General features: G+C 41.7%; 2 protein-coding genes across 23 annotated transcripts; one reads left to right on the forward strand and one right to left on the reverse strand.

Moving 5' to 3' along the window:
- The first annotated feature begins 13,137 nt into the window (after nt 1-13,137).
- Nucleotides 13,138-232,112, forward strand: LRCH1 (leucine rich repeats and calponin homology domain containing 1). 5 transcript variants are annotated; one of them, XM_055542076.1, is made up of 19 exons: nt 13,138-14,087; nt 121,181-121,325; nt 146,021-146,147; nt 157,787-157,892; nt 163,355-163,491; nt 164,292-164,419; nt 165,915-165,978; nt 169,148-169,250; nt 171,763-171,890; nt 175,904-175,971; nt 177,555-177,641; nt 185,265-185,354; nt 185,454-185,490; nt 189,926-189,979; nt 190,736-190,808; nt 202,748-202,857; nt 207,074-207,211; nt 210,423-210,500; nt 221,044-222,955. In XM_055542076.1, exons 1-19 carry the CDS (start codon nt 13,796-13,798, stop codon nt 221,248-221,250), a joined length of 2,172 nt encoding a protein of 723 aa, XP_055398051.1. In that variant the 5' UTR covers nt 13,138-13,795; the 3' UTR covers nt 221,251-222,955. The 5 variants fall into 5 exon arrangements, with proteins under 5 accessions (XP_055398051.1, XP_055398047.1, XP_055398048.1 ...); XM_055542072.1 differs by lacking the exon at nt 221,044-222,955 and adding an exon at nt 229,814-232,112 and having other exon boundaries at nt 13,150-14,087; XM_055542073.1 differs by lacking the exons at nt 13,138-14,087; nt 221,044-222,955 and adding exons at nt 66,637-68,035; nt 229,814-232,112.
- Nucleotides 232,113-249,069: 16,957 nt separating this feature from the next.
- ESD (esterase D) lies at nt 249,070-268,391 on the reverse strand. Of its 18 annotated transcripts, none has more exons than XM_055542088.1 (12): nt 268,232-268,391; nt 267,164-267,256; nt 265,813-265,884; nt 264,964-265,012; nt 262,696-262,773; nt 262,035-262,123; nt 259,998-260,096; nt 257,789-257,913; nt 256,412-256,531; nt 255,609-255,707; nt 253,489-253,656; nt 249,070-249,299 (listed from the first exon to the last, which is right to left on the reverse strand). In XM_055542088.1, exons 5-12 carry the CDS (start codon nt 262,761-262,763, stop codon nt 249,219-249,221), a joined length of 849 nt encoding a protein of 282 aa, XP_055398063.1. In that variant the 5' UTR covers nt 262,764-262,773; nt 264,964-265,012; nt 265,813-265,884; nt 267,164-267,256; nt 268,232-268,391; the 3' UTR covers nt 249,070-249,218. The 18 variants fall into 18 exon arrangements, with proteins under 18 accessions (XP_055398063.1, XP_055398062.1, XP_055398053.1 ...); XM_055542087.1 differs by having other exon boundaries at nt 262,696-262,770; nt 268,232-268,390; XM_055542078.1 differs by having other exon boundaries at nt 262,696-262,823; nt 268,232-268,390.
- Nucleotides 268,392-287,997: the final 19,606 nt, after the last annotated feature.

The following is a 287,997-nucleotide window of genomic DNA, read 5'->3' on the forward strand; positions in this document are numbered from 1 at the left end:
ACTGCATGACCTGAGTAATCTGGAACCCCTTGGGGAGGGTGTTGGATGTTTACCATAGCATCTACTGAGCTCAATAATAAAGTGTTTGCCTCTTGATTTTTTGGGGGGTGGAGGGGATGCTTTCTAGGTGGTGGAGAAGGCAATGGCACCCCACTCCAGTATTCTTGCCTGGAAAATCCCATGGACGGAGGAGCCTGGTAGGCTGCAGTCCATGGGGTCGCGAAGAGTCGGACATGACTGAGCGACTTCCCTTTCACTTTTCACTTTCATGCATTAGAGAAGGAAATGGCAACCCACTCCTGTTCTTGCCTGGAGAATCCCGGGGACGGCGGAGCCTGGTGGGCTGCCATCTATGGGGTCGCACAGAGTTGGACACGACTGAAGCGACTTAGCAGCAGCAGCAGCAGTGGTAAAGAACGCGATCTCCAATGCAGGAGACTCAAGAGACAGGTTTGAATCCTGGGTCGGGAAGATTCCCTGGAGGAGGGCATGGCAACCCACTCCAGTATTCTCGCCTGGAGAATCCCCATGGACAGAGGAGACTCGTGGGCTACGGCTCATGGGGTCGTAAAGAGTCAGGCACGACTGAAATGACTTTAGCATGCACCCACTTCTGATTTTTAACCTTGCAGGGGTAATGGGTTGCTTAGTTAGATAATCTCTGGGCCTATATGGGAAGCAGCTCCAGGTAAATGGAAGGTGATGGATGACTTGAAGGGAACGCAAACACATCTATGCCATCTACCACCACCTCAGTTCAGTGTGGGAGGAAGCTCCGTCATCTGTGTCCTAGGTGCAGACTCACATAACAGAAATGCCTTGTACCAGTGGGGAGTGAGCCACACACTGGGAAGCCATGCTGTTCACAAGGGCAGGTCTGTGCCCCAACCCACAGGCGGGGACCCATATCCTGCTGCTGACATATGGCGCCCCGTCATTAGCCAGATGGCAGCAATGCTGGGAAAGGCCTGAGCACACATGAATAATCTAATCTGGGCTGTGGGAGGCAATTAGGACCGGCTGGGTGGGGATCAAAGCCGGTGCGGGGCTGGAGAAGCTTGAGCAGGTGTTGAAGGTGTTAAAAATGGGGGCGCTGGGGGAGTCTTCAGCATCAGCCTTACCTCAGCTATCCCCTCTTCTACTTCTGAGTGGGAAGACAATTCCAACGTCACCCAGTCCCCCTGTGCCCAAAAGAAAGGTCAGGGGTTCGGGACAAGAAAAACTTGTTGCACATAAAAAGTAGAATCTTCTTTGAGATTGCATAATGGAACAGACTGCTTGAGAATTTTTTTTTCAATGAAGGCTTGGTCAGAGTTGAATAGTGATGCTTGATCTGCCCTAGATGATTCAGAAAGCCTCAAATACCTTTGAAATTGTGTCCAAAGAACCTCGAAAGATCCATGACTCCAAAATATTTTGTAGCCACGGGAATAAAGGTCAGAAGAGCTCAACTTTTCTTTAATTTTTTGAACTCAGCCTTTCTGATCATAACAGAAAGAATCCTGGAGGGTCACTGCACACGAAGTGGATGTGGGATGATTCATGGTCTTGTATTTCGCCTGGTCCCTGAGTACCTCCATCTTCATCACCCTTCAGCTGGCCCAGGGTGACCTGCCTGTGCCAGAGTCAAGTAGCTAGACCATCTCAGGCCCCTCCAACCAGATCCCAACACAGCCCTTGTCCAGCATCACCCCTGTGAGCTAGTGCCCTAGATGACACCCCTATAATAAGGTTGCACTCAGGCAGAAAGCAAATGATCCATCATGATGGGAGGACAAGAGCAGACCTTCCAGCAGGGTAGATCATGGCAGGCAGTTAACTTCCAGTCTCACGAGGGACAAGGAGAACACAGCGGACAGGAAATGGATGCCCGAGTCCTGGTCCACATGTCTGCACCGGCCAGCACGCAGCACTGGGCAAGTCACCCTCACGTGTCTATTTCAGTTTCCTAGTCTGTAGAATGGGGAAGTTGGACTGGATTCCTGAGGCCTCCATGGCTGAGGACGTGACAGGCTGTGGACAAGTTTTGTGGTGTGGCCCTGCCTGTGGGAGGCATTCAGAAAGGAATGGGTCTTTTATTAGGAGCCCGTTTATTCTTCCATCTTAAACACCAAGCTACGTGTTTTAAGTCATGTTGGATTTTGTGATTAGGGAAGGATTATAAGAAAATATATGAGTCCAGGAGGAAATACATCACTTGAGCACACCACCAAGGTTTCAGTGATGGGTCAATGTGCTCGTTAGATCCGAGAGTCACAGATCAAATATTTCTGATTATACTGTGTGCTTTCTGATTTGGAAATATTGTTCACACATCTCCCTTCCCGCCTCCAACCTCCAGTTCTGTTCTTAGCAGATCATATACATTTAGATTCTAAATGGTTCATCGTATAAGCCCTAAGTGCTCTGAACCAATACTTTGGCATATCAGGTGTACTCAGGTCTCTTGACTTTTTCACTCCAGGCTCAAGGGGGGGCTCTGCGTCCTCTATTCTTTCCTGGACTCCATCCTTCTCATCTCCACCCCCTTTATGGATGTCCCACTTCTAACCCTCCGCTCCACACTCATGCTGCTTTCTCCTATGGGGGCGCCAATCTTGCCTTCCCCACCGGCTTTCCATTCTCTTCCCAGGTCTTCTCAGATCTTCCTTATCTTAAACATTAAACCAGTTTCTCTGTTCTGTTTGCCTTTTTGTACATGCACGCATACTTGGTGCACCTCAGTCGTGTCTGACTGTGACCCCATGGACCGAAGCCCGCCAGGCTCCTCAGTCCGTGGGATTCTCCAGGCAAGAAAACTGGAGTGGATTGCCATGCCCTCCCCTAACGGATCTTCCTGACCCAGGGATTGAACCTGCATCTCATGCATTATAGGCAGATTCTTTTCCACTGGGGAAGCCTACTTGTCTTTTTAGCCACTTTTCAAACTTTTTCCTTCTCCCAACCCCCTAATCCTTCGAGTTAATAGCTGTGTGCTTGAGTGCTCAGTTGCTTCAGTCGCGTCCAACTCTTTGCAACTCCATGGACCCGCCAGGCTCCTCTGTCCATGGGCTTCTCCAGACAAGAATGCTGGAATGAGCTGCCATATCCTCCTCCAGGGAACCTTCCTGACCCAGGAATCGAACCTGTTTCTCTTATGTCTTGTCTTCTGCATTGGCAGATGGGTTCTTTACCATTATCACCACTTGGGAAGCCCAGTAAATAGTTTATACCTCCTGTTTCTGCTTCCCTTGTCTTCTTTCAGTGTCTGCAGTCTGGATGTTCATAAGCTGCTCTGTATTTGCTCTCTCCAAGCAGAGCTTTCTACATCTCCTCTTTGCCTCTGGCATCTGATATAAATGCAGGGTATAGATAGGATGTCCCTCCATTCACGTCCAGTGCCTAGCATTGACCTGACTTAGCAGAGGCTCACGGAGAAGGCAATGGCACCCCACTCCAGTACTCTTGCCTGGGAAATCCCATGGACGGAGAAGCCTGGAAGGCTGCAGTCCATGGGGTCGCTGAGGGTCGGACATGACTGAGCGGCTTCACTTTCACTTTTCACTTTTCAGCATTGGAGAAGGAAATGGCACCCCACTCCAGTGTTCTTGCCTGGAGAATCCCAGGGATGGCAGAGCCTGGTGGGCTGCCTTCTATGGGGTCGCACAGAGTCGGACACGACTGAAGCAACTTAGCAGTAGCAGCAGCAGCTGTGACTCAGCAAACCTTGGCTGAAAACTGAGGCTCTGTCGCCTCTTCCAGGTATTTCCCATCCTGTGTCTCCTTGCAATCCAAGCCCTTCTCTTCTCACCCCCCTTTCACTGCAGCAATATTCTGGCTCACTTCTTCACTTCTGATTTATTCCATAGAGCACTGTTCCTCAGGACTCACCAACAGTTCCCCAGGGACTATTGACCCAAGCTCCATCTTCTCAGTGGGTATTTTAAAAAATGTAATTAATTGCTTGAAAAAAAGAGTTCTGGAGTGGGTTGCCATGTCCAAGGGATCTTCCCGACCCAGGAATCAAACCCGAGTCTCCTGTGGCTCCTGTAACAGCAGGCACCTTCTTTACTGTCTGAGCCACCAGGGAAGCCCATGGATGCACAAATGAAACATTTAAACTGAACAAAAGGTACCAGAGAAAGATAAAATCTCTCTTTTCTACCCTTCTCTGAGTTTTCCTTCCAGGAGCAATCACTGTTAGCAGTTTCTTATACATCCTTGCCCATCTTTGCAGAGATAGTTCGTGGATGCAGTGCTTCCTGATTGGCCTGCAGCTCACCATCGGGCCTGGGGCTCCATCTTCCAACCACTGGGTTGGGGAGCCCGTTTGCCTCCTGGACACTTCTCCCAGAGCTGGGCTCTAAGGACACACTCCTTGCAGCTTGCTTCAAGCTGCAGACCTGAAACTATCCTTGTTCTCTCTTGATTGTCTGGGGCTGCCGGTGTCTGGGAGGGACCTTCAGACCACATGCCCCCTGTGGCTCCTGTGAGGGATTCTAGCACTGCTCACCCTCCCTGGAGTGAAGCTCCTTTCTGGTCAGGGGTCCAGTCTGAATCCCACTAATCCTGACTTGGCTCTTTTTGCACGAGAAACTGCCGGAAGTTCTAACTGGTTTTGCTTCTAAACCCACTGTAGGTTGCGCTCCCCATTGATATGGTTGCCAGGAGATAAGCCTGGGATGATACTGTTCTGTTTTTGCAATGTCACTTCATCAGGAGGCCTTATTCCTGGGTCCAGGTCTGACCCCTCTTCAAATGATGCATTGGAATGATCTGAGATACAGCTCGGAATGTCCTCAGAGCCAGAGTGCATTTCCTACTAAATTGGGGAAGAGCAGCCACTCTGGGACGCCACCCCCCAACCCAGTTCTGCATCTGACAAGGCAGTAATGATAGCCTTGGCTTTGGAAAATAGCCCTGTAATGACATCAAGAGTCTTAAAGCTGTCTCGAGGGAACATATTAATTACTGTTTTAGTTAGATGCAAAGTACCTTAAGTATAAATAGGAAGACTTTTTAGTTCCTTTAAAATCCACCTAATGAACAATAGGCCTGGAACGGTATTTACTGGAGGTGTTGCGTTAGTGACACTTGGCCTATTTAAAATATTGATTTGGTGGTAAATTCTTATTTATTATATACATAGTTATGCTATATACATGTGTTATTTATTAGGTATGTTGCTGCTGCTGTGTGTGTGTTGTAGTCGTGTCTGATTCTTTGTGACCCCATGGACTGTAGCCACCCAGGCTCCTCTGTCCATGGAATTTTCCAGGCAAGAATACTGGAGTGGGTTGCCATTTCCTAATCCAGGAGATCTTCCCAACCCAGGGATCAAACTCGCATCTCTTGCATCTCCTGCATTGGCAGACGGATTCTTTACCACTAGCGCCACCTTGGAAGCCTCATTATGATTGTTACACATATGCTAACATATATAACTAAGCACATGTTAGATATGTTAATGTTATATATATTGAGTCAGCCAAAAGTTCGTTCGGGTTTTTTGTTTACAGCTCACTAGAAAAACCCAAATGAACTCTTTGGCCAATCCTATTATGTATTTATACATGTAAGTCATGTCCGACTCTTTTGAGACCCATGGACTGTAGCCTGCCAGGCTCTTCTGTCCATGTGATTTCCCAGGCAAGAATACTGGAGTGGGTTGCCATTTCCTTCTCCAGGGGATCTTCTTGACCCAGGGATTAAACTGCTGCATAGCTGGCACCCCAGAGATGTACACCCTCTCTCCCTCTTGCATAGTCACAATGCATGTTAGCATATCAAAGGCTCTGAGAGGTCCTAGAGTAAAATAACTTCTAAACCTTTTGAATTCAAACTTATTTGGCAATTAAGCCCTTTATGCACAATTCCTGAGTGTTAGTTTCTCAGTTGTGTCCGACTCTTTGCAACCCCATGGACTGTAACCCGCCAGGCTCCTCTGTCCATGGGATTCTCCAGGCAAGAATACTGGAGTGGGTTGCCATCCTCCTCCAGGGGATCTTCAGAGGTACATATAAAGGATAGTGCTGCTTCAGTTTCTGCATGCAATTTAAGCAGTTTATTTGTAAACGAACAGCTGGTTCCCTTAAATATTTCATACATACATTACACTACAAACCAATAACATAATATGCATTATGTATACACCAACAAGCTAATATAAAGAATAGGTGAATTTTTGGAAAAATAAATCACAGTAAAGCTATTATCTATTCCTACATATGACCTAACATTTATACAGTCACATCTTTAAAAAGTCAGTACGTAAAATACATTTCTTTATAAATCAAAGTCCAGTTAGCTGGGCCCCTTCTGTCCTTACTGTCCCGTGATTTTTTCCCTAGTAGCCACTTAACAAACTTCCAGCAGGAACCAGAGGGTCCGCTGTTGGTCACTGACATTTTTTTCCTTAAGGAGATATCAACCTCATTAAGCCAAAGAAAGTCTTCTTATTACATTTTCTCACCTGAGTGATCCAAACTATATTTTCCTCATAGTTTCTTTCCAAATGCTATATGTCTCATAAGTACTAGGTCAGAATGCTATCTTTCTGCTACACAATTGGCTATATCATATATACATGTACTTTTAAAAATATTATTTAAAAATAATAAAAGTCATGCAAAATTGGCATTCTATCCTAAGCCCAAGTATGTTTATGAACTAGCACACAGATTAAAGCCCATAAAACCACTCATTCACAGATGGCTCCTCTCTGGTCATTCAGAGAGCCTCTTAGAGACTGCTATCTCGATGGCCCGGATTTTGTGGTTTTTCCATTTAATAGAAGTTGCCGTGGAAAGGAAGCCGTAACTAAAGATTCCCTGGTCAAGGAGCTAGAGCTCTGCTTTATCTTGGAGAGAACCGGAAGAAACAGCTGAGCGGGGCCTGGCCACTGGAGTCACTTCTAAGGCTTTCTCGTTGAGAAGTGAAAATAAGCCCCTGTGAGGGGACTGAGGATTTTTATTGGGAGGTTGGAGTAGAAAGAAAGTTTTGATCTGAACAATAGTCATCTGTGAAATATTTTTAAAATCCAATGGCAGACAATATTTTCTTTTGAGACTTAATGATAAACCCTGGAACGAGAATGCCTAGAAAATACATTAGATTACAGTTGGTGTGAGCAAAGCTTGAGAAAAAGCTTGAAAGCAGGTAGCTGGAGTGCAGTATGACTAACTCTCTTTTAAGAAAACCAAGAATCTATTAAAATGGAATACCAGCAAGGTCCTGCTGTATAGCATAAGGAACTCTGCTCAAAGTTATGTGGCAGTCTGGGTGGGAGGGGAGTTTGGGGAGAATGGGCACATGTATATGTATGGCTGAGTCCTTTGACTGTTTACCTGAAACTATCACAATGCTGTTAACTGGCTATACTCCAATACAAAATAAAAAGTTTATTAAAAAAAAAAAAAAGAAAACCAAGAATCTAAGCAAGTGGTTTATAGACTTTTTGATTTCAAGGATAAAGAAAAAAATTCAATTAAAAATATTGATTTTGAAAGCCAACTCTAGTAGCCCATTTTTATTTTTTTCCCGAATAAGGATAGACTAATTTGGCAAGAATTTATTATTACCATTGTTTTATTTTTTCCACTAGGAAAAAAAATAGGAAACCATGATGTCATATTTACATACACAGTTGAACATTTATTTATATACAATTCTTAAAACTGAATGCATTTGGCTTTAATGAAAAACTCTGGACATTGTTCTAATTTTTCTCACGTAAGTTCGCTTTGTTAGATTAGTGTTTTGGAATGCAAAATAGAATAAAATAAAATCTCCTAAACATGCCAAGGAAGTATTGATTATCTTCAGAGAAATTCACATTGGTATTATTAGTTGCCTTATAATATAAAAATATCTCAAACATTATTTATTGAATTTCTTAGGGAAAAAAAGAACTGAGCTCTGCATTTGATGTACTTAAAAGTTAATGAATGTACTTGAAAGTTAATGATGTACTTGAAAGTTAATGAATATAACCTACATACCCTGATCATTTACAGATAAATATTTACTGATAAATATTTACAGATACAGTACAAAGAGAAAACTTTAGTACTGAAAGCCTGTGGAGGGAGTAAAAAAGGTGGTATTAATCAGGAAATATTCTTGGTTCTTTTTTAGGAAGGAGGGAGAAAACTGAAGCTGAGAGACTAAAGAATAATATGAAGCAGGATAAAAGAGCTTCCCTGGTGGCTCAGACGGTAAAGAATCTGCCTGCAGTGCGGGAGACCTGGGTTTGCTACATGGGTTGGGAAGATCCCCTGAGGAGGGCATGGCAATCCACTAGAATATTCTTGCCTGGAGAATCCCCATGGACAGAGCAGCTTGGCAGGCTGCAGTCCATGGGGTCACAAAGAGTGGGACATGACTGAAGCAACTTAGCACACACAGCACAGCCCTGATGTGCTGCCTTTGGAGTCAAAAGCTTTTTGTTATTTGCCTATAGTTTTGGAGTGCTTTTCCTTCACTTTTCAGGAGAGTTTGATGGATGCACTTATCTACCTGTGGTTGCAGGGGACAGTCGGGACTATGACAGACACAACTGTCTTGGCATATATCCAGAGAAAATTCCAATTTGAAAAGACACCCACACCTCAAAGTTCATAGAAGAATTATTTATTAACACAATAGCCAAGACATGGTAGCAACCTAACTATTCCTTGACAAATGAATGGATGAAGATGATGTACACATATATATATAATGTGTACATCACATTATATATTATATTATATAATATATAATATATTATTATATATTATATATATTATGACTGAATATTAGTCATAAAAAAGAATGAAATAAGGCCATTTGCAGCAACATGGATGGACCTAGAGATTATCATACTAAGTGAAGTAAGTCAGACAGAAAGACAAATATCATATGACATCACTTATATGTGGAATCTAAAACAGAAGGATATAAATGAACTTATTTACAAAATCAGATCACCTTACCTGCCTCCTGAGAAATCTGTATGCAGGTCAAGAAGCAACAGTTAGAACTGGACATGGAACAACAGACTGGTTCCAAAACGCCAAAAGAGTACGTCAAAGCTGTATATTGTCACCATCCTTATTTAATTTATGTGCAGAGTACATCACACGAAATGCTGGGCTGGATGAAGTACAAGCTGGAATCAAGATTGCCGGGAGAAATATCAGTAACCTCAGATGAAGCCACCCTCATGGCAGAAATCGAAGAACTAAAGAGCCTCTTGATGAAAGTGAAAGAAGAGAGTGAAAAAGTTGGCTTAAAACTCAACATTAAGAAAATTAAGATCATGGCATCTGGTCCCATCACTTCATGGCAAATAGATGGGCAAACAAGGGAAACAGTGGCAGACTTTATTTTGGGGGGCTCCAAAATCACTGCAGATGGTGACTGCAGCCATGAAATTAAAAGACGCTTGCTTCTTGGAAGAAAAGCTATGACCTACCTAAACAGCATATTAAAAAGCATAGACACTACTTTGCTCACCACGGTCTGTCTAGTCAAAGCTATGGTTTTTCCAGCAGTCATGTACGTATGTGAGAGTTGGACTATAAAGAAAGCTGAACGCCGAAGAATTGATGCTTTTAAACTGTGGTGTTGGAGAACTCTTGAGAGTCCCTTGGACTGCAAGGAGATCAAGCCACTCAATCCTAAAGGAAATCAGTCCTGAATATTCATTGGAAAGACTGGTGCTGAAGCTGAAACTCCAATACTTTGGCCATGTGATGCAAAGAACCAACTCATTGGAAAAGACCCTGCTGCTGGGAAAGATTGAAGGCAGGAGGAGAAGGGGACGACAGAGGATGAGATGGTTGGATGGCATCACTGACTCAATAGACATGAGTTTGAGCAAGCTCTGGGAGCTGGCGATGGACAGGGAGGCCTGGCGTGCTGCAATCCATGGGGTGGCAAAGAGTCAGATACAACTGAGCAACTGAACTGAACTGAACTGATTTACAAAACAGAAATAGATTCACAGACATAAAAAACAAATTTATGGTTACCAGTGGGGAAAGATGGGGGGTGGGGAGGTAAATTAGAAGTTTGGGATTAATATATACACACTACTATATATAAAACAGATAAACTACAAAGACCTACTGTATAGCAGAGGAAACTATATTCAGTATCTTGTAATAACCTATAATGGAAAGGAATCTGAAAAAGAATATATAAATCTCTCTGTATATCTATATAGCTGAATCATTTTGCTGTACATCTGAAACACAATATTGTACATCAACTATAATTTAATTAAATAAATAAAAATAAAATTTAAAAATCTAGAATACTACACTTTCAAAAAAAGAGATACCCCTAGATGGCCATGCTATCGGCCATTCTTAATAAGCTAGATTTTTACAACTTGCCCGCAACTCCATTTTCAGGTGAGAGTAAAAGAGCTGGGTCTTACACATGGAAGACTCTGTATGATCTGGTATGTTCACTGAGGACAAAAATTAAAAAAATAGGTTCTAAATTTTTTTTGATTTGTTGATGAAACTGATCGATTTCCTTCTAATGGTCATATTATTTTAGCAGGGGGCATTTCTATTTCCCCAGTTTTCTTAAGCATTTGAATTCTATTAACTTTGTGAAATGATTGGAAAGTACTAAAGACCAAGCCTGGTAAAAGGTTAGCTGCCATCATCCAAATAGTTGGTACAAGATTATTTGTGGACCATCCCCAAATGAGGCTATATTAGAAAACAAGGGGGAATAAAGACTAAGATAAAAGACTAAATATTTAGAACCTTTGGTTGCACTGACAGAAAAACCAAATGAAACTGACATACATAAACAGCACAATGTATTATCAACACACCACTGGCTATCTCATAGAAACTAAAGATGTGACTTAGGAACAGGCAGAATCTAGGGTTTGAACAGTCAGCATCCTCTGATTCTCTGGATGTTCCGGCATTTGGTCAGAAGTCCCCTTCCAAAATAACCAAGATGGTTAACTGGGTTGATGTGATAACACAGCAGTTATCAGAAGACTATGTGCATGGATGGTGTGGAGAGAGTAGAACAGGAAGAAGATTCTGTTTTCAGAAGAGATTTGTATCAAATAAATCAGAGATGTCCACCTGATTGAAAAAATAGTGAAGAAGCTAGACAGCAAGAAAAAATGGCTTGTCAAGTTTCTTGACTCTTTATAAATAACCAAGATTAGTTTCAAGGGTAAAGTAACACCCCCTCTCCGCCCATTTAAAGAAAAATTTTCTTCATTTAAGGACATCCTTTGAAAGATGTACCAACAAATAGCAACCTGTAAGGCACTTGGCCTATTGTGCAATGCTTAATTACCAATCTTCATTGCGCACTCATCATATGCAAAGAACTTTTCTGGATTTTGAGCTATGGGAAAGAAGTTGCAAACATGACTAGGTCCCTCCTTCAAGGAGTTTACACTTTAGAAATCTGGAGAAGGAAAAGTTTAAAGCAAGCTATCATAATTAAGTCAACCTAACATAAGGACAGATTGCTATATCCCATATTTTCCTCTAAAAAAAAAAAAGAATTTGTGGTCTTAAAATATTAGATGATGCACCACGATTCACAGCCTGAACTACATTTGAAGTCAGTCAGAAGGTGTCCTCAACCATACCCTGCAGACTGATCACACACATTACTAAGTCGCTTCAGTCGTGTCTGACTCTGTGTGACCCCATAGACGGCAGCCCAACAGGCTCCTCCGTCCCTGGGATTTTCCAGGCAAGAACACTGGAGTGGGTTGCTATTTCCTTCTCCAATGCATGAAAGTGAAAAGTGAAAGTGAAGTCGCTCAGTCGTGTCCGACTCCCAGCAACCCCATGGACTGCAGCCCACCAGGCTCCTCTGCCCATGAGATTTTCCAGGCAAGAGTACTGGAGTGGGTTGCCATTGCCTTCTCCATCACACACACTATCACCTGGATTTAGCTGAAGATTTTCAAATGCATCTTTTTCTGTGTCTCTGTTTCTCACTGGCTTTTTGGAAAAATACCAGAGAGGAAAGGAAACCGTAGGTTATTTTTATAAGTGTGCTTGCACATTTACCATCATCATTATCATCCACAAGCCTGGCTTTTAAAAGCCTGGGACTTCCCTGCAGGTCCAATGGCTAAAACTCCAAGTTCCCAATACAGGGGTCCCAGGTTCAATCCCTGGTTAGGGAACTAGATCCCACATGCCCTCAACTAAGACCTGGCACAACCAAATACATAAATATTAAAAAAAAAAAAAAGTCTGAGGGGCAGAGGGGCGAAAAAGGAGCCGGTGAGAGGAGGTTTTGGCGGAGGATACCAGCAGGTGGCGCTTGTCTCGTCCTCCGAGGTTAGAACTTTGAACTCACCCTAGAATCCCGTAGGAATCAAGGGCTACTTACTCAGCGCCCAATCAGTGCAAATGACATCGATCATGCGGTACTTTAGATCCATCACCTTTCCGCATCACCACTTAAAACACCATCTCCCCCTCTACCAAGGGTTGAATTATTTTCTTATTTGACCTGCATCCTCTTCCCCTAGCTAAGTCCCTCACAAGGTCGCTGCTCAAGATTGGGTATAGAGCCTTAGAGAGTTGGAACCGAAACTTCAGAAAGGAGGGGGACTTTATTAACCTTCCAACTGTTCTACTCTTATGCTGTCAGAAGTTCTGATGCCCCTGTTGTTGGTCTGGGCAGAAGGTGATTTCAACTGCAGACGGGGACGTCAGCTCCCATGCCCCACAGGGGCTATTAGAAGCTCACAAGGTCACCTTGACGAACACCTGTGCGCAGGCTCCAACCGGGACCGAGTTATTTTATAGTTGGGGTCACTGCCTTTCTGATCCATCCAACTCCACCCAATTCCGGGCTCAGCCAGCCACAGCCAGCCCCTCTTCCTCACACGACAATGGGTTCTGTCCACCATAGAAACGACCTGCATCTTGAAAACTCCTTCCTTTCTGTGCCTGTAGTTTTCTGCCATCGCTCAGAAAACGCTCTGCTCCACTCCTAAGCTGTTCGCAGCGGCGTCCAGCCCCGGCGTTTACAGAAGGAGCGCAACCCTCGAGTCCGAAGGCTCTCCTTTCAAACCCAGCTCCGCCTCTGACTGCCTGGGTGACCTCAGACGGGTTTCTTCACTTCCTCTGTGGGCTCAGGGAAACAATTTTTCCGCTCACGGGGTCCCCTAGATTCCTGAGATCAAGAACGCCAACAACGGAGACCAGCGTCTGGCCCACTGGAGGTGCCCAAATGCTAGGGGCGGGGGTCGTCTGTTAGCCTGATCCTACCGTGAAACACTGCCTCTGGGGGTTGGGAAGGGACTCGAGGTCAAAGAATCCGAATAATTCGCAGAATTGAGATAGCCTCTCGCCTACCCCGTGATCTCCCCGCGTCCAGCCCCAAGCGAGTACCGGGGCAGCCCGGCGCCGGCGCGCGGCAGCAGCCGGGGCCCGCGCCCGAGGCGGCGGAGGCAGGCTCGGGGCTGGCCTGACGGCTCCGCGGGAAGGCGGAGCAGAGAGCGGGCGGCGGAGGAGGGGAGAGCCGCCGGGAGGAGGGCGCAGGGGCGGGAGGAGACACATGCGCGCTGCCCGCCGCCGCCGCCGCCGCAGTCCTTAGCTTCCCGGGGACAGGAAACCTTCGAGACCGCGCTGCCACGGCCGCCTCCGCCTCTCGGCTCCCGGTTCCGCGCGCCTGCCACACCCTCCGCCCCTCCTCCGGCATCTCTCGGCGGAGCGCCGCGAGGACTCGGCCCCGGGCTGTCGTCTCCCGTTCCGGGGGAGGAAAGGTGTGACCTCCCCCCGCAGGAGCGGCGCGGCGGGGCGGGGGGGCCCGGGAGAAGATGGCGACGCCGGGAAGCGAACCCCAACCTTTCGTGCCTGCCCTGTCGGTGGCTACGCTGCACCCCCATCATCATCCCCACCACCACCACGGCGGAACCGGAGCCAGCGGCGGGGCCGCGGGAGGCGGCGGCGGCGGCGGCGGGGGCTTCAACCTGCCCTTGAACCGGGGGCTAGAGCGCGCGCTGGAGGAAGCGGCCAACTCCGGGGGCTTGAACCTCAGTGCCAGGAAACTGAAGGAATTTCCCAGGACCGCGGCCCCCGCTCATGACCTCTCGGACACGGTGCAGGCAGGTGAGAGAGGGCCGAGGGCGGGCGGTGGGTGTGGGTGTTTGGCGGGCTGTCGTGCCTTCCCCGACGCGGTGGCCAGTCTGAGATCTGGCCTGACCTGGGGGTCCAGCGGCCCGTGCTGTTCCGAGGCAGGGACCCGCGTGGGCGGTCCGGCCCGAGGAGAGGGGGGCTGCTCCGGGCCGCCGAGCCCGCGGGCGCGTGGGTCCCCCCCGCCGCTGCTGCGCCGGGGAAGTGGCCGCTGGACTGGGACTTGCGGGCGCGCCGCGTGCGCGCAGTGGAAGTGGGAGGTTTCGGGCGGCTGCGGCCGCTTCCTGGGCCCGGCGCAGGGGCTGGGGACCCGGGCGCCGCGTCTGCGCCTCCAACCCGGGCAAAGCCCTCTTTGCGCCGAGGCGCCGCCCGTCCGGGTTGGGAAGCCTCTAGACAAAGGTGGCGCGCCCTCCGCCGACCCGAGGGCACCGGCGCGGTTCCGCCGGGCCCCCCTCGGCGACACCACCGAGCGATCAGGCAACTTGTGCCCGCGGCTTCCTCTTCCTGCGTCTGTGTGAGGGAGCGGCGGCTCTGGTCGCGAAACCAAATCGCAGCCGCTTCGCCGGGCTGTCCGCTCGCTGGTTCTTTGCCTCTAGCTCACCGCCCACGCGGTTTGGTCCTGCCACCGAAGCTACCGCGTACTCAGTAATCCGATCTTTGCAGGGGCCCTGGAAGAGACGGCAGGGTATATTTAAAAAAAAAAAAAGTAATTAAAGTGCGCCGGTTTCCACCCGTGAGCCCGACAAGTTGTAACTCGCGCCAATGAGCATACAGCGTTTTCAAGTTATGTCGTGTGTTGACATATTTCTGAGAGGTCGGCTTTCCCTTTGGTAGTTGGAGTTACTGGAGCAGGATCTATAAACAGGAAGGAGGCTGGTGGAATGTGATTCGGGCCTTGGGATCCAGGTAGAACTGCCTGGGTTCCCCACCGTCTGGTTTCAGTTCTCTGGAGGAGGGTTTGTATCTTGCCTCCCAGCATTTTCCAGAGCAGTGGGTACCCCATTTGGGAACCACCGACCAGACCTCCTGGCTGTCATTGCGTCACAGGCCGAGTGTCAGACCCCTGGGATCCTGGATGGCTTGATGTCAGCTCCAGATCCGTTTCCTCCGCTGCGGGAGGGTGGGAGTGGGGAGAGGGGACAGACAGTGGCCTTTTGGAGCTAGATTCCAGCGCTCCCCTCTTTAATTCAATGCACGTTTATTAAGAGTCCTAATGAATATTCAGACAAGACTTCTGAGTTCACTAGAGGCAGAAAGCACTCTTTGGGGTCATTAAACTTTGCAATTTGGATCTAGGGATAGTCAGGAATGGGCAAAAAGGAGGGAATTTCCAGAGTTGAGTTGTCAACAGCTGGGGAGGTTCTTGATTGGACCACTTAGATGCAGTTTCTCAAGTGGAAGTTATTCCAAGAATTGCCTGAATCATTAACTTAGAAAAAAAGTCCGTTGTTAAGTTGGACTTCCCTTTTGTGGCAGATTGTAAGGTGAGCTATGGCAGGATTGGATATGACTGCTGAAAATGTAGCTGGCAGGATATTCATTTCATTGGATATGAACATGGAGCTTGCAGGACCAATAATAATCTGTGTCTGTAAGTTCAGAAGGAGGCACTGAATAGTGTTCCTCTACTTCTGAGGTTTATTTCACAGTTGGGTGAACTTGATGTGTTTGCCCAACTGGTGTTTCTTGGAGAAGACCGGTGCTTTTAAAAGCAGAGACCACCTCTTTCAGTTCAGACCTAACCGTGTGAAGCATGGTGGTGTTTAAAACACGGTTTCCGTTGTCCTTTCTTTGCTTGTTTGTGGTGAGCTTTGGTTGTGAGTTCTGCAAGATTTTAATTCGAAACCTCACTTGCACATGTTCTATGTGCAGAAAATTCTAACTAGTTAAATCTTGGAGGCTTAACCTTAGTCACAGTGAACTGAAAATGTTAGTTCCTCAGTCGTGTGTGACTCTTTGAGACCCCATGGACTGGGCCCACCAGGCTCCTCTGTCCATGGAGCTCTCCAGGCAAGAATACTGGAGTGGATAGCCATTCCCTTTCCCAGGGAGGGATCGAACCTGGGTCTCCTGCATTGCAGACAGTCTTTACCATCTGAACCATCAGGGTTAACTCCCTACGGACAAAGGCAGTGTTAATTATGGGAAGAGGAATGTCACTGGAGTTTGTAGGAAGTTAGGAAAACTCATGAAGTAAAGAGTATTCAATGTAGACAGCTCGTTTACATGAAATTTCATTACCCAAATGTGTTAAAGAGTTGCTTTTGCAAAAACATTTTTGCCTCAGGTCAAAGCTGGGTGTAAACCAATTGTGTTCTGCCCTTTGCTCTGTTTACCCAGAGCACTGTTCCTTATTTGGAAGAGCAAAACTCGAAATAAAGCAAGAGTTAAAATTACCTCCAGTGCGCACAGTGCTGACATTTCCTGCATATAAAGAGTTTTAGAAGAGTGGAGTGTCTGAGGAGTAACATATACAATAAAGACAGTGGATTCTCTGGGGTTCATATTTAGTTTACAGAACATCTCTTAAATTCAGAAGGACACACAAAGATCCTTGAAGACCTGAGATGTAAAGTGGACTTTTTCATAAATTTTGTAAGACAGGGAGTGACAGAGAAAGCTTTATCTCCCCATTCAGTTGTATAATTCAGGCCATTTGGTTTATGCCTTGTAAAAGTAACTCTTCTGGCAGCCACCCTAAGCAGAACTGCCCTCTTGGGTAATGTAGCTTATCTGGCCAGGAGTTGAAAACCCAGATGTAAACATAGAAATATAGAAGCCCAGGGCTGCTCAATAGATGTTTAAGCTCTGTTAATCAAATGCATACATCCCTTTCATAGGAAAAAAACCCAATACTCTTAGGCCTTCCCCCTTTCTTTGAGCCAATCAATTTACTCATATTTGAGTGCAAATAGTTTGGTCGTCAGGATCTAGACTTCTGGCTGGTGAGCTGGGGAAAGAAGGGCTGTGTGTTGGCACAGGTGACCCTGGCTGAATGGAAGAAGAGCCACTATGAGCTCTCGGACTGGGCTCTGCATCTCCCTGCTGGGTCCTTGTGAAAAGCACGTTCAGATCCTCCTGTACAGCTGGGGAGAGTTGAGTAATACATGCTCAAGGTCATCGCTCTACTTAGATGCTAAACCAGGGATGGAACCCTGATGAGTTCACTCTAGTGTGTGTGTTCTTGACCATGGTGCTAGCGGTAAAGAATCTGCCTGCCAGTTTAGGAGACATAAGAGATGTGAGTTCGATCTCTGGAGGAGGAAACAGCAACCCACTCTAGTGTTCTTGACTGGGAAATCCCATGGACAGAGGAGCCTGGGAAGGCCTACAGTCCATAGGGTTGCAAAGAGTTGCACACGACTGAAGCGACTTGGCACATATGAACACAGGGAAGGGGCGGAGAGGAGTAAAATCCAGGAGGGTACCTGGAGACTCATTCAACCAACATTTGTTCTGCAAGTACCCACCAAGCACTGCTCAGTGCCAGGCACTGTTCTAGGTACCAAGGATACAGCAGAGTCCAACAGAGACTCCCTTGACCCCTTCTGATGGAGTTTTCATTCTCCTTGTCGGTGAGGGTGGAGATAATTTAAGAAATAGATTTTGAAGGATGAACTGGGAAGACTAATAGGAGATGTACGCTATCTTGGTTTAGAAATATACACTCTGCCTTGTATTAAAGGTGACTTGCAGTAGCTTGTAAAATAGCACAAACGGTAGTAATAAATATGAACTGAAGCAGAAAGTCAGGTCTGAGAAAAAAGTACACAAATACGTTCATTGGGAAAGCAAACTTGTTGTTGTTGTTGTTCTAGTGCTGATTTATTCAATAGTGTCATTTGGGGATAAGGAAGTTCCAAAGGGTGTTTGTATGACTGAAATGAAGTGACTTGAAAAGAGGAGTAAGAAAAGAGTCTGTCTCAGGCTGATTGCTGGAGGTCCTGGAAAATGAAAAGGAAAATCTTGGATCCGATGTACAGAGCACTTGTTGAAAGTTGGTCACATTAAGGAGAGAGTTGGGTGTGTTATTGCTGATATCTCTTTTGGGGGTGGCTGGAAGCAGGAAAGGCAATATGGGAAATGCAGGGCTCGCCCAGGCAGGAATACAGATGAGAAAAGTACTCAGTGAGGTCCTGTAAGTGCCAGTGCTGGTCCTGGAGGAAGTGCGGAGAGTAAGGCACAACAGGAGCACCCGTGAGATGCCAAGTGACCTTTTTTTAAAATAAAACCCCTGCATCTTCTTTAAATATATATGTGTATATATATATATATAATTTTTTATTTATATGTTTATTTACTTTTGCCTGTGCTGGGTCTTGGCTGCTGCACGGGCTCTTCTCTAGTTGCAGCAAGTGGGGGCTCCTCTCCAGTTGCTGTGCGGGGGCTTCTCGTTGGCGGTGGCCTCTCTCGTGGCAGAGCACAGGCTTGAGATCATGCGGGCTCCATTGTTTCGGCTCCCGGGCTCTAGAGCGCAGGCTCAACAGTTGTGACCCACCGGCTTAGTTGTTCCAAGGCCTGTGGGATCGTCCCAGATCAGGGATCGAACCTGTGTCTCCGTCATTGGCAGGTGGATTTTTTTTTTTTTTTTTTAACCACTGAGCCACCAGGGATGCCCCCTTTATTTTGCATCCTTTAATTTCAAAACAAAACACGAAAAACACCATACACAGCCTTCAACTCCCCCTGTCAAATGTGGGAAGTAACAGGGTTTGAGGCCCTGGTATCCTGCCTTAGACAGAAGGATGGAAATAAAACCACTGGACATCAGCAGAGGGGAGCAGGTGGGCCAGGCCGCTGGGGCTGCTGCTGCTGGGGCGGCCACGGGAACCGGGAAGCCGTGGGGACCTCAAGGTGCGACGCCGGTGGCACAGATAGACATTGTCTGCAAAATTCAGAAAAAAAGGTCATTTTAGTTAAACTGGCTTGGAAAGACTCTGCTAACCTGAGGTTTGGGTCAGGTTTTGTAGGCTGGCTCGGTTTTGGATGGAAGTCCGCATGCACATTCTGTGGTTGGAAAGATGGTGTGAACGTGGGGTGTGCCTGACAGTCTGAGATCTGCTGTGCGTACAAGTGAGACGGGTGTTCAGGCCGGGAACGTTCAGGCCGTCACCGTGCAATGGGGTGACGCGGCACAGGGCTCTTAGGACCCTGTAGGGCACTGCAGATTACTGGGGCCTGGGATATGTCAGCCTGTGGGACTAAGGCCCTGGTCTGTCTGCGATACCTCTCTCAAATATCTACAGAGGCAAAGACTCTTGTCTGAGATTTGTGGCTTCTCTGTTGAAGCCTGAGTCCCCCTGCCCCACTCCCATTCTGTCTCAACTGAAGCCTTGGGATATTAGCTTCCTTTAGTCACTGGGATGCACCCAAGACTTGATGAAATCTATCTGGTCTCAAAAACTATTCCATAATTTTGGCCGTAAAGATTTTTCATTATGAATGTAATGAAACTTGAAATCACACGTGTTTTTGTAGAACATGATGTTCTTTGTAGTTATGCTTTGTTTCAAATTATGTTTCTGCTATTGAATTGATTAGTCACTGTGCTATAACGATCATTTATAGTGATAGTCACTCTCATTTAAATGGCTATATTCATCACATATATTCTGACTATTAATACTTCAAAAACAAGGAGTCACAGCTTTTCCTCCCTTTTATTATTGTTGTTGATCAGTTTCACTGTTGTTGTTTAATCACTAAGTTGTATCTGACTCTTTGCAACCCCATGGACTGTAGCCTGCCAGGCTCCTCTGTCCGTGGGATTCTCCAGGCAAGAATACTGGAGTGGGTTGCCATTTCCTTCTCTAGGGGATCTTCCAGGACCAGGGACTGACCCCATGTCTCCTGCATTGACAGGCGGATTCTTTACCGCTGAGCCACCGGGGAAGACCAGGTTTCACTGTGGTTTAGTCGCTCAATCATGTCCAATTCTTTGTGACCTAATGGACTGTAGCTGCCCGGCTCCTCTGTCCGTGGGATTTCCCAGGCCAGAACACTGGAGTGGGTTGCCATTTAGAGGACTGAGCGCTGCCAGGCTTCCGTGTGCGCAGTGGCTCTGCACCACAGCCACGCGTGCTGTCCCACGTTTCTGTGTGTGGCAGAAACAGTCTCCACAAACACACCTGCATTCTCGTTGCTTGCATCATGGGCCGCTCCTTATTGAAAAGGCAAGAACACGATAATCATGTTTCCAGAATAACAGCATGCAACCATAGGCCACAAAACCTCTGGGAATTTCTGAGCTGTGCCAGTTTATAAAGGTCAGCCCAGGGTTTGACCATCATTGAAAGTATTCCACTGGCTAATTTGTTAGTCACTGCGACATCTTATTTGTTTTTTTGGTGAGTGTCAGTTATTAGGCAAAATTTTGGCATAACCCCACTATTTAAAGATTTTAACTTCAATTGTTGACTAAGAATTTTTTTTTTTGAGTTCTGTTGCAACTTAAAATTTTCATGTTGTGGTTTAGCGGTTCTTTGGTTTTAGCATAAAGGGTAGGTAAGCATTTAAAATGTAAACACTAACATTTGAAATCCATGTTAGTGTTGATTGGTGCAGAGGTTAATTACCTTTGCTCTTGCTGTCCTGCTGGTGTGAACAAAGGCTTAGAAGTTGTTAGTCAACTTCGTCATTACTTATCAGTATTTAAACACAAGTTGCTTCCTTCTTTTGCATGCACTTTTCTGTTATTCCCCTTTTTCATATGTACCTATCTATATCTATTGACCTATATCCATAGATATAACTATTTACTTATACCTATAGGTGTATTTATATACCTGTATTAATTGGTATATATCGATATACTTGGATGTACTGGTGCTCAGATGGTAAAGAATCTCTCTGCAGTGTGGGAGACTTGGGTTCGATCCCTGGGTTGAGAAGATCCCCTGGAGAAAGGAATGGCAACCCACTCCAGTATTCTTGACTGGAGAATCCCATGGACAGAGGAGCCTAGTGGGCTACAGTCCATGGGGTTGCAAACAGTCAGACATGGCTGAGCAACTAACACACACACACACACACACACAGAGATCTATATATTAATATCTATATACATTTATATGTGTGTGACTTGCTTAGCCAAAAAAGAAAGCCCAACTATATTTACATATCCGATGCCTTTATTTATGTACATTTTATAAGTTGTGTGGAGGCATTTACTATTGCTACAAACTTCTTGTTGTATGAAAGTTCTGTGGCACCCAATTTTTCATTTGCTATATAAAGTTCTTTGGCTAGAGATAATAGGTATAAAGACTTTATATTTATGCTGGGCAGCATTTACTTTCTCTTAATATCTTCCCAAAGTCATCTCCTCCCGGCGCTGTGTTGAGTCTGCTTTTCCAGAGACTTGGCGATTTAAATGGCAGAAATGCTATGAACTCTGCTTAAGGTGCTTATGGGGTCGTTGGTTGGGTCACATGACTTGAACTTTTGTCTGTGCCTCATAGAATTCTGTTTGTGATGCTACTTGCCAGATCTGGCTTAGCTTTTTGGAAAATTAGACTTCTGCCTTTGAAAGGCATTGGGGAAAACTGGCCTGGGCTTAGGTCTGGTACTGCCACCACGATTACCATTTGTGAGCTCTTTCAGTGATGGTGTCACTTGTTGGAATTCAGGTGATTTGGAGTTAACTGTGATGTTTATTTCAAATATAAAATTATGTGTGTGCTCAGTTGTGTCTGACTCTTTGTGGCCCCATGACTGTAGCCCGCCAGGCTCCTCTGTCCATGGGAGGATTTTCCAGGCAGGAATACTGGAGTGAGTTGCCATGTCCTTCTCCAGGGGATCTTCCCGACCTAGGGATTGAACCCTTGTCTCTTGTACCCTGGCAGATTCTTTACCAATAGCACCCCCTAGGAAGTCCCTATCGTAAAAGGCTTAAGGATGTAAGACCCAAAACCCAACTATATTTACATAGCTGATGTATAATTTATAGAAAGTCAAGAGGCTTCTGTTTTATTGCTACTATTTTTCGTGAGTGGCGTGGAAGGGTTTTTGCAGCAGAATTTTCAGTTGCTATGATATTTCAGAGAAGTTTTTGTGTGTATGTGGTGTGAATTGTTTAACCAAAAAAAGAAAAAAGGCAAGAGAGAAAAGAAAGAAAAAAAAATAAGAATGGTGAGGATTCCATGTAAGCCTTAGGCCTGCCAATAGAGACGCAGGCCTGAAGCGTGTCTGTGTTCTCTTCATCTTAATTTCAGAGTTCAGTAGTATTGCTTCCATATACTGTAGTAAGAAGTCGTACATTTGGAAACCATCTGTTCCCACAAAGTAATTCAAAAATCGAGTGAGATTGTTTACATGGATAGAAAGTCGAAGAACTGTGAGAATTTGGCTTCTCTTGCTTTTACTGCAAGCAAGTAGAAGTGAGATGCCTTTCTCAAAGTCAGATTCCTGGGTGTGCTCCTACTTTTTCCTATCTGGGTCCTCCACTGGTCATAAAGGAGGGATACTGGGACCAAAAAAAAAAAAAAAAAATTGGAGACAAGCAGTGTTTGGTTTGCATCATAGAAACGTTTTAATTTGGGGTTGCTGAGAAATTATTGCTCCTATGTTCATAGGAGATTGATACTGAGCCAGGCTAATTTATGGTACCTGGAACCCTTCCAGGATGTTCCGGGGTCAGGCTTTATAACTTTGGAAATCTTCTTTGATATTTGCTTTCTTCCTTCTGCTGTGCTTCCTCAGTCTCTTTGCTGGAGGGGCCCTAAGACCTTGTGACTCGAAACACAGTCTGTATCTCTCTGGCCCAGTGAGCCTTGAGGTTCCCCTTGACTGTTCTCCCCAGAGGGGCAGAGGGAAGCCCTATCTTGGTTTTCTTAATCCTCTGGCTTCTCATGTGGTCTTGCTTTTGACAGCTGACCTCTGCAGCTCTGGCCATGGAGTTTTGCCACCCAAGGTATTCCTCCGATGTTCCTTTTTTTAAAAAAATTTTCTATGTATTTATTTTATTGGAGTGTAACTGCTTTACAGTGTTGTGCTGGTTACTGCTGTACCACAGTGTGAGTCAGGTCTGTGGGTGCATGTGTCCCCTCCCCCTTGAGCCTCCCTCCCACCCCCATCCCAGCCCTCTAGGTCCTCAGGGAGCACTGAGCTGAGCCCCCGTGCGATACAGCAGCTTCCCACTCGCTGTCTGGTGTATATGCCAGTGCTGCTCTCCCAGTGCATCCCCACGCCCTTTGCCTCCTGTGCCCACATGTCCATTCTCTACACCCTCCAATGTTCTTCCCTATTTTTTGATGTTGATGCTGCACAGCCTTATAAGTAGCGTCAGTACATCTGACCTGGTTCCATCAGCCTGGCTCTGATTTACTGCATTTTCTCTCTGCAGGCAACTGCGATGAGTTCAAAGATAGCATCTCCCCTTGCAGACTGCCTGACTTGGCCTTCTTCCCATTGCCCGCATTTCCCTTTTCCAGGTTATTTCCCTTGCTTCACCCCTTCACCTCCCCACCTTCTGCCCTGGAAAAGCATGAAAGTGAAGTTGCTCAGTTGTGTCTGACTCTTTGTGACCCCACGAACTGTAGTCTACCAGGCTTCTCCATCCATGGGATTTTCCAGGCAAGAGTACTGGAGTGGGTTGCCATTTCCTTCTCCAGGGGATCTTCCTAACGTAGGGATCGAACCCAGGTCTGCTGCACTGGAGGCAGACACTTTACTGCCTGAGCCATCAGGGAAGCCCTTCTGCCTTGGACGAGTCTACTTAACCTCGCTCCCATTTGGCCAGTCCCCAGCCTCCTCAAGACAGGGGGCTCCCTGGCAGCCCTTCCATGTAGATCTGAGCACAGAATCAGGCGCAGCTTTAAGACACTTTGGCATTATTTCCTTATGGTGCTTTTTTGTGAATTATTGCCTTCCTCTCTGGTATTTTCCCCATGCTTAAACTCTTTCCTCCTTTGCTGGCCCGTGAGGTCTGGCTCGGCAGGGATTTTCCCTTAGTTTCGTGTGTGCCCTCCATACAAGGGACAGAAAGTGCTAGATTAATATCAATGCGCTGCTCCTCTCCTCTTTCCTACTCGCAGCCGTCTCTTAGTCCCTGCACTTTCAGTCCGTCATCTTGGATCTGCCACGCCGCACGGTTTGCTGATCTGATGCCGTTTTTTTTGGTCCTCACCTTTTTTTTTTTTCCCCACACTGCATCTTTTTGCTTCTCAGCCATCACCCCACTCTACTAGTTGGCTCAGGCTGCCGTAACAAAATACCACCGACTGGGTGTCTTAACAGAAATTTATTTTCTCACTGTTCTAGAGGCTTAGAGTCCAAAGTCAAGGTGTCAGTGGGGCTGGTTTCTCCCGAGGCATCTCTCCTTGGCTTGTTGGTGGCCAGCCTGCCCCTGTGCTCCTGTGGCCTTTCCTCTGTCCTTGAGCGTCCCTGCTGTGTCCTTGTGGGTCCGTGTTTCCTCTTCTTATGAAGACACCGGTCACACTGAATTAGTGCCTGCCCATAACCCACTCGTATAACCTTATGAGCGGTTATACAACTTGAGAGGCCTGATCTCCAAATAGATCGTGTTCTGAGGAACTGGGGCTTCGATGCACGAATCTAGGGGAACTCGATTCAGCCCAGCACACACTCCTCCTGGCCTGGATAAAGTGACTGTGCTGTGTAAGCCTGCCCTCCCAGGAGGCCTGGGTCAGGCCTGTCTTATTCCCCACAGTAAATGTTTCTGAGTACCTGATGTCCTGTAAAAGGAAGGGGCCACATACACACTTAAAAATGGGTGACTCTGACTAAAGTCTGGGTCCCCCTTCTCCCCACCACCTCGCTCAAATTTAGAATCTTGTTTTTGGTGGTTGGTGGGTCCCTAGAGTTATTCTTTCTCAACAGGTAAGATTACTTTCTTCGACGTTTGCCAAGTGTTTGATAAGCCAGATTACATCCAGAGGTCGAGTTGTCATGACTTCTGAGAGGGACAGGTGGGAGTTTTATTGTATCAAATGTCGCTTGAAGTTAACAGTTGAAGTGAGTAAACAGGTTTTGAGCACTTAGCAAGGGTAGCAGCTGTGGACGAGGAAAAAAAATAGAGATATAGTTGTCCCTGTATTTTTTGCAGAATTGGGTAAGGACTCAAGTGACGTATTTGGAAGCACTGTTGTTCTGTTGCTGATGTGTCTGCTTCTTTTGCGACCCAGTGGACTGCAGCCCACCAGGCTCCTCTGTCCATGGGACTTTCCAGGCAAGAATATTGGAGTGGCTTGGCATTTCTTTCTCCAGGGGATCTTCCTGGCTCCTGAATTGCAGGTGGATTCTTTACCACTGAGCCATCTGGGAAGCCCCGAAAGTACTGTATTCTCAGTAACTTAAGTGTCATTTTCAGAAAAAGCCTTTTAGTCCTTAGCCTAAGGGACTGTCTTCCCCGTTGTGTAGCTTAGAGGTTAAAAATCAGCTCTCTTGAGCCTCAAAGACCAGGGTCCAAATCTTGGTGTTGTCGATTATTAACTGTGTCACTCTGACCAGATAACTTAAACTCGGAGTATCAGTTTCCTGTGACCTGATGTCTTACCTGTAAAATGGGAACAATGGATACTGAGTCGTGTTGTGAGGACAATGCTTATAACAATGATAACAACACTATCAAGTTCTTTCCTGTGTCAGGCATTGTTCCATGTCCTTTATATGTAAACAGATATATTAAATCTATGTAATATATACATTTCCTCATTTAATTCTTGCTGAGTGTTCTGTTTTAACTGTAGTAGGAGCTCAGTATCTCCTTACCTTCCCAACTGCCAGCTGGGTTCCACCCAACTTCCGATATCCAGTTGAAATCCACCTGCCTCTGAAATGCCTTTCTTGACCACTGTAGCCTGAAGAGGGAGTTTCTCCATAACTAGAAATCACCCCTTCACATCTCTCCCTCGTTTAATGGCTGAGGACACTGAGGCTCAGAGAGCTTAAGCCACTTGCCCAAGGTCACACAGCAGAGTGGTGGACACCTCCCAGCCAGGAAGCTCCCTCCCTCCTTAGACTTCTCAGGTCAGCCCCACCCAGACCATCCAGGAGGAGCCCCACCCAGACCATCCAGAGGAAGGACTCTAAAAGAAAAAAAAAAATACCTTGAAACCTTTAATAACATGTGGTCCAAAGCTGGGGAGAAAAAGATAGGAAACGAAGCGCGGTTACAGATTAAACGTGTTAGTTCAGGATTTTACAGCATGTGGTTTGGAGGACATGCTTGGGCTCCATGTAAATTGGATCCCAAAGTACTGACAGACGCGTGGGGCAGTCCCACCCAGACTCAGGCCTGGAGGTCCACCGCCGCCTGTCAGAGCAAGACTTTTCTCAGCACTTGGAATCCATTTTCCTGTGGAAATAAAGTAGTAAGTGGTGGTTTGGTTCCCCCGCCAACCCTCCCTTTAACCCTGGCAGAGCTGGGCCTTTGTGTTGACAGCGTTTCTTTGGAAAAATGCAGACTCCCTTCTGACATGGAATTCTGCACCAGGATGTGAAACTCTTGCCTCTTGGCGATTGCTCTCTTCCCTGAGGCCGTTCTGACCCAATGTCAGAAAGCCCACCTCCCTCCCAGGCCCCTTGGTCAGGGGGCCCAGCAGACTGGGTGTCCCTTCCACTCGGTTGCGGGGAGCCAGCTGTTGTGCTGTGCGTGTGTACTCAGTCATGTCCCACTCTTTGCGACCCCGTGAATCATAGCCCCCTAGGCTCCTCTGTCCATGGAATTTCCCAGGCAAGAATACTAGAGCGGGTTGTCATTTCCTTCTCCAGGATATCTTCCTGACTCAGGGATTGAACCCGCATCTCATGTGTCTCCTGCACTGGTAGATGGATTCTTTACTCCTGAGCAACCGAGGAACCTCAGGTGGGCATAAGTCAGGGGTCAGCTCTGGGGCTCAGTGAGGCATCCAGACCTGAGACGAGTTGGTCTGGGAAATGCCCCATGCTGGAGATGGGCAGGGATGGAAACGCTTCTCTGCCTAGTTGGTGTATTTTTTACATATTATTCCCCCAGATTATTAATTTTAGAATTTGAAGCAAATTACTGAGTCTGGCTGAACTTCAGGTGGGTAATTTGTTTTGTTTTAATATTTATTTATTCAGGTGTGTAGGGTCTTAGTTGTGCCACGCAGGATCTTTAGTTTTGACGTGTGGGATCTAGTTCCCCGACTAGGAATCGAACCCAGGCCCCTGGCACTGGGAGTGTGGAGTCTTAGCCACTGGACCACCAGGCAAGTCCCCAGGTTTGTAATTTGTTGATGGTGAAAATACTCTTTTCCAGATGCTCAACATCACTCATTATCAGAGAAATGCAAATCAAAACCACAATGAGGTACCATCTCACTCCGGTTAGAATGGCTGCTATCAAAAAGTCTACAAGCAATAAATGCTGGAGAGGGTGTGGAGAAAAGGGAACCGTCTTACACTGTTGGTAGGAATGCAAACTAGTACAGCCACTATGGAGAACAGCGTGAAGATTCCTTAAAAAACTGGAAATAGAGCTGCCATATGACCCAGCAGTCCCACTGCTGGGCATACACACCGAGGAAACCAGAATTGAAAGAGACACATGTACCCCAATGTTCATTGCAGCACTGTTTACAATAGGACATGGAAGCAACCTAGATGTCCATCTGCAGGTGAATGGATGAGAAAGCTGTGGTACATATACACAGTGGAATATTACTCAGCTATTAAAGAGAATGCATTTGAATCAGTTTTAATGAGGTGGATGAAACTGGAGTCTATTATGCAGAGTGAAGTAAGTCAGAAAGAAAGACACCAATACAGTATATTAATACATATATATGGAATTTAGAAAGATGGCAACGATGACCTTACATGCGAGGCAGCAAAAGAGACACAGATGTAAAGAACAGGCTTTTGGACTCTGTGGGAGAAGGTGAGGGTGGGATGATTTGAGAGAACAGCATTGAAGCATGTATATTACCATATGTGAAACAGATCCCCAGTCCAAGTTCAATGCATGGAACAGGGCACTCAAAGCCGGTGCACTGGGCCAACCCAGGGGGATGGGATGGGGAGGGGGATGAGAGGCGGGGTTCAGGATGGGGGACACATGTACACCCATGGCTGATTCATGTCAATGTACGGCAGAAACCACCACAATATTGCAAAGTAATTAGCCTCCAATTAAATAAATTAATTAAAAAAAAATACTCTTTTACCTTCAGGGCTGTTGCGAGGAGGTGAGATACAGTCCCCAGAGCAGAATTTGGGTTTGGCTTAAGTGAGTGATCAGTAGATGTCACTTGCTTTTCTAGATTCCCAAGGGTTGACGTGTCATAGTTTGTCTTCAGTAAGATAAATAACTGGGTGTCATCAGCCTGTCATTGGCATAGTGGCTAAGGGCACACATGGCTGGCTCTCAGTCCTGGTTTCACAAGAACACGGCTAGTGCTTAATTTCCCTGAGCCTCAGTTTCCTTGTCTTGCAATGAGGGATCATAATCCTAGGATTATTGTGCAGAGGCAATGAATGAATATATGTGTAAAGTGCTCAGATCAATGCTTGGCGCTGACATTTGCCATTATTATTATCACAGTCCGTTATTTTTAGAAAAGAGATTCAGTCTTCTAAGGCACAGAAAGACTAAATTCCTAGAAATATTGTGACATTAATAAAATGACTGTGATATCCAGAAAGCTTCAGTATACCTGGTGGCACTGTGTGTAAGCATTATTTATATTCTTTTGACAGTCTTTGGAAGTTGGTAGAGTAGGTACTGGCTCAGACAGAGAAGAATCTGCCTGCAGTGCAGGAAACCTGGGTTCAATTCTTGGGTTGGGAAGATCCCCTGGGGAAGGGAATGGCTGCTCACTCCAGCATTCCTGCCTGGGAAATCCCCTGGACAGAGGAGCCTGGCGGGCTATGGTCCATGGGGAGGCAAAGAGTCGGACATGACTGAGCAACTTAGCACACAGAGAGTAGGTATTATTTATTCTTCCAGAGCTAAATATTCAGATCTTAGGTGTAAGGAAACCCGGATTAGATGGTGAAATGGTTTTCCTTGGGTTGTGTTACCAAGTGGTTGAGCCAAGACTATATCTTCTGAGTTTTTATGTGTTTTCCATTCATTCCGCAAATACTTCTCCAAGGAGTGAGAACATGTCTGTGAGGATGCAGAGATTAAAGAATAAATATGTAGATTTCAACATGTGATTGCTTTTCTTACTTTCCTGGTGTCCAGCATTTGGTTTGAACTTTAATCAGAAGGCGTTACATCCAAGGCCTGCTGAGAGGTTCAGTATCACCCCAAAGTTACTGATAAGGGAACCAAAAGGGGAGATGGTCGGGGTCCAGGGTCCTTCAGGCTATTTCCTCTTTCAGTCCCCCCAACGGCCTTGCAAGGCAGGTAGTCTCCTTGCAGCCCAGAAGGAAACATCAGTTATGCAAATCTGAGTACGTTTGCAGAGCAGTAGAGCCAGAGCTGAAGCTGGAATCAGAACTCGGGTTGAAGAAGTGCTGGAGTCTCTTGCCATTAGTAGGAGCAGAATCTGCCACCCCCAGAATAGGCCACTTTGGGATATTGATTATTTTGAACTTTGCTGTTGTTGTTCGGTTGCTAAGTCATGCCTGACTCTTTGTGATCCCCATGGACTGGTAGCCCACCAGGCTCCTAGGTCCATGGGATTCTCCAGGCTAGAATACTGGAGTGGGTTGCCATTCCTTTCTCCAAGGGATCTTCCTGATTCAGAGCTTGAACCCAGGTCTCCTACATTGCAGCCAGATTCTTTACTTTCTGAGCCACTGTTTGCTCAAATTCATGTGCATGGAGTCCGTGACACTATCTAACCATCTCATCCTCTGCCGCCCACTTATCCTTTTGCCTTCTGTCTTTCCCAGCATCAGGATCTTTCCAGTGAAGTGGCTCTTCGCATCAGGTGGTCAAAGTATTAGAGCCTCAGCTTCAGCATCAGTTCTTCCCATGAATATTCAGAGTTGATTTCCTTTAGGATTGACTGGTTTGATCTCCTTACAGTCCAAGGAACTCTCAAGAGTCTTCTCCAGCACCACAGTTTTTAACTAAAGTTACTTTAAAAACATCCTGGCCTCCTTAGTCTCCCTGAAAACTGGAACTAAATACCTCGTGTGGAAGAGAGACCAAAAGAGACACAGGGATACCCTCCATACCAAAGAGGGAGGGTGGAGATGGCTGTGTAAATAAACTTTACTTCTTCACTCATTTCCTACCCCAAGTCCATACTCATTTGTCTTGTCAATTTTTAGGAGGTTTACTGGTTTTTTTTTTTTTTTGGTCTAAAATATATATAAAAGCTGTCTGTTTTAGTTACTTCTTTCAATATCTTATATTTATGAGCTCCTATATGTATGAAATTAGTTTTTTCCCCATTGTTGGATAGCAATTTAGTTACTAGGCCAACCAAGAACCTCGAAGGGAAGAAGGAATTAAGTTTTCGTATCCTATACTGTGCTCTCTTGTAGTGTCACTACATATTTAGAGCTGGAGCTATGGATCCATAGACGAGAGTTTGTGATGAGAATCAAGCCCACAGCATTTTGATAGGTAGTCCCTGGGGTGACTCAGAGACTGATGAGTTAGATTCAACTCCAGACTCATGTCTCCCATTAAAACGAGTGGATACAGAGGATCCAGATGGATGCCTGGGGAGTTCTAGTCCTGATATTCACGAGTTTCCAGTGGCTAATTACCAGCTCCATTTCTAAGAGCTGTGCTTTCCAGCAAGCACCAATACTCAAAAAAAATCCTCCAACATTTCTGTTATTTAAAAATTTAAGTACACCTTCAGATTTTTGGTTTTGTTATGAAATTTTGTTAGACTTTGTAGTCCGTAACTTAATCGAACAGCCTATTTAAAATTTACTTGATTTTATTCCCTCCAGTGAGAAATGAATGAATAGTCATTGAGTGAGTCATCAAGTAATATACTTTCTAGAGCGTTCCCTCTACAGTAAGAGTACGTACATTCTCAATGTTGTTGTTGTTTTTTTTTTTTATAACAATCGTTGAGTTGATTTCTAAACATGCATTTTATTTTGTAATGAACATCCTTCAATGCATTAATTAGTTGCTTTTATAATCTTATAAATGAAATAACACAGCAGCCCATTTTGACTAAAATGGCAGCACAATGTATGGCTAAATAACCAAAATTTTTTGTTAATGCAAATCGATCTAATTCAAAGGAATCTGATTGTGCAATTGAAGGCAAACAGATCTTTTCTTTGTTCAGTTCCCTTAGAGGTGAGGATGATAATCTCTGCATGCAATTTAAGGCAGTTATGTGTAGTTTTCAGTCTTTAGAAAGCCTGGATAAATCAAAGTTAATTTTAGTTGTACCAGTCCTTCCAGTGGCTATCGTCTTGTAATAAACTTTCCGCCGTGGTTTGTTCAGATATTTGCAATGAATGCTTTCTTGCATCCATGCCGTACTTTGAAGGGCACCATGCCGTAACTTTATGAGTGCTAATGTGCCAAAGTCCGATCTATTTTATGAAATTCACTTGGCAGCTGTGAAGACTTGCTGTTGCTCCCCCTCGCCCCCCTAACCCCTAAAGTCCTTGGAATCAGTATGTTAATGAAGACTTGATTTCTCAATATGAAATTTACACAGTGGGAGTTCCAAGGTAATGTGCCTCGGCAGTGCCCTTAATGTCTGCGTTTTTAGAGAGTGAATGACAAAGACAGGCTAGCCCAGCTCAGTTTTCACCATTAGGCTGCCAGGGTCTTTCTAAGGTTGGTTCATATTTTCAGTGTGCACACCCTCTGGTCTCAGTGGCCTCAGAGGTTCTCTTAGAACCCTCCTCTTCTCTATCAGCCAGGTCTCCTTGTTTGTGATCTCTTAACACAATTGGGTTGGATAAGCCCCATCACCTTTTTTTTTTTTTTTAATTGAATGAAAGATGCTTTAAATTCTGTAGTGCTTTACACTTTTCAAAAGTTTCATACCCTTGACTTCGTATAATTCCATAATAACCCTTTTCTTCCCTACCCCTATATTCCCTCTCCCCAATGGGACTCTGCTTCTTTTTTGTTTTATTCACTAGTTGGTTGTATTTTTTAGATTCTCCATGTGATATCATATAATGTTTGTCTTTCTCTGACTTATTTCACTTAGCATAATGCTCTTCAAGTCCATCTGTGTTGCTGCAAATGGCAAAATTCCATTCTTTTTTATGGCTGAGTAGTCTGTTGGTGACTTCCCTGGTGACTCAGTGGTAAAGAATCCTCCTGCCAATGCAGGAGCCTCTAATTTGATTCCTGGCTTGGGAAGATCCCCCGGGGAACTAAATGGCAACCCACTCCAGTACTCTTGCCTGGGAAATCCCATGGACAGAGGAGCCTGGTGGGCTATAGTCCGTGGGATCACAGAGTCAGACATGACTTAGCCACTAAACAACAACAGTATTCTATTGTATATATATACACCACATCTTCTTTATCCTTTCATCTATTGATGGACACTTAGGTTGCTTCCATACTTGGGCAGTTGTAAATAATGCCACTGTAAACATTGGGAACCCCATCACCTTAGGACAAAAGACTTCAGCTTTCAAACATATCACTTTGTATAGTTCTGTGCAGCACTCGTTTCTCAAGAGAGCCTTAGGTCACTGTGCACATCACAAGAGGTGCTCTTATGGAACGCTCCTAAGTATCCTATAGACCAGGTTTTCTGGGGTCAGTCTGGTTGATACCATTTGCCCTGGCTTAATGTATAAAGACTGCTGAGTTGCTTCACTCGTGTCAGAGTCTGCGACCCTATGGACTGTAGCCTGCCAGGCTCCTCTGTCCATGGGATTCTCCAGGCATGAATACTGGAGTGGGTTGCCATGCCCTTCTCCAGGGGATCTTCCCAACCCAGGGATTACATCTCCTTCATTGGCAGGTGGGCTCTTCCCTACTAGCGACACCTGGGAAGCCCCTTAATGTATAATAGCACCTCCTTATAATGCATCCTGATTTGGATGATAAATTATGTGATCTCATTACTCATGGAACCATAGGCACCGTGTATTAAGATAAACTGAAAATGGAGATGAGGTAAGTGACTTTCTCAGGCCCTCTGGTCACTGAGTTCAGATCAGGTTTAGGATCTGAGCGATTTATTCTGGTCATCTCCATCACCTGCCCAGACTGCTGCCCTTTGATGGGGAATGACAATGCTTGGCTGGTTTCTCTTTTTTTTTTTTAAGATTTTTTTTTTTAATGTGGGCCATTAAAAAAAAGTCTTTATGGAATTTGTTACCTAATTGCCTTCTCTGTTTATGTTTTTTTTGGTTTTTTGACCACGAGGCACGAGAGATCCCAGCTCCCTGAACAGGGATCAAACCCTCACCGTCGAATTGCAACGCCAAGTCCCAACCACTGGACTGCCAGGGAAGTCCCTGGTTTCTCTTTTTAACTTTCACACCAAGGAACCCTCACAGGACGGTCTTTGGCATTTGTCATTAATTTTAGTGGGCAAATACACCACTCATTTTAAAATCATGAAATATAGCATACATAGAAGAGTCTATACAAAATGTAAGCATGGCTTCAATGATGATAGTGAAATTGTCTTAGGGACAGACAGCAGGTAGGACGCTGGGCTGGGGTGGGGACGTGATGACCTGGGGAGGTACAAGGGCTGATGCAAACAGTTTCTGTCTTGGGTTAGTGGTGAATGCACAGGTAAGTATGCATTTGTCAGAACTCATCACACTCTACACGTAAAAAGGTTGCGTTTTGTTATATACTAATTGTACCTCAATAAGGTAGACTAAAAATGCTTCTGTGTGCTCTTATCCAACTTGAGAAGTAGAACAACCACTTCCTCTTTAGCTCTCTGCTTGCTGCACTATCCCTGAATAACAAGCTGTTTCATTATTATTATTTTTTTAACTTTTCAACATTTTTACTTCTTTTTTTTTTTTTTAATGTGGAACATTTTAAGTCTTTAATGGGCTTCCCTTGGGGCTCAGCTGGTAAAAAATCTGCCTGCAGTGTGGAGACCTGTGTTTGATCCCTGGTTTGGGAAGATCCCCTGGAGAAGAGAAAGGCTACCCACTCCAGTATTCATGCCTGGAGAATTCCATAAGCTGTATAGTCCATGGGGTTGCAAAGAGTCCGACACGACTGGTCAACTTTCACTTTCACTTTGATTAAATTTGTTACAACGCTGTTTCTGTTTTATGTTTTGGTTTTTTGGCCAAGAGGTGCCTGGGATCTTAGCTAACCTACCAGGGATCGATCTTGCACCCCCTGCGCTGGAAGGCAAAGCCTTAACCACTGGGCCACCAGGGCAGTCCAAACAAGCCGTTTTAAACACAGAATAACTGGAGCTTTATGGCTGAATTCTTGCCTACTATTTGAAGACTGACGTTTCTCTGTTCTTTGACCTTGATTTTCTTTATTTTGAAACAGCTTATTAACTGTCTATGTGCTGTGCTGTGCTTAGTCGCTCAGTTGTGTCTGACTCTTTGCGACCCCATGGACTGTAGCCTGCCAGGCTCCTCTGTCCATGGAATTTTCCAGGCAAGAATACTGGACTGGGTAGCCTATCCCTTTTCCAGGGAATCTTCTTGACTCAGGAATAGAACCGGGGTCTCTTGCATTGCAGGCAGACTCTTTACCGTCTGAGCCACCAGGGAAGCCTGAGAATACTGGAGTGGGTAGCCTATCCCTTCTCCAGGGATATCTTCTCCACTCTCCTGCATTGCAGGTGGATTCTTTACCAGCTGAGCTATCAGGGAAGCGCAACTGTCCACGTAGTCACACTAAATAAAATATTCTAATTCTCTTTATGAGTGGCATTTTAGTTTATTGATAGAAAAACTGAAACTGAGCCAACTTTCCGGGCGTCCTCAGGATCGTGCTGTTTAACGAACTCCAGGATCTGAGAGCACTGCTGTGTACCTGTTGGGTGCCAGACACCCTGCAGACCTGATCTCATTCTTCCCCTTGACCTGGGAAAGGTGTTTACCTTGCATTTTGTGGAGCGCAGATACCAAGACCCAGAGATGCTCAGCAGCTTGCCCAGGATTCTAGAAGCCAGGGTGTAACCCATCCACCAGACTCTAAAAGTGTTTGCCATTCCCACCAAGCACACTATCATTAGAAAGAACTGCCTTTTGCTGGGGAAAGCGGGGCCTTTTGGCGGGCTCCCTGCTTGTACCCTGGAGCCTAGGACCCTGTGATGACGTATCACCTGCAGCCTTCCCTTGTGACAGCCCTGAGCAGGCTTGCTCCCCACCCCGCCTCCTTTGAGGCTCTCTCCCTGCAGAGCTCCCATGTCATCTGCCTCTGGGATCCAGCGTGCCCCTCCTTACCCACTGGGTTTCCCCTCACCCTCCTCACCAGTCTTTGTGGCTTCAGCTGCCTCTGTCTCAGTCCCCATATGTTCCAGGTTTAGCACCTCTATTTTGCCTTTGATCTTTTCTTCCCTTTACTCCTGGAGAAGGAAATGGCAGCCCAGTCCAGTATTCTTGCCCGGAGAAACCCATGGACAGAGGAGCCTGGCAGGCTACAGTCCATGGGGTTGCAGAGTCAGACATAATTGATCGACTGTCACTCCCTCCCTCCCTTTCCTCTCTGTATGTGCCAAACAAAACACAACAGAAAACAGAACAATCAAAAAATCAGATTCCGGATTTCCAGTCCCTGTCAGTCACCCCACGATCTTAACACCTGCCTCTTCTGTGATGTCCCCAACCACGGCTTCCCTCTCCCCACTCACCCCTGGCTTTTCTGCACTTTAGGATTTTGGTACAAGTGATTGAATTGATCCTTAATTGTTCTTTAACTTCATGTCCTTTCTCTCCAGTTATTGATAACAACAAGAATGATAATAGCTTTTTTATTTTTGAGTCAGATATTGTATTAAGTATTTCTCTCATTTAATCCCCCAAGTAATCTTAGGATGTAAGTACATGCATTCTCCCTGTTTCACAGATTAGAAAATGGAGGCCCAGAAAAAATAGCCGCCCATAGCTACTTAAGTGGAGAAAAGCGAAAAAAAGGGTTAGTTGCTCAGCTGTGTCTGACTCCTTGTGACCCCATGGACTGTAGTCCACCAGGCTCCTCTGTCCATGGAATTTCCCAGTATACTGGTGTGGGTGGCCTTTCCCTTCTCCAAGGGATCTGCCAGACCCGGGGATCGAACCCGAGTCGCCTGCATTACAGGCTGATTCTTTACCATCTGAGCCACTAGGGAAGCCCAGAAACTGGGATTCAAATCCAGTTTGACTTGTGTGGTCCCATCTCACCCTTTAGTGACCCCTCGAAAATTCCTTGACGAGCATAGAAAAGAGAAAAAATGGAGGACTCTTATTGTGCCTCTAATATGGCATGTCCTAGAGGTGGCTTACTGTATTATTCTCATGCTAAAAATGAGATATTGTGGTCTCCAAAAACTAAGGCTCAGTTTAAATAATTTCCTCAAGGTCAAGGAGCTAATAAATGAGACATCAAAATTAAAGCAGGTCTTTGGTCCCCTAGAAATACCACCTCTGTGCATGATGAACTCCTACTGGATGTCCCATTTTTTATTCTCTGCAGGATGTTAGTGAAATTTTTTGATTAGATTGATTGACCGAAAGCAGCATTTCCTTTTATTCTGTTAGGAGGGAGCATGTGAGAAATAGCCCACTGGGGAAGAGTAGAACCTGCAAGGAATGTTAGTTTTAGAGAAGGGACAGTGTAATAACAAAGGTGAGGTGGAATAGCTTCTCAGATGGCATGGTGCAACTGTAGAATTTTGTTTATCTCGAGAGACTGATTTTAGACCTTCCTGAATTTTACCCTAGTGGAGCAGGGTTGTCTGAAATTAAAGGACGGGAGAGAATGATTTCGTATTTCTGTTCTGATTTTTTTTTTCTTTTTTAAAAACAGGTTTATTTGAAATATAACTCACATTCCATACAATTCCGCTCATTTAAAGAGCGTAATCAGTGGTATTTGGCATATTGAGAGTTGTGAAGCCATGAGCACAATGTTCGAATATCTTGATCACCCCCGAAGAAACCCTGTCTCTACTAGCAGTCACTCCCTGTTCCTCCCAAGTCCGTCCCCACCAGCCCGAGGCAACCCACCACTAGTCTGTGATAGTGAATTTTGCCTCTTCTGGACATTTCAGAAAATGGAATCACATGGTACGTGTTGTTTTGTGACTGACTTCTTGCACTGAGCATCACGTTTTCAAGGTCATCCATGCTGTCGCACATAATCAGCGCATCATTCCTTTTTATTGTGGAATAATATTCTATTATGTGCATACCCCACACGGATAACATTCTTCAACTGATGGATACTCCACTTGTCTCCCACCCCTTGCTATTGTGAGTAACACTGCTGTGAACAGTTGTGCACAAGGTTTTGTTCGGAAGATCCTGTGTTGTTAGCTTTCTCTAATCAGCTGACTTCCTGCCCTTCTCAAGTACAGAATTAAACGCTAGTGGCCAGTTACCCTGGTTTCTTTCACCGGTAGATTCGGAGACTATTGAAATTCTCCCTAGAGCTCACCTTTCAAATTAATTAACAATTAAAAAACTAAACAAGAAAGGATCCATTTATGTTCTAAAAATATGTTACGATATGTTAGAATTTTGTTGATCAAAACAGGCATCCTCTGACGACCCAGTACATCTTGTGGTTAGTTCTTGTTTTTTTGGGGGCTTCCCTGGTGGCTCAGATGGCAAAGAATCTGCCTGCAATGTGGGAGACCTGGGTTCGATCCCTGGGTTGGGAAGATCCCCTGCAGAGGGGAATGGCTAAAGCGCTTTGGTTCTTGGTGTTAATATAAGTAAGCCAGCGTGCAGAGGACGGGTCTGCAGCAGACGCAGCTCCTGGGTCTTGGAGTTTGTTTTTGTCAGCAGTGTTTCTGCTTTCTGCGGACTGTGCTGCATGCCAGGGCGCAGTTGGGGGTGGTATTCGCAGAGATGTGTGCTAGCCTGAGGGACAGAGGACACTCAAGTGTGGACTCTTGAGCGATGGGCACCCGATCTGCCCTCCACACATGGCCCTTTGTACTCTCAGTAACTGGAGAAATGCTGGCCATGTCGCTGGGTTTTCTCCAAGCCTGCTAGGGGTGGCATCTCCCAGGGCTGGATGTGAGCTTCTTAGCTTTGTATGTGGTGGGCGAGCTCTTCCGTAATGAACTGCCAAGGGCTCACATCACCATGTCTTTGTCACTGGCTTCCATCTCTTGCTTGCTGTGACCATGCATGAGGATTAAAACGATTATGGCTGTTGAGGCAAAGATCAAGGTCAAATCTCTGCTCTGTCAGTTACTAGTTGGGTGACTTGGGGCCAGTTCTGAGTTCTGACTTTTTATCTATCAAGGGAAAATACTAAAACTTATCTCCTGGGGTTGCTGTGATGATTCAAAGAACAAATTCTCAACATGTGGTACTTGGCGTGTGTGTGTGTGTGTGTGTGTGTGTGTGTGGCATTAGTAGTAGCCGTGTTTTGAACTGTGGTGGCCCCACTAGAGGAGCTATTTTTAGAGAAGAGTGATCTGCTCACTGCCTCCAGCCCACATCTGAGCTGGGGACCTGCATCTGTCTCTGTCACTAGTCTGGGAACATACCTCGTGGCCGATACAGCCTCCCTTCTGCCAGTCCTCCGAGTCATCTTTGCACCCGCAACCCAGGCAGTGCCTGGGGACTCCCTGCTGTACACAGGGTGTCAGTGGTCCTGCCCAGCCTGGTGCTGGCTGCCTATTGATGGAAGGTCTTGGACTGTCTTGCACTTGGCTGCCTGGGTAGCTGCAGCTCCTCTGAGGCTGTGGTTCCCTAACCACATACGTTTATCATCTTATACGAGCCATCTGGGGACTCCTGTAAGCTCTGTGACTTTAATTTGAGAACCAGCGTGTGATGTGGTGTGGTGTCTTAGCTCTTGGTAAAGGTAAAATGGGAGGGAAAGAGAAAGGGAAAGAGTGAGTGAGAGAGAGAGAGAGGGTGACGTAAAGGCCAATTCTGCTTAGAAATATGAACATCTTAGGGTGAAGATGCTTGATCTGCAGGGATATAGTTTGGAAAATATATTTATGACCATTATTTTCATTACATCAACTAAAGGAAAAGAGTAAAATCTTTCCAACCTTTGGGGGAGTACAGGAGGCCGAGTGAGAAAAATATATTTATGACCATTATTTTCATTATATTGACTAAAGGAAAAGAGTAAAATCTTTCCAGCCTTAGGGGTAGTACAAGAGGCCGAATGAGAAGGCGGTGTACTGGGATGCTGAGTGTCTCAGTGATCTGAGGGTGAACTGAGGCAGTAAAACTTCGCAAGGACTTTAAAAGGCTTTTTAAGTTTTTTTGTTTATTTTGCTGGGCCAAACAGCATTATGAGATCTTAGTTCTGGGACCAGGGAACGAGCCTGTATCCCCTGCACTGAATGCATGGAGTCTTAACCTTTATAAAGTAAGAAATGCTGTGCTATTTTCTTCATTCATTCATCCAGCAAGTGTTTATTATCCAGCACATGTGGGCTGCAGAGGACACGTGGGCTGTGGAGGGGCTGGTCCCTTCCTTCTGCTCACGTCCCTGTGTGATGAGAACCGTGACCCACACCATGACTTGAACCTCACGGCCACGTTGAGGTTCCTGCTCTTCCACTTCTTGGTCTGGTGACCTCGGGCAAATTTTATAATCCCTCTCTGCCCCGGTTTCCTCATCTGTAACTAGAAATGATAATAGCACCTATTTCCGAGGGAGTGGAACATGTAAGTACCTAGAGCAGTGCCTGGCATGAGCAACAATCACTTTTAGCTATTATTTGATTCTTCTTTATTTATTCCCTTCTTTCTTATCATTCCCTCACTCTGTCATCAGATGCAGGGAGAGACTTCGTTTTTCTTTTCCTGTTGTAACTAGTGTCCCTAGTTCCCAGGATCCCTGAAGTGAAGTGAAAGTGTTTGCGACCCCATGGACTGTTGCCCGCCAGCCTCCTCTGTCCATGGAATTCTCCAGGCAAGAATACTGTAGTGCATTGCCATTTCCTTCTCTAGGGGATCTTCCGGACCCAGGGATCAAACCCTGGGTCTCCTGCATTGTGGGCAGATTCTTTTCCAACTGAGGCACAAGGGAAGCCCCATATAACTATATATTGCAAGCAGTTGGAATTTATTGTGGCTACAGGTCCATGGGATTCCCCAGGCAAAAACACTGGAGTGGGTTGCCCATGGTAGGAGCTTAGTAAATATTCGAGCTCAAGCAATGAGTGAATGGATGAATGAATGAACACTGGGCTGGGCTGGATGTTCCGTCTACACTGGTGACCCACATGTGGTGCTGGCCTTTATGGAGCTGGGGTTAGTATAGTGAAAGGGAAATTGGAGTGTATAATAACAGATGGTGACAGGGGGCATGCAGGCTGAGGCCCAGGTGGACTATTTTGGATTATGTGGTCAGGGAGGAAGTAGCATCTTCAGACTGTGTTGTGTGTGGCTCAGTGGTAAAGAATACACCTGTGATGCAGGAGACCCGGGTTCGATCTCTGGGTCCGGAAGATCCCCTGGAGGAGGGCATGGCAACCCGCTCCAGTATTCTTGCCTAGGAAATCCCATGGACAGAGGAGTCTGGCGGGCTTCGGACACGACTTAGGGACTGAGCACGCACGCACGCACGCACGCACGCACGCATGGTTGATTAATAAACGGGACCTCTTTTTCCCTTTCTCCATTTGGAAACCTAAAATGATCATTTGTGGCTTCCTTTCTTGACTTTTAAAGCATTTCTACTCAATTATTCCCTCTCTTCAAACAGATAAACTATTATCTGCATGTTCTAAAGTTTTTAAAAGGACGACAAACAAGCTTTTATGATTTAAGAGATTTTAAAAGTCAACCCACGTAACTGAAAACTGATTATGAAACACTCACTCACTTGTTTACTTTTGGTTGCTTGGAATTAGTTTTTTTTTCTTTTTTTTTTCTATTTTGGTATACGGGATATGTGTTGGTTTTCCTTCATCTTTCTCTTGTCTGTTTGGATAAATTCAGCTAGCAAAATTCTTTCTGGGTGCAGTAATAATAAAGATTTTGCTTAGTCTTAGGGTGAAGTTTACATTAGATATTTACAAGTACATTCTTTTTTTTTTTTTTAGAATTTAAAAATTTTTATTTATTTTTGGCTGCATTGGGTCTTCGTCGGTGTTCTACCTTTTTCTCTAGTTGTGGTGTGTGGGGGCTACTCTCTAGTTGCGGTGAGTGGGCTTCTCATTGCGGTGGCTTCTCTTGTCGCGGAGCACCAGCTTTAGGCTTGCCGGCTTTGGTAGTTGTGGTGCCTGGATTTACTTGCCCCGCAGCATGTGGAATCTTCCCAGACCAGGGATCAAACCCATGTCCTCTGCCCTGGCAGGTGGATTCTTGGCCACTGGACCACTAGGAAAGCCCACAAGTACCTTCTTGAATGTTAGCATTAAAGGTTCTTTTGGCCAGTGGATAGTGAGACAATTGAAAGACATTAAACCAAAATATGCCTGATGGGCAGGAACCATCTTCTTTTATTAGATGGGGGTCCTCATTAGGGTGGACTCTTCCATTCCTGTCCTACCTTGGGAATGACTGACGGTGGGCAGCAGAGAGTCGGTAGAAGCACAGACTCCGCGCTGCGTCTCCATCACCGCCAGCGAGAAGGACAGAATTCTCTGCTGCAGCCAGTACTCTTGTAGGTATGGAGGCTAGCTTCAGCTCTGCACCCCAAACTTTGGTGAAGACTGACCATTGTATGGCTTAGCTTCTCGCAAGCAGGAGACGTGTGTGCGGTTAGCTAAAGAAAGAACCATGCTGGGCAGGGCTTTTCATTCATCTGCTCTGCACACAGAAGGTTCTCTCTCTAAGCTGGAGGAGACATTGCTCTGTAGCACAGACCTGCAGAACAGAAAGCTGTGCGTGTGTATGTTTGGCAGACGGGTACAGAGCCGTCTCAGTCCTGTGTGTAAAAATCATCAGGCAGGGATTTTCAAAGTTTTGCCCAGGGCTGGTGATTTTCAGCTTCTAGTGTTGACTATCAGCACAGTTTCTTGAACCCTGCCCTCTGCCTTGGGACAGTTGCAGATCTCTTTGTGCTCAGGGAGTCCATTTAAATTGAATTCAAAGATTGAATCCATTTAAATGGAAAGATACAGAAACCATTGCCCGGTATATATTTAGGTAAATTTATATTTAGGTATTTATATTTTCTTTCTCTCTCTATTTACATTTTTCTTGAAATGCCTGCAGGAACCCCTTCTGGCTGAAATTAGAGAATGAAGCTGACTACTAAGCCCTTGAGCTCATGCCTCTGGTGAGATAGCAGGAAATCTGCAGGGGAGTTCAGAGGGCGCGAGGATAATTAGCAGAAGTTGAAGGAGGAAAACCCCTGTGATACAGAACAGTAAGACATCGAAAGTAACGAATATTTGACTTGGGAATGCGTTTTTATTTTTGGCAGTGGATTTACCTCCCATGTTCAGCCTGGACAAAGATTGGAATTAGTCCGCATTCCTGAAGCACATGCTGATTGCGTGCTCAGTCGCTCAGTTGTGTCTGACTTTTTGCAACCCTATGGACTATAGGCTGCCAGACCCCTCTGTCCATGGGATTCTCCAGGCAAGAATACTGGAGTGGGTTGTCACACGTTCCTCCAGGGGGTCTTCCTGACTCAGGGATCGAACCCCCCGTCTCCTGTGTCGCAGGCAGATTCTTTACCACTGCCCGCATGCTGATTTTGGCTGAAGTCTGAGGCATGCCAGTGACCAGGGGAAGGCCATCTGGGTTTTAGACATTTACCATGGACTTTGTGTTCATGTCTTTGCGTTAGGGCTTCCCTGGTAGCTCAGATGGTAAAGCGTCTGCCTGTAATACGGAAGACCTGGGTTCAATTCCTGGGTCAGGAAGATCCCCTGGAGAAGGAAATGGCAATCCACTCCAGCAGTATTGCCTAGAAAATCCCATGGACGGAGGAGCCTGATAGGCTACAGTCCATGGGGTCGCAAAGAGTCGGACACAACTGAGTGACTTCACTTTCACTTTCACTTTGTGTTCATGTAACTTCTCCTTAAGCTGGAGAAATGAGAACTGAAAGGCATTTTCAGCGAGGTTCTCATGCACAACAGCCTGTTTTAATAATAGTGCTTCCTTAGTGTCAGCTTTAAATGAGAACATTGTTTTTCTTCTTCTGTAGGATTCAGGTTGTCAGTGTAAAACTTGTTAGAATTCCCCAGTGATCAGTCAGTTCAGTCGCTCAGTCGTGTTTGACTTTGCAACCCCATGAACTGTAGCACGCCAGGCCTCCGTGTCCATCACCAACTCCCAGAGTCCACCCAAACCCATGTCCATTGAGTCGGTGATGCCATCCAACCATCTCATCCTCTGTCATCCCCTTCTCCTGTCCTCAATCTTTCCCAGCATCAGGGTCTTTTCAAATGAGTCAGCTCTTTGTATCAGGTGGCCAAAGTATTGGATTTTCAGCTTCAACATCAGTCCTTCCAATGAACACCCAGGACTGATCTCCTTTAGGATGGACTGGTTGGATCTCCTTGCAGTCCAAGGGACTCTCAAGAGTCTTCTCCAACACCACAGTTCAAAAGCATCAATTCTTCGGCGTTCAGCCTTCTTTATAGTCCAACTCTCATATCCATACATGACCACTGGAAAAACCATAGCCTTGACTAGATGGACCTTTGTTGGCCAAGTAATGTCTCTGCTTTTTAATATGCTGTCTAGGTTGGTCATAACTTTCCTTCCAAGGAATAGGCGTCTTTTAATTTCATGGCTGCAATCACCATTTGCAGTGATTTTGGAGCCCAGAAAAATAAAATCAGCCACTGTTTTCCCATCTGTTTGCCATGAATTGATGAGACCGGATGCCATGATCTTAGTTTTCTGAATGTTGAGCTCCCCAGTGATAGGTTACTTTAAATGCCCTTCTGATAACCTGGAAGTTGTAGTGGGTGTTGAACTCGACAGGAATCATTGTATTCTTTTATGCATATTCTATATATTTTGAGACCCAAGAGGGTTTTTGCTACATGGTCACAAGGCTGCTGTTGGTTAGAGCTCTGAGTTTTAAAAGATTGTCAAGCTTCCCAGGTCACTCAGATGGTAAAGAATCTGCCTGTAATGTAGGAGACCTGGGTTTGATCCCTGGGTCAGGAAGATCCCCTGGAGGAGGGCATGGCAACCCACTACAGTATTCTTGCCTGGAGAATCCCATGACAGAGAAACCTGGTTGACCACAGCCCATGGGGTCGCAAAGAGTCAAACACGACTGAGTAACTAACACTTTTACTTTAAAGTTTGGAAAAGTTGGGAGCAGCCTGCTTGTTCTCTACTTTCCCAAACCAGAATGATAGGCTCCTTCACTGGTCCCATTGAGTTCTGTGCTTACCCTTTATCATATATATAAATATACATGCCTCTCTTTGTTCCCCTTCTCTGTTTCTTTGTCCCAACACCCCAGCCGAGGGCCAGGCCCACATGGGCATTTGTGTCGGTTTTCTATTGCTTCATAAGAATTTGTCACAAAAGCGTAGTGGCTGAAAACAGCATGGATTTATTATCTCACAGCCTCCCTGAGTCAGGAGTAAGGGCATGTTTTGCAAGGTCCTCTGCTCAGGGTCCAGTAAGACTGTAATCAAGGTATCGGCTGAGGCTGCTCTCATCTGAGTCTCCAACTCGTCTTCCAGGTTTGTGAGATTATTGGCAGAATTCAGTTCCTTGAGGTTGCAGAACTATAGAACTCATGGTGGCTTTTTTTTTTTTTTTTTTTTTTTAAAAGAGAGGCACTTCTCTGGTGGTCCAGTGAGTAATATTCCATGCTCCCAATATGAGGGTCCTGGTTTGTTCCCTAGTTGCGGAACTAGATTACACATGCCACAACTAAGAATTTGCATGCCACAATTAAAAAAGACCCCATGTGCAGCAATGAAGATTGAAGACCCCACATGCTGCAGCTAAGACCCGGCCCAGATGAAGAAATAAATACAGATAAATAAATAAGTAAATATTAGGGGAAAAAAGGGTCCAAGTCTCTGTTTTAAAGGCATCACCTGATTAGGGCTAAATAAAAATAAATAAATAAATATTAGGGGGAAAAAAAGGGTCCAAGTCCCTGTTTTAAAGGTGTCACCTGTTTAGGACAGGCCACTCCAGATTACCTTCCAGTCGATGAATTCAAAAGAACCCACCTGCCACAGTGCAGGAGACAGAAGAGACATGAGTTTGATCCCTGGGTCGGGAAGATCTCCTGGAGGAGGGCATGGCAACCCATTCTAGTATTCTTGCCTAGAGAATCTCAGACATGACTCAAGCGACTTCACGCACGCATGTGAATCTTTCTCTGATCCCCTCTAACCACGTGCACATGCTCTTCTTGTTGTTTAGTCGCTAAGTTGTGTCCAACTCTTTTGCGACCCATGGATTGTAGCCTGCCAGATTCCTCCACCCATGGAATTTTCTAGACAAGAATACTGGAGTGGGTTGCCATTTCCTCCTCCAGGAAATCTTCCCGAGCCAGGGATCGAACCTGCATCTCCTGCATTGACAGGCAGATACTTTATCATCTGAGCAACGGGGGAAGGCCATGCACATGCTGTATCCCCTTGGAATCCCTGGGCTGTGAGATGCATTAGGTGTGGAAAGAAAGCCTTCCCTTCAGATCTCCTGGCTTCATTTCAGATCAGTTGGCTGTAAGAAATCACACTGAACTGTGGTCGTCTGTGTTTAATTTGGAGGAGCACGGATTTGTGCTGTGTGGTGCCCACATGGTATAAGAGTCTCCATGATCTAATACTGCTCTGCCCAGCCTTAGAAGCTTCCTCTGCAGACAATGGCCCTGCTTCCCTGACAGTTCCCAGGCGTGGGTGCCACCTTGTGTAAACATGGCTGCTTTTAGTGCCTGCAGAAGCTAAAGGATGACACATTAGTAACAGCTGGAGGATCTCATTCAAATTCGGAGGAAAATATATGAAGGCTAGAGTCTGGTAACGTCCAAACATAAGAGAGTCTTTGTCTCATCTGATTAACAATCGGATACATTCTGAGTGCTTTTCTGGATGGTAAGAACCAGCGTTTCTGCTGGAAGGACCACATCATTCTTCTTCATGATAACCTACCCCTGTTTCTCAACTCTCCTTTCGCTTCCAGCATTAATATGTCGGTCCTTTGGACTCCCTTGAGAACTGAAGTAGCTTGGTGGCTGGTCCCCACGAGCTGGTGCAGAATTAGCAGTCACTCGGTTGGCTTTGGGAACGTCTGAAGTGTGCAGTCAGATGCTCACATCCTGGGAGCTGGAAGCATAGGGCTTGGCCCTCCTGCCAGAAGGGAAGCACACTCCGGGGGAGCTCCCCAGGGAGAAGGGGTTGGCACTTACACTTTATTAGTGATTTTAATTGAGGGAGCCACACCGCACCCTCCCAACTCTGCAGGCACAAAACCCTAATGCCGGTTAAAATGCCGTTGTTCATGAGTATGCTGAGACATTTTCCCTAGGGTGAAGGTGGGGGACTTGCCCTGTGCAGAAGGACTACATTTTCAACAATTGGTATGTAGAACTTAGAATAAAAAACAAAATACACCAAAGGACTGTTCTTTTGAAACCCTGGTCCAGTTGACTCAGATGAACAGGAATGTTGTTGTATGCTTGCCTGCAGCATCTGATTATGGGCTGCGTTTGCAGCCCGAATGGCCACCTAATGTGAACCTGCAGAGCATAACTTAACTGCCAGCTCTCATCAGTGTTCATTTCTTTAGCTCATCAGAGAAGTGTTTATCACTATGGAAAGTGACTATACATGTAGCCTTCTAGAATTCCATGGAACAAGATGTCAATCTCAGATGGATTGATATGCCCTATGTCTTTTTGCCTATCGTTATTTTTTTCTTTCTTGGTAACAGTTTCTTCACATATGCCAACTTTTAGCTAGTGGGAAAGAAAATGATTTTCCCTTTCTGGCCAACTTGAGTAGAGGGTAGGGTTGGCTCCTTTTCTGGGGTTTATCATTATGGATCTGATGATGTGATCAATAAGAAGGTAATAACACCTCCATAGGCTAACAAAGTAGATAATTTGTACTTTCTTCCCTAAATTATCTTTTCACCACCACCATATATTTCACAGTTAATTTTTCTGTAGGTTCATCCAAAGGCAGTTGCCTGCTGGTTTGTCCCTTTCGTACCGAAGCAATGTGAATATTGAAATAATTGTCAGTTAAAGAAGATCCGGTTTCAGAAATAGCTGTCCAGTTGTTCATCATCTGACAACTTAAAATGCAAAAGTATGAGGTGCTTGATCTTAAGATGCTCAGCATTGAGGAGAGAATGTGGAGAAAAGGGGACCCTTTTGTACTATTGGTGGGAATGTAAATTGATGTATTCACTGTGGAGAACGGAATGGAGGCTCCTTAGAAAACTAAGCATAGTGCTACCATATGACCCAGCAAACCCAGAGAGAAAGCCGTCATTCCAAAGACACATGCGATGCATTGTTCATTGCAGCACTGTTTACAATAGCCAGGTTCTGCATCAACCTAAATGCCTATCAGTAGAGGATTGGATAAAGAAGATGTGGTACATTACACAATGGAGCATTACTGAGCCATAAAACGGCGTGAAATTGAGTTATTTGTAGAGGTGTGGATGGATCTAGAGACCGTCATACAGAGTGAAGTAAGTCAGAAAGAGGAAAACAAGTATTGTATGTTAAGGCATACATGTGGAATCTGGAAAAGTGGTATAGATGATCTTATTTGCAAAGCAGAAATAGAGACACAGACATAGAGCACAAACAAACATGGATGCCACGTGGGAAGAAGGAGGGCAGAGGGCTGAATTGGGATAGTGGGACTGACATATATACATACATGTATACACTACTGATACTATGTATAAAACAGATAACTAATGTGACCCCAGTGTCTAGCACAGGGAACTCTACTCAGTGCTCTGTGGTGACCTCAATGGGAAGGAAATCCAAAAAAAGAGGGGATATATGTGTACATGTAGCCGATTCACTTTGCTGTACAGCAGAAACTGACATAACATTGCAAAACAACTGTATGCCAATAAAAATTAATAATAAAGAGTGTGGTAACATTGTTAATCTTGTGGGGCTTCAGGGTAATTTGAGAAGACTCGCAGTCTGTACCTGGGCGAGGCAGGTCTAGAAGGAGGCTTCACCAAGGAGTGAAACCTCTCAGACGAGCGGGGTGGGCCAGCGAAGCTCCCGGAGCATTTTGGCATGGACATCTGTTTGCGTTTCTAACTCAAGGCCTTTTTATAGCATTTGTTCCTCTTCCAGGCCCTCCTCCAACTGCCTCCAATTTAAAAAAAAAAAAAAAAAAATCAAGTCCCATCTAACTGCCATTCTTGTTTGATTGTGAGTTAGCGCTGGAAAAGCTTTATATGACTATTTTCAACAAAGAAGGAGTTTTAAAACTCATTCTATCACTTGTCATCAAATTATAAGCTGACTCTAGACAGTATCTCAAGTTCTTAAATCATTGAAAGGGTTTCATTTATTTCACTCTTTCTTATAGGGCTTTTCTCTTCTTACTTCTTTCCCAGAATTGTGTTTTTTAGAGTGAAGAGGTGAAATTATCCTAAGTGTAATTTGCAATTTGCATCCTACGCGACAGTTCAGACAACACTAGCTAAACGGCTAAGAAAAAAGCAAGCCGTGTCTTGTAACGCCAGTGGTTACTGTTAGCATACCCTGCTTTCTGTTTCAGGGGGTACTAACATTGAAACTGGGGACTTTTTGGCCCGGCGCAAATCTGTAAAATTAGTAAATCACCTGTTACTTCACATTTTGAAGTGGGGCTTGTCAGAAGAACTTGTTTGTGAGACCAGAAAAAGCGTCCCTTCGCGTTTTGCTATTTTTGATTCTATAATGTGAGTTAATCAGTGCTGACACGGTGATAAAAGCTACCGTCGCCTGTCTAACCTTCCTGATGTGCAGGGCGGATTAGGATGGAAAAGCTTAAATATATGGGAATGAGAGCAGAAGTGACAGAGCTCTGGGGACAAAGTTCTTTTTACCAAAAAAGAGCAGAGAGCAAAGAGAATTGGTTAAGAATTTTGTAGTTTTTAGCACTGGGTCAGTTCTGATGAAGCTCTAGGAAAGGGAATTTATGTACAAAGTCTGACTCTAGGCCTCTTTATTATTATTATTATTAATAGCAGCAGTAATATTTTCATGACACTTGGGATACTGAGGTATGTAGCTGGAATCCATCCTCGTGTTAATAGGTGCATCACTGGTAAGCATCTAATAAGCATGCGCTTTGCTTAATGAAGTAAAGGAAAACACAGCCCCCGTGGCACTTTTGTACCAGAAAGTGGGTTCATGTGTCAGCTCCTTGCTGACGTTTGGAATCTTGCTGGTGGGGCTGTGTTAGCTTCTTTGTCTGCTGATTCTCTCATTGTCTCAGTCAACCCCACTGCAGCTAGATACCTTTTACTTCCTTCCCCTAATCCCCATCCAAGCCTCCCAATCTTCTGGGGGCTGAATGGAATATAGTGTTTTTGTTTTTGTTTTTTTGGTGTGTGTGTGTGTGTATGTGTGTGTGTGTGTGTGTGTGTGTGTGTGTGTGTGTGTTTTAGCTGTGCCATGCGGCGTGCATGATCTTAGTTCCCCGACCAGGGATTGAACCTGTGCTCCCTGTGGTGGAAGCATGGAGTCTTCACCACTGGACCACCAGGGAAGTCCTTGGAATACAGTGTTAACTGTGCCTCTGAAGCATCTGCAATTCAGGAGAGGCAGGTTCAATCCCTGGGTCGGGAAGATCCCCTGGAGGAGGAAATGGCAACCCACGCTAGTATTCTTGCTTGGAAAATCCCATGGATGGAGGAGCCTGGCAGGCTACAGTCCATGGGGTCGAAAAGAGTCGGACACGACTGAGCAACTAACACTTCACTTCACTGAACCATCTGAGGGCAAGTGTGGGAAGGCTGGGGACAGAACGGAAGGCAAGGCAACAATAACAACAGCAGCAAAAGGGCCGTGGGAGCTGGGGTAAAGGAAATGGAGCACGGAGGACCTGGAGGGGGAGATTAACAGAGTGGTGACCAGTGAAGTTGCTCAGTCGTGTCCGACTCTTTGCAACCCCATGGACTGTAGCCTACCAGGCTCCTCCATCCATGAAATTTTCCAGGCAAGAGTACTGGAGTGGGTTGCCATTTCTTTCTCCAGGGCATCTTCCCGACCCAGGGACTGAACCCAGGTCTCCTGAATTACAGACAATTGCTTTACCATCTGAGCCACCAGGGAAGCCCAAGAGAATGGTCGGGGTAGGTAAGACTCCCCAGCATCGTCTGAACAGGTACCACGTGCCAGGTGTGGTCATCTCTGTCTCACTAGTGTCCTAAACAGTTATCATTATCATCCTTGTTTTATTATTATTATTATTATTTTGATAGTGCCTTGTAGCTTGTGGGGGGATCTTAGTTCCCTGACCAGGGATTGAACCCCCAGCTTTGGGCAGTGTGAGCCCAGAGTCCCAACCACTGCACTGTGAGGGAATCCCTCATCCTTGTATTAGATAGGAGGCATCTGCAGCATGAAAGGAAGTCATTTTTCAGTTTCGCAGCAGCCCTTTCTGGGATCAAAGCACAGCAGTCTTGGCTCCTGTTCATACCCTTCACCATTACACTGGAGTCAACAAAGGCTGGGATGAAAATCACAACTAAAGGTGGGGATTTTTCAGATTATTTCGCCTCTCCCAGCCTCCACTCTTCCATTAGTTTTCCGTCTTCTCAAACCCAAGTACTCCTGTCCTTCTTTTTGTTTTCCCATTCTCTCCATAATAGGTTGCCTTCCCTTTCAGTTCAGTTCAGTTGCTCAGTCATGTCTGACTCTTTGCACCCCCATGAACCACAGCACGCCAGGCCTCCCTGTCCATCACCAACTCCCGGAGTCCACCCAAACTCATGTCCATTGAGTCGGTGATGCCATCCAACCATCTCATCCTCTGTTGTCCCCTTCTCCTCCTGCCCCCAATCTTTCCCAGCATCAGGGTCTTTTGCAGTGAGTCAGCTCTTCTCATCAGGTGGCCAAAGTATTGGAGTTTCAGCTTCAACATCAGTCCTTCCAGTGAACACCCAGGACCTATCTCTTTTAGGATGGACTGGTTGGATCTCCTTGCAGTCCAAGGGACTCTCAAGAGTCTTCTCCAACACCACAGTTCAAAAGCATCAATTCTTCAGCACTCAGCTTTCTTTATAGTCCAACTCTCACATCCATACATGACCACTGGAAAAACCATAGCCTTGACTAGACGGACCTTTCTGGACAAAGTAATGTCTCTGCTTTTTAATATGCTGTCTAGGCTGGTCATAACTTTCCTTCCAAGGAGTAAGCGTCTTTTAATTTCATGGCTGCAATCACCATCTGCAGTGATTTTGGAGCCCAGAAGACTAAAGTCAGCCACTGTTTCCACTATTATCCCCATCTATCTGCCATGAAGTGATGGGACCGGATGCCATGATCTTAGAAGACCGGATGCCTTCCCTTTATATAATCCAAAAGAATTTTAAAAATTATTTGAAGAAAGTATAGTAGACACCTAGAAACTGCTCGTTCCATGGGACACTGGCAGTTTTAAAAATTGGAGTGTGCTTAAGATACAAAGGACCCTTGCTGTGTGCTTACTCAGTCGTGCCCTACTCTGTGATCCCATGGCAAGCCAGGCTCCTGTGTCCATGGCATTCTCCAGGCAACAATACTGGAGTGGGTACCCATTCCCTTCTCCAGATCTTCCCGACCCAGGGAGCAAACCTGGTCTCCTGCATTGCAGGCAGATTCTTTACCATCTGAGCCACCAGGGAAGCCCACAAAGGACCCTTATTGCCAAGTTTTTCCACCAATGGGAAAACAACTGTTGCCATCTTCTTTTGTGCCATTTCATCCTCCCAGTGGCTGTGACCAATACAAGACTCTCCGTGGTTGCATTGAGTTCTTTTGGATGTCTTCCTGAGGGGTGAGCCTGTTGCCTTTTGATGGAATTAAGCCATAATTGCTCCCAAACACTTCCAGAGATTTTCAGGCTCAGAATCCAGTAATGGCTCCTACCCAAGCTCTCATACCACCGTACATCACAAAGCCTTGTGCTCTCGGAAGGATAAATAGTGGCAGTTGTATTCAGTCAAAGGTGGAACCAGGAGCATAATACATTTTTCTGAAAAAGGTGTTACCCAAAACTCCACTTTGATCCAGGCCAGAGACCATCCAGTGACTTTGTCCCACCGTCTCAAGGACTGTTCTGCCACAGATTCTCCAAGGATGGATCTTTTTTTTTAATTAATTAACTTTTCCACCCAAACGTTAAACTTTTTGTTTGGTATAGGGGTATAGCTGGTTAACAATGTTGTGGTAGTTTCAGATGAACAGCGAAGGGACACAGCTGTACATAAACATCCACGGACGGATCTTAATGTCAAAAAAATACATGAAAAACCTTTTTATTTATTTATTTTTTGCCAAACCACATGGCATACAAAATCTTAGTTCCCTGACCAGGGATTTGGAGATCGAACCTTCATCCCTTGCAATGGAAATTTGGAGTCTTATCCACTGGACCGCCAGAGAAGTCCCCCCTCTTATCTTATAAAAGCTACCAGTTCCTACATTATGCATTTCATTTGATCACTGCAAAGACAAATCAGTTCTAGCTTCCCTTAAAGATCTTGGTGGACTTTGCTGCAGCCACATGCCCATGTTGAAAAGCATGACTACTCTGTCCTTTTCTGGGTGCTATAGAATATAGCCAATGAGAATACTGGCCAAATTAAAAAGAATGAGGTTCACTGGATCAAGGCATTTTCCTTGCTGGATAAGTCCATGACCTCTCGCATGCACTGGAGGTCTTGGTTGGAAGTATGGCGGGGTAGTTTTTTCTTTGTTGGAGTCTTCTGCCCCTGAACTCAGAGGCTATGGCATGAACTTTTGACTCCAAAAGACGCCTTCAGATTTCTGCCTGTGTTCGCAAACATCAGTATTGATTCTAACTTTGGGGTATTTCTAGTCTTTGGGGTAATTGAGAATAACTACATTCCCTAGATTTCTTTTCTATTTAATAGAATAAATGTTAGTGATGTGATTTGATCCAACCAGATTACTACAGACTTTTGACCTTGTCTTCCTTGGTAGCCCAGTTGGTAAAGAGTCTGCCTGCAAGGCAGGAGACCAGGGTTCAATACCTGGGTCGGGAAGATCCCCTGGAGAAGGAAATGGCAACCCAGTCCAGGATTCTTGCCTGGAGAATCCCATGGACAGAGGAGCCTGGTGGGCTACAGTCCATGGGCTCACAAAGAGTCAGACATGACTGAGTGATTAACACTTTTGCCCTTAATTATTGGCTTGTATTTTTGTTCATGTTTCAACTAAGGTTTCTTGTTGTTTTGGTCACCTAGATTTTAAATTCCATGAAGTTAGGAAACTTACTTTTCACATGTTTTCTCTTTGTGGAAAGGGAAGACTAATTTCTAGGTATTCTGTAGGTAGTGGCTGAGGATATGACCTGTGAAATTTCCTTATTTTATGCAGATCTTGGCCTGACTACTTGCTAGCTGTGTGGCCTTGGGCAAATTCCTTAATATCTCTGGGCCCTATTTTTCTGTTCTGTAAAATGAGGATAACAAAGGGATGCTGAGAGACTTAAGTGAGATAATCCAGCCAAAGTACCTGACAGTCAACATTCAACATATTGGAACTCAAATTACTGTTTCTATTCATTTTTTTTTTTTTTTAGCTTTTTAATTGTGAACTGACACATGTAGAACAACACAACGATTTTCTGGATAGAGCAACTAAAATAGTGAAATAAATCAAAACCTTATTATTCAAAGAGTAGTTGAAGAAAACAGATGTTAAGCCCAGAAAAGAGAAATATAGAAACTGTGATAACTCTTTTCCAGTATCTCGGGGGAACACCCTCCTTCCATTATAAATTTATTTTAACTATCAGACCACATAAGGTTGGAAACACATTACATTTGTTAGTTAAACTTAATCGATTCCTTTATCTGAAGTATGTATGATTCCGAAATTTTAGGCAATGGAACTTGTATTCAAAGACATGAGAATAATTAAGACACTTAAATTGTCATCTGTTCATCACTGGTGGAGTTCACATTCTAGTTATAGAGTGCCTTTCTTCCAGGGAACCTAAATTTATTTGCCCTCATAGCCTCATCTCTTTCCATAGTGTCCTGCTGTGTTAATCCTGGTTTGTTTTTTTTTTTTACATTTAAGATCTTACTCCCCAGTGTATGTTCCCTGGACCAGCCTCATTGGCATCACCTGGGAGCTCCCAGAGAAATGCAGACTCAGGCCCCACCCCAGACCTCCGGACTCAGAGTCTGTTTTTTGTTTTGTTTTGTTTTGGCCATGTGGCACGTGGAATCTTAGTTCCCCCACTGGGGATTGAACTTGTGCTCCCTGCAGTGGAAGCCTGGAGTCCTAACCAGTGGACCACTGGGGGAATTCCCAGAGTCTGTGTGTTTCACAAGATCCCCTTTTGATTCAAGTGCATGTTAAAATCTGAAAAGCATCTCTCAAGACACCAAAGTTAACTGTGTTTGGAATCACATGGCAAGCAGATTTCCTGCCTAGTCAGGGTTTTGTAGCTTCTGCTATTGAGAGAGCTGAGATGCCCAGTCTTTCTTTCTCACAATGCCCTCTGCCACCCTGGGGCTTCTGAGGGTTCCTGTAGCTCATGTTTCTCTTGTTAGGCTTTGTAGCTATGCCCCTGTGAGTTTTTGCCCCTTAATATTTTGTCCCTTTGATTTCTTCATGTGCTCTTGAACTTTTAAGCTTTTTATTTCTTACTTTTAATACGGTATTTCAGTCGGGTGACAATTTTATAGTCAGAGCCCACATGATACGTATTTAATAATGTCTTATAAAGCACCACTTGTTACGAAAAGAAGTGGATGTTCTTGAGATGAGGCTATAGGTAAAATATGGATGGAATTTGTGCCTCATTTGGGAACTGATGGAGAAGTATATTTTGGTCTGCTATAAAAGTTCCTTCCTCGAACTTCCTCCGTGCAACGAAGCCATGAAAAGCACAGGGAATTCGCAATTTGCTTCACTACTGAAAAGTAACAGGAAATTTATGGGGTAATAGTGACATTGAGAAGAAGTAGTTCTCTAAGAGAACTGCATTTTTCATAGGTAACTGGAAACATGTCCAGCTTTTAAAATGAACAGATGTCTTTTTCTCTCATGATTAGTAAGGTTTTGGAAATGAGCGGGAACAACTTGGTAGCGTTCCTGACATATATTTCAAAACATTTTGGATCTACTTGTTAAGTACGATGTTTTAAAGGGCGCTGGCACTTGTATTTCTGCTACTCATAAGCATACATTCAGCATTTCTTTTTTTTTTTTCTTCAGCATTTCTGTAATTTGCAACAGTTTTGTAGAAATGAGTGTGATCTGAAATGAGTGTTCTCGAACATGCTTTACCCACATAAGTCATTTTCGTTCTTTAGATTACATCTCTCTCTTTCTGGTTGTAACTGGATTTACTGGGGATAAGAATGAACATTGTCATTTTTCCCCCTAGGAATGATAAATGTAATTACAGTACTAAAAAAATCCTTACCAGCTGAAGGAACAAACCATGAAGACTGTGGTTTAAGTCTTTGTAAATGTATTTTTCCCCCTGTTAAATCTAAACCATACAGTTAGACTTGGTTGTGCTGTGCAGGTGTCCGATTTTAGAGTTTCCTTGACTTTGTGATCTCCCAGTTCTCAGGCATGAGCAGTCCAGTCCTGGGTGGAAAACTGCACTTTCAAATTTATTTTGACTTTTCAGTTTGAGTTTTTAAACCTTAAAAGCATTGTGCATTCTTCTTACCAGGATGACATGTTTATCGCCGGTCTAGCATCTAGAAATAGCTTGACTTAGAGGAGATAAAAGTCAGTGGTCGCAAAAACAGAGATGGGAGGACAGAATGACAGACAGAGGGAAAGATCAGTGGGTATGACCACAGAGATGACACATTTTGCTAGACTCAACCTTGTAATTGTTGCCCAGGAAGGTCTGAGGAAGGGCCACACACAGGGCCCAAGGTCACCGGTCGCATGTGGTCAGCAGCCAAGGACAGCTCCAGCAAAGGCCGGGGAGAACTCTGTTCATCTGTTTCTTCATTTGGCCAGCTTTGATTGAGTCCCTCCCTGGGGACTCGGGAATTATATTACAGCTGTAGGAGTTGTAGGAGTAAGTGCTGGCGGTCAGGATAGTTCTTTCCATATTGTGTTGTCTTGAGCAGGTTTTCCTAACTTTGAATCTTCCCAAGAAGAAACCTTGGGTCTCTCTTGGATGTTGTGTATAACGTGGTTTGTCTCAGCTTCAGCAGAGGGACTCTGGCTCTCACTGGATCTGTTTCTTTATCAGGAAGATGAGGAGTTGGCCATTAAATGACGTCAGTAGTGGCTTCCAGCTGAGATCCTTGGGATGTCATGTGGCTTACTGAGAATTAAACAGCTCATGACGGATCCTGGAAGAGGCTTGCAAATGCAGGCCTTCCTTTACCCATCCGAATTTCTTAAGTCGTAAATGTTCGAACCACAGCACCCTGAGGAAGCTGCCTGCTGAAGGTGAAGCTTCGGATCTCCAGTTGGCCTGATTGTCGGGAGGAGTGACAGACCAGTGTATTGAAAAGCAGAGGCATCACTTTGCCTCATGCTGGGAGGGGTTGGAGGCAGGAGGAGCAGTGGGGACAGAGGATGAGATGGTACGATGGCATCACCGACTCAGTGGACATGCGTTTGAACAAACTCCAGGAGATAGTGAAGGACAGGGAAGCCTGGCGTGCTGCAGTCCATGAGATTGCAAAGAGCTGGACATAACTTATCGACTGAACAGCAAGAGAGAAGTGGAAGTTTGGTCTTCAGCAACAACTCAGTCCTTGGCTCTGTGTACCCCACTTCCTTTAGTCAGTGGAATGGTAATTCCTTGAAATGAAACCCCATCCTCAAGTTTGCCCTGTGCCTTCACAAGAGCCAGATAAGTTGCACTGCTCATAGAATGTGCAGGTTGTAATGCTGATTAAGTGAAAAACGTGTTGAGGCTGGCAAGGGATTTCTGGCATTGATGGATTAAAGCAGATTAGACAGCCTTTCAGGACACTTTTAATAAACTTACAGTATGTTAAAGACATTTAAGAAGAAGGATCGGAAGAAAATAAGGGAGTGGGAGCACATTATGGGTGCCCGAGAGAAAGTATTTCACTGAAGCTCAATTTTAGGTTGTCCTCAGCTTGTGAATGGACCTCTTAGTATGTGTTTTCTTTGGTAGTTTTGATTAGTTGGGAATTAGAGACAAATTTTGGGCTTCCCTGGTGGCTCAGATGGTAAAGAGTCTGCTTGCAATACGGGAGTTCGTTCGATTCCTGGGTCGGAAAGATCCCCTGGAGGAGGGCATGGCTACCCACTCCAGTATTCTGGCCTGGAGAATCCTCATGGACAGAGGAGCCTGGTGGGCTGCAGTCCGTGGGATTGCAAAGAGTCAGACACGGCTGAGCGACTACGCGCAGCACGGCACAGAGACACATTTTAGAGGAGTGCATCGTTATTGTCATTGTTTTATAGCAGTCTTTTGTGGTGAGTTTCAATAAATGACACTGGTTTTGTCGGTTAAAAGTTGAAACAAATCTGCCTTATTTTTAATGTCTGTGATAATAAAGACTCAAAACTATATAACCTTAGCACAGATCAGAGAGCTGTGAGAAACAGTAAAAAATATATATATCACTTTCATTATTAGGCATTGTGTATGAAATTAATAATCGCTCTCCTTCCCTATACGGGCTTCCCTGATTGCTCAGTTGATAAACAATCTGCCTGCAATGCAGGAGTCCCCAGTTCGATTCCTGGATTGGGAAGATCCTCTGGAGAAGGGATAGGCTACCCACTCCAGTATTCTTGGGCTTCCTTGGTACCTCAGCTGGTAAAGAATCTGCCTGCAGTGTGGGAGACCTGGGTTTGATCCCTGAGTTGGGAAAATCCCCTGAAGAAGGGAAAGGTTACCCATCTCTAGTATTCTGGCCTGGAGAATTCCATGGATGGTATATAGTCCATGGGGTCGCAAAGAGTCAGATGTGACTGAATGACTTTCACTTCACTTCACTCACTTCCTTCCCTATGTCAATTGCTGAAATTAATCTTAGCATTTCTGTTTCAATTTTAGTACCACTGAGTAGTTAAGAATTGGTGGGGCTGTAATTATTAGTGCTATGTGGATATTTAAGTATAATTTGATATGAGGAAATTAAAGGAATGTGCAAACTTGAGGCTGTGTTTTTCTCTTTCGGGTAAATCTAGTCATATATCTCTGTTAGAATTGTAAATGCCGAATTATTTGATCTTTCCTGGCTGAGTTGTCTTGAAGTAATTCACATTTACAACATGCTGTGTATGAAAGCGTGAAAACCAGAACCATACAGTTTCACTACCATCTGCAGTCATGAAATGTTTTTTATGTACATAGTAAATCTGGGATTGCTTATAGTAGATGAAAGTGGTAGATACTGAAAGTGGTAGCAACTTTCAGAGATAAATAAGTTACCTATTAGCCTGATTAAATGTTTTTGGTAGTTACATGGTAAGTAATACATGTTTCCTTGTTATTTCTTCTGAGTTTCCTCAGAGATAGATTAACTTTCTTTTCACATATTTAAGGTCTTAGCAGCATTTTCCCTACTCCTGGCCCCCCTAGATTTTTATTACAAAATATGTCAAACATAGAGAAATAGAAAAAATAGTACATTGAACATACATTGAACATGCCTAGGTTTCTTAATTGTTAACCATTATGCTGTATTTGCTTTATCTCTGTGTGTATGTGTGTGTGTTTGTGTGTGTGTGAATGTATACATATATGCATATTTTTTGCTTAACAATTTGAGGCAAACGGGTAGGTGAACATTATGATACTCACCCCCTACGTTCTTAAGTATCTATCTTCTAAAAATAAGGACATTCTCCTACATAACCACGGTAATATTTCAAAATCTGAAAATTAACCATAATTGTCTCATGATTCTCGATAGCCAATCCATATTCACACCCCTCTCCCCCAATTGTTTCCGGAATGTCTTTTATGATTGTTTATTTTTTCTGTGAACTAAGATCCAGTCAGTGTTCTTGCATTGCAGTGGTATGGCTCTAAGGCCTTATTTTTTCTAGTCTAGAAAAGCTCATATTTTTTTTCTATGACACTGCCTTTTTTAAAAGAGACCAGGCCACTTGCTGTGGAGAACGTTCCACCCTGAGTATGCGTCTGATGGATTGTTTCCCTGAGGCCCATTCAGTTTTCCCTCGCCCCCATATTTCGTGCAAACTGGGAAAAGGTTGAAGGTTATTATTTCTTTTACTCTTTTTTGGGGGTAGGGAAGTGATTAGGGGCTTCCCAGGGGGCACTAGTGGTAAAGAACCCTCCCGCCAATGCAGGAGATGTAAGAGACTTGGGTTCAGTCCCTGGGTTGGGAAGATCCCCTGGAGGAGAGCATGACAACCCACTCCAGCTTTCTTGCCTGAAGAATCCATGGACAGAGGAGCCTGGCAGGATATAGTCCATGGGGTCGCACAGAGTCGGAAATGACTGAAGCGACTTAGCAGGCTGGCATGCATGGAGGAGATTAAGAAAACGCTAAGGTTGTCTGTTCAGAGTAAGTTTCCCTCATATACCCAGTCCCCTGTGCTGTTGAGTAGGATGGAGAATAATGGCTTCATTGAGAGGTAATATATATGTTTCTAGTCTCCGGTTGCTCCCACGTGAAGTGATAAGTAGATGTGTTTATCAGTGGATGTGCTAGCTTTCAGGAGTTGATGTGTGTCTTCTCAGAACAGAGTTTTCTGTTGCCTGTGGCCTTTTATTTTCTGTCAATGCTCTGCCAGCTGTAGCTGTGAAAACATGTGGACTTAACTTTCACTTGCCCTGTTTGGACAAAGCTCCTTCCTGCATGGACAGTCCGATTGGCTCTATGGCCTTAAAATGTCAAGTAAGTGCCCTTTTCTGTGTGCCCTGAAACTCAGCCTAAGCTTTGCTATAAATGGCAAAGCTACTGAGTTGCTGTGGCTACAGGCCAAAGGCTGGAAATAATTTTAGGATCTAAAAACACAGTTTTCATATGAAAATGTTTATTTTATGGGCCGCTGATAAGCATGCATGTGTGCTATTCATTTTCATAATGAATTGGTTCCTTTTTTTTTTCAGTTGTAAGAATAAACCTTCATTAATATCTAATTTGTTGGGATGGAAATGATTCCAGTAGGGTTATGATGATTTCATCGTGACCTCCCTTCTGGAGAGGCATAATGAAATGGATACTTTAATCAAATTCGAAGGAAGACTTATCTGAATGTGCACTTGATCAATAGGAAAGGTGGCTTTCGGCTTTCACTTTGAAATATTGTTTTCTCAGCGAGGGCTCCAGGCTAGGCCCCAGGTTCTAGAAGGCAGTTAAGAAGGGAGTCAGGATATTACAGAGTTCTTAGTCTCCCAAACCTAATTAAATTTGAGTCCTTAGAAGCATGCTCTTTGGATTCATTTGGATGCGTGGTTCTAAGAGGGAATGTACAGGAAATTTAGCATATATTTATCATAAGTGAAATTCAGAATTAAGATTAGTAGTTTCATTCTTTATGCTGATGTGTGTTAATCAGTGGACAACTAAGCAAAGCTCATTTTACAAGTTTTCATTTGGAATTTTTGCTTCAATGTCTGTTTCTTAAGTATGAAGTCACAAAGCCATTTCATTTCCTTCTTATAAATTAGCAAGTGTATAATATATGTATATAAAAAATTGAGTTCTTAGAGCTGAACGGGGCCAGAGAAAACCAGCAGGGCAAGACCTTTCCCTTTAGGCAAGAAATATATTAATTCCTGTTCTCAGGTAAGAATTTGAAAGCAAATGTTCTTTGAAAAAAATGAAGGCGCACAGGGGACTGCAGCCTGGGTTGTCTTCTTTTATTGCACTTTTTCTTCTCTAAGAATACTTGTATTTTCCATTCAATCATTAGGCTAACGTCAAGGAAAATAATATTGATAATTTGAGAGATTAGAGGAGTTCAGTCATCTGTTGGTAGCATAAGTCTTCTCCGTGGAGTCCTTCTTGAACTTTGGATAGAATTGGGGGGAAAATGTCCCTGATTTTCAAGGCTTCCCCAGCATCTTGTGGTATTTGAATCAAAAATAGACTCTTGTTTTAAAAACTGTCAGAATAGGCACAGTTCCCACCCAGCCGGGCTGTTCGTGGCTCAGTCCTTGTTTTGAACGCAGCGGCGCAATGATGAGGCCGCTCAAAACTTTCAACCGGTGTGCACCCATTGGATGGACGTTTTCTTTTTGGTATCTAAAATTTTTTTTTTTAATTTTTTGTTGGATAAATTTTTAAAGAGTATCATCGATTTCGTCAAAGCCTCACATAAATGGAGAATGAAGGTCTCCTGATTTGGGGTTGCTAATTTATATTATAAACAGGAGTGTTTCTGTTTCAGAGTGAGCCACAGCTCAGAGGCAGCAGTTTTAGGGAGATTGTGTCCTCAGTTAATCACTTGGCGATGGTGGTTTAGTCACTAAGTCACGTCTGACTCTTTGCGACTGCATGGACTGTAGCCTGCCAGGTTCCTCTGTCCATGGGATTTTCCAGGCAAGAATATTTTCCTCTGAGGGATCTTCCTGACCCCGGGATTGAACCTGGGTCTCCTGCATTGCAGGCGGATTCTTTAGAGACTCAGCCACCAGTTAATCACGTAGGGAGTTGAAAATGTGATGCCTGCGATGTGTCCCGGTGGTCCATGGCACTTTGTCGTTCTATCTCTTTCATTCCTGGATTTACCCTTCCAGTTCAGAATAGGCAGGACACGGGAGGGAAGAGCTCTGTTACTTGCTCTGTACCTTGAGGGATACTGTGCCCTCCACAGGGACATGAGGGTTCCCTGTGACAGTCAGTGCAGGACTCTGAAGTCACTATGATCTGGATATTTTAATCCTCAAAGTCTCATTTTCTTATCTATAAAATGAGATTAAATTGTTAGAGTACATCAAGCATTGAGCAAGTATGCTACAACGGTACTTAACATTACTCTCTATTGACATTTGTCAGTTTTATTATTTAAAACCACTCATTCGATTGCATCCTTCCTCTTCCCAATCCCTGGTCTTAGAGCTGGAGAACCTTTGGTGACTCCCTCCTGCATGTGGGCTAAAGTTCAAACTCCTTGGTGGGTCCTCTGAGGCTCCCTGTGATCTGGCCCTATTCAGCTTTTCGAAACTCAGACTCCCCTTCCTGCTTGCATTGGACCAGTTGTGCTGAACACGATGCTGGAGTTCTGGCTTCCATAAGTCTGTGTCTTTTCTCCACCTGAAGTTCCCTCATCACTTGAGTTCTTGTGCCCTCAGCCCCCTGCCCCACCATCCTAAGGCTAACTCTAACTTCTGATCCCTAACCCCTAACCTGCCTCCAGTTGCCATCTCCTCAGAGTCCCTAGTCCTTTTTGAGACTTGTGCCCCCAAATAGCCTTTCTTGTTTCCTTCCAAATTGGAAATACTGTCATCCTTCTCTGAATTGCTAACTCTATATTTATAGCTCTCTTAAAAGCCTCAGAAAGTTTATTTAGAATTCAAGTCATTAGAAAAATTAAACAATGTTCTGGACTTCCATTTATGTAATATGAAAGTTTATCAATGTATTTTCAAACACTTTTTCAATGAGAATTGAAACAGCAATGTTTGTTTTTCCTTTAGGGGTTTACTTTACTTTAGGGGTTTGCTTTATTTACTTATTTTTTCATTCTCCTAAGACCTGAATTTGATGAGACAGATGCAGTTAAGTGGAAGATGCCATTCTTCAAACATTTCTGGGAATCTCAGTACTTGGTAGCTGACTAGGTCATGCTCAAAATAGAAAGGCAGAAATGAAAAGTCTGCCCAGAGAGTTGCTGGATCTTAGAGCCAGGAGAAACCAACGTGACTTTGGTGAATCATTATTGTGGTCTGAATTAAGCATAACCTCAGATAAGTGAGGCCGTGTTCTGAAGAAGTTGGTTCTGCCGGTTGATCCAGATGGCTAGTTTTTCTGGTGCTGCCTTGTCAACCAGTGGGCACACCTGTGCTTTTGCAGGGGGCCCCTGAGGCCTGCTGCCCTGCCAGGAACATGACCCTGGTGGGGACCATTCTGTAGCTGGTGAGGCCCTGAGGTCAGGCCGGTGCTGCCACCGAATCAAGTCTAGGGAGCATGGGATTTCCTTGTTGTGCTTAGTGGCTCAGTCATGTCCGACTCTTTGCGACCCTATGGACTGTAGCCCGCCAGGCTCCTCTGTCCATGGGGATTCTCCAGGCAAGAATACTGGAGTGGGTCGTCATGCCCTCCTCCAGGGGATCTTCCCAACCCAGGGATCGAACCGAGGTCTCCTGAGTTGCAGGCGGATTCTTTACCATCTGAACCACCAGGGAAGCATGGGATTTCCTTGGGAAACCATATATCACTCCTAACCCCTATCAGCTTCTACTCCTGCCTTTTTGAAATGTAAACTCACCTTGCTCTGATTTTGTACTTGTTTATTGTCGTAGTTTTGGTTCAGTTGGCTCACCATAATGATTAGGTATTTTTATCATCTATTATTGCACATACCTCATGTTATTGCTTTTGATTTATTTACAGATTGAAGGTTTGTGGCAACCCTGCTTCGAGAAAAGTCTATGAGCACATTTTTAGCATTTGTTCCTTTGTGTTTTTGTGTCACATTTTGGTAATTCTCACTGTATTTAAAACTTTCGTTATTATTATGTTTGTTATGGTGATCAGTGATCTTTGATGTTACTATTGCAAAAAGGTTCTTACTCACTGAAGTCTCAGATAATGGTTATCATTTTTTAGCAATAAATTATTTTTAATTAAGTTATGCACATTTTTAAGACAATGCTATTTCACACTTAATAGACTACAGGATAGAATAAACATAATTTTTGTGTGCACTGGGAAGACAAAAAACTCGTGACTTTTGTGGTATATGCTTTATTGTACTGGTCTGGAATTGAACCCCACATGTCTCCTAGAGATATGCCTGCATAAAGCTAATTTTAATTTGACATGGTAAAATATAAAGATATTATGAATTAAGTAGTATAACTTCAAATGATATAGAATTTGGAATGCCAAGATCATCATCATTATCTAACCCGCTTCTAGTATTTACCATATGACAGGAACAGTTGTAAATGTTTTACATATTTAGTTTACCCATTTAATTCTCACAGGAGTCCTGTGAGGTCGTGGCTATTAGTATCTTCACGGAAGCACAGAGAGTTAATTAACCTGACCAAGATCACACAGCCAGCAAGTGGCGGCGTTGTCATTTAAACCTAGGCAGTCTGACTCCAGGAAGCAAGTCAAGACATTCACCATCTTTCCTTTCTTGCCTGTATAGTCTTACTGTTTGGCACTGGACCCCTCCTTCATTTCAGGGAAAAAAGTGGAAAGTCTGCATTTAGCAGTTAAGCAAAATAAGCACAGGATGTCGTAAATTTCCAAGCTAATAGGGAATTGTTCAAGAAGTATATTTACGGATGAGGCTTTTAAGAAAATCATAGGATGAGTATGGGACTCTTGTTATCTGACGCGTGCTGCTTACCCAGAGAAAAATTTAGTGAAGGGATCCTAATGGAATAGCAAGTGATTTTTAAAAAATCTCCCCAGAGAAGTAAAGACCCTTTGGTTTAAAGCCACTATCGTGCTCTCTCCTTGAGGCTGAGAATGCTTAGGGCCATGGGCCAGGTAGAGGGAGAGCTGACTTCCAGCAGAGATTACAGGAGAATTTAATATTTCACGTTTCTCAAGTTGACTGAATTAGTCCATAGGACTTCATAAGTGACTGCTTCCCTTAGCTTTGATGAATAATAAAGTCACCAAATCATGCGGCTGCACATTCTAAAAAAGACAGCCCTACTTTCAAGTTGGCATCTTTTAGAAATAAAACATATCTTGTCTGAAACGTGAAGACTGTAATGAGATCAAATAACAAGAGTGTCATTTCGGAAAACCTGTTTGCCTCCAGGTTCTGTGGCCACCCAGTCCACAGTGGGCAAGAAAGTCTCATGAACAGATTTTATCTGAGTCCCATTCATACTGTTCTCAGTACTGCTGCATTAACTTCTCCAGCTGTGCAGTTTCTGAGTTTTCTCCCAACCTTATTCTAAACTTGTAGTCTTCATTTAATTACAGTCTTCATGATGATTATTTTTGGGTTTGCCGCCCCCCACCCCCCCAACCCAGTTCACTGTAGGTTTAATATACCTTCTCTGATCTTTTCTAGTTGTGTTCTCTCAACTCCCCCAGCCTCCATAAGAACCATATAACCATATTCCCTTATGGCAGATGGGAGTGAACGGAACACGTTTTCTCTGGGGAGCGAAGAGGATGACTGGGCCTGGTACCAGCTGTGAGGAGGAGCCGTAGCTTTCCGCATGATTGTGCTGCCTGCAAGGCTGCCCCCAGTTGTGTAACACGCTCACTCCCTCTCGAAAGACCCGCTTTGTGTCTCCATCCCATTTGGACTCTGGTCCAGGTTGTGTCTGTCTCCACATTGCACACGCGGATTAGGTAGGAAGCAACTGGGATCCGCTTTTCGATTCGAGTCAGCATTTTCACCTAGGACACGGGATGGCTACAAACCAGCCCTTGTTGTTCTCTGAGGTTTATTACTGACATCCGTTCTGCCTGAACATCCCCAGCTGGTGCCGAAGCCACGTGTGCGCTTGAAACTTCCACCTACCTTTTTGCTTGAGATGTAATTTCAGATTTCGTTTGTTTTTATTGGTGAACTCAGGAGAGAAAGCGGGGTTCCTGCTATGACTCAAGGTGAATTCCTATGTCCACATTCTCTATTTCTGGAGTGTTTGGACCTGACAGGAATTGACTCAAGGAAACAAAAAGAACAGGAAAAGCCCTAGGCACATACTGGTTGATCCAGACGCAGAATTTTGCTGGTGATGGGCAAAATCGTGAAAGCTAAACTATGGCTCAGCATTTTTTCTTTGAATATTTTATGTAGGAAAGGGGATGTTAAAGGTGGGAAAGTAAGAATAAGCATGTCTTTAAAATAGTAAGTCATCATTTTAATGCTCAAAAGCTTTTTTATTTTTATTATTATTATTATTTTTTTTTTTTCCCAAATATTTGCTTGCAGTTTATTTTGGTTTTTCCAAATAACATTCACATCTGTAAACAACAGGATGTTGGTTTCAGCCCCAACCCCCAATTCCTTACAAGTGTTTGTTCTCACACATTGGCTAGAACTGCCATTTGTTTTTTAGTCGCTAAGCCGTGTCCAGCCCTGTTGTACTCCATGGACGGTTGCACACTAGACTCCCCATGGGATTTCCCAAGCAAGGGTACTGGAGTGGGTTGCCATTTCCTTCTCCATATTTTTATTATTTTTTTAATTTAATTTAATAATTTAATTTTTTATTTATATATTTTTTTACTTTACAATATTGTATTGGTTTTGCCATACATCAACATGAATCCGTCACAGGTGTACACGTCAAAAGCTTTTTTAAAGTGGATAATCAACAGGGACCTACTGTGCAGCACAGGGAGCTCTGCGCAGTGGCAGCCTGGATGGGAGGTTTGGGGGAGAATGGAAACGTGTCTGTGTATGGCTGAGTCCCTTCCTGTCCACCTGAAACTGGCACAACGTTGTCTGCTTTACTGCTTTACTCCAGTATAAAATAAAAAGTTTAAAAAAGATTTTCTAGTTGTGATGTGAAAAAGTCTTTAAACAACTTTAGAAAAGACTGTAAAAACCAGCATAACTTCTCCCGTGAGGTGTGTCAAATTGTTGACTATTGGAAACAGGATGTCATTTTCTCCTTCTAGGCTTTTTGAGAGACTTCATCTTCTCCTGACCAATGATTTATTAGATTCCACAGGAATAGAATGAAGGTGAATTTTGTTTGAAGAAAAGACTTTAAAGAAGTAACGGGTTTTGAGATTTTTTAAAAAGCGGAAGTTTTGGAGACCCGGGCTTCCTTTTTTAGTGTGACTGGAAGGGGGCGGAGCTGAGAACTGAATGGTGGTGATGGGGGCGGGGGTATTGAAGTGAAAGTGAAAGTTGCTCAGTTGTCTCGGTGACCCATTCTCCAGGCCAGAATACTGGAGTGGGTAGCCTTTCCCTTCTCCAGGGGATCTTCCCAACCTAGGGATCGAACCAGGTCTCCCACATTGCAGGCAGATTCTTTACCAGCTGAGCCACAAGGGAAGCCCAGGGGTTGAGACAGAAGCATGGGTTTCTTTTCTGAAGAAAGTCTTGAGTTCTTAGATTTATTGGGCTGGTGAATTTTATACTTTACCTGCAGCTCTGAAGAAATACCGTGACCCTGTCTTATGCCCCCTGAAAATTTTCAACCTCAGAGGCAGCACAGTTTGGTGCAGTCTGGTACGACGATGCTCAGTTTAGAGTCATTACTTTGGAGAGATAAAAAATCGCGTGTTATTTCGCAAGGAGCCTGAATTAGTTCTGTCTGTTGTAGATTTCCATTTTTTTTTAATGGAAGACACGTGGTGTGGCTGTGAAGAGTAAATAGGAAAAAACTGGGCATCTTTTAATCTTGAGTTTTATCTTAAGCATATGTATGGAAATGAAATATCCCAAACAACAGAGATATCTTTGTTGGAGTGTGAAAGAACGCCAGCGAATTCTAACTGGGAGTTATTTTCAGAGGAAACTTTGAAGCATGAATAGACAAAGGGAGTGATTTTGAGGGTGTGCCTGCTGGAGACGGTGGGAAATCCCGTTGTGGGCAGACGGGCGGCTGGTGATTGGATCAGAGTCCCTCAGACGTGGTGGCGGTAGATGCTGGTGGGCAGACTGTTAAAGTCCAGTGCTCGGTGCTTTGCTTGGCCTGCTGAACTTGAGGGAGCCAGGGGAGCATTGTCACTGCCTCTGGCAGGCAGTCACGTGTGTGACGTATATGCAGGTCAGAACACCTGAATTTTCAGGTGACTTTCAAATATATTTATTTATCTGTTTGGCTGTGCCGGGTCTTAGTTGCAGCATGTGGGGTCTCTAGTTTCTGCATGCCAACTTAGTCGCGGCATGTGGGACCTGGTTCCCAGACCAGGGATTGAATCCCAGGCCCTCTCCACTGGGAGTCCAGAGTCTTAGCCACTGAACTACAAGGGAAGTCGTTCAAATGACTTTTTTTTTTTCAAATGACTTTTAAAAGGGCCACCATTAATATGTTGAAAGACTTTGTATTTATCACCAGAAGTCTAGGAACGTTCCTAAGTTGGCTGATACAGTTGTTATTGTTGTTCAGTTGCTCAGCTGTGTCCGGCTCTTCTTGCGACCCCATGGACTGTAGCCAGCCAGGCTTCTCTGTCCATGGGGATTCTCCAGGCAGGAACACTGAAGTGGGTTGCCATTTTCTGCTCCAGGGGATCTTCCCGACCTAGGGGAGATCAAATCCTCATCTACACTGGCAGGTGGATTCTTTGCCAGTGAGCCACCAGGAAGCCTGGCTAAATAGTGGATGCTCCTTATTCAAGGATTCTCTTTGTGATTTCTCCTGCTTGCTGAGATTTATTTATGGTCCCCAAATCTGTACTCCAAAATAGTGCTGTTGGCTGTGAGTTCAGTGGTAAGGAATCAGCATCATATATCAGATAAGATGTTTTTAAACCAAATCACATATAAAACAAGATCAGTTGACTAAAATGTGATGCCCAGAGATGTGGTATTCAAGGAGCCTAGTCCTTCTGAGTCCTCCGGTAATAATAGTTCGGTGTTTGGTAATTCAGTGTTCAAGGTGATTTTTCTAGAACAGAACTACCACGCATACGGAGGATTAGGTATATGTAGGAGCTCCTCTCCTTCCCCTGCTGCCATGTTAATTCTAAAATTTATATGAATGTAGTCCGATCATAAACCATGTGACCTCATCAACAGCACCCAAAGTTCTGGGAACCTCGAGGAGTTTCTTCTTTTTTTTTTTTGATGTGGACCATTTAGAAAAGCTTATTTATTTGTTTGGCTTTGTCAGATATCAGTTGCATCATGCGGGATCTTCGTTGCATCATGCGGGAGCTTTCATTGGCACACACAGACTCTCTAGTTGAGGTTCTTGGGTTCAGTAGTTGGGGCACTCGGACTTAGTTGCTCCGAGGCATGTAGGATTTTAGTTCCCCAACCAGAGATCTAAGCCGTGTCCCCTGCATTGCAAGGTGATTCTTAACCACTGGACCACCAGGGAAGTCCCTCTGCAAGGTTCTTGATACCATTTTATAGTTGGTCTATCACTGTAAGTGTGGATAGTTGTTGGTGTGCTGGTTCAGACCACAGGTATGGTAAAATCACAACAGAATTCCAACTTCACAGTTTTTGAGGCAGTTTCAAAGTCAGTATCTAGTGCCTTCTTTCCTCCCCAGTTTCCAGAAACACCACTATATATTTATGTGTAAAATGGCCTCTTTTGAGCATCTCTGGGGTGGTTTCCTCTGGTCGTCTTGTAGCCATGGTTCCCCAGTTCAGTGTACAATCAGAGTGAAAATAGGCAAAACAGAAACTTGTCTGTCTAGGGGAGGGAGATGGTTGCATATTTTTGGAAGCTTTTGCATCTGAATGGACGATATACTACCAGCTCTTAAAAGAAATCAATTTCAGAAAATTCAAGGGAAAAAGCTGTCTGCCTTTTTAGCCTCCCTAGGACTTTTTCTTTCATAGTCTCACACCCCATTCCCACCCCCGAAATAAAAAAAAAAGAAAAGACACAAAACGGCTCTTTTCTGTGTTTTGAGGAAATGGTTTTGTGAGGCTGTTTGGTTAGACAATGAATTAAAGACTCAGAACTTCCTGGATGGGCTTTTGGGAAAGGAAGTGTGTGCAGCTGTGAAGCCTGAGGTTCGGCCTGCCTCAGGATGCTTGAAAAGTTATTCTCTGCATCCAGAATTATGGGTAACATTGTGGTGCACAAAGCCCCCAGAGATTATATATATATATTTATTTATTTAAACTTGGTAAAATACATTAAAAAATTGCCATCTTAACTATTCTAAGTGTACAGCTCAGCAGTGCTGGGTATATTCATGTTGTCATGCCACCAGTCTCCAAAATTATTTTCATCTTGCAAAATTGAACCTCTGTAGCCATTAAATACTAATGCTCCATTCTCCTCGGCTTCCCAGGTAGCTCAGTGGTAAAGAATCCACCTGCCAATGCAGGAGACATAAGAGACATGGGTTCCATCCCTGGGTCAGGAAGATCCCCTGGAGAAGGAAGTGGCAACCCACTCTAGTATTCTTGACTGGAAAATTCCACGGACAGAGGAGCCTATAATCCATGGGGTCGGAAAGAGTCAGACATGACTGAGCAACTAAGCTCGTACACGCGCTCCAGTCTCCCCGCCTCTCCAACCTAAGAAATCACCATCTACTTTCTGTTTGTGTAAATCTGACTTCTCTATAAATACCTCATGGAAGTGAAATCATATAGTATTTTCTTGTGACTGGCTTATTTCACGTAGCACAGCGTCTTCAAGATTCATCCAAGTTGGAGCATGTGTCAGAATCTCCTTCCTTTTTAAGACTGGGTAATATTCCCTCAGCTAGGTACACTACATTTTGTCTTTCACCTGTTCCTGGATGCTTGAGTTGCTGCCACCTTTTGGGTCTTGTGAGTAATGCTGCTATGAATACAAGTGTACAAATATCTGTGTGAATCTCTGCTTTCACTTCTTTGGATATATCCAGAAATAGAATTGCTGGGTCATATGATGATTCTTTTTTTGTCTTTCTGTGGAACTGGCGTGCTGTTTTCCATTGTGGCTGCTCCCACCAGGGGTGCTCAATTGTTCCAGTTTCTCAACATCTTTGCCAACGTGCGTTACTTTCTGGTTTTGATTTGCATTTCCCTAATAATTAGTGTCATAGCATCTGGTCCCATCACTTCATGGGAAATAGATGGGGAAACAGTAGAAACAGTGTCAGACTTTATTTTTGTGGGCTCCAAAATCACTGCAGATGGTGACTGCAGCCATGAAATGAAAAGACGCTTACTCCTTGGAAGGAAAGTTATGACCAACCTAGATAGCATATTGAAAATCAGAGACATTACTTTGCCAACAAAGGTCCGTCTAGTCAAGGCCATGGTTTTTCCAGTGGTCATATATGGATGTGAGAGTTGGACTGTGGAGAAAGCTGAGCGCTGAAGAAGTGATGCTTTTGAACTGTGGTGTTGAAGAAGACTCTTGAGAGTCCCTTGGACTGCAAGGAGATCCAACCAGTCCATTCTGAAGGAGATCAGCCCTGGGATTTCTTTGGAAGGAATGATGCTAAAGCTGAAACTCCAGTACTTTGGCCACCTCATGAGAAGAGTTGACTCACTGGAAAAGATTCTGATGCTGGGAGGGATTGGGGGCAGGAGGAGAAGGGGACGACAGAGGATAAGGTGGCTGGATGGCATCACTGAGTCGATGGACGTGAGTCTGAGTGAACTCCGGGAGTTGGTGATGGACAGGGAGGCCTGGCGTGCTGCAGTTCATGGGGTCGCAAAGAGTCAGACACGACTGAGCGACTGAACCGACTGAACCGAACTGACTGAATAATTAGGGATGTTGAGCATATTTTCATGTGTTTGTTTGGCCACTTGTGTATCTTCTTTGGAGAAATGTCCGTTTGCCCATTTCTTAATCTGTTTGTTGTGTTTGTTGTTGAGTTGTAGTTTTCTTTTTTTAATGTACTCTGAATATTAACCCTTTGCACATAAATGAATATGACATGTCTTCTCTCATCTCCTGGGTTGCCTTTTCATTCTGCTCATAGTATACTTTGAGGTAAGAAAGTTTTTGATTTTGATGAAGTACAGTTTACCTATTTTTTTCTTTGGTTTCCAGTGATTTTGGTGTCAATATTGAAGAAATTATTGCCAGATCCAATGTCATGAGGATTTTCTCCTATATAGGGTGAAAATGAGCCTGATAGAACCAGGTTACCTTGTATTACTGTGGAACTGTGACTGATGCCTAATAGATGTTCAGTGAACTTCCATAAAAGGAATGCCAGTGACCATGAAGTCCATTGAGCTGTGTTGTCATGGAGATACATATTGAAGTTGGAAAAGATTTATGATACTTTTTTTTTAACTCCTTGGCTATCTCAAAAACATAAAAATGTTCACTTTAACTATTGAAAGGCACACATTTAATAGATTTAAAAGAGAATTTTAGTAAACGGATTCCAGCATTTCCCAAGGCTTCCCTGTGGCTCAGATGGTAAAGAATCTTCCTGCAATGCAGGAGACCCGGGTTGGATCCCTTGGACATGAAGATCCCCTGGAGAAGGGAATGGCTACTCACTCCAGTATTCTTGCCTAGAGAATCCCATGCACAGAGGAGCCTGGTGGGCCACATTGCATGAGGTCACACAGAGTCAGACATAACTGAGCGAATGACACACACACAGTTATAAGTGTAACCCAACGTTAAATGTGTTAATTATGTTAAATGTGTTAGTTATATTAAATATAAAATACGCTGGTGCTTTAAAAAATTATTCCATTCTGCTTACCCACACTAGGACATTGCCCATGTGATGTTTATCTCTGTGGCATTCCCAGGGGGCCATCTGCATGCTTTTCTTCAGCATGCATTGTCTGCACCACCAGGGTCTTAAACGTAGAAGCATAAACATTTGTTTTCTAGTAGTATCTTTATGGTTTGGGCATGTGGCTTCCTGTCTTTTAATACTTGATGGGATCCTTTGTGTGTTCTTTCTAAACACCTGCATTTTAAATCTTTCAGGTGTTTTCCAGTAGTTTTCTCAGATAGTTGGATTCCATCGGGCCAAGAATAAGAGAGTCCAGACTGTGAACTGTATGGTCAGCCCTTCTAAGGAAGTATTTAATTCATTTTTGTTTGCCATTTCTTGGGTCTCGTTTGCTGCTCTTACCCCAAGTTGAGTTTTCCAAGCTGTCATTGTATGTCCTGACCAGTTTCACACACAAGTGAACCTGAAGTATTTGTTGTAGTACGTACAGGTCTTCCTAAGGATATACGTTTTCATTTTCTTTATATAACATGCCAGTCACTGAATTGATTTATCTTGTCGTACAATTTGACAGACACTGAGCGCTGGCGCCGTAGACCTGTGCTATTCCTATTCTACAGCAGTAGCCAGTCTTTCTGCAGGTGACTGACAGCCTGTTGCTGTGGGATGCTGTCAGCCCCTTAAAGCACTTTGATTGCTGACATCATGCTGGCTCTGGCTGTACATTCGGTATTACCTGTGCAGGCACTGCTCCACAGGAGGTGGGACTCTCAGAGCAGATCGGACTTTCCATAGAAACAGCTTTATACCTGGGGGCAAGGGCAGTGTCCCCAGAGGAAGACTCAGCAGGAAGGAGATCACGTGTCAGCCCACTCTAGCCCTCCAAAGCGTAGTTCCTGGCCACTAGGAATTGCATGCATCACCTGCAATCATCTGTAATCACCTATTATCATTTACTTTGTGGATGCTCTGAGCAGAGGTTCTGTGTCTGGTTTCTCTGTTATCAACAGTCCTTAGCATAGTGACTTGGGTGGAGAAAATGCATCAGCCTCACATGTGGTAGAGTCTCTTCATTCTCTGTCTTCTTTTTTTCTCCAGTGCTTTTTCTTCCTGCAGAAAACAGAATTATGTACAATAAGAAATAATGTGGAATGACCTGGGGGGCAACTTGTTTTGAGATGGAGACTGCCTGTATGTGAATGCTTATGTTTGAGGCATACTGGGGCAAAAGACCCTTATAAATTAAGAAAAAGTAAGATTAGAAACATTTTAAAATGCGGTAGTGAATACAGGAGAATGGTTAATAGTTATCTCATTGATCGTAGGTAAATAGAGGCTTTTAAAAAGTTAAATGACTTGTCCCTTAAGGTTGATTCAGTGTCCTCTTGCAATCTGAATTTTCTTATCCAATCCTTTTAAATCTAGGTGGGGCTTGGCTCCATATGAAGTACCACAAAACCTTAAGGCTAATTGGATTTCCGTGGCAGTGTTCAGGTGGCCCACCCTCCAGTACCTGTCAAGCCCAGCCCTGTTAAGTTTGTTTTCCTCCTGTGAAGGTCCGGTAGGACTGTCACGCTGTTTGGGGCTAGGGCATGGAGTGGCAGGTTCCTGGCAAGGTCACCAGGGCCTAGGACATTAGGGCCATAAGCTAGGCTTGCATCATGGCATCAGCACTGCTCCAACTCTTGAAATCCAGCTATGAGTCAGAGTTTTCATGTACTTTCTTTTTTCCTGGGAGGAAAGAGTCTGTTAGATAAACCTGGGAATTGATAGCTGGTGTGTTGTATTTGGATTTGTAGGTTGGATGTTTTATGTTGACCAATTTGCACCATTGTCGTGTAAATTAGAGATGATGGATCCAGCTGTGGTTTAATGGTGACTGCTCCTGAATGTGGAGTCAAAAGATCGGAATTTGTGTCTCATTTCTTTCTGTTCTAGCTGTGTAGCCTCGAGGAAGGGTTAACCTCTTCACTCCTTAAAGGTGTCAGGAAGATGAAATGTGACTAGCACTGCTGAACCTATACGCGTTAATTTGAATCAAATGAATTTGGGGATCAAATTGAGTAGAGGCTGGATTCTGGATGTGGAAGTCTTTGAAGATGATCTAGTCTCATTGTGTAACTGAGAGTCTGAGAAATTTAAGTGTGTTTCCTCCGTTTCCTCTGTCAGTGGTCGTGTCATGATTACCACCCAGAACACATTTACTCTGGGACGGGGTGTCTGCTCAGGGTTAAGAGTTTGGGCCTTGGATTGGTCCACCAAGGATCTGAATTATCCCCTCAGTTTACTGTGTCTGGAACCTTAGACAAGCTACTTACTTCTTGCACTTAGTCTTCCTATGAGATTAAATAGAGGAATACTTTTTTTTTTAAAAGAAAATTCATATGCATGTGATGAAGATTGAATGAGGTAAATTTATGCAAAGCTCTCAGCACTATGATGGCACCCAGAAAGCATTCAGTATCATTACTGTTTCTTAATCAAAGGACATTACTGTTCATCCCTCAGTGTGCTTCTCTGGATATTAGGCTGAAATTCTGCATTATCAGAAGGTTGGTTATTGATAGGCATTGCTCAGTACTTTAATAATAAGTAAGTAAATTTAAATAAATTTAAATATTCTTATCTTGATGAATAAATGGCTTTTTTGTTGTTGTTGTTGTTGTTGTTGTTTGACCATCCTGGGTCTTCACTGGGGTGCACAGGCTTTTCTCAAGTTGTGGCACATAGGCTTAGTTGCCCTGAGGAATATGGGACCTTATTAATAGTTTCCCAACCGGGGATTGAACCCATGTCCTCTGCATTGCAAGGTTGATTCTTAACCAGTGGACCACCGGGAAGTCCCTAAATGACTGTATTTTTATAACAGAATGTCTGCATTCTGCATCTCCATCTTTTAAATGATTTGTACCTCTTGCACTTCCCATGGTCTAGGAGGCAGGAGGCTCCTTCTTTTTCATTACTGGCATCAAACAGAGATGCGGACAATCTCCTGACTCCTCCTCTTTTGGCGTGGCTTTGTGTTTTGGGCTTGGGTATGTGATCACTCAAGGAGGAACAAAGCCGCACTGCGGAGATCTGAGGTGTTGGGAACCCATCCAGTTTCCTCCTCTGACCCTGACTCAGGTCTTCCCTGAAATCTTCTGTCAATCCCATTCTCCAGCCACCCTCCTTACATAACCCACATGGGTTTCTAAGGCCCAGGTCTGCAGAGGTGTTCTGTGTCTAGCAAAAGAATTTGGGGTGGAGGTGGGGGTCCATATGTGTCACCAAAGTGAGTAATTGAAGTGGAAAGTTCTGGATGCGAACACTGAATGAAAGTGTGAAAGTGTTAGTTGCTCAGTTGTGTCCAGCGCTTTGCGACCCCGTGGACCATAGCCCACCAGGCTCCTCTATCCTTGGAATTCTCCAGGCAGGAATACTGGAGCGAGCAGCCATCCCCTTCTCCAGGTTATCTTCCCGACCCAGGGATTGAACCTGGGTCTTCCTCACTGCAGGTAGATTCTTCATCATCCGAGACACCAGGGAAGCCCAACACTGAGTGCCATCAACAAATCTGAAAATTCGATCTGCCATAGACAACCTAGTTAATTGCCTTAGAAAACTTTTTAAGTACTGGTGAATTTTAAGCATTTGAAAACACTTTCTAATCTATTTTCAGCTTTTTAATCAGATGATTTGATATTCAAAGAGGTTATGTTCTGCAGACCCTAGGGCCTTGTTTGTTTTAAATGGTTATAGGAAGCCCTTTAATTTCCATGAGATTGAGATTTTGGAGGCCAGGAGGGTACAGTGATTATGTCTAAAATCGTTTGACCTTGCTACTGTTGAAATTTTATTTATTTATTTATTTTTCTAACCAGCTCATTGATCCTCCCTCCCCGTTTGTTTCACTGGCAGTAACTACTTTTTATTCTTGTATTGCAGACTACATGGAGGAGTAGTGAAAGGATTGGGGAAGGGGTTGCCAAATTTGGCCAAAAAAAAAAAAAATTTCAGGATACCTCATCCCATTTGAATCTCATACAATGAATTTTTCTGTATAACTATGTCCCATGCCAGAGTTAAATTTGAATTTTAGTGAAACAAGGAAACATGTGTTTAGTTTAAGTATGTCCCATGCAATATTTGGGATATACTTAAATACGGAAAAATTTATTGCTTCTAAACAAGAAATCGACCCATTTGTTTCTGAGATAAGAAAGGCTTACTCTGCTTTCTTAGCACAGAGTAGCACCCAGAAATGTGTGGAAGTCGTAATTCCAACCTACCTTTTTCAATCTTAACTCTTCTGAGTTTAAAGAACTTTTTTTTTTTTGCTCAGGAAAGTTGGATTGACATAAAAAACACACGTGTCTGGAATTATCTCTGAGTCCTTTATAAACAAATGGCCAAGACTTGGAAGGGCACACCTTAGGTTACAGAATGTTTTCCTGGGCTGGGCTCCAAAGCTTCCTGACTCTGGAACAATACTGGGTTCTTTCCATGCTACTTTATGTATTTATTTTACGGCATTCTTGTGCCTTTTATCCCTTCATAGCCACTTGGAAAACATATTTGGATCCTGCAGGAGCATACGTACAGAAATTGTGGAGTGTTTTATGTTCAGAGGCTCCATGTGCTGAGGATGAGGGACCCCCTCCCCCTTCTCCCCCTTCTCCCTTCTCCTCCTCCTCCCTTCTCCTCCTCCTCCCTTCTCCCCCTCCTCCCTTCTCCCCCTCCTCCCTTCCCCCCTCTTTCCCCCTGTCCTCCTTCCTCTCCCGTCTCCCCTTCCTCCCTCCCTTCAGCCTTCTTTCTTTTTCTTTTTTTAAATAATCATAAGAGAAAAAAATCATAAGGATATTATTCCTCATTATGTGCTTGTAAGTATTTTTATTGGAAATTTTTGACTGATTTCTAAACATCCTGATGGGGAAGTAGGGTATTTCTTCATGTGATAAATTCCTTAAGGAGAGATTTGAAGAGTTTTGACCTTTGAATTTTCTTTTTTCTTTCAGTTTCCTTGCTGTCTAAAAATCTTACATTTCTCATTAGGAGGCAAAAAAAAGCTATCACTGATAATAATAATGACTAAAACATTCGATTGGAATTCACATTTTAAGTTTAGTGAAATGAAAGTCATTCAGTCATGTCTGACTCTTTGTGACCCCATGGACTATACAGTTCATGGAATTCTCCAGGTCAGAATACTGGAGTGGGTAGCCTCTCCCTTCTCCAGGGGATCTTCCCAACCCAGGGATCGAACCCAGGGCTCCTGCATTAAAAGTGGATTCTTTACCAGCTAAGCCACAAGGGAAGCCCAAGAATACTGAAGTGGGTAGCCTGTCCCTTCTCCAGCAGATCTTCCCAACCCGGGAATCAAATTGGGATCTTCTCCATTGCAAATAGTCAAAGCTATGGCTTTTCCAGTAGTCATGTATGGATGTGAGTTGGACTCTAAAGAAAGCTGAGCACTGAAGAATTGATGCTTTTGAACTATGGTGTTGGAGAAGTCTCTTGAGAGTCCCTTGGACTTCAAGGTGATCCAACCAGTCCATCCTAAGGGAATCAGTCCTAAATATTAATTGGAAGGACTGATGCTGAAGCTGAAACTTTGGCCACCTGATGCAAAGAACTGACTCATTGCAAAAGACCCTGCTGCTGGGAAAGATTGAAGGCAGGAGGAGAAGGGGACAACAGAGGATGAGCTGGTTGGATGGCATCACCGACTCGATGGACATGAGTTTGAGCAAGCTCTGGGAGTTGGTGACGGACAGGGAAGCCTGGCGTGCTGCAGTCCATGGGGTTGCAAAGAGTCGGATACTACTGAGTGCCTGAACTGAACTCCTGCATTGCAGGTGGATTCTTTACCAACTGAGCTATCAGGGAAGCCCCATTTTAAGTTTAATAGTGACAATTCATTCATAAAATATAACATGTCAGAACTAGGAGGAATCTTACATTTGATCTAGTCTTAACACTTTCCTCATTAGAGGAAATAGAGACTCAGAGATGTGAAGTGAGTTCCCGAAAGTCACACAGCAAAGTTAGTGGCAAAGTTTGAGAGCAGGTACCTGGGTTGCCTAACACGGCAGAGCTTTCTCCCAGCTGTTGAAGAAAAAGTTCAGTATTAAAATGAAAACACTCAAATGCCCAAACTCTGATTTTAACAGTTTTTGGTAGAAGTCTTTCTGAAATACTTGATCTTCTGAAGTTGAAATGGATGGTGTAGCATGCACTTTAATCTTTTCTCAGTCTCACTGTTACCAACATTGTCTTTTGAACGTCAGTTATTGTTTGTGTTTAACACCTAGATGCCCTTTGTGTCTGTGAATAAAGTCATCTCCCATAGCTGAGGTTTTGTTTTCATTAGTTTTCAGTTACATGCAGTCAGCTGGGATCCAAAAATATTAAATGGAGAACTCCAGAACTTAATACTTCTATTGTTATTTTATTATCATCATTATTATTTTATTGTTAGTTATTGTCCCTGCATTGCAAGGTGGATTCTTAACCTCTGGACCACCGGGGAAGCCTTTGTACTTCTCATATGGTATTTGCTGCTTTGGTTTTTTTCCGTGTGCATTTTCTTTTGTCTCTGAGGCATGGTCCTCTGTTGCCTTACGTCTTCCCCTTAGTGTCTGGTGCTGAGCTGGGGTGCTCAGTCTGTGGCCGGAAGTAAGTGTTTGTTGAGTGACATCTATAGTGGCTTGTCATTGGCCATGATTACTTACCTGCTGGATGTCAGAGTTGTCTTGATAGTTGACGTTGTCTTCTGAGTGACTCCTGGAATGTAAGAAGCTATGTAATACCCGTTAATTGGTCTGAATGTATAAAATGTTATAAGGTATCAGACGGGCCGTGCTCACCATTTCTGGGTCTAATGGGGGTGCTTCTGCATTTTAGAGGTAGAGTAACTGAGGCAAAGAAAGGGAGTTTGAAGTGACCAAGGACATATAATGAAAAACATTGAATCAAAAAGATGTCAGCTTAATCTTATCCACGAGTAGGCAGAAATGATATTTTTCTTTGAATGAAAACCCCCAGTGCCAAAGCCTTCATGAATAACACTGAGATGTAACTCGTTCGTGTGGTGGGTCAGATAATAACATTCTTCTGCCCCCTGCTATCAACCCCCCATAGATGTGCAGGTCCTGATTCCAAAACTTGTGAATATATTACCTTACGTGGCGAAAAGGACTTTGCAGATGTGATTGAGTTAAGGATATTGAGTTCTAGAGATTATGTTGGATTTTCCCAGAGAGCCCAGCATAATTACAAAGGTCTTTATAAAGGGAGGTGTTGGTCGTGGGGGGTCAGTCAGAGGAGATGAGATGGCAGGACAGAGGCAGAGGTTCGGGTAATGCAGGGCCGTGAGCAGCTTCTAGAAGCTGGAAAAGACAAGGAATGAGCCAGGAATCCAGCTCTGCCAGTTCCTTCATTTGCGGGCCAGTAAAACCCATTTCAGATTTCTGACCTCCAGAACCGGGAGCGGATACATGTATGTTGTTTTAAGCTGCTGAGTTTGTGGTAGTTTGTTATAGCAGCAGCTAGAAACCAATACAGTCAGCTTCGGAAGAACTTTATAATTTCCCAATTCCTGTTGGGCTATGAGTGCCCCCACATGCTTGGACTGAATGAAAAGAAGAGAATCTCACATGGTCCCAAGCTTGAAAACTTTGATTTCTACATATTCTCAAAAGATCAAAGGAAGAGCTCTCACACAAACTCCCCCACATGCTCTGCAGCAACACACACACTCTTTCTCCCTCTCTCTCACACATACACAAACACACACACGCACGCCCGCACTTTAGAGGAAATGACTGAGAGAAAGGACGTATGTTTCAGTTGACTTTAATGGCTGAATGCCTCCATTGTGCAGATGCTGCCCAGATTCTGAAAGATGCTGTGGTAAGGAAAGACCCAAACCCCAAACCTTTCATGTACACTGTCCGCATTAGATATTTTCTGTCAGAAGTAACCCAACCCTTCTCTTTTAAAATGTCTGCTCTCCACGCAAACATTTAAATGATGTTTGGCATGTTAAACACTTTTATCAGTATCATTCAAAGTATGTTATGAAATGTACTCAGATGCCTTAGGAAAATGATTGTCATTTCTTGTCTGCTAATCAGGTGAGCAATTTCTGTGCAAGTGAGGGGTGGGGTTTGAAAGGGCTCAAAGGCCTGGGGTTCTCAGAGAGCTGGGGTTCCCTTTTGTAATGAAGACCTTTGGCTGTGGGAGAAGGCTACTGATTATTTTTTTTTTAATATGCTTATTTATTTTTCAGCTTGTGTGGTCTAGTTCCCTGACCGGGGATTGAACACGGGTCCCCTGGACCACCAGGGAAGTCCAGCTGCTAGTTAGTTTTGAAGCAGAGCTGAAGGCAGGGCCTCTTCTGTGCTTCTGGAGCAGTCAAGAGATGAGGTGCTAGTTTTATCGTCAGAGTGGAAGGTGATGAGTTACTTTCTGGGAGTTGCTGGTGGATAGGCTTTGACCATGTGGGGTCTTAGCTCTCCAGATTGAACCCAGGGCTGAACCTGCACTTCCTGCATTGGTGGGGGGAGTCTTAACCACTGGACCTCCAGGGAATTCCCCATATGCAGTGGATTTTTAAGGGCAGATTAGTTTTCCCCGTAATTTGTCACAATTGGTAATTCCTGAAGTTATGGTCTAGTGATTTAAGTTCTTCGAGAAGTTACTACACGTTGTATGTCGTTGTTGTTCAGTTGCTAAGTCCTGGCCGACTCTGCGACCCCATGGACTGCAGCACGTGAGGCTTCTCTGTCCTTCACTCTCTCCCTCAGTTTGCTCAAATTCATGTCCATTGAGTCGGTGATGCCATCCAACCATCTCATCCTCTGTCGTCCCCTTCTCCTCCTGCCCTCAACCTTTCCCAGAATCAGGGTCTTTTCAAATGAGTCGGCTCTTTGCATCAGGTGGCCAAAGTATTGGAGCTTCAGCTTCAGCATCAGTCCTTCCAATGAATATTCTGGGTTGATTTCCTTTAGGATTGACTGATTTGATCTCCTTGTTGTCTAAGGGACTCTCAAGAGTCTTCTCCAGTACCACAGTTTGAATACATATATCTTTTGAGCAAGATGGAGAGAACGCAGTCACCTTCTCTCTTTTGAACTTGGTGTCCCCCTCACTCACTCATCCCACGAAAAGGAAAGGTGTAGCATGTAATTGTGTGATCCCAGCCACGTAACCCTCTTGAATGAACCAGGGAGAAGCAGCCTCTTCCCTATGGTTTCTTAGTGTCCACCGAGCTGCATTGGCTTCAGGTTAGTTGTTTATGACCTTTGCCTTGTCACCATAATTTAAAACAGGTTGATGATTTCTGCATAGAGAAGGCACTGAGCCCTGCCTTGTCTGCCGAGGTTGGCCATTTGGTTACGTGGCCCACACTTGGGCATGAGCATAAGGCATGAAGTCTGTGCCTTTCCTCATTTCTTTCTTTTTTAAAAAAGATTTATTTATTTTTTAAGATTTCTGGCTGTGCTGGGTCTCTGTTGATTCATGCAGGCTTTCTCTGTTGCAGTGAGCGGGGGCGATTCTCTAGTTGCGGTGTGAGGGCTTCTCACTGTGGTGGTGTCTCTTGTTGTGGGTCCCAGGCTCTAGAGCACAGGCTCAATAGTTGTGGGGCACCGGCTTAGTTGCTCTGTGGCATATGCAAACTTCCTGGGCTAGGGATCGAACCCGTGTCCTCTGCATTGGCAAGTGGATTCTTAACCACTGAGCCACCAAGGAAGCCCTCCCCATATCTTGATGTTGTTCTGGACTGGAGGTCTAGGTCTGTCGCCTTAAACAAGACAACCATGCTCTTCATCCTTAGAGAGGGACGGTTTTCCCAGCAAGACCTGGATGTCACTTTTCCCCGAGTTTTCATACCATCCCCTTGCTATTCATAAGTAATCTTTAAGATTAAAAACTGCATCTTGAGAAAGCTGCAACAAGAGTAACAAGGGGAAAAAGTCATGTATTTTTATAAACACTCAGCTGCTGATCTTTTCTCTTTTATTCAAAGGTGAAAGCGTTATATAAGGAAGGTCTCACAGAGAGTTTTAGAATTTCGGAATGAAAAGAGGTCTTAGATGAACGCACCAAATAGCCAATTAATTCATTCAGCCAGAAAGACTTAGTGAACACCCACTGGGTGGAGGATTCTGTGCTGGGAACTATGCTTATTACATGTTGAACACCACAGCGGTGGTCCCTGTCTCACGGAGCTCATACTTTAGGGGGTGATGGACAATATTCAAGTAATTGGGGAAGAAAAATCTCTAATCAGAAGCTTAAGCAAACTATGGCAAGTCCACTGTAGGAGAGGTTAAGGAGCTCTAAGAACATATGAGGGGAAGGGACTAGATCTAGTCTGGGGGAAGGGGGCAGTGGATGTTTGAACAGATTAAGAGGATAATCGGGGATTAATTGGAAGAAGGAGGAGGGAAGTGGGGTCTACCCAAGGTTTGGCAGCCTGGAAGAGGGATCCTCTTGAAGTCTTAAGCCAGCGTCCTTATAGAAGGAAGTTGAGTGAAAAAAGGAGAAAAGGTGATACTTTGTGAGCTGTGGTTGTCAGAATGTCCAGGAGTCAATTTGACAAGATGCCCATTTCTTTTGCCCTCTTTTTTACGGCTGCCAGTTAGACCTTTGTACTGTTCACTGGCTCTACAGGCACATCAAACAAAATCAGAAAGAAGAGGAAGTGACATGCTCACTTCTTAGGCTTTACTTTAAATCCTGGTATGGATTTATTTGGGAGGGAGTTTGAAATGGCAATCCAAAATGATCCCCTCCTTGGGACATCCGATTATTTAAACGTTGTTTTTAACACTTTGCTGTATTCACTTTTTTCCCCCTATTGTTTTATGTTCAAAGGCATGCTTCCTAGGGTAGTAATTGATTTATCCTGCCTCTTTCAGACTGTATCATTGTGTTGTTATTTTTTAATTTGTGAAAAGATATAGTCACCATATTTGTATTTTTCTGTAAAATCTTTGACATTTTATTAATCTGCCAAATCTGCATCCTGAGAAATAACACAATACCTTTTCTGATATGGGTTTATCTGACATGCTCTACGCCAGTCATCACAGGCATTTAGGTATGCAGTGTTCACAGAATTGACTGGAAATGGCTTAGGAAAACGACATGGAATATAATTTACCTCGTAAATCACTGATCCTATTAACATACATATTCAAGATGTGACTCTAAAACGTTATTTGGGAGGCAGTTTTTAAACAAATTTTTATTTTGTATGGGCGTATAGCTGGTTAGCAACGCTGTGATAGTTTCCAGTGACCAACGAAGGGACTCAGCCATAGACACACTATAGACACCCACTTCCCCCCAGCCTCTCCTCCCATCCGGGCTGCCATGCAACACTGAGCAGAGTTCCCTGTGGTATACACTAGGTCCTCGTTGGTTACCCGTTCTGAACAGAGCAGTGTGTTGGTTACCCGTTTTAAACAGAGCAGTGTGTACCTGACCATCCCAAACTCCCTAACTATCCCTTCCCTCATCCTTCCCCCCGGGAGGCAGTTTTACAGCCAAAGATAGAACCTGCTCTGGAGATGCTGGGTCCAGGAGCCTCACAGTTTTGGTCTCAGTTAACCACCTCATGCTTTAGGAAGCTTTAGGGTCAGATTCTGGACCCACTGTCCCCTGCTGGCTGTGCCTCTCAGAGCCCGCTTTACAGCTGTCGCCTGATGAGGTAGACCTCCAGTCCGAACGCCATGTGGGTCCTCCACGGGCCTCACTGTAGAGCACCCATTTACACTAATGTGCTCAGTTGCTCAGTCGCCGGCAACTCTTTGCGACCCCATGGACTGTAGCCTGCCAGGCTCCTCTGTCCATGGAATTTTCCAGGGAAGAATACTGGAGTGGGTTGCCATTTCCGCCTTTCGCAGCCTGCCCACATTGGTTTATCCTATTTGATTTATCAAGCTCCCGTAGCTCCCTTCTTCAGCCTCCTTTGGCTGTTAGAGAATGAAATAATAAGTCTTTTAAGAAACAGCTTTTATGTTCCCTGCTTTTTAAAGTGAATACCTTCATTAAAAATGTGTATTTTTCTAGAGCCTATTATACAGAGTGTAGTAAGTCAGAAAGAGAAAGGTAAATATGGGGTCGCACAGAGTCGGACACGACTGAAGCGACTTAGCAGCAGCAGCAGCAGCAATGCATATATATGGAATCTAGAAAGATGGTACCGAAGAACTTATTTGCAGGGTAGCAGTGGAGAAACGGACATAGAGAACATACTTATGGACATGGAGAGAGGGGAGAAGACGGTGAGATGTTTGGAGAGAGTAACGTGGAAACGTACATTACCATATGTAAAATAGATAGCCAATGGAATTTGCTGTATGGCTCAGAAAACTCAAACAGGGGCTCTGTATCAATCTAGAGGGGTGGGATAGGGCGGAAGATGGGAGGGAGGTTCAAGAGGGAGGGACTATACGTATACCTATAGTTGATTCATGTTGAGGTTTGACAGAAAGCAACAACATTCTGTAAAGCAATTATCCTTCAATTAAAAAATAAATTAAAAAAATGTGTGTGTTTTATATACATGTTTATAAAGGTGTCAGCAGGGCTTCCCTGGTAGTTCAGCTGGTAAAGAATCTGCCTGCTGCGTTGGGAAGATCACCTGGAGAAGGAATAGGTTACCCTCTCCAGCATTCTTGGGCTTCCCTGGTGGCTCAGACTGTAAAGAATCTGCCTGCAATGTGGGAGACTTGGGTTCAATCCCTGGGTGGGGAAGATCCCCTGGAGGAGGGCCTGGCAACCCATGCCAGTATTCTTGCCTGGAGAATCCCCATGGACAGAGGAACGTGGTGGGCTACAGTCCGTGAGGTTGCAAAGAGTCGGATACGACTGAGCGACTAAGCATAGCATAAAGGTATGAACACATTAATGAGTTGAATAATTATGAACAGTTGTTTCTATCTTGTAGGGTTTTATTTTTACTTCATAAAATATTTGATTTTTTAATTAAAAATTTCAAGAGAGGAGAGCCTTTTATTTAATAAAGCACAGCTTCATCAGTTTATGATTTGCTCTTCTTTTTAAAAACATTTTAATTTATTTCTATTAAGGTATAATTGACATACAACAACATTATATTTCTATTCTGTAGCTTTAAGTTGTATAAGAAAGAAGTCACTTGACACACCGTGATGCTTTGGAATTGGATCTGTTACAAAATTGGGCTGTATGTGTAAGTTCATAAAAAGAGCCCACAGTTTTGTTGAAACTCTCACCACATAAGAGAGAGATGGGTCTGTATGTGTTGATTTTGAAGCACCAACTCTGTCAGAGACCAGGCAGATCACTCCAAGAGCCACTCTGTTTTTAACCTTTGAGTTTTTTTGGAGAAAATGAATAGGCTAGCATGTTGGAACTGTTTAAGTAGGTTTAGTTTTGTGTTTTCAAAGCAAGATCAGAGAAAAAGGAAAATTCTATACTACTTATGCATGGCTTCCTAGATAAGCAGATGATTTCTAAGAAACACTACAATACTGTTTTGAAGAATAAAGCTATTTCCTTATTCATCTTTAAGGCTGTGTATTTTTTGTTTGTTTATTTGGTCAATTAAGAACAGCAATTTAAGGAAGAAAAAAGTTCAGTTTACCTATCATAGATTGCAATGGCTAAGTAATTTGAAGGTGCCTGGTTATGAGTACATATACGTTGGTGGATCACACAAGTTGGTGAAAACCAGTATTTCCTACTCATTTCCAAGGCAATATAATTTGCTATTTATGCACTTATTCAATTATGAAGAATCATAGTATAAGGAAGCCACTTTCATTTTGACCTATTGAAATTATAAAGTATCATGCTTAAGTAATCTTCAGTTTTTCTGGTTAAGTGCATATATACATGTATGTACATTGATGGATCAGGTAATTATTAAAAGCCATTGAAAAGCTGCAGAAACCTGTTGTTTGTGCATTAGTATTTCAGATCGGCATAATACATGTCGTCAGGTTTTCTGTATCCTTGGGGGGAAAGAAACACACATGAGCCTCTACATTTTTTAATTTTTTATTTAGTTTCTCTAGTTGCGGCAAGGGGGGCTACTCTTTAGTTGTGTGGCGTGTGGGCTTCTCGTGGCGGTGGCTTCTTTTATTGGGGAGCACAGGCTCTAGGGTGTGTAGCCTTCGGTATTTTTGGCACATGGGCTTACCAGCTGTGGCTCCCGGGCTCTAGGGCACAGGCTCAGTAGTTGTGGCACACGGGCTTAGTTGCTCCGCGGCATATGGGATCTTCTCGGATCAGGGATCGAACCCATGTCTCCTTCATTAGCAGGTGGATTCTTTACCACTGAACCACCAGGGAAGCCCCCTAAATTTTTACTTACCACTCTCTGCTCCTTCCCTATCAGTCGTTTCTTCCCCCACCCCCATCATTTCTTCCTTGATAATAAAATGCCAACTTTGTTCAGACCTCTCCATCTATGCTCTTTAGGTAGGTGGTGTGAGGCCTGAGGGCTGAAACATGATGGGCCAGAGCTTTCATTGCTCAACTCTGTTCATTAGAATCACTCTGGGAGCTTTAAATACAGATGCTTGGGCTCTGCCCAATGGGATTCTGATTTACTGGCCTGGGGTAGGACATGGCTTAAGCCCTTGAAATGGGTTCTTTGTAACTTGTAGCTAAAAGCATTTGAATTGACACAGCATAAGTAAGGTGACCACAGAATCATCATTCAACTCTGAAATGTTCCTCAATGTCCTCTGAATTCCTACCTCCCACTCTTAGGCTTTTGAAGTGGTTTGGGCCAAGCACACTTTTATTCCAGCGTTAAAACATTAGTGGGTTGTTTTGCTTCATCAACACTTTCTTAGGTAAACCAGGTTGTATGTGTTTTAAGCTCTTGACACTGACTTCATTAATGACACCTTTGAGGTAACATAGTGTGATGGTTGTTGGTCCCTGAATTCTGGGAAGCTGTTTCTGGTTCCAGAGAGATGAAATTGATAAAGACTAGAGGGCAGAATATGAAAAGAGCTTAAAGATGATCTGTGAACAAATCATAAAACTAAAAGTCATAAACATCTGCCAAACAAATCCACATAAGGGAAATATGTTTAAAAAAAAGCAATGCTGAATTCGTAAAAGGTTAAATAACCAAAATGTTCTTAGAGGGAAAAACATGTACGATGAAGAAAACATTTAAAAAAGAGAATCTTGATAAAATCTGATCTCTGGTGGTAAATGCTATTTCTCAATCACATCTAAAATTTTACCCTGAATTATGTGTTCTGGTTGACAGCTTTGTTCATTTTTTCTCTTGAAAATGAATAGTCAGTGCATGCTAAGTTGCTTCAGTCGTGTCTGCCTCTTTGCAACCCTGTGGACTGCAGCCTGCCAGGCTTCTCTGTCCATGGGATTCTCCAGGCAAGAGTGCTGGAGTGGGTTGCCATGCCCTCCTCCAGGGGATCTTGTGGATTCTCCTTATTTCAACTCCCTTATGTATTATTGTGTTAACTTTCCCTGCCACACTCAGATGAAAGGTATTATGATAGTCAAGATGAGTAATGATGTAAGGAGAACTTCCTCTATTGTTTATCAGTGCAATATCAAAACATTCTGTCCCAGGAAGAGACGACAGTGACTCAGAAAATCCTGTTGGAGTTGAATGACATTGTAAGAGACCATTTGGAAATCACCGTCTGGCATTTGGGCACCTGGGACTCTGACCTCATTCCATTGCCCCACCTCCTTATACATTTAATTTTGAGGGTGCCATTCTTTTTAGGGCTACCACTGGTTTCTTGTCCACACTGATGAATTCATTGCATAGCAATGAACCTGAGTTATCACTACTGATGATTTGGTTCTTGCTCTTAGAAATGTTTCTTCCTTGGCTAAGTGGCCTCAAATGCACCTCTAGCAATTTTTGCTTTTTTAAAATCCTGCTTTCAACTTCCGTGTATTCCTTCATCCAGACGTTCCTTGTGGGTATGTATGGAGACTGGCTTTTGTCTTACTGTTATCCAAGAACAAAAGGGGCTTTAGGCCCAAGAGTTTCAGGAACGTTTTGGTCCCCAAGATTGAATATTTTTCAGTTGTATTTTCTACAAGTATTTCTGATGTGTACAGACATGCCCAACTATGGTAGTCTGTGTGGACTGTCTTAAAAAGGAATTATTATTATTAAGGGTTTGATGGAAAAACTTCCCAGGAAGCCTCCTGCTTTGAATGCCGGTGAGAAGAACCCATTAGATGAAGCACACCAAATATTGGTCTCTTTCCTGCCTTGCCTCTCTGTTGCACCTCCTGTGAGGCAACCCCGGTCCTAACGGTTTGTGAACAATTTGAGTAGCTCCCTCATATTTCTCTCCTGGAGTAATTAAACATCGTTTCTTGGAAATGTAAACAAGAGACTTAGAATTCAGTTGCGGTAATGCATTTGGCAGAGGAATTAATTGTGTGTTGGGAAAAGAAAAATATCCTGGAGTGAGTTTCAGTTTTGCAGATAAGGAAACTGGCTTTATTTAGCCAATTGGAACAATACTGGACCTTGTACCCTGATGACAGTACTTTCTCTTCCCAGAGTCTACCTGGGCTTAGGACCAACTTCCAAATAAAACTTGAAAGTAAATGGCACCAGACAGAAACCAAGCCCTATAAACTAAGTTTTTATGTTACGGTTCCATAAAAATAATTTATTTGCCTTCAAAATGAGCTTAGAACAGAACCATGATCTGAGAGACAGCTTTGCCTCTGCCCTTAAGATGACAGCATCCTTCCACCCCCTGGTTCTAAGCCTGGCCTGTAAAAAAATTACAGGGAGAAGGTGGTGCAAGTGCATGTTGGGAGGGGGCTGATGTTTATCTATTATTTAGTGAGCTTCTAAAAATGAAAGTAAGTGTAACTTCTTAAGTCACTTCCAGGTTCCTCCCAGAGAACTTTAAGTGGTACTGTATTGAAAAACAGAAGTGAACTATCGTTTTTTAATTTATTTTTTAACTGGAGGAAAATCGCTTTACAATGTTTGTATTGGTTTCTGCTGAAGAACAAGGTGAAACAGCCATAATTATACATATATCTCCTCCCTCTTTAGCCTGCCCCCCTTCCCTCCCCCATCCCGTCCTTCTAGGTCATCACAGAGCTGGAGCTGAGCTCGCTGTGCTATGGAGCAGCTTCCCACCAGCCATCTGTTTTATACACGATAATGTATATATGTCAATGCTACTTTCTCCATTTGTCTCAGCCATAAAAAGGAACAAATTTGAGTCAGTGGTAGTGAGGTAGATGAACCTGAAGCCTATCATACAGGATGAAATAAGTCAGGAAGAGAAAAACAAATATCATATATTAAAGCTTATATGGAATCTGGAAAAATGGTACTGATACACCTACTCACAGGGAAGGAATGGAGTGCAGATGTGGAGAACAGACTTGGGGCCATTTGTTTTTTTTTAATACCCCAGAATAAATCTCCTTTTCTGTTGTGAGAGAGTAAGTGATCTGAAATTTCTTTCTTATGCACGTTTTTCAGAGGTGGTATCACGGAATGGTCAGACGATCTGTCAGGCGAACAGCTTTCCAGGCGGGCTTCTGGGTGAGGGCAGATGTCTTTGGGTTTGTTTGTATTAATACTTGAATGCTTTGGATGGGAAGTCAAGGGGTCATCCTCTCAGGCAGAGGATTGTGGTGAATTTAGACACAACTTTGGACCCAGGGCCAGGAGAACTTGGTTCTCATCCCAGGACCAGTGACCTACTAGCTGCGTGGGCAAGTCAGTTCGTTTGCCGGAGCCTTCCTGCTTCCTTCTGTGAAGTCAGGTTGTCGGCTCCTCTGTGTGGTCGCCTCCAACACTGTGTTTTTGTGAGCTAGAGCTCACACATTTGAAGCAGGAAGTCACAAATGGTCATCTGAGCTGCATTCCTGTGTGGCTGGGGAGGCTGAGACAGGCCTCGGTGTGACAGGGGTAACCTGTCTGGACTTCAGGTTCCCCACAGGCTCCATAGTCTTAGATGTGCCCTAACCCTTCTCTTTAAAAGGCAGACTTCAAGCCTGCTCTCTGTTGCAGTTAGGTGGTCTTACTGTCTTAGACTTATTTACTCAGATCTCCTTAGAAATTGATCATTTTAAGACAGTTCCCTAAAGAAGATAAAAGCTCTCCTCCGAGATGGGCCCCAGAGATTTTTTTTTCCAACTTGATGAATTGCCATTTTCTTCAGGGCAGCAATGGAGAAACAGACATAGAGAACAGACTTATGGACATGGGGAGAGGGGAGACGGTGAGATGTATGGAGAGAGTAACATGGAAATTTACAATGCCATATGTAAAACAGATAGCCAATGGGAATTTGCCGTATGACTCAGGGAACTCAAACAGGGGCTCTGTGATGATCTAGAAGGGTGGGATGGGGCGGGAGATGGGAGGGAGGTTCAGGACGGAGGGGACATGGGTGTACCTGTGGCTGATTCTTGTTGATGTGTGACAGAAAACCACAAAATCCTGTAAAGCAATTATCCTTCAACTAAAAAAATGAAAAAAGTGGCAAAAGATGTCATTTCCTCACATCATATTCATCTATTCACTTATTCTTTCATTTTTTAGATGAAAAAAAATTTATTGAAGTAGCATCAATTTACAATGTTATGTTAGCTTCAAATACACAGCAAAGTGATTCAATTTTGTACACACACCCACCCACACACACATTTTTTAATATTCTTTTCCATTATACAAGATATTGAATGTAGTTACCTGTGCCATACAGTAGCATCTTGTTGTTTATCTGTTTTATATATAGTAGTGTATGTTAATCTCAGGGCTTCACAGGTGGTGCTAGTGGTAAAGAACACGCCTGCCAGTAAAGAAGACATAAGAGATGTGGGTTCAATCCCTGAGTTGGGAAGATCCCCTGGAGGAAGGCATGGCAACCCACTCCAGTATTCTTGCCTGGAGAATCCCATGGACAGAGGGGCCTGGTGAGCTACAGTCCATGGGGTCGCAAAGAGTCAGAAAGGACTGAAATGACTTAGCACACGAGAATGTTAATCTCAAACTCCTAATTTACCTCTTCCCTCCTTTTCCTTTTGATTACCATAATCTTGTTTTCTGTGTCCTTGCGTCTGTTTCTGTTTTGTAAATAAGTTCATTTGTATCTTATTTTTTAGATTCCACATAGAAGTGATATCATATGATATTTTAAAAATGCTTATTTATTTAATAATAACTAATTATTATTTAGTAATAAATATTTGGCTGCGGTGGGTCTTAGTTGCAGCATGTGGGATCTAGTTCCCTGGCCAGGGATCTAACCTGGGCTCCCTGCATTGGGAGCATGGAGTCTTAGCTACTGGACCCACAGGGAAATCCCCCTCGTTTGATATTCATTAAGTAGTTTTCAGAGTCTACGGAGCTAGTTGGACACAAAGATAAATCAGACATAGCCCCTGTCTTCTGGAAGCTTAACACCCTGCTAGTGACACCCTCAGAGTATCCTATGGGCCATGTATATGAGTGTTCCTCTACTAAAATTATATGTGTGCCAAGTCACTTCAGTCGTGTCCTACTCTTTGTGACCCCGTGGACTGTAGCCCACCAGACTCCTCTGTCATGGGATTCTCCAGGCAAGAATACTGGAGTGGGTTTCCATGTCCTCCTCCAGGGGATCTTCCCAACACAGGGATCAAACCTGCGTCTCCTGCAGCTCCTGCATTGCAGGTGGATTATTTGCCACTGAGCTATGAGGAAGCCCAAATTATAGCTACTTCGAATTTTAGCAGAGCCTGGTGTGTAGGAAAATTATTCTCTTGTGTTGGCTGCACTGAATTTTGCTTTGATATTTTTCCCTACACTTACAAGAATAAAGACAAATTGCTGCCCCGAATATTAAGTATAGAGGTGTCTTCTGCATTTGTGGTGGAGATGATGTTGAGGACATGGGGCATGAGACGACAGCAGCCTTTCAGGAATGTCTCACTGGGCATTTCTTCAAAGCCTATGTTTAATAAAGAACAAAACAGCAACAACAAAACTTAGTGCACCCTGAATCCTTTATAGGTTTTTCCCGCTTGTAATTGCTCATTTCCTACTTCATCTCATGCTTGTTTTTGTTTTTTTAATTTTAGTTTTGGCCATGAGGAGGTGCAGAGTTGAATTCTCCTAGGATCCATGTAGAAACTCACTGCCTCCATGGATCTTCCTCAGTCATGTTATCCCTGTGTGGGTTTTATTAACTTTAGTGCATGTTATTAGGTGAAATAATAACTGTTATATGGATGGTGTTTCACAGTTTACAAAGATGTTTAGGAAAATCTTACCGGATTCTTGGGATTTTTAGCTACTCAGTCCTAGTATTACTACTGGTAACACATTTTCCAGAATTCTAGAATTGCATTTTATTTCTCTTAATATTAAATGAAATATATTTTTAAGAGAAAGAGTACATTTAATTTCCTTTCGGTTCAATTACAATTTAAATTATGAATGGACATCATGTAATTTTGGTGTCTGTATTGGGCTGGTAAACTGTTTGGTCTCAGGGATTCATCTCCACAGTTTCAGATTTGACAGATGCAAAGAGGTACGGAGTGCAAACTCCTCACCAGATCTGTCTCCAGCCACCCAGTTCACCTCCTTCCAGGCAACCAGGTTACCACATTCTCGTATATCCTTACTTAGGTACCAACAAATAGGAAAGGTTATTAGTATTTTTTCCTGTTTTTACACTAATGATGACATGCTGTCTTCCCTCTTTTATGGTGTATGCATTTATGTTCAGTAAACTCCTAAGGGGAAAAAGGACAAGTGTAGAGTAAATCGCGAGTCTGTCGTATTCTCCAGTAGAAACAGGTGTGGGACCCCAAGGACAGGGTTGTAATCATTATAGGAACCTTGCTCAGCTAACTCATCAGGTGTGGAGCTGTGTAGCAGGGAAGTGATCTGTGAATAATCTGCCATATTTTTCTAGAACAATGATGAGTTGTGTTGCTGAAGTCTACAGGGACTTGTTGCTGTTGTTCAGTCGCTCAGTCGTGTCCAGCTCTCTTCGACTGCATGGACTGCAGCACACCTGGCCTCCCTGTCCTTCACCAGCTCCCGGAGCTTGCTCAAGCTCACGTCCATCGAGTCGGTGATGCCATCCAACCATCTCATCCTCTGTCGCCGCCTTCTCCTCCTGCCCTCAGTCTTTCCCAGCATCAGGGTCTTTTCCAGTGAGTTAGCTCTTCCCATCAGGTGGCCCCAGGTTTCCTGCATGGCAGGTAGATTCTTTACTGTGTGAGCCACCAAGGGAAGGCCAGGGAAACTTAACTTTTTGCCTAATTTTGCCTTTGGAATTGAACATTTCTTTTCTCTCTCAGACTTTAAACTTTTTATTTTGTGTTGGCATATGGCCAGTTAACAATGTTGTGATAGTTTCAGGTGAACGGGGAAGGGACTCAGTCATACGTATACATGAATTCATTCTGTCCCAAACCCCGCTCCCATCCAGGCTGACACACAACCCCGAGTAGAGTTCCATGTGCTATACGACAGGTCCTTGTTGGTTCTCCATTTTGAATATAGCAGTGTTGGACATTTCTGTGCGTGACTATACTCAGTTTGCACTCCCCCCCACCCCCATTTTGCAGGGATATTGAGTAAATCATTAGCTGATGATAATTTTTGTTTCTTTTTGACCATGCTGGGTCTTCATTGCTGTGCGGGCTTTTCTGTAGTCGTGGTGAGCAGGGGCTACTCTCTAGTTGGCTGTGCAGGCTTCTCATTGTGGTGGCTTCTCCTGTTGCAAAGCACCGTCTCTAGGGTGCTTGGGCTCAGGAGTTGTGGTTTCTGGGCTCTTGAGCACAGGCTCAGTAGTTGTGCTGCACCGGCTTAGTTGCTCCCTAGCACGTGGGATCTTTCTGGATCAGGGATTGGACTTGTGTCTCCTGCATCGGCAGGCAGATTCCTTACCACAGAGCCATCAGAGAAGCCCCTTACTTTATATTGCATGCTGAAATGTTATGGGGAAACTTGCTGTCTTTCCTGGTTTTTGTAAGAAATGTATGATTCATTGGGTTCTGACAGCATTTAAGGGGAACTGGTTCTGGCATCCTGGGCTCTGAGAAGAGCTTCTGTGTCCTGGTCAGCCATGCCCACACACGCTCCTTCTCCCCTAGACCTTCCTCTTCATGCTCTGCACCTCAGAACCCAAGAGATTTGGGGGGTCATTAGAGTAGAACTACTTGTGAGCATGTTTTCTTGGACCTAGCAGCCTTTTCACCCCACTTCCTCAGCCCAGACAGAAGGTCTTCCAGGGTAAGTGCAGTCAGTCAGATATTTCTCCACCTGCAAAATGGCATTTGCCAGACTGTGGGGGGTGCACTGCAGGTTCGGTGTGGCCTCTGCATCTGTCCTTTTCCCACTCAGCCCCGAGTGGCTTCAGGGCCAGGGCTATGCTCCAGTTTCCAGCCGTGCACGTTGAGTGGATGGCGGCCAAGCCGACTCTCCAGAGGTCAGCTCTGAGCGTAGGCGGGTGAATGCCATACACACAAGTTCAGACAGCAAATTCTGACTTCGGTTTGGAAGCCAAAGTAGGAAACCATAAAAGGTTATTGAGCAGGAGAGTGACAGGCTTCCATGTGCGACCTCTTAAGTTAATTCTCATGGCATCAGATGAGGGGAGAGGTTGGGGTAAGACTTTTGACAGTCTGGATGAGCAGTGATGGAGTTCTGCAGTACTTACTTCCCATTGCTCTAACTAAATTTCTCAGGAAGAGATAAACCTTATGTTAGATGTATACAATACGTTTGATATTATAATACCCTTCATAATATAAGGTTATAGACAGCCTAGTATAGTAAGAGAATATAGGGAGTTAGTCACCACTTTATACTCAAAAAGGATAATATTTTTTAAAATTAATTTATTTATTTTAATTGGAGGCTAGTTACTTTACAATATTGTAGTGGTTTTTGCCATACATTGACATGAATCAGCCACAGGTGTACATGTGTTCCCCATCCTGAAGCCCCCTCCCACCTCCCTCCCCACCCCATCCCTCAGGGTCGCAAAAAGGATATTATATTTTAAACAATTGATATTTTTTACAGTGTCTTCTGATGGTAAAATAGGAAAACTCATCAAATGGATGGGAGTGTTGCTTTGAAAAGTTCGCATTCATGAATCCCGCAGAACTTCATCTAATCCCTTCCATATACCTGGAGAAGGAAATGGCAACCCACTGCAGGATTCTTGCCAGGAAAATCCCATGGACAGAGGAGCCTGGCGGACTTTAGCCCATGGGGTCACCAAAAAGTCGGACACGACCGAGCAACTTTCATTTCACTTCACTTCTTTATGCTCTTAGAAGCTGGAAAGGTTTAGAAGGTGGATAAGATGCAGGCTTATTTTACTTGTGTTCCAGACATTGGACTTGAAACGTAAAGCAAATGTTGCATTTTTCTTCCTTAGGTAATAGAAATTTCCATGCAATGTTGTGTATTGATCATTCCTGAGTAAATTGAATTAAATGGAATGTGCTAACAGAAGTTGCTGCTTAAAGAAGCCCTAGGATGGGAACTTCCCTGACGATACAGTGGTTAGGACTCCGTGTTCCCGATGCAAGGCCATGGGTTTGATCCCTGGTCACGGAACTAAGATCCCGCATGGTGTGCAGCCAAAATAAAAATAAACACTCTACCAAAAAACTAAGTAAAACAAAGAGGTGACACTTTTGTGAAATAAAGAACTTTAAAACACTGAAATCTAAATAAGCATACTTTCATTTCTATGGTTCTTCCCAAGGCAGGGTATCCTGTATCTTCAGTGTTGACTGAATTCTAGTCGGCCAACCATTTGCTTGGTTAAGAGAGTGTGTGTGTATTGGTCGCTCAGTTGTGTCTGACTCTTTGCGACCCCATGGACTGTAGCCCACCAGGCTCCTCTGGCCATGGGACTCTCCAGGCAAGAATACTGGAGTGAGTTGCCATTGCCTTCTCCATAGTATCATTAACCAACTCAGTGACACTGGAGCCCTCCAAAGGACGTAAACCATCCAACGCTGTACAGTCTCAACCATTAAATAGATTTACATTCTCTTCAGCTTGGGTGGGTGTGATTTGCATCTTTCTTAACAGACAAGCATCTGCAAGTGTTTTGCCTGCAGAAGCTCATTAAAAATCAGTGCAAGTCCTGCCAGTGTCTCTAGCAGCAGGCACCAACTTGCAGAACCCTTGTAAGTGGATCGTGTTCCCAGGATCAGTGAAGATTCCACGCTTGTTTCATGCTGCCATGAAAGTTTCGTCCTGGAAGGCATCCTGTGAGTACACCGCTCAAGCAGTGCTGATTTTTCATAAACCCCAGGGGAACTGTCAAAGAACCAGACAACCTGTCACGTGAAAGGGAAATAAAAATTCTCAGGTTGTTAATTTGTTGAAATTAATTTATGCTATGAATCAAGCTAAGAAAATGTACTTCCGAATTTGAACAACCAGATAGCCTGCAGAAATTTCCAGCCTTGTTCAAGAGTGCCATGGTAAAGCTGGCATTTCTGTCAAGATCCTTTACCACTCCATTTTTGTTAAAAAAAAAAAAAAAAAAAGTTTGCAATTAGTAATTTCAGTGAAGCAGCTTTCTTGTGTCATTCTGCTCATTGAGCTGAAGCCTTTTGGGAAAACAGAATTTGGAGAGAGACCCAGGGTGTCATAGCTGATCCCCCTGGCACGTGTCCCAGAGAAAGTGGGGCTGGAAGCTCTCAGTGTAGTTAAAAGATGCCGGTCTGTCATTTGCATCCATTGAAACTGAGCATGAGATTTTAGAGTGGGCTTTATATTCTGCTTTCGCTGAGAGCAGCTGGTGAAGGGCTGCAGATTCTGTGTGAGCTGGGGACCTGTCATCTGGTGTGTTTCGCGCAATCCTGCCTCATCTTGGGAGCAATTTCTGGGCCCTAATAATGATAATAACGCATACTCTTGGGGAAGGGTAATGCTTGCGGTTATTTAGAATGACCAGACTAAGTAGGGGCTTTGGCATAAAGATGGTTAATGGTGGGAGAAAGACGATATTTAATAAAAGGATAGTGATGAGGAGAAGGCAAATCTTCTGGATAAGGAAAGCCACAAATACATGATTAGCAGCCTTTCAAAATGTTTATAAAGTGATAGCTTTTCAGTACCAGAAAGGCAAAGTGTCCAATCTCTAACTTCCTTTATAAAAATCTACTTCATCCTTGGGGGTGACTCCTTTTGTTGTTCAAAGTCAGCCTTTTTCTCCAGGGATATGTTTAATTAATCTCATCATCTTCCATTAGTGATTGTGCCAATTTGATCATTCTTTTCCCTTCTGCTGCCCCACCCCCTTTCCTTGACTCCCAAGAATAATTAATGCAACCATGACTTTATTTTTAACTTGCAAAACATTTTCTGCAGGCTGAGTTTATGTAAGATTATAAGATAATCTGTGTGGGCAAAATAGAGTACACCATTGTAAGAGCTCCTTTCGTTCGTTTTCGTTCTCTGGTGTTGGGTTTGACTGCTGTGGAGTTTGAGGATGGATGTGTTCTACATCTTATTAAGGAAAGCACTTTGAGAAGCCGCCAGGATCCACCAAAGTGAGTTTCAGAACGACCTCCCCTTGGCAGTCCCTCAGTTTCTCCCCATTCCTAGCCCATCCCTGCTCGCTGATACATTTCCATTTTCAATGGGATTTTTCATTTTTTCCTTGGTAAGAGGACACAACTGCCTCTTAAAATGGTTTGGATATCAGGAGATCCACCGAGTTGGAAAGTCTTGCAGGGAAATCAGTGGAGCCTGAAGGGATTCTGCTGTAAGTAGTCCCAGAACAGGTGCAGGACGGGGAGGGTGGTTGGGGGGGAATTCCTTGCAAAGTTAGAATTCTGCTGCTTATCTTGGGGGCACAATCTGTTTTAGCCAGCATGAAGGAAAAAAGAATGGAAAACACTACTAACACCTTTGGAGTGACCTGGGGATATTATTGATGGGAAAAAATCTCAATGTTGTGAGCTTAATACAGCCACTCCAAATCTGTGAAGTACTTTTTCAAGGAACAGTGCAACCTTTGTTGCAACAGCATTTACTTGTAGAGGCGAATGTTACACTAGGAAGATTTATTACAATCAGTAGTCTTCCTCCCGCTGAAACTCTTCCTGTTACTTTCTTTTTAGATTTATTTTTTTCATTTTGGCTGCTGTGGGTCTTTGTTGTGGCACACGGGCTTAGTTGCCCCTTGGTATGTGGAATCTTAGTTCACCGACCAGGGATTCAACCCATGTCGTCTGCATTGGAAAGTGGATTTTAAACCACTGGACCACTATGGAAGTCCTCGTATTCCTTCCTTACTTAACAGCCTTCAGTAGTGGACTTCCCTGGCAGTGTAGTGGTTAAGACTCCACGCTTCCTATGCAGGGGTCATGGGTTCAGTCCCTGGTTGGGGAACTAAGATCCTGCATGCCTTGTAGCCAGAAAAACAAAAACCAAGAAACCTTCAGTATCTTCAGCAGCCTCTGGGTCATGTGCATAGAGAGCCTTGACAATCACCCTCATGTTTGCCATTACCCCTCTTCTAACCGGGTTCTGGTCATACCTGCCGGCTTTGCCTATCTGGATGCACAGCCTTCTCCCTGCCCACATACTCAGTGGTGCCTTGTGTGCATGAGGGGCTTAAGCTTAAGTGTCTGCTCATCCCCGTCTCCCTCAGTCCCTGTTAGGACCGCCTGCTTTCAAATGCCTCTCACGTCCTCTGCTACCTCTGTGCTCCAGCTCTCCAGCGCTGTGAACAGGTCACCCTAAAACAGCAGCTTAGATCAACAGCCATCATTTATTTTGCCCATCAACCTAGAGTGTTGACTGGGCACACCTGGGGGTTAGTGGCTGGAGTCTCACGTGGTCACAGTCAGAGAGTGCTGGCTGCTCACCAAAGAGGCTCTTTTGCTTGCAGGGATGGTAGGGGGCGGGGAAGTTCCCACCCATGGGGGCGGGAACTTCTGGGGATTCTGGGACCTCTCTTTCTCAGTGTCATTTCTCCACATGGCCGCCTCGGACAGCTAGATTTCTGTGGTGCATGAAGTCTCCTGGAGTCAGTGTCCCAAGAGAGCCTGGCAGAACCTGGCTGGCTTGAAAGTCACGCAGAGTGACATCTGCCACACTGAATTCATCAAGGGGGTCACAAAGTGGGTGGGGGTACATAGACCCCATGTCTGAATGGGAGGAGTATCTTAGAATGAGGGAACATGTCTTTATTTTTAATTGTGAGAAAATATACATAAAATTTACCACCTCAACCATTTTTAAACACACACAGTTCAGTGATACTAGGCATATTCACGTTGTTGAGCAGCCACATCCACCCACAGGGCTCCTATCTCACAAATCTGGAACTCCGTACCCATTAAACTACCCAGCTACCCACTTTCCTGTCCCCCAGACCCTGCAAGCCACCATTCTGCTTTATGTTTCTATGAACTTGAGTACTCTGAGTACGTCTCTTGAGTGGAATCACATAGTAGTTGCCTTTCTGAGTCAGGCTCTTTTTACTCAGCACAAGGTCCTTAAGGTGCATTCAAGTTGCAACATGTGTTGGAATTTCCTTTCTAAGGCTGAATGGTATCCATTGTATGCATATATGGTGTTGCGTGTATTCTCTGCTCATGGACACTTGGGCTGCTTCCACCTGTTGGCTCTTGTGAACAGTGCTGTTATGAACATGGTTGAGCAGCACAAGACGTGTTTTAAACTCACCAAGCTGTTACGGTTCATTCTGTCTTTTGAGGTCATTTTCTTTAGACTGGAAATACCTGAGAGCAGGAACAGTGAGCTTCCTTCTTTAAATCCCTAGGGCACAGCATAGGCAACAGAAGTATTTGTCGGATGAGTAATGTATGGGTGGATAGATGGATAGAAGGATTGGTGATAGCTACTCTAAGTGGAAGGTGGGAGGTTTTAATTTCCAAAGCCTGACAAGGGCCATATTGGGTCATACTGAAGATGGGGCCATCCCATAATGTGTCAAGTCCTGTGCTGTTGTTTTGATAGACCTACTGGCTAGGGTCTGGCACAGAGTCAGCTTTTATTAAATACAGATTGAGTTGAGTTAAATTGCAATTGGGAAATGGGCGATGAACTCAAAAGGCTACATTTTAATACTTTTTCATCATTATAGTCTTCCACTGTGCTTAATACACAGTCTTGTATTGAGAAATTTTCTGGGTAATTCAAGGAGTTGTAAAGTAGTCGTTTCCTTTGTTGGTTAGTTTTTACTTAATTTCGTTTTAAGCCTGGCAACCTTGAAAATGACTGCCAAATCATGTGATGTTAGACTCAATTTTTATTAGATAAGTTTTAGCTCTTTTTGTGTGCTGACATGGATGGAAAAGAGCACATGTGTTAAATACAAAATTAATCGCGACTCTTGCTTTTCGTTGTTTTCTTTCATTATTCGAATGCCCCTGTAAGTGGGTTTATGCAAAAAAAAAAAAAAATCCCCCCAAAACAAAAACAAAAGTGAACGTGATTGTAATATCCTGACTTTTCTGTTTTATAGTAAATTAGATAACACAAGTTTTATCGTAATAGAGCGGGGCAGGCGCAGCCCTTGGCATGCAGCCGTTGCTGTGCATCGTTGTTGTTCAGCCGCTCAGTCGTGTCTGACTCCTTGTGACCCCATGGACTGCGTTACGCCAGGCTTCCCTGTCTTTCACCACCTCCTGGAGTTTTTTTCAGATCACCATCAGACATGTCCGCAGCCGAGTGTCGCTTCCGCTTTGGTTCAGCCGCTTCATTCTTTCTGGAGCTGTTAGCAGTTGCCTTCTGCTCTTCCCAAGCAGCATATTGGACACCTTCCGACCTGGAGGGCTCATCTTCCGGTGTCTAGTACTGTTCGTGCGTTCTCACAGCCAGAATACCGGGGAGGTTCGCGTTCCCTCCTCCAGTGGACATCATTACCCTGCACCATCACTAGGTACTGGGTCCACCCAGGACCCACTGGTGGTCCCCGCCCACTGGCAACCAGCCATCAAAGATCCACCGTTAGTGGTCCTGTGCCGGAGTGGGTCCCTACCACTAACAAGCCCAGTTAGCGGGGGGGATTCAGACTACGGCGGAGTGGTGGTCCTGAGCTGGAGAGGGGTGAGGGCAGGCCCTGCCTTCTCCCTGAGGCCCCCCAGCTCACCCGACTGCTGCTGTTGTCGTGTTATTGGGCCCCACCGTGTTTGGGGTGCAGGGACTTACGTTTTCGGTAGCAGTATTTCCTTTAACTTCTTCATATGTGTTCTTCAGATTAATGTTTGAGGAATTGGTTGGGAGTTTTCATGTACCTCACACATCTTTGCCTGGAAAATCCCATAGATGGAGGAGACTGGTAGGCTGCAGTCCATGGGGTTGCTAAGAGTCGGACACGACTGAACGACTTCACTTTCATTTTTCACTTTCATGCCTAGGAGAAGGAAATGGCAACCCTCTCCAGTGTTCTTGCCTGGAGACTCTCAGGGACGGCAGAGCCTGGTGGGCTGCCATCTTTGGGGTCGCACAGAGTCGGACACGACTTAAGCGACTTAGCAGCAGCAGCAGCAGCACACATCTTTTATATGGACATGTGGTAAAATGGGATAAGCCTTGGATTTGGAGTCAGATGGGCTTAGGTCTGCATTTTGGTTCTGTCATTTACTTGTAAATATACCATTTGGAGTGCTTCCCAGGTAGGGTAGTGGTAAAGAACATGCCTGCCAATGCAGAAGTCATAAGAGATGCGGGTTCCATCCCTGGGTCAGGAAGATCCTCTGGAGGAGGAGATGGCAGCCCACTCCAGTATTCTTGCCTGGATAATCCCACGGACAGAGCAGCCTGGGACGGGGGGTGTGGGGTTTCGATCTGTAAGATTACAAAGAATTGGTTTGTACACATACTATTTAGAAGAAGGGGGAAAGTAGAAATAATAATAATCTCTCTTGGCCAGCTGGAAAGATTCAGTTCATCTCAACCAGCCCATGTCTGAAAGTACATGTGTGTATATGAAATTTGAAAGTCACATTTTGGATTTCAGCGTGCTTCCGCCTATACTGGTACCTGTAAATGTAAATGTAATGACAGGTCCATCTTCCTGGAAAGTAAGGTAGTGAGAAGGGATGGTTCTATTTCTGACTCTTTGCTTTTACCATGGAGCTTTAGATAAGGCTGGATTTTTATTTGACAGATGGGGAAATTGAGGCCCAAAGGATTGAGTGAACCATGCAAGTCCTCGTAACGTGTGAGAGGCAGAGCTGGGGAGCAGGGTGGAGTGAGAGGCAGTCTGTCCAGTGCTCCATTGTATAGCAGGGCTGCTGCCTGTCATACTGTTTTCCAAGACTTCCCCTCTCCTCCTTCCTCCTTCTCAACCTGGTCCACCTTCCATTAGTGTAGGCACATGTGGGTGTACACACACACACACACACACACACACACACACAGAGCAAAGGTCTAGAAGGATGCAGCGTCCAGTCTCCTTTCCAACGGAAACTGCTAGTACCATTCCTGGCTACCCATGGCCCATGGTTGTTGGTCACTTACTACGATAGCTTATATTAAAGGGCTAATTCTATTAATACTTTTTTTTCTGGGTTTCCTTTTCATTTGTAGTTTTGAGACCCATGTGAGATCTTTGAAGTACCCACATTATTTTCTCTTTCTGTCCATGTCCATGGACCTAATTACCATGCCAGGCATCTCAGTAAAAGCTTGATACACACACACCTGAAAACCTCCCATCCCACAAAATCACACATTGAAAAGAATATGGTTTATAGGAAATAGAGGGTCAGGGCACATCTGAGACATGGGTCTCCACAGGCTCAGACCACGGGGGCATCCGGCAGTGAGCCGTGTGCTGCATGGAGCATCAGCTTCATGATACACCGTGTCCAGCTCCTGTCACTTCCAGGTACAGTGCCGTGATGGGGGCAACGTGCAAGAGCAGTGTGGCTCTTGTTTTATGCTGCAGCCAGTCCCCTGTTGCCTGTCTGACCCATGTGACAGAAAATGTCAGGTAGTGACGGACAATACCTAGTGTTACTGATGCCGCTAAACAACACTGAAGATACCCGTTGGATTTCTCTTAGAGTAATGAAGACTCTTGAGAGTCCCTTGCATTGCAAGATCAAACCAGTTAATCCTGAAGGAAATCAAGGCTGAATATTCATTGGAAGGAATAATGCTGAAGTTGAGCTCCAATACTTTGGCCGTCTGATTTCGAAGAGCCAACTCATTGGAAAAGACCCTGATGTTGGAAAGATTAAAGGCAAAAGGAGAAGTGGGTGGCAGAGAAAGAGATGGTTAGATAGCATCACTGACTCAATGGACATGAATTTGAGCAACCTGCGCGAGATCGTGGAGGACAGAGGAGCCTGGCGTGCTACAGTCCATGGGGTCACAAAGAGTCGGACATGACTTAGCAGATGAACAACAATGTTTACAAAACATTTTGAATGTTTATTCATTCTGAACATGACAGTGGCCTGCATTAAATATCCCCCAACACCAGAAAGTAAACATATCTCATTGGGTTTTCTCAAGAAATGTAATGCAATGTTCCTGGTAAACTATGGAAACAAAAAAAGGCCAAAGGCTGTAGTGCAGAGCTTCTTGGGGGTTTTGAACCTGTGGTAAAATCAATGAGCTGAACTGCAAACTGGGAGACCAGGATAGGATCCTTCATAGGGACAGAAAGACATCTTTCCCCATTTAATAAAACAGTAGTGATGACAACTGTCTTCTCAGGATCTGTAGTCCATGTCTGTCTTTTACTTTTCAGAGCTCACTTGTTATTTTTTATTAATCCTGTGGAAATGTATTTTGTATTATCTTGCATGCCAGTCATCATAAGATGACCCGTTGGTCTAATACTGCCTTTCAGGAGTCCCACAATCTGACGAGCGCTCCACCCAGAAGCCTGTTCTGTTTTCTCATTCATTTCTTCTCTGCTTGGCTTCTGTGTACATTAAGAAGTTCGGAGAGGGAAAGGACCACATTGTTTGTCAAATGGAAAGTATACTCAGCACTGAGGCTTTGAGTGCTTGGGGAGAGGAGCGTTTTGACTTTCCTTCCTTCGTCAAGTGCAGTTAGACTGATACTCAGAACGATGAGAAAGTTCTAATTAACTCAATATTTGAAACATGGTAAAATAAATGAGATGGGCAGTTCTTTACAGAAGACTTTTATGAACTTCACTCTGAAACTGCAAGCTTTGGGGAGTTCTGGTTTTCTCCGGTTTTCTGTGGCTGCCTTCCAGTTCTGCTCCCTAGGTTTGGGACTCTTTCTGTCCAAAGGCCACTGGGAGACCTCAGCACCAGGATCTGTTCCCTCCTTTCTCTCTCTGAACTCTATTTTAGATCTGCAGTCAAGTTTTGAGGCTTTTTGCAAGCTTTCAACTCTGAGGTATTTTGGAAAACTGTAATTGTGTTTGTTCTCCGCTGTATGTGTGTGGTTTCTTAAAACACGAGTGTGATTATTTTCTGCATCCTTTCCATAGCAAACACTTCCCCCTAAACTACAGGTTTCCAAAGTGGGTTCTCTAGTGCACTTGGCAGTCTCCCTTGAAGTGCTCTCACTGAGAAACTGTCTCCACGACCAACAACTTGATGCAATTTTGAGGCTTTATAAAAGGTGGCTTCCAACCTTGTGTTGGGGTTTGCTCCTCAACGGGAGATAGACCTGCCCAAAGCATTGTATTTTCCAGCAAGCCATGCAGTACTATTGAGTGATTATGAAACTTAATTTGATGATGATCAGGGTGGTCTTTAAAATTGCACTTTGGGTAGTTTTTATCCATAAAATAGCAATTTGTGGAACACCATTAGCATGGAGCCTGGACTCTGAATCCCAGCTTTGCAACTTTTTTTTTCTAGTACTTTTATTGTTTCTTTTTCTTGTTAAAATTTCAGTCTACCTGAAATTTACTTTAGTATGAGGAATCAAGTTTGGCTATTTATTCTTTTTTAAGTAATATTTGATGTTGGGGGTAAAATATTACATAATACAGAGTTTACCATTTTAACCACTGTTGGATATACCATTCAGTGGCATGAAGTACATTCACAACTTTTTTAGCCGTATGTTATAGATCAAGTTATTTTTACTTCTTTCTGTCTCAATTTCTTTATCTGCTAGTAGGTATCCCTGTCTCTATCCCTATGTACTCTCCCTACATCTCCATTAAATTTTTTCCTTAAATTATATTTTTTTGGAGTATAGTTGTGTTACAGCGTTATGTTAGTTTCTACTACACAGCAAAACGAATCAGCCGTTCATATGCATGTACCCCCTCCCTGTGGGTTCCATTCTCATCAGGTCACCACTGTGCAGTAAGTACCGTACCCTGTGCTATACAGAATGTTCTCGTTAGTTATCTATTTTATACATGCGTCATTCTCAATCTCATAATTCCTCCCATCCATCCTCTCCCCCGTGGTATCCATATTTTTGTTTTCTATGTCTGTGTCTCTGCTTCTGCTTTGCAATTAAGATCATCTACACCATTTTTATAGATTCTACATATTTGTGTTGTTTTTTCTCTTTCTGACTTACTTCACTCTGTACGACAGTCTCTAGATCCATCCACATCTCTACAAATTACCCAGTTTTGTCTTTTTTGTGGCTGAGTAATGTTCTACTATATATGTATACCACATCTTCTTTATCCATTCCTCTGTTGATGGACATTTAGGTTGCTTCCATGTTGTGGTTACTGTAAATAGTTCTGGTATGAACACTGAGGTGCATGTATCTTTTTGAATGATGTTTTTTTTCTGTGAGGTTTTTACGAGATGATGAGTATTTGGAAAACACTTGGTGTGCCTGGGAGACAGTAAGTGCTGAGTAATGATTTGTGGTCATGGTGACTTGTAGTCCTGGCAGGCTCTGAGTTTGCTGGTCAGAACTAGTGCCATATGTGTGGTGCACCTATATAAATGTTTAGATGGGGCAGTTTTTGCTCACTGACTCAGTGTGAAGACTAGAGAATTCTCATTGCAAACCCTGGGTCATTTTACATCATTTTTGTGTCCACTTTAGCATGGGTCTAACATGCAGTTTGAACTTCAGGAGGACAAAAAGATTTTCTCAGATCGGGATTTCAAATAGTTTGCAAAGCCATTAATAGTGAAAAGATAAAATCTATTTTGTCTTCAAGTTTAAGGCATAATTCAAGAGACCTAGAGAGGGTAGACTTCTGAATCTATTCCATGCACACTAGCTCTTTTCAGAGCCTTTGATAAGAGCTCTTGCTTTAAAAATTAGATGTGAGCAACAGTTGTTTGTTATGCCTGAACTCTAGATGAAGTAAATCATGTGACCAAGAGGAGAAAGAGAAGTCACACGAAAATAAGCGTGTTGTTTACATGCTTTCAGAAGCATTTTTAAGTCTTTCAGAAACCATATTTTGGAAAATAATATACCAGTTTAACATGCTTTCTTAAATAATATAAACTGTATTTCTATTGTAGTTGCTAGTAAGTGATAATGTGAAACAGTTTCTATCAACAATCTTAGTACAAAGGATACAGAAACCATCTGAAATAAACTATTTCTAGACTTAAAAACTGCATGTTCTTACAATGGAATATACTATATTCAGACACTGTCACAAAAATGCCATTCTTATCAGTGCTGCCCTAGCTAAATGTGAACTTTAAAAATTGGAAATCAGGCACTTTGTAGACAGTTCGTGCTTTGTTTCATATTTTAGCATTAAGAAAAAGAAAAATTGCCCAAGGAAGTGTTTCTGGAAGGAGTCAAACTTCTCAATTCCCTTGGTGTGTAGCCTACAGTATTTTTGTTGTTTTAGGAATTGATTGTGACTCTAAAGTATAACTGAAAGGATATTCATTTCTAAAGCATGGATCCTGATTACTTCCTAAAAAGTGAGCGATAATACAGCAATTAGATGCTGTCATCGTATTACACACACTTGGTCCAGGTGCCAGGACAAAACCGTCATTATCACTGAACTGTGTAATAACATGTAGGGCAGAGTGCAGGAGTGGAAATAACATTGGATTTTGGTTCGCTAAGTCTGGGTTCCAGAATTCATCATGGCCCTTGGGCCATGGGACCAAGCCTTTAGGTTTCAAGAAACCGTGATGGGAAAGAGCATTGGCTTTATGGAGGCAGCTGCTAGAAAGTCCTTTGCTAGCTCATTTTCTTTCGTCAGTTTTCATGTTTTTCCTAGGACAATGTCATATATGAACACCCCTTATTTACATGCTGATGTCTTCCAATCTACATTTTAACCAAGACCTTTATCATGGGCTCCAGACCCCAAATCTCATGGCCAACAGACCACTCTACTTGGTTGCCCCCTAGATAATATTAAATCAGTGTATTGAAAACTAAACTCATCATGGCTCTCCTCTCCCACCATTGCCCACAAATCTGGTTTTTCCTCCCTGCATTCCTTTTCAAGTAGCATGCTTCTGGGCATTTACCCAAGCCAGAGACCTCAAGATGCCCTCAGCTTTTCTTTCTCTCTACTTTCTATATTTAACAGATCACTAATTGGCAGATCACTCTGCCAATTCTACCTCTTAAATATCTCCCTGATCCATTCCCTCGTATGATGATGTTCATTCTTCCATTGCAGATGACTTCACCTTACTCCTGGCCCTTCTCATTTCTCACCTGGATTTTTGTGTCCAGTCTCTCTAACTACTGTTTCCATGCATGCTTGCTGAGCATCAACCCCATGTACCAAAACCATAATGCCAGTGACAGTTCCTCAGCGAGCTACCCCCTCCTCCATTCTTCACCTGGGCAGCACCTGTTGGTCTGGAGTGAATTATCTGTTCTGCCCCTGGTGCTCTCCCAGACACCGTCCAGAGACTCAGCTTACAGGTCAATGCCTCTCTGAAGTCTTTCTCAGCCTGTCAGACAAGTTGGTATTTAACCATACTGATAAATATAGATCTTGTGTATGTGTTGTACATTTTCATTGTATGTTTTTCTTTGATTTCTCTTCTTCCTCTTTTGGACTCTACTTGAGGTTATGAACCGAGTCCTAAATTCATGTCGCTCTATACACTCGCTGCATAATGTGCCCAGCTTATAGAGACCTCCTATAAAACAGACTGAGTGTGGATGGTCTTCCTTGCGGCGGGAAGGGTTAGGGAAGATGCCGTTTAACCTTGAGACTGCCCCTACCTCCTCGCTCACCCCTGCCAGCATCTGGGACTTACTGCTGAGTAGGCTCACCCGTGGGGACTTTGCTTGGCTCTCCTCACTTAGATACGTTGTATTATGGGATCCGAGCTACACGTGATAAGTCAATACTTTTTTTTTTTTTTTCATTTCTAGATGAGTTTTTTTGATGGGCAAAGGCACTAAGGTTGGACATGACCAGAGGGACACAGGCAGTGTGCGCCTTCTCTCAGGCATCTGTATGCACCCTGGCCATCCCGGCCATCCCGCTCTCAGCTCACAGCCAGTCTTCAAATCTGGTTTGGCCACTTTCCTTCTGTCCTATTGACTGCTTCACATTTCATCTCTCCTAAGACCTTGACCATCTCCTGCTCCTTCCCTCCCAGCTGGGCTTGGCGGCAATCGTTAGGGGAACTTCAATGGCTGCCCACCACCGCATCCACTCAGATATCTGCATCTGTGCCTCAGTCGGCTGCCTTCCCTCCTTTCCTGGAGGGGAACCATCCGTGGCCCCACGGAAGGCTGCTTTCTGAAGACTGTCACCCTCGTGAGCCCCGCTGGATCCCCTGCTGTCCGTGCCGTAGGCCCCCCTCCCCCTACTTCAGCACTCTCCTGTTCGCTGTTCATCCTGGAAAAGGTGCCTCCCCCAGATGTTCCCATGACTTCCTGTCTTCCTTCCTTCAGCTGTTCGCTCAGTCACTTTATTTGTGAATTCTTCCTGATCATCCTGTTCAAATTTGCGGTCCCCTGCCTCACACTTCCTATTTTCTTATTCTACTTTATTGTTCTTGTTAGTGCGGACCACCATCTAACATGCTATATATTATCCCTGTTGGTTTTGCGTAGATCACCCCACTAGAATGTAAGCTCTGGAGGGCAGGAATTTTGCCAGGGGTCACTGCTGTTTGCCCACCATGCAGAACTATTCCTGGCACGGGTGCTCAAAAGTATTTTTCGAGTGGTTCTGTCAAGAAGGAGCTTTCTCAAACAGAAAAGCACAATAAATTGTCTGTTTCCCTCTCTTAAAACTATAGGCTTCATTGGAAACTTCAAGTTTTTATTTTGTCCAAAAGATAACAAAGCTGAATTTAAAATTCCCCCAAACACTATTTCAAAGAAAGACATGAAAATGAAATAATAATTTAAGGCTTCTCTGAACATTTTTGTACATAAAATATCACTAGTGATTAAAAAAAAAACAGTATTTCTATTATGTATAAGGAGGTTAGTATGGATTTTCAAATGGACTGGTACATAAGATTGGCTTTCTTATAGAATATTACATTTAAATATTATGCTAACTCTTTAGATTTTCTGAATCATATCTACTTAAAAATATCACTGGTGATATCTTTAAGGTTTTTTCTGTCCAAAATAAAGTTTGTGGTGATGATTCCTTTGACCTTATAAGCAATATGGTAAAACTGGCTCACGACTTGTGGATAGGTTTTAAAATTTGGCCGCACTTGAGATTAATTACCATCGATATAATTGACACCATATGATATACACTTTGAATTCTGTGTGATTTCTGTTTCAAAGTGATGGCTATTACCCACACTCTGCTTCATGTTTAACACAAGTATTGGGGGAACTTGAATAATGGATTATCTGGCTAGTGGACCTGTACTTTAGAATTGATAAAAGGAAAAATTCATTTCTTTATCTCAGAACTCTCTAAAAATGTACTAATTTTTTTTTTTTTTTTTTGCTATTTAGAAAGTCTCTTGGAAGGTCAATAATTTTATCTTTGATAAAGATCTTACATGGTCTCATGCCTGAGATTATTTATAGGACTGTAAAAAATGATACTTGATTTGCCTCTAAAAGGGTTCCTTTTAATGAGAGACCAAATCAATAATATATGTGAAAGGGTTGTTTAACTATAAAAACATTCCATCCTCTCTACTTTTGGTGGGGGTAATGTTAACTTTCTTAATGTTTTTATTTGCTATTTAAAAAATTTATATGTATAAATTGTATAAAATGTATAAAATTGTATAAAATGTATAAAAAATTTATTTATATATCATAAATAAAAAATTTATGATGAGGTCATTTTTATTATAAAGGGCTTTCTTTCCACCAAATAACATTTCTTTTATGGTTGAGAATTTTCATATTTATGTACTCAAGTCACAACAGTGCATTGTTTCATTCTTGGTAGTAAACCTGGAATGACTGTAAGCTCCAGCCAGGCTGAGGCCATGGAGCTCCCGGGTAGCTGCTCTGTGTTCCTCCCTGTTCCTGGCTCTGTTTACAGCAAGTCCACTCCTTTCCTTTAACTCCAGTATAATCATGTGAGTTTGATCCATTGGGGCCCTTGGGACTCACCTTCCTTGCCTTCCCCATATTACTCATCTTGCAGCACTTGTCAGATCCCTTAATCACTAATAACTAGTTTTCCTGCAATTACCGTGTAACAGAGACTGTCCATGAACTGGCTGGTGAGTAATTGTCATCAGCTGCTCAGCTTTAGTCCAGCAGCAATCATGTGCTTTACTGAAGGGCCCCTTGAGCTCTAGAACCTCCCAGGGAAAGCTCCGGAGATCCTGTTCTCCCTCTTGCCATTCCAGAGAACCCAAGGTCTGCTCACAGCACCTGAGCAACTGCCCTGGGTCTGACCTGCCAGAGGACTGGCCCACACTATCTCCTGTTCCTCAGAGCCCCTTGCTATGTCTCCCCTGGGCTTCCCTGCACTCTGGGGGACCCCATTCCTGGGAAAGTCTTTGACTGTGTCTCTTCTCATGTCTGCCTAGAATTTAACCATCAGGCTCTGTGTCTGTTCCTTTCTGCTCTGCGAGATTGTTAAAGCCGAAGCCATGCCCTAATTTATTTCTTTTCTCAGTTGTCATCTGTTGAGTTCCAGGCACTGCTATTCACTCTTCTTTCCAACATTTATGAGGTCCAAGTGTATCCAGCATGTACAGTCGTTGGCATTGTGATGAGTGAGGGTATCTGTCTATGTAGATCAACGGATGGAGCTAGAGAACACTGTTGGGTAAGGTGACTGCTGAGTTAGTGGTACTTGGTCATCAGTCCCTGGGTTGGGAAGTTCCCCTGGAGGAGGACTTGGCAACCCACTCCAGTATTCTTGTCTGGAGTCCCATGGCCAGAGAAGCCTGGCGGACTGTAGTCCCTGGGGTCCCAGAGTCGGACACGACTGAGCACCCACGCACGCCCAGTCGTAGAGCTGCCTAATAGCATTTATAGTGTAGATGTGCTGTCTGTCCTTGTGAGATTTCCCAGACCTGTCCCTTTTACTTATGCCTCCCACCTGATAGGGTTAGTAATTTCTGTTACTCTGGGAAATTTCAGGTTCCAGGATAATGTTTGTATTTTATAATCATTTTTAAAAGCATTCATTTTTTAAAATTGTAATAAAATAATATGTCACATGAAATTTACCCTGTTAACCATGTTTAACTGTCCAGTTCAGTGGCACTAAGTACATCCACGTTGGTGTGTACCGTCACCAACATCCATCCACAGAGCTCTTTTCACCTTGCGAAGCTGAAACTCTCTCCCTCTACACAATTCTGCCTTTCCCCAGCTTTTGGCAACCATTGTTCTACTTTCTGTCTCTATGAGTTTGACTCCTTTAGGAACCTTGTGTAGATGGAGGCATACAGTATTTGTCTTCTGGTGACTGGCTTATTTCACTTAGCATAATCTCAGTGATTATCCATGTGGTAGCACGTGGCAAACTTTCCTCCCTTTTTAAAGTCGAACGCTGTTCCATTGTGTGTGTAGACTGCGTTTTGCTTTTCCATTCATCCCTTGGTGAAGATTTGAATTAATTCTACCTTTTGACTTTTGCAATAATGCTACTTAAAGCATTCATGTTTCATAAGACAATTAGTGTTTTCCCTTTAAATTGGTATTTCTCATTTTAAAGATGAGCTGTTTTTATTATGTCTCAGAGCCAAAATTCTCTTAAAGGAAGTGGGAAATGATTCATTAGCTAAACAGAATCACTAGGGAATGGGTCATTTCACAGAAGCTGTAACCATTTAAGATGTTTTGTTTTGAGTAATTTTACATGAAAACATTAAAAAAAATAGATACTGCTCTGCTCTCTTGAACATTTTTAAGTTAGTTTAATTTTCGAATGTGTTAACTAGTCCTAGATTATTCAACATTGAGAGTATTATTTTGGTGCTAAAACTACATTGTGCTATAATATTTAGAAGGGTTTTGACCATTACATTTAGAATTTTTAAATTTAAAATACTGAAATTTTAAAATGTGTATGTATATTTTACTTTGTTATTTTTTTTCTTGTTGTTGTTAGAAGCACACTTTCTTATGACTGCTTTTCTTTGTAGAATCTATTTGTTGCTTCTAAAACACAGAGGTGCTAAACAGGCAATAATATCATTTGTTAGAATTATGTTGAAGAGTAAACAGCCTCTGAGTGAGCCTTTTAGAGATTAAGTAAAATGATTATACTTTGGGACAGGAACCCCTTCGCCCACCAATTCTATCTATGGTGGTCTTTTACAATTTTATTTCCTTATTTTTTTGGCAATACTTTGGACAGGAGAGGTACCATAAAGAAATCAATTTTTGCTATCAACATTTCAACAATGCATTTGTTCTATAAAAGACTGTGCATGTGTGCTAAGTCACTTCAGTTGTATCTGACTCTTTGCGGCCCCGTGGACTATAGCCCACCAGGCTCCTCTGTCCATGGGGATTCTCCAGGCAAAAACACTGGAGTGGGTTGCCATGGCCTCCTCCAGGTGATCTTCCCCACCCAGGGATCAAACCTGCATCTCTTAGGTCTTCCGCATTGGCAGGTGGGTTCTTTACCACTAGCACCATTTGGGAAACCCTCATATGTAATTACCTCTTCAGTATTTTGTGGGCTTAAATAGGTATCTACTGTTAATAAATTCACCAGACCAAGAGTCTGGATCTGTCATATTTTTTTCGGCATTTACCAAAACTAGCTTCTATTTCTTATTTCCTTCTTCTGCTTGGGAAGGGTAATGTTCAAACTAACTTACAGATTTTTCGCTCATAATGCACCATTGTTTTTGTCTATTGTTTCATCTCTGATTTATTGTTGTGAAGCCTTTGTACATATGGTGTACTTCTTGTGCTTGTTGCCTAGATTTTAAACTCCTTCCCAGCCCAGGCCTTTTTTTCTTGCTAGAAATACTGTATTCGGAACCCAGCATTAGCTAACATAATGACAGAGACGATTCTTCGAGTCCCTCCTCTGTGTGGATGCTGCCGTAAGGATTTGTGTGTGGCATCCCATGTAGTCCTTCCAGTGACTCAGCGAAGCCAGCGCCAGTACTATGCTCATTTACAAGTGAAGAAGCTGAGGCATAGAGAAATTAAGTAATCATTTCCAAGTGCACACCCTAAGTAGTGGAATCAGGGTTTGAGCTCAAGCTGTCTGACTGAAGAATCTCCTTTGCTACTACCTTCATTCAATGAATATTTACTAAACTCTTACTGTATACCAGTGAACAATGCAAAGATCCCAGCCTTCACAGAACTTACATTGTGGTTGAGGAAGAGAGAAAATGAACAACCAAAATACATGAATAAATGGTATGCTATATTAGAAGGCTATCCAAGCACTAAGACAGAAAAGAAAACGTAGAACAGAGGAAAGGGCGGTAAGACAGGTTGACATTTTAAGTAGATAATCAGGGAAAACTTCATGGTTCATACAGAGGAACTGTTTAACAAGTCTCTAGTGTTTGACAAGATGATTTTTTTTTTATTGATCTCTTAGAGATGTAGCCTGAGATCTTGACTGACTCACTCAAAACTTTCATGAATCTGTTTATTAGTTCTGCCTGTTTAACCCTGGAAGTGACATGTGGTTTTGTCTCCAGAGTCAAGGATGAGGCAGCCCATGGGCTCGCTTCACTGCCTGGAGCCAGTCTCTTACTCCGGAGCACTCCCAAGTGTTCAGGTGTCTGGGGAGCTGGCTGTGGGTGCTGAATCGTGGGGCCGGGTGGGGTGTCTGTCCTGGAGTAGGGAGGGAGGGGTCATTAGACCCCTGGGACATTGTGCAGTGGTTCTTTAGAGAAGGATATCGCTGAGATTCTTCTAGAGAGACCCCTGCCTGCCTAGGGGAGAATGGATACGGATTGTCCAGACAGGGCAAGTGGCCCCAGACCATCCTTCCATCCAAGGATTGTCTCTGAACTGTGGACCCAGCAAGGGACTGAGCAAGAGGGCGAAGGTGGCCTGGCCCAGAGGGTCCCGTCAGTATTAGGAAGACAGTGGGGCCTGTATGCTTGTCTGTGGGTCAGGGGGTTAGATTTATGTGTGAAGGACACACACTTCACCCAGTTACTAAGGCATCATGGAAGGTGCTAATACGCTAAAATTAAACTTCCATTCCCTGTTCCTTGTGCTCCAGTTTGTCAGTCGTGCCCAACTCTCTGTGACCCCCATGGACTGTAACCCGCCAGGCTCCTCTGCCCATGGAATTTTCCAGGCAAGAATTCTGGAGTGGGTTGCCCATTCCCTTCTCCAGGGGATCTTCTCAACCCAGGGATCAAACTCGTGTCTCTTGTGTCTCCTGCATTGGCAAGGCAGGTTCTTTACCACTAGCGCCACCTGGGAAGCCGTGATCACATATTTACTCTCAGCTTAAAAGATGGATCATTCAGTTTTTCTGGAACTGGGCATTATTGGACTCCAACAGGCCTTTCCTTCAGACCAGAAAGCACGGACGTTGCAAATGAGGTTCCCAGCTGTCCTGGTCTGTCAGCCTTCTGCTCGTGGCTGTGGTGGCTGATAACTCAGGATGTTGTTGGAGGGGTGCGACTGGTGGGGGGTGGTCATCCAGCCCCTCCCAAGGCACCACTTTCCTTTTTTATACAAAAACAACACTGTGCCTCCGAGGGTGCTGGCTGCACACCAGATTCCATTGACTGTTTTCCTATGCTCCTCTGCTTATTTTTATTCATTTGGCTACTTTATTTTAGGGCTTCGCAGAGCTTGTTTTGGCCCGAGCGAAACGTATTGTTTTATTTCTGGCTGCCCTGCTCTCATGTGAACGCTTCAATTAAGAAGCGGACGCGGGGAGGACGTGGTTCTGGGGTTCCGGTTTGCTGCCCGGCCGTTTGCCCAGAGCTGCAGTCGACCCCGCTCCCCAGGGCAGGCTGAGGCCCCTGGGCAGGTTTCCAGCAAGGACGGACTGAATCCGGCTCGGGATGGGCAACCCGAGCCCATGACACAGGCTCATCTCAGTGGAGAAGATATTAGGACCTGGTCAAAGATCACTTACTTCTAGTCCAGAGCTTTGACATCATTTCATGCCTCCTCACCAGGTATCAGAAATGGATTTTTTTTTTTAAAGAAAAAAAAAAAAAAAGGATCTGTTTTTATTATTTTTTAAATTAGAGGTACCCCACAAGAACAACTGACCTTCCCTAGCTGCAGTCCTACAAGGCTGAATCAACGATGTTTGAAAACAGGGCTTTGGTGTCCTGCCTGCTGGTTTAGTTCTTGCCTCTGCCACTTACTAGCTCTGTGTCCTGAGGCAAATTGCATAACCTCTCTGGGCCTCAGTATCCACACATACTGGGAGTGATCATTGTACCTGTTTTCCTAGGTTATGGTGAAGATTCAACAAGGAAAAAAAACCTAATTTTCTATGATCATAGCCAACTGATAATGATATGTAAAACTCCATTGCAGATCGGATTTTTGTCGCTCCAATCGTATCTGGAACTAGTTGAGCTGGAATTTAGACTAAGAATCTAATCAAACTTGGTGCGGTTTTCTTTCCCAAGACTGTTGTCTAAATCAGACTCTTCCCAGACCCAACCACTTGCCTCTAGGAGAGCGCCACCTGTTGGTGGGTCTTGGTTTAGATAGGAAGCTGAGAGGGTGGATCACCTGCGTTTCCCTTGGGATTATTGTTGTTCAATCGCTCAGTTGTGTCCGACTCTTTGTGACCCCATGGATTGCAGCATGCCCAGCTTCCCTGTCCTTCACCATCTCCTGGAGCTTGCTCAAACTCGTGTCCATCAAGTCAGTGATGCCATCCAACCATCTCTTCCTCTGTCGTCCCCTTCTGCCTTCAATCTTTCCCAGAGTCAGGGTCTTTTCTAATGAGTTGGCTCTTTGCATCAGGTCGCCAAAGTATTGGAGCTTCAGCTTCAGCATCAGTCCTTCCAGTGAATATTCAGGATTGATTTCCTTTAGGATTGACTGTTTGATCTCCTTGCAGTCCAAGGGACTCTCAAGAGTCTTCTCCCACTCCACAGTTCAAAAGCATTAGTTCTTCGGTGCTCAGCTTTCTTTATGGTCCAGCTCTCACATCCATACGTGACTACTGGAAAAACTATAGCTTTGACTAGACGGACTTTTGTTGGCAAAGTAATGTCTCTGCTTTTTATTATGCTGTCTAGGTTTTTCATAGCTTTTCTTCCAAGGAGCAAGCGTCTTTTAATTTAATGGCTGCAGTCACCATCTGCAGTGATTTTGGAGCCCAAGAAAATAAAGTCTGAAAATAAAGGGATAGTGGGGATCAACTAGCCATCCAGGGATGCCCAAATCACACCCTGATACTTCTGGCCATGGACCCCAGGCTTCAGGATTTTTAAAAGCCTTCTTTCTAAGTGATCCCAGTATACTAACGCGGTTGAGATATACTAGAAAGATATTTTATTTAGGAAAAGATTTCTTACATGGAGCTATGAATGAAGCCACTTAAGAAATCTTTTCCTAAATAAAATATCTTTCTAGTATAGAGCAGCACACAAGAAAAATAAACACAAATTCTTCATCCCTGTTTATTTCGAGTTTAAGAACTGACATATTTCTATCATTCAGAACTTACTGGACTTTTCACAGCTCCTGATTCATTTGCCCAAGCTGGTTTGGGTTGTATTTCAAAATAAAGATACAAATTGCATTCTTAACACTTGCCTGTTATCTGTGAACTCTTATTCTTCCCGTCTGTCTGTAATTATTACTACAACTGCCTGGCTCCTGCTTCGTTTCTCTCTGCCTCCGGCAAGGATCTGCCCTCTAAGAGTCCCAGTTAGAGACACTCACGTCTGTGTGGGCACCCTGAACTGTCTGCTCATGACTTTAATTACAGCTAAATCCAGGATTTCTTTCTCTTCTTCCTACTTGTGTGTTTTGTTTTTGTTTGTTTTTGGTTCTTTTGTTTTTAAAGAGGGTTCAGACCATATTTTATTTCTTTGTTTTCAGCTGACAGGAAAATTTTTGAACCAATTTGTATGACATTTTTCCCCATTGTTTATAATCGGGTTATCCACTCTGGATTATCAAAGTCAAAATGTCTTAATCCAGACTGACTTTCCCAGCCTTTCTGGGCATCTTTCCCATGGTGAGTTAGTGGATGCCCAAGGGTACAAAATAATGTCTGCAGGAACCTCAGTAAATCATAGGAAAGCAAACCTGTTCCTTTTTTTTTTGTACCCTCTTTCTTCCAATAAGAAAGCTAGTTGAGACTCATTGGAAAAGACTGTGATGCTGGGAGGGATTGGGGGCAGGAGGAGAAGGGGACGACAGAGGATGAGATGGCTGATGGCATCACTGACTCGATGGTTGTGAGTCTGAGTGAACTCCGGGAGTTGGTGATGGACAGGGAGGCCTGGCGTGCTGCGATTCATGGCGTCGCAAAGAGTTGGACACGACTGAGCGACTGAACTGAACTGAACTGAGATGATATTCAGACCCAAGTAGGAAAAAATAAGTGACATATTTGAAAACTCATTCTAAACCCTTCAGTGAAACAGAGTGCTTATGTAAGATTAGGATAATTGGCAGTTTAAACCAGTTTCTGCTCACCAAGTTTCCTGTAACCACTTCCAGAATTTAGTCCGTCAGGTGCCATTGTTTTCAGTACTTTCTTTTTTGAACGTAATGTTTCTAACTTTCTTGTCCTCAGGGTTTTTACACAGAACATGTCGTTCACTTGATTTTTATTGTATTTTGGACAAATGAAAATGCAGTGAAGATTTAATCGCCATATCTTCCTAATCATCTAGCTGTGGGATACATGATCTGGCCATTGCTCCAAGGAGAAAGGGTGGGGAACTTGGTCAACCTTGGAGTTAGACATACTTAGCTGTGAATATGGTTACTGATTTCTGTGGCTTTGGGCAAGTCACAGAAGCTTTCTGAGCCTAGTTTACTCATCTGTAGGTTGGTGGTGCTCCTTGCCGTTGGTTTAAATGAGTTACTAGATGCAAAGCTCCAGATACGGTGTCTGGCTCAGTGGGAGTGCTCAAGGGGTGATAACAAATACCCATCTGGATTTTACCTCTTTATTTCTATCTTTTTTTTTTTTTTTTAAGCCCAATTGGAACCTTTTATCTCTGTGGTTGAGGGTTTGCCTCCTTGTATCTATCAAATTATAAACTTAAAAAAAAAGTAGTCCTCTGTGTTTTTCTTTTCTGCAGAAACCATGTACTTAGTAAATGTTGATGAATCTGTCAGTAATTTATCATCTGGATAGTGAATCTAAACAAATAGGAAAGGAAAACTTGTGATTTTTCTGTATTTCAGTTTTGTTTTAACTTAACCTAGCCAACTGTTTCTCTATAGGGATTGAAAGAGTCTAAGCTCCCTGTAGGTTTTGTTATTTCTTCCCTTTTAACGCAGAAACTGGAACCCAAACCCAGGATGATAAGGGCGTGTTACATAGGTAAATTCTCTCTAACTCAGTGGACACGGAGGTCTGTTCATTGTAGTCTGGGCATTCATGTGCCCACTGTTAACACCTTATACCTTTATTTATAATCAATAATACTCTCAAAAGAAAGAACTGGAAAAATCCAAAATAGCTCAGTTAAAGGATTAGGGTGCTCCTGTAGGCCAGATCCTGGACAGCTAATAGTTTTGCATGTGACTTTCCTATTGAAACTCTCAGAGACTTTAAAAGATGTTTATTGTAATGTGACTCATAGGAGAAGGGAAAGAAAGAACTTAAGAGGAGAGATGATCATAAACTATTTCATGTGTCACTCTTTATTTGATGACGTTTAGATAATTTAGAAAATACTTATGTTTCTAGAATGAATCCTACTTGAGCCTAGTATGTTAATCTTTCTAGGTAAGTGTTTAATTCTGTTGACTCATTTTAAATTTAGATTCACACATGTATTTAGAAAGGAGATTCATAGGTAGTTTTCCTGTTGTGTACTTTTTTGTTAGATGATGGTATCAGTATCATGTTACTATTTAAAGAAGAATTTGAAAACTTTCCTTCCTATCACATGGTTTGAAATGGTTTAAATATGATCAGAGTTGTCCCTTAAAATTTTCCCAGAATTCTTCCTCTGAAGACATCTAACCTGCTTTTGTTTATTTGTGTGTTTATCTATTGGAAGGTCAGTTGGGGAGGTAGGTTTTTGATTTGTGTTTCATCAGTACACACAACATGTAGTGTGATTCCTTAAGTAAATCTGAAATATTGTTTACTGAACATCTTCAGTTCATACTGATTAAGTCCTGCCTAACTAAGGGCGAGGTGATTTGTTACTGTTGAGTTACTGTTTCAAGAGTGGCAGCTCTTGTTTGTATTCAGTGTTTTATGGCATTTTACAGTCGTGTATACCATTCCTAGATTTGGACATTAAGGACTATTCCACATTTTTATTGTTGAGATGGTGATGCTGTCAATTGTATGTTTATATTACTGTGTAGACTGTTATTACTCTTTATTTTAAATTTTCTTTATTTATTCATTTGTTTATTTGGCTCCATGGAGTTTTAGTTCAGCATGTGAACTCTCAGTTGTGGCATGTGGGATCTCGTTCCCTGACCAGGGATGGAACCCGGGCCCCCTGCATGGGGAGCGCAGAGCCTTAGCTAGTGGGCCACCAGAGAAGTCCCCACTGGTACTGTCTTTGGTACACTTGGCCAAGGGAGCCAGTTTTACCCCAGATCATGCAGCAGATATGGTATCCATCCTTAACAGACAACAGAGTTGTCTAGTACATTGTAGGTACTTAGTAATTCTGGTGAATGAAATACTTGTTTAGTATCTACTATGTGTTTGGAAAAGGTATAAAAGACATGTTCAGAGACAATATGTTATGAATGCAAAATTGAATTAAATAGTTTAAATATTAAGGCAAACGTGTATTCGGATACATTAAAGGATTCGATTTACATACTCATCTGGGGGAGAAACCATTTTCAGATGGAGAAAAAAGTAAATATTGATTCAGTTACCCTGTACCTGGCCTGAATTTACAAACTGATACAGAGAGCTAAAACTGTTTCAGTAGTATTTTTGTTTTTCTATATGAATTGGGCTATAATGCTAGGAAATGGGAATCACAGCTCTGTAGTAAGAGTGGTACAAAAAATAATGTTGATCTAAATTTAGATTATAATATTTATTTTAAAATGTGTTAAAGAAAAGGTATTGATAGTTGATAAGATTGTATTGGATTATGTTGAAGATATATTGACAAAATATTCTTTCCTTTTCTCTTAGATTTATCTAAAAACAGACTGGTTGAAGTTCCAATGGAGTTGTGCCATTTTGTATCACTGGAAATTCTTAATCTGTATCATAATTGTATCAGAGTCATTCCGGAGGCCATCATTAATCTACAGATGCTGACTTACTTAAATTTAAGGTAGGTTTAAAAAAGAAAAAAGATCACTTGCATTGCTGTCAGTTTTTTTCTCTCTAATCTTTTCTGATCACCCTTTGAAATAAATCACATGAAGATTATTGAAGAAATATCTTTTATAATACGTTTGTAGTGCCGTTAATATTGTTTTTGGTGCTCGACTTCTCAATGTCAATAGGGCAAGATGTTTTGGCTTCTTAAGATGATTGATACAGCATCATTTATACTTTTTTTCTAATACTTGGAAGGTTGTTGGTCTGTTTTCTTCGGATATTGATGTAGATTTTGGAGGAGGAAGGCTGAAGGAAGTGAGAAAGGATTGATGGTTGAGGCAGATTAGGGCCTTCCTGGTTTTGAAAGTTTTTGGAACCATTGGATTTGCTACCCAGGGTTGATTGAACCTGTTCACCTTGGGTCACTAGAGAAAGCTGAGGAGAGGAACACTGAGCCACTCTAGCAAGATATGACTTTGCTGTCTTTAGCCCATTAAATTAGGTCAGTGTTTGCTGAGTTTGGGTCAGTGGTCTGTACTGACTCTCTGATTAAGCGCAACACAGTGTAACCTATTAATGTACTGAGTAGCCCTGAAGTTAAGAAAACTAAGAGTTTTAAGGCCTAGCTTTTAGCTGGGTTTAGCAGCTTTAGCAGCTTTTCGCTGCTGTGACTATCAGCTTTTCTGGCCTGATTTTGACTCCTTGATACTTAAATCCTGGCTCACATCTGGGATATCAGGCCAGAGGGGGAGCTGTTCTATCAAGTCTGTCTCTACTATTAAAACAAAGTTGCAGAGTTCAAGCCCGAGCAGCCATCACGCTCGTCAGTTGCATTATCTTACTCTGCAAAGGATAGCGCCTGACTAGCAGGGTTTGTGCTGTGAAACAAATATGCCAACCTTCAAAGTGCAAGATTCCCAGTAAACCAGGTATAGTATTAATTTATGATAGAGAATAATGTCGTTTATATTTTAGGGTTTTTATTTGTTTGTTTGGTTTGGTTTACCACTGATAGTTAGAAGTCTTCTGTAGCTTTCTTTGTTGTCAAAAATGGGTTTCCTTTGCATTTCATTAGGACTGTATATCTTTTCCCTTGGGAGTGAAAAATAAATCCTAGCCATGTTTTTAAGTGGCCTTTATTTCATTTTTGGTAAATAAGATGTAAACTATTATTATTATTACTACTAGAAGCTCAACAGAGCCAACTTTCATTTTTTCCAGGTTTCTAGTTCATTTGAGTTTTCTTGTGTAAGAACCATTCATACCATTTCTGTTGCAGCCGAGTATTAATTACCTGGAATTGCCTGATGGAGCCAGCATAGTGATGTCTATAGACATGGCTTATTATCTCCCTAAAACATCTGTCTTCTAGTCCCAGCCCACATAGGGGAAATAACCCAAGAGCATATGTAGTTGGTCTGTTTATTTTACTTACCTACTCCTGATACTTTCACCTCTAGCAGCCTGCTTTCAACAATTAAATAGATTTAACTTTGCATTATTGTACAGTATTAAATATATATATATATATATACACACACTGAGAAACCTTGGGGTAACAGATGATGTATTTCTTCTGGCATGATATAAACTATAAAATCTATAAATACTAGGGAATCTAATCTCAGCATTTATATTTTGCTTTAAAAGCAGTAATAAAATTGTTTTTGATAGGATGATTTTTATGTTGAGGCTAGTTGAAGGTAGAATAATGTTACTGTTCTCAGATGGTAGAAAGACTATATTGGAATATGAATCTCAGGAGTCTTTCAATTAAGAACAGAGAGAATTTATTGGAACTATTAATGGTTGAAGTTGTGTTTGGCATATTGTAAACAGAGTTTTGTGATGTATTTCTAGGTAAAAGAAAGGAAAGAAGTAAAGGGGTCATTAAGCACCCAACTTTTTAAACTTTGTTTTCTTCTTATAATGGTTTCATTTCTCATTTGATTTAATTTCTCTATTTTTGGTCCCATTTACATGGTGGTGGTTTAGTCACTAAGTCGTGTCCGACTCTTACAACCCTATAGACTGTAGCCCACCAGACTCCTCTGTCCTTGGGATTCTCCAGGCAAGAATACTGGAGTGGGTTACCATTTCCTTCTCCAGGGTATCTTTCCAACCCAGAAATCATTTGTATAGGTCATTTTTATTTTGTTTTGTTTTGTTTTGCTCACATTTCCTACTTTAATATTACCATCTTTTAAGACATATTCTCTAGTGTTGAATCATAACTCTTCAAAGGAATTGGTAAATAAATGGAGGAAATTAAGAAAAATATATCTCTTTTCAGAGATACTCTTAATATGTCAAGGTATATGAAAAATGTATGTGTTTCCTCTAAAATCTTTGAAACTCTGGTGCTATATGTACATATGTGATTATCTTTGGTGACTTCTATCACATTTACTTTAAGAATGTCACCTAAAATAGCAACACAGGGCAATTTTTAAAGTGAGCAGGAGATGGTCATCTTTTCTATTCATTTATGAGGCCTTTAACTCCTGTTTGATTATTAGGTTTTTGAAATGAAAATTCTGGGAATAAGACCTTTGGAACTGAGTTTTTTCTTTGTGGGAGAGATTTGAGGTAGAATGTTAAATTTGCCTAAATGGTTTATTTGTAGCTTCTGAAATGGTGGGTGACTGTCACATCTGTTTATCTATAAATGTGTAATACAATAATATCTAGAAAATGCCAGTGGCATCTAGTTAAATGGTAAGTCTTCTAAGAGATGTTGAGTAATGACATCCCATGATAGTAGTGTTGTCTGTGTGAGTTCTTCCTGTCTTCAGGCTACCATCTCCACTCCCAGCCACCACCACCCCGACTCTGAAGGCAGCTGGTAACCAGAAGGAATGTAGAATGTTGTGTTTGTCTGTGATCATGACAGATATCCTCTTCACAACAACCAGGGTTGGGCACTGCGGCCTTTTCGTGTCTTTCTCATGAAAACTTAAGTCAACAAAATAAAATGAATGGGTGTGGTGAAGAGGCATGGTAGAATTCTCTTGACTCCTGGCCTTCAGAGAGAAGCTGCCAATCCACTTACTAGGAAAAGAGGCAAGATGCTCAGGATGCTGCAAAAAGTGCTGCTTTGTAGGAGAGCTGCTGATCCCCTTTCAATCCAGGCTTTGTGTGTGTGTGTGTGATAATTACAAATTGAATATTATGCCAATGCAGAAAGCTCTTTTTTAATAGTCCATCTAATCGAGTGATTATTTTTTAGTTGAAGTATAGTTGATGTACAGTGTTAGATGTTAAAAGTGTACAACACGGTGAGTCACAATCTTTAAAGGTTATGTTCCATTTATAGTTATTATAAAATATTGGCTATATTCCCTGTGTGATACAGTATATCCTCATAGCTTTTTTATTTTATTTTCTACACCTTGTTTATTTGGCTGTGCTGGGTCTTGGTTGCAGCATATGGGATCTTTGTTGCCATGTGTGGGTTCTTAGGCATGTGAGGTATAGTTCCCTGACTAGGGATTGAACCCAGGCCCCCTGCATTGGGAGCTTGGAGTCTCAACCACTGGACCACTGAGAAAGTCATGCTTATTTATTTTATACATAATATTGGGTTGGCCAAGAAGTTTGTTTGGGTTTTCCTGCAAGATGGTACAGAAGAACCTGAATGAACGTTTTGGCCAACCCAATAGTTGGTAGCTTTTAATATCCTAGCCCCGTATTGCCCCTCCCCATGCCCTCTTCCACTGGTAACCACTAGTTTGTTTTCCATATCTGTGAATCTGTTTCTTTTTCATTATGTTATGTTCACTAGTTTTAGATTGCACATATAAGTGGTATCATACAGCATCTGAAAAGATATATTCTAGATAGAAGCATTTAATCAAATTAAGCATTTAATCTAAACTGTAACTAATTTAGATGTGTTGGGGAAGTCAGTATACATTTCAGAAAATTAATAAAATCCTGTAAATTACTTTTGAGTGCACAGTGTAGACTGGGTCAGATATAGCACGGTCTGAAATAGCTTTAACGGATAGGCAAGTTCAGCAGACTATATCAATAAATACCCCAAACACTTTCTTTTCCATAGTACACTTAGGATTTTACTCTTATTTTTATTAACTAGAAAGAAAGTGCTGCTCAAGAAAATAGCACAGAGAAGCTGCTTTTCAGATTCCACAGATTTCATGTTTCTGTGCATAACATTACACATGGTCTCACTGTATTTTTAATTGTTTTCTCTTTTAAAATAAATCACATGGAGAAATTGCTGATTTTTGTGTGTTCCAAAACAAGAGACGTGTCCTGTGAAGCCACTTTGAATGTATGGGAACCATTCAAAATTGATGACGCCCTCTGGGATGCATTGCATATTCCAGCCTAGTGAACGGTCATAAATATTTGATGGCGCTGGTGATGAGGACAATAGAGGTGATGGTGGTGTGTGTCACTGCGTCTGCAGCTTCTGGTAGGATCTCTCAGCGACATTGTCTTTAAATGTCAAATGGCTGTTTGGTGCCAGCAACCCAATTCCCATCTTAGACTAGAGATGGGTTTAATTAGTACATGGAAAGAAAACCTTTACTGTAAAACACAGTTAAAAACACTTCAGTGTTTCCTATTTTTGCTCTTGCCGTAGAAATGTCCTGTTTGTGGAAAACATTACTTTATTGCTGTTTATGTAGTGTGCCTTTGAAGAAACTGGACTTGTAATCTTTTCTTCTTGGTGTTTACAACAAAAGGTTATGTTGATTTAATATACGTGCCACTGTGTCTTTTCCTGTTAGAAAGTGTCTTAATCCAAGAAATGTGGCCAAGAACAATATAAGTGATTAAACAAGACTTGTTCCTATATCGGAACAAACACTTTGAACCTGGTACACGGGAAGACCTCACAAAGTGTAAAACTTATTTTAAGCAGTTGGAGAGGTTGTTGTTGATGAGACTCTTGAAGAAAATGTACCTTAGAAAGTTTTTAGAAGAACACAGAGCAGAAAAGCTTTTGGCAAGTGTCTGGGTGTTGTGAATGAAACTAAGAATAGGGAGCTTAGCTTCAACGTTTCATCTCAGAGATTTGGGGGATCAGAAGCTGCCCCCAAAAGGCACATTCTTCACAGCATTTGATCATAGCATTTCCAGAACTCTTGGTTAGTGGTTTTACTGTTCTGGGGTGAAACGCGCAGAGCCAGGAGCTGGTTTATTCATTAGAAGCCCCTTTCTCTGCCAGCATCTTAGGTATTGCCTGTAAAGAAGGGGGGCTGTCTCTTGAGCAGAATGTTATCACACCATACAAGGAATCTTTATTGGCTGCTTTTTCTGAAGCCTGGCATCCTTTTTGGCTGCTTAACAATGTGCAGAAAGAGCCAACTTCCTGATGGCCATATATAACTTGTATCCCCACATTCCTTTGGGGGCTCATTTGGAGAATAATCTTTAATCCTCAGACTGTAGCTCTCTATTTGAAGGACTTGGGGGAAGCATCCTGCATGCTAGGTTTGCCTTAGAAAGCATAGATTTTATAGTTTTTGTTATGAACAAAAACTAATTTCATTGTTTCTCAGAATCTTAATTTTATCCCTGAGAAACACAGCTTCTCCTTGCATTGACCTTCCTGAAGAAACTCTCAATTATAGGATAGTATTTTTGTCTTTCTAGAAACAGAGAAAATGGGTGATGTCTTTCTTAAACTGGAAAAAGGAGAGGAGTTTTGCTCATTCAAGCTTGTATCACTCTTTCTTTTATGAAGATCATAGGAGTTTTTCCTCATTCAGACTTGTATTGCTCTTTTACGAAAATCATATCTGGTTCAAAGGGGAAAGGAGAATATTTAGGTATGTGTGTATATATATAAATACACACATATACACACACACACATATATATGTGTATATATATACATATATACACACACACACACACACACACATATATATGTGTGTGTATACATATATATTTCGGAGAAGGCAATGGCACCCCACTCCAGTACTCTTGTTTGGAAAATCCCATGGACGGAGGAGCCTGTTAGGCTGCAATCCATGGGGTCGCTAAGAGTTGGACACGACTGAGCGACTTTACTTTTACTTTTCACTTTCATGCATTGGAGAAGGAAATGGCAGCCTACTCCTGTGTTCTTGCCTGGAGAATCCCAGGGACGGGGGAGCCTGGTGGGCTGCCATCTGTGGGGTCGCACAGAGTCGGAAATGACTGAAGTGACTTAGCATAGCATATATATATTTGGAACTTGCCTTTGGTAACTAGGTTGTGCTTTGTGAAATGACTGATCAGCAGGAAGACACCAAAATACAATAAACCGTGTTGGAATTTTGAAGTATCATCTTAAAATTTGAAAATATTTTCCATAGACTGCTGGAGTAGAAAGTGGTCATCAGAGTCACCCATCGCAGAAGCAGCAACTTGGGGTTTAAGCCTTGCCTTTTCTAATGCACTTACTGGGCATTTGTTTTTAAGGTGGAACCTTTAAGCAACAGCCCTTAAAAATTTTAGTTCATATTTATAAATTATTGTGCCGGGAAAGTTATTAGCATTGGTAGTTGAAGGGCTTTATTAAATGTGAATATGTTCATAATAGGTATTTCTTATCAGACTCCATTCCTGTTGGTATAGCCTAAGCTTGGCAAGACTTCCATAAGGGATTTTTCCATTCTACATATCACCTGATCACAGACGTGGTTTTAGATCAGTGTTTGTATGAAAAAAAAAAACCAGAAGAACACAAAAGGGGCATTATGGCTTATGACAGCTAGACTGCTGTCAGAATTTGTTGGGTTTGTTTTCAGTTCTGTTTCTGATCTTAATAAAATCTCTAAGATCTTTGTGCTGCAGATTTGCTTTCTGAAAATAAGATGAACACTCTCTCCCAATGCACTGTATAAATTTTCCTGTATATGTTCATTCTCAGCGTTTTTTCTGCAAGCCCCAAATGAACATGCTGCAAATTACATTTCTATTTCTCATCGGATGGACCAAAGCTCTTTGAAACATTGCCATTTCATCAACAACAAGCTTATAGTTCCTCCAAGAACGTTACAGTTTACCGAGTCTTAAAACAAGTGTCGTAGATGGAGAGAGGAAAAGGAAGAAAAGCAGAACGTAAACACGTGAAAGGAGGTGTGGAAGTCTGGAAGAACTTTCACCATTGTCATGATCATCACCTCCACCTCATCACTTCTTAACAGCTAAATATGAGCTGTTACACTGTCATGTTTGAGCCCTTCAACAACTCTTTACTTGAGATGGGAGAGGAAAGTGATGCATCCCTAAAACACATTATTTCGTAAATAAGAATCACGGGAATTAGGGAAGCTTATTTCTGTGGCCTTTACTATTTGCTCAGCATTTTCCCTGTTGTCATCTTGTTTAGCACTGTGCTCTGCTGCAGTCCATGCCCTTTGGACCATTTCAGAATTGTAAACATAGTTTATGAATTAAAACATAGAGAATTTTCCAGTAGGCCAACCTAAATATTTAAATAAGGGAATTAAAAATATTCATGCTACTATATCCATGCTTTAAAGTTTTTTAATGCCTATAAATTTGTGCCTTTCTTTTTCCCTTTATTTATTATTTTCAGAAGTTTGTTTTTTGTGTATGTTTTAAAATTTCAATGACCAACTCTATTGATATTTTCTTTTTCATGAATTTCTGATACTGTCATATTTCCCTTGGTCTACTTTCTAATAGCTTTAGTCTTTTAATTTATGGAGTTTCCAGTTATTGTTCTTTTCTTATAGGAGCATTTAAGGCCATGGGTTTCTCTGTTTTTAATGTTTTAGCACTAAAGTTTTGGTGATTCTCAGAAGTTTTGATATATAGTATTTAAAAAAATCACTCCTAAATCATTTCTGATTTCCCGTGTTTCATTTTTGACCCATGAGTTTTCTATAGAACAGATTTTAATAGTTGTCTTTTAAAACTGATTTTTAATTGCATTGCATTTGGAGGATGTTTTGTTTGACATTGTTTCTTTAGGTTGGTTGATATTTGCTCTATAGCCCACGCATAGTTAATTTTATAAATATTCCACATGAACTTGGAAGGAATGTATGCTAAGTGTTGTGGACTGGATTCTAGTAAACCCACTAAGTGTAACTTCCTGTTGCTTTTGCATCTCACTTATTTAGGGGTTTCCTCTTTTATAACATGCATTCTTCAGTATTGCATTCACTGAGAGTACGTAAGTGCAGTCTTCTTCTGAAATGACTTTCTTTACTCATTTTTAAGATTCAACTATTTGTACAAAATTTTCATTTGTACTAATATAAAGTTTTAAGTTGACAGCTGTTTTCTATTGTGTTTCAAAGATATTAGATTTTCTGGCCTCTGTTTTACTATGTTTTAAGTTTGTAGAAAATCTTCTATATTTTTTCCTTTGGTTTCTTCTCATATCTTTATCTTTGGTGTTTCTGCACTTTATGCTATGATATGCACAGAGATATATTATTTTGATTTATCTGACTGTACACTTAATTTTGCTTCCTAAGTCTAAAGATTCATGTCTTTCATCAATTCTAAAAACAAAAAATAGTTATTACCTTTTTAAATACTGCAGCTTCCTCTGTTTCTCTATTACTTCTATTTTTTTAGTGTACTCCCTGTTGGTTATATGTTAGACCTCTCATTCTCTCTTTCACATTTTTAGTCTCTTTGTTAGTTCTCATTTGTTTATATTTGGGTAATATTTTTTTAAGCATGAATATGCCTTTTACATATCAAGAGTGAAAGTGCAGTAATACTGTGAAAGCAGGAAAAATGATAGTACCATGAGATTCCGAACTGGAAAAGAGTCTTAGTGATTGAGATGCATGGCATAAGAACTGTGCATTTTGACTCATTAGTGAAACCTGATGCACTCTCTTCTGCTTCCAGTGGTATACTTTGTTGGTTGCCTAAAAACAAATCAATACAGTAAGCTCCCTAAGTGCAAAACTTCAAGTTACAAACTTTCAAGTATGCGAACTTGTGTTCGCATGTTCAATCACGTAAATGGGTTGTGTGTCTGGTGTACATTGTCATGTGCGTGCATCCTCTACAGATGGTTGTAATTTTGTGTACTGTTCAGTATTGTATAGAGTACGGTAGTAGCATCTCCCGCCTCCTCCCCTCCTCTAGTCTGTAGCTCTTCCTTCCTGCTTACTTGATGCCAGCCCCCGTATGCCAGCTGTTGTACTGTCCTCCTTTACTTTTCAAGGTACTGTACTATAAGATTAAAAATGTTTTCTTTTTTGTGTTTGTTTTTTATGTATTATTTATGTGAAAGGTACTGCAAGCCTATTACAATGCAGTACCATATAGCCAATTGTGTTAGCTGGGTACCCAGGCTAACTTTATTGGTCTTATGAACAAATTAGACTCAGGAATGCACTTTTGGAACGCAACTCATTCATTTGTGGAGGACTCTATGGTACTGAATTTCTTTGAGTTTTTTTTTTTTAAATTAAAAAACTTGATGAGAACTAGTCTTGTTCCTTTTGGCTTTATATTGAAGTTTGTGACAATTTGACTTCCTAATCTCCAATCTTGTCTTTGTTGAACTCTGTCCTCCCCACCCCCCCCTTTTTTTAATCTTTTTGGCATCCTCCATACTTTCTTTCCTGAAATTAGGGCTCTAAGGAAGTAGGTTTTGACTGCACTTTGGAGGTCTAGTGGCCAACCCAGGGTTTCACTTTGGTTCTCTTTGCGTTCTTACTTGCTTGCAGTAACAATTACAGTAACTGGACAAATAAAATTTTTGTTAAGAGTTGTTTTTGAGAAAAAGAGACACAGTATTGGTTTCCTTGGCTTCCCGATCCAGATCTAAATGCATCACTTTGTGTTCAAAAGTAATAAAATGTATGCTATAGTGGCTAGAACATTGCAGAATATGGTGTTAAAAATATTATCCTATTTCTGAGCAGAATGCTTGTGCTATGAGAACTTAGGAAGGAGAAATGTTGATAAAATAATGTAGCCAAGAGTTTCAGCATATGTAATAGTCTCAAATGACATTTTTTTCAGGGATGAGAAATAAAGTCAAGAATAAATATGTATTCTGTAGTTCTTTATCTACAAAGAGTTGAGGGATTGGGTGCTTAGGGTTCAGGAGGACTCATTATGAAGAGGGCAGTTTATTCTGTAAGGCTTTGTATTTCATCCTCTGTCATTTCTTGGAATACCTTTATACTCTCTGGAGCAGATGGACTGTCAGAACAGATGCCATGAGATGATCCCTCTGAATTCAGTTCAGTTGCTGAGTCGTGTCCGACTCTTTGCTAGCCCATGAATCGTAGCATGCCAGGCCTCCCTGTCCATCACCAACTCCTGGAGTTCACCCAAACTCTTGTGCATCGAGTCAGTGATGCCATCCAGTCATCTCATCCTCTGTCATCCCCTTCTTCTGCCCCCAATCCCTCCCAGCATAAGGGTCTTTTCCAATGAGTCAACTCTTCGCATGAGGTTGCCAAAGTATTGGAGTTTCAGCCTCAGCATCAGTCCTTCCAATGAGCACCCAGTACTGGTCTGCTTTAGGATGGACTGGTTGGATCTCCTTGCAGTCCAAGGGACTCTCAAGAGTCTTCTCCAACACCACAGTTCAAAAGTATCACTTCTTCGGCGCTCAGCCTTCTTCACAGTCCAACTCTCACATCCATACGTGACCACAGGAAAAACCATAGCCTTGACTAGATGAACCTTTGTTGGCAAAGTAATGTCTCTGCTTTTGAATATGCTATCTAGGTTGGTCATAACTTTCCTTCCAAGGAGTAAGCGTCTTTTCATTTCATGGCTGCAGTCACCATCTGCAGTGATTTTGGAGCCCAAAAAATAAAGTCTGACACTGTTTCCACTGTTTCCCCATCTATTTCCCATGAAGTGATGGGACCAGATGCCATGATCTTCGTTTTCTGAATGTTAAGCCTTAAGCCAACTTTTTCACTCTCCTCTTTCACTTTCAAGAGGCTTTTTAGTTCCTCTTCACTTTCTGCCATAAGGGTGGTGTCATCTGCATATCTGAGGTTATTGATATTTCTCTCAGCAATCTTGATTCCAGCTTGTGCTTCTTCCAGTCCAGCGTGTCTCATGATGTACTCTGCATATAAGTTAAATAAGCAGGGTGACAATATACAGCCTTGACGTACTCCTTTTCCTATTTGGAACCAGTCTGTTGTTCTATGTCCAGTTCTAACTGTTGCTTCCTGACATGCATTTAGGTTTCTCAAGAGGCAGGTCAGGTGGTCTGGTATTCCCATCTCTTTCAGAATTTTCCACGGTTTATTGTGATCCACACAGTCAAAGGCTTTGGCCTAGTCAATAAAGCAGAAATAAATGTTTTTCTGGAACTCCCTTGCTTTTTTTCTTATGCTTATTCTCTGAATGGTGAGATCCAAATAGCTAGAAGCTTTGGGTCATTTTGAGAGTTGGATTGTGTGGAACTGTGTTATCTTTTAATCTCAGCTTATCTACCTTATCCTCCTGGAATCAGGCAGTGTTTTTCTGAAACTCCATTTGGCAACTGGCAAACCTTCGCAGAAAGGGATGGGAAAATGATACAAGAAAATCGATCCATTCTACTGAGTGAGTAGTCCTTCTGTTCATAAAAAGAGAATAAGAGAACCAGAGAAAATCTGCTTGCCAAATTCCCTAGGAGAAAAGAAGCTACTTATTTCCAACCACAGTGAATGCCATTAGCTCCATTAGGGTGTAAGTAGAAGATTGTTGTTTAGTCACTGAGTTGTGTCAGACTCATTGCAACCCCATGGACTGTAGTTGGCCACTCTTCTGTCCTTGGGAGTTTCTAGGCAAGAAAACTGGAATGGGCTGCAACTTCCTACTCCAGGAGATCTTTCAGACCCAGGGATCGAATACATGTCTCTTGCATTGGCAGGTGGATTCTTTACCACTCAGCCACCAGCATTTCCTAAAAATACATTCTATGGAAAAGCTTCTGTTGGATGGTAATAGGTATGCCTACTTAAGAATAGTCCATGTATCGTGCTATCAGAACTCTTCTCCTTTCTCTGGTGAAAATGAAAGTGTTAGTCACTCAGTTGTGCCCGATTCTTTGCAACCCCATGGACTGCAGCCCACCAGGCTCCTCTGTCCATGGGATTTCCCAGGCAAGAAGACTGGAGTAGTTTGCCATTTCCTTCTTCAAGGGATCTTCCCTACAGGGATCGAACCCAGGTCTCCTGCACTGAGCTATAGGGAAGCCCCCTTCTTTGGTGAGGTCTGTGCATGAGCATCTCCTAGAAAGTGCTTTTCAGAACATCTGTTTCTAAACACTGATTTAGCAGAATGCTGTATCACCTAGAGAACCCTTTAGGAACTGACCTCATGCCTGAAAGAGAATGAGGTTAAAAAGCATATGCCTTAATGATGTCTTGTTCAGAGGCCAAAGAATCTGTATGGACTGGATATGTTGAAAGATAAGATGAAATGTGAGTGGAGAAGAGAAAGGCCCTGGGAAACACTATAGCATACAGTGTGTTCACAGAGCTGCCACCCAGGCTGATTTAGTCTTTATTTAGCACATTTTAAATATGTATTTATTTATTATTAATGATTAATTAAAATAGGCAATTCATTTTGAGAAACAAGTACTGAAAAGTGCAAAGAGTGAAAAGTGCATCACTCGCTAGTAGACAGGTTTAAGATTGTTTCTTTCTCCCGACCTCCTTAGTAAGACTGAACTTTCTCTGGAGTGGGGTGGGGGATATTTTCAGTTTCTGAGAGCTCTGTATTACATAATGAGGAAAAGAATCACCTCGACCAAAAGTCTGTAGCAGCTGTGTCTTGAAATTGAATTGTCTGTACTGAGATTTTATTGGTGAAACACCACCAGACTTCTTCTTGTTAAAACTAATCACCTGCTAAAGATAATTCTTTAAAAAAAAGATAAAATCATAACTCTCATACAAATGTAAAATGTACATCTGTGAAAGATTCTGTTTAACCCAGTAATTGATGGAGAACTGATTGAACGTTTTATTTTGTTTAAAGGAAAATTCACTGTGCGCGCGCGCACACACACACACACACACACACACACACACACAAACTCTAGCAGACTTGCTGAAATGAATTGACAAATAGTTCCAAAGCTGGTCAGTATCCAGAGGGCAGAAGTCAGTTGCAGCTCCTCTGCACTCATCATGATTCATCTATATTTCTATGAACAGAAATGATTTGCACTATGATCATTTCTGCAAACACAGAGTTCTAAAATAACTTGAAGTCAGTGAAAGACAGAGGTCATCTGGAAGGATGTGCTAGACAAGACCCCAAGACCCCCCACGTAGTTTATGTCTGTATCAAAATTACTTACAATTTTTTCTGATATGCCAAGTAATTTATATTACCATGTGCAAGAACTGTGTCACTCTGTGAACTATTTGAACAGGACTGTAGGTAGAAGAGGGGCTTTCCTGGTGGCTCTGCAGTAAAGAATCTGCCTGCCATGCAGGAGACACAGGAGATGCGGGTTCAATCCCTGGATCGGGAAGATCACCTGGAGGAGGAAATAACAACTCACTCCAGTATTCTTTTTTATTATTATTAATTTATTTATTTTAATTGGAGGCTAATTACCTTGCAGTCTTGTGGTGGTTTTTGAAAGATGGTCAGAGACATTACTTTGCCAACAAAGGTCCATCTAGTCAAGGCTGTGGTTTTTCCAGTGGTCATGTATGGATGTGAGAGTTGGACTCTGAAGAAGGCTGAGCGCCAAAGAATTGATGCTTTTGAACTGTGGTGTTGGAGAAGACTCTTGAGAGTCCCTTGGACTGCAAGGAGATCCAACCAGTCCATCCTAAAGGAGATGAGCCCTGGGTGTTCATTGGAAGGACTGATGCTAAAGCTGAAACTCCAATACTTTGGCCACCTCATGGGAAGAGTTGACTCATTAGAAAAGACTCTGATGCTGGGAGGGATTGGGGGCAGGAGGAGAAGGAGATGACAGAGGATGAGATGGCTGGATGGCATCACTGACTTGATGGACATGAATTTGAGTAAATTTCGGGAGTTGGTGATGGACAGGGAGGCCTGGCGTGCTGCATTCATGGGGTCACAAAGAGTCAGACACAACTGAGTGACTGAACTGAACTGAACTGAATGACGACCCTATATGCAAGACAGCAGAAGAGACACAGATGTAAAGAACAGACTTTTAGACTCTGTAGGAAAAGGTGAGGGTAGGATGATTTGAGAGAGTAACACTGAAGCATTTATATTACCACTCTAGTTTTCTTGCCTGGAGAATCTCATGGACAAAGGAGCCTGGCAGTCCAGAAGGTTGCAAAGAGTAGGCCACAACTGAAGTGACTGAGCACGCATGCACTCATAGGTAGAAGAAAAAAAATAAAGAGATGTTCAGTAGGGATTGGGAAACTTCTTCTTTCACATCCTGTATTCTAGACTGTGAGAGGCCATTTGCATGTAGTAGGTGAGGAAGACCAAAGAGATAGTGGGAGTGTTTTAAAGGCAGCACATTGCTTTCACTTTTGTGTGGCCAGTCATGTAAATGGGTGATCTTCAGGGAGTTTGAGAAAACTGATACCTCTGGTGCGTTAGTCCCAGTAAGAGACCCTGTGACCTCAGGATCAGGAGAGAACAGCCTAGGGCCTTGGCAGAGGCAGCCTTTGAGCATCTGACAGTGGTGCCCAAATCTGCAGACACTTGTTTCAAGAGTTATCACCACCAGTCTGGAATCCTTCATTTCCCCTTACAGGATAAGACCTATACAGGATGTCTCGCTTTCTTTATTCCTTGTGCTCATGCTCAGTTGCTTCAGTCGCGTCTGACTCTTTGCAACCCCATGACTGCAGCCTGCCAGGCTCCTCTGTCCATGGGGATTCTCCAGGCAAGAACACTGGAGTGGATTGCCATGCCCTCCTCCAGGGGGCCTTCCTGACCCAGGGATTGAACCCACGTCTCCTGTACTGCGGGCGGATTCTTTACCCACTGAGCCACCTGGGAAGCCTGAATATATGTGTACATAGAGCTGACTGACTTTGCTGTACAGCAGAAACTAACACAACACTGTAAAGCCACTATAGTCCAGTAAAATTTTTGTGAAGAGTCACTGAATTTTTAAACGCAGTAAGAAATATTGGTTGCTCCAACACTTAAAATCCCTGATCCACGTTCAAGTCGGAGGTAGGGGATCACAGCTCAGGGGGATGTGGCCTGTCTTGGTAGGAGTTACGCTTTAAGATTCCTGTGCATTTCACATTTTATCAGTGCACTCAGGCAGCACAGCACTCAGTAGGTGTAAAAACTAACTGGATTCCTTTCAACATTTGACGCCATAGCATCTTCTTTCCTTGGTTTGGTCACATGCTTTCCTGCCCACTCTTCTCCTCCTTTCTATCTCTTCTCTATTCCTGTGTCTGGATGTTCTTTCTCTTCCTGCACCTAAATGCTAGTGTTCCCCAAAACTCCATATTTGGTCCCTAAATCTTGTCTCTCAGACCTCATGCCTTATGTGTGTGTGTCCAGTACATTCTCTGTCACTTTGACTTATTTTAATGCTAGTCCTCATTTTCCCAGTTGACTAAAATCCAATTTTTCTTAGATGTCTTTTGACGTCTCAGAATTCAACATGTGTTAAACTGAGCCTTTTCTTTTTTTTTCCCAAATCAGTGTATTTGGAACCTGGTTCCTGGCCATGCTCCTACGGCTTTTCTCCAGTCCCTCACCCACCAGCTTGGAATCTCAGAGACAATCTTTGACCCTTTCCTCTATTGCTTTTTATATAAAACCAGTTATTGAATCGCCAGCCTAGCACCTCACTCCATCTTGCTTAAAATTCAGAGGCCTTTTCCTACTGCTTTCTTGGTTTGCCTTTATTATTTTTTAATTAATTTATTTTAACTGGAGGCTAATTACTTTACAGTATTGTAGTGGTTTTTGCCATACATTGACATGAATCAGCCATGGGTGTACATGTGTCCCCCATCCTGAACCCCCCTTCCACCTCCCTCCCCATCCCATCCCTCTGGGTCATCCCAGTGCACCAGCCCTGAGTGCCCTGTCCCATGCATCGAACCTGGACTGGTGATCTGTTTCACATATGATAATATACATGTTTCAATGCTATTCTCTCAAATCATCCCACCCTCACCTTCTCCCACAGAGTCCAAAAGTCTGTTCTTTACATCTGTGCCTCTTTTGCTGTGGTTTTTCCTTTATTTTTTATTCCAAAGTAAAATGAGCAGAGGCTATATTGTGTTGAGGGAAAACCACAGACTTTGACCTGAAGCCCAGCCCGCCTGATTTCATATCTTAGCACAGAGTGACTCGTTAGTTAGACAACTTGAAGCAAGTGATTTAAATTCTCTGAATAACCTAGTTTTGTATCTGAAAAGTGTGTGCCCATGTGCTCAGTTGCTCCGTTGTGTGTAACTCTTTGCAACCCCATACACTGTAGTCTGCCAGGCTCCATCCTTGGGATTCTCCAGGGAAGAATACCCCACTCCAGTACTCTTGCCTGGAAAATCCCATGGATGGAGGAGCCTGGTAGGCTGCAGTCCATGGGGTCACTAAGAGTCGGACATGACTGAGCGACTTCACTTTCACTTTTCACTTTCCTGCATTGGAGAAGGAAATGGCAACCCACTCCAGTGTTCTTGCCTGGAGAATCCCAGGGACGGCGGAGCCTGGTGGGCTGCTGTCTATGGGGTTGCACAGAGTCAGACATGTCTGAAGCGACTTAGCAGTGCAGCAGTAGGGAAGAATACTGGAGTGGGTTGCTATTTTCTCTTTCAGGGGATTTTCCTGCCACAGGGATCAGACCCGTGTCTCCTGTGTCTCCTGCGTTGGCAGGCGAATTCTTTACCACTGAGCCACAGGGGAAGCCCCCCGTCTGAAAAGTAAGGGGATTTGATACTTTTATTATAGGATTATTGTGAATATAGATAAGATGATAGTTGTCCTGCCTAGCACAATGCCTTATCCGTAAGAACCATGTAAGAAAAGTCCATTGAATTGTTGAATTAAGTTTGTAGCATGCTTTGTCTAATGAGTTCCAATGTGGGTTAAGAAAAATAGTAGTAAAGGTCTAGTATTTGAATAAAGTAAGTGGATTCTATAGTATTTTTAGTAATGAGGCTATGTTACTGATTTGTTGAGTAGTAGTGGAGAAGGAAATGGCAACCCACTCCAGTGTTCTTGCCTGGAGAATCCAAGGGAAGGGGGAGCCTGGTGGGCTGCTGTCTATGGGGTCGCACAGAGTTGGACACGACTGAAGTGACTTAGCAGTAGCAGCAGAACAGTTAAGTGGAACTGTATTATTATTGGCTGTCATGAGGGAAGCTTTCTGAAGGCTCACTTCCTTGGAAGGACACATGGGAAGAAAAGGGTGTACAGAGACTTATATTCCTACATGTCTACCTGTATCAAACATTCAAAAATTCCTGGAAATAGAGAGGCACACATCTTCAAATGATAAAGCTGTTCAAGCACTTTAAATTTCATTATGAATATGTTTTGTTCACTCGGTGTCCCTGGGTAGAAGTTGATCTGAGCAGCCAGTTCTCATTTAAATCAGTGTCAATAGCCTTTTCTTTTTTAATAGGGAAAAATGCTAAAGTAAAAAAAAAATATGTATTTCCTTGGTTTTGGTGTGGAGTGGCAGAGAGGAGAAGGCAGGTAAATGAGGCGCACCTTCTTGGGAGCAGAAAGGTGGTGTCCATTCTGCATGGAAGATGGTTCTCGAAAGTGGGAGAATTTTCTTCAGTGCTGATACATCTTTCCCAGCCACTTAGGGATCATTTTCCTGTTTGCCAGCGACAGTGTTTTACAGGAGGCTGTGGCCTCTATAGTCTTAATACTTAAAACCTCAAATCCACATTGTTGCCCCTGGTGGTGTTCGGCCAATTAATATTCTTGCTAGTGTCAGGTTGTACAGTTCTCGTTGAAATTCAAAGCTTCCTTGGTTTTGAACATTTAGCTCCATTTTAGAATGAAGGAAGGACATGATCAATATTATAGAGGAAACTTTAAGGAATAGTTTTTAGAGCCTTGTCGTTTCAGAATTGAACTCTTAGAAAAAAGGAGAGAAAATATAACTGAGAAAGGGACAAGTTATCAATAACTGTACTCTGAAATCTAAGTACAGACATCGGTAGTGGCTGCTAACCGTTAGGGGTGTCAGAAACCAGAATATTTTAAGCAAGGGTTTATTTATACTCAAGAGGATACTGGTGGCTGTTATTGTGGGAAACCAGTTCAGTTGCAGAAACCAAATATGGTGCAGGTATGCACAGCAAAAATGCACAGCAAAATGGCTGGTGCAGCAATTTGCCTGAATTTTGAACTGCGTTAGTTGCTCGTTTTTTGTTTCTTCCTTTTCTTTTAGTTTTCTAAAGTTCACTTTTACCTTCTCAAAGCATGGCCCTTATGTGGAGGGTGTGAAATGGATTGGTGTAGTGTTCAAGAACTGGTTTAAGATTCACTTGAAACCATGACTCTGTGTTTCTAGTTTTACAGCATTTTAAGTTTTCAAATGATTGTCATCCTCAAGTGGTAGGTAGCAGAACTCCTTTCAAAGTTAGATGTAAATATAGACTCCCAGATTTTATGCACATACAAAGTTTCAAATTTCTATCTAAAAATACCATATAAAATATTTGTAAAATTAAATTATATTTGTAGAATTTATATTTTTAAAATTAAAGTTGACCAAGATATCTCCAGGCAACTTAAAGCCAGGATCTGGTTGTTGTTGGTCATTTTTTCAGGCATATGAAGATGTTGGGAATGAAGGGGGCGGGCTGGCCAAGAGGGGAAGTATTAAGTCACTTGGGGAAGTGAGGGTGAGAAATTTTGCTGTGGTGGGTTTTCAGAATGAACCAAGCAGGAAAAAGGAAATCGTTCTCTATGGGTATTGTTCACTGTTGTGTTGACATGAAGACAATTAACAGTCAAGTGTCATATGCACAACAGAAAAAAAAGTTACTCTGCCTTTGATGAAAGGGGAACAGGGTATGCAGAAAGAACATAAAATTAAGAGAGGTATTCTGTGCAAGAGGAAGCTTACTTGGCTCAAGTGAAGTAGCTGCTCTTCACTGCAGTTCAGGCACAGACAGTGCATTCAGAGAAGCAGTTATACAGTAACTCCTGTGTCCTTGTTTATTCCTTTCCTTCACAGAGACTCACGTCGGGTGAGCCTGGGGCGTTATCACCATGAAACTGACCCTCCTTTCTTTGTGTCCTTTCTCTGCAGTCTGTGACATTTTCTTCCTAGGTTTGTGATGGTTAGTGATTTCACATCATTATTTCTGTTCCTTTTTGGAATGTGTGTGTGTTCAGGCTCAGTGGTGTCCGACTCTTTGCGACCCCATGGATTGCAGCCCGCCAAGCTCTTCTGTCCATGGAATTTTTCAGGCAAGAATACTGGAGTGGGTTGCCATTTCCTTTTCCAGGGGATCTTCCCGATCCAGGAATCAAAACCATGGCTCTTGCATCTCCTGCATTAGCAGGTGGATTCTTTACCACTAGTTCCACCTGGGAAGCCCTGGAAGCCAAGTAGTCAATAGAGATGATGATCCCTGGGTATTCATGTTTTTCCAGAGAAATGGCAGGATCTTAGAGAAGATGGGAGGGAAAAGGTCAGTTGTGTGATGACATGTTTTAGTCCTGGTTCTTTAGACTGGAACAAGTAACTTGGTTTGTTTTGGCATGAAGTTTTATAGCCCGGCCTGGTTCTCCACAGCATGCCTTTGAATGGTCATCTTTAACTGGCTTACGTTTTTAAAAAATAGAACAAGAAGCCATATTTTACCAGTGGCTGAAATTTTAGCAATCAGGAAATAAAATACATGGCTAAAACCTAATTAAGTTCTTTTTGATCCCTTCCATTGCTTTGCCACATTAGTGGTGTTGGGTATGGTTTAACCTTTATGTACAGATTAGGTGTTGGGCCAAGCACTTTTATATCCATAAACTAATACATCATATTAGGTAAGTATTATTATCTATGTTTTATGGATGACAAAGCCAGAGAGGTTAAAGTTACAGAGACAATTATAGTAGAGATGAGATTTGAACCCAGGTTTTCTCCACAGTTAGTGACCTCTTTACCAATTGCATAGGTGAATCTGTTATAGAAATCTTTCTATAAATTATTTTCTGTTAAGTGAAAATTCCATGTTTCATTTTGAAGTGAACCCATTCACTTACAAAAAAGATATATTCCCGTAGAATAAAAAATGTTTATGCTGCCTGATAATAAAATCACATGTATATAGCCATGTTTTTATTATCATATACATTAAGGAAAATAACTGAGAAACCAATAATAAATAATGTCAAATACCAAAATTAGGTCTGGAAGTATTGATATTAATAAGGAAGGCCATAGTCAAAAATGTATTAAAATAAGACTCTAAAAGAAACCATACAGAAGTGACTTGGTTTGTGAATTCTTTAATTTAGGAATTAAATGAAGGGAGTGATACTTGATGAGAAATTTAGCCTGCAGACTTAGGCTATCAAAAACATTCAGATTATGGTGAGCTGCCTTTTTTCATCCTGAAACGGGGAAACAGATCATTAAGTCTGGGAAGAAGTCATTCGGCTGAGAAAGATGACGACAAAGCCTTAGCAGTAGTCACGGACTCGCAGGGCCCCCCGTCCCCCCGCCCCTCCTCACACCATCGTCCACCTGCATCATCTCCATCTCGGACGCCAGGTCCACCCAGCCCGGACAGGGAGAGAGACGGGAGGCGCTGGGCAGCCCTTGCTCTGCGATGGCAGCAAGGCCCAGGCCACCATGGCCGAGTCTGTAATTTCTACTTCTGAATAAGTGGCCCTCTTTTCCTCCACTAATTTACTCTTTTGTAATGAGTGAGTTTAAAAAATCTTTTTTTTTTTTTTTAATATTGCTTTCAGATGTGACTCCAGGCTGGATTTGAAAATAAATGTTGGCCATTACCTTATCGGATGCTGTTAGGGCCTTATTTTTAAACCCCCTTTCCTCCGAGGGCCTGTTGGGAGTGCAGAGGGCTGCCGCAGACAAGTGGGGGCCGGGAGGGTGGGTTGTGGCCTGAGGCACTTATTTGATTGAGAAAAATTGCTGCCAGATGAGTGGTTTTTAGAAAGCTCTGGCTGCTGATGAGGTCTCTAGTAGGGAGGGGATTAAAGGGAGTGCAGTTTCTCCTCTTCTTTATAAATATTTGCTGGAGAGCTAATGGGTTTTTGTGTGCCTGTGTATTTCCTTTTTCTATTGGGGAAATTACCAGTAATACAGGAACATCCTGTGATAAAATATACGGAGTACAGGCTGAGGGAATGGATGGATGAAATAGAGGAAATGTGCCCCGGGCCTGTGGCATGCCGTAGTATGACTCGTCCTGGCATCTTGATTTGCTTACAGGTGATTAATGACAGTATAAATAGAGGAATGTGTAGGGCATAAATAAATAGGCTCTTCCATCAGCTGCTTTTAGCAGAAAAAGCATTCATCCCCATCAAAGAAACCACAAATGCTCTCCCAAGCCTAAATTTTATTTTCAATTAGTTACCTACCCTGGAAGAATGCCAGTGGGAATAATCCCATGTAACTGCAAATGCTCCCGTGTCTGAAGGGGCAGAGCCTTCCGCACATCGCTTAAATGGTATATAGATGCTCTCCCAGTGCAATACCTGTTAATCTGATTAGATGCCTGCATTGAGGTAGTGAGACTGGGAATACTGTAAATCTGAGTTTCCAGGCAGACAAACACAGGAAAGATCTCCAACTGTAATTGCTGATTCTGTGGAAAATAGGAGCATAAAAACTTCTAAAAATACTTACCTTTGTTCTCCTTATCCTGTCTTCAAAGGGGAGTCCAAAATGCAAGGATTAGCTTACTGTGTTTTAATTTACCAATCCTCACTATGTGAAATTATATATTAATAAATATTTTAAACCACAAATTGCATTCCAAAATATTTACTTGTTGCCTTTTAAGAAGGGGCTTCCTGGATGGCTCAGCGGTACAAGATTCTGCCTGCAATGCAGAAGACGCAGGAGATGTACGTTCGATCCTTGAGTCAGGAAGATACCCTGGAGAAGGAAATGGCAACCCACTCCAGGATTCTTGCCCGGGAAAATGCCATGGACAGGAGCCTGGCGGGCTATAATCCATAGGATCGCAAAGAGCCAGACACGACTAAGCAGCTGAGCGTGGATGCATGCCTTGTAATAAACTGAGTTCTTTCCAGGAGTGTGAAGAAAGCTTGAAGAAAGCTCTCCCAGCAGGGCACATGGAAGGCCCCCTCCTCCAGCCAGAGGAACCCCGCTGGGTTCCTGCAGGTGTGTGAGGGCAGCAGGAGGGCTCTGAGGGCAAGAATCACAGGCTGGCAGCCCTGGTCCCTTTGTCAGCTGCCCCCAGACAGCAGGAGAGAGTGTCAGTGCGAGCCCACCACCCCAGTCCAGCCTGTTATCCTCGCCGGCGGAGCTAAGAGCTCTCTGGTCCTTCTGGTGCCAGGATACAGCCCCAGGCTCTCACTCTCCTCCCCTCTTTGCCGGACCCTCCTAGAGAAAGCCGTCCCCCTCTCTGGAAACAGTTTTCTTTGTAGGCCTGCGCAGTGGAGAGAAGATACAGCTGTACGTTTTCTTGCTAAACCCTGGTTACCTGGCACTGGGCACCTGGTCAGGGTGGTCGCTGGAGGGCACCCAGACAACCCCTGCTTTTTCTGAGCCCGTAAGTTAGAGATACCCTTTGACTAACCAGCTACCCACCCCCTCATATGGTAGGGTGAGGAAGTGAAAGATTCAGTTGAAATATAACATACAGAAAAGTGCACAAATCTAAGTGTACATCTTTTTTTTCTTCTTTTTAATTTTTTTAATTTTATTTTTTAACTTTACAATATTGTATTGGTTTTGCCATACATCAAAATGACATCTTAATGAATTTTCACAAGTAGAAACGCCCATGTAACCAGTATCCTAGTGAAGTTTCCTTTTATAATGATTTCTTCCTTAATTATGGAAGCAATTTGTAGGAATTTTTGAAAAATACATCAAAGTATAATAAAGAAAATACAACCCATGCATTGTACCTGCTGCTGCTGCTGCTGCTAAGTTGCTTCAGTCGTGTTCGACTCTGTGCGACCCCAGAGAGGGCCGCCCACCAGGCTCTCCCGTCCCTGGGATTCTCCAGGCAAGAACACTGGAGTGGGTTGCCATTTCCTTCTCCAAATACATTGTACCTACTCCCTCTAAAATGATCACTGATTAACATTTTGGTGTGTTTCCAGCCTGTCTGTTCCTCTTACACACACAAAGATATATATACATGTCCATAAATACACACACGATCCCGCAACCTCTGAAGCTTCATACACGTGTGTGTGAATAAACACAGAAGTTCCAAATAATTGCAATAACATGACCTACAGATTTGTAGATACTTAACTGTCCGGTGGTTGGCTTCCTCAGCAGAGTAGCCAAGATATAAGGGGAAATGAAAAACCATCTGTCTCCTTGCTCGATAGCAGGAAAAGAGCTGCTTATGAAGGAGGGGATAAATAAATGGCTGACACACACTTATGGGTGATTCATAGGTTTCATTTATTCAGTATTTTCCTTCTCTCTCCTAGCATTGGGGATAGGAAGTGTAAAGACTTTTTAATGCAGAGCATTAAGTAGAGACCTTTTCATGCAGAGCAGGGGTGAGACCTGTACTCACATTTTTCTGGCTCCTCTGTGAAACTGAACCCCTTCTGGCTCCAGCTTCACTTTTACCAAAAGGCCAACTTTCCTTTTTCTTTTTTTTAATTAGCTCTCTCACAGATAGCCAAGCAGAATTTAACCACAGAGCTCTTGCTTTAACAAAAGGAAGCGGAATCAAAATGTTGGAAATGGGCCCGGTGGTTTTGTGAGTTGCAGCAAAATGATCTTCCCCATCACGACGAAGATGGATGCGATGGTGCTTCACTGCACTGAAAAGCTGGGGGCTTTGGTGGTTGCTGAGTCTCCCACTCACACTGTCAGGAAGGGAACAGCTGGCACCAGCTTCCCATTGCTGTTGGTGGTACAGCCTGTGCTGTCCATCTGCTTTCGGGCTGGCCAAGTCTGCAGGGGGCTTGATAGGGTCCCTTGTGCTGAGAAAAGCTGCTTCCATCAGAACTGCCTGCCTTTATCTTTTTTACTTATTTACTTTTAAATTTTTTGTTTTATTTTTGTTTTGACTACAATATGCAGAATGTGAGATCTTAGTTCACCAACCAGGGATCGAACCTGTGCCCCCTGTATTGGGAGTGCAGAGTCTTAACCCCTGGACCCCCAAGGAAGTTCCTGCCTCTTGTCTTTTAATATCTTTTATATCCTTATGCACTGGGGATTTGAATTTTTACACATATAGAAAGTTTATTGGACTTCTTGTATTTGCAAAATGTTTTCTTAGATCACACCTTTCTCCTTGCTCGTTAAAAACATGTTCACAGGAGCATCCGTGCTGGTCCAGTGGTTAAAACTGCACCTTATACTGCAGGGAGTGTGGGTTCAATCCCTAGTTGGGGAGCTTACATCCCACCGGCTCCCCCCCAAAAAACAAAAAACAAAAGCAAAAAAACATAAAACAGAAGCAAGCAATAGTATAACAAATTCAGTAAAAGCTGAATAGTCCATATCAAGGGAAAAAAAAAATCTTAAAAAAGACCGTACGAGTCGAAAGACATTAAAAACAAATATGTTCACAAACAGTATGAAGTAGCCTGCGTGTTTACCAAAGTTCTTATGTTTCTTTGCAGTCGGAATCAGCTGTCCACCCTGCCGGCCTGCCTGTGTGGTCTCCCTCTCAAAGTCTTAATCGCAAGTAACAACAAACTTGGATCGCTGCCTGAAGAGATAGGTCAGCTCAAACAGTTAATGGAGTTGGTATGTTACTGATTTTTCAGATGCCCTTCGTGTTTGTTTGCTAATCATAGCCCATCAAGGTAATCAGAAAGACTTTTTCCTACAGGGGGTCAAGGAGAAGATCATGTTGTTGGAGGTCTGTATATGATAAAGACATTAAGTGGGGAAGGGAATAATCATGGCTTTGCTGTGACAAGGAGTTCCTGAAATTTACAGGTTTCCTGTAGTTTACACTTCCTGAAGTTTGCAGGATTTATAGTTCCTCAGGTTCACAAATTATCCTATGGTAGTTAGATCACTTTTTTTTTTTTTCAGATTGGATAAGTAAGTTTGTAATGAAATATGGATTCACTGGCAACATAATCTGCAAATTAATTAGTAGGCCACACTTTGTAAAGGTGTATAATTAAGTCAGAAAGAACAGTGTGCTCTGATTCTGTAAGGATTTTAGTAACCATTGCCCCAAATTGATGTAACTTTAGAATGTGACCATAACCCCAGGGATAAGAAAGAAGAGCAAATTATAAATAGGCAGAGATGGGTTGGAAGCATGTACCTGAGGCCAAGAGGTCAACTCTTTCACCACTAATTGAGTTACTGACCTTGTTTCTAAAAGGGGACAAGAGTGAGTTCTTTCTTGACTTCCATTGAGCTAAGGTATCTTGGGTGAATGAAGAGGCAAGAACAAGCAACTGGGCTCAACCATAATCATCACAATTTATCCTCCAACAAGCATCCTTCCGTACTGTCCCTGTTGTTGTCCAGTCGCTCGGTCATGTCCGACTCTTTGCAGCTGTCTCTGTGTTAAGCACAAAACAGGATGTTCTGATTACAACCACAAAAAGGACACAGTACCTTCCTTGAAACAGACTCCAAATCTAGATATTGATGGCCAATAACTTTCCTCTTGCGTGCCAGTTCCAGTTCATGTCTTTGTGGCTACCTGGAACATTGGGGTGATGGCTTATGGGGCCCAGATAGAGCTGCTGGGACTCAGGTGTGCGTCTGGAATCGGCTCAGAAAGGAACAGCACCCATGTCATGTACGTATCCACTTTGACTTTAGGAAAGAAGTAAGTAATTGCGGCGTAAAGACAACAGAGCTCTACAAAGAGTGCCTTTTTCTGTGACAGCAGAATCTGAAGCTCATGCCCACTAGCTCACACCAAGAGCTGGGATGAGTCGTAAGGATACAGGGGTCGTCACATCACGGGTACCACGGCATCTGGTCAGGCATTATGAGTGACCGGCAGAAGACACTAGAAAGGTATTGAGAAGCATGGCGGCCGTTGGTTTTCTTACTCAGCTTTCCATACTTTTCTGTACGGTGGAGAGGTTGCCTCGCCCACAGATCCCAAGGTTAAATGTTGTTCAGCTAAAGCATTTAGCAGGACCTGCTAGCATGTTTCAGCCCTGGTTTCTGAGTGAGAGAGACGAGATCTGGATCCTGTGTCTTCTCCTGATTCCGGGTCAGCGATGCCAAGGGCCTTCGGCCACACTGCTCTGACGTGGCTGCTTGAGTGCCACCTAGAGGGATGATTCCGAAAGAAGACAGATATTAATTTGGGCGGATACACTCCTCCTACAAAGTTTCTATTACAAGAAGTAAGTGCTTGGCCTGAGGACTGATTGATTCAGTCCCGGGTTGAGAATGGTTTGTACGGGAAGAGACCTTTGAGAGTCTCCTTACATAAGTCCATGTAAGGGACAGACTTGTGAGCACTTTTGAGCACATCACTCTTTCTGCAAGGACTGTTTCTTCCTTCTCTTCTTTGCTTGGTCAATTTTTAGCCATAATCGATTTCACTTCCTCCAAAAATCCTTCCCAGATTCTCCAAGCCAGAGTAGGGTGCTCCTAAGGCCAGCACTCTCTACATAGCACTGAATTTTCGTGGAACCGCATTTGTCTTCTCACTTGGCGTTCTCTAGGTCAGTACCCACTAAACCCAGAAAGCTGCTTCAGCACGGGATCAGCGTGTTACTTGTCGTATCCCAGTGCTTGACACAAGACGTTGTTTAGTCACCAAGTTGCGTCCGACTATCTCTGACCCTATGGACTATAGCCCTCCAGCTCCTCTGTTCATGCAGTTTTCCAGGGGAAGATACTGGAGTGGATTGCCATTTTCTTCTCCAGGGGATCAGGGATCAAACCCACGTCTCCTATGTTAGCAGGATTCTTGACCACTGAGCCACCAGGGAAGCCCCTGACACAAGATTGACATCCCCAAAACATGATTGCTAAGGGCTACTATTTAGGTTGGGGAGAGTGGGCTTAGAAGGTGGCTTGGGATAGATTGGGAAGACCCTCACGTGCCGTGCCAGTGAGGGGTGACTCTGTCTTTCAGTCCGAGTTAATTCAGAAGTTTCCATATTAACTGATTCCAGAAAACAAAAAGTATACCAAAAACACTTTGGATGAAACTGAGAGTTATATGCCTTTAAAAAGAAATGCTTCTTTTAGGAGTGTGATAAACACTCAAATCTAAGTTTACTAGAATTTGGATTAGGTCTTGCTGATCCAGTGTGAATAAGGAGTTGGGTTTTTTCCACTGCTCAGGCTCCCATGGAGAGGATGGATGGCACGTCGGTGAGGTCAGTCTTTGGCAGCCAGCGTGTGTTTCGGTCCTGCTGCACCCGGGCTTAAGCCTACAGCGTGCCCGCCCTCAGCTGTGCGGCTACCGGCCTGCTCATCCGCTAAGAGGGGCGCACGTGTTGAGCCCTGGAGCCAGCCCCACACGGAGCAGGGCTTTCCTCGGATACTCTTGTCAGCTGCTGGGCTGGCATGCGGCAGAGGTGGAAGAGCACTGTCTGCAGCCTCAGGGCACATGAGCTGCTGGCTGGCTGTAAGGGGTGCTCTGGGGCTTTTCTTTGCTCCCTGACCAGACCCCAGCTCCAGAGAAGGCCGCTCTGCTTCCTGGATCCAGCACCGTCATCAACCCCCTCCCTGTGTCTTTTCTCCACTAGCAATAAACTGTTGAACGCCTGAGCCCTGTAATGTTAGATCCATAGGGGTTTTTTAAAAGACATCTAGTCCAGACTTTCAACATCTTGCAGAAGAAGAAATCCAAGGCAGAGAGATGGTGAGCGACGCCTGGAACGTCACCCTGGCGTAACTGACTTACAACCCAAACAGAAATGCACTCAGTCAGCACGGTTCTGTGAAAAGACTATGCAGGCAGCAAATGTCATTTTATTTTTTGTTTTTGCCTTAAAAAAAAAAATTGGGATATAGTTGATTTACTACTTTTTGCTGTATGGCAAAGTGAATCAGCTATACATATATCCACTCTTTTTTAAGGTTCTTTTCCTATTATAGGTCATTACAGAGTACTGAGTAGAGTTCCCTGTTCTGTACAGCAGGTCCTTATTAGTTATCTATTTTATATTTAGTAGTGTGTACCTATCCCAGTCCCAGTCTTCCAGTTTATCCATCCTCCCCTTTCCCCCTTGGTAATCATAAGACTGTTTTTTACATGTGTGACTCTATTTCTGTTTTGTAAATAAATTCACTTGTACCTTTTTTTTTTTTTTTAGATTCCACATATAAGTGATATCACACAATATTTGTTCTTCTGCAAATGTCATTTTAAGTGTACTATTAGCCACATTAAAAGAACAGAAGCAAGTGAAAGTCATCTTTACAGCATATTTTAGTTAACCTTAGATAGCCAAAATATTGTTTCAGCATCTCTACAATATAAAATGGATGAGATATTTTACAGCCTTTCTTTCATCCGAAGTTTTTAAGGTCAACTGTGTATTTTCCCCTGGCAGCACATCCAACACAGGTTGGACTGGCCACACTTCTCTTGGCCAGTAGCCGCATATGCCTCATGGTCACCCTTCTTGGGCAACCCTGTATTCTGTGCTCTTTCTGCTCTATGAGCAAGCATGATCTTTGCAAAAAGCATTTATTTGCAAAGTTGATGAATATTTAATAAGTTGCCATTATTTAACCACAAAGGGTGACTGGCCTTGCTTAAGGTCACAGACTAAAAATGACTGGTTGCCATCCGTTCTTATTTATCTTTCATATCTCTTTGCTTAAAATAGTTCTGATACTATAGGTAACCACATCAGAGGATTTTTAGCTATCAGTTGGGAAAAAAAATTCCCTGGGGAGCCTGAAATAATTCTGGAATTGCATGGGAGGCTCCTGTTTTGTAGTTACATAGTAACCAACTTGCAAAAAAAAAAAAAAGAAGAAGAAAATTTTGGGAGCTCCCCAAGCATTCAGGCTACATGAAGCCACCTAAGTGCTGATAAAAATCTCACAGTTTATTATTAGGCTCTGAGCATTGTTTAACTATTTTGGAAGAAATATTTTGAAAATGTTCATGTTAGACTCAAAGAGTATCCTAAACTGAGTTGTAAACTCTTCTCTTCCAAGAGTCACCATTGGCTTAAAAGACAAAAATGAATGCGCTGTGGCCATCTGTAAGAAAGGAGGTGCCCTCTCTGATTTTTGAGAGGAGTTGGAATACAGTATCTTACCTTCCTGAATATATCAGTTACCTAAGAATCTTAAAACACAAAGCATTGGCATTTAGTGATTGTGCGAAGATATGGATAAGCAATTTTTCCTCCTTCCCTGAAGACTTTCAATTAAGAAGTACTTCTGAGATTTTTTTTTTTTCCTTAAATCCACAGGAGAGGCCAGGATGGATTAACGCATCATTTCAGGTGCTGGAAAACTTAGGGAGCCTGAGCCTAAGCTCTATTGAGTTTGTGCCTCAAAGCATCATTTCTGATGGGAATGATGTAGGACTTTTTGACCTCCTTAAAGTAAAGCACTGCATTACTTCTATACTGCTTGTCTCCTTAGAGCTGTAGCAGTCTGTGTTCCTTTGTTAAGTCTTTATATCTGCATGTTCTTTCTATCAGGGACAGATACACGGCACTGGCATTCACTGAGCACTTACATTGTATGCCACACACTTCGCTGGGTATATTTGACATGTGTTCTCTCATTTGATCTTGACAATCGCCCAGCAAGGTGGATATCCTGTCTACCTTTCCCAGACAAGTTTGGGTTTCAGAATTACTTACCCAAAGGCATGGGGCTACGATGTGGTGAAGCTGGAGTGAAAACTGAAACCTTTGCACGGCACAACGGCGGCTGAGCTCACCAGGCCCTCATCTGGATTGCAAACCTCTAGTGGAGAGAAGCCGTGGTTTCTTTCTGTGGAGCTTCCCTGTTTCAACTTGCAGTGGTTTTCCCATTAAAGTTGTGGCAGGCCATAAACAGCAGGGAAAATGTTACAAAAACAGGGTGTGGTACAAAGGGACGGTGTCTGTGAGAGTCTCCTCCTTGAGGGACCACAAGCCAGGCGCAAGGGTCAATAGACTTCTCTTGAGTTGACTAAACATCATTTTATTCTTAAAGATCCTTCAAACTTGTCTTTTGTTGTGTTTTTTTGTTTGTTTGTTTGTTTTTTTTTTTTTACTTGTCAGATCATACCTGAAGGATAAGGTATATTAAATATTTGGTGGGAAATACTGTATGAAGCCATGTTATAATTAACAGATGGCTCTGCAGAAGACAGGCACACAAAGAACACAATAATTTGAGAACCTTTTATGGGGTATTTGTCAAAGGTCACTATCTTCCCTGGTGGCTCAGACGGTAAAGCGTCTGCCTACAATGCGGGAGACCCGGGTTCAATCCCTGGGTCGGGAAGATCTCCTGGAGAAGGCAATGGCACCCCACTCCAGTACTCTCGCCTGGAAGATCTCCTGGAGAAGGCAATGGCACCCCACTCCAGTACTCTTGCCTGGAAAATCCCATGGACCGAGGAGCCTGGTAGGCTACAGTCCATGGGGTCGCTAAGAGTTGGACACCACTGAGTGACTTCACTTTCACTTTGGTCTCAACTGGTTCTCTGATTGTGCTGACTCCTTGGGGTCCACAGGTGGTCCATCTTGCGTTTGGTTTTTCTGAATCCTGTCTTCATGCTATGGGTAAAAATTGTCTTCCAGTGCTTAGCTTCACGTAAGAGAACATAATACCACTGTTTTAGAAACCTGCTTTTTCAACCCCAAAACTCACAGGGTCTGACTCAGGTAATAACTGACTAGAAGGTGCATTTTCTGGCCCTGAGTTAGACACACTATTGTTTTTTTTCCCCCTCTTTTTTTGTGTGTGAAATGTGTGGTTGTGTGAAGAGTTGGAATTCAAGGATAGAGTAGACACAGGATGTATTGAGCAGCTTCTAAGGAAAATCTCTTCTTTATTATTTTTCTGTGCAGCATGCCGGTCTCTGAGGTAGATGTAATGGAGATAGGAATTCATGTCTGATCAAATCCTAGGTCCTTTCGTAGTCTCTGCAGATGCCTCCCAGCCCCTCTGGTTTCTGTTAGAGAATTGGAGAACCAAGGCCTGTTCAAGGTCCCTTCTGTAGCTTTTACCTCTGCATTTCTTATGGAGAGCCGGGGGGTGAGGTATGTGTTTGTGGGGACGTGGAAGGGTGTGAACTAGAGTTTTATACTAGAAAGAGACTCTCAGTAAGTGTTGAGAGGTAATAATTTATCATACCAGAGGTTGCTTGAAAACATTTTGAATTTAAATGAACATACCAATTTGTTTTAAAAAGTTCTTACTGCAGGCTTTTAGATTTTTGATTGCTAAAAACTCAAAATCGACATTACTCCTAAGTCAGTTAAGTATCTATCTTTCAACAGATTTCTTCATTATTTCTAATGTGGTAGAAGGCTTTTCCTGATGTTGTAAGGAAACTATAGTGATCTATAATCTCATCTCTTCTTTTTACATAGGAACAGAGAGGTTAAGATATTGCCCTCAAGTTGCACAGTGGAAGTCACACCATGACATTTCCACAAAAGGACATGGCCACATGATGGGAGGCCAGTAATATTAATAGCTTGTATTTCCTGTTAGAATGTTCACATTTTCTTCTGTTAAATAAAGAGCAAGATTTTAAAATATGACTTAAGCCATAGTGTAACAACACTAAGATTTTGAAAACCCAAGAGTCAGGGGAAGATAGCTCATGAGAATCCCACATGTAGTTTTGCAGCATAGCCTGGTCTCCCTGGAAACCTTCTCTAACCAAAAATCATCTTGACACACTTAATTATATTGGCTTTCATTAAAAGTTACAACTTGAAAAAACAGGTCTAGTCTTTCTAAAAATGTTATATTCTGAAAATGAACCTTTCCTGCTTTAATAATCTTGAACCTATGCTAATATTTTAAATCCTTGTCATTTTTGCATTCTGAAGGTAAGTTTGCAACTAGCAGTCAGTCAGCTAAAATGTATTAATCTTGAACATGCTTCTAACCCTTCTAGAGACTTGGTAATTGCCCAGAAGGGTTGTGATGAATGAGAATCTTAACTTATAAAGTCTTTCTTTGGGTTGCTTCGGAGCATTTTGATTTAACCAGCGGAAAATACGTGTATTTTAAGTCATTGCTGGAGTTCTGAAGTTCTTTGTTTTTTTAATCTAAATGAGAAAATTGGCTGGCCCATAAAACTTGAGTTTGAGTGTTTATGTGATTATGTAATACATAATGATTAGATTCATTTCTGTTTCAAAAAGAATAGATTTAAATATTTATGACACATTTACGATTTTTGCTTTTGGGCCTTTCTGTATATTTACAATATTATAATGCTAAGTATATGGTTTCTGTATAGCTTGCAGTAATTATTCTGTGAGACATAGCTTAGGGCTAATAGACAATTCAGAAGGGATTCATTTGATTAGCTGAAGAAGCTACTGGATCTGGAACTTATAACTTGATAAATTATCACTACTGAAGCAATATGGGACATTAATGTTTATTTTTAAAATTTATTTTTTAAATCATATCTTTTAAAAATGAACTCTCCCCCCTAAAAAAAACAAAAACAAAAAACATACTTTCTTTTACACCAAGTGGGGAAAGTCATGTTCTAAAGAACCAAGCTATTCTAGGAATGTTGCTTTTTTAGTTTCTAACCTGAAGTATCTTATCCAAAAACATCTAGACTATTTTCCTCTCTGTCCTCCTCCTCATTCCCCAACTAATTAAGACATAATTACCTATGTGGTTTTATTTTTGTGACAGAATTCATAACCTCTTTAAAACTGGGCAGAGTTTAGTAGCTGAGAAGGAAGAGGTTAGCACGGTTTTTGCAGTATTGATCATACAAGAGTGAAAAGTCTTTATCTCGCTTTCCCCTCATTATTTTGGCAGAACAGGAAGTAACTGATGGCAGTGCAGAGTGTTATTAAAATAATGTGACCTTCACCATATACCCCTCAACCTGTGAATGTTCACCATATACTCCTCAACCTGTGAACGTTCACCATATACCCTTCAAAATGTGAATGGACAATTGGACTTTGTGTTTCTAATGGTCTACAAATGTCCTGTCTTGTAAGTTAGAAGGAAAAGCTTGTTGTTAACATTATGTGAAGTTCTTTAAAAAAATAAATTAAGAAAGCATTTCCCTTGCTGGTAAGTAAGTATTTAAATATAACTGAGGGGAGTCTACTTTCTTTGATAAAGCCATTTAGAAATATATGTTGGAAAAATTACTTCCAACATATATTTGGAAGTAATTTACTTCCCTAAATTATATTTAGGGAAGCTTGGGGAAACAGCAGACTCTTAATTTCATGACTTAACCAGTGGTAATCAACAATGTGCAAGGTGAATATAGTATACAGAAAAAAAGTAGAATAAAAATGCATTTTATCTCAGACTATTTCATAATGCTGCCTAAATATATCTGGTTTCTCTTGGCTTGCCCTTCCCACCTCTCTTGTTTTAAGAGAAAGATTTTTTAAAAATCATGTGTTTGAAACCTCAAAGTCATCAGTTTCACATAGAAAAATCTGCAGTTCCCATATTCTGCAAAAGTATCTTTCTCATGCAATCATTCACAGACTTATAAAAACATTTCAGCTGTCATCATAAATTCTCCTTAAAGGTGGAAAATAATCGCACTAATTCTTCCTCCATGACCTTCCCTTCCTGTCAGCCATCAACAATCTGACTGTGCCTGATCCTGAGTCCAATAAAATAATTTAATTTCATATATTTCTAGGGCTCACCTGTGTACCATTTCTGTGAAGGCTCTTAGATTTTAAAATGGTACTTCTTGCGAATTTGTAACTTGGTTGAAGCAAAGAAAGATAAAACGTTCATTGCACGGGTTTGGTTGTTGACTTCTATGGCTGATGAGGTGCTATAGCAATCGGGAAAAGATGGCATTTCACTTTTCACTTCTCATACATGGAAGTATATTCAGAAAGGCAGAATAATTTACTGACTCAGTGAGGGGGTAAGAGTGACTGAGCCAATCTCTAGACCTCCTGTATGTAATTACTTCCTTAGACTTTTATGTCTCTGCAGATGTGCTTGTGGGTTTTTTTTTTTTTTAAACATTAGGGAAGCCTTTCATAAAATTTGGCGTGACTTTTCTGGGCCAGAAGCAATGCAGCAACAGCCAGCTTGGGGGTGATGCCATCAAACATCTGATGTCCTTAACCTATCACCTGCCAGCCCCCCGCCTCTACCCCAAGTCAGACCGCTGAGTGCAGAACAGCATGGTGGGCTGATTGCAGTGTGTGTGCCCAGACTTCATAGATCCCAGCTTAAGTGCCTTCAGTAGGAGTGATGTTATTCCTTTCATCAAGTGATATCCATGTAACACCTTCATGACCACGACAGATTGGCAGGTCACCTGAGGATATTGAAAAGAGATGGGATCAGAGGACAGCGATCCACTGTGCTCTGTGCAGCCCTGCTGTTACACAGAGCCTGGGGGTTTCAGGGAACTGGTCAATGAGTTCCTCTCATATAAGTGATTATGAAACAAGGCTTTGTTCCTTCTAAAAGGACGAGTGAAGGGGGAGTTTTCTTATAGATTCAGCAGTGGTGTGGGATGTTTACAGACTTGATCTCACTGGGATCATTTGTAGTCCAAATATACCTATGGTTCTGTGACACCAAGCAAGACCTTCAAGAAGTTTGGTGTGTGTATTGGGGCCTCCTGGGCTCCCAGCCAGAGACAGAATAAAGTGCAGCGTCATGGAGCATCAACATAAAGCAGCTTAAGACGTTTTATCCAATATTTATTGATCTTGTACTTTCTACCTGGCATTCTGCTTGGCACCAGGAGATCAAAGTGGCTAAGAAATAGTCTCTTCCATCTAGGAGCTCGGGGGCTTACAGGAGGAGGCAAACAGTTGAGCGGTTTTGAGCTTGGTACTTTATCCTAGAGTTTCTAAGGAGCTGCTGCAGATGTTTGAGCTGGTGGATGACATGGTGAAGTTCAGGCTGTAAATCTTCACTGTGTGTAGGATGGATCCAAGGAGGAGCTGGATGCTTGCAGACAACCAGGAGACCATTATAGTGTCTGGCTGAGAGATGCTGCTAGTCTGGACTAAGTGGGTGGCTGGGGTGAGGGAGGTGGAGGGCAGGGCAGAGCAGGGCAGAGCTACCAGGGACAAGAGGAAGAGTGGGTTTAGGGATGATAATACGATAGAAGATTAAAGATATCATGGCCACCATTTTGCATGTGTCCAGGTGGTTCTAATCAATGATTCAGTTTAGTTCAGTTGCTCAGTTGTATCTGACTCTTTGCGACCCCATGGACTGCAGCTCGCCAGGCTTCCCTGTCCATCACCAACTCCTGGAGCTTACTCAAACTCCTATCCGTCGCACGGGTGATACCATCCAACCATCTTATCCTCTGTTGTTCCCTTCTCCTCCCGCCTTCAATCTTTCCCAGCATCAGGGTCTTTTCCAATGAGTCAGTTCTTCGCATCAGGTGGCCAAAGGATTGGAGTTTCAACTTTAGCACCAATGCTTCTGATGAATATTCAGGACTGATATCCTTTAGGATTGACTGGTTGGCTCTCCTTGCAGTCCAAGGGACTCTCAAGATTCTTCTCCAACACCACAGTTCAAAAGCGTTAATTCTTCTGTGCTCAGCTTTCTTTATAGTCCGTCTCTCACATCCATACATGACCACTGGAAAAACCGTAGCCTTCACCAGATGGACCTTTGTCGATTGCCAGTGGAGTATTATTTTTTCCAAGGCAGAGAAGACACAGTCTCCATCCTCCACAGTCGTGCTTGTAAATGTTTATAAACATGTTCCAGTCCAAAGTTTTCAGCCTTCTGATAAGAATTACATTTAAAATAAATAACATATCTAAACAATGCATTAATATACATAGTTATACACTGTACATTGTGAGCCTCTGGTGAGGTAGGGTAGTGGCTGAACAGTGGGTTGGGAATTGGTTCTGAGTGTTTACTCTGCAAGCCTTGGACAATTGACAGAGCTTTCCCGGGCCTCATGTTTCTGATCTGTGCATATTAGGCCAGTAATATTGTCCCATGGATTTGTTGTGAGAATTAAGTAAGACTGAAGCACGTAAATGCAGCAGCCCAAGAGTAGCTACCAAAGGCTACAAACATGCCTCTTTTCACCTTTTCTCTCCCCAGAGGATGTTTTTAAAACATTGTACTTTCTTCTTTTTCTCTGTGCTAAGCCTCACTTGGCCTCGGACCTGGAGACCAATATATAAATGTACCTGTATAGTTATCCTAATATTTAAATTCCTTAAGGAGATTTCCCCTGAAATGCTTGATTTCCCAGTGAAAGGCCTTTATTGTTTGTCTTTTTGTTTGCGATGCAGGACGTCAGCTGCAACGAGATCACAGCCCTGCCTCAGCAGATAGGGCAATTGAAATCCCTACGAGAACTGAATGTCAGAAGAAATTACCTTAAAGTTTTACCACAAGGTAAAAAAAAAAACAACAACAAACAAACAAAAATAGAGGGGAAAATGAATCAAACAGAAGATTTTATTATTTTTTAATAACCTTTGTGAAGGTAAATCCAGTCATGTTTGTGTGTACCTATTAATTATAATTTGAATTTCATGTGTAGATAACAGAGAAGTTACATTCACGTTGTAATTTTAGTCAAGGGTTTCAGTAACAAAATCATTCCCCCGTATAAAGCCGTGTGTGTGTGTGTGTGTGTGTGTGTGGTGTTAGTTTGCTCAGATTCCCATAACAAAGTACCAAGGACTGAGTCACTTAATGTCACTCAGTGGAAATGTATTTAATGTCACTCAATGGAAATGTATTTTCCTGCAGTTTGGAAGCTGTGAGTCTGAGGTCATAGTTCTGGTCGGTTTTGTCTCTTCAGAGGCCTCTCTCCTTGGCTTGCAGGGGCCATCTTGTCCCTGCGTTTTCATGCCGACTTCCCACTGTGTGTGTGTCCTAACCTCCTCTTCTTGTGAGGACACCCATCATATTGGGTTAGGACCCTCCTTCCCTAATAACCCCATTAACTCACTTACCCCTTAAAAGCCCTGCCTGCCTCCAAATACAGTTACATTCTGAGGAACTTGGGGGAGGTCACGGTTCCAACATAGGAGTTTGGGGGGCACAGAATCCAGCTGCTATCAGGAGGCAGCATGAGTTGCTGTTGGTGTGGACGTGCGATGTCCTCAACTGTCCAGCCAACAGTTAGCTGCTATGCTTGGTCCTGCAGGTCCAGGATTCACCTTGTGTCTCGGATCCATGCTTCAGGCCAGGGTGTGCCTCTGCTGAAGTGAAATTTGGACCCCTAGCTCTGGTGGTTTTGAAGAATTTCTTGAAGCCTGGAGCAAGGATGTCTTGGATCCATGCTTCAGGCAAGGGTGTGCCCCCTGAAGTGAAATTTGGACCCTCAGCTCTAGTTGTTTTGGTGAATTTCTTGAAACTTGGAGCAAGGATGGCTCTAGAGACTCAGGTCCCCAAAGACTGAGCACGAACTTGGAGCCCTGCAGATAGCACCGCCTAGGAGCCAGACTCAGGCAAACGCTTCTCTGCGTCTCTGGGCTTCCATATTATGCCCTCTGATATGATGTTGTGTTGAGGTTCAAGTAAAAAGATACTCAATACAAAAAAATTGTCAGTCAACTTTACTTCATATAATAAAAGTAAATAAAAAATTAAAGATATATATATTCAGAAGTGTTAGGCCATTAAGAACTTTGATAAGCAGCCTTGTAGGTGGTGCTGGATCTGAATTTCACATTTTGAGATCCTCATTTGGACCTGAATCAGGGATGAGTTGATGAACAATGTGATGTTGAATGGGTTCTCCAGAACATATTCTAGTTTTCCAAGATGACACTGGTTTCTGTCATTTTTCATATGAGCACACTGGCCATGCCCAATTTCAAATTTACATTTGCAAATATATCTCAAAGCTAAAGTGTTTATTTGGAAATGGCATTTGGTTAATCTGACCCTCACACAGCTATTTTAGAACTGCCTGATTTTTATTATTCTGTTCCTGTTTCATGATCTTTGGCTTGAAATGCTTCGTTATTCAAAGCAAGAAAATGGAGCTAATGAAAGGGAAAGAACTTTATAAAATGTCATCTGCTTTTAGTGTTATCTTCCATCTTCACCTTTCTCATCCTGACTAGTATTTTAAAGAAGGAACATTAGAAACTAAGCATAAAGATTTATCACTTTATTACTTGAGATGACTTGGCATAAAAACAGTAATTTTTTCATTTTGTCATTATGCAGTTCTACTTCTCAATGGATGAAATTGTTTCCTTGGTTTGAGCAAGTACAAAGGAAAAACTTATTATATAGACAGCAAATCTGTAAGCATATAACCTTTCATAGCATTAAGGAAAACTTTCATTTAAACTTAAGCTCTTATGTTAATTATTGAGAAATCATCACTAATTATTGAACTCTTCTTTTTTTTAATTTAATCATTCCACAGTTTTCTGTAATAGAAACATGAGGGAAGAAAGTGCATCTGTAAAATCAAGAGATTTGTTTCTGACACTGTTCCTTGCTCTCTCTTAACTTAAAAACATTCCTTCTGAAAAGATCGGTTACAAATTCCTATGCTTTCCATAATTCTGTTTTCTCAGGTTCCACATTTTAATAAACACCGAGAGCTAAAGCTTTAGTTTACTGGAAAATCTTTTTTTAAAAAAAATTTCCTGAATATCAAGTGTCTTTTTGCTTCACTCTGGAGAACTCTGTTAACAAAAGAGCATTGATTATGCTCTGAGGCAGTGAATTTAATGACTTTTAGTATTTACTCATTTACTTTTCCTCTTTAGTATCCCTCCTCATATACTTTCAATCTGAGGAGCAGGGGAAACATTTGTGGCCTTATTGCCCAGATCAGTTTTATGGTGTTTTTCCTAATGCAGCGGGGAGACTCTGACTTGGTACTTTCCGGGACCAGAACAGACAAGAGTGTTAAGGCAGTCATTCATTGCTTCTCTTTGCAGTGGACAGAGAGCAGTGGGATTCATTTTTATTTGTTATTTCTTACCACCCCTTTTCCTATTCTTTTGACCTTTTCTGAGCAGAGTTACCATTTTGTCTTCCATTTCCTTGTGAAACTATCGGGTTCTTGCGTTCCTAAACTAAGATGGTAATTGTGTCCCCAACAGGCACTAAAAGGAACAGTCATTATAAAACCCGTCTTTTACTTTAAGTCACCTTCTTTCCCCTTCTGCTGTATCTTCTCTCTGCTGCTGCTAAGTCACTTCAGTCGTGTCTTACTCTGTGTGACCCAATAGACGGCAGCCCACCAGGCTCCCCCGTCCCTGGGATTCTCCAGGCAAGAACACTGGAGTGGGTTGCCATTTCCTTCTCCTAGTCTTGCTTAAAAGTCTTCATTTTAAGTGGCAGTTTGTTGAAGAGCCAGAGTCTGGCTAAACTCCATCCTGATTTGCCAAGCTAACTTGGTGAGAGTCGAGTCAACCATTGGAGAGATGGATTCATATTACTGGAAGTTACAGCAAAGAGATATTCTTTTTATATGTAGTCCCCCTAATTCTCAGCTCTGTTTTTAGAAACAAACTATGAAGTGGAAAGAGCTCTTCCTTTTAAGTTTCTTGATTCCATGCAGTCCCAGGGCTCACCTCCTGCCTACCTCCCACTGCTGTCCAAGCACTTCATCAAGGCAGCTGGGACAAGTGAGGCCTGGGGAAGGTCACTTGTCCTGCTATTGGTCAGAGAGATGGGTTTGAGCAGAGAATTCCTTGGGGGCAATTTAAAAAAATACACATCCAGCTTGAATTAGATTTCAAAAATTCTGATTAGAAAAGATATATGCACCCTAATGTTCACAGCAGTACTATGTACTATAGCCAAGACATGGAAGCAATCTGACTGTCCACCAACAGATGAATGGATAAAGAAGATGTGGTGCATATATATGATGGAATATTACTCAGCCACGAATAAGAATGAAATAATGTTGTTTGCAGCACCAGGGATGAACCTAGAGATTAGTGAAGTCAGACAGAGAAATGCAAATACCTTATGATAACGCTTTTATATGTGGAATCTAAAAGAAGATACAAATGAATTTATTTACAGAACAGAAATAAACTCACAGACATAAAAAAAGAAACTTAGGGTTACCAGAAGATTAATTAGGAGTTTGGGACTAGCAGATACACACTGTTATATATAAAATAGATAAACAACAGAGCCCTGCTCTATAGCACAGGGAAGTATATTCAGTATCTTGTAATAAACTATAAGGGAAAGGAGTCTGAAAAAACATATAGTAGTTGTTCAGTCACTAAGTCGTTTCTGACTCTGTGAGCCCAGGGACTGCAGCATGTCAGGCTCCCCTGTCTTCCACCATCTCCCAGAGTTTGCTCAAATTCATGTCCATTGAGTCAGCGATGCTATCTAACCAGTCTCATCCTCTGCTGCCCCGTTCTCCTTTTGCCTTCAATCTTTCCCAGCATCAGGGTCTTATATATACATACATACGTATGTATAACCGAATTGCTTTGCTGTACACCTGAAATACAATGTTGTAAATCAACTATAGTCCAATTAAAAAACATACACATCCTGGGTTTCTCTTACACAACTGCCTGCCTATCATGGACCTGAGTGTGGGAGCTGATGAGCGATGACCCTGTTCACTGTCCCAGCATTTCAGTCTCATGACTCTTGTTTAATATAGAGCAGTTCACTAAGGTATGAAAGAGGGAATGTCCCTCCACACCCAGAGCAAGCTGACTTCAGAAAAGGGATCAGTTGCTAAGCTTCTGTTGGTGGAACATGAAGTAGTCCAGCTGAGTAATGTGAAAGCCCTCAGGCAGTACAGGGGGAGTGGAGGGATAGTGTTATTAGGAATACTTTCTCAAGGTCCTGCCTTTGGTTCCTCTTCTTCCTATAGTCCCTGACCTTCATCTGCTTGAGAACTCCTTGAGTATTTGAAAGCACTGCATATCATCCCTTACCAGATTTCATAACAAACGTGGTGAGGCCCGTTCTGAAATGAACCCTCTGTCGCCTCTCGTACAGAGATCTTAGTGATTTGCCCCGTGTCACCCTACATGTCTGGCATTGCTCAGCCTCTTTGCTCTATGGAATATATTTGAGTTCGTTTCTTGCAGCTGCCAATGTCGGTTTGAATGCTTGAAATTACTGAGTGTTTGCTATGCCACTGGGTGGGGATTTTATGCTAAATATAATGTTCTGTCTTGTTTGTGGAGCTACAGAAGACCTCTTTTAAAGCAGTAGAATAAAGCCTAATCAAATCAGAATTACAGGGTCTGTTGCAAAATTCCAAATTTGATAGCATTTATTTTTTTAAAGTGGTGTTAAACAATCATGAACATATTTTTAGTAACTTGTTCTGAGATTCTGCCAACCCACATACACAGAATACATAAGGATATGTTATAATTAGCATGTTATTCATAAGCTAGCAAGCTGTTTGAAAACAGTTGGAAGTTAAAACATAAGCATGTCTTGGTGTGGTGTGGCTTATGTGATTGTTTTGCTGGAAAAAAAGCCTTTTTAAACAATAGATGTTGTACATGTATAGCGTTTGCAGCTCTTATCAGAACTAACAATAAATTAAAACTTTTGGGCCCCCAGTGAAAGCTTTCCTCTCTTCTTTAGTAAAATGTTATATTGAGCTGGCCAAAAAGTTTGTTTGGTTCCTGAGTATGTTGTTCAATAAAGTTCTTGATGAAAATGAAAAACATGTTTTTTAGTTTTGCTTAAACCCAAACGGACTTTTTGGTCAATGCAATATAAACATAATGTATATTCTTCATGCAGAACTTGATTTTAATTATGCTAAATGATATATTTCCTGATAAGCAGAAACTTTTTTGAATGTTTAGCCACTTAATCTTGTTGCTTTCTGAGTTTTTTTCTTTTCTTTTTTTTTTTTTCCCCTGTTTTTTTAGAACTAGTAGATCTTCCCTTGGTAAAGTTTGACTTTTCCTGCAATAAAGTGCTCGTGATTCCCATTTGTTTTAGAGAGATGAAACAACTGCAAGTATTACTGCTTGAGAATAACCCTTTGCAGTCTCCTCCAGCACAGGTGAGGGATCTCACAGCAGAGTTGTTGCTGCTGGGGGAGGTGGGGTGTGTTATCAGTAGCACCTAAGCAACTCTCAGCAGAACCATTTTTTTTTATATTCTGCAGAATTAATTTGTGAGACATGAGCATAAACAGTCACAGTGTTTTAAAAACTGAAACCTCGGGTACATCTGACTACAATATGTCATCTTCTGTGACATCAGATTGTTTATCAGCATTGACCTCGCTGTTCTGGTCACTGCAACTCCAGAATTATGATGTTTGATTATTTCACTTACTCAGTTGTATTGGATCATTTGTGCGTGCATTTGAAACTTTTTTCATGGAGTGTATGGTTTATGAAAGGAGTAATAGAGTCTTTAAAGTTAGCTGAAAAATGGAGTTTGACCATTTTAAAATATGACTGTCAGTTATTTAGAGACAAGATTCAAGCTCAAATATTAAACTATGTGACAACAAAATTAAATGTACACACTTTCAGAATTGGAACATTTCTATGTCAGTCATATGACATACATATGTTTTACACTATTTTTACATAAATATATTTCTGTTAAAATTTTGCAATTTAGTGCAAAGAAACAAGAAATTTCTTGAGCACAGTTTCCTATTCAGGTAGAATTTGAGGAGATGATTGCCTTAAAATCTTACCTGTTTTGGAGACGTCAAGTTTGTTGATCGCTGTTGACATATTACTTAAAGTGAAAATGCAAAAACTAAGACATACGGAGTGAGATGTCTGATGTTTGCTATTGTTTTGTCTTTAAAAAAGGAGCTACTTATTATTAATTTTCCCTTAGATTTGCACCAAGGGCAAAGTGCATATATTCAAATATCTGAGCATCCAAGCATGCCAGATTAAGACAACAGACTCCCTTTATCTCCACACCATGGAACGGCCACATTTACACCAGCAGGTGGAAGACGGGTGAGTATGAAAACCCTCGACTGGAAGCCCCATTTAGAATTTGCTTAGCCCAACACACTCCCAGTAAAATACATCAGATCTCAGCCACTTTTGGAATAAGAAAGGGAAAATTGATAATGTTGATAATATTTTGTCATCTTTCAATCTCATCTACCTTCTAATCAATAATCAGTCCTTCTTGAGTGCTGCTTATGTGTGTGTGCCCATGTATATACACACCTGTTTATGTATAGGCTTGTAAATAAGATCTATAATTTGAATGTATGTATATTTTACTTAGCAGTTCGAACAAATGTATCAAACTGAGACACGGTTTTCTAAGTTAATTTTTACTGTGCTTCTGGAACATTGTTAAGAAACAGTGCAGGCTTTATTTTTTTAATTGTCTTTTAAAAATGCACTGTGCATGGTTTTTGCCATTTTCTGTTTAGAATGGGAACTTTAGAATCATTTCGTGTGTCCTTGACCGTTTTGTGGCATAAATTGGGCCTTGAATTTTCAGAGAACAGAATTCTCACACTGAACACACTTGTAGACATGCAGGTTGTTTTTGAGATGTATTCGTTGCAGAAATATTTCCTGAACTTTTTACTAAAAAGTAAATACAGTGACTTAAGATCTCAGCCTACCTTAATGATACCTTTATATAATGCTTAAAAGAAGTATTATTTTATTGTTTTAAACATATTGTCAAATTTATTTAGTCACTGGATAAAAGTTTACAGAATTATTGAAAGTTAGGACATTTCATAACATAAGAGGTAAGAGCAACTGACAGATTTTACTTTTTTATATGCTAGAATTAATAAAATAAGAAAATTTGTTATCTGATTAAAAAATGGGCCACTCAGGTAGAATGTAAATCCATGAAACTCCGGACACAAGGAATTTATTTTACATTCTATTTAGACAGTACAGGGACTTCCCTTCTGGTCCAGTGCTAAGACTCTGCTCTTCCAATGCAGGAGTTGCTGGTTCAATCCCCAGTCAGGGAACTAAGATCTCATGTGTCGGTGGTGAGGCCAAAAATAAATTAACTAATTAATTAAATTTAAAAATTGTCCAACAGACCATTCAAGTATCTGATTTTCATTAGGGTCTTGTCTTGGTGGTGGTGGTTTAGTTGCTAAGTCGTGTCCAACTCTTGCAACCCCAGGGACTGTAGCCTGCCAGGCTTCTCTGTCCATGGGATTTTCCATGCAAGAATACTGGAGTGGGTTGCCATTTCCTCCTCCAGGGGATCTTCCCGACACAGGAATCGAACCCTGGTTTCCTGCATTACAGGCAGATTCTTTACCGACTAAGCTATGAGGGAAGCCTAAGTTGGGCCTTGTCTTAATATCCTTTAATATTCATCTGATTTGTTGCCTTTGGATAATAATAAAAATTTATGTAACAAAGTCATTATTTTGATATAAGTTGATATATGTTGTTTTGAACTTTGTCATTTTGATTCTTTTCTAAATGAATTCAATATCGATGGCGTATAACCCAGCAAGAAGGATTCTGATTCGGGCGTTGGGAGTGATAACGGAGACAAGCGATTATCTGCCACAGAGGTAAAGTTCGGGATCAGATTCTTTTCCTTCTGTGCCTCTGGGTATATCTACTTGCATTCACTGGACTCTTGGATAAAGGCAATTGCTTGAGAACATGTGATAAAGTTTGTGAAAGTTATTTGAAATTTTCCAAGTGTTCTATAAATATTAACTGTTGTTAGTTTTTTCTGCATCTTTAATATTTTGTAAATGTCTCAGGAATATGAGTCCCTGTCTCCTTCCCCTCCTCCCACCCTCCTTACGTTGTCCAGAATATTCTTGCATGCTTAATAAATATTATAAAATGACTAAGTGGTGTGCAAGTACCCAGGAAGTATTTTTATAAATATCAGTGTTTGTTTTTAAATGACAGAGTAACTTAGGAAAAAGCTGTTAATATGCCTGCATAAATGTTAAGCAATCAAATGTACTTTGCATTTTCCCCACAGGAAATGCATTTTTGAGTAGCCATAATTTTTACAGCAATATTTGTTTTTCGGAAAGTCTTAGATTGTGTTCTTTTCAGATAATATTGGATAAAAGTTTGGTGATTTGTGACTTAAGAAGCCTCCCACACTAGAGTTTTGTAAAGTGGTTATAAATAACTCATTTAGAACATTTTTTATATATATAGTTTGTTAGGTTCCCAAACTCTTTCACTAATAAATTACATGAGGTTTCTTGACCAGCAGAGCTAAGAGGGACAGCTGGGCTAGGGGTGGATGTATCATGATGCCTTCACACACACACGCACACACACACACATCATGATGCCTTCCCTTTTTGAGGGAATTTACTGAGTTGGACTGAGCGATACATGCATACACACTCACACACTGAGTTTTTGTGGTTATTGAATTATGAACCATTGTAATACTCTTTTAAGGGCTTCCCTGGTGGCTCAGTGATAAAGAATAGCCTGCCAATGCAGGAGAAATGGGTTTGATTCTTGGGTCGGGAAGATCCCCTGGAGAAGGAAATGGCCACCCACTCCAGTATTCTTGCCTGGAGAATTCCATGGACAGAGGAGCCTAGTGGGCTACAGTCCATGAGGTCACAAAAGAGTCAAACACGATTTAGCGACTGATAATACTCTTTTAAGATGTGATTAGTAGCTCAGTTACTCTAAGAAATCTGAATTTTTACTCTTTGTATATATAAATCCAGGAAAATTGCCTTTTCCCAGTTCTCTTTAGGCATTTGAGATTTAATATGTAGCTAAAATATTTAAATTTATTTCCCACAAAATATTTCATAAGGCAATATATTAAAAATTAGTATGCCTTAATATTTTTCTAATATAGAATGTTTCAAAAGGAAGAAGAGTTTATAGGCAGAAAAAGAAGGCTAATATCTATAAAATGAAATTACCCTTATGAACCTACATGAGTAGTTTACTGTGGTTCCCTGGGGGAAAAAATACTCAACACATTGCTTTGTAAGTTTTATTTAATTCAGCTCCCTTAGCTGTATTAAAACTCATAAGTCCCCTGAAATAGCCCATTGTTTCAGAAATTACTCACCCGAGCTTATTTTCTATTAAATTAAAACAGACTCTGCTTTATCCTTTGTCTGTCTTCTAGGGATAATTAAGTTCATTAATAAAACATTAAACAAAGAACTTCATTATCCTTTTGTTCCCACTTGGTATAAGTAGGATGCTAATATTCTAAAAGGAGGCCAAAGGTTTATTTTCTCCTTTTTAACTAGATGCATATCTTAGAATTTTGCTAAGTTTTTAAAGGTGGGAGGAGGATTAGAAGGAAGGACTGCAGAAAAGATTACGTTCAATAGAATAAAGTGTGCACATTTCTCTTTGGCTTTTTTCTTCCTGTTTATTGCACATGGTAGTCTCATTACCTGAGAACACCTCCAAGAAATGTGTGTTTTACACGGATAAAGGTTGTGAATTATTCTATGTAACTTTTTATTTTCACTTTATTTGGCGAATATGTTATCATCTGTGGTCAGTCAATCCTGCTCCCTACTTAATATCTCCTTGTGGGGTTCAGAATTCACACCTCATCCCCCTCTTTGGCTGTTGCCATTGTCCGATTAATTTTAACATTTGTTACTCAGATAAACAAGCAGAAAACAAATGTGAGGCCCAGTAAGGAGCTGGGTAATGAATGAAATGCACATTTGTTTTCTGCCAGTTTCTGAACAGTCTGTGCGTGTGTCCAAAAGTAAGACGAGCACGGTGTGGTACAAGTCACAGCCTCGGGAGTTTAGGAGCAAGCCACAGTCACCTGAACTTGTGGGGGTTCCTAATCCCTGTGATTGGAAAAGCTTTTCATGAAATAGTGAGGCTAAAGCGGAGACATAGGAAAATACATGAGGCTTCATGGTTCACATGTGACAGAATCATAGATTATCTGAACAAGCTTCATCAGTTAGTGTGGGAAACAAGAGCCCAAGGGAGAACCAAGTCTGATTACTAAATAGAAGCATTATTCTGAAAATTGCACAGAACCCATGTTCCTTTTAAGTACTATATTTAAACTATATTTAAAACAGCTTCCTCTACCTAAACAGGGAAATAAACTGAAGCTTGATGTTGTGTGTAAGATGCACTGTGAATAAATGAGGTGTTTCAGGGGCTGGCTGCCTGCTCTCTGTATTTGGCCCCATGAAGCCTTAATGTACTTTTGGTAAATCAGAATTGTTGTCAGATCTCAGAGCACCATTACCATGATAGCGATCGATTAGACTTAGGGCTAGCTTGGTAGTGGATTTCCAGTTATTTCTTTATTCTGTCAGGTGTTATCCAGTCCTTCTCAGCGTCCTGACTCTTAGATTAGAAAATATCATTAGGTGCCTGAAAAATTTTCTAATCAAAACGTACGTACAGAGAAGTATGTGTGTGTTAGCTTGATGAATTTTGAACAAGCGAGCACACTCATACAAACAGTTCCTAGTTAGAGGAAGAGAACTGTACCAGCCACCCAGGAAGACCCCCTCATGAACCCACCCCCCAACCCAAGAGCAGCCACTATCCAGACTTCAAACACCATAGATTAATTTTGCCCGTCTTTGAATTTATGTTTTAGTGGCATTGTCCTTTGGTCTCTTTTAATCAGTACTACGTTTGTGAGAATCACAGTACTTTTTTTTTGATCGCGAAACATTCTCTTAATCTGCCTTGATAACACTTCTCCCTGGAATCAGACAGTGCCTCGTTTCTTTTCAGCCTTCTGATGAAGACGCTGTTAGCCTCAACGTGCCAATGTCAAACATCATGGAAGAAGAGCAAATCAAGGAGGACTCCTGCCATCGCCTTAGCCCAGTTCAAGGTCTGAGAAGGAAGGATGGGAAGAAAGTGCTGGTTTTGTTTTGTTTTCAATATGTGTTCAGTTATTTGGCTGCACTTGTCTTAGCTGGGACCCTGGGGATCTCCCGTCTGTGTTGTGGCATGTAGGATTTCATTGTGGCTCATAAACTCTTAGTTGTGACATCAGGATCCATTTCCCCTACCAGGGATTGAACCCTGGACTGCTGCATTGGGGACATGGAGGCCTAGCCCTGACCACCAGGGAAGTCTGGCGAAAGTGCTTCTTTTTAACTTCCAAATGCTATGTTTAAAATATGTAGAAATATGGCAACAATAATACAGTAGTTACTGTTTATTGAGCATTTCATATGCACCAGGCACTGGCTAATCTGTGAAGGTGATCTCATTTAAAATTCAAAACTCTGACATGGATACTCTAAGCACTCTATTCTATCGCTGAGGAAGTTCGGTTCAGTTCAGTCGCTCAGTTGTGTCCGACTCTTTGCGACCCCATGGACTGCAGCACACCAGGCTTCCCTGTCCTTCACCATCTCCTGGAGTTTACTCAAATTCATGTTTATCGAGTCATTGATGCCATCCATCCATCTCATCCTCTGTCATCCCCTTCTCCTCCTGCCCTCAATCTTTCCCAGCATCAGGGTCTTTTCTAGTGAGTCAGCTCTTCACATCAGGTGGCCAAAGTATTGGAGCTTCAGCATCAGTCCTTCTAATGAATATTCAGGACTGATTTCCTTTAGGATTGACTGCTTTGATCTCCTTGTAGTCCAAGGGACTCTCAAGAGTCTTCTCAAACACCACAGTTCAAAAGCATCAATTCTTTGGCGCTCAGCTTTCTTTATGGTCCAACTCTCACATCCATACATGACTACTGGAAAAAAATGTAACTTTGACTAGATGGACATTTGTCGGCAAAGTAATGTCCCTGGTTTTTAATATGCTGTCTAGGTTTGTCATAGGTTTTCTTCCAAGGAGCAAGCATCTTTTAATTTCATGGCTTCAGTCACTATCTGCAGTGATTTTGGAGCCCAAGGAAAGAAAGTCTGTCACTGTTTCCATTGTTTCGCCATCTATTTGCCATGAAGTGATGGGACTGGATGCCATGATCTTAGTTTTTTGAATATTGAGTTTTAAGCCAGTTTTTTCACTCTCCTCTTTCACTTTCATCAAGAGGCTATTTAGTTCCTCTTCACTTTCTGCCATAAGGGTGGTGTCATCTGCATATCTGAGGTTATTGATGTTTCTCCCGGCAATCTTGATTCCAGCTTGTGCTTCTTCCAGCCCAGCGTTTTGCATGATGTACTCTGCATGTAAGTTCAATAAGCAGGGTGACAATATACAGCCTCAACGTACTCCTTTCCCAATTTGGAACCAGTCTGTTGTTCCATGTCCAGTTCTAACTGTTTGCTCTGTTCTAGAAGTGGCTGTTTTTTGCTGGCTAGAAGTCTTTGAGGTCTTCCCAGGTGGCACTAGTGGTAAAGAACTCACCTGCCAATGCAAGAGACATAAGACATGGGTTCAGTCTCTGGGTGGGGAAGATCTCCTGGAGGAAGGCGTGGCGACCCACTCCAGTATTCTTGCCTGGAGAATCCCATGGACAGAGGAGCCTGGTGGGCTAGGACTCGTTGGGGTCACAAAGAGTCAGAAACAACTGAAGCAACTTAGCAGGCAGGCAGAAATCCTTGAAGGTGATGTGGTCCTCCTTGGTTCTTTCCAGCGTCCAGAGCAGCTGGAAGAGATCCACCTCTGCTCCTTCCTCCTGTCCTGCAGCATCTAGAGCCCAGTCCGGTTGGATGAGCTCTGACAGACAGCGCTTTCCCCTCCATATGGCCCTCATCATAGTCACTTTTCATGTTATGATTTTGGGTCCTTATTTTTGTCCTTTCCCACACTTTCTTACCATGTTCACTAGTTTTTCAGATTCCTAGAATGTTTAGCATTATACCTGCCATTTATTTAGTAGTTGCTCAGTAACTGTTCACTGAATTTTTAATTTGACATACTTACTTGTCACATGTTGCTGAGAGTGCAAAAAAGTCCACTTTTATGTTTTTGTCTTCTCTGTTCCTTAAAAAAAATTACAGCAGATTCTGTCATACGAAACTAAGCCATAAAGAGGCTGTGACTTTTAAAAATGTTATTATTTGGAGGATAATTGTTTTACAGAGTTGTGTGAGATCCTGCTGCACAATGAAGTGAACCAGCTATACGTGTACCTATATCCCCTCCCGCTTGGACCTTCCTCCCACCCAGCCCATCCCACTGTTGTAGATCAAGAGGCCTTGATGATTAGATTGGGGGTTTTCTCTCTCTTTTACTTTTATTCCCCTTCTTTCTCTTTTTTTCACCTTGTCCTCACATCCGATAGGGAAGATAAAACTTGGGTCACCATATGCCTCCAGAAGAGATCGGGGAGAAGATTGGGAAGCTAGATGATGTCTTTTAGAGTCGTCTATGTGTTTGTTCATCTGTTTCTTAGGTGATGCTTTGTCTCTCTCTCTTTATTTTCCTAACAGGGGGATTTCATCAGGAGTTTCAGCCAGCGCCTCCGCTCGTGAGTGACGGTGACAACTCAGGAGAAGACAGAGGCCAGTTTTCCCGTGCAGCAGATGTGCTCCATTCGGAATTTATAAACTACGTGAAGGCAAGTTGAGGATCAACTGTTAATAATTTCTTAACTTACTGAGTTCTGTTTGGCGCCTTAGAGTTTAAGTTCAAGGTTTCCAACCCATCGCCTTCACTCTCGGCTTATTGCCACCTTCCTCAGGCCTCTGTACCATCTTCTCAATGCCTCGTGTGTCTGTCTGCTGACATGAGGACCTGATCCCTGCCGTCCATGCCTGTCTGTGTTTATGTATGATTTTCTTTTGTATTCGGAAATTACTAAGCTTTCTAGTAGTCAGTGCATCAGGTAAGTCAGGAAATTTATCAGAATTGCTGTGACCATCCAGTAAAAGCTAAAACGAAGTTTCACGTGCTTTTCAATGTATCCTAGGACAGTGCTTTTCTTGGGAGTGTATTTATAGTAAAAGGAGGAAAAATGAAGACTTTTAGAGGAATGTATTCGCTTTTTAGGAAGGTTTCTCTGAGGTCACTTATTCCTGAGCAGGGTTAGTGGCGCTGAGATGTTGAAAGGTTGGATGAAGTCACTAAATTGTCAGAGGAACCTTCATCAGAGGAGCGGCAACAATGAGGGGAAAACCAGCCCTTTACAAAGCTGGCGGTTAAGGTTCCACTTTGTGACAGGATTACGTGCGTTGGTTTGTTCCTGTCAGCGCTTTGGCCTTGGTCATGGCACCCAAGGATCACAAAGATAATCCTTTTGGTTTAGTTCAGATACCTTGTGGGTTGCGAGAGACAGTGGTCTCTGAGTTGCTGTGTTAAAGTCAGGCCTGGGGTCTTCAGGTGCTGGTCCTTATTCCTGAGGATGGTGCTAGGATGGCTGGGCTCTATCTGAACGAATGTCTCTGAGCATCACCTTCGAGGGAACTGGGAGAAAAACAGCTGAACGGTACACTGTAGGAGACTTGGGTGTGCTCAAAGCAAACACAGTGATCCTGGCATATGACGCACATTTGCAGAAAACCTAATTCGTTATTCTGTATATTTAATCCATCAGCTCTTATTTCAAATTATCTCACCCGCACTGCCTCCTTCTGTCCTCTGCCTCCTCTTATGTGGCTTCAGTGGAGCCTCATCACTGCTTATTCGGATGACAGCAGGAGTCCCCCAACCCCTGCTGAGCATCCAGCATCCCACCCTGCCAGGCATTCTCCTAAAGTGAGAATCTCAGACTGTGACTCTCCAGCCGGTGGCTCTCACAGGACGCTCCCACATTTGACGCCTGTCTGTCAACTCTGAGACAAGTCTGTCACACAAATGTGGAAAAATGGGCTTTGGTCTTTCTTTTATGAACAGTTCAAGTTAAGGGTCTAATGGTGGAAGCCCTGAAAGAAAACAATTAAAGTGATAATAAAATAAAAAAAGCAGGTTGTTTCAGAAAAGCAAGTTTCCTAGATTTAGAGATTTCAGGAGGCACTGGGTCCATGGAAATGGCTACTGTACAGACTGGGTCCTGTGGGCGGAGTCTAGGGGAACAAAGCTGAGTGTAGAAATCTACCCCAGATGTTTCCCGAGTAAACACTCCTGCAGGAGGCTTCTCTTGGCAGGTGGAGAACTCTAACAGTAAAACAAAACCTAAATCTACAATGAAAAGTTGTACACCGAAATCAGGCCCGTTTTAAAGCGTGAGTGTGTTTAACTGCTATCCAGTGTACTGAATTATTCAGCCCTCGACCATCAAGAGCTCTGTGTTTTATATAATCGTGTCTCCTCTCCTTCACTGAAGGAGCATCTTGTGCTTTTGTAACTACAGTTGATCCTCATTCACATAGTTCTGTTATATGAAGTCTCCTCAAACACTGAATTGTCTAATCCTGAACTGTTGCTCCCATGGGAAATACAGGGTTAGGTTCCTATGAGCCTCTGGTCACACATTTTTGTTAGCTGGTTGGTACATAACTTGGTTTTATGTGTGTTCCTGCCTCAAGACACCTTATTTAATGTGGATTGTTGGTTTGTTAACATTGAACTTGCAGCCAAGAAAGACCCTGTAACTCATGCAGAAAGGAAGCTTACCTAACACAGGTATTTTCTCCTTAGGGTACATCATAGCCTTCTCATGCTTAGGATAATAAGACAGCACTCTGGTACTACGCTAGGGGGCATTTTAAATGCAAAATCACCAAAGAAAAGCGTCAAAATGTGAAAATCTGATACTAAGTAGACTCTGAAAAGGACTCTTTTTTACAGTCTGAAAGCTGAAACAAAAAAGCATGGGTGACCTCCCCTTGTTCAGCCTCAACTGCGGAAGTGTATGTTGGGGTTGGGGACTCTGGTTTTTCACCAGGCTCTGCGTGTGTCTACAAAATCACCACAAGTATTGATTTTGGGGTGACAAATAGATTTCAGATAGTAGAGAAATTCATAAATACCAAATCAGTGAATAATGTTTATTGACTGTATAGCCATCTAACTTAGCAAAAGTAACCCAGAATGCCCCTATTTTGTGTACTGAAATAGATGTTTTATACATTTTTTGTTTTATATTGGCTACTTTTTATTGTGAAACTGAAACTTAGAAGGAAATACCCATGGCTCCTATAGTTGAAACCCAATAGGAAGAGACAAGAACATGTTTTCTTGGTTATTTCTGGTTGTATATTTTCACCCATAAATTTCACTATCACTTTGATAGAGGTGCAGTAATTTATATATTGATTTTTATTATGCACAAAATGTGTAATCAATATAGAAAAAAATCTAAGTGTTTTTCTTTTTTTTTTTTTTTAAAAAGAGTCAGTGTTTTTCAAGCCAGTGGTTGACATCAAGCAGCTAGATCCCTCCTTAGAAGGAGACTTGTTCTCCATGACACATGTGGAGAGTTGGCTGGGCCTGAGTTAGTTAATAATGTGTCAGAACTTTGACACAGAAAACAATCCTGTCTGTTGTACCTTGCTTGCTAGGGGAATGTTCCCTCTTTCAGGGATGGCTTCCGTTTTAGCTGTCAGCTGAGTTAAAGCAGTATTTCTCTGTGTTGGAGATCAAAGTGGAGAGCAGCACATGGAAGTTCCAACAGGGGAAAGAGGCCTTTCTAAAGATTCCCACCAGAGCGCTTCTTTGGGATCAGAGGAGAGGGATGCATTTCAGTGAAATCTGGATGTTTTACACATGAAAACCATCAGATGCAATTTGAGGCATTTTCTGTCGTTAAGTCTTTTATGCTTCCCTTTTTCCTAATAGCACACGCAGGCACACGCGTGCACACACAGACACACACACACACACGGTCCTCACAAACAGTAGAATGCATATTTCCATGTAACTGACAAGCTCAGGGGAGGAATCTGTCAACATCAGGAGGTACTAAGAGGGCGATGAGGAATCGAGTTAAGCTTTGCATTTCTGACTCTTATCCAGAGTCCAGAGTCAGGCTCTCTTTTTTTAAATTTTAATGTTTTGTTATTGTTATTGTTGAGTTGCTAAGTCGTGTCTGACCTGCAACCCCATGAACCGCAGCACACCAGGCTTCCATGTCTTTTATTTTTAATTGTGGTAAAATGCATATGACCTAAAACTTACCATCTCAGCTGTTTTTTTTAAGTGTACAATTCAGCGGTAGGTATATTTACCTTGTTGTGTAACCATCCCCACCATCCATCTCCAGAGTTCTTGTCATCTTGTAAAACAGGAGCTCCTTACCCATTAAACAGTAACTTCCCAATCTCTCTCCCCTCTCCTCTGGCAACTACCATTCTACCTTCTGTCTTTATGAATTTGACTATTCTAGGGACCTCATGTATGTGAAATCACACAGTGTTTTTCTTTTCGTGATTGATTTATTTCACTTAGCATGTTGTCCTTAGGGGCATCTATGTTGTGACATGTATCACAATTTCCTACATTCTGAAGCCTGGACGATATTCTGTTGTATGTCTAGACCACGTTTTCTGCATGCATCCATCCACGGCCACTTGGGTCGTCTCCGCTTTTTGGCTGTGGTGAGTAGTGCTGCCATGAACATGGACGGAGGCAGGTTTAGACTGCAGACTGTCACAGCCAGTGGCTCTCAGGAGACCCGTGTGTTCTGTCCCATAGGAAAGGACTGAGGCCTGTGAAGAACTGTTACGGATAGAAGAGGACGCACACTGGCCTTCCGAGGGGACGTGAGTACCCAGAGCTGGGGATGAGCCTCCATCCTGTAAAGTGCACGTGACAAGTGGAACAGCAGCTCTGTCATGATAGATAGAATCGAGGGCCACTCTTCTTTGGGCAAGCTGATAGTCCTGTCCAATGCTATTGATCAGAGGGTGCAAGTTTAACCCGCGGTGCTTATTGTCATAGTATTGGGACCACACAGTACTAGGCCATACCCCTTCCCTGGCCGTGAGTTTTATCTGAAATGAGGCTCTGGGTAGAATGTGATTCAGGAAATGAGATAGAATTGCTGGACTAAAGATTTCAGCTTACTTTCCTTTGTCTGAACCAACCAACAGATGGACCTAAAATGATATATGGTCCTGTTCCCACTTCCTTCCCCAGAGTCCTCAAGGCCTGAGAAAACCATATACTTCTGAGGTCTTGGACCTAAGTCTAATAGTTGCGTTAGCTAATGTTTTCTAAATACCACGTGCCATGCACTGTCCTAAGTACTTCACAGGTTTTAACTCATTTCCTCTTTACAACAATCCTATGGGATAAATTCTGTTTTTATCCCTCATTTTGCCGATGACAAAACTGAGGCACAGGGAGACTGATCATCTTGCCCCAGGGTTACAGAGGGCTAAGATTGAACCCAAGGAATCTCACACCAGATGGCTATCCCTTCCAGTCTATTGCATATACAGATTTACTTGGCTAGCTTTACGCAGGAGGGCATGAGTGATCTGTCAAGACAGTGAACCTTTTCCAGGGCGTTGAGTTTGGACCATATGGCATAGGGTAGATTTTTGGTTCCCAGGATTTTGTTTTCTATGATCCAGCATATAGGCCTGGACCTTCCATCAAACTTCTTGAGGGTTTTCCTCTTAGTGAGAATTTACTCCATCATTAAAAGTTTCCCCACTTATAGAAAGACATTGACTAATGTTCGGTAGTGGAAAGCAGTAACCATGATCAAATCTCTCTTGCCTTTTAAAAATATTGCAGAGTTCCTTTCAAATTACTGTCTAGTACAGCCAGCTACTCACTGGATATGGTGAGGAGGAGGAGGACTAGCTTGATTATAGAATCATAGAATTATAGGGAAATGGATTTTATAGAGAAAGAGTTTTTAAACTATGTAAATCTTTTGAAACCCCATTTTCAATCTTATATCTATTGTTCCCAACTCTGCCTGTAAATCAGTATCATCTGTAAACCTTAATAAAATGTTCAAGCCCTAGACAGCCTGCTTGGGAGTATCAGACCTGGCATTTTTTTAAAGCACCTTAAATGATTTTACTGCTTAAAGAGCCTGGACTGAGAACCACTCAGCTTGTCCATTGTGCTCGTGTTACAGTTGAGCAGGTGGGGGCCCAGGGGCATAGAGACTTTGAATGATGTGTTTTACAGCCAAGCTGGCTCCCCCACCCCAGCAACTCTGGAAGCCCACCCCACAGAGTTCTGACACATCTCCATTAAAATGCTGAGTTTGTCAAAATCATTTTTGTGATGTGAGGTGGATTTTTGTAAGTTTGCTCTTGAGAACCCAGGTGCTATCCGTGATCTAGTGGTCATTTTCAGTCTCATGCTTGGTTTCGTGCTGCAGAATAAGTGCATCCAAAGACCAGGACCTCAATATAGCAATGATTGAACAGCTGAGGGAAGCGGTGGATTTGCTGCAAGATCCCAACAGGTATGTGTGTCTTTCCTTGGCCCAGGTTCCATGGGTCCATAATGTACACTGACTTATTAAGTGCATTATCTCAGTTTTTTAAGTATCTGTAACACACAGTATGGGCTCACCACTAACCACTGAAAAAAAAAAGTTAGTTTTAACTGTCTGTTTTCCCAAGATGCATAAACAAAAGAGTCAAACTTCTGGAGGGATTGAGATCAATTACCTGCTGTTTGTCGTTTCTAGAAATTCATTCATCCTTCATGCAATTCATAGGGTGATTTTTGTATAATGTTTAAACAACAGAAATAGTCAAAGTACATATTTTATATTAATGAAGTTTAAACCCCTGGAATATAGAAATATAAGAGATTTTCTAAAAAGGGCAAGTATTAATTTATCATGTGCTGCCATATTTATTTCTTTTTAAAAATTTTTATTGAAGTATAGTTGATTTACAATGCTGTGTTTAATTTCTGCTGTACAGCAAAGTGACTCAGTCATCCATACATATGGTGCCAAGTATATGTTAACTAAATTAAATATTTCCAAAGATTTGGGTGATAATTTTTTAATTGAATTAGTCATTATCAATAGGCACTATATGCAATCAGTATAGTTTTTGATTTTTTAGCTGAAGATAATAGGATGCCCATGGACAAAATATTTTTCAGTAATGCAGTACTGATGGAGAAATAGATCCAAAGGTTATCCCTGGTAAACTGTTCAGGGTTTATGGGGATTTAAATGTGAAGATGATGTGGTCTTGTAATATGGTGGGTGTGGAAATCACACCAGGTTCTGGGAATTTATGGAAAGAGTTATTAGTGAGTCCCAGAGTGCCAGGGAGAGTGCACCAACACTGTTCCTGGCTCTGAAGGAATACTCACAGGTCAGGCTGAGCATGGCTGGAAACCTTCAGCAATTGATTTGAAAAGCATTTCAATTCTGCCGACATTAGTTGAGTGCTTAGAGTGTGGAAAGATGTGCAGTGTGTATGTTGGGGGATATAAGGATGAACAAGACACAGCTCTTCCTTCCAAGAACTTAAACGATCACAACAGACGTTGCCTTGAGTAGTGATTTATAAGTGTAATGGATTTAAGGGCTTGAAGTGAAGGAAACAAGCGATAGAATGAATGCTTGACTCGGGATGGAAAAGCGGAGGTGGCTCAGCCAGCCTTCTGAAGTTTAGAGTATTTCACCTGGGCCTTTAACAGCTAGCACTTTCAAGGAGAAAGTGAATTCTGGACTGAATGAATTAAAAGCTCATGCACTTTCCAAAACTCGATCAGGAAGAAATAGAAAATCTTAACAGACCCATCACAAGCACGGAAATTGAAACTGTAATCAAAAATCTTCCAGCAAACAAAAGCCCAGGTCCAGACGGCTTCACAGCTGAATTCTACCAAAAATTTAGAGAAGAGCTAACACCTATCCTGCTCAAACTCTTCCAGAAAATTGCAGAGGATGGTAAACTTCCAAACTCATTCTATGAGGCCAGCATCACCCTAATACCAAAACCTGACAAAGATCCCACAAAAAAAGAAAACTACAGGCCAATATCACTGATGAACATAGATGCAAAAATCCTTAACAAAATTCTAGCAATCAGAATCCAACAACACATTAAAAAGATCATACACCAGGACCAAGTGGGCTTTATCCCAGGGATGCAAGGATTCTTCAATATCCGCAAATCAATCAATGTAATACACCACATTAACAAATTGAAAAATAAAAACCATATGATTATCTCAATAGATGCAGAGAAAGCCTTTGACAAAATTCAACATCCATTTATGATCAAAACTCTCCAGAAAGCAGGAATAGAAGGAACCTACCTCAACATAATCAAAGCTATATATGACAAACCCACAGCAAACATTATCCTCAATGGTGAAAAATTGAAAGCATTTCCTCTAAAGTCAGGAACAAGACAAGGGTGCCCACTTTCACCATTACTATTCAACATAGTTTTGGAAGTTTTGGCCACAGCAATCAGAGCAGAAAAAGAAATAAAAGGAATCCAAATTGGAAAAGAAGAAGTAAAGCTCTCACTGTTTGCAGATGACATGATCCTCTACATAGAAAACCCTAAAGACTCCACCAGAAAATTACTAGAACTAATCAATGACTATAGTAAAGTTGCAGGATATAAAATCAACACACAGAAATCCCTTGCATTCCTATACACTAATAATGAGAAAACAGAAAGAGAAATTAAGGAAACAATTCCATTCACCATTGCAACGGAAAGAATAAAATACTTAGGAATATATCTACCTAAAGAATCTAAAGACCTATATATAGAAAACTATAAAACACTGGTGAGAGAAATCAAAGAGGACACTAACAGATGGAGAAATATACCATGTTCATGGATTGGAAGAATCAATGTAGTGAAAATGAGTATACTACCCAAAGCAATCTATAGATTCAATGCAATCCCTATCAAGCTACCAACAGCATTCTTCACAGAGCTAGAACAAATAATTTCACAATTTGTATGGAAAAACAAAAAACCTCGAATAGCCAAAGCGATCTTGAGAAAGAAGAATGGAACTGGAGGAATCAACCTACCTGACTTCAGGCTCTACTACAAAGCCACAGTCATCAAGACAGTATGGTACTGGCACAAAGACAGAAATATAGATCAATGGAACAAAATAGAAAGCCCAGAGATAAATCCACGCACATATGGACACCTTATCTTCGACAAAGGAGGCAAGAATATACAATGGATTAAAGACAATCTCTTTAACAAGTGGTGCTGGGAACTCTGGTCAACCACTTGTAAAAGAATGAAACTAGAACACTTTCTAACACCATACACAAAAATAAACTCAAAATGGATTAAAGATCTAAACGTAAGACCAGAAACTATAAAACTCCTAGAGGACAACATAGGCAAAACACTCTCTGACATACATCACAGCAGGATCCTCTATGACCCACCTCCCAGAATATTGGAAATAAAAGCAAAAATAAACAAATGGGACCTAATTAACCTTAAAAGCTTCTGCACATCAAAGGAAACTATTGGCAAGGTGAAAAGACAGCCTTCAGAATGGGAGAAGATAATAGCAAATGAAGCAACTGACAAACAACTAATCTCGAGAATATACAAGCAACTCCTACAGCTCAACTCCAGAAAAATAAATGACCCAATCAAAAAATGGGCCAAAGAACTAAATAGACATTTCTCCAAAGAAGACATACAGATGGCTAACAAACACATGAAAAGATGCTCAACATCACTCATTATCAGAGAAATGCAAATCAAAACCACTATGAGGTACCATTTCACACCAGTCAGAATGGCTGCAATCCAAAAGTCTACAAGTAATAAATGCTGGAGAGGGTGTGGAGAAAAGGGAACCCTCTTACACTGTTGGTGGGAATGCAAACTAGTGCAGCCACTATGGAGAACAGTGTGGAGATTCCTTAAAAAACTGGAAATAGACATGCCTTATGATCCAGCAATCCCACTGCTGGGCATACACACTGAGAAAACCAGAAGGGAAAGAGACACGAGTACCCCAATGTTCATCGCAGCACTGTTTATAATAGCCAGGACATGGAAGCAACCTAGATGTCCATCAGCAGATGAATGGATAAGAAAGCTGTGGTACATATACACAATGGAGTATTATTCAGCCATTAAAAAGAATACATTTGAATCAGTTCTAATGAGGTGGATGAAACTGGAGCCTATTATACAGAGTGAAGTAAGCCAGAAAGAAAAACACCAATACAGTATACTAACGCATATATATGGAATTTAGAAAGATGGTAACAATAACCCTGTGTACGAGACAGCAAAAGAGACACTGATGTATAGAACAGTCTTATGGACTCTGTGGGAGAGGGAGAGGGTGGGAAGATTTGGGAGAATGGCATTGAAACATGTAAATATCATGTATGAAATGAGTTGCCAGTCCAGGTTCGATGCACGATACTGGATGCTTGGGGCTGGTGCACTGGGACGACCCAGAGGGATGGAATGGGGAGGGAGGAGGGAGGAGGGTTCAGGATGGGGAACACATGTGTACCTGTGGCGGATTCATTTTGATATTTGGCAAATCTAATACAGTTATGTAAAGTTTAAAAATAAAATAAAATTAAAAAAAAAAAAAAAAAAAAAAAAATAAAAGCTCATGCACAGGCATGGAGGTCAAGAAGAGTGGAGCAAGCTTGGAAAATCTCAAGCGGAAAAGGTGATCTCCCACGCTGGCTGTGCTTCAGCATCATTTGTAGAAGTTTCAAAACACAGACGCTCTGCCTGACAGCCAGTGGTGCGGGGGGCCTGGCCATTTTCATTTTTTAAAAAGTCCTGCTGGTGCTTCTGATGTGCAGCCAGGAGTGGGACTTCCCAGAGGAGCTGTTTGGAGTGACGCAGGTGTGACTTCAAATTCGGGGTTGAGAAGCTGAGACTTAATTTCATATGTAGAAGGAGGCAGCGATGGCTTTAACATGTGATGATGCGTGTTCATTCTCCCTCATGGTTGGCTCAGAGTCTGGCTTATTTGTAAGCACCTAACCGAGGTGTGTTCCTTAAAAAGCTGAGTTTCACATTCTAACTCAGAGCAGTCAGTGAGAAAGGTGGAAACTGGGAGAAGGGAGCGTCTGTGTGTGTGTGTGTGTGTGTGTGTAAGAGAGGGAGTATGAGATAGAGAGAGAGACAGAGAGAGTAATTATATGGAGCGAGGAAATAGTACGGCTGGAGGAGAACACGCCTTGGTCAGCCAGACACTGGTCGCAAGCCCGGCTCTAGCACCAGTTACTCTGGATGAGTTACACAAGTTCTCTGCACCCCAGTGTTCTCATCTGTAAAATGGGCTATAAGTACTTGTCTTTTACTGTTGTGAGGATTTGAAATAATAAATAACTGCTGGTGGAAAGGTGCACTGGCAGAACCGTTCTCCAGAAGGCACCCTTGTAGTTTCTGCCATAGCCTAAAAATAGACAGAAAGCTTTTGAATTAATTCCAAAAATGTATCGTAAGGCACAAAGAGACATGAACAGCAGTTGTGAGAGAGGTGTTTTTCCTAGCAAATATTTGGGAAAAAGGCAATGATCTAACAGTTTGGAGATACTTAAATTATGGTCCCTAATAAGATGAAATATGCCACCAATACATTTTTTTAAACTTTCCAATGTATTTTAGGTTGCTCACTATAAAATGTTAACTTTAAAAAGTGTAAAAGTACATAAAATTTGATCCCAATGATATAAGTAGAATTAGTGGATAGTGAAAGTTACTCAGTTGTGTCTGCCTCTTTGCGACCCCATGGACTATACAGTCCATGGAATTCTCCAGGCTGGAATACTGGAGTTGGGTAGCTCTTGCCTTCTCCAGGGGATCTTCCCAACCCAGGGGATTGAACCCAGGTCTCCCACATTGCAGGCAGATTATTTACCAGCTGAGCCACCGGGGAAGCCCAGGAATACTGAAGTGGGTAGCCTATCTCTTCTCCAGCAGATCTTCCTGACTCAGGAATTGAAGTGGTTTCTTTACCAGCTGAGCTACCAGGGAAGCCCCAGGTCCCATTAACAATTGAAACTAGAAACAAATATATCAAGATGGAAGTTTTCTCTGAGTGTTTCTAAATTATGGTTTTTATTTATACTTTTAAACATTGGAGATACTCAGTAGTAGATACTGTGGTAGTTCTTTGGTGATTGTTTGAAGTGGGGGCGAGGATGGAGGCAAACAGTCCAAGGGGTTTTGGACCTGACCCCTCCTGTCTCCATCTGAGATGGGGAACCATGGGGTGCAGCCAGTTTGAGAAGGAGGGTATTGGGGTCAGTTTAGGACCTGCTGCATAGACTCCAAGGTGGCAGTGTGATAGTGTCCATTCAGCTGCTAGATGTGTAGGTCTGGGGCTCCAAGACTTAGACTTAAAAGTTACTTTCAGGGACTTCCCTGGTGGTTCAGTAGTTAAGACTCCGAGCTCTCAAGGCAGGGGCCAGGGTTCGATCCCTGGTCAGAGAACTGGATCCCACATGCTGCAATTAAGACCCAGTTCAGCCAGATAAATTTTAAAAATAAATAAAGTACAATAAAAGTTACTTTCATAAGATATGTTGTAATGGAAGCAGTATTATAAATGGATGGAGTTCCCAAGGGTGAGCCTATCAACAGGAAAGGAATTTGAGTCCGAGATAGAGCCTCAAAGACGTGATGTGGCAGAGAAAAGACCCCCACGTGGGCTCAAACTTTATATTGTTTTAATATTTCTGCCTTCTTACACTTTGTATCACGTTTCCAGTAAACTTTGCTTACAAATTCGAGGTGAATACGTGAGCCCCAAAGTGAAAAAGAACGGCTTTATTTGGTGAAAATAGCAGCGGCCAGGGAATGTGGGACTGGAACCCAGAGTAAGATCGGGGTGCCCTGGCGGGTGTGGCTCCTTCATGACAAGTGGGTGAGCTGAGGATCTGGAGATACAGCTCCAGCTTGGAAAGGTCTGAGGCAATAAGTTGCCAAGGATGCCAGTCAGCATAGTTGGTGGGCGTGGAGGAAAATAGCTTTGAGTAACCGTCCCAGGGATAGTTGATTTGCATCTTTGTGGATTGTTATTTTAAAATTATATTATGTTGTAAAACTTTTTATGGATTTGACCTCCTAAAGTAATCGACTGCTTTGGCTGCTATAGATCTTTGTTGTGCGTCCTGAAATAGATATTCTGCTGCTACAGTTCTGACTTGATAATAATGTGTCTGTGAGTCTGTGTAATAAATAGGGATAAAGAAAGAGCCCTGTTTTTGCTTCTGATAAAGAAAGGGCACTTCAAGAGGTCAGTTATTTCTAGCTGCTTGAATAATAGTCATAAAAAGTTTATATACACATTAAGATTTCCCTTTATCTCATTTCCTTGAACCAGATTGCTTTGTTTGTTTTAATCAAGTCACTGATCATAGGATTAAATTTTAGAGCTTTACCTTTCATGCAACCTTAACATCAAAAAATTTAGTTGAATATTGCTTTCCTGTTTTGCCTTTGTTGATTTCTTCTCTCAAGGATTTCTGATTGTTGGTTAGATATGATTTTCAATAGGATTGTATACTATGAATGCATACCCACCTTTTAAAATAGCTTTGTAACTTTTATATGACTTTTAGAAATTCCTGGTTTTATAGATCTTAAAAAAAATTCAGCTCTTAAAATTAAAGAAATTCAGAAATGGTAAGACAATTTCAGAGATAAAATGCATACCTCAAATTGATTTTGAAATTTTTTATTTTAATATTCCTATGAAACAAATGCCGTTGGGACATATCTATAGTATAGTGTATGTACAATGTAGTAGAGAGAAACTTTACTTGTTTCTACAAACTTATTAAGTTCTTAATAAAATTTAGTGTGTGCTACCTATGACTTTAATGACCTCATCAGAAATTGCTATTGTATTTCAAATAAGTTGGATTTTGATACCAAACTAGATTGAAAATTATATTATATTTAAAAAATATATATATAGTCATGGTGAGGAAACTATATAGTTTGAAATTTCTACCATAAACCTTTTATTACTCAATTCTAATGATAAACACAACTTTTAAGTATATAACTAAAAGCAGTAGGATTTATTAAAGTTTAGTAATTTGGTAACACTTTCCCCCCCTACTCTTTAGATTAAGCACAGATATTACAGAGAGAAGCGTTGTAAACTTTTACCCTGTGGACCCAGCAGATGACTTGGAATTGCAAGACTCCACACTAAAGTATGTTGACTTTTCTATAACAGTATATTTTCTCTTTTTACATTGAAATATTTTTGCTTTAAATTATATTTATATCTTTTTATTCTGTAATTCCTACAGTGGTCAAATACAGCTGGAGAGGTCTCCAGAATGTGAGGTAAGGCTGCTCTTGGATGAACCAGAGTTCTGGTGCAGTATTCTGCCACAGATGAGTGGCTACCGTATTCTGTCAAGATGTATCATGGGGTAGAACATTCATTATAGCACTTTGGCCACCTGATGCAAAGAGCCAACTCATTGGAAAAGACCCTGATGCTCGGAAAGATTAAGGACGGGGGAAAGGGGGCAACAGAGGATGAGATGGTTGCATGGCATCATTGACTCAATGGACGTGAGTTTGAGCAAACTCCAGGAGACAGTGAAGGACAGAGAAGCCTGATGTGCTGCAGTTCATGGGGTCGCAAAGAGTCAGACACGACTGAGTGACTGAACAAGAACTTTAATTAGTGATATCAGTATTCAAATTTGTTCAAGATCTGTTTTTCAATTTTTTTATACTTTTAGCTTCTTTAGTTTTCCTGCTTATCTATTATATTTCACCTCCCATTGAAGATGAGAGTTGACTGTTTCCATTGAATTCTCTAAATCTTTATGTCAGACAGTTTTAAGTCAGGCCATGGCAAATAAGACCCACAGGGAAACCTGGCTCTGTCGGAAACTGGAGGTAGGATCAGCCAGTGCCAGCAGCCTATGAACTGACCAGCTAAATGTAAACTAGGAAAGACTTGAAAGATAAGGGTAAGTGATTTGAGAAATGTGTAGGAGGATTAAGAGACTAGCAAAGATGAACTGATGGGGGAATTTGGGGACAGGTTAAGGTAGGTTAGGTAGCTATGTAGGGTAAAATTCAGGTGGCTGCAGAGAAAGCAATTTTGACATAAAACTAGAGATAAGCTTGGAAGGTCACAAAGATAAAAGTGGGGAGAGAGAGAGGTCTGAGTCAGTGACACGGGAGTAAAACATTGGTTACAGCCTGTTTCATCCCTTCTTACTGAATGGGTTTAGGATGGCTAATTTCAGTACAGCCAACTTATATTCCTTGAGGTATCTGAACAGGCACCATAGTAAAGCAGTCTCACACTCTTAAGTAGCTAAGTCTCTGTGTTAAATAAGTAGGAAAAGAGCTATAGTTTAAAAACCCATGTTCCTAGAGAATATGGTTTCATAGTTGAATATTGTGATTTGGGATTACATTGAGTTTTCTTTCCATCTCAAAGGCTTGCTAACTATGGACTCCTGTGGGCTACCTCTCTAACTTCTCCTTGATTTTCTGTAAGTTAGGATCCATCTTATAACCCAGGACACCTGACTTTAGCTGTGACTGTTCCTCCGCTCTGTCCTTAGAGTCACTGCACTCCCTCCTCCCCAAGTGGAGGGTCACTCAATGACCCAGGAGTGGGACGTCAGGGAGCCGCTTAGGTGAAGGCTGTCCTGGGTCTATTTCATGAGACCCTCCTTTTGAGACATGCTCCTTTTGATTCTGTTCAGACTTACTTTTGTATTTGGCTTTTTACTTGGAAATAATTATAAAAGGTTAAAAAATTACAGAAGTCTGCAAAAAGTTACAAAAAAATTATAACCTTTTATCCACATTTTCTGTAATTAACATTTTACCACTTTTGCGGTATCTCTTCCTCCCCAGAGTTCTTTTTCTGAGAATCAAAGGATAAGTTTTGTACGTCATAGTCCTTTTCCCTAAACGTATCAATGTACCTTTCCTAAGAATAGGGATTTTATCCTATATAACTCGACTTCAGTTATCAACTTCATAAATTTACACTGATAAAATAGTTTCATCTAATCTGCTCTCCATAGTCCAAATATTCAGATTGATCTAATGACGTTTTTCATAGCACTATTTCCCCTTTAGTAGGATCCAGTTTAGAAGCAATAGTTGTCAGGTACCTATAGTTTCCTTTATTCTGGATATTTCTATAGCCTTTCTTTGATTTTTTTATGACCTTAAAATTTTAAAGAATATAGTGCTCTTCTTTTTTAAAGAATGAACTGCCTCTTATTTTGTGGGACAGAAATCCTTCGTATTTCCTCGTGATCAGATTGAGTCTCCGTGTTCTTGTCTGGGATGCTGCCCAGGTGACGTGGTGTCCTTCTCAGGGTATCACCTTCAGAGGCACATTGTGAATGTCTGAGCTTCGCTGGTGATGGTAACTTGATCACCCAGTGGACGTGGAACTTGATTTCTCCACCATTTAAGTGTTGTTTTATTTCCCCTTGCAACTAGTAGTCAGTGAAGAGATACTTTGAGACCACGGTAGAATCCTGCTGCAGACCCACTTTTTTCATCTTTTTTTTTTTGGCTGTGCCGCATAGCACACAGAGATTCTCACTAAGATGTGGGACGTAGTTCCCTGACCAGGGGTCGAGCCCACGCCCTCTGCATTGGAAGCACAGAGTCTTAACCACTGGGCCACCAGGGAAGACGCTGCAGAACCACATTTGATTCCAGTAAAATAGATGCCCTCCTCTGTGCCTGGTTTTAGGAGTATCAGGAAGACACCAAGCCTCTAGGGGAAAAAAAATCTCCATTCCATCTCTGATTTACAGTATTAATTTGTTTTTGTTTTTGTTTTTTTCTTGTTGGTGGAACAAGGAGTCACGTTTGGTGTAAGGAATTCTTATTCCTTATCTTCCTTCTTTGGGCAATTCTCTGTCCATGACAGATATGTATGTCTTCATGCTTTTAAAAAGGGAGGGAGAATTTCTGGCTCTGGTGGAAAAAAAAAGTCGCAAGAAGGAGGAATGGAAAAGAAAGGAGGAATGGAAAAGAAAGTGGTGGATGAGCAAGGCCAGTGCCCATGATATGTGGAACTTAAGTGGGCCCCTCCTTTATGGTCTGGTTATTTCTGTATTATTTCTTCCACCCAATTCAGGAAGAAATCAGTTTCGTAAGCAGAGTCTTGCATCAGTTAGCCAGTCTGTGTTGAGTCCTTGTGCTGGATGTGGCCTTGTTTTTAGTACCCAAGACTGGAATAGGAAGGAGATGAAGTTGCCCTCACTTTTAAGGCATTTAAAAAATTGTGGAGGAAAGAAGCCATAGGTACTGAGAAAGCAGAGAAGACTGTGAGATGGCCCATAATCCTGGGTGTTTTAGGTACTCTGGGATAGTAGGAGAAGGGATAAGAGTTTAAGGAGAGAGAGGTTAATCTAGATTTCAAGGGCGATTTGCATTTGGATGGGTCCCAGGAGGCTGTGCTGGGCAGGACAGCATGTCCATGATGGAATCAGCATGGAGCATAAACCGGACAGAAGCACCACGAGGGAGGCTGGTGCCCGGTTACGATGGTGAGACCAAGATTGTGAAATGGCCTGTAATTAGCACACCACATTCTCTGCCTTTTAACACACTTTAGATGACTGTCCCCGTTAAGTTTGGGTAGCACTGGCATCCATCCAGGAAGAACTGCAAAGTATACTCTCATACATAAATAATGTCCAGTGGGGAAGGATGTTGGAGGAGCACAGGGAAAATTGGAGAACAGAGTTTTTGATAGAGAATCAAAACTGCAACTTACTTGTTAGCAGTTAAGACATTTAATTGGGTAGGGAAATCAATGACATTTTATTCTAAAAATATGTTATTCCCTTGAATTTGTCACAGTTGGGAAAGTTTTTTAATAGCAGTCCTCAACAATAGGAATAGACATCTTAAATTTATACTAGTTTGATGATATGTATGAACATGTTTATATTAGTTATCACCAAATTTTTTATAGGGTGGATCAATGGGATTTTGTTGTTGTCATTGGCCATGTCGTAAGGAAGTATCTTACTTCCCTGCTGCTGCTGCTGCTAAGTCGCTTCAGTCGTGTCCGACTCTGTGCGACCCCATAGACGGCAGCCCACAAGACTCCCCCTTTCCCTGGGATTCTCCAGGGAAGAACACTGGAGTGGGTTGCCATTTCTTTCTCCATTCGTTCCCTGACCAGGAATCAAACCTGGGCCTTCGACTGTGAAAGTGTGGAGTCCTAATCACTGGACCACCAGGGAATTCCCTGGGGTTCTTGATTACCTTATAAAAAAGGCAGATCTGGGTAAAATAAACTATTGAGTTTTCTCATTGGTTGTCAAAACAAACTGATGTTGAATTGATAGCATAAGACTTTCCTAGGTCCAGGCATGTTCGTTCATTAAAAAGCTCCCAGTGAGATTTTGTGTATTTGGCAACTACTGCCTTGGGCCATTTCTGAAAACCCTTATGCTCTCAGCACGTGGGAGCCTGCAGGTTACTGGGTAACCTGGCAAGCTGATGTTCACAGGTACTTTGGGCTGAGCTCTTTACTCTGGGAAATCCCTTTTCTTAGTTTGTATATTTTAGATGTATTTTTCTGTGAATATAGCTGCATGTTTTTAGAAAGTGTACAGTAAGAATGGCCTACTTAACTACAAATTAATTCCATGTATTAGGTATTGTATCCCTGTGTGCCTGGGATATGATACAAGTTAGACTCAGTTCTTGCCTCAAAAATTTATAGTCTGATGGAACATACCATGCATTTTTTTTCTTTCTTTAGGTGCAAAATGACCTAACATTACAGAGTAATGGGAGCGAGTATTCTCCCAATGAGGTAAGTTTCCTGATGATTAATGAAAGCTGAGGTGTTTTGTGAAACCTGAATTGGAATATCTTTTACAAAAATCTGTAATCTGAGACTGTTGTGATTTGTGAGTTAATTGTATTGCAGAATCTCTGAGGGAATCTCTCATTAGTTCTCATAGCCTGATCCAGCCCTATCCATAATTAAAGACTCATTTTATAAGATATATTTTGAAAATTAAATATAGCAGCATTTTTATAGAAAGCAGAGTGAAAATAGCTCAAATAGGCAACATTTAGAATGTCTTGTTAACCATAAATGATTCATGGGGTTTCCACATAGCTGAGACATCTGCTCAGTGTCATCTGTTTTCTCATCTCACTGTGGTATGAGGGTCTTTATCAGATGTGCCCTCTGTGAGGTGATGTATGTGTGTGTGTGTGTGTGTGTGTGTGTGTGTGTGTGTGCACGTGCGTGCGTGCACTTGAATGCACACATCTATTCTGGAGCAGAAAAGGATTACCAGTATCACACGATTATAAACTCTTTTATAATGAACATATAAAAATTGAATAAATCTCCCCCTAAATAACATTCTGTTGATTCTACCACAAGAATTTGCAATGTGAAGATGCATCCGTTATCATGTTTTTTAGTCAGGACTTCCTCACAGCAGCCAATGCAAGGAGGTCGTGGTTTTGTTACAACCCTTGATCCGATCCTGGAGAAGCATGCATAGTTCTGCTCCAGTTCTTTAAAAAGTATCCTTTCCTTCTAACACCACAGATGAGAGAGAACTCCCCCGCCAGCTCTCCGACCAACACCAGCACAGCTCTGTTTGGCCTGAAACCTCGATCAGGTAAATGGAAACCCCAGTGTTCTTGCCCACGTGAAACAACTCCTGAGTTTCTCTTTAGCTTTTTACGTGCATTTGTTATAATGGGAGCAGCCTTGTCAGCGCTGGTGCGTTTGAATCCTGGCATCAGAACCTTGCTACAGCTTGGCGAGGCCACATTTTCCAGCTCTGTTGTCAGTGTATCTCCTCTTAAGGCTGTGTTATCAGCAACAGATGATCTTACCTTCTTTTGAATCAGAGCGAAGAGAGGAAAATGTTGGGGCATGTATTGGTACAGAAATGCTTTTTGGATAAAATAGCCGCCCCTTTGCCTCGGCGGCGGCTGGTACCTTGCTGCATTAAGGATGACGACTCTTGGTGAGACACCCCTCATTTGCTCTGTGGACCTTGGAAAGGTCTGTGTGTTTACTTCTGTGACAGGGCAGTCATTCCAAGACTCACGTGAGTGGTCAGGAGAGATTTTAAAGGCCTTTTCTGGTTATATTACGTACTTTATTTTAACTTATTATTAGTACGTTCACAAATGTAAATTATAGCAATGGGCAAAATAACTACTGATTTTAAAAAGGAGTATGCATAGAAAAATTTGGTTCTTCTGATGTCTCCACCTAAAGTTCTAGCACTGTCTACCTTCTTTTAGGTGCTTCTTTGTTTTAATATTTTTCATTCTTAGGTCTTTTGCAAATATTCTGTACCAATGCTTTTCAGTTAAGTGCTAAGAAGGCACTCAGATGCTTTAAGCAAAAGGTAGTAAAGAACTTAGATATTCTTGGGTTTATTAGTAAAGCATTTTGGCAGCAGTTGCAGATACACATACGTATAATTTTTTACCCATAGGAGAAAAAAAGATAATTCTTTTATAAAGGAATGTTTTTTCATTTTTGGAGGAAGTTGGTTGATGGGTAACGTGTGGCCAGATGTAATGGTTTCCTGGCATTTTGAATGGACTATAAGACAAAGCTTTTTGAGAACATGCTTGGGTGTGTGGTGGGGCTTAGGAAGTGTTTTATGGAGAGCCGAACTGTACTTGAAATTGTACTCAAATGACTGGCCTCACCATTTACAGACCTGAGTGTATGCAACCAGAGATGGGCAGGGCTTCAGTTTGCAAGGTCTCAGGTTGTGCTGGGAGGAATGGGGGCACCCATGCCTTGAGTGGTGATCTACCAGGAATGTTCTCTACACACCGAGGGCCTCATATTTGGCTAGGCTTTCTCCTGTCCCTTATAGGCAGTTTTAGCCAATTTTAAAAGTTCTAATAACTGGGCAAATCAAAAGTTGAACGTATCTCCACAGAATAATATTCTTTTACATGTGCATCTTTGTAGTTTAGTCATAAAATTGTCTCCATGACTTTTCCAGTTCTTTTTATGGGGTCCAAATTCAGCTTATCAACTTTGTGCCCACACTGTTGAACCATTTCTGATCCTTTGCAGTGGTGAAAACTAAGTGAAATATTCATTTTGAATAGCAGGAAACAAAGATAATTTCCTCTCCTAGCTTCCAGCCTTTCTATAATGCTGACTAACCAGTGTGGAAATTGTGCTAGCTGTTGAAAGCTTTGTGGAGTTTGTTGTAAATAATACTGATTTTTCTTCAGGAACATCAGATGGCATGTTGGAACTTTATGAAACTAGCATCATCTATTGGGAATGTTTAAATTATCATTTATTAAGTTTAAAATATTACAGTATGTATTTTTGACATTTTCTGGAAAATATATAGTAATCTTAATTGAAGATCATATCATTCTTTTTGATTAAGTAGCTTTGGATCTTTAAAAAGTGATTTTTATGTTAAAATTAAGTATATGAATTCATGTGATTTCTGTGTTATAAATAAAAACAGACTTCTCAAATCAGAGATTTGGAATAGAAACTTAGATTCTTTAAGTTGGCTGGTAGTTTTTTCCAAAAGAAATTTTTTTCTATGTTTTCCTCCAAGGAAAGACAAATAGTCATTCCTAGAAACATGTCCATGTATTTTACCGGCCTTGCCTTAAGATTGAATAAAAATTGTGTAGGTATTTTCTAAATATCAAAAACTACTATTGAAAAGTTAGTGCCCCCAAAAGAGATGTTATTTCATAAATGACCGACTTAGAATTTCTTTGAACTGGTGTATATCTATTGGTTAATTAGGTTTGTTGTTAAGGAGACTCAACTAGTGTCCAAAATTGGTTTTATACTGATCAATATCTAAGACAATATTGAGAGGTATATCTATGGTTCAAGGGTTGAGCAGAGTTGACTAGTTTCAGCTATCATTATAGATGTCTTTAAAGAGAAATTTTACACTGCCTTGGGAAAAAAAATTCACCAACTGTAAATGCCGATTCTATAATAGCTTTATTTATAAATAATAGACATATTTACACATATTAAACTTTGCATAGCCAACTTTTATGGTGAGTCATATTTGCTAAAATTGTTATTTAGAAGGTCTTTGGGAAAGGTATCTGGTAGGGCTTTTGCTTTTTATCTGCATAATCTATGGGGGCCCCTTCTTTCCTCTGACATGATTCATTAGTGCTCTAAGTCTGTGGGCTTGAGAACTGTTAACGATGAATGATATTAACTGCATGCCAAGTCTATGATTGATAAGTACTAACACTCAGTTTTTTATCGTTCTTTTTATTTCATGCGCCATCTTTCATTCTCCTGCTGTATTGTACATTTGAAATTAAATCCCATAATTTGAAATTCGCTTCATTTCCATACAACCCGTATGCATTTGTGAAATGCTGCCGCCCCTTTGGTTTTTCCTGGTCTTTGTGCAACTGTACGCGGACTGGCTCTCTCGCTGTCCTGCAGACCCAGCCCTCACTCTTCCTCCTATCTCCTTCAACAAACTTACACAGGCACAAACATGGGACAACTCTAGCTACTGTGTTCCCTCCGCAGGAGACAGTGACAATGGTAGGTGGCTTTGTACCTGTTCTTCAATGTGCTCATTAATAAGCCAGTGAATGAATATACTGAACATTCATTTCTGTGCAGCTGAAGATAGAATGTGTTCTCCTGCATGCCTGACTTAAGAGATAACAGTAAACCTGGAAAGTCCAGAAAAATGCATGTGCATTGTTCTCTGGCAGTTTGTTAAACTATGTTTAATTGTCTTGAACATTCTGAATTTTGGAAGGACTGTACAATAATGTCTTCTCTATTCTTTCTGCTTGGGTTTTTTTTTTTTTTTGGTGTGTTTGCTTGCTTATAAAAATGTGGGTTTTTGTATATTTGGATAATCTCTTCTGAACTAATGCTTTTGGAGTTTTATCTTTTATTATCTAGGCTTTCGATAATGAGATTTTTAAAGTAATTAAGATATACTGTGACTGATCTGAAAGGAGTGCACTGAGAATGGTTAGAAGTAAGGAATTTCTAAAAATGAAGAGAAATCACTTGCTTTTTTTTTTTCTTTGCAAATTATTTGCACATTTTGACTTTTAATAACTTCAGCCCTTTCATCTATATAATATTCAAGAGGGCTTCCCTGGTGGCTCAGTCGTAAAGAATCCCCCTGCCAACGCAGGAGATGTGGGGTCACTCGCTGGGCCTGGAAGAGCCCCTGGAAAAGGAAAAGGCAGTGGACTCCAGTATTCTTGTCTGGGAAATCCCACGGACAGAGGAGCCTGGCATGTTGCCGTCCATGGGGTTGCAAAAGAGCTGGACATGACTTAGAGACTAAACAACAACAAATATTCACGAGTGGTAAATTGGCTTGAGAATCAAATGTGCAAATAAAAAATTGAGGACACCCAGCTAGGATTAATGTGGATATTGTTTGATCTCGTGCCACTGTATATCTAAAGTAGCCTAAAAGATGAAAATAAAATACATATAGTTATTTAGATACACTTACTACAGATATCTCAATCTCCATATTGATCTGTTAGTTGAGATCTTAGGCATTTTACTCCAAGATACAAAGCAATAAAAGTAATGTTGAAAGAAATAGAGAATATGATTCATAGGGAAGAGAAGTGACGTGTGGGGTAAAACCACAGTGCAAACACAAGAAGATATATTTTCTAAGTTATTTTTTTAATCTCAATATCAATATGTTACATGTAATGAATATAAACCATATATGTAAAACATTTGTTGTGATTTCTGGTCAAAATTCAACCAAAAAATGCTTTTTTCAGACTTCATTACATAGAAGGATAATGTATATTTTGGCAGGTTAGTATTCTTGCCTGGAAAATTCCATGGACAGAGGAGCCTGGCAGGCTACAGTCCATAGTGTTGCAAAGTGTTGGACATGACTCAGCACACATGCACTCCCTATATCTTTCCTGATATTATCACTATATCTTTCCTTTTTCTAGACCTCTGTAGCAGAAGACGTTTTATCTGATAGTACTGGAGAAGGCAATGGCACCCCACTCCAGTACTTTGCCTGGAAAATCCCATAGATGGAGGAGCCTGGTAGGCTGCAGTCCATGGGGTCGCTAAGAGTCGGACACGACTAAGTGACTTCACTTTCACTTTTCACTTTCATGCCTTGGAGAAGGAAATGGCAACCCACTCCAGTGTTCTTGCCTGGAGAATCCCAGGGACGGGGGAGCCTGGTGGCTGCCGTCTGTGGGGTCACACAGAGTCGGACACGACTGAAGTGACTTAGCAGCAGCAGTAGTTACAAAAGGAATTTTTTTATTTCATAGATTTCTAAAATTTCAAACCAAAAGCAAGTGTGATTAAACAACAATAACAAGGAAACCAAAGTTCCTTCTTGTATCACCCCACTTTAAATCCTGGAAATTGAGGAAGGCTAAGTGGAAACTTTCTTGATAAACTATTCCTTTACTTAAAAATAAAGGGGAGAGAATCATTTTCATTTCTCAGAAAGCATGGCTATTTATGGATCTGATGATGTTTAAAGGGAATAAAGCCTAGAATGAAAGATTTATGTGTGATTTGGTATTTCCTTAGGAATTATATCTGAAAAAGACTTTTTAAAGCTAGGTAAGATTTAGATGTAGCAGTAAAATTTCTATCTTTATAAATGAACCAACTGAAACAAGAAAGGTGGGGTGACCTTCCTAGCTCACGCTGCTAGATAGAGGGGGAACTTGGGCCATGCCCAAGGGTCCAGTCTCTTCTCCACCATCTCTACCTTCACATCTATAGCTGTTTATTGAGGATTCTTTGTGCAAGGTACTTTGTACCAGATAAAGTCTTAAGATTTCTACAGAAAATAATCATTGTGAAAATCTTCCTGAAAATAAAATAACCATCCAATACTTATCTGATATTTTTTCTATGAGTGAAAATTCTAGGGATTTACATGTAGGTATTATAATGTACTACACACACACACACACACACACACACACAATAACAAAGGGATTGTTTTCAGTATTAATCTACCTGGGTCAGACATTGGGTAGTTGTTATTTTCCCCTTTTTGCAATTTGCCTACAGTATGCCCTAGGGAAGGGATAATTTTCTGTTAATTATCTGATAATTTTCTGGCAGCAGAAGTCTTTTCAAATATTTGTGTAGGTTCCCAAATCTGACCTTTCAAATACAATCTTCATTCTCTTTGAGCTAAATGTTGCCTTCTGATTTGAATACATTTTCCAATACATTTAAAATTTTTTTCAAACTTTAAACTTTTTATCTTGTATTGGCATATAGCCGATTAACAACGTTACGGTAGTTTCAGGTAGACAGCAAAGGGGCTCAGCCATACATACACACGTGTGCACTCTCCTCTAAACCCTGCTCCCATCCAGGTGCCGCCTAGCACTGACTAGAGTTCCCCGTGCTATACCGTAGGTCCTTCGTTGGTTATCCATTTTTAATAAAACAGTGTGTACATGACCTTCCCAAACTCTGTAACTATCCCTTCCCCTCCCCCAGCAACCATCAGTTCATTTTCTAAGTCTGTGAGTCTCTCTCTGGTTTTTTCCATGGGGTGGCAAAGAGTTGGACACGACTGAGCGACTTCACTCACTCACTCAATTACTTTACAGTATTGTGGTGGTTTTTGCCATACGTTCACATTCTCTTTCTGTTTTGTCAGTGTTTTTTAATTAATGAAGAAACACTGTATGTATCCCCAAGTATGTGAGCTGAAGTTGAAAGAGGGAAATAGCCTACTTTTATGTTGTTCTTCCTGGTTACTCTGAAACAGTAGATCCCATTCAGTGGCCCCTCATGGCATCTCAAAGCTGATTACCCCATCAGTTTTGTTTCCTCATAGTTGCTCCATTGTCCAGTATCTGTGGTTATCTCAACCTGTGAAAATAAATGGCATCATATTCCCACTCTACCGAGCATAATGCAACTTGCCTTTCATTTATGATTTTTATTAATTACTTTTGGTAAAGTTGGCTTGTTTATTCCTTGTTCACTGTCATGCTTTATATTAAAATTCCCACTTTTTTAAAATGACAATATCGAAGTAAAATTATTTAAAGAAACACATTTGAAATAATAAATATTGCTTTCTAATATTTTGTTTCAAATATATGTCATTTCAAATTCCCATATCTTCCCTAAACTCATTCTTCAAAGAAATAAAAATGACAAACTGGCTAGGAAGTCCTCGGGAGTTTGAATTTCTACAGTCCTCAAGGTCCTGCCTCCTAAAATGGCTGGAGAAGGATGTGGACCTGTGTCTCTATGTCCACCCCCGGGGCTGGGAGAGGGCAGCTTCATTTCAAGTTGTTCTTAACGTGAAAGCTTCACTTCCGCTCCTTCTCTTGTGCCCTCTTAACTACTCTGCCGCTTTCTTTCCTTTCCCCCTTCATTTTGAAATTAAAATTGTTCCTGCCTTCCTTTGAAGTATTTTCTCTTTTTCATTTTCAACAAATTGGTGGGTGCTAATTTATACTTAAAATTGATCTTTAAACTGTCACTGGAAAGGGAATGAATGGACGGACATACCTATCTTGGGCCAGTTTTCAGACATTTTCTGGAATTGTTTTTACCATAATCTTGCACTTCTAGGTATTTTTTTCCCCATTACAAAAATGAGGAAACTGAAGCTGGGAGGGGTTGTGGTTCTCAATCCTGGCTTTATATTAGAATCACCTGGGCATTTTTCAAACAATGGCTGCCTGTGCCCTCAGATTAGGGCATCAGAGATGCTAATTTATTTGGTGTACCATGGAGTCTTCGCACTGATTATTTTGCTGACTTGATGTTCTGTTTAAGCAGGTAAACACCCCTGGGTTAAATAAACTGCCCAAGACAATAGAGAGGAAATTTGAGCCTTCTGAGGGCAGAGAATTTATCTAATTCATTTTTAGGCACCAGAGGCAATAAATGAATGATTTAATCGGATTTCTGATTCACATTAATTGGATCTACAGCTCATGATACTTTTTCCAAGCCACCCTATTGTTGCCCTCGTATTGGTATGTCTTTAACATCACACCCTGTCCAGGTTTTTTAGTTTCCAAGGGGAAGTGGAGAGCTGAATTCCAAACCTCATATGTCTACAGAGAAGAAATCTGGAGTTAAATTTAGATAATAAAGATTAATAATATCCACTAATAATTTCTATGCAAAATGCTTTTCTTGTAATAGCATTTCAGGGAATTTTTAGAGGAGTGGGCTTCTTTGCTTAACTGAAAGATACTTTTATAACATGTTAAAAAATAGTTTCTTGTGCACATCCTTAAATATCTGTTGAAAGTTGCTCAGTCGTGTCCAACTCTTTGCGACCCCATGGACTATAGCCTGCCAGGCTCGTCTGTCCATAGAATTCTCCAGGCAAGAATACTGGAGTGGGTAGCTGATCCCTTCTTCAGGGCATCTTCCCAACCCAGAGATCGAACCCAGGTCTCCCACATTGCAGGGGGATTCTTTACTCTCTGAGCCACCATGGAAGCCCAAGTAAACTGGAGTGGGTAGCCTATCCCTTCTCCAGGGACTCTTCCTGACCCAGGGATTGAACCGGGGTCTCCTGCATTGCAGGTGGATTCTTTATCAGCTGAGTTACCAGGGAAGTTCCAATATCTATTGAGTGCCTACTGTGTGTTAGGCATGATGCCCTTTACTGTGTACACAACTCTGAAAAAGACAGACTAAATCTCTGCCTTGGTGGGACTTTTTATTTTGCAGTCTAAGGCATTCAAACCTGGAAATTAAACTTTAGGAGATTTTTTAGGTGACTGCTTATATCAGGGTAATCTCTGCCAACGTACTCTCCAGATAGACTGATCTTTGTTTTCTTGCTTGTTTGTTTTTTAAGATGTTTTGATGTGGACCATTTTTTAAAGTCTTTTTTGAATTTGTTACAATACTGCTTCTGTTGTTTATGTTTCTTTCTTTTTTTTTACTATGAGGCATGTGGGATCCTAGCTCCTTGACCAGGGATTGAACCCATACCCCTTGCATAGGAAGGGGAAATCTCAATTGCTGGACCACCAGGGAAGTCCCAGATTGTCTGATCTTTGAGTGAGGGGGTTTTTGAAACACTTTTTTGTTGTTGTTGTTTATTCATCGAACAAGCTGCTTTCTTGGACAGGGGTAGAGGTTTAAATTGGAAACAGACATAAACTCCTTATTAGAGAGTCCTATGGAGAAAATCAGATCTATACTGTGAGACAGAAAGTGATGAGTGCCATGAGAGGCACAGATAAGGAACGTTGTGCATTCATAGCTGACAGACCATTCCCAGGTCAGGGATGAAGATGATGAAGAGAGTGAAGGAGGAGGTAGAGATAAGGGGAAAATAGTAGAATTTGACCTGTACCTGCAGAATGAATTTGATATTCTGCCTAAACATATTCATCATTCCCTGCAGAATTTTTGCTTAGAAATTTGTCTCTGTATGTATGCGTATGAGCAAAACTGCAAGTATGAGCAAACCATCCTTTTCATTCTTTGAATGTTATTTGATACATAGTAACTAACCAGCGAAGCAGGACTCATTTTTTCCCTGCATCTTAAATCTCCTATTTCCTTGGCTTTTCCTGCTGATTAGGCATATATACATGTGTATACACACAGGCTTCCCTGGTGGCTCAGTGGTCAAGAATCTGCCTGCCAATGCAGGACCCCCAGGAGACATGGTTCTATCCCTGGTTAGGAGGATCCCCTGGAGGAGGAAATGGCAGGTCACTCCAGGATTCTTGCCTGGAGAATCCCATGGACAGGAGCCTGGTGGGCTACAGTCCATGGGGTCGAAAAGAGTCGAATACAGCTGAGCACACACACTCACTCCCTCATATACACCCTCCCTCTGCTCTCTTGTCCCAGCCTTTTTTCCTTCTTATTTACATTAATCAGTGTGGCATTTGCTTTGAAAAATATTTACTATAACAGGGCGGCTCTTGTAGCCTCAAGTTAACTTTTATTCCCCCGAATTAAGTAGGGGAGTTCTTAAATATAGTGATAGAAAATTAAGGAAAACTAGAATAATTCCTCCATAGATCAATTTCCTGAAGCTCTGACCAAACTGGTCACTGTATTTGTTATTTAAATATGACTTGAAAAGAAAAAAAATTGTAGATAGTATAATCAGAGCTCCTATAATGATCCTATGAAAATTAATTCTGTCATAACAAACATGTGCTCTGTAGATTTATTATCAGTCTAAATAATTCATTTTAAATTCTCATATATTCTACAATAATTAATCTATTTAGAAAACTAGTAGTAGTCAAATTTCCAATAATTTTATATACATTAGAAGTGTTCATTTTAAAAATAACAGTTCACATATGTTTTAACATTTTTTGACTGCTTATATTCATAAAGCAAATACCCAAGCATGCATTTTGTATTTTTTGAGATGTATGGGCATTTAAGATGAAAAGCAAGACCAGGTATTTAAAACCCAGACACCTTTGCGTTATCTTGTAATCTCACACAGGGCTCTAACAGGGCATAGATACTCACATAGAGTGTCCTGTTAACCAAAAGCTCACAGTTAATTTAACTGCCTGATAGCTTCGTATTCAGAATGAAGTCTGCCAGTAAAAACATATTGGAAATATTAAACATGTAGTATTAGATAAGATTGCCCCCAGAAAAAAAGCCGAAGGAAAATAAAACCTCCAAAGAAAACACGGGATTTGTTTAAACGGAGCTGGGGCTCCCCCTTGCGGACCAGTATGTGTATTACTCAACTAAGTCCACATTCCTTGACTTTTTTGGTAAATTTGGTTGATTTCTTTGAGGGTGTGGATTTTTTCTGGACTTTCCATTTTAATGTATCTCTCTTCTGATCACTAAGCTTAAGTGGGTAGATTTTTTGACTGGGCTCCATATGGTGCAAAGGCAACTTGATCTCATCTCTCCCTGCTAGTTGGTCTACCCTACTTCCTCGGCCTGCCTTGCCTTTATTTTTGAAACAGTTGGTCTCACTTCCTGTGGGGTTTGGTTTTTGTGGGTCTTGGTGACAAGACTTTGGCTCTTTCCACCTGTGACTTCCTTAGGGGGCTTGAGGCAGAAGCCCAGGCCCCAGGCTGACTTCTCTCTGAAGTTCCAGAAGGTGTTTCACGTACAGTAGTCATCCCGTTGCTCCATTAACTTCCGTAAGTCAAGGATTTCTTAAGATGTGTCAACTTTCTGGTCCTCTGTAGAGCACCAGAATGCTGATTCAAATATCCTAGAACTGATTTAGAAAGGAAATACCTAAATGTGAAAGGTATAGTGTAAGACATTCATTAGGATGTTTTGATTCAAAGATACAAATTGGGATTAAAATGACATAGTTGTATGAATGTAGGATAATTGATTATAGGGTGGGCCCCAGTTTTTAATTCAAAGTGTATTTGTAAACCGTATTTAACAATAAATAAATTGAATTAGCTTTTAAAGTGGCTCATAGAAAATGTTTGTCAGAATAGAATAAACATTGCATAATCTTCTTATTCTATATTATTGAAGATATGGTGATTGAAGCAACTAGAATCGCAGTATGTCGGTACAGCCTTCTATGTGGTACTGATTTTTAAAACTGGAGTTCTCTGCCCCAGATTTTCTGAAGCCCTGCCCCCCCCATCCTCCCATCCTCACCTCTCCCAATCTGAAAATCTATGGGACACAGAGAACCAACGACAGCTCTTAACCACTCTTTGCTCCCTCTGTGTGCATGGAAAGTTGATAGTCTTAATAAGAATCTAAAGGCAGAAAAAGATTCAAGTTTAAATCTTCCCTGTGCTTTGTATCCTAATATAAATTGCTAGAATCACTGCCCATAGGTAGACTATTTCGTGCTTTCTTGATAGTCTTTAAGAGATGTTATCCTTCAAAGTTTGAGAACATTCATTTTGTCTGCAGCCAGAGACTTAACTCCTTCCAGAGTTGCCACTGTGAGTTGCTATTCCTGGAAGGTTGTAATTTTAAGGACCTGCAGGCAAAGATGATCTCTTAAGACCGCCTTCCATCTTGACAGCTTTTCTAAAAGGAATCTACGGTCATCTTTGAAGAGCTGACTTAGGGATGCACTTTCAGTGACATGATAGAAGCCAGAATTTCCCCTCCACACTCAGATAGATAACGCTTGGGAGTAGATAGTGTGTATCGTCACTTGGTTCTTAATCCAGGCTGATGGAAAAACCTCAGCCAACAATATCATTAACCTGTGCTTGTTTATAACATGTAAAGCAATTCTGTCTTATTACTTGAAACAGAGTGTTCAAGTTTAATGAAAGGATTGTGAAACCTGGAGTGTAGATGAAAGCTTGGAATAGAAGCAGTGGAAAAATTAGAGGAGGAGTCTGGAATAATACCAAGGATGACCAAGCCCTTTCCTGGATTCAGCTGATCATTCGTCCACACAATGCAGAATAATTGAAAACATAATTTTTCTAGAATATTTGAATCAAGCTTTTCATGTAAAGTCAGAATTTCCTGTTTTTGTGAGTGGTGAATGAATTATTTGGGATAAATAAACTATTTGATTCAAACATGAGCAGCCCGATATGGCAGTCTATACTAGACACTCCATAAAGGCTTTCCCCCTTTCTCTTCTAGTGTTTCTAAGACCACAGAGAAATTTGGAATCTATAGACCCACAGTTTACGATTCGGAGGAAAATGGAACAGATGAGAGAAGAAAAAGAACTGGTGGAACAACTCCGAGAGGTACCGGGAAACATTGTATTACTGAATAATAATTTCCAGCGTTGAAGCAGCATTCTGTCTTTTTTAAAAGTAGATTTTGAAATACTTCAAACAGACCTGGTGTCAAATCTAGCCAACTCGCCTACTGACTGTCTGCTACTGGGCAAGTCACTTAACATCTCTGAGTTTGAGCTTTTTCATATATTAAGACGGTAGTAGTTCCCATCTACCTTTGTGGGATTTTGTGAGGAATCTATGAGGTAATATAAGTAGAAATACTTAATACCTATGTATAAAAGTTAAAACTTGTAAAAATGCATTGTTATTAATTTATTTAATAAGATTACGTGACTTTAAAGGATGTTTATAGTTATCCCTCCTAGGCAGAATTTTCCAATGTCATATAATAGGCAAACCATTTGAGTTCCTACCAAGAGTGAAGTCTTGTGCTGGGCGCTAGGGGAGCTTTTAAGCTTGGTGATGGCAGGAGCCATGGCTATCTTATTCCATGTTGTAACTCTATCCCCAGCACAGCTCCTGGTTGGCAACTGTGTATATATTTGTCTACCCTCATGGTCTTTGTGTCTAATTAGGAGGATCTCACATAAGTATGTGGAAGGTCAAACAGCCGGCCAAGGATCAGTTACCAAAGAACTCACTGATATTAGTTATTAAAGGCAGCATATCATGCATTACTACATAAGTTCTTTTATATTCAAAGAGAAGTACCATAGCCATTAATTAGAAGAATATAGGAAGCTTCTTGAAGAGGTGGATTTTATACTATATCTTCTTCTTTCACTGCTGCTGCTAAGTTGCTTCAGTCATGTCTGACTCTGTGCGACCCCATGGATTGCAGCCTACCAGGCTTCTCCGTCCATGAGATTCTCCAGGCAAGAACACTGGAGTGGGTTGCCATTACCTTCTCCACTAGCAAATGGTTATTGACTGCTGCTCTGTGCCAGGCTGTATAGTCTAGGTGATGGAGAGACAAAAGAACAAAAAGGTCTCTGCTTTAATGAAGCCTATAGTCTATTGAAAAGAGAGAATAAGTAAGAAGGAAACAAATATGCAACTTCAAATAACAGTGAATTTTACAAATGAGCAATGAATTCTATGAGTAAAATTAAAGCTGAATTTAAGATAGGTTAGAATCTTTTTTTGTTGTAGATGATACTTCATATATGGTTATATAAGTCGCTCAGTCGTGTCCAACTCTTTGCGACCCCGTGGACTGTAGCCCACCAGGCTCCTCTGTCCATGGGATTCTCCAGGCAAGAATACTGGAGTGGGTTACCATTTCCTTCTCCAGGGGATCTTCCCAACCCAGGGATCGAACCTGGGTCTCCTGCATTGCAGGCAGATGCCTTATCCTCTGAGCCACCAGGGAAGCCCCAAAAGTATATATATAGCAGGTAGTCCGGAGGAAAGAGATGAAAACCCAGAAACTCCTCACCACCACTTTAAGCCGCTGCGGTTGCCTCAGCAGTCACGTTGGACAAGTCAGACCTCGGTCATTTGCCTCGAGTATTTGGGTGTGCTGTAAACTTGGGAGGCGAACTTTCAGAGATACGTAAAAATAAGATGAGAAGTTGAGACAAGCCTCTCAAAGAGTGACATAATTTTATCTTAAAGCCTGGGTCATATTGATAGCTTATGTTTTAATTTAATTAGAGACTGAAAGCAAGGTTAGAAATAAAAAATCAGGTGTCTAGACACAGGACAGTTCTGAAAGAGAATTATGCAACACTGTTACAGGCACTGATTTTCAAGTGCTTTACTTATTGCAAATCTCCAAATTAAGTCATCCTTTCTTACAGTGTTACACGATTATGAGGAGCTTTTGCTGTAAAGCAGAAATTCGTATTTGAAGTTTAAAAAATTGATTTTCCTGCTTTTGAGGAGATGGAGTAGATGTACTTTTCCCCATTCCTCTCACTAAGTACAACTAAAACCCTTGGCAAATATATATAAAATAAGCATAAGAGCACTCTGCAAGGTGGAGAGAATAATTCAGACCAGCTGGGCTCCTTGGGACTAGGAATGACTCGGTGGTGAGTCCAGTGGGTTTTCTTTTTTGCTTCATCTTTCTCAGACTTGGAGCTGAAGTAGCTGGAAACTGGAAATGCTCATGGGAACAGTTTTTTTTTATTTATTATTTTTTTTTAAGTCCCAACAAAAGCTTGCTTACTTTACTCAGAGGACCAGAAAAAGGACAGCCTAGGGAGACAGAAAACTTTTACAATTTTTTTACATTTACAACATCTACAACAATAAATGCTGTACTCCAGCTACAGAAAACCTGTGGCCCCAACCCTACCCATGCCTGCAAAGATGGAATAGGCAGCTGACTTTCACCTCTGCAGGGATGATATCAGAGAAGGCCAAGTTGGGAGCCAGGAATTTCATCCCTACCAACTAAAAACAATCCCATCCCCTCCCACGGTGTCCGTGGAACCTATACACAGGGAGTCTGGATTTCTGTCCCAGTCCCAGTCAGCTGACACCAAGTGGCAATCTGCGTTTACACAGCAGCAGCAAGGTGGTGTCTTCCCACTCCCTGCCAGAGCAGTGTCCAAAATAGCTAGCCAAAAGAGAAAGTTTAAATAGGGTCCAAAGTCTCATAACATAATACCAGAAATGTCCAGTTTTCAACAAGGAAAAAAAAAATCATTCATTCTACCAAGAACCAAAATGAATGTGAAAAGGTAATCAGTAGATAACAGCACTGTTACGGCAGAGATGTTAGAATTATCTGACAAAGATTTTACGGCACTCACCGTGAAGATTCTTCCACCAGTAGTTATGAACATGGCTGAAACAAAGGGAAAGAATTGAATGCCTCGGCAGAGGAATGGTTAATCTTAGCAAAGAAACAGAAGACATAAAGAAGGAGCAATGGAAATTTAGAACTGGGAAATACATTATCTGCAGTGAGAAGCCCAGGGCATGGGCTCAACAGCATCACAAAGCATCAGTGAACTGTAGGAAGGAACAACAGGGATTACCTAGTCTGGGCAGCAGAGAGAGAAAAAACAGACTGAAAACAAGTGAGCAGAGAGCCTCAGGGACCTTTGGGAGTTACTGTAACAGATGATCTACATTCTGGTCCTGGGAGTCCTGGAAGGGGAGGAGAAGAAAGCAGGGACAAAGAGGTACTTGAGTGTGGGAGGAAGTGGGCGTGACTGCAAAAGGGCAACACGAGGGGTCCTTGTAGTGAGGGGACGTGTTCTATCCATGTCAATGTCCCGGCTGTGTAGGTACTTTTGCAGGTTGCTCCCTTAGAAGGAAACTGGGTAAAGTGTACCTGTGATCTCTCTGTATTACTTCTTATAACTGCATATGAATTTATAATGACCTCAAAATAAAACACTGAATTTTTTTTGCTGCTGCTGCTGCTAAGTCGCTGCAGTCATGTCCGACTCTGTGCGACCCCATAGACGGCAGCCCACCAGGATCCCCCGTCCCTGGGATTCTCCAGGCAAGAACACTGGAGTGGGTTGCCATTGCCTTCTCCAATGCATGAAAGTGAAAAGTGAAAGTGAGGTCACTCAGTTGTGTCCGATTCAGCGACCCCATGGACTGCAGCCCACCAGGCTCCTCCATCCATGGGATTTTCCAGGCAAGAGTACTGGAGTGGGGTGCCATTGCCTTCTCTTAAGAAGGGAGAAAAATTGCTTTTTCAATGAAAGCAGAGTCTGAGAAAAACACCCCTAATCTCTCTTCTGCCCCCTGCAGGCTACCTGAGATACATTATCCGAAATAATAAGTTTGGGTTGGATTTGGGTTTTTCATTTGATTTTTGTTTATGTTTACTTATTTTATTTACTTTTTGTTAAAATATAGTTGACTTACAATATGATTTTAGTTTCATGTGTATAGCATATTGATTCGCTATTTTGTACATTGCAAAACAGTCACCACCGATTTGGCTTTTATTTGTCAACTCATTCTGGTTTTCTATTTTAATTGCTAAGCCTGAGGCAATATTGAACTCAAGAAGTGATTCCATTATTTTAAAAATTCTACTGATTAAAAATTTTTGGCATAACTGAATTTATTTTTCTACAGAGGGATTTTTATTTAATATCTTTTGAAAAGTTTAAATCATGTCAGTGTTTTCCAGGTGTTCTTATCCTTTATGGTGAAACTTAAACTTCAGTTCATAAATACTCATAACCTGTATTTTACCCTCAGTTGCCTGAGAGCAATTGACTTCCTGTTGATCTCTTTTCAGAGCATCGAGATGAGACTCAAGGTCAGCCTGCACGAAGACCTGGGGGCCGCCCTCATGGATGGCGTTGTCCTCTGCCATTTGGTCAACCACATCCGCCCGCGATCCGTCGCAAGCATCCATGTCCCCTCACCGGCAGTCGTAAGTAACACCGTTTAAGGAAAACTAACTCTTACATAAAACAAACTCCTTTGGGACAGGACTGCTGGTTAAAGACACTGATGGGGATCACCAGGACCCTGTTCAAATCCTCTCTTTTGGGCCCCAAACAACTCAAAAGAGCAGAAAAGGAATAGCGTGTCTGTTTTGTCTTTGGGGATTTTTTGGCCATGCTGTAGGGCATGCAGGATTTTTAGTTCCCTGACCAGGGATTGAACCTGTGCTCCCTGCAGTGGAAGTGTGGAGCCCTAACTAGTGGACTGCTAGAGAATCCCAGGGATAGCATTTCTGAATGAAGCAACATTTTTACTATAAAAAGGGAAACTATTTCAAGTAAATATGTAAATGAGAGAAAATGAACTAGTTTCAAATATAAAGCAAATCACGTTAAAGAAATGAGTGCTCTGCTCGCTAACTTTAAGACTGTAGAGACAGAGATTTATTCCTCACAAGCATTTATTTAAGCAATGAGAAGTCCTTTCGGAAAACATTTTTTGGTTGGTAGGTTCTCTTCTAATGGAATCTATTATTTTATAATTATTGAGGATTTTAGGATCACTCTGAAAAGATGTAGGTTCTGCATAAAATATCATTAGTAACCTGTCAGCCCGGAGGTTGGTTAGCTGGTCATTAATTCAGTAATTCCTTGACTGCTAGCCGTGCTCAAGGGTCGGTTGGAGATACCAAGGAAACGGAAAAGATCAGAAAGAGTGAGTGAAAAAAAATCCTTGTCTCGGCTGTTGAGATAAAGCCAGCACTGAAATCTTTGCCCTGTACTTCATGGAGCATGTTACCATCGAGAAGAGAGGAATCAAAGATAAGCTTGTCTTTGAAGCCCATGCAGGGTTCATTGGACAAGTAGAGAAGAACTTCTATCCACACTATTGCTGTTAGGTGAAGCAGAAGAGTTTAGGGGCTAAGAATGTAGTGTTGGGATTCCAATTCCACATCTTTATGAGCCACATGACTTTGGGAAAGTTATTTAACCTCTCTTGAACTTGATTGGCTCTTCTCTGTCACAGAACTGCTCTCATGAAGACGAAATGAGGTCCTGTACATGATAAACACGGGAATGCAAGCCACTGTGATCATTAGTGTTTATGAGCAGATTTGCAAAAGTCAGAGCTCCCAACCTCAAGGCACAGTGTTCATAAAAGGTCACACAAGGAGTGTGTGGAATGAAAGCCTCATGTGAGGCTGCCCACTCTTGACCCCTCAAGGAAGGCATCTCAGTGGCACTATTTGTCTTACTTTCTTTTCTCTTGGCAGCAGGAAAAATAAGCTGATGATCCCGTTTCATCTCTCAGTTTTCTTTCTATACAGTTAAACATAATTTTTGTTTCCTAAAGACTGACCACATTTTGGCTTCAGAAAACACAGGGGAAAAACAGACCAATTTGTCTTCTGACTTAAATCTGCTTTATCTGCCTTAGTTTGGACAGTAAATTCTGTCCTATAATCTAATATGCAAAAGTTTTCAAGTCCAGACAGCTGTAAAGTTTGAACTGTGTACCAAATTCTCATTCAGTAATTTTCCTCAAATTATAAGAAAGAAACTATCATTCTTCAGCTCCCAATTTAAATATACAGTTATTGTTTTATAAGGTGTTAAGAGACACTATGAATCATGTATCTATACACATTTGTATATTTTGTCAGTTCTTCAGGGGAAAAAAATGCTACATTCTTTGTCACTTTTTATCTTTTTCAAATAAAAAATTTTAAATTGAAAATGTCATGTGAAATAATGCCTGATTAGAGAAAAAGAGATAATGGAGAAATGTAGGAGGAAGATAAATAATGTCTTATCCCACTCCCTAAAGACAACCACTGTTTACATCTTGGCTTTCCTCCAACATAGAAGTTGTTTTGAATTGTGAGCTTCACATATATACTGTTTAGTAGTTTTTAAAATTTATGGAAACCTAAGTATTTCCCTGAGTCATTAAAATTCCTCGTAACCATGTATTTTAACAACTGTAAAATATTTTGTGCTTAGTTGCTCAGTCGTGTCTGACGCTTTGCAACTCGATGGACTGTAGACCCCCAGGCTCCTCTGTCCATGGGGATTCTCCAGGCAAGAGTACTGGAGTGGGTAGCCATGCCCTGCTTCAGAGGATCTTCCCAACCCAGGGATCAAACCCAGGTCTCCTGCATTGCTGGCGGATTCTTTGGTTTTCCTTTTTAGAAATGTTTCTGAATTTAGTCCACTTCTTAGAAATTCTTCACTGAGCATCTTGAGCCCCCACTGACCAGACCCAGCTGTGCTGTAGCCGTAGAACCTGGTCTGCCTCTTCTGTGCCTTCACTGTCCACTCCCGTGTTTGCACAAGCTGCTCATTCTAACCTAGAAGGCTGCTCCCCACCGCGCCTCTAAATTTCTTCCCCTTGAGGCATCAGCAGCCTTCTAATAAAACCCGTTGCTTTGAGGAGAAAGATAGTCATTAGCCTGGTGAATCAACCCTTAATATAGAAATATATTTGCTCATGGGAAAAGGTGATGTTTATGGTGTGCTTTTGGAGAAGGCAGTGGCACCCCACTCCAGTACTCTTGCCTGGAAAATCCCATGGACGGAGGAGCCTGGTAGGCTGCAGTCCATGGGATCGCGAAGAGTCGGACACGACTGAGCGACTTCACTTTCACTCTTCACTTTCATGCATTGGAGAAGGAAATGGCAACCCACTCCTATTCTTGCCTGGAGAATCCCAGGTATGGTGGAGCCTGGTGGGCTGCCATCTATGGGGTCGCATGGAATGGGACACAACTGAAGCGACTTAGCAGCAGCAGCATGGTGTGCTTTTAAGTGAACTAAAGCAGGTTACACAGCAGTATGATCTTATAAAAATAGCATGTGTATGTGTATCCACATGTATACATTCACATACATATGCAGAAATTTTGCACATGTATGCAAATATGCAGAAATTCTACATATAAACACATATCTTTGTGTGTATACACCTGTTATATCACACATGTACCTACACAGTCTCTAGAAAAATATAATCCATATATTAACAGCTGTTCAGGTGGATGTTCCTGGATAATTCTTTTATTGTCTTCTATTTGTTTATATATTAATTTTCTCCAATAAACATGTATTACTTGTGCCATTTGGAAAGCTTAAAATTTTAACCTGTTATTTCAGTTATTCCTCTTAATAACTAATTACTTCTGAATGTTGCATTTATAGCCTAAACTTAGCATGGCCAAATGCAGAAGAAACGTGGAAAACTTTTTGGAAGCGTGCCGAAAATTAGGAGTACCAGAGGTAACATCAAACTTAGTTCCAATCACTATGTTTTAGTAACGGTTTTATTTAATATATGTTTGAACCCACTGAATAGGAATACTCCTTTGTCCCTCCTTTTTTGTGTCAGTCTTTCTTGAGGAATGATATGAGTAAGTTATAAAATTTTAGTTTAAATTACTCTATTGCAGTGAAATAAAAATGGCTTAAAATGGTATGGTCAATTCTGAGGAAAAGGGGAACATGAAGGTTTTGAAATAAATGAGAAAGTCCAAACTTAAAAAATTATTAGTCAGAATGATTCTCCACTCAGAGAGCAGCAATTGCTGAAGCTTCAAGGAGCCTTCTTTGGGGTTACATAGAGTAGAATTTTGGAGATGATGTTTTTCCTTATCCAAAGTTCTTAAGCAGAGCAGATCTGTAGTTAACTTTTCACACCCTGTGGTTTTGGGGTATGTAGATAAAAATAATCAGCATTAATTGAAAATATTATAATTATTGTTCTTATTATCATTAATCATTACCATTAATAATAGAAGTGTTTGTATATTATTTTATAGTTTGTTAACTGTTGCACTTATGTTTTCCCCTTTAGCCCACTAAAGTAGCATAAAATGATTTCTTAGGGAGATAAAAGCCAGTCCACTCAATTTGGGTGTAATTTGACAGACTTTTCATCATTGTGATAACAGAAATGGACAGAAATTACATTTCTTAAATGTTCCAGGATAAAGTAACTACAAATGCTAGAACATTTTTGAGCATGTGAAGGAATTATATTTTCATGTAATTCTACTCAGAGATAACAGTTAGTTATTGGAATTAGGGTTTTTTCCCTCTTCCTCCCTTTTTTCCTTCCTATTTTTCAACTTGGTGAGGTTTGAAGGTGAGGGTTAGCAGTGGGCTTCTAATCTTATTTGAGGAAAAAGGGAAAAATTTTAAAGCATCTTTAAATCAAAACTGTATCAATTAAAAGAACCTTACAAATTCATTTTGTAAAAGAGTATAATCTTTATATAATGTACTAAATGCCTTTATGATCTATCCAGATGTCTTTCAGCAATGTTAATCTGTGTGTCTATATTGTATGTGTATATTTTACTATTGCACATACATTCCTGGCTACAAATGTTTGTGAAATTCTCATACATGTACCTCTTTTAATAATTTGATTCCATCATGGGTTAATAAGATTTCCCATGTGTGAATCAAAATTATCATACCAAGTTTCAGACTGTAAATTATTCGTGTCTGTACTCAAAAGCACTGATGAGTTATCACCTAATTCCCTGTGATATTTTAAAACTCATCAGCGTTTTCTTGGCTTACAGTGATACAAAATGAAATGGGAATGCCCTTAACTATTTATTGTGAGTAAAGGTTGATAATTATGGTTTCCTTTTAAAGTGAGGGAAAGGAAATTAAATTAGCATCAAAATGCAGAGAAAATTTTATCATAATTTCTGAATTATGCCGCTAGCACTAACAGGCAACTGATAATTCCTGAGATGATTGAACTGCAAGGAGTAAATCGTCTTTTTTTGCCAGTATTTCACTTAACTATGCTTAGTAAGAAATGCATCATTAAGGCTATTTTTGAAATTATTTTTTTAAGATTTGAGATGATTTTCAAGTTCACATGGTATATGTGTGTATGTGATTGTGTATACATCTATCTATATCCATCCTGATGGATAATCCAACAGCATTTTACTGGTAACTGGAGTAATAATACATTAAGTTCATTGCTACTAGCAAAAGTCTATTGGCTGGCTAGCAGTTGTACTTCTTTAATAAGATATGTTAAAGGGAGGGAGGAATATTCTGATGGAAACCAGAAATTGCCAATTGGAGGGCAGTTGGCAGATCTTCTGTACACATAAAGGAACATGTTTTCATCTCTTGGAATGAATGAGGAATAAATTATTGGAAATAAGGAAATGTTTTCATCTAGTAATATGATACTAAGTTGGGGGAGGGTTGGAATGACTCCTTCCCACTTAGATAAGGATCCTTCTTCCACTATTTAAGATGGTTGATGAATTGCAGTGTATATGTTGCACACTGCAGTTCATGATTTATAGTGAAAAGGAAGTTATATCCCGAATCTAGTTGCAGAAATTTCCCCTTGCAATCAGGTATTTTAAAAGGCTGGTACTTAAGAGCAGAGGACCTTTAACATTACGTTTTCTTTTTGGTTTCAAACTTAATACTTGGGTAAGAAAATATTCACTGATTGCCCAGTAGCTTAATGAATTCCTCCTAATGTGCAAGCTTGTCCTCTCTTCTCCATTCATAACTTATCTACATAAACATACCCAGAAGTCACAAAGATTGGGAATTCTGTATTTTTTAAGCTAAATATCTAATTGGCAATGATAAACCATCCTGTAGAGACTGAAAAGCCACAGCTGTGCTCTAGCCCGAGTTTGTTGCCCTTTGTAATAGAATTACAGTTTGAAACTACAAACCAGAGTCAGCTTATTCACTTTTATTAGGTTCATCTGGGTGGAATGTGGTTGCTGAGAAGTTAAAACTGTTGCACATACAGCAATACGGTGGGAAGAAAGCAATTTTTAAACTGTTCCACTTGTTATAGTTTATTTTATTTTCTTTAGAAGTCTCCAGGGACACAGTCCCAGGGATCTGCCTCGGTGTTGGTCAAGGTTCATGAAGCATTTTATTGTGTGTTCAGTGGAGTGGCTTACCTATAAATGTGGCTTCTTCGAATTGGCTGCCTTCAGAATTGCAGACAGTGTGAGCCTAGTATCTCTGCAGAAGGTTAGAGTACGTAGTAGGTGTGTATGGTGACTCTAGACGTCTGTTATTTGTGATGCTTGGATAAGGCTGGACCTATGCATTTCCGAGTCTAGGGTACAGTTAGGATTTGGCACAACTGATGCCAATGATAGGAGTTGACATCACAGAAAGTAGTTGGTGTTGGAATTCTGGAGAAATTCTGTTAGGGTTACACCTGGCATATTTGCGGTCTCTGAGGGATTCTGGGATGAGGTAGAGGTTTGCTAATGAGAATGCCAAGGAAAGATCCTTAAAAACAAATTGAAAATGGCCCTCCCTGGCAAGTTTCTTGCCTGGTGGCAGAGTTAATATTTCTTCAGGTAGTTATTTCAGCCTGGTCACTTCTCTTCCTGCTTCCCTGTGCCTTAGGTTTTTGTTTTTGATTTTGTTTTCTTCTGTTTGGGGCCAATTCCCCAACTAAAGGGACAGCACCTGGAAGGCAGGGCGTGAGGGTGAGCGCAGAGGATCTGTGAGCAGAGTGAGGGACACGCGGGGTTTGGGATAAATTAGCCGCACCTGTGTCATTAACTGGTTATGTGCCCGGAGGCAGCCTGTGGCAGCCTAGAGCCATTAAAGCCATTTGCTGAGAACTTCTTACACCTGCCACGTCTTCTTGAATGTTCACTGTTGAGGATTAGAAGTATTTTATTACCATACAATGAAGAAAATGAGGTCCAGAGAGGTTACACAATTTCCTAACCTCACATTTGCAGCTGGGAGGCAGCAGAGCTGGCTTTTGAACCCAGGTCTGTCGGGTTCAAAAGCATCAAGCGCCTGCCTTCTTTCTGGCATACATGGAGGGTCTCTTTGATGGAGTTCCCTGCTCTGCAAACTGCAGGTGTTGGACTTAAGCGATAGATTAAGCCACATTCTCCAGAGCCCTGGATTCTTTCCAAGGCCCCATCCAGGAGGCGAGGAAAGCCACATGGGGAGGTTACAGATCATAACTGCCGCCTTGCTTCAGCTACAGCAGTTTCTCCTTTGCCTGTGGCATATACTGACTTTCCAGTTAAGACTTCCTTTGGGGGACAAGTGTTCTGTTGCTAATTATAGTTTGAAAATCACTGAACCCTTAAGGTTTCTTTTAGCCAATAATCCATGGATGCTCTGCAGCCACATGATTTCAGAATTGTTCCAGTTGCTTTCCGCCATCAGCTGCTCAGCTGCAGGAAAATTATCTCATGGAAATCTGGGAACTGGGAGATTTTGCTGGCTCCATCCCAGACACCAGTAATGTTGATGCCAGTCAGACTGTGTGCTGTCTCTGACCTCTGGTGCAAGTGTTAACTTGATCTTGAACACAGGCTTACCCTTGGTGGGCTTCCAAGTTCTTCAGAATATACTTTCAATCACCAAAAGTCTGACTTCAATTAAGCCTCCGGGTCATGAGGCATTTTGTGAACATATTGAGGCTTTCTTTGCCTTTTCTGAGTCATCTTGGTCATTCCTGGTCTCTGACCTTGATGTGGAGAATTCACAGTTGGCTATTGGAGGGTTCTCAAGTTTATCCAAACCTAGGGCTGTTTTAGGACTCCTGCTAGTCTCAGGTCAAGAGAAATCTCTCATTTGTGAAGCATCAAAAATACTAGAAAATATTTTTTTTCTTACCAGGGAATGTTTCACCTTGATTTTTTTGGGGGGTGAGGGTTGTGGAGAGGGAGACACTGAAATCTTTATATGGACAGAGATCCTGTGGTCTCTTTGTCTGAGGGAAACAGCCTTGTCTTTTTCTGAAAGATATTGCCCTAGTCTCTCAGCCTGCTGGGAAGCACCCATGTCTGTGTCTGAAGAGAGAAACGGTGGTCTTTCTCTGAGAAAGGTCACTTAAGTCTCTGAATGAGGGGAGACACTCTGGTCTTTCCTGGGAGAAGTCTGAGGGGGAGACACCCTGGCCTTTCTCTGGGAAAAGCTACCCAGGTCTCTGTGGGGAGATGCCTTGGTCTTTTCTCTGGAGGATGTTGCCTAGGACTCTGACTGAGAGGAGATGGCGTGGATTTTCTGTGGGAGATGTCACTCAGGTCTCTGAGGGGAGGTGCCAGGTCTTCTCTGGGAGAAGTCACTCAGGTCTCTGAGGAGAGGCACCCTGGTCTTTCCTAAAGAAGTTGCTCAGGTCTCTGTCTGAGGGGAGACACCCTAGTTTTTCTCTGGGAGAAATTGTCCAGGTCTCCCTATGAGGAGAGATGTCCTGGTATTTCTCTGAGAGAAGTCACTTAGGTCTCTTTCTGAGGGGAGACACCCTGGTCATTCTCTAGGAGAAGTCTCCCAACTCATTGTCTGAGGGGAGTCACAGTGGTTTTTCTCTGAGAGAAGTCACTTAGGTCTCTGTCTGAGGGGAGAAGGGTCCTGGTCTTTCCCTGGTAGAAATCACGTGGGTCTCTGAGGGGGACAGCCTGGTCTTTCTCTGGGAGAAGTTGCCCAGCTCTCTGTCTGAGGGGAGATGCCCTGGTTTTTTCTCTGAAAGGAGTCACTTAGGTCTCTGATTAAACAGAGAAGCTCTGGTCTTTCCTGGGAGAAGTCGCTCAGGTCTCAGACTGACGGGAGAAGCCTTGGTCTTTCTCTGGGAAAAGTCACTCAGGTCTCTGAGGGGAGAAGCCCTGGTCTTTCTCCGGAAGAAGTTGCTCAGGTGTCTCTGTGAGCGAGTCACCCTGGCTTTTTTTATGGAAGGAGTGCTTGGGTTTCTGAGGGGAACTGCCCTGGTCATTCTCTGGGAGAAATCCCTTAGGACAAACCCTGGTCATTCCTGGGAGGAGTCACTCAGGCGTCTCTCTGAGTGGAGACACCCTGGTTTTTCTCTGGGAGAAGTTGCTTAGGTCTCTGAGGGGAGGCTCCCTGGTCATTCCTGGGAGAAGTCACCCAACTCCCTGTCCAGGGGAGATGCCCTGGTTTTTCTCTGAGAGAAGTCACCCAGATCTCTTCATGAAGGGAGATGCCCTGCTTTTTTTTTTTCTGGAAAGAGTCCCTCAGGTCTCTGAGGGGAGACACCCTGGTGTTTCCCTGGGAGAAGTCCCTCAGGTCTCTGACTGAGGGGAGACGCCCTGGTCTTTCTCTGGGAGAAACTGCTTGGGTCTCTGACAATTGGAAAAACCCTGGTCATACCTGGGAGAGGTCGCCCAACTCACTGTCTGAGGGGAGATGCTCTGGTCTTTCTCCGAGAGAAGTCTCTCAGGTCTCTGACTGAGGGGAGACATCCTAGTCTTTCTCTGGGACAAGCTGCTTGGGTCTCTGACAAGGGGAAAAGCCGTGGCCATTCCTAGGAGAAGTCGCCCAACTCACTGTATGAGGGGAGATGCCCTGGTCTTTCTCTGAGAGAAGTCTCTCAGGTGTCTCTGAGTGGAGACGTCCTGTTTTTTTGTGTGTTTTTTTGTTTTTTTTTTTTTAATTGAAGGAGTGCTTGGGTCTCTGACAGAGTGGAGACACCCTGGTCTTTCTCTGGGAGAAGTTGCTCAGGATTCTGTTTGGGAGGCGAAGCCCTGGTCTTTTTCTGAGAGAAGTCACTCACATTTCTGAGCAAAGAAGACTTACTCTTTCTCTGGGTCAAGACACTCAGATCTCTGACTGAAAGGAGATGCCCTGTTCTTTTTCCGAGAGAAATAGCTCAAGTCTCAGTCTGAGGGGAGACACCCTGTTCTCTCCTGGGAAAGAACAGGTCTCTGTCAGGTGTCTGTCCAAGGTGAGACTCCCTGGTCTTTGTTGAGAGAAGTCACCAAATTTTCCAAGGGGATTGCCCTGGTCTTTTTCTGAGAGGAGTTGCCGAGGTTTCTGTCTGAGGAGGGAACCCTTGGTCCTGTTGAGAATGGACACCTTGTTCTCTGTCTCTCCAATTTAAATGAGAAACCTTGGCCTCCAACCTCTTTGTGGACCAAGGTCCTTCATTTAACAGACCTGGTTCTCTTTAGAGGAAGAAGGAACTTGGAATTAAATGCACCTCGTTTTCTAGCTGCCTAGCCCTTCCTATTCATTACTAACTCCAGGGAGGAAACAGGCAAGAGGATTAGGGCAGCAACTCCATGTACTGTACAGGGCCTCTGCCTGCCTGGGCAGCACAGAGGCCGGGGTCCTTGCTGGACTGTGGGAGGGGAATGTTTTCATTCCATGTCCACAAGGCAAGTCACTTGGTGTCTGTCCTCTGCATCAGCCAGATGAGTTAAAAATAAAATCCTAAAATACACTGAGAAGCTAACGATGACTGTGTTGATACAAATGGAATTATGATTGAATCTTCTTGTCAGTACCTTTCATATTTGTATTTTTTTACTTTTATATGAGGTATTATTTTTGAAAATAATTGTAAAACCTTTCCTACTTTACACCCATTTTTGAGGGTTTAGGACACTATACATATAAAACTGATCAGAAATTTTTAATTGAAACACATTTTATATATTGAAGCTACCTTTTTTGTTTGTTTTAATCTTAAAATAGGAGGTATGAGTTCCTTTGCCTCTTTGAGCCCAATGCCTCTTTTCTTCCCCAAATCAATGACTTTAGTGTCAATTTAAATCCTAACTAATAAACACTTTTGAGGGGTGGTGAGATTATTACAAGATTTATGTTTCTATTTGCATTGATTATCTCTGAGATTGGATAACCAGAGGTCCAGGTCCCTGATTATACACCTGATTATATTAAAATCAGTTTTTAAATTCATAATTTATTAAATAGAGCTAATCTCTAGCTTGGAAAACCAGTCATCCCTTAATAGTTAGTAGGTGTTTATCACCGTTCATGTAAGAATCCTTTCCCACTGGGTGTCTCCTGGTGGCAGAACAAAGTCTGGTCAGTGGTCTGACAGCCTTTCAGATGCACATGGTTGAAAATAAATATTTTATTCCAAAAGCTTACATTTCTAGATAAATTATCATACCAATATTAGAGTTACTCTCTAAGTGCATAAAATTGGTGATTAGTTCTCATATCTGGGGGAAAACTCTGGAAACCTCTTTCTAATTCACTCTGCCAAATAATACCTTGTCAATTAAGACTTTAAATTTTCAGAATAACCATCAATGTTCCTGTGCTATGATATTTTAGATTCAAAATACTTTGTATTAATAAGTATACTGCCTTTAAAATTAAATGTAAATAAACAGTATATTCTAAATTTCTTAGAATTTAGTCTATTACACTCAGAATGCCTATAAACTAAAACCTTTTGCCAGATCCATCTATATATGTGTTTGTATCGGTAGTATTTGGGGGAACCTGAGTTAATCTTTAATAGTACTTTTAGCCACACACATGTTGCCTTGTATCAGAACCAGTTAACCTCTAGTAATGGTGATTTCTGTTCACTATAACGGAAATTAGTATTTGCACTTGCCTCTGGGGACTCCTGAGTGTATTAATTATGTTTTTCAAACACCTTGCAACAATTACTAGCGCTCTGTAAATACATGATGAAATTTGGCCTCTTTAAATTTCCTTCTCTTTTAGTGTTTTCTGATTTTAATTATAAGAAAAAAAAAGCATAATCTGTAAGTCCCTCTTATTAAGACTGAAATTGGGGAAGCACAAGGGTCAGAAAACCCCCAGGTTCTCCTGGCAATTTCAGCCCTGGTTCCCGTCACGGCATCCTTGAGGGGCTGATTTGATGGCTGTGAGCTGTGTGACTTGGGTGGAAGCAGAGGCGCCCGTACTCCACCCATTATGATTTTTGCCTGTCAGCCAATCTTAGACCCATGCCTTTTTCTTCAGAGATTGTGATTTAATTTAAACCACCCGCCATGGACTGGCTAAAAACAGCCCTACCCACCATAATCTAAATAAAGCCCAGAATCTGTGGCATCATGAAAATTATTTCCAGAATGAGAAGAATGGTCTGTGTTGCCTACCCATGTGAGAAGTGTACTGTTGGATAAATACACTGGAAACCATAGACGATCTGAGTTCTTTGATGGAGTTGCAGGAAAGCAGACCAGACATTTTCCGTAGGGTTCTGGGAAATGTATTGAAATACATACTGGAGATATATACTGCTTTTACCCATGGAAATACCACTTTTGTGACAATCACATTTCAGTATGCATATGCCTTCTGTCTTATGTTCATTTTGTTCAGAGTTCACTGATTAAGCACAGCGTTGCAATAGAAAATTGTTATTGCAATAGGAAGCTACTTCTCCTAGATGTTTCCCCATCTGTTAATTCTTGAGTCCATCACTATCCTAGTGAAATACATTCTATTAGTAGCCTGGTGGTTCAGATGGTAAAGAATCTGCCTGCAATGCAGGAGACCTGGGTTCAATCCCTGGGTCAGGAAGATCCCCTGGAGTAGGGAATGGCAACCCACTCCAGTGTTCTTGCCTGGAGAATCCCGTGGACAAAGGAGCCTGGCGAGCTACAGTCCATGGGGTTGCAAAGAGTCAGACATGACTGAGCAAGTAACACACACACAGTAGCTGTTTTAATTCTTGAGAAAATAGCAGTGTTCACTTGATTCCTCCTAATGCACTGAGAAAAGATGCATGATCTGAATAGATATAACACGATTTGTTAATTCCCTTAAATGTCTTTTGTTAAGAGTATCTCTACCTTCATAAATTAAGATTGGGAGGTTTATAATCTTATTCAACCCATTTACACTGAGTTTGCCTCCTTACCAGGGGGCATCAAGCTAACTTCAGAATATATGAGAAAGACATAGTCTTTTAGAATCATCTTTCAGTTGCTCTGTGATTTGCCTCTGCTTAGCAGTGATGCTAAAACAGAGGGCAATGTTGTTGCAAAGTATATCATAAAATATATATTATATATATATATTTAAATGCTTTGCCTAATTTGGACATAAAGCTGCATTTATGAAAGATATTACAAATATTTTCAAATATTTTCTTTTTCAATTTGGAAACAAAACCAGAACTTTGGTTTCATACTGACATATCAATTATAATTTTTAAGTTGAAACTGTGGTCAGGAATTCAGGGTATCAGAAAACCATTTTTTTCTTGAGAGCATTAGGCATCCAGAGGTCAACTCAAGACTCAGCGTCTAATTTATGCTTTTAGTTGAGAAAGGAAGAGTTCTGCCTCCTTGCATGGTGACTGTCACATAGACAAAACCTGAAGGTCCATGCCTGAACCATACCTGTTTAGAGGTGAAGAAATTTACATAATAATGCTATGCAGGAATGTACTATTATTTAACTGCAGATCTAAGAAGCTCTGCTAGACTTTTGGTTTATGTCAATAGCAAAAATGTGAAATTTAATGTACTTTTGGGGCACATGTAGGGATATAATTAGACCTAGCAATGCCCAGAGTTTATCAAAATTCTAAAAGAAAAACAAATTAGGTGCATTCATTACCTTTCAGAGAGAAATACTTTATATTCAGTCTTCATAGACCAGGATAATGGCTTAAATTTTAAAGTTTATATTTTTCCCTTTAGTAAGGTGAAGACCTAAATGTGTCCCAGGTGAAAAGCTCTTATTTTAATGCCATTGTTGACATATGAGAACACTTGAATATTAAAACTCTTTGAATACCAGAATGACATAAAAATTACAGAACATTCTATTCCTCACTAGCAAGATTGGGGGTAAAGAATTTCTTTGTCCTCTTTGTCCTTGGGTATGCTGCTTTTCTTTTGTAATTAATTAAAAAAAAAACACGAAACTTTGGTGAAACGGTTTTTACCTGCTTGAAATAAGGGGTTACTCTTGCCATTTGCTAGTAAGTAAAAATGTGTGCTTCTCTCCAGCCATTGTTCTGTGTATTTTTAATTGTATGCACTGTCTCTTTCTGTCCTGATGGCTGCCCCCGGAATAGGCTGACCTCTGCTCTCCGTATGACATCCTGCAGTTGGATTTTCGTCACATTCGAAAGACTGTTGACACTCTGCTGGCAGTTGGGGAGAAACCCCCACAACCAACTTCTGCCCTCCGCTCCAGGGACCTTATAAGCTTCTGTCTTGTCCATATTCTCTTTATAGTGCTGATCTATATCACTTACCGCTGGAACGCTCTGCCTCCGTAATGCCTGCATGTGCATCCTTACGCGCTGGTCTGTCCCCTGCTCTGTGACAGGGTCCTTCTTCCCTCTGAGCCTTTGCCTTGCAAACTTCCATCCCTGTCATCTCTTCAGTAATCTCTCAAGTTTTGAAGCTGAACGTTTATACATCAGGTTTTCCAGAAGCACGAACTTTATAGATTGCGGTTCCCATTAAATAATTTCACTTGCTGAGAAACAGTGAGGACTAGGTGTACACACACCTCGTGTTTCCTCGTCCACGTAGGGCCAGCAGCAGTGCTATGCGGGGCCTCTTCTCTCTCCCAGTGAGCTTTGCTGCCCTGGGTAGAGCAGAAGTTTCCAGAACAGGAGCAAAGGGGATTTAGCGTATGAAAATCTTGCTATTGGGTCAGTATTGAAGTTGAATCCTAATTCAGGATTGGGCAGTTGAACTGTAGAGGGGCCACCTTGCCAAGAAGACAGAAAGCAAGCATTTGGGGTCCAATTTGGTCTTTAATAATAACCACTGTTGACCAAGTTGAAAATTACCATCTGGAAAATGACTGCTTTGCTGGCTGTCCATTTGGCTTCCTCCCTGCTTCCTGCAGCGGGAGCTGTGAAGGGCATCAGGGAGGGTGACCCTCTGCCCTGCTGCATGAGAGCTGGGCTGAAGGGTCGATGGGGAGAAAGGGGCTCACACTGTCAGAGCGCCCCCTGGAGGATCCACTGCACACCACTCTTTCTGTATATTTTTACTTCTTATTTCCTTGTTTGGTCTACTCTGAGGCTCTTAGAAAGGATTTTCCAGAAGGGATTTCTATTTTTAAATAATATAATGGGTCATTTTGCCTTTTTTTTTTTTTTTTTTTTTTTTGTTACATCACATCGTAACTTCAAGTCTAGAATGTGATGGATTTGACAGTGTTTATTTCCAAATAAAGCCATGAGTCATGGAACATTCTTGGTCCTGGGGCTTGGGTTACTATGGTAGGAGCCAATGAGATTGCTTTTATTTTAGAAGAATGTAGTTTCTCCAGTGACTTGAAATTTCCACTTAGCCTTTGATTTCCAGTGACATTAGCAAGCTACTTCTATATTTAATAAACTTAAAGGATTATATGTTAATTATTATATCTGCTTTCAGAAGAATGTTATCAGTTTATAATTAAAGAAAAGGACATTGTGATCTTATCTAGACCAAGATATTCCTGGTTTGGGGATGTCATTTTATAATACGAGAAGGCCCTACTCCAAGGTGAAGACAGACTCCCCAGTTCGATTTACGTCCGGCTGCCAAATATCTTTTCTTAGGTTGGGTGGAGGGGGAGAATGGAGTTCACTTCCTCAAGATAAATTTCTAATTTACTCAGATGGAAGCAGTATTTATAGATGGCTACTAAGAAGATAATTTTATTTTTCTGAACATTTCCATGAATCTAGGGGAACTTGAGAATGTGGAAAACTTACATAGTTAGAAGAATATGTTTTATAAAGATGCTTTGTTGGTAAATCATATCAGATTTTCTAACAGGAGACAGTCTTTACATGGTAATATCTTGAGTTAACTGAGCTTTTCCCTCCTGATTTGTGTTGATTGGTGAAATACGGGGTGTGTAGAAGTTGTCTAATTCACATCGGTTGTGTAATAAGTAACCTGCAGATGTACTGAATTGCCTTGGGTGCTGTCTTGTACTCATTAACTTGTAACACAATAAAATCCCTTTGTACAATGTCTAACGAGCACCATGAGCCATAAGTTGTTAATAAACACATTTTGGGTGATAAATCCAAGTTTTTTATCAGCCCATCAATACATAAATTTGTGCACCCCCAGAATTACACTCAAGCACTTATGTCCAGCTCTGCAGTGCATTGAGACTTCCCTTCCATGGTCATAGCTATTTGGTTTTTTTCTTCTTAATTAGGATGGGGGCACAGAAGAAGAAGAGAAATGACTTACTGTGTGGCCATCTGAAAGACAATGCTGTCAATAAAAACTAACTAGCACAATGCCACGAGAACAGATTTAACTTTCAACGCTGACCTGACATCATTCTTTGGCTGCCTTCCTATTTCAGTTCTGGCTTCCGAAGTAGTTTTTTGGATCCACTTTTATTTCTTGTGTCATTAATGCATCTGTACCCTAATGTGCTGCTCCTCCAAGCAGAACACAATTAATTTAGCCCTTTAGGCAAAACTTGGAATGAACTCTCTTGCCCATTACTGTTCATTTCTATCCAGAATATTATTAAACCTCCCCGTGATTCCTCCCCCAGGTACCCACGCACCCAGCTCATGTGCTAGCATGGTGCCTGCCACTGCCATGTAACTAGGGATACTTGGTCAACCCACTTGATATCTGAGAGGTGGTTGGGGATTTAGTTGTGATTTATATATGCATACTAAATCTTCCTTTCACAAGAAAGACTTTTTTTTTTAGTTATTTCCTTCTAATACCTGATAAAAATGATCAAGTATTTATTTACACATTCTTTTTGAAATAGAAAGATCTATTTGAAATAGAAACTTCTCTTTCTCCAGTTCTTCAGTCGGTGGCAACTTGCCACTCAGTGTCGGGATTTCCAAAATCTGTGACACTGAGTTCTCTTAGTTCGTTCTACTTATGGATTTGTGGTTCCTAGGTAGCTCACTGCCCTTGGGGAGAAACACTTAAAAGCGGTGCTGATGAAAGGACCCCACGGAACTCAAAAACAAGACCACTGAGTGGGATTTTCATCACCGAGTAGATAAGTAAAGGCACTCACAAATAAAGGCCAATTATTTGTGAGTAAGAAATTAAATTTAGTGTACGGTGGCTAGAGTTATGTCTCTAAATTCCATGCTGGTCTCTATCATAAGGAAAAAGGATGTTTTACCTACAGGGTAAATATAATGGACAGTAAATTAAAATTTTATGATTTTGAAAATGGTTCTGGATTAGGTGAAAAATATTTTAATGGGATTTTATTTCAGGAGATTTAAGTTTTTTAAAACATGTATTGAATTTGTGCAATACTATTTCTGTTTTATGTTTGGGTTTTTGGGCCACGTGGCATGTGGGATCTTAGGTCCCCCACCAGGGATCAAACTCACACTCCCTGTATTGAAAAGTGAAATATTAACCACTGGACTGACTACCAGGGAAGTCCCAGGAGGTTAGGCTTTTAAAATTCGGCTTCAGATTTTGAAATTAGTTCTCAATAAATAATCAGGTATATAGAATGTATGCTTTTTTCCTTAAGACTATCAGGATCCAGTTCTGTGGCTTTTCCCCTGGATTTTGTTTATGATTGTGTTCATTCATTCATTCTTCAAATATTGAATGAAAATTGTTTGTGCAGCACCCCACCTTGGCAATAAAAAGGGTGACCATGACACATGACTTTGTCTTCAAAAAAACTTATATTCTAGACTAGGAGTTGGCAAACTTTTTCTATAAAATGCCAGTGAATATTTTAGGCTCTGTGGTCTAAAACCTACCTTTAGGACTCCCTGGCTCAGCTGCTATAGTATGAAAGCTGCCACAGATGACTCATAAATGTGTCTCAATAAGACTTTATTTACAAAAACAGACCACGGGCTGGACTGGCTTACAGGTTTTTGGATCTTATATAGCTGACTTAGTGGACAATTAAAGAGTTCAATGGATAAGTTTCTGTGATAGGTCAGCTACAAGATTCTCTGTGTGAAACACATGGACAATCAGGACTGACCCTCATGAGAGTGTGTGGTCTTTGAAGCCTTTCTAGAACCATGATGTTTACACTGAAGCCTTAAAGATGTGTAGGAATAGCCAGGTGAAGGGGGTATTGTTTAGAAGGGTGAGAGAAGGGGTAGATAGGTATAGAAAACAAATATTCTAGACAGTAGCTGGGCTGGAAAACAGAGAACCAAATGAAGATTTGACAAATTCTCCTGGTCTAGAAGCAGTTGACATGATCTGTATTTCGTGTCGGAGGAAGCAGCCCCTGAGTTCTCATGTGGCAGAGCAGGAACTGAAGTTCTCTTTCCCATGCAGACAGTTTCAAGGTTCAATCAGCTTAGTGCCAGGACTTTGCATTTTAGACAACAGACTGAACCACATGAAATGTGCTGCCTGGGTGACTTCATTTTGTCTAGTGGGTGGCCTGGCAGGGGCAGCGTGCTTCTTGGGGAGCATAAGAAACTAGAGAAAGAGGAGAGTCAGGCAGGGACAGTGATCCGCCTGCTCCCACAAGGCATTTTCTGCGAGAACAAGACGTCTGTCCCTCACTACAAAGGAAACTAAGTGAGCTAACCAGCAGAGCCTAACGCCTTTCCTGTGTTGAGGGTTCTCTCATGCCCACCTGATGCTGAATTTGGTGGGACTTACCTAGAGAGAACTCCAAGGGGCCAGGGGCCGTTTCCTGTCTTCTGGACACGGAAGGAACGTACTCATTTCTCAGTCAAGGACCTCGCGGGAAGCAGCATGATGTCGTGGAAGGGGCTGCTGCTATAAGATGAGACACAAGTTCAAATCCTACTTTACCTACTGTGTGACTGTAGCGAAGTTAAGCTCTCTACATCTCCGTTTTCTCCTCTCTAAAACAGAGTATTCTGTTTATTGGATTGGCCAAAAAGTTCATTCAGGTTTTCCCATATGATGTTACAGAAAAACCCAGTACCTCGCAGAGTTGTCAAAAAGAAGAAAGGAAAAAAAGCAACGTAAATCTATAGCATTGGGACCAGACCTATAGGAGGTACCCCAGAAGGCTTGCAGAGTTGGAGTTGAATCTTTATGGCTCACCTGCCTTTTTCAGCCCTACTTGTTGTGGCTCAGAAGAGGGATGGGTGTAGGGATAAGAGTGAATAATTGTTTCACGATCGGAGAAACAATGCAAAGGATAGGACGAGTTCTTCAGAGTTTTTGTATGCAGGATACTACTTTATGATTCTGCTCTGTGCTTTAAAAAGAAACAGCAAAGGAGAGCAGTCTGCTACTACATTCTCAATGGAAGCCACTCATCTCTAACAAGATTTTTGTGCATTTAAACCCAGTGTAAATGTTCACCTCTCTCTTTTAAGTTTATTACACAGGTGAGGTGAAGTCATTTCCCATCCAGCTATAAATTCACAGCAGTTCCTTCCCATCACAACTTCTATAGGGATTCCCTCCCTGTGGGATATGCAATGACAGGACTCGCGTGACAGAAATGGCCTCTGGCCACCCCTGAAGCACCTCCGTATTTCTGGCAGACTCGTCCTGTCAACCAGCACCTCGGGTTGTAATTCCCATCAGAGATGTCCTCCTAGTCCTGTACTAGAATAACTACAACTTCTGATTGTTTTTATAAGGTTTCTATGATCTGATGCTTGTCTTCCTAGGTACCTCCAACCCCATAATGTAATCTGAGGGCACCTCGGGGATTCTTAGGAAATCTAAATGCAAAGAGAAAGCCTGAAAGGATGCAAGGGGTACCTTTTATATATGCTGTTTGCTCCTTGTCACCAGCTGCAAGGGTGGAAGGGAGAATCTGGAGCTCTGTGGGAGGACTTTGAGCTCACTCGGTGTGTGGCAACCCCAGTGTCCTATCAGCAGGCAGCCAAGGCCTCATATCTTGCCGTCCTGTCCCCTGGAGCCCCAGCCCTTCCCCAGCATGACTTCTGTCTTGGAAACTCAGCTCTGCAGACCACTGGAGCCATCACTCATCAGTGGGACCGGGCGGTCACTGCTGGACACATAACCCTCAAGCAGGACTCAGGATAGCCCCGTCGAAGCCATGTTGCACACAGAGGTTAGGCTTTGTCCACCTATTAGTTGTAGAATTCAAGAACATCTGCTGCTACACACAGGTGAACGCTGAGGTCAAGATGCAGAATATCTTGTTCAAAATGCCTTGGGCAAATCCCTCGTTTTTAAACTTCTATTCATGTTCCTTCCTCAGAGCTCTATTGATTTCTTAGTGTTTTTTTTTGCAACGATTTGTTGAGCTTATGTGTCAATATAATCCCTTTGTAATTTGATACAGCTGATTTTTTTTTAGTTTGTTGTTTATCTTTAAATTGAGTGTTTTTTGATACACAGGAGCTTTACACTTTCAGGTGATCAATTGTTTTTATCTTTTGTGATTCTGATATCACATTTTCATCCCCATCTGTTTTTCAGAGAAAATATTAAATACATACCTATATTTGATTGGAAGGAGTGTTTGGGGATTTTCTTTTTAACTCTTCAGTTCATCTCAAATTGTTCTTGGCATCTGGTATAAAGTGAAGATTTCTTTTTTTCCCCCAAGGAATTCCTTGCACCAGGTGCTTAATCATAATTAGTAGGCATTTATAATTTCCTACTTGGATTCTGTGGAAACCATAAGAATGAGGAAAATACATTCCTGTCCCTGTGGTATTAGTCTTAGCAATGAAGTGAGATTCACAAGCCATGGCAAACAGGTGTTGGGTACACACTGACCTCAGGCTGTGGCACGAGGAGGAAGCCGCTGTGGCCTAGGGCCCCGTTCATAACCTGGACGGAACCTCCTGTTCTTTCTCAAGTTGACATTTGGCTACTAAGTTGGCGAGCAGCATAAGCTTGCCTCTCCACCGAACACACCATTGATGACAAGATAATCCTGTTTGATACACATCAGCCACTTGAAACAGAGAAGGCGATGGCACCCTACTCCAGTACTCTTGCCTGGAAAATCCCATGGACGGAGCCTAGTGGGCTGCAGTCCATGGGGTTGCGACTGAGCGACTTCCCTTTCACTTTTCACTTTCGTGCATTGGAGAAGGAAGTGGCACCCCACTCCAGTGTTCTTGCCTTGAGAATCCCAGGGCTGGGGGAGCCTGGTGGGCTGCCGTCTATGGGGTCACACAGAGTTGGACACGACTGAAGTGCCTTAGCAGCAGCAGCAGCAGCAGCCACTTGAAATAACTGTTCAAATTGTGTTGAAAAGAATCAGCTGTTTTATATTGACGAATGGCCATTACTTAAGGCCCAGAGTCAGAGTTTGAAACACTCTGAAGTTTACTATAAGTTGGGGAAGTGGGAGGGATGGGGGATGCTAAGACTGCGAGATTAGAATCTACAGACATTTCGAGGTTGTGGAACAGGTTCTTGCACGTGTCTTTTAAAGATCTTTTTAAGAGCAGAATGCCTGTACTTGGGATAACTTACGGAGATTCCTGCACTGAGGCAATAGGAAGATCTGGTTCCTCCAGCAAGAGTCACGTGAAAGGAAGCAGTTCTGACCAGTGACCCCAGTTGGCTTCAAGTTAAACACTGCGTCCACCACCTGGGGCTTAATGCAGCTTTCATCTCAACTCATCTTAAAAACGGTGGCCACTGAGAAAGGAAAAAAACAATAATATGCATATATTAATGCATATATGTGAAATACAGAAAAGTGGTACAGATGAACCTATTAATTGCAGGGCAGGAATAGAGACATAGACACAGAGAAGGGACATGTGGACACTGCGTGGAAGGGAAGAGTGGGATGAATTGGGAGATTAGGGTTGACGTATAAACACTACCATGTGTAAAATAGCGAGTAAGAGTCTGTCGTATAGCACAAAGAGCTCAGCTTGGTGCTCTCTGGTGACCTAGAGGGTGGGAGGGAGGTGCTATATACACAGACATACAGCAGATTCACTCTGTTGTACAGCAGAAACTAACACGACACTGTAATGCAATGATACTCCAGTTTGGGGAAAAAAGTGGTTACTGGACTGTGGAGAGCACACCATCTTCGGGTACACGAGAGGGAGAGTTTGCTGTGGAGTCATTTCCCCGTCAAGCAGACAGTCTCTGGAAGGAGATTCCCTTGTATGGTATTAGCCCAGGGTCAAACAACAGAAGTGTAAAATTATTTTGTCTTTGCTCTTTTGTAAACCGTCAGTTGAGCATGCAGGGTGCCACACACAGGGAGTGAGTCGCCTTGATTATCTTTCTTGAATAGTATGTGCTGGACATTTCCCAAGAGCAAAAATACAGCGCGAGAAAGTAGCAGAACATTTTATGTCTTTGATAGTTTTATAAAAGAGTCTTGAAAAGGAGGCTATTAAAGGCTGTTGTTAACATTACTTATTTATAAGGCTGTTTGCAAACTGTGAGAAAAGATGCCTCCATTCCAGAGATCATGGGAAATAAAATGAACTAACTCAAGATTAATGGCCAGTTTAAAAAAAGATTTGTAAAGGTTTATGGTCAGTAGAACCTTGTGTGGTCTGTATAAATGAGTATTCAAGTTCTCTTAAAATGTGTGAGAGGCTGTCTGCAACTTTGCTTTGTAAGAATATAAGCTAATATGTTCCTGGTGGGTGGTTTCCAACTGTATGTAGCTCAGTTATTTAGTGTCAAGGATTTTTTTTTAATGTTTAGATCTTTTGCACATTTCAGGATGACTGGAAGTCTTTCTAGAGCAACCCTCACTGTGGAAAAAATCATTGTTTTCTTTGCCAACACAGAACAGGTCTTTGTAATGGTTGAAAGCTAGGGAGAGAGCACAGTCTGAGGTGATCAAATAGGCAGACAACAGAGCTCGACTTAACTCCTATCAGTGGTGTCTCGAGGTTTTATCATTAGAATCTAGTCATCTAAAAATCAATGCTTTGTTCTTCTTCCTTTTAGGAAAAACTGTGTCTACCCCATCACATCCTTGAAGAGAAAGGCCTGGTCAAAGTGGGCATTACTGTTCAAGCATTGCTAGATGTAACCGTAACGAAGGCTCTGTTCACATGAGACCAACTCCTCTCTTTGGGTCGGCTCAGACGCTTTTCTGGTCAGAGACCCTGGACTCTGCTCTCAGCACCTGTCCCCTCCACCCTCCCACTCCCTGCTCGTCAGTTCCCCAACTCGAGTTGAATTGACGGAAGGACATGAGAGAAGATTTCCTACCTTTCGTAACTGACTCCGACATTAAGGTGAGACAAGTAATTACCTAAAACCCATGAGGGAGCTGGTTGTGAAGAACGGAGCAGCACATCAATGCCTTCTACAGCCTCCTTCATCCCTTCCATGCTCACCCACTGCCATTACCAAAACACCAAGCACAACCGTTTTGCGGCAAGATGCATTTGTTTTTATTAAAACCAAACACATTGTAATATTTCGTGGGGGAGGGGGGGTGGAGGGAATGACACTCAATCAGGTTTTTCGCCACCAAATTTTTCAAGAAGTTTCTTGAGACCATTGCCTTTAAAAAAAAAAACTATTTTCGACATACAAAATATTTATATAAATATTATTTATTAGTGAGTTGTTATTCATCCTTTGGATGCAAATTGTAAACTAGGAAACTATTTTATTACTGCTTTTTTGTGGTTAAACACTTTATTTTAATATTATAAATATTGAGTTATTTTCTATCCTCTTTGGTGTGCAAGTAGTTCTAGGTCCATAGTCATGTTTTCTGATGTATATGATTCAAAAAAAAAATTTAAGCAAAAAAAAAAAACAGGTGCTTCTGTGGCAAAAACTCTTTTCTGGGGAGCCATTATTTACACTTTGGTTTATGGAACATTGGTCTTATTTATATTTCTGCATTCCATCCAGCTTCCTACATTCCAGCAGCCCTGTTGTCCCTTGATATAATGAACTGACTGAAATCGAGAGAGCACCCCAAAGTTATTTGTAAATAGCTGTGATGGAAAAAAAAGACATATTAAACTTGAATATAAAAATGTGAACAGTTCTTTTTTGGGTTCATACTTATTTTGCTATGCACAAAACATTCACGTTTTAACACAAAGAAGTAACGAGTGTTGGCCTCATGTGTCTTGTCATGTAATTTTGCACTGTAACCTGGGTAAAAGACTAGCGCCAAAGGTAGGTAATAAGGAAGTGGTGTAGGAGAGTGGAGAGGAGAAAAAGATGATTCTGTAACCAAAAAGTTTTTTAAGGGCAGCTTCATTGAAAAGTGATCAAGAAATAACTTGAGATACAGGACCTAGGTCAGGAAACCAGCACTTTCCACAGCTGCCTGTTTTAAAAGAGGCAACAATTCTGAGATGTAGACGTGCTTATTTTATTGCAGCTTAGCTGGTGGCTTTCAAAGTAGCCCATAAAACACTGTAAGACTCACGATGCCTGGTGTGAAACCACAGAAGTGAGTCAGTGAATTGGTGGGGCAGATGGATGCCACGCCAAGGTGGGCACAGGAGAAGGTGAAGTAAGTAGTATTTGTGAGCCTGAAGGGCCCAGGAGGGAGCAAGTTCAAACAAAACAACGACTTGAGAAAACCCAGCAAAGGAGAGGGATCCGTGTTGGTCTGAGGGAGTCACGTAAGACTTCACAGACACACAGCCTATTTTAGGCAGTTACAAGCGTGTGCACTCACCCTGCAGGTACAGATTTCCCAGGAATTCGTCTTTCCAAGTCTTGTGAATGCTGACTGCATCTTTGCCTCTGTGAAAAGCCATTGTTGAGTTTTTAGAGCAGCAGCAGCCACAAGTTGTAAGACAGATGTGAACACAAAGAGACTAGGAGGACAGTATGCGTTGAACACAGACTTACATCAGCCAATGCCAGGGCTGCCCGCCCGTCTGGGCAAGGGGGGAGGGGATGCTGAAAACAGTCGTTTGGATTGGCAGCTAGCAGTTACTTCCTGTCAAATGTACTGTGCACTTTAACCTAATTGAAAATATATTTTAATGTTTTCCTGTACTGCACAAATACCTGTTTTGTCAAATAGCATAACAATGTAAAAAAAAAAAAAGAAAACACTTTGAACAAAGAGCGTATTCAATGTTAGCCACAGTCAAAGGTTGATGATAGAAATAGGAATTCAGATGGCTGCACCTTGATGGGCATTGAGAATGCAGGGTCCTGAAATATTTTTTTTTTACATGTATATATGGCAATATGAAACTCTGTAATCCTTGTTTTGAAAGATTTTTTTTCAGAATTAAAATATTTCTTTTGATACTAATTTTCAGTATTTTCTTGCAGTTGGCTGTATAATATGAATGGCTTCAATATTTTATAAAATGCGCTTTTTTTTTTCTTCAAAATGGAATCCTTTGTGTGGCTGAGATGTCTTCAAGATCTTTGTCCATTGCTTACACGTGCAATAAGATGTGCATGGCCAGCTGACAGTGCCCTAAGTGGACAGAATATGCACAGTGCAAATATCCTTCCTTTTATGACTTAACAGCCATTAAAACTTTGAATCTGTACAGACTATCTTCTGATTGACTTACCCATCAGATGCAGAAAAGAAATCATACGTAGAGTGTCACTGATGAAACAGATTGTGGCAATCATCTAGTATATATGTTTTTATGTTATGTATTGTGAAATATAAAAATAATATGCATATATAGGATAGGACAGTTTTTATTCAAACTAAGATCTCTCCCAGAACCCACAGAACATACAGCACTCAAAAGCAGAGTTGCTATGATTGGGAGGGGTTGGTGAGGGAGGGCAGTTGGAGTCCATGTGTACATCAGACCTCTCCACTTGTCCCTTGGGTAGTGGCCCCAGGAGTGTCCTTGAGGAAATCTGAAGGTTCTGTGGTGCTTGCTGTGAAATCCTGGGGTCTGGTCCTCCCTCCCAACTGTCTGCTGAGGAATCCGACCCTCAGGGAGCACAGTGCCTTCCTGATTTCACCTCCCATGAGTCCAGGTCAGCGTTACCATTTTCCCCACACGTCCAGCCTCCCTCTGGGAGAAGAGCAGCTGTTTTGAGGGATTCAAGGGAAAACAGGGACAGATCATTTCTGCTTTCTTGCCCCAACCCACACGCAAGAGCCGAGACCCCAGCCTGAGCAGGGATGGCTGGGACCGTATCTACCGAGTCAGGAGGTGCTATGCCCGGCCTGTGAGGCTCTTGACTGCAAGTGCTGCGACTGTACCCAAAGCGTAGCCATCTTGGCCTCCTGCACATTACAGGAGTCCAGTGCCTTGCAGATGCTTTGCATTGTAAGTTGACTGGAATGACTGGGAATGTGTGAAGGGCAAGGGGAAGGATGGAAGCGGGAGCACTACGGGGAGCCTGGCAGGGCATGTTTGCATTAGGGTCACCCACGCAGTTCAGCCACACGGCACTGACCGCAGCTGGGGACTGTCCCAGAGACTGAATTCTAGTCACCTGCTGTGTCTGAGCACTTCCTGGTTTCTCCTGGGGTGAGATTAGGCAGCAGTGACACCAGCGGGACTGGTTATCTAATCTTCTGTCTTCCACTGGAGGTCAGCTAGCAGAGATCAGGTCCCGTTGGCTGTGGGTAAGGCAGGATTCCCCTCTAAAGAGCTCTCTCTAGTTCCCACACTCATGCTAATGGGCCACCTAAATGGCCAGAATTAATGGAGTGGTTCCTGTGATTCCAGAATTTTTTCTGAACTTTCTGTTCAGTCGCTCAGTCGTGTCCAACTCTTTGCGACCCCATGGTCAGCACGCCAGACCTCCCTGTCCATCACCAACTCCCAGAGCTTGCTCAAACTGATGTCCATTGAGCCCGTGATGCCATCCAACTGTCTCATCCTCTGTCGTCCCCTTCTCCTCCTGCCTTCAATCTTTCCCAGCATCAGGGGCTTTTCCAATGAGTCGGTTCTTCACATCAGGTGGCCAAAGTATTGGAGGTTCAGCTTCAGCATCAGTCCGTTCAATGAATATTCAGGACGGATCTTCTTTAGGATGGACTGATTGGATTTCCTTGCAGTCCAACAGACTATCAAGAGTCTTCTCCAACACCACAGTTTGAAAGCATTAATTCTTCAGCGCTCAGCTTTCTTTATAGTCCAACTCTCACATCCATACATGACCACTGGAAAAACCATAGCTTTGACTAGAGAGACCTTTGTTGGTAAAGGTTCTGAACTATAAGCTCTATTAAAACACGGCTGCTTGTCTATTTGGTTCTTGGCTGGCTCTCCATTGCCCAGTACAGTGCTTATCGTGCAGTAGGCATTGGAGAGATGTCAGTTAGAAGAATCAATGAATTTTACATATATTATCTTAAAATCGCTTACCAAAATGCAACAAGGAAAGGACTTGCAGTAGACACCCATGGTGAAATGAAAGTCGCTCAGTTGTGTCTGACTCTTTGCGACCCCATGGGATCTACAGTCCATGGTATTCTCCAGGCCAGAATACTGGAGTGGGTAGCCTTCTCCAGGGGATCTTCCCAACCCAGGGATTGAACCCAGGTCTCCCGGACTACAGGTGGATTCTTTACCAGCTGAGGCACAAGGGAAGCCCAAGAAGACTGGAGTGGTTAGGCTATCCCTTTCCCAGTGGATCTTTACAACCCAGGAATTGAACTGGGGTCTCCTGTATTGCAGGCGGAGACTTTACCAACTGAGCTATGAGGGAAGCCCAGACACCCATAGGGTTGTCCCCCAATACTACATGCTTCTAGGAGCTAACCTTGCCTTGTATACCATGAGGGTTTTGTGTTTCTTTTTTTTTTTTGGCTTCACCCAAGTGACATGCAGGATCTTAGTTCCCGACCAGGATCAAACACATGCCCCTGCAACGGGAGTGCAGAGCCCTAACCACTGTACTGCCCAGGCATTCCCTTGGTGGTTCTTACCTGACGCTGCCCACCTCGTTCAGGAGCAGCCCCGTTATTCACAATTGACTAATAAGTCTCCTCCAGGACTCAGATTCTTTCCTGGTGACTGAAGACAGAAGACACGAAACCTGGGAAACACCTAGAGTATAAAACTGACCTGCAGGGAGAAGTAACCAAAAAAGCCCTGCTGTTTGCATTCTTGATCCAGTAGTAAAAAGAGTTCTGTATTTCTGAAGCTTGAGTTGGCAAACCTCCCATGAAATGTTTTCAAGAGGCAATGACTTTGCATGGAATCATTTGAGTGCAAATTAACTAGGAGAAGCTGAGACGCAAGAGTATTCAAATAACTCATTCAAGGTCACAGCAGGTGAGAGCTGGGCAAAGTCAAATTCGGCCATCTCAGGCCTATGTCCTTTTCACGGTACAGAAGAACTTCCCAGCAGAGCTAACTCGGAGAAGTTTTTAGAGTTAAAAAAAGTTCTCGACAATACCTAAGATGTTTGGAGATACAAAAGAAAGTATATTTATAAAATAAAACCTGGTAAGCTGAGTCTGTTGGGACCAGTGCAAAAGCTAGCTAAGACAGATTAAGGTCAGAACAAGAAGAATAGGAAAAAAAAAGATTTATAAGAGAAGCACACTGAGAGGACACATACCTCACTTTGACATGAGGTCTAGGAACAAATCTCCATTTCCTTGCCATTTTTCTCTCCCAATTTAATAAAATATTGCTACGACGTTTTAAAATTTGGGGATTCTTCTCTCTGTTTATCAAAGTTATACATGTTCATCAAAGAAACTTTGGAAAGTATAAAGAGGTTGGGGAAGGTCACCAGTAATCCCAGCTTAAGGGAACTGTTAAACTTTCAAAATATTTTCCTTGAGATATTCTTATGCATTTTTACAGAGTACCACCTTATATACTGGTTCCCCCATCCCCTCCCCGGCCCTTGTTAATGGTAGAGCATATGTGTTTTCCAGGATAGAATTGTTCCCTGAAAGAAACTATGGTCTCTAACAGGCATAACAGGATATTTTAGAGGCTTCCTCTAGAAGCACCCAGAAGCATGTCTAGTTCCTAGAAGCATGTGGTATTAGGCAGGCAATACCTAAAAGAAGCAGAAAGTGAAAGTTGCTCAGTTGTGTCTGACTCTTTGTGACCCCATGGTCTGCCCATGGAATTCTCCAAGCAAGAATACTAAAGTGGGTTGCCATTCTCTTCTACAGGGGATCTTCCTGACCCAGGGATCTATCCTGGGTCTCCTGCATTGCAGGCAGATTCTTTACCAGCTGAACTACCAGGGAATCCGCAAAGAAGCAGCAGTGAAGTGAAGTGAAGTTGCTCAGTCGTGTCCGACTCTGTGACCCCATGGACTATATGTAGCCCACCAGACTCCTCGGTCCATGGGATTTTCCAGGCATGAATACTGGAAGTGGGTTGCCATTTCCTTCTCCATGGGATCTTCCTGACCCAGGGATCGAACCCAGGTCTCCCGCATTGTAGGCAGATGCTTTACCGTCTGAGCTACCAGGGAAGCCCCAAAGAAGCAAACATACTTGGAAATAAGGGTAAGGGCACTTAGGTCTTTGGTGAAAGGGAGCCTGCAAGAAAATGGGGAAGTACAGGGGGATGGGTAGGGGAGGGAGGTGCAAGAGGGAGAGGATATATGTATACTTATAACTGATTCACGTTGCTGTACAGCAGAAACCCATACAATATTGTAAAGCAATTATCCTCCAATTAAATATAAATTTAAAAAAAGAGAAAGAGGTGATCACTAGGGATGCCTTCTAGAAAGTGGCCACTAGGGGCGCATCCTTAAAGCAGCTCCACAATGAGCTACTGAATTCCGCTCAATCCTGGAGGAAGCTTTCAGAAATGGTATGGAACACCTTCCGCCTTCCTTGGTGGCGCTAGTGGTAAAGAACCTGCCTGCAAATGCAGGAGATGTAAGTGGCTCGGGTTCAATCCCTGAGAAGATCCCCTGGAGGAGGACATGGCAACATACTCTAATACTCATGTCTGGAGAATCCTATGGACAGAGGAGCCTGGCAGGTACAGTACACAGGGTGGCAGAGTCGGATGCAACTGAAGTGACTGAGCTCTCGACAGACAGACAGTAGAACACCTCACACTTCAGAATTATCCCAGTCAAGCTCGCTGGAGGGAGCTGAAGTATGCACAGCCCAGAAAAACCTCCTCCCACAACATGCTTGCTGCCGCTAAGTCGCTTCAGTCGTGTCCGACTCTGTGCGACCCCATAGATGGCAGCCCACCAGGCTGCCCCGTCCCTGGGATTCTCCAGGCAAGAACACTGGAGTGGGTTGCCATTTCCTTCTCCAATGCATGAAAGTGAAAAGTGAAAGTGAAGTCGTTCAGTCGTGTCTGACTCTTTGCGACCCCATGGGCTGCAGCCTACCAGGCTCCTGCGTCCATGGGATTTTCCAGGCAAGAATACTGGAGTGGGTTGCCATTGCCTTCTCCAAACAACATGCCTAAAAATGCTTAAAAAATAAATAATACACTTTGAAGTGCTGTGATTATTATAAGAAAATAAGGAAATCCATAGAGAGAGCTGGAGCTCAGAGTGATAAGACAAAGGTGAAGCCACAGCTGTACTGGGATCTTTTGTCCATCTTGATGATGACCAAGAAAAGATATTATTAATATGTCTTCTGTGATGGCAATAAGTACATGGACCCATTCAAGGGTAACTCCTGAGTCGGATGTGAAATCTCTGCACTACGCTAGGATCTTTATAAAGCTGCCTAGTCATTGAAAGCATAGGGAAAAAAAAATGTGTCCGTCTGCAAAGGAAACCAGCCATTATTGACTGAGAGTAGATGGGGAAATATTATCTCCTGTGACTTTGTCATTACAGCTCTCAGCTTCCATAGGTTTAAGATTTGAATTTTTACCACAGATACAGTGTGGGAAACCCCAAGATGAAGCATGTTTACTTAAAGTTTTTCAGATTTGTCACATTCCAGAATACCGGGGAGATAAAAAAGCAGTTCCTTACTGAAGGAAGGTTTCCACCACCAAGACCCTAATTCCTCGGGATTATACCCAACCATGCATGGGTTTACCATCCAAAGTGACAAAGTTAGCTCTGAAACTTGAAGCCTGAAAGCTTCTTCTGCAACTTATTTGGTGGCAAGTCTTAATCTGAACTGTCAGGAGGCTATTTGAATTTTTTTTTTCACCATTTATTCTCTTAGTATTCAGAAGAGAATAGATATAAGAGAGGCAATATATAAAGATGGTGATTGAGAACTTTCCAGAATTGATAAAGCATTCAAATGCTCAGATGGAGAAAGCATAGTGGATTTCAAGCAGGATAAGTAAAGACAAAGACAATCCTAAAAGGGGAGACAGCTTACCTACAAAAAAGAAGAAAAATCCAACTGGATTGACAATATAGACTTCTTGATAGTACAATCAGAAGCCAATAGACTATGAGTAGCCTCTTTAAAGTGCTAAGAGAAAATAAATATTCATAACTTGAGACAAAAAATGAATTACCATCAACTCACCTTCATTGAATTAATTATTTCAGGGAAAAAGGTCTAAAATTCAAAAGAGTATGGTTGAGAAATAAATATAAAACTATGTAAGCACATTGGAATAAGCACTGGCCGTAGGACAATGACCACTGGTGTCTAATTTGGAGTAGGAGGTTGCTAAATAAAGGACAGTGGAAAGAAAGTACCAGCTGGTTTATTGCAAAAGCCAGGAAGGCATTATGGAAGTTCAAATACTCTTAATTCCTTGTACTTCTTTGGTGGAGGGTAGAGATGTTGATTTATTTTTAATTGTGTTAAATGTAAATGTGGATATATTATTGTAAAAGAGTTTATTGCTTTTAAATCAGTAAAGAAGAAGCTATGAAGTTAAAAATCTCTTCCAAAAGTCACAGGAAGGAAGTGGATTGGGAAGAAGATGCAAAAAAAAGCAGAACAAGCAGAGTGGCCCTAAATAACAGAGTAGAAATAAACCCAAATATATCAGCAATTACAGTAAATACTAAAGAACTAGATAGCTAAAAGGCAGGTTCAAAATCCAACTCTATGATGTTTACAGACACCATGAAATATAAGGACACGAATTGAAAATAAAATGACCACGCATTGATTTGTATGTGTTCCATAAATATAAATAAAAGGAAAGCCGGTAAAGTTATATTAGTATCCCTCGGTAAAGGCAGTTGAGGAGAATTGTCTGAATAGCTAAGCAGAACCTTCCAGCAAGTGGTACTTGAAATCTGTGTCAATATATATCCAGGACAGCTGTGTTCAACCAAAAGGTCTTTGTGTTAAGAGGTACACATTTAATGGATGGAGGACACTGGCCTGTCAGGCAGGTCTGGAGCTGAGGATCATTGCATTGAGCACAAGGTCATTGAGAAGACAAGACGAACGTCCTCAGACGGAGGGCAAAGAGGCCTTTTCTGACTCAGAGAGGTGATGAGACTGAAGGAACAGGAGGCAATCGCCTGTAGAAAATCCATCTTATGACTCTCCTCTGTGCTTTTGAAATGCTGGACTTGAAGGTTGATTGGTACAGCAACACTAATGGAAAAATAAAGTGCTGAGGATTTAGAGAGGACAGCTGACTCGGTATTTCTGCAGGATCAAATGGGGTAAGTTGGCAGTGGGATTGGGGAGAAAGCGTAGGTAGGGGTAAGCCGCCTGTTCCCCCGCGATTAGACCTAAGTAAATAAAATTGAGCTTGGCCAGTAGATGCTCCCTAACAACGTTCGCTTTCCTTTGAGAGGTAAAAGAAAGCACCTGATCTCTTGGAATGTGAGCCCCACATTAGTATCTGCTCTAGTCACAAGAGCTGGGGGCTGGGAACAGAGAAGGAAGACACATCTGTCTGAGGAAGACACCGGGGAGCCTCTGGGTGAGGATGAACGTGTAGACGTGAGTAGCGGACACACCATATATTTATTGCTTAGCTGGATACAGCTCGGCTTGGAAAATAGTGTTGACGCTGTGTCCTTTGGCTCTCTTCCTACTTTCTGCTTCCGTTCTTCGAATTGCGGTCTCAAGTCTCCTTTACTCTGCTCTCGGCTTGTCTCTTCATTTACGGGGAAAATGAAGACCATCAGATGTGAACTGTCAAATCATTTCCTGTCTTGGAGGTGAAAATCACTGCTCACGCTTCCAAGGTTAAACGCCGGCTCCACAGCTTCGGGGGGCTCTGTGTGATTGGTCTCTGTCTCTGTCTCTCTCTCTTACTTCCTCCTTCCTGCATCTTCTCCAATCTCTCCTCTCTATCTTTCCCGATTCAGCCACAAACTCCAGCCTCACCAGCCTGTGGGAAACAATTCCCTTGATTCCACCTTTCCGCTCACAAAAACCGGCCAGTCTCTTGTCCTCCCAGACCCTTCGAGAATGTTCTTTGAAGGGCATTCTGTGAACAATGCTGGCACGCAAGCTCCATGAATACAGGAGTCTTTGTTTCCTGCTGGACGAGGCTGGGACAGTCTAAAATCTAATAGGCACTTGATAAGCGTTTGTTGAACCAACGCCCTCACTTTCCATTCATTTTCCCTCTTGTCCTCACCACTCCATTGAAAACACTCATAATAATGTCATGGATCCCACCCCAGTCGCTTTATCCAGTGGCCTCTTTTCAGTCCTTGTTCTGGTTGACTCTCTTGTAGCATTTGGGATGTTGAGCCCTTGCTACTTGAAACCCAGGAGTTCGGTCCTGGTGCTATTTTTAGTTTCCACCTTCTTTTTCTTTTTTTTAAAGGAGGAGTGTTGACACTCTTCCATTCATGTGAAAGGTATCTATCTGGTGGTTCCAACAGCAGCAGCGATGTATAAATCTACATATCTTCACAATTCTAGGTCCTGCTTCCCCTCTGAGATCCAGAATAATGCAGCTCTGAGTATCTTCACTTGAATGTCCTTGTGAAAGTCATCCACCTGGAGGTTCTTCAACCTTAATGTATTTGAAATTGGACTCCCTACTATTAATACCTCCCCAAAACTCCTTCGTCTTCTCGTGTATTTCCTGATTCAGTGGTTTCCTCACCTTCCCAGTCTCCCAGGCTAGACACGGTGGGGTCATCGCTGACGTGTCCCTGGCCCTTTCAGTTGGTCACTAAACAATGTAGATTCTTCCTCAGAACCATCTCTCAGCCCCAGCACCGCCTCTTCACCCCTACCACCTTAGTGCCAGCCCATCAACTCTTTCCGAGATGAGTAGTCAGTGGTCCATTTGGTCTCCCTGTCTACCTTATCTTTACAACCTTCTCCTGTGACCGTAATATGAAAAAAAGCACAAGTCTTAGCATATCTCTTCCCTACTAGAAACACCTTCACTGCCTCACGGTTCCTTGTTCACAGGTTTCAATGCCATGCGTGCCTTTCCAGCCTGTTGGCAATTTATCACTTGGCGCAGCCCTGCCAGTCTCCTGTTACCACCAGGGGCTCTGATGGTTTTGTTTCCTAGGCTACACATACGGCTTGAGATGTCTTCTCATCTCTTCTTGACTTTGCAGAGTGCTACCCAGGCTTGATGACCGACGGTCAATGCCTTTCATTTCGGTGAACTTCCCCCTCCCCCTCCAGATGATGTCTTCCTCCTTGGTACTCCTGAAAAAAGAACCCATTCTGCTGTAGTTGAAGGTTTGCTTCCCAAAAAACGTCTTTTATCAAGCTCATATTAGGCAAATAATGATTTCAGCGGGGAAAGGGACATAATAAGACTCACAATAATTAATTTGTTCTCTTATAGAAATCTTAATAACCAGAGTAGTCACAGATCCAAGTGACGAAGAAAATTAAATACAATAGCTGAAGTTTATTGAGTACTTGGGGCTTCCCAGGTGGTAAAGAACCTGCCTGCCAGTGCAAGAGACATAAGAGACACGGGTTCGATTCCTGGGTTGGAAAGATCCCCTGGAGGAGGGCATGGCAACCCACTCCAGTATTCTTGCCTGGAGAATCCCATGCACAGAGGAGTCTGGCAGGCTCTAGTTAACAGATCACAAAGAGTCAGACATGACTGAAGCAACTTAGCATGCACCCAAAATTGAGTAGTTACGACATGACCGGCCCTGTTAAAGGTTTGTATTGTAAATCTCACAGCAACCCTGTGAGAAGCACCTACATAATCCCTCTGCCTTGACTTTGTGCAATGAGCCAGATCAGACTAACTGAATAAAGCTGGGCTGTTAGCAGAATTACCTTAGAATCTATATTTAAAAATAATTTCAACAGCTGGGACAGCCTCTCTGCACTATGCAGCAAGAGATGGGCTACATTATTTTACAATCAATACAGGAAATTTCTATACTCCGTCAGGTTTTCTTTGAATATAAATAAGAAAATGAATTGCTGCTGCTGTTGCTGCTAAGTCGCTTCAGTCGTGTCCGACTCTGTGCGACCCCATAGACGGCAGCCCACCAGGCTCCCCCGTCCCTGGGATTCTCCAGGCAAGAACACTGGAGTGGGTTGCCATTTCCTTCTCCAATGCATGAAAGTGAAAAGTGAAAGTGAAGTCTCTCAGTCGTGTCTGACTCTTCACGACACCATGGACTGCAGCCTACCAGGCTCCTCCATCCATGGGATTTTCCAGGCAAGAGTACTGGAGTGGGGTGCCCTTACTTACTGTTTACTCTGGGAAACTATTTATCAGTGTATGGTCTATCGTGCTTCTCCTAATCAAAACACTAGGTGGCAGTGTTTTTACTGAAATGATTTTAGAAGAAAACATGAAGGACTAGGTTTTAGTCTTCTGAGAATAAAAATTGTGCTTATGCAGCAATGACCAAAGAGGCAATGCATCTTGAATCCACCACTGGAGCAGCCTGTGCTCAATATTATAACTCCGCATGCAGGGGTAAAACACACACGGACACCTGTCTAGATTTCAGAAAGATTTCTGAAATACGATCTTGGAAAAAAAAAAGTTCTCACTCAGTTCCCTCCTCCAGAGCACGTTTTCTATTCATATTTGAATTTGTCCAACAAACCCAATAGGATAAATGTTCACTGACTTAACTGGTTGAGGACATGCCGCTATCGTCCCAAAGGGGAAGAGCTGGCTTCTCATCGGCACCTGCTGTCACTCATCAGGTATCACCAGTGGCGGAAGACTGACACCTGATGCCAAAGAGGCGAGGAGGCATCGGTGCCCTTGGATTAGAGTCCTGGAATCAGGCCAAACAGAACACAATAGAGTTCCTTTTATTATCTCTTAAGACCAAAAGGACATTTTCTCCTTGACTGGCCAGGACTACTGAAGGAGGTGAAGAAGTATACAAACTATGTCGTCCTGGAGGGAGGTATTTTATTTTTAGAAAAACAAATTAATGGCACAGCAGATATTCTGTGTTGGTCCTCACAAATTCTTTTTTCACAAAAGGTTGCAGTTGGGGGCTGCTGAGGGTCTCATATTTGCATAGGCATCCTCAGCATAAGAACTATTATTTACAGTCGCCTATATTAATTTACCAATGCATTATGTATATTATAAGGCATATAGAAAAATATACATATTTTAATAGGGAATGAAATGAAAATAAACAAAGGCAGAAACTCTATGACATTCCTATGGGTGATCTCTAAGGAAAGGACATCTCACTCAGGAGTCCTCTGTCACTGCTGCTGCTGCTAAGTCGCTTCAGTCGTGTCCGACTCTATGCGACCCCATAGATGGCAGCCCACCAGGCTCCTGTCCCTGGACTCTCCAGGCAAGAACACTGGAGTGGGTTGCCATTTCCTTCTCCGATGCATGAAAATGAAAAGTGAAAGTGAAGTCGCTCAGTCGTGTCTGACTCTTAGTGATCCCATGGACTGCAGCCTACCAGGCTCCTCAGTCCATAGGATTTTCCAGGCAAGAGTACTGGAGTGGGTGCCATTGCCTTCTCCGTCTGACACTAGTGCATTGATTACTAATATCTGGGTGGGATGAGAGTGATTTCATATGGGTATCTTATCTTCCTATGCTCCACGGTTCTGTGAGTTAGAGGGTGAAGGGACTCTTGTCTACACATTTTCAGATGAGGAATCAGACTTATAAGGATGAAATGAGCTGCTCAAGTTACCTTATGGAAGCAGGAGACATATCAGGTTAACTTTTTTCTGAAAGTATCATTATAATAATTCTATCTTTAAAGTGTTTTTAAATCAGAACTTAAATTCTCAGGGCTGTAAAGAAAGTGAGAAGTGCATGGGACTTCCCTGGTGGTCCAGTGGTTAAGAATCCACCTTCCAATGTAGGGGATGTGGATTTGATCCCTGGTAGGAGAAGGCGATGGCACCCCACTCCAGTACTCTTGCCTGAAAAGTCCCAGGGACAGAGGAGCCTGGTAGGCTGCAGTCCATGGGGTCGCTAAGAGTCAGACATGACTGAGCGACTTCACTTTCACTTTTAATTTTCATGCATCGGAGAAGGAAATGGCAAACCACTCCAGTATTCTTGCCTGGAGAATCCCAGGGATGGGGGAGCCTGGTGGGCTGCCGTCTATGGGATCGCATAGAGTCGGACACAACTGAAGTGACTTAGCAGCAGCAGCAGCAGCAGGGGAACTAAGATCCCAGATGCCACAGAGCAACTAAGCCCGTGCTCTGCAACGAGGACTGTGTGCTGCGCCTTGAGAAACCTGCTCACCACAAGGAAAAGCCTTTGTGCTGCAATGAGACCCAGCACAGCCAAAAACACACACACTCACAAAGATGTTGACATGGATGGGTGTAAGCACTGTTTTTTCTTCCTGGCTTCAACATGTATTAAACATTAGTGTTTAAAACTCATGTTTTCCAACTTAAAATATGCTATGTGCACACATTTCTTGTTAGTAAAGTTGACCGCAGCCATCAAAACTAAAGCCACTTTGTCTCTCATCCAGTGTGTATGTTCACTGTGGCCAAATACAAGAACAGCATTTTTTCTTTTGAGAATATGTTAAAAAGCTGTTTGGATAATTTGAAATGTTTATGAAATCTTCAAAACAAAAATTCATGTCTACTTGTCACAGTTTATTACACATATTAAAAATATTTTTTAAATGTCAGTTTGGAATTTTTCCACTGTAAGATTTCAATAAATAATTTTTATCTGGACTCCACTTGCATATTCAACATTCAGAGAGCTCACAAGCCATCACACATCACCTTCACTTCTAAGTGGTTTCTAAGTGAGATAACATTATTTGACTCCATAAATGATGTGGCCACTGAAAACTGTATTCTCCCAAATAAACATCCTTGTATAACATCAAGAATCTTTTGTTTCATGCAGTAGTATATTTATGATCTCTATAACATGACTACTTTAGAGATTTTAACACAATCTTCACCAAAGTATAACATATGAAAATGCGTATAAATCTTAAGTGTATGGCCTGATGAATTTGCCAAGTAAACATGCTCATATACTAAGCTCATATACTAACCCAAATGAAGCGAGCATCTCTAGTTCCCTGAAGGACCTTGTATGCTACCCTCTAACCACCTCTGCCCAGGGCCCCATACTCCTGCTATAAGTAATCCCATCCTGACTTCTAACACCACAGATGAGATTTGCCTGGCTTGGACTCTCATATGAAATGGTACATAATGACATATACAGTTTATAATTTTGTACTTGGATTCTTCCACTCAAGATTGTGTTTGAGGGATTTCCCTGGTGGTCCAGTGGTTAAGACTCTGCACTTCCACTTCCGGGGGCACTGGTTCTAGCCTTGGTTGGGGAACTAAGATCCCATATATCATGTGCTGGTAAGCTGGTAAGTCGCTTCAGTCGTGTCCGACTCTGTGTGACCCCGTAGACGGCAGCCCACCAGGCTCCCCCGTCCCTGGGATTCTCCAGGCAAGAACACTGGAGTGGGTTGCCATTTCCTTCTCCAATGCATGAAAGTGAAAAGTGAAAGTGAAGTTGCTCAGTCGTGTCTGACTCCTAGCGACCCCATGGACTGCAGCCTACCAGGCCCCTCCGTCCAAGGGATTTTCCAGGTAAGAGTACTGGAGTGGGTTGCCATTGCCTTCTCCATATCATGTGGTATGGCAAAAAAAAAAAAGATTGTGTTTAATGTTTGAGACTGTGTTGCTGCATCTAATTTTAGTGTGTTTATCTCATTGTAGAATATTCCACTGTATGAATACACCGATTTTATGCATACTATTGTAGATGGGCATTTGGGTTTTTTCCAGATTTGGGATATTATGAGCAGTGCTGCTACGAACATTCCCATATAGGTTTTACATACATGTTTGTGCTGGGTACACCTCTGGTGGGATTGTTGGGAAGGGCCGTTATGTTGACTTTAAACTCAACTTTCAAAAAACTAATATCATAGCGTGTGGTCCCATCACTTCATGGCAAATAGATGGGAAAAAAAGTGGAAACAGTGATAAACTTTAGTTTCTTGGGCTCCAAAATCACTGAGGACAGTGACTAGAGCCACAAAATTAAAAGGTGCTTGCTCCTTGGAAGAAAAGCTATGACAAACCTAGACAGCACATTAAGAAGCAGAGACATCACGTTGCTGACAAAGGTCCATATAGTCAAAGCTATGGTTTTTCCAGTAGGCATGTACAGATGTGAGAGTTGGACCATAAAGAAGGCTGAGTGCTGAAAAACTGATGCTTCTGAATTGTAGTGCTGGAGAAAGTGAAAGTGAAGGTCGCTCAGTCATGTCGGACTCTTCGGGACCCCATGGACTGTAGCCTGCCAGGCTCCTCTGTCCGTGGAATTCTCCAGGCCAGAGTACTAGAGTGGGTTGCCTATCCCTTCTCCAGGGGATCTTCCTGATGCAGGATTCGAACCAGCATCTCCTGCATTGCAGGCAGATTCTTTACCCCCTGGGCTACCAGGGGGGCCCCTGGGAGAAGACCCTTTGAATCCTTTGGACACCAAGGAGATCAAACCAATCAATCCTAAAGGAAATCAACCCTGAATAGTCATTGGAAGTACTGAGGCTGAAGCTGAAGCTCCAGTACTTTGGCCACCTGATGCAAACAGCTGACTCACTGGAAAAGACCCTGATGTTGGGAAAGATTGAGGGCAGGAGGAGAAGGGGGCGACAGTGAATGAGATGGTTAGATGGCATCATCTCAATGGACATGAGTTTGAGCAAACTCTGGGAGTCAGTGAACGACAGGGAAGACTGGCGTGCACAGTGCATGGGGTTGCGAACAGCTGGATGTGACTGAGTGACTGGACATTATGCTGGGTCTCAGCAGACTCTGCCAGCTACACTCCCATTAGCAGGCCACCATACCGCCAGGCCAACACTTGAGATTTCTCCCAACTTTGGCCATTCAGGGAGGTGTATAGTGGCACTTCATTGTCTGCATTTCCCTGGTCTTAAGAAGCTAAACACATTCTCATGTATTTATTAATCATACTTACATCCCATTTTGATAAGTACCCAATTGAATCTTTTGCCCACTTTCCTGTTGGCTTATCTTTTAAATAATTAATTTATGGAGTTCTTTATACCTTCTAGATTCAGGTTCTGTCAGATACGCATTCTGCAAGCACCTCCACCCATTTCATGGCTTGCCTCTACAGGTAATGGCGGCTTTACTGTGTTGTTTTGTTTCGTTAAAGGGAGATTAGAGAGCTTTTACAACATTTACAGGGATCCGGGAAATGAGTCAATTCCTTTGCCTCCTTCTGTCAGGTGACTGTCAGAAGCACACAAAACTAGTATTAGGAGTTCATTTTTAGGTTATTTGCTATTATAAAGTCATGGAAATGGTTCCTTATTATATGAGACTGGGAATTTTTTTCTGGTAGAAGAAACATTATACAGGTATATAAGAATATTCTTATATATATATAAGCATTCATTTGTCCCCCGGCCAGTATTTGTGACACATCAAAGCAAGTTCCAATTTATTGGCTCCCCATATATCCTTAATGGTCAATTCTGTATTGTAATTGAAGGGTTTTGTCTTTACTAGTTACCATTGGCTATATGTTGGCAATTATTTACTGAGTATTTGAGTGTTTTGCATTTACCCTGCAAAACAGCAAAGCGATTATTTTTTTATAATGTTGTGACAATTTGTAAGATAATAGTCCCTAGGAATTCACTTAAACGCTAATCTAGCTATAGCTATGAAGGGATTTTTGCAGACATGATCAAATTCCCCAATTAACTGACTTTGAATAAGGAAGATTATTCTGGATTATCTGCTGGGCCTTACTCAGAAGGTATATAAAAGCAGGATTAAGGGCTGAAGCTGAGAGAGAAGAAACTCCAGCTGTGGACAATGGCCTCAGCCCTGCCCATGGAGTCTCTGCTCCTGAAATTCCCCTCCTGCTGGCACTTCATTGTTTGCACTTCCCTCCCTTCCCTTCCCTTCCCTTCCAAGTCTCATGGATTTCAGACTAGGTTAGCCAACTCCCACAATGACACAGCAAATTCCTTGTAAAATGTCTCTTAATGTATATGTCTACCAATAGTTCTGCTTTTCTGGTTAAATACTCAACAAATACAAAGATCATAGAGTCACACAATTATTTTTCTTTATAAAGGAATTATCTACATGAAAAAATTTGTGAATTAAAAAATTTTTCTTATTAGAGGACACAAGTTTGTTTAGACTTAGAACCATTTGGGTGCAGTTCATTGTAGGGTTCAATCTTGAATACTGATATTTAAATAGTAATAATTTTAAAAAAGTTTAGTCTAATTCACATTTACATAGTACTTATTTTATAACTTTAAAAACCTGATGTCTTCCTCTATTACCATGTAATATGCACTCTTCTTGAATGTTTAAAATGTATAACTTCTGTGCTCTTTAACAGAAAAATATATTTCTTTTAAAACAACGAGAATTCACCTATCATGTTTCAAAAGTGTGTCCATTATGTTCTCGAAGGAACAGACTCTGGTACTTACAAAGAGAATCATTACTTTTCTTGGCGGAGTTTATCAAGCTACATTTCTGCATGTAATTAAAGGAAAATATCTTTCACAGTAACATATGAAACAAGTTTCCTTATCTAATTTCAGATCTAATCTAGTATTTAATTCTTGTCTCTTGAGAGAGGTCCATTAACCAACGTCCACAAATCCATTTGACTCAACAGATAAGAAATATAGTTGACTGGGTTCTGGAAATCTGACTTCTAATCTTAGCTCTCCCACAAATAACTGTGTAATGATGGGAAATTCACTAAATCTTTCTGAGTCTATTTCTGTATTCACCAACTAACAAATATTCAACTCAGTGACCACTAGAAGCCAAGCAGTTGTTAGACACTAGATACAAAACAATACGGAAAAAGAGCCCATGCCTCTGAATCATTTCCAAATGATCTTGAAAAAGCTGTTAAGTATCAAATATTTCCCAAGTGAACACTGGTAAAGTAACTTTAAAAATCAGAAGCAGGTTTGATATATTTATTCAGTGAGTGATTCAACTACAGAATGAAGCATTTTTAGCATTATAAAATCCAAAGTTTTAAAATCTTATTTCCTTGCAATTCTGTTTATTATAATTTTATAATCCTGAAGAGATTCTCTTATCTGAAGTTTTTCATGCATTCAGATATTTTGAATGATGTCTGATGTGATCAGCAATAAAGGTTGCAATAAAGTAGTAGCTGTGATCATAACCCTAGAAGACAAAACAGAGAGATGTTTATCTACCATTCAGAAAAGTCAATAAAGGGACATTAAGTATGTCTTGCATGTCACTTAATTTGCTTGTAAATAATTAAACTATCACCATATGTGAACGGTTTCTAATCAAAGTAAAGCTTATTACACTTGTACTTCAATATTTTCACTGAAAAAAGAATAGCAAAAATGTAAAAAGAAAAAAAAAGAAACATTCTGCATAGCCTAGTTTCTAGATGCTGCTATTAATATATGCAAAGAAAAGAAATAACACATTAATTAAATGCACAGAGTAAACATGTGGTCCTATCAACAAGGACATAAAAGACTCAGAATTCAGAGAGTTTAGGAACACAGGCAAGAAGTTCCAAATCCCAAAGGAAACACACAACCACCGATAAGGAAATGTTAAGATACAAAATAAGCACACGCAAACAACACAGAGAAAGAACATGTGAACAGCCAAATGCCCTATCCTGGGAAGTTACACAGGGCCATCATAAATCACATTAAGAATTTGACCTCCTGTGCAGTAAAAGCCTACTACAGCTGGGGAAAAAGGAATAATTAATTAAATGCTGACATCTCTCAGCAATAAACCAAATTGGGTAAAAAGTCAGTAAACTTTTAAAAACTACCATACTGCAGAGAGAAAATGTAATTGAGTTGAAACAGATTTCTATCTGGTCAAATAAAATCAGTGACAGGTGGTCAATGGCAAAAGGAGAAGCAACCCTTCCTGAAGGTGTCCTCTGAGTACAAAGTAAGTACCTTTCAAGGGAAAAAGAAATTAAAAATAGGATGGAAAGAACTTAAGGATGTTAAAAACCAGGTAATTTTTAGGACAGCCCTTACCCTGCCAGAGGCAATTAAAATATAAAATAGAATAAACCAGGGAAGATAAGAGTCTAAGAAAGTTTAACCTGATCAAGCAAATGGTCTGACTGGAAGAAAAACGAATTTTTCTAAGCACTGAAGAAACAAAACTGGACCTAATAAAAAATATCACCTGCATTTCAGGGAACAAGGCAAAATCCCTAAGGTTTTGATGAAGCAGTAAACGTTCTCAATCTCTAACTTCCAGCAGTACGCAAAGCATATCTTGGGTACACCAGTTAATAAAGAACTCTACTTTAAAATCATCAAAGAAACTTAAAAGCCATCTGTTTTCTATTTTCAGTGGCCAAACTGTAGAAGTGAATCTGACAGGAATGCTGTCAAAATTAAGGCTGAGCCTTGGAATTATTTGGTTTCACATCACTCAATGATTAGACCAGTCCCAGTTAAGTTAAAGCTGAAGGACAGTTTCTTACATAAAGAAAGCTCAGGAGACAACCATTTGGCACCCACGTAATTCTTGTTAAGAGGTCAAATACGCCCATGATTTTTAGGCCACAAAACCTGTGAAGCATAGTACCAAGTGGTACCTGCCAGTTTTCAGATAAAAAAATGGACCTGACTGAAAACAGGTATGCGTGCATGCTCATTCGTGTCTAACTCTTTGCGACCCCACAGACAGCCCACCAAGCTCCTCTGTCAATGAGGCTTTCCAGGCAAGAATACTGGAGCGGGTTGCCATTTCCTATTCCAGAGGATCTTCCCGACCCAGAGATCGAACCAGTGTCTTTTGCATCTACTTGCATTGGCAGGTGGATCCTTTACCACTGAGCCACCTGGGAAACCCTAACAATAAAGCAGATAGTAAGTCCCTCAGACCTGAGGTAGTCTGAAGTCAACTGAAGTTGGCTTGAAACTCTGAAAAGTTGCCTCTCTGGAGCCACTGCCGAGGTATGATCATTGTGCTGCGCATTCAACTAAAACAAACCTAAACGTGATCTGCTCCAGACTGTGCAGTCCCTCAAACTGCCCATGCTGCAAGGAAAGTGGACAGAAAACGGCCTGAACTAAAAATTGTGACTGATGATTTCAATGCTTTCTCATCTTTAAATAAAAAAGGAAAAGGAATGCTTTGTCTTGACTCTTCACTAAGCACAGACAACTACGTGTTTCAATTGCTTGGGATATAGGCATTTTAGAAATAAATAAATTGACTTATTTTTTCCCCTCAAGAATTTCATCAGTGTTCTAACCCTGCTGCTTTTATAACAAACTCTAGAAATTTTTCAGTCTTTGTAGGAAAGGCTGAAACTTTGCTGTTAGTGGAAACAACAAAATTTCCGGGCATAAACTCAAGGGACGCAGAAGAGGCAACCAACAGCACTACTGCCAAGAAGTTCAAGTCATTTGGGAAAAAACACGCTTTGTTCTATCACTTATAGCTAGAGTTAATAAAATTTAACACACTGTTATCTTTATAATAAAGTTTCTCAAGGTTGATCATTGATCTAAAACATGTAATTCTGATGATAAATGTTCAAATTAATCTATTAATAAAAAAATTCTATTTTTAAATGATGGATAGTCACAAGAAAGAAAAAAGGAATGTTGGGGAGGATGTGGAGAAATCAGAATTGTGCACTGCTGATGGGAATGTAAAGTGGTATAGCTGCTATGCAATATAGTATGAAGTGTCCTCAAAAAATTAAAAACAGAATTACCACATGACCCAACAATTCCACTCCTGGGTATAATAACCAAAATAACTAAAGCAGAATCTTCAGGAAACATTTACACATCTGTGTTTATAGCAACATTATTCACAACAGCTAAGACTTGGAAGCAACCTACATGGTTCACTGACAGATGACTGAATAAGCAAAATCTGGTATATGCATAGGATGAAATATTATTCAGCCTTAAAAAGGAAGAAAATTCTGGCACATGATACAACATGGATGAACCTTAAGAGGACTATGCTAAGTGAAATCAGCTAGTCACAAAAAGACAAATACTGTATGAGCCCACTTATGGGAAATCCTCAGGGCAGTCGCAGAGACAGGAAGTAAAATGTTGGCTGCTAAGGGTTGGGGGCAGGGAGGGATGGGGGGTTAGTGCTTAATGGGAGCAGAGTTGCAATTTTACAAGATGAAAAGAACTGTGGAGAGGAATGATGGTGAAAGCTGCAGGGCATTATGAATGTATTTAACACCACTGAAATTGCACTTAAAAAGAGTTAAGGTAGTAAATTTTATGTGGTATTGTGGTATTTTACCACAAAAAAAAAGCTGAAAAAAAGTAAAAAAAACCCAAACAGGTGGACAGGATAGGAATGGTCTCTCATCTGGTCATATAAGGATAAAATGAGTTAATGCTGTGAAAACAGTTTTGTAAGCTTACACATTGATCTACTACTACTATTACTACTAAGTCACTTCAGTCGTGTCCGACTCTGTGCGACCCATAGACGGCAGCCCACCAGGCTCCCCCGTCCCTGGGATTCTCCAGGCAAGAACACTGGAGTGATCTAGATAACACTTATCATTATAAGTTTTAGATCAATGTGCCTGGAATATTACCCATAAACATATTATCCATATGGCATATTACCCATAAACATGAATAAAAATATTTTTAAAAAGCCTGGCCATGTATAATTTTCAGGGTACATTTTTCATCCTGAAAGAAAAATTTTGTTTATATTATGTTCTGAAGTGTGTGATTATATAATTTTTAAAAAAATAAAGGCAGAATTTCTTTAATTATAACTATATTAGCATAGAGTTAGGTGAGTAGTGAATAGTCAAAAGTATTTTAGCCAAGGAAAAAGGAAAATCTGCCAACCAATCGAAATCCAGTAATCGTTCTTAAGCAACGAGCAAGCAGCTCAACAGATAGGTTAGTATCTAACTCAATATATAGTGCATATGTGCGTGTCAGACAATACACCGCTTCCGAGGCTAAAAGGTGTAGCTAAAGAGAAGAGTAATTAAGGTGTAAGCTTGTCTTTTTATTTGACTGCAACAACAGCTGCATGTGTAAAGAAAGACACCCGATAATGCTGATGATTAAGTACCACCCAAGCATCAAACTTTGAGCTATTTACTGATCTTACAGTAGGACAGAAAATTGTAAATCCTTTTCACTGCCAAAAGCGTTCCTATTTCTTTGTAATCTGGTCTTAGATATCATCGACTTAATAGGGAGGTTTTCACTTTGTCTTATTATAATTAGAAAATATCTTAACTAGAGGTACCTTTTCAAATTCTAAAATAAAATTTAAAAAGTACTATGGAATCTTGTTTTTTTAATAGTGAATTTAGAGCAAGGTAAGGTTTCCCGGTACTTGCCTCTTGTAATCTGAAAACAACAGGGATTTTCTTTTCTGTACAGGCAGCTATGAAGTTATCAGGCAGTAACTGTCCGTCAGAAAGGAACTCGTCCTCTTTCCCTTGATCAATTAGTATATCCAGCTGAGGACCTGGATAGGACTTCACAAGACAGGTAGCATCATAAGCCTATAAAAAGAGGAGAAATAATGAAAAGTAAATTCACAAGCGCCAGACAGATATTCTTCAGAATATCCTATACTAGAACCGATTAGAAATTTTAAGTCATTCAAGCTCTAAGGCTGATTAAGTTGGCTTGTCTGGTTTTTATTTATAAGGTCTTCAGAATGCTATTCTCATTACAGCCTCTTCCTTACTTTCAAGCAGTCCTAGACCAACAGCAAGGATTTTATATCTCAAGTATTCTTCATTGTGTAAACTTTTTTCTTCTAAATCATCAAGGTTATTAACCACTTCTCAACTCCAAAAACCCTGATATTTTTCCTTTGTAAATCCTTTCACAAATTGACTATTTCTTCTATTTCAAATAAGCAGTCTATTTTTGTTTCTGCTTTTTGACTAATTCCAGACATATATCTCTCTTTTGCTATCTGCTGAAAACCACCAAATATCTACCATCTCCAGGAACTTTCAGGAAGACTTGAATAACCTGAATCATGTTAACAACTCAAATTTAGTATCCGAGGAGCTGCCACTAGTTACAATTTTTTATTTTACCATCCATGTTTAAATGCTGATCACTCATGTATATTCACTAACCACACTGATGCGTTGATCAAGACAAACAAAAGATTTTCCCTTCTAAAGTATCATGCTTTTTCAGACTTGCTTTCTTTAGTCTTAAAAGGAGAGTGAAAGGAAACATACAAAGTCCAACTAGTGTAAAGTTCTATGATTTCATAATTCTGCATAGCCTCCTTCTTCCAAGAGTAAATTAAATGCTGGCCTAAACACAGCATAATTAAGACAGTAAAATCTACTGCCACTTGGAGAAAAAGGATACACATTCCTTTATAGGCTACCTCTCCCCTACTTCTCTCAATCAGTTGGTCTTTCACTCAAATCTTCTATTAGACCATAAGGCTCCTGTGGGCAGGAAAGGATCATCACCTTCTTGACAGAAGATTTCAAAACTCCACACAAACACTGCATATGGTGAAAACTCAAACTACTGACGCACAAGCATTGTCAATGCGTTGTTCTCCAAGTAACTAATAGTACCAATTTTTGGCATTCTTCCAATATAATGAAAACCTAGGCCTAAGCAAAACAAAACTTTAATCTAGTGACTAAGACATTAACTTTCCAATTCTGTTAGAATTTCAATGACCAAACTTAAGTAAAATAGGGGTCCATGTGTAAATGATTTTGAATAAACAGCAATGAGACAAAAAAGGTTTCCCCCCGCCCCCAACTCAAGTATCTGCTACTTGCTAACAAGCACATGGTGATGAGCTCATTTGCAAAATATTCAAATTCTTGGTAGGAGTGTTCAAATAGCCCATTTCTGCACAGTCTTGGAAAAAAGGGCCTGTTTTATTTTCATCTAGAAGCATCTGCTCTTATGCTTTAAAAAGCAATCTCGCTGTTGGAAATAGACTCATAAATGTACATTACATACACAGTATCTATGTTTAAAGGCTGTTAAGCCTAGAATTAAAAATCTAAACCTGAGAGACACTAGATTTTGAAACAGATACACAAAATAAAAACCCAGGCCTCCTGGTTCTTACCATACAATCGAGCACATAGTTAATAAGAGATAAGTCTAAATTTAGTAATAGGGGGTATTTTTCATAATGTTAATTTAGAAAATAAACATATAAATTAATCATTAGCAGAAAAAAGATGTAGCCTCAGAATATCTGCCATAATTCAATACAATTTAAAAAAGATCCTTCATGGGTATTGTTATTGTTATATGTATTCACTTTTGTTAATTATTTTTAGCTCTGGATGTTTGGGCTTCCCTGGTGGCTCAGATGGTAAAGAATCTGCTTGCAATGCAAGGGACCCTGGATCCTTACTTGAATAAGTTAGGAATATAATGTCTGTAGTGCAGCTTTTCAACAAATTTGAAAACTTATGAATGAGTATTAAGACAGCCATCCAGTACCTACCTCCCATTTACTTTGATCTGTTCCCAAATATCCGGTAAAGGCTTTTTTGCCCCAACGACAGAGCACTGGGTTGCAAAGTGGAGCAAATGCTGACACAGACTTAAGGCACAAAAATAAAATAAAATTTACAAACAAGTTATATTTTCGTAAGTTGACTATGCAGAGATATTTGCAACTTGCTTAAAAACTCTGACTTGCCATGAAAATCCCTGTGAACGAGTTTTCTTCTGCTATACTATCAGCTTAGATTATATGCCTCTCCAAGATCCATCATCCTTTGTGTGTTCTATTCAAAGAGCTAATAAAATATAATTGCTAAAGCAACCAAGCAGTACATTACATTTTCATTAAATAAGGCACAAATGAAAGTTTATGATGAATTTCTACTCAGTTTTTGCTTTTAAAATAATAGAAAATCAGAGTAACCTTTACGTGAGAATATTCTTGATAAAAATATAAGTAAATGATAACATACTGCCACAATAACATTAGTCAAGCCTAACTTTTAGGAAAAAAAAAAAGCCTGGAAAACTATAGTTTGTATAGAAGCAATGAAAATTTCTTGATAATACCCCTAGCAGACCAATGAGAAAACAATGGGATACAAGGCCTATTCTTTTAAATCTGTAGCATATATTGTATGGTCAATTTAATAGTCTTCCCCCACAATCTCTTGAAATTCCCAACACTAGAAAAGTTTAGTTCCAATACTAAACAACAGTATCTAATTTCAATCTCTGTAAGTTCCTAATATTATATTATTCAAGAGAAATATCTGTCACTAGAAGCTTAGGTAATCTTACTTTGTATTTTCCAGGATTCTTCAAAGCACAAATCAGAGCTCCATGGCCTCCCATAGAGTGGCCGAAAACAGACATCCTTTGGGGGTCCACTGGAAAATTGTCATTTACAAGTTGGGGAAGCTAGAGAGAATTTAATGGTGGGACAGAAGATATGAGAGAAGTAAGTTTAGACTCTTTCAAAGTTGTATAAAAAAATCAATACTTCCAAATCACAGTCTTAAAATGGTTTACAGCGTAAAGATTTTAAAAAGATGCAGGATAGACAATGATTATATATCACTGGAGAATATATGATACATCACCCTTAGAAAGCAAATTTAAGACGATAATGCAGAAAGAAACTTCAAAATGTTCTAAACTTTGATCCAATAATTTCACTTCCTGGAATCTATTCTACAGGAAAAGTTCTTATGGGTACAAAAAGTTACACACAAAGATAATCAATGCAGTAATACACATTATGGCAAAAAACATACGTAAACATATAAATAGCTCCATTAGAAAAAAGTAAATCATGGCATATGATGGAATACTATCCAATTCTTAAAATTATGTTACAAATAGATCAGAATATTATAAAATATTTGTTTTATATAACTAAAAACGAACAAGATAAAAATGTTTCACAATTATATGAAAACTACTCATAAAATAAAGTCTGGAATATACCAAAATATAGTTGTCTGGGGTGAAAGAATTACACGTGATTAAAACTTTATACTATTATTTCTGAATTTTTATGATGCGGACATTGTTAAAATCATATAAAATTTAGAAAAATGCATAAACTGTACACAAATATTATTAATAGAAGCAATGCTTTACCACTTATCCTTTCTGATTATGATTAATGCCTGTGAAATATGTCTGAATGAACCAACTACCAGAGAAATGCAAAGTGTTTTCATATACTATTTGCTTTGTATAACCTGGTCAATGTAAACAGGTATCAAAATAATTATTAAATTCTTTAAAATTGTACTTAGTGAATTTAAATTGTAGAAAATGGGAGTATAGTACCAGTAAACTTGGGAATCTTTACAAAGGTTAATGAGTAAATATATACTAAATAGGCTTCCCAGGTGCCACTAGTGGCTAAAGCAGGAGACCCAAGAGATGTGGGTTCAGTCCCTGGGTCGGGAAGATCCCCTGGAGTAGGAAATGGCAACCTACTCCCGTATTCTTGCCTGGAAAATTCCATGGACTAAGCAGCCTGGTGGGCCACAGTCCATGGGCCGCAGAGAATGGGACATCTCATCACATATACCAAACAGATTCAACAATACCATACCTTAGTTTAAAAGACTAGAAGGACCTTGTGTCCAAAATCAAACTTTCACAGTCATCGATTAATAATTATAATGTAAACTGAATTACCTCCTTCGTTACGTAAGAGTACATTCTATAGTTAGTTTTCCAAAGATCTTCAGTAGCATTGACATAAAACCCAGCACCAGTGCCAAAGTCCCAGCTGTCCTCTTCTCCTTTAATATTGCAGCCACCTAATTAGAGAAAAGTCTCGTGGTTTCATCTACTCTGTTAGTAATGGCCCACGTTTAATAATACACTTTAAAATGAACCTGAATATTCAGTTGCATCAGAGCAGTTCACTGGACACTGTGAGCTCTCTGGCCTTTTGGCGCACATACGTCCTTGCCCTCGAGTGCAGTCCTGTGACTAGTTCTAGCCAATGAGGTAGGAAAGGGAGGACGTGGTCCTCCAGGCTGGGGCATTCACTGGCTTTCTCTGTTGATGTTAGAAGCTCCTAAGTGTTCTGAACATATCCTCACTCTGTTTTACCTGTCAAAGGGTTTCAACCTTCTTTTTATCCTTCGTAAATGTGTTGAAATTTCTTCTCTGATGACCCTCCTCACTAGCCCAACACTTCTTTGCTTCTCTGTACCACTGTGATCTCAGAAGAGAATGGGGACAAACGCTTGTGCTCAATTCACTATCTTGAACTGACAGTGAAAATGTCTTCTTATATACTCTGGAATCATTCCATCCTGTTTCTCCTATTTATCCATCCCCCCAGTGGAATTTTCTTACATTCTTTTTTAATTAATTAGGTTTTATTTTATATACTTGCATGCAGTTTAAAGTCAACCACTGGGATTTCGAATAAAATCATCAGTTCAGTTCAGTCGCTCAGTCATGTCTGACTCTTTGCAACCGCATGAATCGCAGCACACCAGGCCTCCCTGTCCATCACCAACTCCCGGAGTTCACTCAGACTCACGTCCATTGAGTCAGTGATGCCATCTAGCCATCTCATCCTCTGTCGTCCCCTTCTCCTCCAGCCCCTCCCAGCATCAGAGTCTTTTCCAATAAGTCAACTCTTCGCCATGAGGTGGCCAAAGTACTCGAGTTTCAGCTTAAGCATCATTCCTTCCAAAGAAACCCCAGGGCTGATCTCCTTCAGAATGGACTGGTTGGATCTCCTTGCAGTCCAAGGGACTCTCAAGAGTCTTCTCCAACACCACAGTTCAAAAGCATCAATTCTTTTTTTTTTTTTTTTAAGATCATTTTTTTTTTTTATTTTATTTTTAAACTTTACATAACTGTATGGGAGGAGGAAGGAGGGTTCAGGATGGGGAACACATGTATACCTGTGGCGGATTCATTTTGATATTTGGCAAAAGCATCAATTCTTCAGCGCTCAGCTTTCTTCACAGTCCAACTCTCGCATCCATACATGACCACTAGAAAAACCACAGCCTTGACTAGACGGACCTTTGTTGACAAAGTAAAGTCAACCACTGAGATTTCGAATAAAATCATAGTGATATGTAATTGGATGGAAATGACCTCTTTGTAAGAGTCAGTCTGCTCATCCAGGAACATGGCACTTTTCCACTAATGATCATTAAGAATTTCTTATGGTTTTTACTTAAAAATAAACCTTATTTTAAAAGTTTATTCTGGAGACATTTTATATTTTTGATGCTCTTCTGAATTAAACATTTTATTACATTTCCCGTGACACATGTTTTACTTTTTGTATCATAGGGACTGTGAAAGGAAATGCACTGCTTCCCAAGGCTGGTCATTCAACTTCCAGATAGTTTTAGCTTCCATTTAAATTCCATTTCCTGACCATTCCAGGGTCACAAAACAAGTTTCAACTATCTGATGGATTGAATTCTCAAATACCTGATATTCTCATTTCTCTAATGTATACATTATAATCACTTGTATTAAAACTAATATTTGTTTAGCTGCATGACTGTTTGATGACTAACAGAAATGAGAAAAGATAACCACATGACAAGACAGGCTACCCAAGGAACAAAAAATTATTTCCTATGCATTTTAAGTTATTTTGGTACTAGTGCTAATATGATAAAGATTAATTGAGTTGCTCAGTCTCTGTTTTAAAGTGTCAATCTATAAAATGGGAATAGCAAAACTGTTAGTAAAATTCAGTGAGGAAAATATATAGTATGGTATTTTAGAGTCATGATGTTGCCTGAAAGATTAGTAAATAGCAAAAATACAAAATAAATTGTGTACATGTTACTCTGCTTGTAACTTAGTCTTAAAGATTTATACTTTTACAAAGGATCTCTGGAATAAGAACACTTACGAGGGCTGGTATCTGGGGCAATGACGACAAGGCCGTGTTCCGAAGCAGCTTGATGATAACCAGATTTTGATATAAAATTTTGTTCTGTGCAAGTTAAACCTAAAGATCAAAAATATTGTTATCCCATGCTTTACTGTAAACGGCTTATAAGCTTTATTTAACAACACAAGAAAGTAAGCTCAGTTCAGTTGCTCAGTTGTGTCTGACTCTTTGCAACCCCATGAACCGCAGCACGCCAGGCCTCCCTGTCCATCACCAACTCCCGGAGTCCACCCAAACCCATGTCCATCAAGTTAGTGATGCCATCCAACCATCTCATCCTCTGTCATCCCCTTCTCCTACCCTCAATCTTTCCCAGCATCAGGGTCTTTTCAAATGAGTTAGCTCTTTGCATCAGGTGGCCAAAGTATTGGAGTTTCAGCTTCAACATCAGTCCTTCCAGTGAACACCCAGGACTGATCTCCTCACTTACTATTAAAAAGGTTTGTTTGTTTGTTTGTTTGTTTTAAAGAAATCATGCTGAAAAAGACACTAAAGTTTCTCTTCTCATAAAATTTGTAACAGTATCGATCTAAGAATTGTCTTAGGTTAAATGATGCCTTAGCTGCCTTTTCAAAGTCATGCACTACAATTTCAATTACAGAAATCCTCTGGACTAGATGTGTTTGGGAATTCAGAATTTTTCAAACTGTAGAATGGCAATATGGTGCATAAACCAAATGCTATGACAACCCCAATGGCGTGTTATCAAGTATGTTAATACTACTCCTGCATCAAAACATAAATGTTCACAGTGAGATAATATTATGGTCATCATAATACTAAGATATTTTTATATACAAGTAGTTCTCAGCAATAAAATTTAGACTAATCATCTTTGAATTTCTCAGTGTACTAAGAAGAGAACTGCTACTGCTGCTAAGTCGCTTCAGTCGTGTCTGACTCTATGTGACCCCATAGACGGCAGCCCAGCAGGCTCCCCCATCCCTGGGATTCTCCAGGCAAGAACACTGGAGTGGGTTGCCATTTCCTTCTCCAATGCAGGAAAGTGAAAAGTGAAAGTGAAGCTGAGTTAAAATTATGTAGGTACTTAATTTTTACCCTTTAAAATGAAATATAATTCTCAAAGACTGATAATTTGGTGAGAAAACATACATTAAGGGAGGATTTAGTAAATCAAAGTTATAAGAAGCAATTTTAAAGAAACAACAGTACAACTCTATGACATAATTTGGTTTTCTATGAATCTCTTAAAATGTTTACTTCTAAAGATGAAGTGCCAGGATCTTGTGAAAGAGCTCTCACAATCCACTGGACAGTCTGATATTCACCAGTGTTTAAGAAGAAGTCTTCTGGGATGTTCCAGACTGTTGCCAGAGAAGATCCGGGTCCAATTAAAACATTCTAGAGAACGCTGTAAGAAGTTACTTGTCTGTGGTTTCTAATTACCATATCACAGGTATCCTGATTTTACCTAACATTGTTCTATTTGAGTGGTAAAGTCTCTAAAGAAATGTTTGGTTTAGGCACAAACTAAATAAGTTTTCTAAGCTTTTGCCAATGAGTCTAGAACTTTATATTTTCTGCTAAATTATGTAGTCTAACTGAAAAAGAAGTAGATTTCCCTGGTTGGCTCAGTGGTAAAGAATCAACCTGCCAATGCAGGAGACACAGGTTAGATCCCTAGGTCAAGAAGATCCTCTGGAAAAGGAAATGGCAATCCACTCCAGAATTCTTGCCCAGAGATCCCATGGACAGAGGAGCCTGGCAGGCTACAGTCCATGGGGTCGCAAAAGAGTCCAACACAACTTAGCAATTACACAATAACAACATAGACATGAAAAAGAAGTAATAAAAGAAATGTAATTCAGTAGGTTTGAAATTGTTCTCAGGATACAGTAAGAGCAGACTATAGGCTCCTAAAGTTTTTTATAGATGGTTAAGAAAACACACCAAAAAGTCAGGATGGAAGAGTAAGATAAGCCAGGAAAAAAGAAAAAGAAACCCCTTTACAAAACTCAAATGCGTAACACTTACCAGACAGCCAATATAGCACAGGGCATTTTCCAGTTTCTGCCTTTGGTGGTAAATAGACAGCAAATTTCATTTTGCACTTCAGTTCAACACTATAATTTTAACAGACATCAAAAAAAAAATTGCCCCTCATTAGTCAGAAAGAAATGTAAAACAAGTGATTTAACGTCCAGAATAAGTAATCTCATCAACATTTTAGGGTATAGCCCCTAGCCCTTGAAGAAAGAACAGGGCCAATTTAGCATACTAATCAACCTGAGCTTATACTGTGCATGGTACACAGTCATCTGGAGAAGAATGAATTAAAAGAATAAATGTAATACCCTCAATATAGCATGAAAATTTTTAAAAGAAAAATTGTTTCTAAAGAAATGTATGAAATAATAAATGTAAAGATCTTAAACTACATGTTTGCTCACAGACACTGAAATGGACCACACCCTTAATTCTCTTTTTGTATAAATATGAAATTTATATGTAATTTACAAGTAAATATCTTATTACTATCACCAATGTCAAAACTGGGTAAGATAAATTTGATAAAAACCACAGGTTTTCCATGTAAACAGTTATTCATGCAACCGTGATCTTTCATGGGCTTATTTAAAGATTTAAGTAGGTGGAAGCAGAGAGAGATCTAAAATTGTATCCTCTTTGTACTTACCTGTCATGTTCAAAAACTTTCTGCAGTCCGCCAAAGCACTTGCTGCTGGAAACCTGTTTCAGGGCCATTCTTCCCCTACTAGTGAAGAGGGACCTCATCAATCTCCAGAGAATTAGCTCTTAAAAAATCTGCAACAGAACTGTTTTCAGATAAAGTATTTAAACCTACGGCTGTCTGCCACCTCGAATTTTTTTCACATGCTAATTTTCTGATAAATAGTATTATGAAAGGGACTAAGTTTATTAGGTACACTTAGAGTTGTTATATTCACTTTAGAAAACTTAAGTACTCTGGTATGTCATTACTAATTTATTAACAAGCTTCATGGTGTGTATGTCTGTGGACGGCCCCAAATTCCTTTAAGAAAGCGAGAGAACACAAATAAGTTATTAACTGATTACTTTAGCTTAGAAGATTAAACATTGTTAATAGTTTGCTATGAACTGTAACAAAAGAGTCAATGGTATGACTGATTACGGCTGGTAAGAAAATGGGAGGAAAATGATGTAACAGTAATGGTTTTGATAATAATAAGAAAGAATATGTATTCAACACTTACAGCATAGGCACTTTCCTATACGTTAAACCAGATCAAATTACTCATGCTAGCGGAGTATTTCAGAGAAAGTGCCGTACAACTTTCAGATCAACATTTCTCCTTTTAAAACAAACCAGCAAGTAAAACATATGGCTGTCCTAAGAGAATTAAAAGTGAAAGGAAAATCGCTCAGTCGTGTCCGACTCTTTGCGACCTCATGGACTGTAGTCTACCAGTCTCCTCAGTCTATGGAATTTGTCAGAAAAAATTTTTGAAGTTTGGTTAATTCTTTTCTCTCCAAAACATCTTAAAGTTTTCATGAATAATTTTAAACTTAAATGTTAAAATACTACACATTATTAATTTTTAATAATAATAGCAAAAAAAACCCCACAAAAAACTGGAACACCCTCTTTTATGTATGGTTAAGCACCCATTGAGCAACAAAAAACCAGACTGATTCTGATTTGTATTTCTCAAGGAAGGATTCCCTTTCTCTACTTATTATAAATCAGTAAATCATACACACTAAATATAAAAATCCTCGGATCCCAGGAACAGGTATTACCACCCTGGTGGTCTGCTCTGTGAAATGCTCTACTGCATGCTCGTCCAGCTGTGCTGCTACGGTTACTCTAAAAAGACATGTAAAAATAATCTTGGAAAGCTTATTCGGGAAATGCCTTTGTAAAAGATTAGTTTCCACCTTATGTTTAGGTAATCACCTCGATAAATCCAAACACTGAGCTTCACGCTGGAAATCTGGGGTGTGACCCAGAGAGTCTGACCTCAGAGCCCCTCTGCTGCTCTGCTTTCCTGCCTCACCAGAGGGTTTTAAAATACTCTTAAAAAAAACTTTTTTTTTTTTTCCCAGAAAAGATTGACTAATTTGATAGCATTAGGGTATTACAATTACACACAGAGGAATTACCTTCTATTCAAAGGTTTATGCTTTTAATCTTCAAAAGGCCAATTTTAGAAAAAAATGATGTTATTAGTTACTAAATATTAACTTCAGCCATTCTTGTTCATGACTCTATCTTAAACAATGAATTAAAAGAGACAGAAGTACACTTTTAAAATATATGCACATGAGACCAAAGAATAAAATTTACATGGTGGAATTATTCTGCAAGGAATTCCTATTTTTTAGACCTAGCAGGGACTATATCTGTTTTCCCAAAACATGGTACACCACGAATATATCTAGTACATGAAAGATATCTAAAAATTATTTGTTGAATTAATGAATACATTTTTAAACTTTTAGCTACCAATTATGTGAATGTTTTTAAAATTAACTTGATCTTTACCTCTATTGTTTTTATACTTTGCTATTCACCTATTTTAGTAACTCATCACTGGTCTGTTTCTTCTACTCTTTGAATGCTCTTTTTAATTAAAATTCAAAATCAAATACTTTCCATTTGGGCAAAGAAGACAAAGTGAAAATACTGTTTTTCAAATTGGTAGAATGAATTTTTTAAAAACCTTTTAAGGTTCTTTTTCCCCCTAACCACCCATTTTAGAAACTGTCTTCAATTATGAATTAAGAAAAAAGGCTCAACAAAAAAATCAAGACATAAGCTAAGAACTAGATATGATATACTAGGCAATTACACTTTTCACTAAAATTTTCCTAAGCTAAACACAGCATATTTTAAGCCAAGTTACTAGATTTTTTATATTCAAGTTCAAAAGTAATATATCAAAAATAAAGTTTAATGTACCTGTCCAATTACTACTTGCTTTTTGGTCTGTACCAAAGGGTAGATGATCCTGAAAAAAAGACCAAATGATGTATAAATGGGACATACTTTTTACAACAAAGGTAACAGTCCACTATACATTCTCAATAGAGTTATCTTCCTTTCTTAAGGTAGATGACCATCCACCCTGGGTGTGGCAGAATGGGAAGGCCAGCTGACGGAACAGCATCGTCGCTTTACCTAGGCCCATAGTCTAAATAACCTTAATATCTACTTTGCCACAAGGCCTTGTGTTTGGTTAAAAACTTTTCCTGGAATAAGATTCCAATGAAGAAAGGTTTTTTCATTTTCTTTCTTTTTTCTTTTTAAATAAACAGAAAAAAAGTTTTAAATCGTAATTTGAAGGTATGAGATATGATCAACTGCCGAGAGTGATGAAAACAGGAGGGGAGACTAGAAAAGCAGAGGAAGATAAGAGGAAGCCTAAACCCACCTGAATTGCAGGTCAAACTTGTCATGCAGGGAGTATAAAGAAGCGAAGAGATGAGAACTTAAGGACACTGGGCTGACTGGCTAGAGAACATGACCTGGTGAGAAAACTGGGCTTATGAAAGATGGTGAAGTGAGTGCAACACAGGAACAACAGAAATGTGTGCAGCGATGCACACTAAGAGACATTTGTCTGACAGACGTTTCACTTCAGTTCTAGGAAGAGATCTTGGGGAGAAATGAAATTACAGAGTGCGATAGAATAATAAAAACACCCCTCTCTGAAACCTCAAAACAAAAACCAAAAAAACAAAAAAAAAAAAAACAAAAAAAACCCCAAACCCACAGTGCCAATTTTCGTAGAAAGTCAATGAAATGTACCTCAATAATCTTCAGAGAAAAAGGTTCTCTCACTGCATGGTATCAACACATGGAATGCCGATTAGGTAAAAACTATTAAAGAGAAAGGTGTCTTTATTCACAAAGCATCTACTCCTCCAAAAGGCCAAACTGTCAGATCTTACTTTCGTTCCCTTTACTCATTGAGGCTAAATGTTATCTATCTCCAGAAATCTGTATTCTTTGTATTTTACCCATTCTTTCCTTCTTCTCCTGAGCGTCAAAAGTTTTCTACCTATCTCTACCTGGATTTCCATTCCCACTCTCTCACGGACTTTGATCCATTTCTGTGGCTGCACTGTGTCCCCACGCCACTGGCTCTAAATGACCGGCACAGGTCTCCCCAACATCACCCAATTATGGCACTGCTCTCCAGCACTTCTTCGTAAAAATCCTTTTCCTCAACGAAATTACAGGATCTGAGTTCTCTTCCATTCTTTCTTTCTCCTCCCATCTCCCTTTCCTTTTTTGTTTACATTCTTTCCTTAACTCCCATCCCCAAAGTTTCAACTACATTTTTTGTGTGAAAGAATATAAATCTGGCTCTCTCCACTCAATCGTCCTCAAACATTGGTGCCAGAATTTAAATTTCCTGTTGAACCCGTCTCACCTGATGTGCCTCTGGCTAGCAAAACTCAACACAGCTGAAGTTAAGTTCAATCTCCTACCTTCAAACCACGTTTTTCTATTCCTCTTTCTGCTCTTTTCATCTATGCCCATCTTACCCAATTGTTTGTAATGTCTTAAAGTTATCCCCTCTTTGAATTCCCATTACCACCATCCTAATTATATGCAAGAAATTAAAACTTAGCTTCCTACTGTTTTCTTCTTTTATGTCTCACTAAAACTGATCCTGAGTAGAGGCCTAGGGCTTTAATCCATTTACCTTACTGCTCAATGGCGCCCTACACAAGTCACAGTCAGGTCTAACATGGTCTACTTGGAATCACTCATCATTTAAATTTGTTTTTAATTTTATTTTAAAATTGTGATAAAAACATAAAGTCTTCTGTCTTAACCATTTTTAAGTGCATAGTTCAATAGTGTTAAGTTGTATAGTGTTAAGTATAGTCTGTCCATTTGAAAACATGGTTAGCTTGCTCACATTAACTAGCAGATGACAAATGCTGGCCCACAGCCAGGATCCTGCTACAGGTGTAGAGTTAATCCCACCCAACTATCAGCCCAGTAGCTGAAAACCAGTATGTCACTAAAATAGAAGACATTGGCATTAACTATACGATTTTTTTTCAAGTTTGATTCCATTAAAAGTTCACAAAATTCAAACTATGAACTGACAAAAAGAGCAAGATGAATAAAACGCCATACATACTTCAGTCATATTATTAATTGTGTACTAATCATAATCTCTTTTCCTTCATAAAAATTCACATGGCTTGCCCACAGAAGAATTTTTTAATCCACCCTGGAGAAAAAAAAGAGCATTCATGAACTCCAGACACCTTAACTTAAATTGTCTTCAATGGTCCCACACTATTTTTCTGGGCTTGTTTAACTTAGTCAAACTCAATCATTCTAGTATAGTCTGGATGTTTCCACTGGGGGCCATGGTACAGTGATTTTAAAATAGGTTGTGGAGCCAGACGCTCCAGATTCAAATTCTGGCTTCACTAGGTACTACTTCCTGGTAGTATTCTGGTCGTGGTAGTGACTGGAGCAAACTTTCTATGCCTCATTTCCCCATTTTATAGATGGGGAATATTAATTATAGATGGGGATATTAATAGGACCAATCCGATAGGGTTGTTAATTCATGCACTTACAACGCTGCTGGCTATGATTACTCACACTATTATTTCTGCAACCTCCAATGCCCTCCAAGGTCCGTGCAAATGTCGTTCCCCTGACCACCCCATCAGAGATGACCTCCACGCCCCGAGACAATTCTGACAGCGCATTTACAACACGATCGGACTTCCCAAGAGCTTGCAACTGCGTGCAGAGAAGAGGGTTCCCCCTCCCGTGGGGACTGCGAACGTCTATGGTCTGCTTCCTCCATGAGTGGGGTGCACATCAATTTCACGCAGAAACAGCTACGGAAACGCAGTGGGCACTTGAGAAACAAGCAGCTGCTCAAAGAAAGAGACTGCAGGCCCGAGCGCCCGGAGTTACAATTCTTGAAGGCTTAGTGGGGAACAAGGGTTTGGGACGAGGCGCCGAGCCTGGGGACAAAGTCCTCCGACCAGCGCCCCTCCCTCGGCTTCCGGCTCCGGCTCTCCGCGGCCGGGCTCAGGGGCCGCGTTCTCCGAGATCGTACCCACGCGACCCGCCGCAAGGGCTCAGGAGAGTCCGCCCCCACCGGAACCCCCAGTGTCAGCCGTGCGACACAGGACCCCGGCGGCCCGAGGACGACCAGGCCTCTGCCCAAACCCAGGCTCACCTCCGGTGGCGGCGGAAAGAGCAGCTGCACCAGAAGTGAAGTGCTCGGCCTAAATATGGCCGCGGGAGCCACCGCCTCGGCCCAGCCCCTCCGGGCCCCCCCAACTCTAGGGCTCCTGTTTCCCGAGTCTCTTCTCAGTCCCGCCCTCCCTTGGCCACGCCCCTTATCTCACACTTGCCCCTCCCACAGCGCTTGTGGGCCTGTTCTCCCTTTCCAGGACTTGCCTGGTGGGCACTAGTGGGAAAGAACCCGCCTGCCAATGCAGGAGACGTAAAAGACGCCGGTTCGATCCCTGGGTCAGGAAGAGCCGGTGGAGGAGGGCGTGGCAACCCACTCCAGTATGCTTGCCTGGAGAATCCCATGGACAGAGGAGCCTGGCTGGCTCCATACAGTCCATGGGATCGTAAAGAATGTGACACGACTGAAGCAACTTAGCCGGCAGCCCCTTGTCGTAAGATAAGACGCCCCCCACGTCAAGGACAGGCCTTTCCCCCTATCCCCACCCTCCCCGACTCCCTCCCTCCAGACTCGTCTCAGAGGACGCAGGATAATGCCCAGGCTTGAGTGAACCTGAACTCTGGCCCCCGCTTAACTCGTGTAAAATGTTTTCATGTAATCTTTTGAAGTTTTTTTAGAAACCAGGAGATAACTTCAAGTCCCTAGCCCCCCACCATCCCCATCTTTCCAGTTCACCTACTTGATTGCTGGAGTGAAATCGAAGCCATTTAAAAAATCTGTGCTGGAAACATAGAAGGAGCTTCGCCAGTGTCCTGTTTTCTCCCTTCTCTCAATGTTAGATGAATTGAGCAACAATAGTTGCTGGTTGCTGACTTAACAACAAATACTTGCTTGACCTTCTCTTTCTGTTGCTTGTTTGTTTTAACCAAATTGATCATTAGTGTACTTTGCCCATTGAGGAAATTAAATATGATTACATAAAAAGCTTAAAAAAAGTTTTTTTAGCCAATAGTTAGACTGAGAAATTTTAATGACATCTTTTAAAAGACAAGGCTGGCTTTTGGGGCATGCAACATGCCCAGTGGAACAGGACGTCAAAAGGAACCTGCGCTTAGTATAATTGATTGCTATGCCACATTGTTAATGAATTTTGAAAGGGCCCCGGTATTTCCGTTTTACACTAGGCACTCAGTGCAAATGATGTCTAAAAGCAGTGGTAGGCGAACTGTTGCTCACAAAAGAGTGGTAATTGGAACTGTTGTTATAAGTATAGATGTCACACAGGAGATTACCCATCAGCATTTTTCCAGTGGCTCAGGCCCCTTTGGCCATAGCCAGCTGTGGATTGAACTAATCTGAGGAGCTGTGGATCCAGTGGAATTCAGGCTGAAGATAGTATTTATTTAATCAAAATGATGCTTATATTCTGAGAAAGCATTGAAATGAAAATTTCAGTTTACTTTCTACTATTTTTTAATATAAATTACTGAAAAGGGAATTTTCTTCAAACTGAGTTTCACAACTAAAATAGAATACCCAAACTTGCAAGTTATTTAAAATTGATAGGAAATATTTGTAGAGAGTTAAGGGTATTTATTTGATAAATGGATTGCTGTGGGTGCAGACTAGCCTAAGAACTGTGACATAAAGTCTTCTATTGAAAGGTTCTTGGGTTGATACAGTGTGATGATAACCACAAGTGAAATTTGAAATACCTTTTACTCAACATGAATACAGCTATAATTTATAGCTTCAATAAATTTGTTTCTTCTTTAATACTATATATATATAATTTTATAATATATAATTTAAAGAGATATATGTATGCACCCACCACATTCATTGCAGCATTATTTAGAATAGCCAAGACATGGAAGCATCCTAAGCATCCATTGATGGATGAATAGATGAAAAAGATGTGAGATTTTTATGTATATATGCACAATGGAATGTTATTCAGTCTTAAAAAAGAGGAAAATATCAGTTGGTACAAGGTAAATGAACCCGAGGGCATTATGCTAAATGAATATATCAGACAGAGAACGACAAATAGTGAATGATTTCATTTATATGTCGGATCTTTAAAAAAAAACAAAACTGAGAGCTCCTGGATATTAAAAACAGATTGATGGTTGCCAGAGGTGGTGGAGGGGAGTGGGGAGGGTGCGGGTTTGGGGATGGAGGGGTGGGGATGAGCAAAATCATCCAGATTCCTAAACTTTCCAGATTTCCAGTTAAGGAAAATGAGTCCTAGAAGGCAGTTCAAATGACAGAATAGAAAAAGCTTCAACTCACATACTCTGAGGGACACACTTAGTCTACAGCTACTGAGGGTACAGTTCACTCTGAAAATGACCTGAAAATTATCTGAGCAACTCCTATACATCAGCACATGTCCAGGCAGGTAGGAAAGGCTGAGACAGAGTCTCGCCCTAAACCCCGCTTGTGCGGTGCATGGCAGCCCACAATCTGGAGGGACCTCGCAGAACCTGACCTTACAGAATCTGAGTTTCTGCATGGGAGGGAGTGTTCATCTCCTGCTTTAGGCACTCCAACCTTTAAGATCTGCATCTAAGAAATGAGCCCCCCTGAATCGTCTGGCTTTGAAAGCCACGAGACCCAAAAGCCTGTGCGAGCTGAGAAGCAGCCTCCAAAGGGCTGGCATGTTTGGGCTAAACCGCTCCAGGGCTCAGGGCAGAAGCACCCGGTGGTTGAAAAGTTTTCAGACTTTATGTGAAAGAGATTTATTTGCTAATCTTAAAATATCGCAGGTTGGCTTGGGGGTAGGGGAGAGGGCAAGGCCTGTCAAGATGCCCTCCTGGGCAGGGGTACTAGCAGGTTCCATTTTCACGCTGTCCCTCTGTCTTGCTAAAGCTGGTGGGTGCCATTTTTATTTTTAACTTTGGACTTCTTTTGTTTTCTGGGGGGTGTGGAGGGCACTGTCTTCCAGCTCTTCCTGACACACTCCACAGTGGCAGTATCTCCCGGAAGGGAGCTTCTACACACATCTAGAGCCCTGGGGTTTGCGGCTGCAGCCCAGGGCGTGCCCACTGATCACCTGTCTCTGGAGGTCAGAGCAGCAGACCGCCACCCCAGGGCATGCTCACACAGACGGAAGCATAGCCCCAGTCTTTCTGAGAAAGAGGCCGATTTGCCTGTCCTGGAGCTTCGCCTTAAGGGGCAGGCTACATTTCTGTTTTCCTCTCTTCCTAACTATCTCAACATCCCCAAATTGAAACCACTTTCATTTTACTTGTCTTTCACTGATTTCAAAGGTTTCATAAAGTAAAAAGTACATATTTCCGCTTTCCTGATTTCATTTCTTTTCATCCCAATGTTTAATAAATTTTAATTACATTAATATATACAGTATTAATTATAGTAATAATACAAGAATATATTTGAAAAGAGCACTTACAAATATAAAAATTAATAAAAATAAAATCACCAGTAATCCTACGGTTTAAGAGAGAATTTCATTCAATTTTTCTGCTAGGTCATCTGGTCATTTAAAGTTTGAAAACACTTGCCTGTAAAGCTTTTGTGCCTGATGAATTTTTGGAAGCAGTAGTGAAACCTTTTCCACTTTCTAACATGATTGTTTAGATTTTAAAATTCCTTTCAGGTAAATTTTGATAATTTATGTTTTCCAAAAAGTTAATCTCTTTTATCCGGATTTTATATTTTTTGCAGTGTTTTCTTTTTAAAAATAAAAATCTCCACACCTGTGTTTATCATACTTTCCCCCTTGTTAGTACTGTTCGTGTTCATTCTCATTTAGCTTTGTTTTTTCATTCAGAGATGATTCTTCTTAGGTGGTCTTTCCAAAGAACAATACTTAGATTTATGTATGAATTTTTAAATGGAAATTTAAAATATATTCCTACCAGAGGGATTATTGAGTCAACTCTTTTAAGAATTTTAGTATTCTTGAGATATACTGCAAAATTGGTTTCTAGAAAGCTCATCAGACTCACGTGCAGTGTTCATTTCTCCCTTTCACAAATTGGTCATAGTGACCAATTATACCTCAATAAAATTGGAAAAAAATAAAAATAAATAAAAAACAGACTAGGGTCATATCATATGATTGTTCTAAAATTGCTTCATCTTTTCTTTTTAACAGCAGCATAGTGCTTCATGGGAGAAGGAAACGGCAACCCACTCCAGTATTCTTGCCTGGAGAATCCCGTAGACAGAGGAGCCTGGTGGGCTGCTGCCCATGGGGTTGCACAGAGTCTGACATGACTGAAGTGACTTGCAGCAGCAGCAGCAGCAGCAGAGTGCTTCATTCTGTGGATATACCATATTTTATTCAACCAGTGCCTTTTTGCTCTGGCTATCAATACTGCATAAACATGACTCTAAAACTTAGTCATGTGAAATACCATTTTTCTGCACTCTCTCTGTGGGTTAGGAATTCAGACAGAGCACAGTGGGGATGTCTTGTCTCTGATACATGATGTCTGGGGCCTCAGCCGGGGAGAACTAAGAACTGAAGTGACTCAGTAACTGGGGAGTGAGATCATCAGTAGACATTTTTACTTACATGCCTGTTGCTTGATGTTGGCTCTTTAAAGCACCTACCTCTGCGTGTGGTCTGACTTCCTTACAGTATGACAACGAGAGTGTAGTTGGGCTTTTTACGTGGTATCTGAGGGCTCTAACGCTGAGAGTCCCAAGATAATCAGGCAGAAGCTGCACAGCCTTTTCTGTTGAATAGTAGTCACAAGCCTTCCTTGATTTCAGAAGAGGGGAATCTAGACCCACCTCTTGATGGGAGAAGAGTCAAAGAATTTGTGGGTGTGTTTTAAAGCCACCACACCTGTTACGAACATGTAGACTGTCTATGGTTTTGTTCATTACAACAACACAACACAAAGATGTACATACGTATATCTGTGTGCACACAGCAAGGATTCCTGCAGAATGTTTCCCACAAATAGGGCATGCACATTTAGAATTTTGATAAGTGTATTTCATAACACTCCTATAAGAGTTTACCAAATTTATGCAGCCTTTAGCACATGGAAGAAACTATTTCCTTACCCCTTTTCTAACACTAACTTATATTTGAACATATTTCCAAGAAAAAAATATTTTTCTATGAAGGAGTTTTTAATGGATGACTAATTTTCCATATAATGTATTTTACCACTCTCATCACATGTTTAGATTGTTCTTGATTTTTCATTACTATAAAGAACTCGATGATGTATATTTTGTAAGAAATTTGCCCACTTTTAAAAAATGAAATTTATTTATTTGGTAATGCTGGGTCTTAGTTGTGGCATGTGGAATCTAGTTCTCTCAAACCCGGGTTCCCTGAATTGGGAGCAGAGTTTTAGCCACCGGAGCACCAGGGGAGTCCCTGCGACTTTGTTTCCTAAGAACAGAATCTTAGGAATGGAATCTCTGCGTCAAAATTTATTCTCCTTTTTAAGCCTCCTGATGTGAAGTGAAAGTGAAAATGTTAGTTGCTCAGTCGTGTTAGACACTTTGCAACCCCAAGGACTGTAGCATGCCAGTCCCCTGTCCATGGGGATTCTCCAGGCAAGAATACTGGAGTGTGTTGCCATTTCCTACTCCAGGGGATCTTCACATCCAGGGATCAAACCTGGGTCTCCCAGATTGTAGGCAGGTTCTTTACCATCTAAGCCACCAGGGAACTCCTAAGCCTCCTGATATGTATTGCCCAAATATCAAACATCTATGCCATTTTACATTCCCATCAATATGTTCCATCTCTTTATGCTCTTTTCATTAGGCAATGTTCTTTACCCAAGGGGCACTTCGCATTTTATAGCGTGAAACTGAAGCACATTTCACTACAAATTCCCAATGTGAATTCAGAAATCGCATAGAATAACTGTCTAGTTGTAATTCTGCATGAATGAGATGTTTTGATGAATGCAACATCTCTTTGATGAGTACCATGTGTTTAAAAAAATTAGAAAACTCAATACCTAGACTGCACTACTATAGTTACATTTCAGAATGATGTTTTGGCATCATTTTCTTAGATAGCTGAAGTGAAAACATGTAACATTTGAGATGGTTTTATAATATTTATAAAGCAGTTTAACACCCTCTTACACAGTCTCCCAAAAGTGTTTCTCTTAGCACTGGGGGTCTGAATAAAAATTTGCTTTCCCCAGTAAACTACTCTACTTCTGTCCATCAGTAGGTGCTATGCTTTGTATTTCCTTCTTTGGCCTGTTTTTTAGGATGTTCATAACTATGTTTTACCAAACTACTATCACGTTCTTTAATCAATATTTTTATAAATACAAATTTTGTTTTCTTCTACTTAATTTTTATTTCTGTCTCTTTTTTGGAATGTTTGGCTCTTGCTACAACTAATATACCCTCAATAACTTTTAGATGATGGAGAGGGAAGTTCAAGTTTTAAATCAGTTGATAAAAATTACATCTTTAATCATATAGATGATTTGGAGGTTGGGCTATTTATGTATTAATTTTTGTAATAGTATGAGCTCAGAGCAATTTAAAAGTTAGGGTGTGAGTTATTTTGCTCTTCACCTTTCTGTGCCTAGCAAAAGAATATAGAAATCTGGAAGTAATCAAAGTCTTTATTTTAGGCTTGATCTAATTTTGATTTCATAAACTGTATTTAATAAAACATCTAATGGATTCTTTTACAACACAGAACTAGTGTAGAAGAGTTTTAAAGACAATTTTATTGGAATATAATTGCTTTACAATGTTGTGTTAGTTTCTGCTTTACAATTTAGTGGATCAACCATATGCATACATATGTCCCCTCCCTCTTGAATCTCCCTCCCACCCTACCCCCATCCCACCCCTCTAGGTCATCCCAGAGCCCAGAGCTAAGCTTCCTGAACTATACAGAAGATTCCCACTAGCTATCTCTTCTACACATGGTAGTGTATACATGTCAATTACAACTGCACATTTTAATATTTTGCATTTATCACGGTGATAGATCTAGCATCCTTAGATTGACATTCTGAAATAATCTGTCTCCGATTCTGTATTTTTGAAGCATTATTGTGTTTAGAATTTTATCTTTCTAGTACTATGTGTTAGCTTGAAGCAGACCAGGGTCTTCAAGAAAGGCAACATCAGTCCCACAGAATGAAATCCAGAGTGTAAATGACTGTTGCTTTCAGCCCAGACTAACTCAGCTGGATTTAAGAAGACATAGCTAGTATCTCTTGATTCTTTTAAATTCTGATTTTTTTCCAGTCTTCCTCCAACTAAATTAACCTAGAACATGAAAGTCAGAAATGTTATGCAAACACTATAGAAATTTACCTTGTGAGTAGGGGGGTAATGTGCCCTTTACAATGTTCTAAAAATGTTTTTGTTGGAATCAACAAGTGAAGAAGAGCACTGTTTTAAAAACTCTGAGAAAAGGAGTCAGTGAAGAATAAGAATAATAAGAGAATAAAATATGTGAATAGGAGAGATTTTTATAGAGTGAAACTTGATTCAAAATGAAAGAATTGAAGAAAAGCCAGGACCATTTTGAACTTATTAGAAATGGTCAGGAAAACAGTGATAATTTTATTGTTATATTTGGATAACATGATATACAAAAGACTGTTCTTGCAAAGCTGACAAATTTTTGGAATTTCCATAAACTAGTTATATAAAATCATAGGCTAGGATGTTTCAGGAATATACTTAGGTGAAGTCAGAGCTTACATAACAATTTTTGTCTCACTTTAAATTTTATCATCACTTGACAAAGCTTGATTAATGAACAGACTTTCTTTATAAATCTGGTCCCACATTTCTCCAAATGACACTGAGAAATTCTAACTCCTTAGAATTTTATTTACATTCATGTTTCTAGGATTAAATATGAGAATGCTAGGCTAAATGAAGAACTTCATTGAATCTTTAAGGTACTAAAGATTTAAGGAATCTTTAAGGTATGAATTATGAAACTCCCACTTGGTGACACAGTACTGTTTTTGTCTTAGAGCATTCTGATAGATTTGTGTTGTCTGGAACACAATTTGGGGAATATCAATCTAGTTTCCTATTGGTCATGTTCCTATTGAATGAGACTCCATTATAATCTTTCCATACTTGTAATTCTCCTTTCCATCTTCTCTCTCTATTGTCATTGATTTCCGATTTAATTCCCTTGTAGTCATAGACCATACTGTGAGAGACTTCAATCTTTTGAAATGTATTGAGATACTTTTATGACCCAGCATAGTGTCTATCTTCATAAATGTTCCATCTGCACTTGAAAATGATATGTATCATGTGGTTGTAGATTATATGGTTTCTAAATATTCATGCAGTCCAGTTAGTGGATAATGTTGCTCAGATATGACACATCTTTACTAATTTTTGTCTGGTCTTAAATGTGTCCTATTAATTATTCAGAAAAAAGTGTTAAAGTACACATCTATGATTGTGGAATTGCCTGTTTTTTCCTTTAGTTCCGTCAGTTTTAGCTTCATGTATTTTGAAACCCTGGTATTAAGCATGGAAACCTTTATTATTATAATTTATCATTATAAAGTAACTGGGATGTTTAGTCTATTTATATTTAGTGTAAGTATTGATATTATTGGATTTTGGTCTTTAGCTATTTATTTTCTATTTTTCCTATCTGTTTTTTTTTTATTTTTCTAATTCTTCTTTATAGATATTTTCTGGATTTGTTAAATGTTTTTCAGTATTCCATTTTCAGTGTTTGGTCAATGTTTCTCTATTGGCTCTTCAGTTTTACCCTTTTATATTTTTCAAGTGGCTTCTCTAGGAATCACAATATATATTCTCAATTTATCACAATCTACCTTGATTTAATGTTATGCCATTTCATGGAAAAAAAAAAGTGAGAATTTTGTAACCATTATTGTTCCATCTTCCCACTCCTCTTCCTTTTAACTCATTATTATTATTTTATCTACAGTACATACACTATAAACCCCATGATATGACTACAAATATGTGAAATATTATACATCCACATTAATTGCAGCATTGTTTATAACACCAAAACAAAAGAAACAACCTAAATCTCCATCAGTTAAGGACTGGTTACGTATACTTTGGTACATCACAAAATGGGATACTGTGCAGCCTGATATAAGAATGACAAAATTCTTTTTGTACAAATGTAAAATGACCTCTAAGTCCAAAGAAAAAACAAGCATAGATCAATGATCAATGAATGTAGTATGCTAGCTTTTGTATTAAAGTGAAAAATTACAAATAGGCATTTGTATGTGTGTAAGATAGTGACTGCAGCCATGAAATTAAAAGATGCTTACTCCTTGGAAGAATAGCTATGACCAACCTAGATAGCATATTCAAAAGCAGAGACATTACTTTGCCAACAAAGGTCCGTCTAGTCAAGGCTATGGTTTTTCCAGTGATCATGTATGGATGTGAGAGTTGGACTGTGAAGAAGGCTGAGTGCCGAAGAATTGATGCTTTTGAACTGTGGTGTTGGAGAAGACTCTTGAGCATCCCTTGGACTGCAAGGAGATCCAACCAGTCCATTCTGAAGGACATCAGCCCTGGGATTTCTTTGGAAGGAATGATGCTAAAGCTGAAACTCCAGTACTTTGGCCACCCCATGAGAAGAGGTAACTCATTGGAAAAGACTCTGATGCTGGGAGGGATTGGGGGCAGGAGGAGAAGGGGACGACAGAGGATGAGATGGCTGGATGGCATCACTGACTCGATGGACATGAGTCTGAGTGAACTCTGGGAGTTGGTGATGGACAGGGAGGCCTGGCGTGCTGCGATTCATGGGGTCGCAAAGAGTCGGACACGACTGAGCGACTCAACTGATCTGAACTGAAAGAAATACTAGGAGAATGCACAAATCTACTAAAGTGTACTAACTGTAAATAAATTATAGAGGATATGAGGGAACAGGAAGCAATGAGATTCCTAATTATATTCATTTGATTTTTGAAATACCTGAATATATTTACTATAAAATTAATTTTAAAGCACAATGAAAACATTTAGATTCTGTATTTAGCTATAAAGCACATACATCATTTGTTTAAAAGTTCTGCTCACTTATAGTTGAATCAAGGACTGTGACTAAAGATGACCTTGTGCTGCTTAAAGTATGTGCCATGTAGCTCTCCACTTGCTTTTCTATTTTAGATGAAAATGAACATGTTCTCACATGCCCTCTCTTTTATCTTTGCTTTTAAATAACCCACCTGTATATCCCAGATTTTTATTCTCTCTCAAAAGAAAATAAATGGTTGATTCAGGAAATGAATACTACCAATTATTGAAATACTACCAAATTATGAAATTTTGTCAATTGCCAAGTCTTTTACTCCCTTGACTCTTTAACTTTTTTTGAATAAATTGTTCTTTTGTATATTAGGTTAGCAAAAGAGTCAATAATTACTGAGAAAGATGTCTTTTCTTATGAGTAACTTAAATGGACTGTTGAGAAGAATATTAGTTTGTGAGTATAGTCTTTCCATCTGATCTCAGCCCTGCACCTGGCACTGTGAGCTCAGGTTATAATGGAGTCTTGGATAAGAGAAACATACAAGATGAGCCAAGTCTGGGTAAAAGAAGCAAAAAAAGATGAAAGATCTGGGCCACCAATTAGAAACATAAGATGGTGGTGGCTGGGGGAAAGATATTCATATCACCATTAAAACACCTAAGAATAAGTGTAATCATAAATTGGCAAATTTCCACTTCCATGCAAGCGGAAAATACAAAATGCTAAACACAAAATGTTACTGATGAGTATTTTCTGGAAAAGAAAACCAGATAATTAAACATGTAAATTCCTTTCAAATTTATTGACAAGTTTTGTGTAATGCCTATCAAAATTCCAAGAGTATTCTTGTGGAACTTGGGAAATGATTCAAGACTCATCTGGAAGAATAAATCTACCACATTTTTAAAAATTCTCAAAACACAAGATGGATTAATAGGAATGATTAATGCAGGAATGATTAAATAGGGATAAAGCAAACATACTGACATGTAAATTATAGAATCCACACGATGCATATAGGGTGTTTAGCATATAGCTCTTTGAGTTTTGATGTTTGAAAATTTTCCAAATAAAATGACAAAAAATCTGGCACAGCTCCCTATTCTTATCACATCAAGTCCAAATGCCTGTGTCTAGCTTTTCCAAATTCATTTTCTACTGCTTTGTATTAAGCCCTGTTCTGTAGCCAAACTGACTTTTTCACTGTCCCTCATTCCTGTTGTGATCATTTCCTTTTTCACACTTCTGTTTCTCCTGCCTACGATGTCCTATTATCCCCTCTTCACGAACCCCAATCTTGCCAGACCTCCACCCAGGTCCTGCTGAATTCAGCCTACCATTGGCCCACAGACCCTTATCTCTTGTTATCCTTATGATTTAATGCAAACTCTTCAATGCCTCATGTTGTTCGCTCATTAAGTTCTGGTCTATTAGTCTGGTCTATTAGCACTACTAAAGTGTGCTAACTATGAACAAATTAAAGGGAGTGGATATGTGCTTAGCTGTGAAACAGATACATCATTTATTTAAAGTTCTGTTCATTCATAGTTGAATCAAGGTCTATGACTAAAGGGAAAGATGGCCTTGTACTGCTGAAAGTGTGTGCCACATAACTCTCCACTTGTTTTTCTATTTTAGATGAAAATGAACATTTTGTCACATTCCCTCATCTCAAACTCATCTTGATGTTTCTTTGTGTTACTTAGCATCTACCATAGTACTGAGATGATTGATCAAGGATTGCTAGCTGATAAGTGGTCAAGCATCACAGCCATGAATTCAATCATTAATGAATCAGTTTCCTTTGTACCTTTGTACTTTTTCCTCCTTTTCCTTGTCTTTGTAACTTTCCTTTTATTAAATATATAATAAAAGGAAAATTATATATGAAAACAACTGAATTCTGCCTTTGAACTACTTGAGCATAGGAAAGGATGTGGAGGGTGAAATGACTTACCAAACTATTAATATTATCAATGGCAAGAAGTAGGAGAGCCTCAACATTTGTAAAGGAGCCTTTCCACTTGGCTGTGTGTGTGGCTATGAATTTGAATGTTTTACAACAACAATATAGCCTTAAGTTACTTGCTTAAGTGTTTTAAAGGTTATGGGTAAGACCGACAACTTTTACTAAGGATACGTTTCTTTTCATTAGGCAACATGGCTTCCCAGGTGGCTCAGCGGTAAAGAATCCACCTACTAATGCAGGTTTGATCCCTGGGTCGGAAAGATCCCCTGGAGAAAGAAATACCCATTCCAGTATTGCTGCCTGGAGAATTTCACGGACAGAGGAGCCTGGCAATCTACAGTCCAAATGGAGTTGCAAAGGGTCAGACAGGACTTAGTGACTAAAAAACAACCAACAATGTCATTTTAACATGAGCTTTGCAGAGATGCACATTAATCAAGAGAAACAGTTGGCATTTACAGTTAGCAAGGGCACTGCATAGTGACATGGAACCATTTGATAAATAAAGCATTAGAAAGGACAATGTAATCAAGAATGGAACAGTTAAATTTGTTACTGCCTCAAGAGATTGACTGGGCTTCCCTGGTGACTCAGACAGTAAAGAATCGGCCTGCAATGCAGGAGACCTGGGTTCAATCCCCTCGAGAAGGGAATGGCTACCCAATCCAGTATTCTTGCCTGAAGAATTCCATGGACAGAGGAGCCTGGTAGGCCATAGTCCAGGGGGACTGAAAAGAGTCATACACGACTAAGCAACTAACATTTTTCGCTTTCACTCAGGAGACTGAAATGTAAGTACAATTGAGGGTAACAGATGTATGATTATAGATTGTGGTGCATTATTTTTAGAATGGAGAAAAGTTAATTGATTGAAAAGAAAATAGTGGTCAAAGTATACTGTTAGAATGCTTGAAGGGAGAGGGACGTAGGCTGCCCCCCACCTTCTTTTAACAGCAGTCCCATAGTGCTGTATTATTTGATAAATTCGGTATATATTTCCACATTTTTCACATTGATATGGAAGTACAACTAATTAGAATGCATGTGGCTCTGTGGACCCTTTTCCCTAGAATATTAAGCTTTTCTCTGCACAGAGGCTTTTCTGGTATTGAATATATTTTTTGAAGCATAACATATGTAAAAATAAACTTAAAGATTTTTTTTGAAATTGAGATTTAGCTAAATGTGAGCACATGTATACAAAAATACATTGCAGTTCAGAGGATTCAGTGTAATAATTATAGGAAGTTGCTTGATAAGCTCTAAAGCACTACAGTGATTTGAAGGCATGATGTTTGTTCTCACTTAACTGCTTTGGAAGAGGTTTTAGATATTCCAGACTCATAGATTTCTAGATATGTATAATGGTGCCTTTAAACAGTGTTATAAAAAATGAATAATTTGAATTGGAAAATTCTTAAACTCCTATAGAACATTCCTTAATTTGGGGGGCTCCTTCTTTGTCATTCTGGATAGTGATAATCTTTATTGTCCTAAACCCAAACCCAAAATGAGGTTTTTCTTTTTCTCTCTCCACTATATTTATAGATACGTCTTTGAGTGTCTTCTCTCTGCTGCCAGTACTTATGAAGTTAGACTGTTTTGGTTTTGGAAAGGTGATCTGAACCCAATACATTCCATAACATACATCTCCAACATGTTCTAGACCAGCTCTCAGGAATCACATACTTTAAATTTCTGCAGTGAAACATATGAATAGTCACACCAAGCAGATAACTAAAAACTATGCCACCTCATTTCAGCTCAGGGTAGACTTTGCCACAAAACACTTTGGATCAGGTCAGGTATTGCTACCAAATCTGTTATTAAGAATTATTGTTTAATGTCCAGAACTTTAGGGCTTTAGAATTGAGGATAAAGAATTTTGGAATTCAGGTTAAAAGGTGGTGAGCCTGTTATATAATGGTTTCCTGAGGGCTTGGAGCTACAGTTCTCCCATCTTTACTTCATCCCTTTTCTTAGCAAACAATTTCCACATTTTGTGCTTCTTCACCTTTGCTACCACTGCTTTCGACAAAGCCCTGGGCTGTATAGTTGCAACCAACAGAGCCTCCACCTTCAACTCTGCTGGGTCTCCCACTGGCACCTGAGTGATCAGAGTTGCAAATTTGATTACATTTTATCTCACTAATTCATCAATGGCTCCCCACTGCCCACTGGAGAGATTCCCAACATGAAAGTTTCCAATTTAGGGTGTTCCTGATAGCTCAGTTGGTTAGTGGGCTTCCCTGATAGCTCAGTTGGTAAAGAATCCGCCTGCAATGCAGGAGACCCTGGTTTGATTCCTGGGTTGGGAAGATCCCCCGGAGAAGGGATAGGCTACCCAATCCAGTATTCTTGGGCTTCCCTTGTGGCTCAGCTGGTAAAGAATCCACCTGCAGTGTGGGAGACCTGGGTTCGATCCCTGGGTTGAGATGATCCCCTGGAGAAGGGAAAGGCTACCCACTCCAGTATTCTGGCCTGGAGAATTTCATAGACTGTAGAGTCCATGGAGTTACAAAGAGTCAGACAGGACTGAGCCACTCTCACTTCCCTTCACTTCACTTGGGTGTCTTTGGCCCAACCCCCATCTGTACAGTTCCACTCACCTTCTGTTGCTTCTGTGTCCCCTTCACTCTCAGTGTAAGACTTACAGTTCACTGAACTTCCTTACTTTCCCACCTTTGGGCTCCTCTAATATTTAAGTGCCCTTCCTTGAGGTCAGCTTGGTGAATTCATCGGTACTGTTTATGATGCAGATGAAACATGTCATCAGTGAAAGCTTCTCAGCCCTCCTGAATTAGAGTCTATCACTCCTTCACATCACCAGTGTGGCTGGTGCTATGTTAGATAGATGCTTGTGTAGCTCTGATGAAACTCTTGCGGATTTTATTTACCTGTCTGTGTTTCCAACTAGGCTCTGGTCTTCCTGAGGGCAGGGACCATGCCTCCATCATCTCTGTATTCTTAGCATCCAATGCAGTACGTCAGTGTGCTCTTAACAGTTAGTTGAAGGAATGGATAACTGTTGTGCTGGTGGCTCAGAGGTTAAAGCGTCTGCCTGCAATGCGGGAGACCTGGGTTCGATCCCTGGGTCAGGAAGATCCCCTGGAAAAGGAAATGGCACCCCACTCCAGTATTCTTGCCTGGAGAATCCCATGGATGGAGGAGCCTGGCGGGCTGCAGTCCACGGGGTTGCAAAGAGTCGGACGCGACTGAGCGGACTTCACTTTCACTTTCACTAACTGTTGTGCAGTCTTACTTTCAGGTCAGTATTTTCTGAAAAGTATCTCAAGGACTAATTGTTGAAGAAACAAGTTCTTATACAAACTTTAAATTCCTGGGTCCAATCCTGCATGCATGCTAAACAGCTTCAGTAGTGTCCGACTCTTTGCGACCCAATGATCTATAGTCTGCCAGGCTCCTCTGTCCATGGGATTCTCCAGGCAAGAACACTGGAGTGGGTTGCCATGCTCTCCTCCAGGGGATCCTCCCGACTCAGGGATGGAAACTGTGACTCTTAGGTCTCCTGCATTGGCAGGCAGGTTCCTTACCACTAGCGCCACCTGGGAAGGTCTTATACAATGACACTTGAGGAAAAAAAAAATCACCTATTTTTTCGAACAAAAAGAAATCTGTGCCTGATTTCCCCTGTCAGAGGCTGGTGAAAGTCCAGTTTTGTCACTGATGCCGGGGAACAAGAATCCTCTTACTTTAGAAGAATCCAGAGGTCATAATTTCAGAAACCGCAAGATGCTCATGTCTGCGCTGTGCAGTGGAGGCCTGCTGGGAGGTTCTCTCCCCCCATGTCAGCATCAGGCCTGCGGTTCTTTCATCAAGGCGCCAGGTCTTCTGTTCTCTGCCCTTCAGCCACAGCCTGACAGAGGCCTTACTTCTTCTCGCTTGTAGGAGCGCTCATCCCTTTAGTTCCCTGAGTCTCAGGGAAACCTTGGCATAGGCCCTCACCCCCAACTGCAGTTTAAAGTGTTGGATCCCAGCCTCTCTGCATCTGATGTGACATGCCTCAGTGGCTTAAACAGCCCTGTGGACCAGCCCCCTCTGGAAAGGAGCCTCAGACCTTTAGATACAGATGCAGATAAGAAAAGGAGATGTCTTCTTTTTAAGTCCACATTGTTGAAAGAACCCCAAATTACAGTAGGTTGGTTTTCTTTTCCTTGATAACTCACCCTATTATATGAACACCAAGGGAAAACCAACAAGGGGATAGATTAGTTTGACAGGCTGTCAGACCTCATGTGGAAATTTTGCCTATGGTTTTTAAACATACTTTTTTTGGCTGCACTGGATCTTAGCTGCAGCATGTGGGATCTAAATCCCTGAGCAGGGAATCAAACCCGGGCCCCCTGCATTGGGAGCATGGAGTCTTAGCCCCTGGACCACCAGGGAAGTCCCATAGTTTGTTAGCTCTAGAGGTACCTTCAGCTTCATTTCTGTCCCCCTTTCTGCGGGATATAGTCAGGTAGGTCTTCCTAACAAGCAGTTACCTCTTTGCTCTTTAGCTAGTAATGTTCATGACATCACATGTTCTGCAATAGGCAAAATCCTGTTCAAGGCTCTACCTCTAATTCTCACAAAGCCACAAAACATTATCATCTCCATTTAACAGATGAGGCTTACAGAGGTTAAGTGATTCTTTCATTTTTTTTGTTTTTTTCATTTTTCCAGTGTATTTGCTGCAGAGGCAGACTTGGAAGCAATATCTATGTAACTCTCAAGCCTATGAAATTCAAGCATTTTCCTAAATCTTTTAGCATTCAGTTTAAAATATAATCTTCCCTTCTTCAGTCCCTGGTGGCTCAGATGGTAAAGTGTCTGCCTGCAATGTGGGAGACCCGGGTTCGATCCCTGGGTTGGAAAGATCCCCTGGAGAAGGAAATGGCAACCCACTCCAGTATTCTTGTCTGGAAAATTCCATGGACAGAGGAGCCTTGTAGGCTACAGTCCATGGGGTCGCAGAGTCAGACATAACTGAGCGACTTCACTTTCACTTTTCCCTTAATAGCCTTCCCATGCACTTTAAATCATTGCAAAATTCACTACCACAAGATTCCCAAGCTCTGTTATATAAATTCTTATTTTTGTGAACCTGGGAGTTCTTAATTCTCAACCTCAAAAAATTCTTGCTGCATGGCAGGGGGAAATATTTTATTAGCTTGTTTTCACTAATGTCCTATAGTTAATTCTCTCATTTTTTTCTCAGAGTTTGGGTTTATAGATAATCACACCCATGCTCTTCTCTACTCACAGGTGTAAATTTGGCATCTGGCTGAGGGCTGCAGTTCCATGCATCATTTTCTGCCTTTCCTCTCCTAGGTAATTCTTCAAAACATCAGGGGACTAGATGATTGGAAGACTATGTCACCCCAATGACATGAATGTTTCTAATTCAGATACTAAATGACTTTCTCCTTCCTGAGGCTTGACAGATTTTCCCTCCTGAATTGCCTAATTTTCTTTAGATTGTAACATGGCTATTTTAATCACAATGCACTATGATTGCTTGTTGAGGTCATCAAATCATGACTCCCATGATTCTCCATGGTTGGAGAAGCATCATTGAGCTTAGTTTATCTCCTGTCCATTGTATTTCCTGAACTTCACATTTAAGCTTCTGTATATTTTTAGCAATGACTCTTTTTTCAGATTGTGCCATTAAAGAAAACTTGGCTGGCTCACTTTTTGGTGACTTTCTTTAAAGTGTGAATGTTCTGTTGTTATAGATTAGGCGACAGAGGATGAGATGGTTGGATGGCATCACTGACTCAATATACCTGAGTTTGAGTAAACTCCAGGAGACGGTGGACAGGGAAGCCTGGCGTGCTGCAGTCCATGGGGTTGAAAAGAGTTGGACATGACTGGGTGACTAAACAACAACAACAACAGATTGGAAATTGAAAATAGTTGTCCTGGAAGGGAACAAAAAGTGAAGTAAGAAATGGGAGTGCTGTTTGAAAGAGACAACAACCCTTAGCAGAGTCAATAGATTCTCTCTTTTTTTTGGAGACGGTTTTGACCAGACACAGTACTGACACTTCTTAGATCCTTGTGTGAAAACTTTTCTTCTGTCCAAGGATCCAGCAGGGAAACACTCTGCACCAACCGCCACAGCTGGTTGGATTGGGGCATCTGGCCAAACTCTGGTGAGAAGGCTATAAGAGAGGCCCTGAACAAAATCTCTGTCCTGACAGCGAGAACCTCAAGCAACCCGCTCACCCTCTCTTAGAAGTCTGAACAGAGGAGTATGGAAAAGACTAAGTAATGAGTGGCAGGTGTAGAAGACAAACGTGGTCATGGTAGACCATGAGTGAGGATGTGAAAAGGAAGGAGAAAATGAAGGAAGTCAGTGTAGGAACTGGAGAAGAAAGAGGGGCACAGAGAGGAACAGCCTGGGAGAGAGCAGCTGAATCCCATGGAGGTGTGGGGGAACTCGGCCCTGTGTGACCTCAGGCTGCCCTAGGTTTGGTACAGAGCTGGCTGTGCTCTTCTTTCTGGGCTTCTGTGGGGCCTCTTAGACATCAGTGGTTCCTGCTTGCTCATTCCTGTGTGTATCCTGACCATAAACTCCTTTATTGATGGAGGAACTTGATGGAGATTTTTCAACAAATTAGCAGGTCTAACATTCACTTTAAATAGTATCTTCCCCCTTCATGTTTTATTTGTTAGTGCAAGAAATAGAATGGATATATAAGAAAGTTATTTTGGGGCATAGTTTTACTGAATGAAAGGCATAGGGTTTATTTGTTTTCCCGTTTAAGAGGAACTTAATGTTATATTCTGCGGGCATGAAGATGAACCAAGAGAACAAACAATAATCCACCTATCATGATTGTATCATGTAAGATCAAGAACCATCATTTATAGAGAGAATTAAGCTTGTTGATGGTGAACTGGCCTTATGGGTTAAAATTATGTTTATTCAGCAGAGTCTAATTTAACCTGTATTGTAAGTTAAGTACTTTGGGGAAAACTGTGCCTTCGCAAGGCTCAGTTCAGTTTAGTTCAGTTACTCAGTCCTGTCTGACTCTTTGCAACCCCACGGATTGCAGCATGCCAGGCTTCCCTGTCCATCACCAACTCCCAGAGCTTGCTTAAAGTCGCAAGGTTAGTGTTCTGTTAAGCTTCATTTTTCAGTTTAACTTAGGCCAGGCAGACTCAGTCCTGATGGTGATATGCTCCTGTATTTTTGTTTTAAGTTTTTATTTTACTTTATTTTTTTGGCTGTGCTGTGTGGCATGTGAGATCTTAGTTCCTCAACCAGGGACTGAACCCGTGCTCCCTGCAGCAGAAGCACAGAGCCCTAACCACTGGACAACCAGGGAATTCCCACTCCTGCATTTTTGAATTAGGGAAGAAATAGAGCAAATAACTGAGAATATGAATATTGATTCAAAATCTGACTCTGTTAGTTACTCTGTATGAGCTGGGGCATGTCACTTAATCTCCAGTTTCCTTATACACAAAATGCAGATGATGGTAGTATTAAGCATATAGTTTTGATCTTATGAGAATTAAATAAAATGATATATTAAAGACCTAACACAATACTTGGCTTTCAATTAGGGCTCAAATACATAGTTATGAAGTTTGTAGTCTGTATGGCGGTTGTCTTTCATTCGCTAAGTCATGTTGAACTCTTGCAACCCCATGAACCAGGCTCCTCTGTCCATGGGATTTCCCAGGCAAGAATCTGGAGTGAGTTGTCATTTTCTTCTGGGGATCTTCCTGACTCAGGGATTGATCCCACATCTCCTGCCTAGGCAGGCGGATTCTTTATCACTGAGCCAGCAAGAAAGCCCATAGTATTAAATGTAATTGCTTTTA

The sequence above is a fragment of the Bubalus kerabau genome, chromosome 12 (assembly GCF_029407905.1).
Source record: "Bubalus kerabau isolate K-KA32 ecotype Philippines breed swamp buffalo chromosome 12, PCC_UOA_SB_1v2, whole genome shotgun sequence".
Taxonomy (NCBI): domain Eukaryota; kingdom Metazoa; phylum Chordata; class Mammalia; order Artiodactyla; family Bovidae; genus Bubalus; species Bubalus kerabau.

Excerpts from the sequence above, each read along its gene's own strand:
- LRCH1 (XM_055542076.1), top strand. The coding sequence starts at position 13,796 with ATGGCGACGCCGGGAAGCGAACCCCAACCTTTCGTGCCTGCCCTGTCG. Across the intron at positions 163,492-164,291 it reads TGCAGTCTCCTCCAGCACAG|ATTTGCACCAAGGGCAAAGT; the intron begins GTGAGGGATCTC and ends ATTTTCCCTTAG. Across the intron at positions 165,979-169,147 it reads AGCGATTATCTGCCACAGAG|CCTTCTGATGAAGACGCTGT; the intron begins GTAAAGTTCGGG and ends GTTTCTTTTCAG.
- ESD (XM_055542086.1), bottom strand. The coding sequence starts at position 262,793 with ATGAGGTCCCTCTTCACTAGTAGGGGAAGAATGGCCCTGAAACAGGTT. Across the intron at positions 260,097-262,034 it reads TGTGCTATATTGGCTGTCTG|GTTTAACTTGCACAGAACAA; the intron begins GTAAGTGTTACG and ends TTTGATCTTTAG. Across the intron at positions 257,914-259,997 it reads TGCCCCAGATACCAGCCCTC|GTGGCTGCAATATTAAAGGA; the intron begins GTAAGTGTTCTT and ends TTCTCTAATTAG.